The sequence below is a fragment of the Martes martes genome (assembly GCF_963455335.1).
Source record: "Martes martes genome assembly, chromosome: 1".
Lineage (NCBI taxonomy): Eukaryota > Metazoa > Chordata > Mammalia > Carnivora > Mustelidae > Martes > Martes martes.
Genome location: NC_137888.1, coordinates 41,722,307 through 42,010,664, shown reverse-complemented (window position 1 = coordinate 42,010,664; position 288,358 = coordinate 41,722,307). Strand labels below are relative to the sequence as shown.

General features: G+C 36.8%; 5 protein-coding genes across 7 annotated transcripts; 2 read left to right on the top strand and 3 right to left on the bottom strand.

The window, feature by feature from the left end:
* Positions 1-79,863: 79,863 nt before the first annotated feature.
* Positions 79,864-136,619, bottom strand: NSUN3 (NOP2/Sun RNA methyltransferase 3). 2 transcript variants are annotated; one of them, XM_080821809.1, is made up of 6 exons: positions 136,438-136,619; positions 135,473-135,582; positions 123,091-123,434; positions 112,670-112,824; positions 111,823-111,944; positions 79,864-80,400 (listed from the first exon to the last, which is right to left on the bottom strand). In XM_080821809.1, exons 1-6 carry the CDS (start codon positions 136,447-136,449, stop codon positions 80,130-80,132), a joined length of 1,014 nt encoding a protein of 337 aa, XP_080677935.1. In that variant the 5' UTR covers positions 136,450-136,619; the 3' UTR covers positions 79,864-80,129. The 2 variants fall into 2 exon arrangements, with proteins under 2 accessions (XP_080677935.1, XP_080677936.1); XM_080821810.1 differs by lacking the exon at positions 79,864-80,400 and adding an exon at positions 108,436-109,355 and having other exon boundaries at positions 136,438-136,584.
* A 3,600-nt stretch (positions 136,620-140,219) lies between these two features.
* On the bottom strand, positions 140,220-215,683 carry ARL13B (ARF like GTPase 13B). Of its 2 annotated transcripts, XM_080828274.1 has the most exons (10): positions 215,333-215,683; positions 199,461-199,531; positions 192,778-193,027; positions 168,237-168,342; positions 166,946-167,148; positions 163,335-163,449; positions 153,916-154,141; positions 151,460-151,576; positions 150,408-150,476; positions 140,220-142,364 (listed from the first exon to the last, which is right to left on the bottom strand). In XM_080828274.1, the coding sequence occupies exons 1-10, from the start codon at positions 215,389-215,391 to the stop codon at positions 142,288-142,290; spliced, it is 1,293 nt and encodes a 430-aa protein (XP_080684400.1). In that variant the 5' UTR covers positions 215,392-215,683; the 3' UTR covers positions 140,220-142,287. The 2 variants fall into 2 exon arrangements, with proteins under 2 accessions (XP_080684400.1, XP_080684401.1); XM_080828275.1 differs by lacking the exon at positions 150,408-150,476 and having other exon boundaries at positions 142,113-142,364.
* On the bottom strand, positions 174,636-175,634 carry LOC308358194 (transcription factor BTF3). The gene has a single exon (XM_080828312.1). It carries the CDS (start codon positions 175,512-175,514, stop codon positions 175,026-175,028), a length of 489 nt encoding a protein of 162 aa, XP_080684438.1. The 5' UTR covers positions 175,515-175,634; the 3' UTR covers positions 174,636-175,025.
* Positions 183,768-184,739, top strand: STX19 (syntaxin 19). The gene has a single exon (XM_080828295.1). It carries the CDS (start codon positions 183,826-183,828, stop codon positions 184,708-184,710), a length of 885 nt encoding a protein of 294 aa, XP_080684421.1. The 5' UTR covers positions 183,768-183,825; the 3' UTR covers positions 184,711-184,739.
* Positions 215,684-222,121: 6,438 nt separating the features above from the next.
* On the top strand, positions 222,122-286,524 carry PROS1 (protein S). Its single transcript, XM_080824186.1, has 15 exons — positions 222,122-222,472; positions 247,520-247,677; positions 250,806-250,830; positions 256,200-256,286; positions 258,689-258,811; positions 258,911-259,042; positions 261,951-262,076; positions 264,697-264,818; positions 267,485-267,600; positions 271,010-271,199; positions 274,937-275,104; positions 276,377-276,545; positions 280,073-280,221; positions 282,285-282,510; positions 286,041-286,524. Exons 1-15 carry the CDS (start codon positions 222,196-222,198, stop codon positions 286,199-286,201), a joined length of 2,229 nt encoding a protein of 742 aa, XP_080680312.1. The 5' UTR covers positions 222,122-222,195; the 3' UTR covers positions 286,202-286,524.
* Positions 286,525-288,358: the final 1,834 nt, after the last annotated feature.

Sequence of the window (288,358 nt, the reverse complement as noted above, 5' to 3'; positions counted from 1 at the left end):
TTAAAAAATGGGGCAGGAGAGAAGGTTTGCATTCTAATGGGAATGGTCTAGTAGAAAGGAAAGAAATACTGGTGATGTGGGAGATGGAGGTAAAAACCATGGGGATAATGCCCTTGACTGTGCAATAGGGATGAAATCTAGTGCCCAAAGGGAGTGGCTGACATTAGAATCAGATGTGTGTAGTTCTTCTGTGTAACAGGTAAGAAAACAAAGGCTGTTGGGCAAATGAGTCTGCAGAAGTTCCTCTGAGTGCTTGTAGATACACAGTAAGGTAGGAAACATCATATGCAGAAACAGGTCATATACAGAATAAGGGAGAAGAAGCTGGAAGTTAGAGGAGCGAGAAAGTGGGAGAATGAACAAACTAGGCAAAGACAGCATGATTGTCAGATGAAAGCTAAAGATGTATTTGGTGTGCCTAGTCCAGAGCCATGGCAGTGTTCACAGTCCAGAGTAGGTACCCTGGCTGCTGCACCCCAGGTTCCCTGTGTGTTGAGCAAGTGATAGCTATTATTATTGTGTTATTCAAAAGCACCCTCTCCCTTAGAGGTATTAGAAAGCACTGAATTAACTACCTGAAAATTGCTCTAGAAAATTTTTTAGGCAGAAATTGGAGAATTTCCTTTTTAAAGTCCAATTACTTGGCATTTCTATAATCTTTTATATTTGCAAATTGTTCTATAGTCATGCTTATTATGTATGCTTCACCATATCCCTGACTTACACATAGAATAAAATCAAGTTAAGTAAATCAGAGGAGGCACAAGGCTTTGTTCGGTCAGTACTTGGCAGCAGTGTACAGAGAGGAATTACTCACCGTGGATTCAACAGTTTAGAGCAGCATTTCATCACAGTGTACTCTGTGGACAAATAATCCCTGCAGATGTTCCATAAGTCAAGAGTTCTAAGGTCAAACAAGTGTGAGAACTCTACATGCTATATCTCAACTTAGAACGTTTCCATGTTTGTTAGCAACTCTGCCTACCCCTGGTGTTACAGGTATCTGTTTAACTTATTTAGCTTTGTACTTCCAAGACACAAAATTCTTTTTTTTTTTTTTTTAAAGCTGAGCCCACTTTCATTGGTATATGGAGCAGTCACTGATACAGCCGGTTCTCATATGCATCCATACCTTCTTCCTCTTTAGCCCAGTCCAGTTTTAGTTGGGCAGACTGCTACTTAGCCAAGAGGTTATATTTCTAGCTCCCCTTGCTGTTGGTGTTGGCCACACAACTAAGTTCTAACCAAGGAGACATAAGTGGAAATGATACTTGTAAAAACAGAAATAGCCTTAAAGGTAAGGAGCAGTTCTTTCTTTGTGCCACTCCCTTCCTCCTTTTGGCTGACCAGAATGCAGAGTGATGGTGTCAGCCTGTAGAATGTTCACTAAAGACCAGAAGCTGCAAGACAGTGAGAACCTGGCTCCTTGATCCCTGTGGAACACCGCATGAGCCACAGACTACCTACCTCCAACTCCTTTAAGTGAGAGAGAAATAATCCTCAATTTTCTATACACACTGCTATTTTGTTTTTGCTGTTACTCCAGACTGAATCAAGCCTTAACTAATACCGTATAACACCTATCATCATCTCATAGAACAGTGCTCTTCAGAGGACACTTAGAGAAGTGCTGGTCAGCCACTGAAAATTCAGGCCTCCTTCCCCCAACAAGTACCTCTTTTTATCTGGTTTTTGCATTTGATACCCAATATTTGCAAACAAAAGGCAGCAGGTAAATGGAAAGAGCAATGGCCATGTCTCACAATAAACATTCAAGTCCTAACTTTGCTTGCTGACCTTAAGCAAGTACTCTAAAATCTCTGTTCCTCAGTTTCCCTGAAGATATCAAAGAAATAATATATTCTCTGCTTCACAGTGTTGTTATAATAAGAAAACACACACACACACACACACACACACACACACACACATCTGAATGTAGCATAGTATGCAAAAGCTCTTCCTGCCACTTGTTATTCCAACGTACTTGAGGGAGCTCAGGTCCAAACCTACTAATGCATAAATATGCACACCTGAGCTCTCTCACATCATTTCTCTAGATGTCACTTCTCTGGGCACAGGTAGAACCAGAAACCCTCCTTGGTCCCATTCCAATGCAAAATCTACATGCAAATGGCATTCTTGGAATCTTAAGACTAGAACATAACCTTTGGGAGATTCTTAAGGCTGTGTCTCTATATTAAGGTGAGATCACACCTAAACTACCTTGGAAATATATATTTATTAGCTTATAAGGACCTTGAGAGAAAAAATTCTAAATCCCCGCCTTCAAGAGAATATCTGAGGGTTTAACAGTTCTCACTATAAGAAAATCATTCCTCAGAATTAAATTTAAATTCCTTACTCTAAGTCTCAGGTTCTCTTGTGCATACTTTGATAGTCAGCAAAAAGCTGGTACAATTTGCTCAACATTTACCCTGTATGCGTTTGACGACAGTTTCTAAGACAATCTTCATGTGAATATTGAGTCTAAAATTCACAGTTGCCATGGCAACTGTTGTTTCTATATTTAAAAAACAAATCATGCAAGATATCCAATTCACTGATGAGGACTTTCATGAACATAATATAAGTACTTTATTTCTAAAGTTACAGATATTTAGAAATCTATTTATAAGAAAAGAGCTTGGATAACAAATTTGCAAATCAAAACATGCTTTAAAGCTAAAATTATCTAAACTAAGTAGCTGAAAAAAATAAGACTATTAGTTAAAATAGGTACATACATTATTCAAATGATAGAGCTAACATTTTAAGCTTAAAATAACTGAAAAACAAATGTCTAATTGATATTCATTTATTCTTGTCACTATATAACCAGAACAGTGCAAACTAGTTTTGTATGGCATCATTCACAGAAAGAGTATTCCAACATCCTTTACAAAATTAAAATAACTCATAATATTAATTTTGTTTGTTTTCAGTTTCTGGGACATGTCTGACATATATTACCAGATACATTCAGTCTCAGTTTTCTATTTTTATTGTAAATCCTGATGAAGGGTGTTAGCACTGCATTCAACAAATTCCATTAAATGATTGATTTTCTTAAACCAATATGAAATTAGCCTACTAAAATGGATTTACTTAAAAACATTAATTAAATGGCTGTGTTTGCTTAACAACCCTGATCCCCTGTGCACTATTTAATGGCATAACACTATGGAACTGGTAGTCTCCATTTATCTCTATTGACAAACTTACCTTAACAAGATCTGAAATGCCAAGAAAGTAGTGAAAGTTAGAAGTAGGAAGAGGGAGGCTATTAGAGTCAATTTTGGGAGCACCTGGGTGGCTCAGTCAGTTGGGTGTCTGACTCAGATTTTGGCTCAGGTCATGATCCCCTGCTGTGTGTGGAGCCTGCTTAAGATTCTCCCTCTCTCTATATATCCCCACCCCCATTCACACATACTTTCTCTCTCTCTCTCTCTCTCTAAAAATAAATAAATAAATAAAATAAAAATTTTTTTAAAAGTCAATTTTTGTATGTAAAAGTATTATGAAAATGAGAATGAGTTCTCTATTAGAAGGAGTTTTAAATAAAGAAATAGAGTGAAAGAGTGAAATCTATGGTAGTAGATTAGAACAAAAGGTATTCTGTCAGTTTTTATACAGATATGAATATATATAGAAATAAATAGAGATATGTCTATATGCATAGGTTAGTTTACATACATATATTGTCCAGGTATGTCCACTGAGAAAACCTAAGAAGCAATTATAGTTCAGTAGTAATGAGAATATGTAGCTCTCACATCTTTCCAAATACTTTCCTCCAATGAAAAAAAAAAAAAGAAAAAAATGGAACTCTTAGAGGAAGAGTGGATTCCAAGGTCAATGTAGGAAAATATGAGACAATTCTGGAATATCTTGTGGTACCAAAATGAAAGGAAATGCTAGAAAATGATGAGAACATTAAAGAACAACTTGAAGAATTTTGGTGGCCAAATCTGGGTCAGTGTCAACAATGACATAACTGATATATTGGGTTATAATCTATAGTGCATAGTAATATAAACAAATAATTGAATAAATATATAAAGGAGAAGGGATGGCTTTTATTACACTCAAATTCTAATTGATAGATGTAGACAGAATGAAGGAAATAGAAAATCACTCTCAGGCAAACACCAGAGTAATAGTTATTGCAGGCAAGAGTTCAGATGGATGATAAAATTAGTAGGTAAAAATATGATAAGAAAGAGGATATTTGCATCATTTCAAAATATCTCCTCACAAGACACTTAACTACAAATGAAAAAATAACCTTACAGTGAAGAAACATGGCAGATCCTATCCTAAACAAGTGATGAAATTTGGAATTGCATAAGACTTTATGAATTAAGAGATGTCTTAATACCATACCTCCTGATAAGATATACTGAAGAGATTTCAATATTGCTTCTGTGATATTCTTGCCAAAAAATGCATAACTTGAATTTAATCATGAGGAAACATCAGATACACCCAAATCAAGTGACATTCTACAAAATAACTGGTTCCTGCTCTTCAAAATGTCAAGGCCATAAAAGATAAACAAAGACATAAGAATTATAATAGATTTGAGAAGGCTAAGAAAATATAACAACTTAAGGTAGAGTGGGACTATGGATTAAATCCTGAACTAGAAAATTGGCATTAGTGGTACAACTGGGAAAATTCAAAGTCTCTAGATTAGTTAATAATGTTATTGTATAAATGTTTATTTTTTGCCATCATTAATTTTATCAACGTTATACAAGATGCTAACATTAGGGGAAGCTGGATTAATAATATATAAAAGCTTTCTCTTTTTGTAACTTTTAGTAAGCATAAGATGATTTCAAATTAAGTTAATTTAAAATAAATCCATCTCCATCTCAATTCCCATGAGCTTCAGGTGACAATATTTTACTGTTGTGTTATGGCTTTCTATTGCTGTAAAATAAACCACTCCAATCTTAGTGATATAAAAAAACATTTACTATTGCATCTCATTTTTAGGGGTTTTAATCTGAAATCACCTTATGCTTGCTAAAGTTGCAAAAATAGCACAGAGACCTTTTATATACCATTCACCAAACTTCTCCCAATGTTAATTTCTTCTTTAACCATAATATAATCAATGAGCCTAAAAAATGAATATTGATACAGTAATACTATTATTATTATTATGTGTCATGATTGTAGGGGCTGATTGGTCTGGTCTGGGTGGTTCTCAGTTAGAGTCTTCCATGTGCCTAAGTTCAGACAATGACACTGGCTAGAGTCATCTGAAGGCTACAAGGACCATACTTGCGGTATATGCTCTGCATTTTGGGAAACACTGATCTACCTGAACTCTTCCCAAAATGAGCATTCTTGATTTTTTATATTCTCTTGCTGTAGTCATTGTTTTCTCTCTAATAGTGACATACTCTTGGGGAATTTTATAAAATATTTGCAAAAGACACATTTAATAAAAGATACTCAAAATATACAAAGAACACTTAAAACTCAACAACGAGACAACAACTCTATTAATAAATGGCCAGAAGACCTGAACAGACACCTCACCAAAGAAGATACACAGGTGGAAAGTAACCGTATGAAAAGATATTCTGTCATATGTCACTAGGCAATTACAAATTGAAACAACAATAACATATATTACAGACCTATTCGAATGGTCAAATACAAAACACTGACAATACCAAATGCTTGTGAGGGCATGGAGCAATATTCACTGCTGGTGGGAATGCAAGATGGTACACACACTTTGGAAGACATTTTGGAGGTTTTTGATAAAAGTAAACATCGCTTCTTGGCCTTTTGGCTAAGATCAAGTGTGATAAAAGTAAACACCCTCTTACTATATAATCCTGCAATCACACTCCATAGTATTTACCTAAGTGAATTGAAAACTGTATTCACATGAAAATAACTGTATCCATATTTAATCATCATTGCCAAATCTTGGAAGCAAGTAAGGTGTCCTTCAGTAAGTGAATGGATAAACTGTGGCACTGGAATCCAGGCAATGGAATATTAATCAGTGCTAAAAAGAAATGATCTACCCAGTCACAAAAAGACACAGAAAAAAAAAAAAAACAAAAAAACAAAACCTGAATGCATATAATAAAGTGAAAAAAAAAACAATCTGAAAAGAGATACATACTGAATGATTCTAACTATGCAACCTTCTGGAAAAGATAAAACTATGGAGATAGTAAAAAGATCACCATTTGCCAGGATTAGCGTGGAGGGAGGGATGAACAGGCAAGGATTTTTAAGGTAGTGAAACTTCTGTAGGATAGTACCTTGATGGATACATACTATTATATATTTGTCATCCATAAAATGTACAACACCAAGTGAAAACTAATGAAAAGAAGAGTGAACCCTAATATAAACTAAGGACTTTGGGTGATAACAACGTGTTAACATGGGTTAATTGATTGGAATAAATGCAGCTCTAGCACAGGGTGTCAATAGTTGGGGAGGCTGTACATGTGTGAGGACAAGGGGTATATATGAGGAATTCTAGTATTTCCCACTCAATTTTGCTGTGAACCTCAAAACTGCTCTAAAAAATAAGCTTTATTAATTTTAAATTTAAAAAAATAAAATGGGCAAATACAATATTGTATGGAAATACTTCTTAAGCAAAATACAGAAAGTCCCAAACACAAATAAAAAGACTGATATATCTGATTACATTAAAATAGAAACTTCTGTTAACAAGACACGATAAACAATTTTTTTTAAAAAAAGCTACAATCTGCAAGAAGATATTTGTAACTCTTGCACATCCAAAACACATGTAGAGAAAAATACAAATTATTCAGTAGAAAAGCAGCAAATGAATAAGAATTTACAAAGAAAGGAAACCAAATGACCGATGGATATAGAACAAATGCATATTCTCACTAGTAATTGAGAAAACACAAGCCAAAAACCTCAACAAGATATCATTTCACAATCACCAATTCAATAAATAATTTCAAAAGCCTAATATATGGTGGGGAAGTGGAGAAATACAAAATTTCTATCCAGTGACGGGAAGATAAACTGGCATATCCGCTTTATAGAACAACTTAGCAATATTGTATAAAGATAAGATGAAAATATTCAGCTATTCCTGGAGATACTTTTTGCCATGGGAATGAAAAAGTATATATATGAAATGTTTATTACAACTTTGTTTAACCTAAATGTTTACCAGAAGGAAATGATAAATTGTGATATATTTATTCAATGAAGCACTATACAGCTATTAAGATGAATGAACTAGAATCACATGTATCATCATGGACTGATTTCAAAACCAGAGTTGAATGACAAAAGTAAGTTACTGAATGATATGTATAATATAATGGTATTTATTTAAATCTAGCAAATATGCCGAATAGTTCTATATAATTGTTCATACTTTTTTAGTTATTGTATAAAAATTTGGGATGATCCATACTAACTTGGACTTATCTCAGCAGAGGGAGGGAAAGTTAGACTGGGGAAAGTTACCCAGGGTAGTGTCAACTTTATCCATAAAGTTTTATTTCAAAAAAATTTTTTTTATTTAAAGCAAGTAAAACAAAAGGGTTACATTTTCTATAACATTCTTTGAAATGTTCTATGTGTTTGAAATATGTCTTAACTATGGAGAAATGTGATAAATCAAATAATTAAAAAAATCTATTTTGTCTGCTCATTACCACCTCCATTGGCAGGATACCATTTCTGAATTTCCCAGTTGGAATAGGGGAAGTTTTGTAATAATCAGATTTAACCAAAGGAAATGAAAGTATGAATGAAAATCAGGACACAGGGGCACCTGGGTGGCCCAGATGGTTAAGCATCTGCTTTCTGCTCAGGTCAGGATCCCAGAGTCCTGGCATTAGCATTAGGTTCCCTGCTCAGCAGGGAGTCTGCTTCTCCCTCTCCCTTTGCCTCTCCCCACTGCTCATGCTCTCTTTCTTGCTCTCTCTGCCTGTGTCAAATGAATACATAAAATCTTTTTAAAAAGATAAAAAATAAATATAATCAGGACATAAATTGGTCAAAAAAGTAAACGGCCACAAAAGCCCCAAACCACCATGAAAATGAAGGCATGCCTCCAGCATCATCTTTCACTAGTTGGTAATAGATGATGCCTGACAAAAATTGAGTATGCCAACATGATAGATATTTTATTTGGTTCTCTTACTCCAACTAGTTAGTAGAGGAAATTTCACTCAGGAAGTGAAAGGCAAAATTATACAGAAATGCCATCTGAAAGTGTATGTCATTTTACTAAACAAAAGGGCTATCCTTTCATCCTGAAATAAGAATTTAAAAATCATACCTAAGGGAGAGTCTAAATTCATATGCAGTAATTTCGCACCTTGTTCTTGATGGTCGAAGTTTTCTGCAGAAGTGGCAATGACAGGAGGGAGTCACTGCATGATGATTCCAGAACTGAATCACCACTAAAGAAAAGGAAAAGCCAGTTATACTCCAAAGAGAAATGTATTTGAGAAAAACTCAAAAACCCTTTGATCAGCTTCCCTACTCCTTCCATTCTTATGCTTTTCTTCATTCCCCATAGACTGGTTTATAGACATTCCAAGTTTGAAAAAGTGTCCTGTATCCTTGTGCTGGAATGAAAAGGTGGAAAAGCAACAATGACATCAAATGCTATTGTTGGAAACTGCACAGACTCCCTTCCAAGAAGGAAGGATAACCAGTCTTCTACATCCAGGAGATTTTGAACAATTTCATTTAAATTATATTTTAGGTTTCTTTGTTACATTTCAAGTACTCAGAAGTCACTACTGTTTTTATCAGCTTTCAATTCCTTGGGCTAAAGGAAGAAATCCTAAACTATTAAACTATTTACTCCTTAAAAATTTGGCTCTCACTGGGGTCCCTGGGTGGCTCAGTGCCTGGGCGGCTCAGCTAGTCAAGTGTCTAGACTCTTGGTTTTGCCTCAGGTTATGATCTTGAGGTTGTAAGATCAAGCCCCACATGGGGCTCCACTCTCAGCATAAAGTCTACTTCAGATTCTCTTTCCCTCTGCCCCTTCCACTGTGCTCTCTTTCTTTCTCTAAAATAAATTAATTATTATTATTTTTTAAATGGCTCTCATGTCACTGGGCTCTTGCATTGGTAGTATAAATCACTCCTAGCAGGGGGAGGGGCAAGATGGTGGAGGAGTAGAAGACCAATATCATCGGATCCCAGGAGTTCATCTAGATAGTTATCAAACCATTCTGAACACCTACATATTCAACAGGAGGTTGAAGAGAAGAACAGCAATTCTAGGAACAGAAAAGCAACCACTTTCTGGAAGGGAGGACTTGCGGTGAAGTGAATCCGAGATGACATACAATAAGATAGACCTTGGGGGGAGGGGCCAGCTCCTGGAAAGCAGGAGAGCAGTGGAGCACAAAATCAGAATTTTAGGGGCACCTGGGTGGCTCAATCATTAAGCGTTTGCCTTCAGCTCAGGTCATGATCCCAGGGTCTTGGGATCAAGCCCTACATCAGGCTCCCTGTTCTGCAGGAAGCCTGTTTTTCCCTCTCCCACTCCCTGTGCTTCAGTTTCCTCTCTCGTGGTCTCTCTCACTCTCTCTCTCTGTCATGTAAATAAATAAAATCTTTTAAAAAAAAATCAGAACTTTGAGAAGTCTGTGCCACTGAGGGACGTCACCCCAGGGGCTATGCGGGGGGGTGGAGACCTCATGCGGACAGTGTGGTCTCAGGACCTGTGGGGTCACAGAAAGACCAGGGGTGCCTGAGTGTGGCAGAGCCCTCTGGTATCAGATAAGGGAAGCCCGCTGCAGAGACAAAGCAGAAAAGTGGGCTCTCAGTTCAGGGCTACCTTAAACTGTGATCCAAGACACAGTTGGGCCACTGCTCTTCGAGCAGGGACCCCACAAGTGGTAGATCCAGTACCCCCTCCTTCCTCCTCCTGGAGGAGCAGTGTGGGAGCATGCAGCAGGAATCTGCTAGGTTTGGAGACTCCAAACACAGACACAGGGCTGTGTGCCAGAGATAGAAACGTTCAGTCACAGGCTGAGTGAGCTCAGAGTGTGGCCGGAGACCAGGGAGACAGAAGGGATTGATTACTTTTCTCTGAGGGTGCACTGAGGAGTGGGGCCCAGAGCTCTCAGCTCCTACAGGCCACAGATTTGGAAGTGGCCATCTTCATTCCCATCCTCCAAAGATGTACTGAAAGTGTTCAGGGAACAAAAGCTCCTGAGAGCAAAACAGAGCAGATTGCTTAGACTAGACTCTGGCAAGGGTGGTGCAATTTTGCCTTGGGCAAAGACAGCTGAGAATCACTGCACCCGGCCCCTCCCACAGAATATCAACAAGAACAATGAGGCAAGACCAAATTTACAGATCAATGAGAATTGCAAAACCTCAGAAATACGGGAATACAGCATATGAAATTCAAGGCTTTTTCCCTCATGATTCTTTACTCTTTCAAATTTAACTTTTTTTTAATTTTTTCTTTTTCTATGTTTTTAAATTTTTCCACTTTCCTATTTTAACGTTTTTTAACTATTTTATCTTATCAATACCTTTTTAAAAATCTTTCTTAATTTTCATTGTTCTCAGCATATTATATCCCCTCATTGTATTTAGCCCTATTTTTTGTATACATATAGGTTTTTCTTTCATTAAAATTTTGGGATACATTCACTTCAAACAGATCAATATATACCCAAAATCTAGTGCATGGCTTTCTTCTAGTCTCCAGCCTGATCACATTCTTTCCTTTTCTTTTTCTCTTTCTTCAACCAACTTCTTATCAATTCCTTTTTTAGAATCTTTTTTTAATTTTCATCATTATAGTCATATTCTATTACTGCATCATGTTTACCCTTATTTGTGTGTGTCAAATATATATATATTTTTTTCTTTTTTTTCTTTCTCTAAAATTTTGGGAGGCAGTTTCTTCTAACAGACCAAAGCACAGCTAACATCAAGTGTGTGGCTCTGTTCTATTCACCAGTTTAAATATATAGATATAGATATATTGATATATAGGTTTTTTGTTTGTTTGTTTTTTCCTCTTTCTTCTCCTGGTTTCAGGTCTCTTCTGATTTGGTTAGTATATATTTTTCTGGAGTCCTTGCTACCCTTTTAGTATTTTGTTCTCTCATTCATCTATTCTTATCTGTATAAAATGACAAGGCACAAAAACTCACCTCAAAAAAAAAAAAAAAAAAAAAAGAACAAGAGGCAGTATGGATGGCTAGGGACCTAATCAATATGGACATTAGTAAGATGTCAGATTTAGAGTTCAAAATGATGATTATCAAGGTCCTAGCTTGGGCTCACAAAAACCATGGAAGATACTAGAGATTCCCTTTCTGGAGGAATAAAATCCCTTTCTGGAGAAAGAGAAGAACTAAAATCTAACCAAGTTGAAATCAAAAAAGCTATTAATGAGGTGCAATAAAAAATGGAGGCTTTTACTGCTAGGATAAATGACGCAGAAGAGAGGATTAGTGATATAGAAGACCAAATGATGGAGAATAAAGAAGCTCAGAAAAAGAGAGATAAAAAACTACTGGACCACGAGGGGAGAAAGGGGAGAATTTGAGAGATAAGTGATACCATAAGACAAAACAATATTAGAATAATTGAGATCCCAGAAGAAGAAGAAAGAGAGAGGGGGGCAGAAGGTGTATCAGAGCAAATTATAGCAGAGAATTTCCCTAATTTGGCAAAGGGAACAATCCAGAAGGCACAGAGAAACCCCCTCAAAATCAATAAAAATAGGTCAACACCCCATCATCTAATAGTAAAACTTAAAATTCTCAGTGATAAAGAGAAAATCCTGAAAGCAGCTCAGGACAAAAGGTCTATAACATACAATGGTAGAAATATTAGATTGGCAGCAGACCTATTCACAGAGACCTGGCAAAACAGAAAGGACTGGCATGATATACTCAGAGTACTAAACAAGAAAAATATGCAGCCAAGAATACTATCTCCAGCTAGGTTGTTGTTGAAAATAGAAGAAGAGATAAAAATCTTCCAGGACAAACAGAAACTAAAAAAATTTACAAACACCAAACCAGTCCTACCGGAAATATTGAAAGGGGTACTCTAAGCAAAGAGAGAGCCTAAAAGTAACAGACCAGAAAGGAACAGAGCTAATATACATTAAACCAGTCACCTTACGACAATAAAATGGCACTAAATTCATATCTTTTAATAGTTGCCCTGAATGTAAGTGGGCTAAACTGCCCAGTCAAAAGACACAGGGTATCAGAATGGATTTAAAAAAAATAAGACTCATCAATATGTTGTCTACAAGAAACTCATTTCAGACCCAAAGACACTTCCAGATTTAAAGTGAGGGGGTGGAAAACAATTTACCATGCTAATGGACATCAAAAGAAAGCTGGGGTGGCAATCCTTATATCAGGTAAATTAGATTTTAAGCCAAAGACTATAATGAGAGATGAGGAAGGACACTATATCATACTTAAAGGGTGTGTCCAACAAGAAGATGTAACAATTTTAAATATCTATGCTCCTAACATGGGACCAGCCAACTATATAAACCAACTAATAACAGAAGCAAAGAAACGCATTGACAATAATACAAAAATAGTAGGGGACTTTAACACCTCCCTCACTGAAATGGACAGATTATCTAAGCAAAAGATCAAAAAGGAAATAAAGGCCTTAAATGTCACGCTGGACCAGACGGACACCACAGATATATTCAGAACATTCCATCCCAAAGCAACAGAATTCACATTCTTCTCTAGTACATATGGAACATTCTCCAGAGTAGATCACATCCTAGGTCACAAATCAGGTCTCAACTGGTATCAAAAGATTGGGATCATTCCCTGCATATTTTCAGACCACAATGCTCTGAAGCTAGAACTCAATAACAAGAGGAAAGTTAGAAAGGATTCAAATACATGCAGGCTAAAGAGCATCCTACTAAAGAATGAATGGGCCAACCAGGAAATTAAAGAAGAATTTTAAAAATTCATGAAAACAAACGATAATGAAAACACAACTGTTCAAAATCTGGGATGCAGCAAAGGCGGTCCTGAAAGGAAAGTATATAGCCATACAAGCCTTTCTCAAGAAACAAGAAAGTTCTCAAATACACAACCTAACCCTACACCTAAAGGAGCTGGAGAAAGAACAGCATAGAAACCCTAAACCCAGCAGGAGAAGAGAAATAATAAAGATCAGAGCAGAAATCAATGAAATAGAAACCAAAAGAACAGTAGAACAAATCAACGAAACTAGGAGCTGGTTCTTTGAAAGAATTAATAAGATAGATAAACCCCTGGCCAGACTTATCAAAAAGAAAAGAGAAAGGACCCAAATAAATAAAACCATGAATGAAAGAGGAGAGATTAAAACCAACACCAAAGAAATACAAACAATTATGAGAACATATTATGAGCAACTATACGCCAGCAAATTTGACAACTTGGAAGAAATGGATGCATTCCTAGAGACATATAAACTACCAAAACTGAACCAGGAAGAAATAGAAAACATTAATGGACCCATAACCAGTAAGGAGATTGAAGCAGTCACCAAAAATCTCCCAACAAACAAGCCCAGGGCCAGATGGCTTCCCAGGGGAATTCTACCAAGCATTTAAAGAAGAATTAATACTTATTCTCTTGAAACTGATCCAAAAAATAGAAATGGAAGGAAAACTTCCAAACTCATTTTTGAGGCCAGCATTACCTTAATCCCCAAACCAGACAAAGACCCCATCAAAAAAGAGAATTACAGACCAATGTACTTGATGAACACAGATGCAAAAATTCTCACCAAAATACTACCCAATAGGATCCAAAAGCACATTAAAAGGATTATTCACCATGACCAAATGGAATTTATTCCTGGGCTGCAAGGTTGGTTCAATATCCATAAATCAATCAATGTGACATAATACATTAATAAAAGAAAGAACAAGAACCATATGATATTCTCCACAGATGCTGAAAAAGCATTTGACAAAGTACAACATCCTTTCTTGATCAAAACTCCTCACAGTGTAGGTATTGCATACCTCAATATCATCAAAGCCATCTATGAAAAACCCACAGCGAATATCATTCTCAATGGGGAAAAACTGAGAGCTTTCCCCCTAAGGTCAGGAACACAGCAGGGTTGTCCACTATCACCACTACTATTCAACATAGCACTAGAGGTCCTAGCCTCAGCAACCAGACAACAAAAAGAAATAAAAGGCATCCAAATTGACAAAGAAGAAGTCAAACTCACTCTTCGCAGATGATATGACGCTTTATGTGGAAATCCCAAAGACTCTACTCTAAAACTGCTAGAATTCATACAGGACTATAGTAAAGTATCAAGACATACAATCAATGCACAGAAATCAGGTGCATTTCTATACACCAGAAGAAGAAACATTTCTATACACCAGAAGACAGAAGAAAGAGAAATTAAGGAGTCAATCTCATTTACAATTGCACCCAAAACCATAAGATACCTAGGAATAAACCTAACTAAAGAGGTAAAGAATCTGTACTCAGAAAACTATAAAGTACTCATGAAAGAAATTGAGGAAGACACAAAGAAATGAAAAAATGTTCCATGCTCATGGATTGGAAGAACAAATATTGTGAAAATGTCTATGCTACCCAAAGCAATCTACATGTTTAATGCAATCCCTATCAAAATACCATCAACTTTTTTCAAAGAAATGGAACAAATAATCCTAAAATTTATATGGAACCAGAAAAGACCCCGAATAGCCAGAGGAATGTTGAAAAAGAAAACCGAAGTTGGCAGCATCACAATTCCAGACTTCAAGCTCCATTACAAAGCTGTAATCATCAAGACAGTATGGTACTGTCACAAAAACAGACACACAGATCAATGGAACAGAACAGAGTGCCAGAAATGGAACCTCAACTCCATGGTCAACTAATCTTTGACAATGCAAGAAAGAATGTCCAATGGAAAAAAGTCTCTTCAACAAATGGCATTGGGAAAATTGGACAGCCACATGCAGAAGAATGAAACTGGGCCATTTCCTTACACCACACAGAAAAAGAGACACAAAGTGGATGAAAGACCTCAGTGAGAGACAGGAATCCATTAAAATCCTTGAGGAGAATGTAGGCAGCAACCTCTTTGACCTCAGCTGCAGCAACTTTTTCCTAGAAACATCACCAAATGCAAGGGAAGCAAGGGCAAAAATGAATTACTGGGACTTCATCAAGATCAAAAGCTTTTGCACAGCAAAGGAAAGAGTCATCAAAACAAAAGACAGCCGACAGACTGGGAGAAGATATTTGCAAATGACATACCAGATAGAGGGCTATTATCCACAATCTATAAAGAACTCATCAAACTCAACACCCAAAGAACAAACAACCCAATCAAAAAATGGGCAGAATACATGAACAGACATTTCTCCAAAGAAGACATCCAGATAGCCAACACACACAAGAAAAACTGTTCAACATCACTTGCCATTAGGGAACTACTAATCAAAACCACAGTGAGATACCACCTCACTCCAGTCAGAATGGCTAAAGTTAACAAGTCAGGAAGTGACAGATGTTGGTGAGGATGCAGAGAAAGGGGAATCCTCCGACACTGTTGGTGGGAATGCAAGCTGGTTCAGCCACTCTGGAAAACAGTACGCAGTTTCCTCAAAAAGTTGAAAATAGAGCTACCCTACCACCAAGGTGGGACAAGGTGGGACCAGGGAGGGAGACAAACCATAAGAGACTCTTAATCCCAGGAAACAAACTGAGGGTTGCTGGAGGGGACAGGAGTGGGAGGGATGAGGTGGCTGTGTTATGGACGTGGGGGAGGGTATGTGCTATGGTGAGCGCTGTGAATTGTGTAAGAATGATGATTTACAGACATGTACCCCTGAAGCAAATAATACATTACATGTTAATAAAAAAATTAAACAATAACAAATCACTCCTAACTAGCAGCTAATGCCATTTCCAGACATCCAGCTTAAAAATGTAAGACAAAAATCTAGATATATGTTTAATCATAGAAAATATTATATACTTGGCAGGCCTTCTAGATAAGTACATGGATTTTTTTTTTTCATTCCTATGTTTGGTATTTTTTACCTTAACTCATACAACAGATACATTTTGCAATGAGGAAGTGGATAGTATGGCAGAGAGTGAGTTACTAACTCCTTATGAGATTATGGACAATTAATTTTCCCAAGAACTCATTTCTTGAGATGTCTGCTACAAGTGCAAGGCACACTAGGTGCATCACAAAATTCATGAGAAGCCTTGGGGCACCTTGGCAGCTCAGTGGGTTAAGCAAGCAACTCTTGATTTCAGCTCAGGTCATGATCTCAGGGTCCTGGGACTTAGCCCTGCATCAGGTTCTGCCCTCAGTGCAGAGTCTGCTTGTCCCTTCCCTCTGCTCTTCCCCCAGTGCATTCTCTCTCTCTCTCTATCTCTAAAATAAATAAATAAATAAATAAATAAATAAATAAATAAAATCTTCTAAAAATTTTCATAAGAAGCCTTTATACTTGAAACAATAGAATATTTAGAGCATGCTATCTTCGAGTGTCGGTTATCTTACAGCTTCCGTAGGAAGAGGATAAAAAAGTCTGTAGTACTGATGTTGGAAGTACTTGAGTTTTTCCCATTCACCACAACTCAGAATAATGAAAGACAGAATTATACTTATGATCCCAACACTCCCTGCCTCATACTGTCTTCTGATTCAGTCACATATCTTAGGAATATAGACCATATCATTGCATTAGTTTTCTTACATTAGTGGAGTTCCTGATTTCTACAAATAAATTCTCCACATTCCACAGATGTGGAAGCTAAGATTCAGAGAGGTGAAGGGCCTTATGCAAGGTGGAAGGGCAAATCCCAAGCCTGGTGACTATAGTGGGGCCCTGGCCCTCACCTGCACCCACGGTTAGGCATGGAAGGCCCCTAGTGCAGCACTCTCCCCGTAGGCAGCTTCCTATGAAGACTGCAGATATCTCCTATTCCTCAAATGCAAGATGGCTCAGAGAGAGGGAAACTTAATTAATAGGCTACAATGTGGCAAAATACTATTTACCAACAGAGATAACATTCTGCCCAGGTAAACTAACAATGATGAATCTGACTGCTGCCTTCCTTCCCAAAGCTGCTAAAAAGGGTAATTTTCTGTGCCAACATGATTAAAATCCCTTGGGATCCATTTATGCCTAATGTAATCTAAGAACAAAAATGCACATTGCTCCCTACCACATGTACTCTGCTCTGTTGCTTGTGCTCCCCTGGAGGATTATACGATAGACACCTTTCAGGAGATTCTGTGTCAAGTGAGAGAAAGGAATCTTAATTGTGGTTATGAATATTTAGACCAGGTGCAATTTCCTGGCTATGTTTAGCCAAATCTCCCACAGACCCCTTCCATCCAGCCCCTCTCAGCTCAGTCCAGGTAGACCGGCGTACATTACAGTTAACTGGGGTACAGCAAGCTTCCAGTAGAGTCTTGTCAGTGCAATTTCACACAATGGGTGGGCATGTGTGTTCTACATATTAGAAAGCTCTTAGCCAATGCAACAGGGTTTTTAAAAAAATTATTATTATTCTGAATTCATTTAAAGCCTCAAATGAAGTTCCAATGGTAAGTGCTAACAAAGAAAAAAAAGTTAACAATGATAATTGCAGTTCTCAGAATATCTTGGCTTCGTCAACCAAACCATTTAGGCAGTGAACTTATTTTACTATGGTCTGTTTCTACATTTGTCCCTCATGATGGCGATTTGGATTAGAAAGGGTCTGACTGTTTTTAATAATGGGAAAAATTTTATTGTTTTTTACTGTGTATAAATTAAACATGTAGGGGTGGTGGAATTAACTCCCATTTCTTACTTTATACATTTTGCACTGTTTGAATTTTCAAATAGCATGTGCTATCTTAACAATTTTATATATTAGTGAAATAATTTTTTAAATAATTTTAAAAATATTTTCCTAAATAAGCAAACCTAAGAAATACTTGCTCTTCAATATATAGACAATAATAAAATACATAAAACAGAAAGCAACCATCATCTGGAAATATCAACCGGTATGTACATATTTATTTAAATTAAACTGAAAATACTTTTAACTTGGTTAACACAGTTTTATTATGTATTTATTTCTCTTATAATGTGGAATGATCATCTTTCCATATAAATGTGTTTCTGCAACAGTATTTTTAACAGCTTCAATATATTCCATTATGGGTATGTCTTAAATAATCTTTACCCAATCCTCTAATAATATACATTTAGTTTGCTTCCAATTCCTCAACATTATAAATAAATAATAGTACATAAACATTCATGCACTTCTCTGATTAATTCCTTATAAGGAAGTTGAAAGGGTGTCGATTTTAAGGCTCTTACATATGTTGCTGGATCACCAGGTAAAAGTTTGAAGCTGTTTGTATTCCCACCCACCATATAATAAAGCTAGCATACATTTATAATGGTTTCCTATTTCATCATAAAAACAAAAGAAAAATAATTAGATTTTAATTAATGAAAACAAGCTAGAGAATCAAAAGTACTAACACCAGTTATTGTAGGACTCTCACCAACTCAATTTAAGCACCAGGACAGCCTTGTTCATCTTCCTTTCCTTGGGAGGAAGGAAAGAACTTAACGACAATTTGTTGAGTGCCCATAATGGACCAGTCACTCTGCAAAATGCTTGACATAAGGCATTTCATTCAGTCTTTCATAACAACCTTAGGAAACAGGTACATATGTATTATTATCTCCATGTTACAGATCAGGCAACTAAGAGTCATGAAGGCTAAGCATCTTGACCAAGACAATAAGTTTCAGCCCTGATACCCAGGCAGATTTGTCTGATGTCATGTTTTTATTATTCAGATTTGATGTTCTCCACCAGATTCCCAACTCTTTATCATGTTGGTGACACATGACCTTGCCGAGTTCCCTATAACGCAAGGCATTCCTGGTCTCAAGTCTGGAAGACTACCTGCTTCAAATTTATATCTTTTATAGGAAAACACATAAAGCAATTCGACAGGAAACGAGAATATTATTTTGTAACATTTTCACATAATTTTCAATTCGGGTCATTCATGCTCTGTAAAACTCAAAGTTTCAGGCAAAGAACTTTGCAAATAGGTTTTGGGAAAAGATATTTTCAGCTACAAGCTTTTGCCTTGAATTTCTTTAAAAAAAAAAAAAAAAAACCCAAAACTTTAACTTACTGATGAGTATGCACCTTGAGAAATAAATGGCAGAGAAAAACAAAAAGCCAAAATGAGAGCTGAGAAACCAATGCCGGATGCTAGGAAATATGTACTTAAGAACAATAGTGACAACTTCTAATGCATAACTCACATCCCACATGCCCATATGAAAGGCAAAATCTCAATAGATTTAACTGTCAATTATACTATCTGTTCTCACATTTAGTGTTAATGAAACTGAAACAGCAGGAGAATGCACATATTTTTTGTTAGAAACAAATGGGTGACTTCATTTGTTCCAACTTTCTAAATTCTTTCTGTTGACTACACTTTCAGGGTTTTTTGATGTTGAATTTAACCATAAGGTCATCCTTTCTTAAAAGAAAATTACCCCTTTAAAATATTCAATGCGGTATCATGCCAAAATGTATAACTTCAGTTAAGTCTCCTACAAAAATAATTACTCCTTAACCTGGCATTTTAATGAAGTTGGCAGAGCAGCAAAGACTCTGTTTTTCCTAACTCCCAAGGGTAAGGCAATTACAAATCCTAAATTTTAAATCAGCTGATTATGAAATCTCATATTTCTCTTTATTTTAATAATGTATTTCCTACCTCTCCAACATTGCAGACCATAATATATTGCATATATATGCAGTACCCTAATTGTTACAGGAAATTCTGGAAATTCATAAAATGCTAATTTTGCTTTTTATTCCACAACTTCAGTTTGCAAAGTGGCAAAATTAAAGTCAGAAAGGAAGGAAACTAGGAAAATCCTAGCTGATTTACACTTCGGAGAGAGAAATTTTTTTTTTCTTTTCCTGATTGCACATATAAGTAAAGAGACAAATTCAGGAGCAGAAGTCGATGCTGGCATTCTCCTCTAATCTGATATTTGAAAAGCAAATCTTCATTTTTTTTTATCTATGCTGCAGGAAATCAGTTTTCCCCATGCTTTGACAAAAGGCATCCTCCAGAATCCTGACATTGATGCACATAGGTGGCTATCTTCAATTTGAGACCGAGTTAAAAGCGCCCCCACCCTTGCCACCCATCCTCCGCACCCCCCCACCCCCCCACCCCCGTCTAGAGTACCGGCTTCCTGTACCAAAAACTTCCGGCTTGCTCCATGGCATTCACCCTGTGCTGTCACCGCACACGTCTCAACTGAAACGCTTCCTATATAAAATCAATAGTTTCAATCTCGGGAAAGAAAGCTCCCAAATAAACCAATGCTTGGATGGTATGACAAAATTTTACCGAGGAATCAGGAGTTTGAGATTCAGCCATGTTCGGTATGGTAACTAGAATCAATGAGTTCCCTGCAGATACAAGACACTGGCATTTGTTGTCCACACTACAAAAATACCAAAGTTATGATCACACAGTATCTGATGAATTTCAATGTAAAAAGCTGCAAATAAACTCGATTTGATGTCATCTGACATGGTCTGCAAGCATCCTTCAATTTTCTTCGATGCCTTGGGAACATAGCCTCATACGGCTCCCATGTCCCTGGCTCCACAGAAGAAGTGTTTCCAGAAGTGAGCATTCTGCCATTACAAGAACTGGAAGAGGAAGGACACCCGTGTTCTCACTGGCATACAGTGTTCATTAGAACTCTGAGAGCTGAGGTCTCTCACCAACTCAATTTAAGCAACTTTTATTTAGGCAACACTTAGAAAATCCATAAAAAAAGCATAGGTGGCCTCCAGGCTATTCCTAAATGACCCCAGGAGTGATACATCTCCTCATCTCTGCTGGGGAGAGAATCTACTTACTTTTCCACAGAGGGGCTCTATTTTCTCTTTTACTTTTATTGACAGCAGCATGGGTCTACTCCTACTGAGATTCAGTCCCGGGGGCATTTGCAATTACAGCAAAAAGAAGCTTCTTCACATTCTTTCCACATCATGGTCCAAATGCCCTAATACCCTGTGTGGGAGAACACACAGGTTGCAAGCTAGTATTTATATACAATTTCTATAAGCATGTTTGCAGCACTACAACTGTACACTGAAAATCATGGAGAGGGTATACTTAAAATTATTTGGTTGCTTTCCAGACCATGAAAACTACCTGTGAGCCAGACCTGACATTAACCTTCAAAATGCATGTTACGTCTTGGATGGCCGGGAGGAACAGAGGAGGAGGCTGGGGACTTGCAGATTAGGAAAGGGAAAGCAATGAAAAGTTTACTTTGTGACCAGTTGTCACCTCTTGTAAGTAAGAAGCATTTGAAATATTTTAAAGTTTACATTCAGTGTTTTATATACTATAGAAAAGACCATTTCAAAGTATCTGTGCTATCTGTATATGAATGAGCAAATATGAAGAGCGAGCATATAAGTGGGTACTATTGTTACCATACTATTTATAGATGAGGGAGCTGAAAGTTCAGATAATTTACCCAAAGTCACACAGCTTAGTGAACTAATGGTAGAGCTGGGTTCCTACCCAGGCATTCTGGCTCAGAGTTCACTCTGTTTACCACCACATTACACAACCTCTTTCAGTCTCCAGAAAATTTTATTTTTCAAGTTTTGAAAATCTTATTTCCCTTTTAAGTCATCATACAAAGATATTAACTTGATCTAGTCTCAGTTATCCAACCCCTCCCTCCAACACCAAGTCCCCTAACTAGGTTTACCCCAAAGGTATGCACATTGAAGCTTTTATTTTCTCAGAGATGATTTTGTAAATAGCATAAAGTTCTTTGAAATTCCCAAATAAATGCAAATAAAGTTTTGAACCAATATTTGAGGCACAAACAAGCTGTGCCAAAGCAATTTTCATCACTATAAAAAGCAAGTTTCGGTGGTCCGATGATTCTTTTGTTTATTTATTCAATTATTTATTTATAACATCCAGAGCATATGATCTTTCAGGTTAATCTTACAGTTGAGAAATCTCATAGAGAGTGGAGAAACGAACAGATGGCATCATTCCAGGAAAGGCCAGGAAATTTAGTAGTTTCTGCATAGCAATTTAAAATTCACATCAAAACTGAAGCACATGACTAGTTAAAGCAGGCAATCTGTTGTCTGGGTTAGAGTTTACAGGAGAAAGCCCAAGTACCACCAAAAAGCATATCATCTCTGATTCCAGGGATGTTTCCATGCCCTCTAATTGGTGCCATTCTATACTAATCAATACATTATAAGCACCTAATAGGCACTCCTGCGAATCCTGGCAAAACAACTCACACCACAGAAAGCATCGTAGCCCTGAATATTCATACCCAAGTGCAAATGTTAATTCATGCAGTGCTTGCGTTAAACTGGTCTAATTATCTACTGAAGGAATCTATTAAAGGCATCCTGTCAATCCTACAGATTGGGTTCAGCAAAGTGAAACTGAATTGGGTGCCTTTTCAACTAATTACAAAATTCTGCCTGACATGCTTTAAGAATGGTCAAAAAAAGTACACACTGCCAACACACACCACATCTCCTCTTGTCAATCAAGGAAATACAGAACACAAAGTTAGAAAGAGAAGCGCAGCCTAGGAGACCATGTGTCCTTTCATTACACCTCTTATATTGTCCCATAAGAAATGTGACCCGCGGGGCGCCTGGATGGCTCAGTGGGTTAAAGCCTCTGCCTTCGGCTCAGGTCATGGTCTCAGGATCCTGGGATCGAGCCCCACATCTGGCTCTCTGCTCAGCAGGGAGCCTGCTTCCTCCTCTCTCTCTGCCTGCCTCTGCCTACTTGTGATCGCTCTCTGTCAAATGAATAAATTTAAAAAAAAAAAAAAAGAAAGAAATGTGACCCGCCACAAGTAACCAGATTTTTTAAAAAAATCTCCAGCTGCCCATAAGTGGTTTTTCATTGCATAGTTTAAGCCCATAACCAGTAATTTTTAAACACTTAGAAATATTCCTCAATGGCTAGTCTATACATTTGGCTTTTAAAAAATCTGTTTATAGAATTCTTTTTTTTTCCTTTTATCTCTAATATTAACCTAAAAATGACAAAGAAAGTGTGATTCTTCCCTTTCTGCCTCCCTCATTTTCTCTAGGTCTTAAATTTCACTTGGTCTCAAGTTGCTACCAGCTCATATAACATATCATATAACACTGACTAGACCTCATAAGGATGGCAGTTTACAATATAGCATCTAAATTATGTTTCAAAATATTGGTGACATGGAGCCAACTTACTTCCAAAATCAGACATTCTTGTCTTCTACCTGGAAATGTTCCCTATTGCACAGTCCAATCAGATTTCCCATATCTTTTCTCCTGACATACCCACACCTTATGTTTTATACCATCCATGTCTGTATTTAAAACACCTATCTAGAAACTAAAGTTCAAATAATAATCCTGAGCCATCAAATGGGCTGATGTGGCAACAACACACTTTTATAGAAGACATGCAGCATTTAAGGAGATTTTACAAAGATTACCCTCAATGATGGATAAGGGATTGATGATTAAATTATTCAGACAACTCACTATATAATAATTCATATCACTTTCTTCTGTCACATAACATGACCAAAATATCAGCAAATCTCATTAGCATTACCTTAAAAATCTATCCAGAGTCTATCTACCTCCAGACTTTCCGCCATGTTCAAGGTACCATTATTTCTTCTATGGCTACAAAACTTGTACCTCTGCTTCTTCCTTTGCCCTTCTCCTAGTCTATATTTCCTCCACATAGAAGCTATAACATAAAGATAACATAAAAGCTAAGTCAAAAATATAAGTCATATCAAAGTGAAATCAATCAGTCACAAAATGACAAATACTGGATGGTTCCCCTTAGATCAAGTATCTAAAATAGTCAAACTCATAGAAACAGAAAGTAGAACAGTGGTTGTCAAGGACTGGGGGAAGGAGAAAATGGGGAGTTGTTGTTCAATGGGTATAAAGTTTCAATTTTGCAAGATGGAAAACAGCTAGAGACGTTACACAAGGATATGAATACAGTTAACACTATTGAACTATACATTTAGAAGTGGTATTTTTTTTTTAAACATGGTTGAGCTTATTTTTCCTCTTTTCAAATTCTTCCTAAAACTTCCTATGTTATTCAGCAAAATCCTGAACCTTTTCCTCAGCCCAGAGGGCTAAGCATGATTGGACCCCCACTACTCTCTTCAGTATCTGTGCCAACTCTCATACCCACTTACCCAACCTCATCCCCCACTTTCCCCTCACTCATTCTCTGCAGCCAAACTGGCCCTCTCCCCTTGTCTTCAACATACCAAGCTCACACCATTGTGAAGCAAACACTTTTCCCTTCAGAGATTCACATTATTAATTTGTTTATTTCATGTAGGGCTCTGATCAAAAATCACCTGCTAGTGATGATGCAACTGTCATCATCAACCTAAAATCACACCTGTCATTGGGTACCTTTCTCCTGGTTTACTGTTCGTCCTAGCATTTTGTCAACTTTCTATTGGTCAACTTTCTATCTCTTTTCTGTCTCTTCCAACTAAAAACATAAATTCCAAGAGTTCAAGCATTTCTTTTATTCACTGCTCTATCAGTACCTGCTCAATAAACACTTATTGAATAAGTGAATGAATAAATGGCATGAGTTAATGTGATTATGGGTAATTGCACAATAAAAAGAAATAAATTTCTCTTTTCTTTGGGTCCTTACCCAAATTCCTGACCCCATTTCCTAAGGATACTCAGCTTAACTCAGTATTCTTTTATTAAAGTGGAAGAATTATTTATAGAGATTAAGAAATATGCTAATCTATGAAGTACAAAAGTTGTTTTATCTAGTTTTGTATGTTGTATATTCTTCTTCATTCTTCTGAGATCACAGTATACCCACAAGATACCATGTGATAGGAGCAGCAGTGCTTATCAAAGCTGCCTCGTAGCACAAGTGTGCAGTGGTCCCATTTCTGTGAGGCGGTTATAAATTCCAGGCTGATTCTCTCTCTCACACACACACACACACATACACACACACACGCTATGTGTTGTCTAAAGCTAAACTTACTAACAGACCCACGATGCTGACTGTTGATATGAACTGGTGCCAAGAGGCCTGTAAGGATGAAGAAAGAAAAAGTAGGAAGGCAAATTAAGAGGAGAAACAGTGAAGAAAACTGGAGCAAAATGTAAAGACAACAGAACACTAAATCTGTAGCAGGGAGGCAAGGCAGAGCCTCTTTAAATTGTTATGAAAAAATTTAGAAATGCAATATCAGAAGTTAACTAAGGTCATTCATAAGAGAATATCTGTAGCATATTTCCAACCTACTGCAGAAATAAAATTCATGAATAATATTAAAGGTATTTACATGATCCACTGTTCTCCCGAATAGTGTTTGCCTAATGTAATAAGATATGGATTGCTTGAGCAAAATACAAACTTGAGATTGTAAGACTTAAAACTGACAGCTCATGTTAGTGAAAAAAGAAGATGAACTTTCTCTTAATAGAATAGTTTACACCAATATTATCATTTTATTCCATTTATGTTATAGGTCATTATGATTAAATTATTACTCTGTAGTAATTGTACTATATGACTCTTTTTTTTTTAAGATTTTTATTTATTTATTTGACAGACAGAGATCACAAGTAGGCAGAGAGGCAGGCAGAGAGAGAGGAGGAAGCAGGCTTCCTGCTGAGCAGAGAGCCCGATGTAGGACTCGATCCCAAGACCCTGGGATCATGACCTGAGCTAAAGGCAGAGGCTTTAACCCACTGAGCCACCCAGGTGCCCCTGTACTATATGACTCTTAACAGAGATTCTATTCTTCTTTTTGAGTATATTTTGCAGAGGCTTTAACCCACTGAGCCACCCAGGTGCCCCTGTACTATATGACTCTTAACAGAGATTCTATTCTTCTTTTTGAGTATATTTTGTTGTTAGTTTCATTTAAAACCAAGTCTTAAAATTCAAATTTAACTTAGGCAATTCCAATCTTCCTTTGTAAACAGCATATATGAAAAAGTCTATCCTAAAGACAATAGAATATTCTTTAATAAACAAAAATCTGACTAAAAATTACTCCTCTTTCCAATATTCCTAAAGTCAGTTTCTTTTTAAACATGTATCTATCTCATTTCCTTCCAACTCTTGAAAGTTGACAGAATTACATTTACAAATGCAAAAAGCAAATTCTTAAAGCTAAGGAACTTTCCTCTTTTTCTTTCCCCTGTCTTCTCTCACCATATATTTATATAAAACATCCTTGGGGGAAAATGAAAAAAAAAAAAAAACAACAACAACAACTGTGTCATTAATATCTGAGTTTTCTAGCAATAACATGTCTCTCAAACTCTATAAATGAGGATAGCTTGCCTTTATAATTTACCTGTATTTTATCTTTTTACCTGGATCTTATCTCCTGGGAATAATTTAGATGCTTTCCCTGGAAGGCCTGTTTCACTCTTTATTAACCTCAGTAGCCTGGCTCAACTAAGGCAAATGTTCGATTGATATTTTTTACCACAGCTTCCTACTTCCCCTGAACACACGCATTAGCTCTACCTATTTTAACTTCATTGTGACATACGCTGGACTGTGGTCCCTCTGCTTCCCTTCCTGGTTGTTTTGTTGTTATTCTATAGCCAGCATTTTAACTATCTGAAGAAATCAATCCTTATCTTTTCTTAGAAGCACCAGATGACTGTGAGTGAGTCAAATTTAATGGATTTCAGCTCTTTCCCTCATCAAACAAGAAAGCATATCAGCTAACCAAGTAACAGTGGGAAAGCACTTTTCATGTTCCTTTTAAGTCAAGTAGATGTGAAAGGACATTTCACTATGACACACCCCTGCTCTTTATTGGAGATTCATATAATTGATTTAGTGAATAATTGATCAGCCAGTATTTTGATAGTCTGTTCTATGCAATGTGTTGTGCTATGTTCCATGGAAGATGAGGAGATGAATTAGGTATGTTCCTTGTCCTCAAGAAGCTCACAAAAACTTAGGGGTTTACATTTTAGTTTTATGTATCGCAGGAAATTATGAAACATATACAGAAATAAGAAACTTGTGTACAATGGCTACCAAAAACCTCTGTATAAGCATTCCATCAGATACTCAGTCTGCAAAGAAGGAAACTGGTAGACTGATTGCCCAAATGTCCTCAATTACCCTGAAGCTCTTCATGCCCTTTGCAATGTGACCATCTGCTCCCATTGAAAGATGGAATCTATTTCCCTACCCCTTGAATCTGGACTAGCCTTAGAACTTGCTTTGGCTGACAGATGGTGCCAGAAGAGTCCCTGTGCCAGTTCTGAGCTAAGGTTCCAAGAGGCTTGATCTCTTCTGTTCTCTCTCCTGGAACCTTGTCACAAGTACGTAAACCCAAGCTGGACGACTAGACAGTGAGACATATCTGGTCTGGTTACCTCCATCACCCCAACTGGCAACCAGCACACAGCCAGACATGAGTAAGGTTATTTTAGATGAGGCAGACTCTAGCTCATCTGCCAGATTTCCACAGATGTGTGAGCTAATTCAGCTGAGATCAGCTGAGCCTGGTCCAGATCAGCAGAACTATCAAGCTGACTCATAGATTCATGAGAAATAATACAAGTGTATTCTTTTGAGTCACTTAGACAGAGATGGTTTATTGCACAGTAATAATATATTATTGTGGTGTTACATAACCAAAACAGAGTAGTGAACATAGCATTTGCAAATGCATAAGGAGCCATGGTTTTCTCCACTCGTAGTATGCAACTACATCTATATAATTTAGGCTGTATATACATTTCAGTGTTTTAAAGAAAATAAATGAAATGTCATCAACAAAAATGTAATAAAAGAAACACAAGTTCCCAAGATTATGTTTTGTTTCAATTTTGATCATTAATGTAGCCCAACCATCAAGAAGAGAGACTGGCAAAAAGTAGGTACTCAAAAAATTTTTTTTGGTTGAAAAACTAAATGCATTTAACCAAATATTTATTTGATTATCTCTCTGCAGAATTAAAGCACTTAAATGGATTCCAAGAGAGTGAGTACAGTTCAGGAAACTAGAAGTCTATAGTGATACTCCAGATATGCTATGGTGAAATCTTAAACTGGGTTGGTGACAGAAAGAACTGAAGAAGGGTAAATCAATTCGGCCTCATTAAATGAGCTGAGCTTGCCTCCAAAATGTGTGTTAACAACTCACTCTTTTTCATATATCCATTTCAAAATATCAATGAAATTGTGATAAAATTTCTAAATTCGAGTATTCAGTCTAATGATGGAAATATTCCAGCCATCTCTTTTCCATATCACAACCAAATTTGATCATAAAGGTAGACACAGAAGGGGCTTGAGATGCAGTACGGAAGTTTTCTGGGAAAAAAAGGTGATCCAATGCAAGGTCAAAAGAAGTATCCAAATAAATGATCAAGTGGAAGATGTGTCAGGGAGGAAATTCCACAAACACAAAGAATTGACGCACGAGAGATCATGTCAAATCCTAAGAATCACAAATAATTCAGTATGGTTTTGGAGAAAAGCTTCAGAGAGGAAATGAGGCAAGAGAAGAAGTGTTTGTTGAGTTATGAGTCCATAAAAAAAAAAAAGACCTTGATAAATGTTCAGATTTATTGGTAAGCAACGAGGAACCTCTGAGGGGTCTTAAGCAAAGCAATGTCATAACGAGGTTTAGAGTTTAGAAAGATCATCTTGAATGTACTGTGGCAGTTGAATGGCGAGGAACAAGAATGATGTCAAAGAGAACATTCAACAAACACCTATAGTGGTCCCAGTGGGAAATGTTGGGTACTTGAACAAATGTAGTAGCCCTGGAGATGTATGCAGGTAGGTGGATTTGATATTTTGGAAAGAAAATATGAAGGAGTGAGGAGTGCATAAATAAAATTCTGACTTTGACAACTTGTAGATGGAAGGGGCAAGCATGAAGTGAGAAGATAGAGCAGGGATAGGAGGCAAGGGGGAAGACTGTAGTAAGTTCACTCTTTGAAGTTCATGCACACTGTATTTGAGATCATTTTGTCTAGTTCTGCAAGGTACCTGACCAATAGTAAGTGCTCAATAATTCATTTGTGAATAAATGAACAAAAAATCTTGGAAAAGAGATCTAGACTTGAATCTAGAAAAGAGAATTAATCTGTACCTGGGGAGAATTTATGCTGTGGGGATGTATTAAATCAGTTCTGCTCAAAATATGGACTTCAGACAATGCTGGTCCTCAAGCTGTCATGTGTCTTTAAGATAAAAACAGATATTAAAAATAAGAATTTGGAAAATTTTATAGCAATTTAACAGAGTAATTTTATGTGTTTTATTAAGATAAAAAATTGACTCATATTTTATATGGTTTTGTTTTCTTTATTTTCTAAGTAATATAATTTTTTTTATGTTTAGAAAAAAATTTTGGTATGTAATATATTGGATATGTTACAAACAAACAAACACAAATAAAAATCCTGGTCCATCATCACAGGTAGTTTAAGCACCAAATTAGACCATTTGAGGAAAACATTTATGGCACTCCTCTTTGACCTGTTCTCAACTCCTACTCTTTCTTCTTATTTGTTTTCTAACCCCAATTTGATTCCGTCTCTAGAATCTCAGTAGTAAAAATGTCTTTTGTGCATTTTGTATGTTTATCCAATTTGGCTACAAAATTGTTCCAATAGCATGGATAAAAGGCACTTCTTTCCCTTGCCTGAGTCCTATAGAAAAATCAGTGTGGTAGGAAACATTCTGAGATAGCCTCCTGGTGTTCTACTGTGTATAATCCATATCCTTTGAGTGTAGGCAGGACCTATGACTAGCCTCCAGCCCCCAAAAACAAAAACAAACAAACAAAAAAACATGGCAAGAGTGACTGGATATCGCTTTCTTGTTTCACATAGATGAATAGGCGGTAGATCGCCTGTCAATTTCGGTCTCACAATGGCGCTGAAGAAGCAAGCCACCATTAGTTCTAAAGCTACACACATCCTCCCCACCAGAAAAAGGAAAATAATTCTACCAACAACTTGTGGGCACTTAGAAGTGGATCATTTCCCAGTTGAGACTTCAGAGGAGACCTCGTTCTCAACCAGTATCTTTACTTTAGCCTTGTAAGACTTTCAGCAGAGGACCCAGCTAAGCCATGCCTGGAAACCTGACCCAGAGAAAATGTGAGATAACAAATGTATATTACTGTAAGCTGCTAAATGTGTGGTAATCTATTCTGCAGTATAGAAAACTAATACAATTAGACAGGTGGTAACTGCTTGGAATCAGGTGAAAAGAATCTCAGGTAAAGGTGGCACTATCACCTTTATTTCTATCATTCCAGTCATGAAGGAAAGAAAAAAAAAAATACAGGCAGAATCTAAACTATTTTAGAGCACTAAAACTAGTACAATACCTAAATACCTTATGATTAAAAAACTTAGAAGAGCTACAAGTTTGTTGTCAAGTATTCTCAGTGACTTATCATGAAATAAAACATCATGTAACAGAAGAACATAGAGAGGCTGGAAAGAAGAGCAGTGGAGAAGCCACAAGAGTCATGAAAAGGTCTTGGAAAATGAGGGGGAAAAATCACAATGAAGACAATTAAAACCAAGTCAAATACTTAAGGGATGTCAAAAAGAAGAACCATAAAAAAAGTTATTATATTTCATAAGAAAATGGAAAATGGGCAGGGGAACCTTTTGAGAGAGTAACTTCACTAGATTATGGAGTTTTGAAGTAAATATTTTAAGGAGTTAGGGAGGGGAAGGATGGTGCACATTTGGGGATAGTGAATATAAATAAATAGAACAATTTTGGAAATTAAAGAAAGATGTTCAATGAAACTTGAGTGATGTCACGTGTAGGATTAAGGAATGTATGTTTCAATATGGTGAAAGTAAGAGAAAAAAAGATTAATGATGCTGGAGTGAGAGGTGATTAAGGCATGACACCTGGGACTCAAGTGGAAGCATTAGCTCTAAAGGAAAACACTTCTTACTCTCAGACTGTTAAAAAAAAAAAAAAAAGAAAAAAAAGAAAAGAAGAGGCGATTTAAAAAAAAAAAAAGCTCCCATAGGATAGTCTCGAACTTCTTGATAGAGAAGGGACGTTGTCCACTTCAAAGTGAGAGAGAAGGATGGGTCCCCGAGTCGGGAGGGAGCAAAGGTTTGGAATAGCTCTGTACAGACTGTGTTAGAGGATCAACAAGAGATTAATGAAAGGATTAAGAAGCAATTAAAGTCAGGCAGCATGAATTGGTTGTAGGCCAAGTCTGCAGAGTTTTGCTTGAAATCTGTCACTGAAGCCGGGTAACAGCTAGTAGAGAAGTTGGATTGATGGTGGATCGGTGGCTCATAGAAAGCACAGCATACATCACTAAGGATGAGACGTGCATACACTACTTGATTTGAAAAGGACAGCCAGAAGACTGGAGATTTTAACAACAGATGGCAAATGTACTTTCAGCCAGCTATGACATTGGTAAATTTTAAAATTCAACCACTAGAAAACAGAAAATGCCCTAAAGCATTTTAATCACAGCCTATTTTAGCATTGTCCTTAGCAGTCCAGCTAACTTTCTCAGACCAGTCCTTTTTCTACTCCAATTCCTCGTATATTAAAATATTTTAAACGGAAGCAGCATGGTCTTCTAGGAATTTGTATGTAGAGCTTATTAGCATCCTGTAACTTAACTAGTTGCATCAGGAAACTTATTTCATCTCTCCATCCCTTAGGTTCTTTATCGTTAAGTGGGGATAATTAACTCCAGTGTTGATGTAATCATTAAATGAAATAATTTATGTACTGCTATCATGGTATGTATGATGGATATCTAAATAATGTTACTTAATTTGTTTAAGAGCAATGTAATTCCATATATTATTTTCATTTTCTAGAACAAACCAATAATAAATACTGAGAAAAACAGAAACCATAGGGGTGCCTGGGTGGCTCTGTGGGTTGAGCCTCTACCTTTGGCTCAGGTCATGATCTTGGGGTCCTGGGATCGAGCCCCGCATTGGGTTCTCTGCTCTGTGGGAGCCTGCTTCCCCCCTTTCTCTCTGCCTGACTCTCTGCCTACTTGTGATCTCCCTCTCTGTCAAATAAATAAATAAAACCTTAAAAAAAAAAAAAAACCAGAAACCATAGAAAAGTAGAAAAGAAAGGTATATGTGATAAAAAAAAAAAATCCATCATCCAAGCATTAAAACGTTTAATATTTTAGTACCAAATATAAATTTTTATAACTAGAGAGATAATTTTGAGGCCCTAAAGTTCAACCTCTACATTTTACAGATGAGAAAATGAAGGCCCAGAGAATACAGCTGGCTTTTTTAAGGGCACTAAGCTCATTAGCTGTACAACCAGGACTAGAAATGAGGTCTTCCATTTCCAGTGCTTTTCCACTCACTATGATGAGAGAGGTAAAAAATTGTGCTGTCAACAACCAACATCTACTGTGTTCACTCACCACTCTGGGTGTATAATCGTTATTTGTTATGATTTCACACCTCCTATTATGAAACCGATCGAAAGTGTACATATAGATCAGCAAAAAGACAATCCTTCCAAATAAAATAGGGGGGAAAAAAAGCACCTTATACCTATGCCTGCAGCATAAACTGTATAAAATACATTTCCTCCAGTATCATAGTTTGCAAAAAGTCTATTTTTGCAAGAGGAAAAACACCAATTTTTCAACTCTCCTTGATATCAAGAAAAGCATGATGGCTATAAGTCATCCACTTTGTAAGCTCTTAAAACTCAGTCCCGAGGGCTCCTGTGCCTTATCAATAGGCCTAAATTCTGTAAATTAGTCCACAGAAAGTTCAGAAAAAATATTTCCTCAGATTGTTAAAGACCTCAAGTCTAGTCCATGGATGCCACACTTAACCTGCAGTATGGTAAGATTCAAACTAGCTTTTATAGGTGAGCAAGGAAAAAGACACAAGGAGATATACGTTGACTTCAAATTGATGTCTCCTGAAGGTTCATGGTTGAGTTCAACTTGCAGGTGATAACTTAGCAAAGAAATAACTGTAGCATATCCTCTTGTAATGATTCAGACATTAGACCCCAAATCTTGTTTGCACAACTTGCAAAAAGGTATTTGTAAAAAGAACACTTCTGTCTGCTTCTTTTAAAACAGTAAGAAGTTAAGAGTTACTAATTGGACAGTGTAACAAGTATTACCCAGGCCACCAGCCTAGGGGTATCCCTGCAGCTCAGAGGACGTTTAGGAGTGTGAGACCCGTGTCTCTGGTGAAGGCGAACAGCAAACGTTGGACAGTGTAAGAGAATTTCTTTGGTTTATTAAACGCTTATTACCTGCCTACTCTACCTGTTATTTTAGACACCTGAAGATACAAAACTAAGCAAGTCCTAGGTCCAGCTCTTGGGTCCCCAATATTGGATCCGTGATTAAAGGAGCGAGACTGATATAAAGCGAAAGTTAAGCAAAGCTTTATTTCGCGCCAAGCATCAAGAATCAAACCGACCGTCAAACAGACCGGTTGGGGCCACCCCTTACAGAGAGGACGACCCCTCTCTGTTTCACAGACTAACTTTTATACAGCAAAGGCCATGTGGTTGGGCCTGGCCACACACAGGTGGCCAATGAAACTGTAACACACAGAGAAAGCTGCACAGTCATGCTAGGTGACCAATTGAATTACAATTTACCCTAGTAGACATTTGAACCAGCCTATCACCTTAATCAGAATTGGCGCCCAAAAGGTGCCCAAAGCGCGGGGCCCATACTCCTTGGTAGCTAGGAGACAGTATGTGCCCCCACTGATTGAATACCTCCACCTGGCCTGACCCACCCTTTTTACTTGGACTTTGTTACCTGGGACTGGTTTCTGGGACTTGTTTTTAACTAAGTTCCCCTGGGGTGGGGGGGGGCAGAGTCAATTTAAGTTTTACAACAAAATGGCAGTTCAACCGGGGTGGGGATGCTCTGGCTGAATTGGCCCTTACATAGCCATCTAGAATTCTCAGTAATCTTCTAAGGCAGGCAGACACATAGACAGAAAATTTCTATATGTTAAATTAGAGACAGAATGAGGGCTCTATTAGGAGCACAGAAGTGAAGGGGGCATGGAGGGGGCAGTCATTAACCTCATCTTTTGTTCAAGATTCCTGAAGATGAAGACAGCTAATGCACTGGAGAAGGTGAGTCAAGAGTTAGCAAGGTGGTAAAAGATGAGAAAGGCATCCAGGCATGAACAAAGACCTTAGCATTCACCAGGATCTTATGTCCTGATAAGCATAGGCTATTAGATACTGCTAAATAATAAAGTTCAAACATCACAGGAGGGCACAGGGATTAAGAAGCACCGAAAGCCAGTTATCAGAGAGACTAATGTACCACTGTGAGTAGCCAAAAAGCTTGGGCTTCATGCTGTAACTCACCAGGAGGTAACCGTAGCAGCAGGGTGTGGTGGAAAGTTCACCCTGGGCAGTAGGGGGGTTGGGGGTGGGGAGTGGACTGAGAAGGGACTGGATGACAAAGGTGGGGACAGCTAGAAGGATCCAGATACGCTGTGAGGATCTGGTGCAGGGGGTTGAGAGTGTGTGTGAAAGGAGTTAACAGAGGAAAGAATGATCGAAGGGGGAAGCAAGCATGGAGCGACCTGGGATGTGTCAGAGGAGGAGAGGGAAGAGTTCAGGAATGACACCGCGGTTTCTGGCCTGTGTGTCTTAATGTTATTACCTCTGGTTACAAAGACAGAAAGAACAGAGCTAGGGAATAGAAAATGAGTTCAGTTTGGGACATGTTGAAAGCAAGATATCTGTGAAACATCCAGAATAAATGGTCTGGCAAATAGAAGTTATATGAGACTGATGCTCTGCGGTTTCTCTTAATGGCCATCTTCCTCCTGTCCTGGTAACCTGCAGCAGCTTTTCCTGGCTACCTGCCCCAGGAAGAACTAACACAGAGAATTCAGGCACATTCCTCTTGCACTTGGGATCTATTTCCTCTAGGAAGCCTCCTGTAACTTGGATAAAAAGCCAGACTATAGTTGGGGATAAAGAGACGCCAATAGGGTTATGTTGCAGATAAAACTGTGGTGCCTCACAGAACCACTGCCAAACTCAGCCAATTACTTCTCTGTCTCCCTGTGTTTCCCTTTCTACTGACCATGTGGGATAGTTCCAGGCACTGAGTAAATGGGGTTGGCTGGCCATTCCCCATACTCTCAATCCCCGTATATCTTGTGGCCTCTTCTGTTTTTCTTTCTCCTACCTCATAGAAGAATCCCTTCCAACGAAATTGAATTCCTCAAGACCACTTCATGTCTAATCTGCATCTCGCAGAAACCCACCTTTCCCTCTCCCCTCACTTCATGCCAGACACCTCTCTTTCCCACCGCCTTAGTCAGCTCATTCGGTCTTGCATTCACTCACAACTTAAAGGATTCTAGATACAGATAATCTCGTGACAGATTTAATTTTTCTCCTCCCATTTTACAGACGTTCCAGCTCACTTCTAAATCCAAAGACTTTTGGAGCACCCGGGTCGCTGTCTGTTAAGAATCTGCCTTTGGTTCAGGTCATGATCCCAGGGAGCCCTACCAGGGCCCCATGCTCAGGGGGAGTTTATTTCCCCCTCTCCCTCTGCCCTCTTTACCCTGGTTGTGCTCAGTCAATCTCTCTCTCTCTTCTCCCTCCCTTCTTCAAATAAATAAAATCTTTTAAAAAAATAAAAATAAATTCAAATAAATCCATTATTTGTGTCAGTGTGACACACTGGACCTGAATATGAATCCCAACCCTATCACCCAGAGAGGCAAGTCACATAAACTTACTTAGTTTCCTTATCTGTGAAATGGAGGTAAACATCATTTCTTTTCAAGATTGTTGTGGAAATTAAATGGGGAAGCATGATAACAAACCTGGCAGGTGGTAGATAGACAATGAATGCTGTTTCCCTTCCTGTCTTCTCTTTTAAATTCTCTCATGTCTTCTTCACAGTGCATTGTTTTTGTTTGTGTGCTTTTATATTTTCTAGAGTTTCCTTCAACCAGTGCCCTAGCTTCCCTTCCCTCCTCTTAGTATCTCCTCCCTGGCTTCACACTCCCAGTGCAGAGATGAGGTAGAGCTGTGGAGAGAAACCCCAGACCTTACAACATGGACAGTTATGATATCATGGTGTTCTTCTCATATCTCTAATTTCTCTCGAAAATAAAGTCTCTGTGAGGGATATGTCTTTTCTTGATTTATTTCTATAGTTAAGTGGCCATCAATTTTTCTGAATCATTGCTGATATCTATCTCAGTCGATTAAATGTAAGTGAGGCTCCTTTTTCTCCACCAATTTTCTCTGTTGCTCATCTTGCTCTCATGCTATAAAACAGAGGTACTCTGCTTATGGGTACCCGTGTTTCGCCAGGTGTCCTGAGATGCCTCCTCTAGAACGAAAGGTTGCAGAATCCTTTCTGTGTTCATTAGTAACCAACCTGTGGCTGTAGAGTTCACTCCACAAATTAAATTACATAGATTCATGAGATCTCAGGTCTCATAAGTTGTTTGTTGTTTCTTTAACCATGCTTGAAATGAAAGGAGATATTTTGTATGCTGTTTAATTGAAGCATTAAGGAGGTGCAATCTCCCTCCTTAAGCAAAACTCTCTTCCTGCAAATTCAGAGTATTCAGTTGCATCACATACACTTTCAGCTTTGATTAACAGAAACGACTAGAAGCAGCTTAAAACTCTATCCTCATATTTTAAAAGTCCAGAAGTAGCACTCATTTTTAGTTAATTCTGTGGCTCAGCCTTGTCATCAAAGATCTAGTACTTGACATCTCTATAATCTGCCATCTCCCGCATGTCAGTGATCCATCCCTTATAGATGTAAATGGTTGAAATAAGGCTAGGCATCATTTGCAAACAAGACCATGTTTAGCAAGGAACAGAGGATTAGGGAACATACTTTTCCCAGAAGCTCCTTAGCAGATTCCCTTGTGTCCCACTCACTGAGATTAGATCCACTCAAGGGAACCAATCACTGGCAAGGGGTACAGGTCACCATGCTTGCCTCAAGACATATCCTGATCATCTCCTAGGGTTGGTCAGGAGCCCATCCATGAGCACAGAGCTCCATGAAGGCCCCTGCACAAAACTCAGTCTGTATCAGCACAACAAAAAACAGAGAAGTAGCTGTAGCAGTTGTACCCAACAGTGTTTTGCCACAGTCAGAGCAAATATTGGTAAGTACAATGCCCTGAAGAATGCTGCAGACCAGGGTTGAAAGCAGGGCACCTGGGGCACAAAATTTAAGGAAACATTGACCCTATATACTTGCAGGGCCCTGAGATTAAACATCTTCTTAAATTTTTTGTCCTACAAACATTGATGGCTTTACCCTAGTCTTGGTCCTACCTATGGACAAGGTATAATAAGTTCAACAAATGCATTCATTTAATTATTTTTTTAAGATTTTATTTATTTATTTGACAGAAAGGGATTACAAGTAGGCAGAGAGGGAGGCAGAGAGAGAGGAGGAACAGGCTCCCTGCTGAACAGAGAGCCCGATGTGGGACTCGATCTCAGGACCCTGAGATCATGACCTGAGCCGAAGGCAGAGGCTTAAGCCACTGAGCCACCCAGGCGCCCCGCATTTATTTAACTTTAAGTTGTGATAGAAAACCTATTTTGCCAATAAATATCTCAACTGATTCTTGAAATTTTATCACTAGCAGTTAATTCCTTTGTGCAAAGCCTTACCTTCTCTCCATGATATATTCTTCTACATTCAAATACCCCTAAAGAGTTTAGTATACAATCATACTCTTGCCTTGTAACAGAAGAAGTACATTTTAGAGTCAAACTGGTGAGTTACTTCCACATGATATCTGTGTTACTTTGGGGTGCTTGAGGCAACTTCTCTGGGATCTCAGTGTGAGAGGGAATGTAATACTGAAGAATGGTGGCCAAAGGTTGGGACAAAATGTTGAACTTCAGCAGAGTGCCTTCAGAGCACAGTGCTGTCTCCATAAATTTGGGGGAGAGCATGCGGGAAAGGGATGCAGTAGGAGGGCAAAGGGAATGGTCTGGTGAGCAATTTGCTTTTGCTGCAGAACAAGGTATCATACAGCACAGAGGCTTAAAACGAGAAACATTTATTATTGCTCTGGAACCCATGCATCAGCTGGGAGATTCTGTAGATTTGGGAGATTAACTGGTATCTCTTCGGCTCACTTGTGTGGTTTGGAAAGAAGCTTCATGGTCTGGAATAGTGTCATTGTCAGGAGTCATGTGCCTTCTATCATTCGGCCAGCAAGCCCTGTCTTTCTCATGTAGAGTTTTCTAGGTTTCAAGAACAGAGGAGCAAACACGGAAGTGCAAGTGCTTTTCGAGACCCTGCTTGTGTCATTTGGCTCATGCCCCATTGGCCAAAGCAAACCACACTTTCAGGCTAAGAAGTGGTGTGGGAACTGTGGGGGATGGACGTTAATACTACAGAGAGAAGGGGTGTGAGTGTGTGTGTGTGTATGTTTGTGCGTGTTTGCATGTACATTTATGGCCACTTCTGGTATTTAATATAGGAAGGGCTCTTGTTTGGGAGCATATGCAAGGTATTTACTAAAGGATTCCAGAAATGGTTGGGAGGTTTGCCACGGTAGATGAACTAGAGGAAAATCTTTTATGTAAAGAGTGTGTCATTCAGAGTAGTTGTTTCAAATAGAAACAGAAAAAAGCTGCCATGATGGGAAATACTGGCAGTCTCCAGGCAAGTACTACCTAGGGGAGGAGGCTGCCAAGTGGACCTTCTTGTTTCCATGGCTGTCCACTGCGGGGATGAAAGAATCAGTTTGCTTAAATCAAAACCACCTTTGCTCTACACTTCTCCATTCATAAGGTAAACTCCCTTCACTTCAACTTCTCACACATTTGGCCTCTAGAGGAAATAATACAGTAAAGACAATATGATGATTCGGTCTGCTTCATATTTATATTTCTTATTGAAAATCAATGTTAGGATTCTTATTTCTATACCTCACTATTTTATGAGATTTTATTTTATTTTTTTTTAAGATTTTATTTATTTATTTGACAGAGAGAGAGAGATCACAAGTAGGCAGAGAGGCAGTCAGAGGAGGAGGGGGGGAAGCAGGCTCCCCGCTGAGCAGAGAGCCTGATGTGGGGCTTGATCCCAGGACCCTGAGATCATGACGTGAGCCGAAGGCAGAGGATTAACCCACTGAGCCACCCAGGTGTCCCATATTTTATGAGATTTTAACAGGACCTAAGCCTTCATTTCAAAATAAATCACAAATCTTTTTAGATCATATTGGGACACGAAATACTGTTTGCAAAATAGCATTTATGTTATCACTACTTTCACTAGATCTTGTTATTTGAATTAATAAACATGCAGAAATTACTACAGCACAATTTGTTTATAATTTTATAACTGTATTTTAACATAATTTGTTTCATTATGAACAATCACTGGCAAGTATCTTTTATTTAATGCCTTTAAAAAATTATTCTGAGATGAATCCTTGGGCTCCATAATATTACAAAAGAAAAAGGGGCTTTAAAAGGTTAATTACTCATAAGTACTCACCTACTCTAAGAAAATCTAGAGCACTGACAAGTGTTATTGGACTCGCAAAGCCAAGAAGCAGATCCTAAACCAAGCCAAATCACCAACGATCGGACACTCTCTGTACTGTACTATTACATATATGTTCTGCCATACCTAAGAGTGAACTAGAAATACTGAGGATGATCATTAAGGTGAGGATGTTGGACTGGGCAATCCTTAAAAGCCACTTCAACCTAAAATTCTAGAATTTTATAAATCTATGACCTACCTCAAGCCCTGGATACAGTCCCTTCATAATTAAATGGAGAAACCCATATTCAGTCTTCCACAGTGAGCCTGTCAACTGCCACCCACAGGGGCACTGTTTTCGTCCTGCATGTGTGTTAAGAATATCTTCTCCATTTTAACTGATTGAAAAAGTCAAAAGAAGCATCATATTTTGCGACACTTCATATTATATGAAGCTCAGATCGAATGCCAATAAATGATGCTTTGCTATAAGGCAGCCAAGTCCATTTATTTACATACTGTCTATGGCTCCTTTTGTGCTACACCAGTGGAGTGAGGAGATGCACCAGAGACCTTGTAGCTTGCAGAGCCTAAAATATTTACAATCTGGCCCTTCCCTAAAAAGACTGTAAACCCCTGTCCTGGAGGAAGAAAATCGAGTATCTGATCTTCCCCTTCTTCATTCCCTTTAACATTTTATCCTTTCACTAAATGTTCCTCCCCAGATTAACCAGACCTCCAATAACTTGCTCTCTTCCCTACCTCTACTACTGTGTGCAGAGGTTTTAGTGTGTGTTCCACTTCACAAGTAACATGCCAGGCAAATCATGCATATAATTCACATTTTAGATGAGTTAATTATTTAAGTGCTCAATCTTTTAGTCCGTCTATCGGCCAGCATTACAATGAGGAAATGAATAAACATGAGGGTCCTTCATATCCTCCCCCCCCATTCATTAAGAACATTTCAGAGACTCATTAGTCAGGAGTTTATGCAGCCTTTCTAGTAGGCTGATAAGATGCCGCACATTACTCTCCAAACTACATGAGTATCACCTAAATGGAGGGAGTGAGATTCCTATCAGCTCAGTAGAAATTAACTGTGACTCAGCCTCTCACTGCCTTTCTTTAGCTCTTCAGGAAAATCTAATTCCAACTCTGTGATTTATTTAAATTGCTGGAAAAAATGGTTAAGCGAATAAAGCACTTGGATGCATAAAATGATGTGTCACTTGCATCCCATGGAGTGCTTTCTGTTCTAGCGTCGCGAAATGAAAAAGAGTAAGAAAAAAATGGGCAGCCGTTAAAAGGATTTTAAATCAGAACCCTGCACGCCCCAACTCTCTCATGATTTCTAAAAGCCTGTTGTGTACTTTCTCCCTTTAATGGCGTTAAGATGGCAAAAGTACTCTCCTACTTGAAATTCACATTGCCACTCTCACACCACCACCCGGCAGGGCCTCTTGAGCACCTTGCATGGAAAGGCACAGAGTTTGCACGTCTTGGTCTCATCTGTTCGTTCTTACTCTGTCCTCACCGTGTGCGGACAGTGACCTTAAGAAAAGCCCCTCGGGTCCTGAACCTTTTGGTGGCATTTTATGATAATTAGCTTTTATGGCCTCACGCAGTTTTTCTGGTTGTTGTGCTTATTTGAGGGCTTATTAAAAAGAGCACTGTATTTCAACAGCCTGGGTGGCTCAGTAGTTAAGCGTCTGCCTTTGGCTCAGGTCATGATCGCAGGATTCTGGGATGGAGCCCCGCATCAGCTCCCTGCTCGGTGAGCCTGCTTCTCCCTCTCTCTCTGCTGCTCCCCCTGCTTGTGCTCTCTCTCTCTGTGTCAAATAAATAAATGATAAAATCTTAAAGTTTGGAAGGAAGGAAGGGAGGGAGGGAAAGAAAAGGAGAGCACTGTATTTCAATAAAGGAGACATCACTTGAGAGGGGTAATGAGAAAGGGGTTTGTACTTCCCTTTTTTAACAAAACGCCAAGGTCTGGTGAATTAAATAAAATAAGTGCCTTTTGAATGCTTGTAGTTTTCGCACTTACTCTTAATGCCACAAATCCCTGGTGTTCGGCCCATGTGCCGGGTGCCAGCGTGGCATCTGTTAGTGAAGGCAGAACAGATTAATTTGTAGACTCCTGATAGCGGCTTCAAGTTCCAAGGATTGAAAATGTATGCCGGGTGGGGAGAAATGTTTATTTGAGTAGAGAGGGGGCAAGGACAGCGTATCGGGGCCAATGTGAACAGAAAAGCATAATGGAGCCCTGTGCTGCCACTTAAAGTCTGCCCACCTCCCACAAAATGGCAGCACTTGGCAGGGAAGCAATTCCAATGGAAAACAATGAGCTCTCTCATCAAAAAGTAATAATTTGTAAAGTAAAATTTCAAAGCATAACTAATGAGCTTGTGAAAAGTGCCAAGCAAACAGTAGCTTAAATGTCAGCATTGAGAGTTACACAAGTTCAATATGGCAAAGGATATTTGCTGGCAAGGTTTGAAGGCTTACTTAAAACCTCAAATTATCTTTTTCTTTTGTAAAAGTATTTTGCTACATTCTTTAAAACCTATTGTTGATTATGTTCCCCTTGGATTTACACTCCAGTACATTATAATTAAAGCTTTTTAAAAAAATACATAGATCATCATGTAAAAGCTTATAAAAGTGGTCTGTTGTGAGAGCCAATCGCTGCGTGTCTTAGAGCAGAATGATGTAATTTTCCAATTCAGAACTTTGAACACATGGTCACTCAGTGGGATAGAATATCTGAAATCAGGATTGTTCCAGAAAATTCAGAATGTTTGGCTACCATAATTAAAAGTTAAATATATAATATTGCAAATGACTTTATTCTTAGATAACATAGTACCGCATGGTAGCTACTGTGTTTGTTTGCTTAATATGCAAGGATCTCCTCCTCCTTTTACTATTGACAAATACAATCCAGCCCCCCAGCCATGGCAAATAGAATAACCAAGGATTGGTCATGGGAACCTTACCCTTCTGGCCTCCATTCACAATGGATTCACAATACCATTCTGGTCTCCATGGTTCATTCACTGGTTGTTAAGTGACTAACCAAGGCCCAGAAGAGTCTTTTCTTCCTGGGATTGCAATACAGACACTGGAGGAAAAAGGTTGGCTCTCCCATCTTAGAAGACTCTTAATTGGTATCCTACAGGCCTGAAGGTGCCAGCAAAGGAAAGCTGGAAAGCCAATAGGAGGGACTGAGACTAACACATACAGAGAGAGAAACAGCTGAGTAGTAGAGAGAAAGAGAGCCTGTAAATATCACTTAAGTGCTGGATCTGGTCATACCTGGTGCCATTTTTTTCTTTTCTACCAGTTGGTGAATCAATAAAGTCCATTGTTTTGCTTAGGCTAGTCTGAGTCAGGTTTCTGTCCTTATAACTTAAAAGGATCTGACAATCTGTTAATAGGTAAAATAATATCTCATAAAAATTGCAAGGTCTAACTATGATAGGGAAGTTAGTGAAACTGTATTTAATCAATTCCATAGCAACTGTATACCGGGAATGATATAATTTGCCCTCTCCTAGTTAAAATAAAGAGGATCTTGAGCAGAAAGAAAGAAAAAATTAATGATAGCTATTTTTGAAATAGAAGTGCCATAGGATAATGTGAAGATGTATAGACCACCTGAGAGAGTCTACAGAATTCATATCAGATAAGGAGCTTGAAATGCTAAAACAGACAGTGACTGGCATAATAATTTTGTTGGATTTTCAGATCTCGGGGCCTTCTGTAACTTTTCACTGTTTACCATTTCAGTGCTCCATCGATAATTTCTCCCCATTGAGTAAAAGAAAAATTCTCTAAAAGTTCGCTGTCAGCATAGGATATGTGAAACCTGAGGATATATCCACAAAAGCAAAGCTGTATCTGGGGCTGGGCAATGAAAACTTAAAGAAAAAAAAAAAACTTTTAAAGCAATAATTTTAAGGTTGTACAATCTTCAAGTTTGTTATATATACATGTTGACAGCACACGTACTTCCTCAGCAGCATAGACCATAACTGAGCCTAGTTAGCAAGACAAATTAGTCAAAAAGAGGAAGCTGCCAGATGGTGCACATTGTTAATAACGCCCATCTGTGAATTATGAAGCTGATTTGCGGGTGCATTTGGTGCTTCTTTTCTTGGACAGCAAAGTTGCTAGTAACAGCTTTGTAGAGGTGCCTGGGTGCTCTCATGGCTTCACAGGTAACTTTAATTTATTCTCAGACTGGGATTTTGAGGAAAACTTGCTACTTCTAGCCCAAAAGGACCAAAGGAGCAACTTGTGTCATCAATAATTGCAGGTTAACAGTGAATTGCAACCCTCTTTCAAAAATCAGGAAATTAGTAAAATGAAAAGCATTTAGCGTGTTCATCTGTAACCTGGATGATACAGATATGCAAAGTAACTCAAAGAAACTAATCCCCTAGAAAGAGAAGTTTAAGTTCAGCCAGGAACCAGAGAAAGAAAAGGTACGGGTCTCTCAGTCTGGACACAGCCTGACTTTGACAATGTGCCAAAAGAGAGCCTTCCACACTTCAACAGATTTCCACGAGTATTAGTCTCATGAGAAAGGCTGTGGGGAGGTGGCATATGGAGGTTATAGGCAACAGATTTTGAATCTCCAGGTAGATGCATAGATGTTTCAGGCTATCTTATCCTGATGTCATTAGACAGCTATATTCTTCTGATACCTCTTACTCTGATTCTATCTTCACCATGCAAACTTCAGACTCCAAAGCTGGTCAGTCTCTACTGCAGAATTTTTTAACTATTTAAACCTCAAGTATCACTACGCATGTGATAGTAAATTCAAATTTTTTTTTTTTTTAAAGATTTTATTTATTTATTAGAGAGAGAGAGAGAGAGAGAGAGAGCATGAGAGGGGAGAAGCAGACTCCGCGGAGCAGGGAGCCTGATGTGGGACTCGATCCCAGAACTCCAGGATCATGACCTGAGCCGAAGACAGTGTCTTAACCAACTGAGCCACCCAGGCATCCCAGTAAATTCAAATTTAATCAACAAAGTGGTTGATTATTATTGTTTTCCCACATACTAAGTCAAATGTTATGAATTTGTTAATATTCGCCTATTTTTTTTGATCTATAAAACAATACTTCAATAGCTTGGCTACATGAAGAAAATGAATTAATAATACAGACTTCAAAGGTTTTTGTCCACACGCCACTAAATTTATTTTACTAGCTAATCAACTGGTATTCCAGTGTCTACTTCAGAATAATCAGCTTTTTGGTTAAGACAACAATGTGAAACTGCCACAGAATCCTGGAAAGTCAGAAATGAAAGGGACCAGATACCACATAGTCCAATTCTCCAATTTTACAAATGAGTAAACTGAAGCCCAAACTGGCGAAGCAACTTGTTTGAAGGTACAGAGCTTAGTAGAGTCAGAAGCAGGACTACTGTCTAGCTTCCAGTACAGTCATCTTTCTATCATACTGTGCTGAATATACAATGTATAAGAAACGCAGATACTGAGGTGCCTAGGTGGCTCAGTGGGTTAAGCTTCTGCCTTCGGCTCAGGTATTGGTCTCAGGGTCCTGGGCTCGAGCCCCACATCGGGCTCTCTGCTCAGCGGGTAGCTAGCTTCCCTCTCTCTCTCCGTCTACCTCTCTGCCTAATTGTGATCTCTCTCTGTTTGTCAAAAAAATAAATAAAATCTTTAAAAAAGAAAAAAAAAGAAACGCAGATACGAGGGGAAAAAAACGGAACTAAAATACGGGAGACCAACGTCTTGTTTCAGCTCTTCCTTCAAGCTTTAACTCTTTATGCTTTTATGCCTATTAGCATTATAAGCACTGTTAAAGGCACCATACTATTAAAACATATGTGATATGTTAGTTATAACTTAAATGTCTTTATTATAGAAAATTTGAAAAATGCACAGATGTATGCAAAATAAAGAATATTATCTATAATTCCACCCACAATCGGAAAAATCAATATTAACATCTGGCATATATTTTCTTAGAACTTTTTCTAGGCATATATATGTTTTACGCCCTCCCTAGCATGCAAACAGTGCCCAGCAAAGAAGAGGCAGAATCAGGTGGATTAAGGAAACAGAGCAAAACTGGAGTCTGCTCTTGCCGACAATGTGGTGTTAGCTAATTAATTAGAAACTTTTTCTTTCCTGAGGTCAAAATAGTCCTACTTCCTAACAGAGTTATGAAGATTTAATGACATTATTATTTGGAAATGCTTTGAATAGCACCTGGAATAAAATAAGTGCTATATAGGTACTCAATAAATATTTATGGAATAAATGAGTATATACATGTGTGCATAATTAAAACTGTAATAACTGAATATACAGCTTATACCCTGCTTGTTTCACTGAATATTGTATTGTTAGCATTGCCTATGTTAATAAAAGAAATCCTGTTTCATCAGATTTTTACTTTCTACTGCATCATTCCCATTAGTTTACATGCTGCTATTTCCCTCCAGAAACCTGCATAGCTACCACCATTGCTAAGTTTTTGGTCATACTGCCTTCTCACTGAGACCTACTCTGGTCATTCTGCAGGCACCAAGCCCAACACCCACTACTTTCTCTACTTTGTGATGCCCTATAGCACTTGTTCTCCTCTATCAGTATATAAATAGTATTATACAAGTATTTATTTATTGTATTTATATTTACTTTTACCTGCTGGACCATAAACTCCTTGAGAGCAGGAATCTATTTTGCTCACTGATATATCCCAAGCACCTAAAAAATACGTGTAACAGACCAGGTGTTCAGTAAATATTTGCTAAATTGAAAGGGTCCTCCACTTTTTTTTTTCTTTTTTACTATTATAATGCTGTGAACATTTCTATATATAAAGTTTTCTCACAACATCCATTTATATCTTTCTTACACTAGAAGTGAAATTGTTAGACCAAATGACATGAGCATCTTTAAAGTTCCTACTATTTATTGCCATATAGTTTTCTAGTTCTCTCCTAGGGAAGATAAATTTACCAAGGTAGTGTGTGTGTGTGTGTGTGTGCGTGTGTGTGAGAGAGAGAGAGAGAGAGAAAGTGTGTGTGTGTGTGTGTGTGTGTGTGTGTGTGTGTGTAGGGGGGGGAATAATAGCAACCAGACCTCCTCCATACTTCTGTTGCTCCGCATACCACTAAGCAAACCCCCTCCCCAAGCAGTGAGGATTTGCTAATCTGACTGATCTAAATCCTGGACTTTGATTGGGCAAAACATAGTAATACACGAAACAACTCTATATTAAAAGATGATGCATTTCTGTACAGCTAAGGGAAAAAAGTACTTTTCTCTCAAGTACCTTTCTCTCTCAAGTACTTTTCTAATTTGAGCACCTTCAATAATCCCAAGTACATACCTCCAGAAGCAGCCACTTATCTCCTTAATTCTTTTGATTCAGCCTATTTTCTTCAATGCATAGGTTCTGGTCCATAATTTGAAAACTTAACTAAAAATCTGAACCTTGTGGACATACCTCAACATAATAAAGGCCATATATGAAAAACCCACAACTAATGTCATCTTAAATGTGGAAAAACTGAGTGCTTTCCTCTATAGTCAGGAATAAGACAGGGATGTCCATTCCTACCACTGTCATTTAACACAGTCCTAGAAGTCCCAGCCACAGCAATCAGCTGACAAAAAGAAATAAAAGGCAGCCAAACTGGCAAGAGTAAAGTAAAACTTTCATTATTTGCAGATGGCATGATATTATATATAGAAAACCCAAAAGATTCCACCAAAAAAACCGCTAGAACTGATAAATTCAGTAAAGTCACAGGATACAAAATCAATGTACAGAAATATGATGCATTTCTACACGCCAATAATGAAGCAGCAGAAAGTGAAACTAAGGAATCAATACCATTTATAATTGCACCAAAAACAGTAATATACCTGGAATAAATCTAACCAAAGAGGAAAAAGATCTGTACTCCAAAAGCTGTAAAACACTATTAAAAGAAACTGAAGATGACTTAGAAATGGAGAGATATTCCATGTTCATGGGTTGGAAGAACAAATGTTGTTAATAGGTCTGTCCTACCAAAAGCAGTCTACACAGTTAGAGTAATCCCTCTTAAAATACCAACAGCATTTTTCACACAGTTAGAACAAACAATCCTAAAATTTTATGGAACCACAAAAGACTGTGAAGAGCCAAAGCAACCTTGAAAAAGAAAACCAAACCTGGAGCCACCACGACTCCAGACTTCAAGTTACATTACAAAGCTGTAGTGATCAAAACAGTATGGTATTGGTACAAAAATAGACACATAGCTCAGTGGAACCCAGAAATGAACCTACAACAATATGCTCAATTAATCTTCAATGAAGCAGGAAAGAATGAATATCCAATGGGAAAAAGACAGTCTCTTCAACAAATGGTGTTCGGAAAACTAGACAACCACATACAAGGGAATGAAATTGGCCTACTTTCTTACACCACACACAAAAACAAATTCAAAGTGGATGAAAGACCTAAATGTGAGCTAGGAAACCATGAAAATCCTAGAAGAGAACATAGGCGGTAACTTCTTTGACATCAGCCTTACCAACTTCTTACTAGATACATCTCCTGAGGCAAGGGAAACAAAACAAAAAATGAACTATTGGGACTTCATCAAAATAAAGAGCTTTGGACAGTGAAATAATCAATAAGCAAAATTCAAAGAAAACCTTCAGAATGGAAGAAGATATCTGCAAATAACATAGGTGATAAAGGGTTAGTATCCAAAATATATAAAGAACTTATAAAACTCAACACCCCCCAAAACATATAATAGAATTAAAAAATAAGCAGAAGATACAAATAGACATTTTTCCAGAGAAGGCATACAGATGGCCAATGGACACATGAAAAGATGCTCAACATTATGGATCACCAGGGAACTATGAATCAAAACTACAATGAGATATCACCTCACTCCTGTCAGAATGGCTAAAATTAAGAACAAAGGAAACAACAGTTGCTGGTGAGGATGTGGAGGAAGGGGACCTGTCTTGCACTGTTGGTGGGAATGCAGACTGGTACAGCCACTCTGGAAAATGATATTGAAGTTCCTAAAAAAGTTAAAAATAGAACTACCCTCTGATCCAGCAATTGCACAACTAGCTATTTACCCAAAGAATACAAAAATACTAATTCAAAAAGATATAGGCATCCCGATATTTATAGCATCATTATGGAAAGATCCCAGGTGTCCACTCACTGATGAATGGGTAAAGAAGATGTGTTACACACACACATATGCATACACACAGGAACATTAGCCATAAAAAAGAATGATTCTTGCTATTTGCAACATTTGGATGGAGCTAGAGAGTATTATGCTAAGTGAAATAAGTCAGAGAAAGACAAATACCATATGATTTCACTCATATGTATAATTTAAGAAATGAAACAAATAAGCAAAAGGAAAAAGAGAAAGAGGGTGGCAAACCAAGAAACAGACTCTTAACTATAAGGAACAAACTGATGGTTACCAGAAGGGAGGTGAGGGGGATGGGTTAAATAGGAGATGGGGAGTAAGGAGTGCACTTGTGATGAGCATCGGTTATTGCGTGGAAGTGCTTGAATGACTCAATTCTAACCTGAAACTAATATTACACTGTATGTTAACTGGCATTTAAATAAAAAACTTAAAAAATATTTTAATAAATGAAACTATGAACCTTGAATCCACAGAGTTCATTAAATATTTGAATATGCCTCTCATATGACATAGATTTGAGAGCGCCAAATCCTAACCACTAGACCACCAGGGATAGATTTGAAATAGACTAACATTTAAAATTTTCCTCTCTGAATAGAGCTTCACTTGTTTCTATTCCTTTAACAATTTGATATTCAAAATAGAATACAATATCCCAACGTCTGAGCAGAATATGGTTGTCACCTTCCTCATTCTAATTGTGTTCTTCAATTAATGCCCATTAACTTTATTGGCTGCCACAACACCCCCTGGGTTCAGTAAGTTTCCTGCTGAATCCATCTCCCATTTGGCTATTTGTATGGATACCCAATCTCCTCTTTTCTATACTTATGTCCTTGTATTTCCGGAGTTAGATTCAGGGTCTTATATAGTGTTGGTGCCCATAGACAATAGTTTACCACATACCCATTTCAACCATTTGTTCATTTCTAGATAGTTTCTCCAACTCCATTGTAATTTCATGTTTATAAGAAGTACTGTTCAAAAAGAAAATGAGAGATGGTGTATTTGATGTGGGGTATATGCCATACACAATCAGCAAGGGATTTTTCAGCATTTTCTGCAGCAAAATTCCAAGCCAATTTTAAAGGATGCTGACTGTGGAAAACTGACACAGGAAATAAGTCAGCAAAAGAATTTAAAACACAGAGGACAATGGGAGAACTGAGCACAAAAATGGCAATATGAGGTGGTTTATATATTTGGGGAAATTAGACTGTCATCTTTAAGTACTCATCAGTTAGATTTTAAACTTGCACCTGTTTCACAGACATAAGCTTTGTGTCTTAATTTCATGTAAACATTTTAAACAATCAGAATATATAATTCACATTACTTTGCTGGGGTTCCACTGGGAGAATTGCTTTAACTACATTTAACTCTATTTCAGACTGGTAGAGAGGAAATGTAATACAATAAGAGGAGTGGATGTGAATAAAGTTCAGGCCAGGGATTTCTTATATTCCTGTGTATTTTTTATGTTCTTCCCTCCACTGTTGGGCATAGCCATTTTTAACATGAAATACTAGAGCAGTGAACCCAGGAAAACAAGGGAAACTACTAATCACTTACTTTTTATACCTTTCTTTTGAAGGCCAGACTTGGTGCATAATTTGTGAAATGACAGATTATTTACCACATTTCAAAACCATAATTTTTGTGTATCTCTCCCTTCTCTCAATGTCATTATCTCTAAATCCCTACTACCCTACTTCCTTCTCTTGTGTTTAATCCCATTGGGAACTGGCTAGATGACTAGCTAGTTAATTAAGAATTTAGATGAGATACAGATTGTGACTATACAGAACCCATGCATGTATCTTAGAAGACTCAGGGAAGCTTTGAATAATTCCTGAAATTCAAAGTACCTAGGGACTCTAACCTTGTGCCTTAAAAGGAACATTATTACTGAAAGTGGTCTGTGGTACCAAGTTCCCTAGGTATCATATTCAGACACTGCCAGCAATAGCCTTATAGTCAAAAGATACTACATAGAATAGAACACTGAACACTGGTTAAGAATAAAGTCTGTCTTCAAATTCTAACTCGTCTACTCACTAGATGTGTGATGTAACCTCTCTGGGCCTCCATTTGCCCATCTGTGTAATGAGGATATAACTACAGACTCAGAGGATCAGTATAAGAATGAAATCATATACTTGCTTGTATATGTAAGGCATTCAAGAAGTGCAGTTATGATTATATCAGCTATCTACAGCTGTGTAACAAACCACTTCAATGCTTAGTAGCTTAAAATAACAAAAAACTTTTCATCTCATAGTTCTTATGGGTCAGGAGTTTGGGAGCAGCTTAACTGGATGGTTGTGGCTCAGGGTATCTCATGAAAGTACAGACAAAATGTTGGCCAGAGCTGTAGTCCTGGCTAGGGATGGAGGATGCACTTCCAAGATGGTGTATTTACAGGGCTATTGGCAGGAGGAGTCACTCCCTTGACATGTGGTCTTCTCCAGAGAATTGCTTCAATATCTTCATACCATGACACCAGGCCTCCCTCAAAGCAAATGATCCAAGAGAGAAAGGCTGAAGCTGCAGTGTTTTTTTATGGCTTATGCTCCGAAATTACACATAATCATCTCCATAATATCTTATTGGTTGCACAGGTCATCCCTATTCAACATTGAAGAGTGTAAAAGAGTGTGAATTCCAGGAGGCAAGGATCAGTAAGAGCCATCTTAGAGAGTAGCTGTCATGATGATGATGATGATGACGATGGTGGTGGTGGTGGTGGTGGTGGTGGTGATGGCACAGCCTCCAGGAGTTCAAGAGCTCACAGAGGAAAATTTCATGTAATCATACTTATGATTATTACTTAGTGAAGACAGACTAGATGATTTATAATTTTTAGTTTTGATACACAAATAGCTTTATTGCTAAAATAGCATGCCACTCTGGGGAGAGAAATAGGGAGAACTGAATATATATTTCAAAAGAATTTCTAAAAGCTAGTGGTCTTATATCAATTTCCACTTGCCTGAGGTAAAGACCACTCTCTGTAGCATTAATAGACAAAGAGGGAGAGACAGAGCAGATAGCTACAGAAATCACACTTCTAGGAACAAAATGAGCAGCCTAGATAAACCACGAAATAGAGAGATGGCTCTCATTCCACGGAATTCTTTGGAGACTTCTGACAGTGGTCTAGTGGATGAGTGCCTGCCCAAGTTTTAAGCATGAACTTGTCCTTGCTGTATGATACTGGACAAGTGTACATGACATATAAAATGCATGCCAATGGCTTAAAAGTAAAAGAAGCCAATGTTAGTTTGCCAAATAAATACAATTTCAACCTCAGCTTGCTCTTTATTTAAACATTATGTATTCCTACAGATAAATCATAAGCCCACGAACCACAACCTCATAATTTGACACAAGTCTTTTCACTTGAGAGTCATTACTCACATTCTCATCTTTGCAAGAGAATGGTGACATTTTTGCTTAAAAAAGAACTCATTTTAATTTTAATTTCTACCCACCATGCATTTTAAATCAGGTGGCAGGAGCTGTGGAATGTTTGCCTCTGCTTCTGTCAGGCCCATAGAAGCCCGTTCAGGGAAAGGAAAAGGGAAGAAGGGAAACAGACCTGTCAAGCTCACAAGAGTCCGAGGGTGCACAGGGTAGGCAGAGAGGCCTCCCTGATCAATATGAGTTTTTGACAGATGTCACATCACTGCTGTCCTCTCCCCTTTGCCAACTTTTAGCTCTTATCATATTCAAGAATTAAATTCTCACTTTGAGGAGGGAAAAAAAGAATGGAGACAATGTTTATACCCCATACTCTTAGCTGTGGTTTGCCAAGCTGATTTCTGAATATGTAAATACTTTGCACATGGATATGCAAAGACTGTCTTCTTGGTCTTGTTAAAGATAGGAATTAAGCCACAATGATTTCAGGGTAGGCTGGCAAAGAAGCCAGGGAGGTATACTCCACTTACATATCTGCTTAAGCTAATTAATCTAGAAATTCTGACAAAATAACTAAGTACTTTATGATCACTGCTTTAAAATACAGGATGACCTAGCTGGGGGGAGAGGGGTGGGGACCAAATAAAACGTTTTAAGGATAAAATTCAATTTCTACTGTTGACAAGGCTTTTGTTCTACGGTAACTCACCAGTGAGGCAGCCTGCAAGCGTAATGCATAGGTGCTTGGGAGAAGCATGGGCATTTCTTTAATGATAACGGGCTCATCGGCTCATCGGCTCATCGTGAGACACTTGGGAGTCAGGTCTCCGAGGAATTTTAATGTCAGTGTCACAAATTTGTGACATTAAATGTTATAGGTTGAAAACACATCACAAAGAAGAAAAAAATATTCTTATAGTCCATATGAAATATATGATTAGTACTTGGCACGTTTTTCAGAAGAAGGCATATTTGTGCACCAAGTTTGGAAAAGTGGTAAGTACGGGTAAGCCAGTTTTGATAGAGATCTTCCAAATAAGGCTGGTCTTTCCAGTATATCCATTTGCTCTCCTCCAGGCTGCATTTCAAAAGAAGCAAGAAGCCCAAATGGAGACTGGGTAGCAAAGAAATGTATAACCAGAATGTTAGAGGACCAGGATCAATGCATTCCACCACCACCCTCATGACCTCCTCAATTCCCCAGTTTTTATTCAGGGTTACTGACACCCAGAGAAGTAAATCTATTAGCAATAATTCTGAGGGACAATTCAGATGTAATGCTTTGACTGGCACTACTGTTGTATTTACAGATGTGCTGAGGGCTATTTCTACTGGAATTGAGTCAGAAAAAACAGGCACAAGCTAAGTCAGGAGATTGAACCAAGTATGTTTTCTGACCAGTTTCTAGATGAGGTTTGCTCATTGAACATTTGCTCATTCCTTCCTTTGCTCATTTCTTTGCCCATTCATTCATTCAAGTTTATTGAGTATAAGCTGTGTTCCAGACATTGTTCTAGGATGCCACAGATAAAAGATAAGTATGATAAAGTCCCTGCCCTTAAGAAGCTCACCATTCTGTGGTGCTCCTCTCAAAGCTGTTGGGATTCTGCAAGTTATAAAGATTAAGTCGAAGAAAAATGAAACTATTGAAAGAGTTTATGGACAGAGTGACTGATCTTTTGTCATGGATACTGATACAAAGGAATGGCTCTTTGGGCTCACTGAAAGTTAAAATATATGAATGTGTAAGATTTTCAATTTCCTATAAAACACCAATTGTGTGAGAGCCAAATTAGTGTGAAGAAAAATGCTTCGTAATAAAAACCACCACACATATATACATATATATACGAACACACACAGGCAAGATATATGTAGCCTGTATATAGTCTTTCTATCCTTGAACTAGTTAGTGGAGGAGTATCTTGCTTCTGTACTAAAGGGGACTGTGGGACATCTACAGGCATCACTCAGACAGCACCCTTAGCCCAGTCTCCTGCTTGGACACCTAAAGCCTAGCAGAAATAGCACTAAATGGGGCTCTCAGTACTCAGGTTCTAGTCTTAGCTCTGCCGCTAACTCCTCATTATCAGAACCTTGACTACTTTGGGCGTATCAGCATCCCTAATTACAAAGCAAGAGGGAGAAGAATACATGATCCAATTTAGCTCTGAAGTTTTGCGATTCTTTCAATTTTCTGTTCCTGGACTATGCAAGAACAGGTATAATTAAGAATAAAAAAGAAGTAATCAGATCCAGCGAGGCTATTGCCATTCCCCACTTAAATCCTTGAGCCTTCTGTGCTCACCTCCCTGCTCACAGTTCAACATACACACTCACCACCTTTGAACTTTCAAAATCACCAGATCCAATCTGCTGTTATTGTTCTCCTTTCCTCTGACCTCTCTGGCGCACATGACTCTAGGGATCAACTGCTCCTTCCTAAAATTAGTTCTTTCCTCGTCAACTCTGGAGCTATCCTGCTTCTTTTCCATTTCAAACTCTTCCTACTGACTCAGCTTCCATCCTGACTAAGCATCTGCACTGTGACAGCATAGCCAGGGCTTTTCGTTACATGCCTGGCGTGCATTCCCCAGGTTTCCATAATCCCTCATTGCCTTCTGCCTCCCTCCTCAAAGTCTTTCTGGAAGCTCCCATCCTACTGATGGCTTAAAAATCACTTCTATATTGCTCTCACACATTTGCCTGAAATTCCAAGCTTTTACCTCCAATTGCCTGAAAAACAGTTTCACTTGGATGGGAAAAATCACCACAAACCCTCAAACACAATTATTTGTCCCCTCAAAGGAGCTCTCTTTTTCTTTTCCCATCAGCAGTAGTACAGGTTCACTATCCTGTATCTAACACCCTTGAGCTAGACAAAACTTGAAATTAGATATTTTCAGATATTTGAAGAGTAACATGTTACATATACATATTTTTAACACTCCCAGGAGTATCGTTAATATTTAAGGAGTAAAAGATACCATTATTTACACAGTAAATAAAGATACAAATAACTTCTCAGTCAGTTCAGCTGAGGTTGTGCTATCAAAGGACTTCAGGCCAGGTTACCAAACATATGATCAAAAAGTTTAAAAAAAAATCTCAGACCTTTTTGGAATTGGGGATTGTGAATGAAAGACTATTAATGATGACAATAATATTATGATAACAATTATTTACAGGAAACCAACAATCACTCTAGCAATATGTTAGATATTTTAGGTATATAACAATAATAATAGAGATGTCCAGTTTATTTTCCTCATTATACATGTAGGAAAACTATAACTATCATTTTTTTAAATTATCCAGATAAGAAATCCAGAGTCATCTTCAGTTCCTCTATCTCTTCCATTCCACCCATATTAAATTATTAATTCTTCCTTCCCATTTATCCCTCCCTTTGAAAGCTCATTGCTATGTTATGACCTAATTCAGATCCTATGACTGCAGAGGCCATGTCTCAACTCCTTACTATAATACAGACCAGACCAATATTCTATTTCCTTCAATTCAACTTTCCCCAAACTATTACTCTTCTTAAAATAATATATTTATTAGGTACTCATTCATTCTTTCTACAAATGCTTATTCGATATTTACTCTGTGCAACATTCCTCTTCTGAAAAAGGTTCAGCGGGCTGCCATTGCCTATTTAATTAAGTCAAAATTCTTTGGAGTCCCACTTGAAACTCCAAAGAACTACATTTTCAACTTTATCTCTTCCTATTCATTTAGTTGAGCTCTGGACTCCAGCCAGACTTCCAGTCCATGAATATCTTTCATTGTATGTGCATCTGCATTTCTGTTCATGCCACTTCACCTTCCCAAAATGTCTTCTTCCATTCTCCCCATCTGGTGACATCCTTCCCATCTCTATAGGTTTAGTGGTGGTCCCCTAGTTCCCTTAGCTATCTTCAACATCTCTAGCATATAATTATGATTGTCATTTAACAATTACTATTCATTGGCTTAAAATTATATACTGCCTTCTACTGCGACTTAGTTCTTCATATTTGTGTCTTCCTTTGCAGCAAGACTGAAAATTTGTTGACAATAAAGGTAACTTCTTATTTCTTTGTACTCCCTACAACACCGAATATAATGCATACAACTGAAAATTATAACAAATGTTCTGTTTAAACCACTTGATATAGGAGGGATATGAAAGAGAACCCATACCTTCCTAACTCTACACCCATTCAATCATTTTTGTCTCATCTGTTATCTCAAGGGGTCTGAGATGATAATAACAATAAGAAAAATACAGTAGAGTTTTTTTTTTTTCTTTAGAAACAGGGTATTAGGGGGGAGGAGTCAAGAGGGCGGAGAAGTAGCAGGCTGAGACGACATCGGGTAGCAGGAGATCAGCTAAATAGCTTATCTAACCATTGTGAACACCTACAAATCCAATGGGAAATCGAAGAGAAGAAGAGCAACAATTCCAGAAACAGAAAATCGATCCCTTTCTGAAAGGTAGGACCTGCGGAGAAGTGAATCCAAAGCGACGGGAAGATAAACCCCGGGGGGAGGGGCCGGCACCCGGCAAGCGGCGGAGCGATGGAGCACAAAATCGGGACTTTTAAAAGTCGGCTCCACTGGGAGACATCGCTCCAGAGGCTAAACTGGGGGGAAACCCAGGCGGGGTCAGCATAACCCCAGGCCCCACGGGGTCACAGAAGGACCGGGGGTGTCTGAGTGCCGCAGAGCTCGCAGGTATTAGAGCGGGGAAGCCGGATACAGCGACAAAGCCCAGGAGTGAGCTCTAAGCCCGGGGTTACCTTGTGCCGGTCGCAGGCTGGGTGGGCTCAGAGCGTGGCTGGAGGCCACAGAGACGAAAGCGACCTGGCGCTTTTCTCCAGCTCCAGCAATTGACTGCTTTCCTCGAGGTGCGATCGCAAGCCAGGGAGGCGGGGCTGTTGGGCGCTTTGCTCTGAGAGCGCACTGAGGAGCGGAACCCCAAGCTCTCGGCTCCTCTGGGCTGAGAGATTGGGAGGCCTCCATCATCATCTCTACGGAACTCTACGGAAAGCGCTCAGGGAACAAAAGCTCCCGAAAGCAAACCCGAGCTGATTACTTAGCCCGGCCCCTGGCAAGGGCGGTGCAATTCCGCCTGCGGCAAAGACACTTGAGAATCACTACAACAGGCCCCTCCCCCAGAAGATCAACAAGAAACCATCCAAAACCAACTTCAGTCACCAAGAACAGCGGAATTCCACAGCAGGAGAAAGCAAATCTTATCTGGACAAAATGACAAGGCGGAAAAACTCACCTCAAAAAAAAGAACAAGAGGCCGTACCGAAGGCTGGAGACCTAATCAATACGGACATAGGTAACATGACAGATCTAGAGTTCAGAATGACAATTCTCAAGGTTCTAGCCGGGCTCGAAAAAGGCATAGAAGATATTAGAGAAACCCTCTCCGGAGAGATAAAAGCCCTTTCTGGAGAAATAAAAGAACTAAAATCTAACCAAGTTGAAATCAAAAAAGCTATTCATGAGGTGCAATCAAAAATGGAAGCTCTCACTGCCAGGATAAATGAGGCAGAAGAAAGAATTAGTGACATAGAAGACCAAATGACAGAGAATAAAGAAGCTGAGCAAAAGAGAGACAAACAAATACTGGACCACGAGGAGAGAATTCGAGAGATAAGTGACACCGTAAGACGACACAACATTAGAATAATTGGGATTCCAGAAGAAGAAGAAAGAGAGAGGGGAGCAGAAGGTATATTGGAGACAATTATTGGAGAGAATTTCCCTAATATGGCAAAGGGAACAAACATCAAAATCCAGGAGATGCTAAGAACGCCCCTCAAAATCAACAAGAATAGGTCCACACCTCGTCACCTGATAGTAAAATTTACAAGTCTTAGCGACAAAGAGAAAATCCTGAAAGCAGCCCGGGAAAAGAAGTCTGTAACATACAAGGGTAAAAACATTAGATTGGCAGCGGACCTATCCACAGAGACCTGGCAGGCCAGAAAGAACTGGCATGATATATTCAGAGCACTAAACGAGAAAAACATGCAGCCGAGAATACTATATCCGGCTAGGCTATCATTGAAAATAGAAGGAGAGATAAAGAGCTTCCAGGACAAACAAAAGCTGAAAGAATTTGCAAACACCAAACCAGCTCTACAGGAAATATTGAAAGGGGTCCTCTAAGCAAAGAGAGACCCTAAAAGTAGTAGATCAGAAAGAAACAGAGACAATATACAGTAACAGTCACCTGACAGGCAATACAATGGCACTCAATTCATATCTCTCAATAGTTACCCTGAATGTTAATGGGCTAAATGCCCCAATCAAAAGACGCAGGGTATCAGAATGGATAAAAAAACAAAACCCAGGGGCGCCTGGGTGGCTCAGTGGGTTAAGCCTCTGCCTTCGGCTCAGGTCATGATCTCGGGGTCCTGGGATCGAGCCCCGCATCGGGCTCTCTGCTCAGCAGGGAGCCTGCTTCCTCCTCTCTCTCTCTGCCTTCTTGTGATCTCTGTCTGTCAAATAAATAAAATCTAAAAAAATAAAAAAATAAAAAAAAAAAAAAACAAAACCCATCCATATGCTGCCTACAAGAAACTCATTTTAGACCCAAAGACACCTCCAGATTTAAAGTGAGGGGGTGGAAAACAATGTACCATGCTAATGGACATCAGAAGAAAGCTGGGGTGGCAATCCTTATATCAGATCAATTAGATTTTAAGCCAAAGACTATAATAAGAGATGAGGAAGGACACTATATCATACTCAAAGGGTCTGTCCAACAAGAAGATCTAACAATCTTAAATATCTACGCCCCTAACATGGGAGCAGCCAACTATATAAACCAATTAATAACAAAATCAAAGAAATACATCGACAGTAATACAATAATAGCAGGGGACTTTAACACTCCCCTCACTGAAATGGACAGATCATCTAAGCAAAAGATCAACAAGGAAACAAAGGCCTTAAATGACACACTGGACCAGATGGACATCACAGATATCTTCAGAACATTCCATCCCAAAGCAAATGAATATACATTCTTCTCTAGTGCACATGGAACATTCTCCAGAATAGACCACATCCTGGGTCATAAATCAGGTCTCAATCAGTACCAAAAGATTGAGATCATTCCCTGCATATTTTCAGACCACAATGCTCTGAAGCTAGAACTCAATCACAAGAGGAAATTTGGAAAGAACGCAAATACATGGAGACTAAACAGCATCCTTCTAAAAAATGAATGGGTCAACCAGGAAATTAAAGAAGAATTGAAAAAATTCATGGAAACAAATGATAATGAAAACACAACGGTTCAAAATCTGTGGGACACAACAAAGGCAGTCCTGAGAGGAAAATATATAGCGGTGCAAGCCTTTCTCAAGAAACCAGAAAGGTCTCAAATACACAACCTAACCCTACACCTAAAGGAGATGGAGAAAAAACAACAAAGAAAGCCTAAACCCAGCAGGAGAAGAGAAATCATAAAGATCAGAGCAGAAATCAATGAAATAGAAACTAAAAAAACAATAGAACAAATCAGCAAAACTAGGAGCTGTTTCTTTGAAAGAATTGATAAGATTGATAAGCCCCTGGCCAGACTTATCAAAAAGAAAAGAGAAAGGACCCAAATAAATAAAATCATGAATGAAAGAGGAGAGATCACAACCAACACCAAAGAAATACAAACAATTATAAGAACATACTACGAGCAACTCTATGGCAACAAATTTGACAATCTGGAAGAAATGGATACATTTCTAGAGATGTATAAACTACCACAACTGAACCAGGAAGAAATAGATAACCTGAACAGACCCATAACCAGTAAGGAGATTGAAACAGTCATCAAAAATCTCCAAACAAACAAAAGTCCAGGACCAGACGGCTTCCCAGGGGAATTCTACCAAACATTTAAAGAAGAATTAATTCCTATTCTCCTGAAACTGTTCCAAAAAATAGAAATGGAAGGAAAACTTCCAAACTCATTCTATGAGGCCAGCATCACCTTGATCCCAAAACCAGACAAGGATCCCACCAAAAAAGAGAATTACAGACCCATATCCTTGATGAACACAGATGCGAAAATTCTCACCAAAATACTGGCCAATAGGATCCAACAATACATTAAAAAGATTATTCACCATGACCAAGTGGGATTTATTCCAGGGCTGCAAGGTTGGTTCAACATCCGCAAATCCATCAATGTGATACAATACATTAATAAAAGAAAGAGTAAGAACCATATGATACTCTCAATAGATGCTGAAAAAGCATTTGACAAAGTGCAGCATCCCTTCCTGATTAAAACTCTTCAAAGTGTAGGGATAGAAGGCACATACCTCAATATTATCAAAGCCATCTATGAAAAACCCACCGCAAATATCATTCTCAATGGAGAAAAACTGAAAGCTTTTCCGCTAAGGTCAGGAACACAGCAGGGATGTCCGTTATCACCACTGCTGTTCAATATAGTACTAGAAGTCCTAGCCTCAGCAATCAGACAACAAAAAGAAATTAAAGGCATCCAAATCGGCAAAGAAGAAGTCAAACTATCACTCTTTGCAGATGATATGATACTATATGTGGAAAACCCAAAAGGCTCCACTCCAAAACTGCTAGAACTTATACAGGAATTCAGTAAAGTGTCAGGATATAAAGTCAATGCACAGAAATCAGTCGCATTTCTTTACACTAACAACAAGACAGAAGAAAGAGAAATTGAGGAGTCAGTCCCATTTACAATCGTACCCAAAACCATAAGATACCTAGGAATAAATCTAACCAAAGAGGCAAAGAACCTATACTCAGAAAACTATAAAGTCCTCATGAAAGAAATTGAGTAAGACACAAAGAAATGGAAAAATATTCCATGCTCATGGATTGGAAGAACAAATATTGTGAAAATGTCTATTCTACCTAAAGCAATCTACACATTTAATGCAATCCCTATCAAAATCCCACCCATTTTTTTTTAAAGAAATAGAACAAATAATCCTAAAATTTATATGGAACCAGAAAAGACCTCGAATAGCCACAGGAATATTGAAAAAGAAAGCCAAAGTTGGTGGCATCACAATTCGAGACTTCAAGCTCTATTATAAAGCTGTCATCATCGAGACAGTATGGTACTGGCACAAAAACAGACATAGAGACCAATGGAACAGAATAGAGAGCCCAGAAATAGACCCTCAACTCTATGGTCAACTAATCTTCGACAAAGCAGGAAGGAATATCCAATGGAAAAAAGACAGCCTCTTCAACAAATGGTGCTGGGAAAATTGGACAGCCACATGCAGAAAAATGAAATTGGACTATTTCCTTACACCACACATGAAAATAGACTCAAAATGGATGAAGGACCTCAATGTGCGAAAGGAATCTATCAAAATCCTTGAGGACAATGCAGGCAGCAACCTCTTTGACCTCAACCGCAGCATATTCTTCCTAGGAACATCGCCAAAGGCAACAGAAGCAAGGGCAAAAACGAACTATTGGGATTTCATCAAGATCAAAAGCTTTTGCACAGCAAAGGAAACAGTGAACAAAACCAAAAGACAACTGACAGAATGGGAGAAGATATTTGCAAACAACATATCAGATAAAGGGCTAGTATCCAAAATCTATAAAGAACTTATCAAACTCAATACCCAAAGAACAAATAATCCAGTCAAGAAATGGGCAGAGGACATGAATAGACATTTCTGCAAAGAAGACATCCAGATGGCCAACAGACACATGAAAAAATGCTCCACATCGCTTGGCATCAGGGAAATACAAATCAAAACCACAATGAGATACCACCTCACACCAGTCAGAATGGCTAAAATTAACAAGTCAAGAAATGACAGATGCTGGCGAGGATGCGGAGAGAGGGGAACCCTCCTACACTGCTGGTGGGAATGCAAGCTGGTGCAACCATTCTGGAAAACAGTGTGGAGGTTCCTCAAAAAACTGAAAATAGAGCTACCCTACGACCCAGCAATTGCACTCCTGGGTATATATCCTAAAGATACAAACGTGGTGCTCCGAAGGGGCACGTGCACCCGAATGTTTATAGCAGCAATGTCCACAATAGCCAAACTCTGGAAAGAGCCTAGATGTCCATCAACAGATGAATGGATAAAGAAGAGTGGTATATATACACAATGGAATACTATGCAGCCATCAAAAGACATGAAATCTTGCCATTTGCGACGACGTGGATGGAACTAGAGGGTATCATGCTTAGCGAAATAAGTCAATCGGAGAAAGACAACTATCATATGATCTCTTTGATATGAGGAAGTGGAGATGCAAGGCGGGGGGGGTTGGGGGGAGATAGGAAAAGAAAAAATGAAAAGATGGGATTGGGAGGGAGACAAACCATAAAAGACTCAATCTCAAGAAACAGACTGAGGGTTGCGGTGGGGAGGGGGGACGGGAGAGGGTGGTGGGGAAATGGACATTGGGGAAGGTATGGGCTATGATGAGTGCTGTGAAATGTGTAAACCTGACGATTCACAGACCTGTACCCCTGGGGATAAAAATACATTATATGTTTATTAAAATAAAAAAAAATTAAAAAGTAAAAAAAAAAAAAAAAGAAACAGGGTATTAAATACAAATAGTATATAATCAAAGTTACCTTTAAAAATTTCTTAGGAAAGTGCTATATGGGAGATCTACTAGGTGTCAATAAATCTAACACAGCCAGTTTATCTTCCAATCTTAAAAAAAAAAAAAATGTTGTTTCTTCCATTTACCTCAATTAAATAGTTAAGGGCTATGCTGTATAATTAATTTATATACATAAGTAGTATAATCATACTCAGAATGACAAAATGCTTATAGGAATAGAGGCCAGAAGTGAGGGAACATCAACCACAAGTTTCTCATACTTAATACAGTCCACACACTTACTGAACGTGGAATGGTGAAATGAAATGTGATTCTCTCTTTCTCTCTCTCTCTCTCTCTGTAGTGACTTGTTTCCTAAAATTTAAATGCCCCTTCAGAGGGACTCTGAAATTACATCTCATGTTATGCAGAATGCTAAGATGGTCTCTAAGATTCCCACCATCCTATGACCCTCAGCCTTGTATAATCCCCTCCTCCAGCATGTGAGTCATACCTATGAATATCATGAAATACCACTCCCAAGTCTGAGTTACTGATCAGTTGACTATGAGTTCATCAAAAGGAAGATTATGTTAGGTGGGACTAATCTAATCACCTGAGTAGAGTACTCAAAGGGACTGAAAGCCTTTTCTGAAGGAAGAAATTAAGAGGATTAAGAAATTCATAGAGTGAGAAGGCCTAGGGAGAGGGCCTTGTGACTGGGACCTGCCAGTGGCTTCTAGTTGCTGAGAGTGGTTCTAGCCAACAGAATCAAAATTGGACCAACAAATTGAGAGAGCTTGGAAACAGATCTCTCCCTAGTCTCATTTCTTGATCAGGGTACACTTGCCTTACGTTTTGGTTTTATCCCTTTGAAACCATAAACAGAGGGCCAAATTATAATGTCCTGGACTGCTGACCCATGAAAACAGTAAAATAATAAATTTTAAACTGGTAAGTTTGTGGTAATTTGTGACACAGCAAAAGAAAACCTAATACATCAGCTTCCTATATATCAGACACCATGCTTAAATGTGATCTTTTAATTATCTTTACCACAGACTGAAGGGATCTGAAGTTTAAAGAGACTATACAATCTGCCCACATTTGAATAAGTAGGAAGCAACAGAGACAAGATTTTATATCCAGATTTACCAAACGCCCATGTTCTTAACCACCACTGATAGGAAAACTGGGCATTCAAAGTTGGCTTTACTGCCTCAACTAACACTGTGAATATCAAATTCTCTCTGTGCTTTCATCAAACACTGTGTGGCTTTTTACTCCTTACTGAGAACTTCCTTATTTTACTGACATTGAAAAGAACCAGTTAGATTAATTTATTTCATTAAACATTTATGAAATATCTACTGTAGCAAAGCACTGAATAAAGTTCAAAGACTGGTAAGACAGACCCTGACCCTCAAGTTTCTTGCATACTAGTGGGAAGACAAACTCATGCATACATATCATAAAGGGTAAGTAAGGAGGGAGGGAGAACTACCTAGCCTTGAGATTCCAAGAGAAAACATTCATCTACAAATTCACCTGATAAAGGGGTAGTTACAGAATAAGATGCAGAGACACATTTATATGCTCACCTCAGATAAGATTTTATATTTATGGGAGGTTACTGGTTCCCTAAGATGGGAAATAAATAATAAACAACTAATTGTATGTTTGCTTTGAAACTTTAGATGATATCACTAATAACTTCGTTTATTATCTGTCCACTTTCTACAAGCTAAGCAATGTCCGAAGTACTAACAAGTATTATCTCATACAGCTCTCACAAAAAAACTATAAAATAGAAATTATTATTGTTATTCTAATTTTTCTGATGAGGAAACTAAGATACAAAGAGGTTAACACATTCCACAACATGACGATTTTATCTGAAAAGAAGAAGAAAAGCCATGTAGAAAAGGAGGTGGGTGAAGGGAGACAGATATTTGCTGCAACTGATCACAGAATTAAGCGATGTTTCCCTGTATGCAAGGCAAAATGGGAAATAACCAGATTTATACGGTCTTCCTAATCTGAAAACATTCACTGAAATCTAAGAAAAATTCGTAATTAGGGTCCTTACATGGGGAAGATTTTGAATACCATAGTATATACTATGTCTTATATAGAAAGTTTTAGAAGTGTTCTGAAATTAACTTTTAAACCAAGAGCAAAATGGTATATTGAAGTTCTGTAAAGGCATGTAGAAATGAATTAATATAGTACTTTTACATACACTTTTCTAAGATTTTATTTATTTATTTGACAGAGAGACAGAGATCAGAAGTAGGCAGAGAGGCAGGCAGAGAGAGAGGGGGAAGCAGGCTCCCTGCTGAGCAGGGAGCCCGATGTGGGGCTTGATCCCAGGACCCTGGGATGGTGACCAGAGCCGAAGGCAGAGGCTTTAACCCATTGAGCCACCCAGGTGCCCCTTTTACATACCTTTTTATTTGACATAGCAGGAATGGCTGGCTAGCAGTCTTTTCAAACCACAGATCACAAATGAAATCAATCAAGTGGGTCACAGGCAGTTTTTTAAAAAAAATTATACAGACATATGGGGTGCCTGGGTGGCTCAGTCAGTTGAGCATCCAACTCTTGATTTTGGCTCAGATCTCAGGGTCCTGAGATCAAGCCACATGCTGGGCTCCTCAATCCGTGGGGAATTTGCTGGAGATTCTCTCTCTCCCTCTGTCCAGCCCTTTGCTCCCTTTCTCTTTCTCAAATAAATAAATATGAATAAAATAAAAATTATACAGAAATATCTATATCTATATATGTATAGGTGATATAGATATATCTAGCTATAAATATAGATATAGATGATAGATATGGGAGAGGGATACATCTCAAGTTCAAAAATACATACAAGCATATCTGGGAGATATGTGTTTGGTTCCAGATCACTGAAATAAAAAAGAATAGCACAATAATGAGTCAGATGAATTTTTTGGTTTCTCAGTGCATATAAAAGTTATGTTTATACTCTACCATAGTCAATTAAGTGTGCAACAGTATTATATTTTTTAAAAATGTAATATGTGATATATATATTATATATGTATAATATACACATACACACAGTGTATGTGTGTACACTTTTTTAATAAAAAGAATGAACTCTTGCCCTCTATGAAGATATGGATAGAACAAAGCAAAATAAGTCAGAGAAAGACAAATACCATTCACTCATATGAGGAATTTAAGAAACAAACGAACAAAGGGAAAAAAGAGAGAGAGAGAGGCCAACCAAGAAACATACTCTTAACTATAGAGAACAAACTGATGGTTGCCAGAAGGAGGTGGGTGGAGGGATGAGGTAAAAAGAGTACACTTATCATGATGAACACTGAGTAATGTATAAAATTGCTGAATCACTACATTGTACACCTGAAACTAATATAGTGCTGCATGTTCACTATAATAGAATTAAAATAAAAAACAGTAAACAAATGTGCATACCTTACAAAGTACTTTATTGCTAAATAATGCCAACTATCACCTGAGCTTTCAGCGAGTTGCTATCCTTGATCACAGATGACTGTAACAAATATAATAATGAAAATCAAACATTTAGAGAATTATGAAAATGTGACACAGAAACATGAAGTGAGCAAATGCTGTTGGAAAAATGATGCCAATAGACGGTCAATGCAGGCTTGCAACAAATCTTCAATTTGTTAAAAAAAAAAACAAACAAACCCCACAGTATTTGTGAAATATAATAAAGTGAAGTGCAATAAAATTGTGGTATGTTTATGGGTTTATATGTATGTGTTATAAATATGACTCATGTTTTGTTTTTTTTTTTTACAAAAGCTTGAATGACACTTGTTAGTTTATACTATTCATCTTGACTATCAGTTATCTCAGCCAGGATCTTGTCAAAGCTTCATAAAAAACTGTATCAGATTGAAGTCATTAGAAAGTGTTTGGAGTATAGCATTTTGAGTTATTGTCTAAAAGGAGATCCTCATCGAATATCCTTCTCAATGCAGAAGAACTGAGAGCTTTTCTGCTAAGGTCAGGAACACGGCAGGGATGTCCATTATCACCACTGCTATTCAACATAGTACCAGAAGTCCTAGCCTCAGCAATCAGACAACAAAAAGAAATAAAAGGCATCTGAATTGGCAAAGAAGAAGTCAAACTCACTCTGTGTAGATAATACAATACTTTATGTGGAAAACCCAAAAGGCTCCACTCCAAAACTGCTGGAACTCATACAGGAATTCAGTAAAGTGTCAGGATATAAAATCAATGCACAGAAATCAGTTGCATTTCTATACATCAACAACAAGAAAGAAGAAAGAGAAATTAAGGAGTCGATCCCATTTACAATTGCACCCAAAACCAAAAGATACCTAGGAATAAACCTAACTAAAGAGGCAAAGAATCTGTACTCAGAAAACTATAAAGTACTCATGAAAGAAATTGAGGAAGACACAAAGAAATGGAAAAACATTCCGTGCTCATGGATTGGAAGCACAAATATTATGAAAATGTCTATGCTATCTAAAACAATCTACACATTTAATGCAATCCCTATCAAAATACCATCAACTTTTTTCAAAGAAATGGAACAAATAATCCTTAAATTTATATGGAACCAGAAAAGATCCTGAATAGCCAGAGGAATGTTGAGAAAGAAAACCAAAGTTGGCGGCATCACAATTCCAGACTTCAAGCTCTGTTACAAAGCTGTAATCATCAAGACAGTATGGTACAGGCACAAAAACAGACACACAGATCAATGGGACAGAATAGAGAGCCCAGAAATGGACCCTCAACTCTATAGTCAACTAATCTTCAACAATGCAGGAAAGAATGGAAAAAAGACAGGAAAAAAGTCTCTTCAAAAAATGGTGTTGGGAAAATTGGACAGCCATATGCAGAAAAATGAAACTGGACCATTTCCTTACACCACACACAAAAAGAGACTCAAAGTGCATGAAAGACCTCAATGTGAGACAGGAATCCATCAAAATCCTTGAGGAGAACACAGGTAGCAACCCCTTAGACCTCAGGCACAGCTACTTCTTCTTAGAAATATCACCAAATGCAAGGGAAGCAAGGACAAAAATGAACTATTGGGATTTCATCAAGATCAAAAGCTTTTGCACAGCAAAGGAAACAGTCAACAAAATCAAAAGACAACCGACAGAATGGGAGAAGATATTTGCAAATGACATATCAGATAAAGGGCTAGTATCCAAAAATCTATAAAGAACTTATCAAACTCAACACCCAAAGAACAAACAACCCAATCAAGAAATGGTCAGAAGATATGAACAGACATTTCTGAAAAGAAGAAATCCAAATGGCCAACAGACACTTGAAAAAGTACTTGACATCACTTGGCATCAGGGAACTACAAATGAAAACCCCAGTGAGATACCACCTCACACCAGTCAGAATAGCTAAAATTAACAAGTTGGGAAATAACAGGTGTTGGCAAGGATGTGGAGAAAGGGGAAGCCTCCTACACTGTTGGTGGGAATGCAAGCTGGTCCAGCCACTCTGGAAAACAGTATGCAGGTTCCTCAAAAAGTTGAAAATAGCGCTACCCTACAACCCAGCAATCACACTACTGGGTATTTACCCTAAAATACCCAGTATACAATACAATACAAATGTAGTGATCCAAAGGGGCACGTGCACCCGAATGTTTATAGCAGCAATGTCCATAATAGCCAAACTATGGAAAGAGCCCAGATGTCCATCAACAGATGAATGGATAAAGAAAATGTGGTATATGTGTACAGTGGAATATTATGGCCATCAAAAAATGAAATCTTGCCATTTGCAATGATGTGGATGGAACTAGAAGGTATTATGCTAAGCAAAATAAGTCAATGAGAGAAAGAAAATTATATGACCTCACTGATATGAGGAATTTGAAAAAGACAGAAGATCATAGGGGAAGGGAGGGGAAAATGAAACAAGACAAAACCAGAGAGGGAGACAAACCATAAGAGATTCTTAATCTCAGGAAACAAATTGAGGGTTGCTGGGGGTGGGTGGGGAAGGATGACATGGCTGTGTAATGGACTTTGGGGAGGGTATGTGCTATGGTGAGTTCTGTGAATTGTGTAAGACTGATAATTCACAGACCTGTTCCCTGAAACAAATAATATATTATATGTTTATTTAAAAATAAATAAATAAGTATAATGGACTTTGGGGAGGGTATGTGCTATGGAGAGTGCTGTGAATTGTGTAAGACTGATAATTCACAGACCTGTTCCCTGAAACAAATAATATATTATATGTTTATTTAAAAATAAATAAATAAGTAAATAAAAGGAGATCCTCAAACTTTAGATTTCAGGCAAAGAAGTGGAAGTCATTGTTTAATTAAAGAGGTTTTTATTTGTGCTGAGTTGGAAGAAATCTCATTTCTGCAGAGATGGAGGACTGCAGAAAAAGTGTACTGGAGGGTCAAAAATTCTTCTCATGAAGCCTGAGATATATTTGATCTATTTGATCTATTCAAATGCATGAGCGCTCCCCTCATCCTGCCCCATGCACATCTAAGTTGACCAAATGCGTCCATGATAGTTCTGGTTTCATCAGGTGTCCTGCTGAAATTATTAATAGCTTATTCTTCCACTCTCAAAAATGTCCTCGATGGATGACAAATTATGTGACCACCCTTTCCATAAGTAAGGACGAATGTCCCTGGCTTGAAAATGTTTGTAGAGATGAACTGTGTACCAGAGATATTCTATCCTTTTACTCAAATTATGATTTCTACATGCTTCTCCTAGTAAACCCTCTGAGATATACTTGTCAGAGGAAACTCCATGTTTTCCTATTCAGAAGTGTAACAAAAACGAGAGAAGTATTTCTCAGACCAAGTTCACTGAAGCTATTCTAAATTTAAAAAAAAAAAAAAAAAAATACAGGGGCACCTGGGTGGCTCAGTCAGTTAAGGGTCTGATTCTTGACTTCAGCTCAGGTTATGATCTCAGGGTTATGAGAAAGAGCCCTGTGTAGGGCTCTGTACTCAGTGGAGAGTCTGCTGGAGATTGTCTCTCTCCCTCTGCCCCGCCCCCCTGCTCGCTCATGCATGTTCTCTCTCTAAAATAAATCTTTAAAAAAATAGAACTACTCTCCCACAAAGAGGACACATAAACATTTGGTGAGAAAGTAGCAAGTAGCCACCTGGGGCTCCTGGGTGGCTCTGGTCTGCCGTCTAAGCATCTGTCTTTGACTCAGGTCACAATCTCAGGGTCCTGGGATTGACCCCCATGCGTTGGGCTCCCTGCTCAGTGGGGAGGCTGTTTCTTCCTCTCCTTCTCTCTCACTATCTTTGTCTCTCTCCCTCTCTCTCAAATAAATAAATAAATAATCTTAAAAAAAAAAAAAAAGTAGCCACCTTCAAGTCTGAAAAAGAGTCCTCAGAGAGAAACTTACTTTGGAGGCGCCTGGGTGGCTCAGTCGGTTAAGGGTCTGCCTTCAGCTCAGGTCATGATCCCAGGGTCCTGGGACTGAGTTCCGCATCGGGCTCCCTGCTTCTCCCTTTGCCTCTCTTTCTCTCTCTCTCTCTCTCTCTCTCTGTCTCTCATGAATAAACAAATAAAATCTTAAAAAAATAGTAAAGAAAAAGAAAAAGAAAGAAAGAAACCTACTTTGGGGCACCTGGCTGGCTCAGGCAGTACTGTGTGCGGCTCTTGATCTTGGGGTTGTGAGTCTGAGTTCCACTTTGGGTTTAGAGATTACTTTAACATAAAAGCTTAAAAAAAAAAAAATAGAACATAGGCGTACTCTGCATTATCTGAATGGTCACAATAAGATTGTAGTGCTTAAGGTACTATTTCAACATCTGTGATATAACTTAAGAACCCTAAAGGTGTTCTTAATATATAAATTCTGTATTCATGAACAGTTGGAGACAAAACGGCATCATAGAACACACAAAAATGAGAGTTTTATTTAGTACAACTAGAGAAAATTGGTGGAAGAATTGAGAAATTAATTGATGCATGATAGCCAAGATAGGCTGACCTCCAAAGCCCTACACCTTAACAGTTAATACCACACTCAGATCTCAAGTGGCAATACAGTTTCAACAGAACAGTGTCATCTGTGATGTTAATGCCATTTGTTTCAACTCTATTTTTCAATTTTTTAAATCTTTATAGGGTTTGTGGATTTTAGAGTTGTATAAAACTATATGTATAAAGAACTTTATAAACTGTTCCTTTTTTTAAGGTTTTATTTATTTATGAGAGAGAGCACAAGTGGGGGTAGGGGCAGAGGGATATGGAGAAGCAGACACCACCACCACCCCTCTCCCTGCCTGGGGCTGAGCAGGGAGCCCAGTGTGGGGCTCGATCCCAGGACGCTGGGATCTTGACCTGAGCTGAAGGCAGACACTTAACCCATTGAGCCACCCAGGAGTCCCTATATATTGTTCTATTTTAAGATAAATAAGAAAACACTGGAGCCTCAGAAAATATTTTTGCTCTTAAAAAAGAGGGCTCTCATATTTCGAAAGTTTGAGATATATTAGAGTGGAAAACATGCTTTGGTTTTCAATGAAAAAGAAATAGAAACAACCAGGCTTTCTGGCATCTTAGCTTTACAGAAATGCCAGTTTAGCAAAATGAATATAACTGCCAAAAATATGAATTAACATGGGTAGTTGTCCTCTTCAACCAGGCTCTCCCGCCAGCGGCTCCCTTGTCGATGCTTTGCCTACTCAGGTCTCACTCTTCTATTTATCAACTCCTCTTAGACTATACTGGTTCACTACCATCTACTTTCTTTCCTGACTTCAGTACACAATATTAGCCTTTTACTCAATCTCAGTTTCAGGTCGGAGAACTTTATAAACTAGACCAAATAAAATAAAAAGTATGTAAATACTTAGAACAATGCCTGCAATATTGTAATGCCTCAAAACACATTCACTTCCCTTAGAGATAATCTATTTTACTCTAAAAATTAGACAACCAAGATTGAGAAAGTTAGGGACCTATTTAATGTTCCAGATAAAGTTAAAGGCAGAAGGAGCTCCAAATCATATTTTAAAAAACCAAAAAACAAAAAACTCTGGAGTAACTGGTAAGTTTATAGAGAATAAGATTTTTCTATAGTTTCTGCAAGTGCCACTTTAATAATCTATTTTTTGACTGTCCTTGATGTGCTGAAGTACAATTTCTTTTTCTATTTTAAGACACTCTCATCTGCTGTTCTGCCCTTGGATATTCCTTGTAGGTTTGAAGTATCCTCTAGAAGACAATTATGGATTTATCCATTGGCATTCCAACCTTATTATTGAGCCTATTTCATTTTAAAATTTTCCCACACTGTATGCATGCCTAAGCATGCTCATAATATAGTGGATTCTCTATTTAATTTACATATCTCAGTCCAATGCACAAGCTTTTGAAAATGATCTATTATTTCAATTCACTATGGAAAAACCAAGTATTGCAACCTAAAATATGCCTTTATTGTTTTCAGATAAGAGCATAAGAACAAGAAACTAGGGGGTGCCTGGGTGGCTCAGTGGGTTAAAGCCTCTGCCTTCGGCTCAGGTCATGATCCCAGGGTCCTGGGATCGAGCCCCGCATCGGGCTCTCTGCTCAACAGGGAGCCTGCTTCCTCCTCTCTCTCTGCCTGCCTCTCTGCCTACTTGTGATCTCTGTCTGTCAAATAAATAAATAAAATCTTTAAAAAAAAAAAAAAGAACAAGAAACTATATTCTTAAAAATCTAGATCACTTTTGGGGCGCCTGGGTGGCTCAGTGGATTAAGCCGCTCGGGTCATGATCTCAGGGTCCTGGGATCAAGCCCAGCATCGGGCTCTCTGCTCGGCGGGGAGTCTGCTTCCCTTCCTCTCTCTCTGCCTGCCTCTCTGCCAACGTGTGATCTCTGTCTGTCAAGTGATTAAATAAAAATCTTGAAAAAAAAAATTCTAGATCACTTTGAAAAAAAAAAAATCACGTTCTCTAGTAGAATTCTAGCTAATTATAGAGTGGGGACACTGGCAAGTTATTTAAAGGTTATCCCGAACAATAAGCTGGGACACTTCATACATTGTGGTATTGTGTTTCCTCAACATGAATATTCAAATTTCAGTGAAGTTAACCAGGATGTAATTGTGTGTGTGTATGTCTGTGTGTGTGTATGTGAAAGAGAGTGAGAATGAGAGAGAGAGATACAGATCTCAAAACAAAAGGACCTAGCATGAAATACTAAGGGCTCAGATTTTATCCTGTAGGCAATAGGGAGCCACTGAAGAATTTTTTTTTTTTTTGAGATTTTTATTTGAGATAAAGAGAAAAAGAGAGAGAGAGCATGAGCAGGAGGGGCAGAGGGAGAGAGGGAATCTTAAGCAGACTCCATGCTGAGCACAGAGCCCAACTTGGGGTTTAATCTCACAACTCTGAGATCAGGACCTGAGCTGAAACCAGAGCTGGAAGCTTAACTGACTGTACCACCCAGGCACACCCTCCTTTTTTAAAGACCATTGAAGAATTTTAAGCAGGGTAATGGAATAGGATTTTATTGTGGGAACAGTACTTCCGCAGCAATAGAGTGTGTGAACTGTGAAGTGTGAGGCAGGAGGTAGTAAGATGAACTGGGGAGAAAATTCAATAGCACAGGTGGCCTTAACTAAGGCAACACCAATGGTATTACAAGAAAACAATAAAAAAGGTTAAGACTTGGTTATTATCTAGAGGTGAGAGTGAAAAACAGAAGAGAGAAATATTGAATGTGGCTCCCAGCTGTCCAGCTTATTACGGCCAGATGGACGGTGCTGCTTCTAAATAAAATGAAGAGGAGTATGCATGAGGAAAGATGAAGGGCATTCACTCTGATGGCCATAATTTTCTCAAGAAACTAAGAGACAGGAGCATCTTCTGACAGAAAAGAGGAGAGTGTTTATATAGGACAGTTGCAGAAAATTGTGGAAGTTTGGAAAAGTTACGAATGGGAATGGAGAAGGAAGCTGGCCAAAGAATGGCCAAAGTGATTGAGCAGTGTAAAAGTCTTACAGGAGGCAGGGGAACATGAATCTGCAGTGAAATCAACCTGCACAGGTGTATGAATATGTAGTGACATTCGGTCTGCACTCCTATTTGGTTTTCTTTCTTTCCAAACAATGCTCAGCCATCCAGGTATGACAGAGGTAGATGCAGGAACTACGAGGCCGATCCAGAGTTGCCATTTTAAATGTTAGATGCCATAGAATCCAAAAGTATGAGGAGATAATATCAGTGTCAGAAAAAAGTTTTAAGGCATTCACCACAGGATTGAGGACAGATAAGGAAAAGAGACCGCAAGAGGAATGGACAGCCTCAGAGGAAAAAAGGTTTAAAAACTACAGGTGTCAAGAAGATTGGACTGCAGTTTTAATGAGAATGAGTAAGAGAGCTGAAAGGATAGAAGATACTGAGATTAACTTTTCCTAAGTAGAGAAATTCTAGATCTGTGCTATCTGATATGGTAGCCAATAGCCACTGGTGGCTATTTATAGTTAAATTAATTAAAATATAAATTATGTTCCTCTGTCACACTAGCCACATTTAAAGTGCTAAGTTGCCAAACATGGCTACCATATTCTCCATATTGCCCATGGCAGATAAAACACTGCCATCATGTAGAAAGCTCCATCGGAGAGTGTGCTTCTAGCTAACACCAAGTTCTAGGAAATGTCCAAGAATGTGAGTTACTGTATACAGTGAAGACAAAAGCCATTGAGAGAGTCAGTAAAAGAATCAGAAGGGTAGGATATTGGATAGGCTTTCCAGAAAGGTGTTGAATCCAGCCTTTGTCAGGAGTTCCAATGGAGAAGATATGAGCTAGACACTAAAATCCTCAGTGAATGCAGAGGGTGTGACCAGATAGATGAACACATAAAATGATGTGCTTCCTGGCAGTGTATCCTACAACCCTTTAGGCCTACTATAGTGTCCTTTACTTGCAAACATGCTTGACTGACTCAATCTGGAACATACCCCAGAGTGATATTCCAGATCCTTAAACTTAAACTTAAACCTCTTTTTTTTTTTTTAAAGATTTTATTTATTTATTTGAGAGTGAGAGAGTTGAGAGAGAACATGAGAGGGAAGAAGGTCAGAGGGAGAAGGTAACTTCCCATGGAGCTGGGAGCAGATGTGGGACTCGATCCCGGGACTCCGGGATCATGACCTGAGCCGAAGGCAGTCGCTTAACCAACTGAGCCACCCAGGCGCCCCAAACTTAAACCTCTTCTGAACCATTCTCCTGGTTCACAATCACCTCTTGTGAAACTCCATCAACTTGCTTCACCCAACTCGATACTGTGGGGTGAGAAGGGAACCTGTTAACTCTGTATGGCAGTTGAAAATAACGTGTCTGGGGCGCCTGGGTGGCTCAGTGGGTTAAAGCCTCTGCCTTCGGCTCAGGTCATGATCCTAGGGGTCCTGGGATCAAGCCCCACATCAGGCTCTCTGCTCGGCGGGGAGCCTACTTCCCCCTCTCTGTCTGCCTCTCTGCCTACTTGTGATCTCTGTCCGTCAAATAAATAAATTAACAAAAAAAAAGAAAAGAAAATAACGTGTCTGTGGGCACAGCTATAGCTTCATACAGAATATTTAACAGAGATTATCTGTGCTAGAATATATGACAAAAGCAAACTTTTTTTTAAATAAAACATGGGTAGTTTATGTATGTCTGCTCTGTTTATTAAACACATTTGTTATAATTATGGACTTAAGCTGAAGTCTTTTTTATAATCAAGTCAAGAAGGATATCTACCTGTGGAAATGTGGTATGGCTAACTGGCTATTCATGGCTATATCATACAGAACAATTTCCAGTAGCATTAGAGCTAATTGCCACCATCATGTCCCCTTTTCCTTTTTCTTAAGAGTTGTAGTTAAGGGGCACTTGGGTGGCTCAGTCAGCTGAGTGTCGGCCTTCAACTCGGGTCATGATCCCAGGGTCCTGGGATCGAGTCCCTCATCGGGCTCCCTGCTTTGCGATGCTTTTCCCTTCCCTTCTGCCTGCCCCTCCCCCGCCCCGCCCCTGCCCTGGCTTGTGTGATCTCTCGCACTGTCAAGTAGATGAATATTTAAAAAAAAAAAAAAAGACTAATGTTTAAAAAAAAAAGAGTTGCAGTTATGAACTACAAGCCCACACTATAACTTTGTAATTAAAAGCTGGAATATTCAGTCCCCTTTTCTATCACCAGTGCTAAGCCCTCTTAACTTTGTCCATTCTTATTAATACCTGCAATTGTACTCCTATTTGTTTTTAAGAACTAGGAAGAAACTGGGTCCTGCTTATTTTCCAATAAGCTGTTTTTAGTCTCTGCTGATTCTGCTAGGTTGTACAGTTTTTTGTGTGTAATAGGCTCTTCCATAGCAACATGCAGCAGAAAATCCCTTTGACAAGCCACAGCAAGCTTAATTGAGTCATGACGTATGCCATCAAATAGCTTCCAGTGAGGAAAAAAAGCCCTTTTTCTAAGGTAGCATATGCTTTCACCCAGTTTCAACATGACTATATGATCTCACATGATTAAGGAATAAATTACTTTCTTCATTTGTGAAAAGTTACAGAAAGGTATGGAGTTAATATTTGATTGAGCTAATTAAATTTTAAAGAGGTATACGCTTTGCCAGGCTTTCTTCCTCCTTGATTTAGTGAAACCTATTTTTTAAAAATCTGAGCATTGAATTATAGGTCAGTTTTTTAAATTTGTTTTTGTTTTCATTCTATTACTTAATCATTCCCTAATGAGAATCCCAAATCAATTCTTGTTAAATTTTCATCTTATTTTAAATGTCACACAATAAGTAATATTAATAGAAACTATTCTGTTAAGGCAGTATTTCTGATTCTCTCCCATGACTTTGCAGCATGAAGCCGTTCCAAATACTGACATGACTTTTAATGTTTTCAGGACAGATGCTGTTAGGGCTTCCAGCACAAGTAGTAGGTTATCAGCAGACATTAGTTAATTTGTGAACCTTCATCTGAATATCCTTTAGATACCCACGGGATCTGGATGATATTGTAACTCCAATGTCAGCCTGAAAAGTAACATCAGTAATGGGTACCATCCTTACTCCCCAGTGCAGCAATAAGGCGAGGAAAGGGAGATTGTAAACCATTGATTTGAACCATATAAATGGGTTGTGCTATCTGTTATATTTGTCCCCAAAGTCAAATTTACCTAACACATAATACAAGTAGTCCCATTCAACTGCATCAAAGGACTTCTTTGCATCTATAAAACTGTTACTATTGGTTCCAATTTTCTCTTTGTATTCCAGACAAGTTGCATCAGCCTATGCAGATCATCTGATGCTTATCTTCCAGGTATAAGGCCTTCTTGGATGAGGGCTTATTACACTTGTGATTACTTTACTTAGTCATGTAGCAAGTGTTCTGGTACCTATTATTTTATACCTACTCACATTGTATAAAAGGATATTTTTCACAACACTGCTAAGGGAGTAACATGCAATCTTGGATATGAGGCTATATGGATACATATAATAGGATAAAGGACTATAGGCCACCTTGATTTCAAACCACAGATATTATCAAATGCTTTAAAAATTCAGTATAAACCATTTAAATGCATTACATTTATTCAGAGTCTATTTCTGAAACCAGTGGCTATTCAGCGTGCTGAAGGCAGAGAGAAGTTAATGTGTTGGTAAGCAACCTAAATTTTTATAAAGCTATTTTGAAAGTAACTCAATGCCACAGAAAGTAATATCAATTACTCTTGCTTTTCAATTGACATTGCAAGGCTGCTCCAAATTTCTATTCTTCAGTTCAGCATCTGCAAAGAACAGGAAGGCACAGAGCACCTCCATGGGAGATTTCTGGGTATTGCAATCACAAGAAATAGTTTAGAACACTCTGAAATACTGCAGTTTTCCCCCCAAGTGTTGATCAGCCCTTTGATGCTCTGTGACTAAAGAACTGCATACAAGTGAAAAGCTGAGGGATGGAGAATAAGGGAGGGCCAGCTGTAATCTTGGGGGTTCCTATAATCTCTATCTTGTGAGACAGCACAGTATACGGAGAAGGACCTGGACTCCAAAGCTAGTTTTAATCTCAGCTCCACTCTTTACTTACCAGTGTAGCCTTGGCAAGCTATAAACAGCACTGAGCTAGGGTTCTCTCATTCACAAAAGGCAGTTATAATATTCACTCAAGTTGTTTTAAAGACCAAGAAAGACAACATATATATAAAGAAATTAATCAAATATTTAAGCCTCCATAAATGCCAGCTCTTCCATTATAATTAATGTCAATAATAAAGTAAGCTATATATGTATCTATATTTGCACTTTTCAGTAATCATAGGAAGGTCAAATCCAATGGCACATTGAGTATTCAGATTAGGCTTCATGGCAGCATGTTGGAAAAATAATGACATTCAACAAAGTGCACTGTGAAAATTTACTTTGTGATTAACCTACACAGAATAAATGCACTTTTTAACCTACAGTATCTGAAGACAAGGTTTTATTTATTTTTATTTTTTTAGAGATCTTATTTATTTATTTGAGAGAGAGCGATAGTGAGAAGACAGCATGAGCGGGGAGAAGAGGGAGAAGAAAGCACCCACTAAGCAGAGAGCCTGACATGGGGCTTGATCCCAGGACCCTGGGATCATGACCTGAGCCGAAAGCAGATAACTTAACCCGCTGAGCCACCCAGGCATCCCATGAAGGCAAGGTTTTTAAACTGAATAAATAAGCCAACAAATACAAACTTAAAGTAAATAAAAAATACATTTTCCAGTATCTTCAATTTTCTGTCTTAATCCAAAATATTTCATTGAGTCCAAGAGATCCAGCTTTTTCTTTCCCAGCTATAGGAAACTGGTTATATATGCTTGGGGATTAAAAAAAAAAAAAAAAAGTCCAGGAGATAGGAGTCTCTAGTTTAAATATGCAGAATATAGTAAACAAATTCAAAAGGATTTGGCTTCAGCAGAATTTTCTATTTCTTTAGTTTTTTTAAAGTTAATTTCCAAATAGATATTATCTTTTGAAGTGAGCTGCATAATTTTTCTTAATAGTTGGTAAAGTACCTTTGGACTCTAAGAGAAGCACTTTCTTGAGAAAATACATGATCCAAACCTGAAGCTAAAACCCTAAGTACCTAAAAAAAAATGTACACAATATTCCAGGATATATGTAAACAGGGAGAGCCCACAGTAAATGGTATTGGATTTTGGTAATAGTATAATCCACTCTCATTAGGCATCTCCCTCTTGTGCATTAATACGTGACATCATACTCTCATATAACATTTCATAACGGAGTGAAATAAAAAGCCCCTCCAGATTGCAACTGTAAGATAATCAGATTCTGTAGTGCTCATTATGACTGCAATTATGTAACAAAACTCTCCAAATATAGTTCAGTTATTGCAGTTATTAATCATTCTGGTTTTGTTTCAAGTACTTGCTTTATAGCCTGCTGGATAGTCTCCATTATTCTACAAGCTGAATGTCGAAAGTCAAACTTGTGCATGTGAATCTGCTGTTCTAACAGCCTTTCAACATAATTTACCCTTTCAATTTGTATTTGTGAATACAAAAAAAAGTGGAGAAATAAAGCTGGTGTCAATAGAGTCACTGACCTTTGCAGTAAACAGAAGATAGTCCTTAGTGGAAAACAATGTGGCAAATAAGAAACCTATTTTCTAGAACTAGAAATAGTGCCGCTTAAGAAGTTAGTCTCAGAATACTAATCAGTTTTTACAGAAAAATGTGGGGGGTGGATTCTGAAAGAATCTGTATATTTGATAAGGAGAAAAATTATAAAAGGGACAGCCAAATGTGCATTTTTAAAGGTTCAAAACACCAACATCATGGATACAATGTATACCTAAACATAGTATGCATAAAACCAAATATTCTGATTAATTCAACTACAAAATGCCAACTAAAAGACAGCAGATTTATTATTCAGAACAAACACCATCTGCAACACCTGAAACCAGTGCTATAGATATACTTCTAGGAAAAAATACACCTGGAAAATCCTCAAGCCTAGATTCTGAGATGCCAAGTATTAAGTAAACAGGATTTCAAACAGACCCAGGGAAAATGACTCCACATTTATTTAAAAGTTAACAGCTAGAGAACCCAGTAATATAAATATAATAATACACTGTCATGGCTTACAAAATGCGTATCACCAATTTCATGTAGTCCATGATTTCTTCAATTTGGCTACATACATTGGGCCCCAGGCTTTGCCCTTGTCTGGAATCACTAAGAGTCCACATTCCTGGCCAGTGGGAGCAAATGTGAAGTCCTGGGAGCAAGTCCTTGCCATTTCCTTAATGTCCACAGGCATGATGTTTGTGTAGGAGTTTAAAATTTCACTGATGACATCTTGATTTTCTGCCTTGGAAAGTGTGCATGTAGAGTACACAAGCAACCCTCCAGGACGTAAGGCCTTAATTGCAGACCTGTGTGTAATCAGAAAAATGGAGAAGTTCGGTTAGATGCAGGAAAAGGAAACTATGAGGTCAGAGGGCAAGGAAGCTTATACTTGAAAATAACTTTACTGTGACTTAGGCTGCAATAACTGTGGGTGTTTTCTAGCCTTAAAACTATTTCTTTCTAATGTGACTTGGAACAATGATAATCAGATCAATCAACATGGGAAAAACAGAGAATGTGTTTGGCTGGTTCTTTTTTTTGTTTTTTAAGGCTAGGAGGATGAGGGTGGAACATGATTAATGGGTTTGTCTTTGAATATACTGAGTGGTACTAATGAGTAGGTGGGAAGAACTCCTGAACTTCAGAAAAGCAGTTAGGGTTCAGTGAGAGCTGAAGTCATGGACGTAAATAGGATTTCCTCGGAAAAGAGCAAGGAAATAGTGGACTAAAGGAAGACACTAAGAGAATACCTACATTTAAAGGGAGACAAAACTCAGGAAGTAATGAGGGCTTCACCTGATGAAAGTGTAGCTTTAGGGAAAGATGGAAAGAAAGGTGTTTTTGTTTGTCTGTTTTGGCTTGTTTTTGTTTTTGTTTTTGAGGAAGACTTGAACATATTTGTAAATGCAGATCCAGGAGAAGAACAGACCTAGGGCTTCAGACAGCAAATGGAGGAGTTAGCTTCATAAAAGATGGGGTTCCAGCACTTCATCTGAAACAACATGGAAGCATGAAGAGGGAACTAGGACGTTTTAAGGTAAATAAAGTTCATGATAGAAGGAAAGCCTTGATAATAAGAGTGGAGTGGGAGACAAGGTAATCTACTGAGAGAGAGAACAATAAAAGTTTTAGTCCTGCTGCTGTGGTGATAACCCCTAAACAATTACTACTCAAGGTTTTTGTTTAAAGAGTCCATATTCTAAAACCTCTAATGGACTTAAGTATACAGCCAGTCCCATGTCTTACGTTTGTATTTTAACAATCTAGAGCACATGCGAATAACGGAGATTTATAATGAAGATCATTATACACACCATCACACATCACACATCATACATCATCAAATAAGTTCATCAAAATAAGTTCAAATTCTATTCCCTATGTCCAATTTTTAAAGGATTGAGGAATCCTAATTCAAGACAAACTGATAAAAAAAAAAAAGACAAACCGATGACAAACTTTTCTTTCCTCAAATATCCTCAGACACCCTGAAACACAAGGTGAAAAATATATACATATATTTTTAAGTATCAACTCAAAACAATAAAGTAAATAGGATAGACTTATTAACTGATAACAGATTTCAACATATTTCTGAAAGATGATATGCAAATGGAGGAGTGGCAGCAGATCAAGAGAGAGGAGAGAGCCTCTCATGGCGAGGACAACAGCCACAGGGAGTATAACCTGATTTGGGGAAATCTGAACTGGAAATGCCGGCTATAATGGGATGGGAGTAAAAAGTGAAAACAAGGATATTAATTCAGAGCATATATAAGAAACCATGGATTCCATACTCCCATGTATGGCAAGTCAGGCAGCCAGGTAAAAAGTTTGGAAGGTTTTTATCTAAGAAAGTTGAATAAATTATCTGAGGAGACCTAAGTCAGCCACAGTCAGCATTTGCCCCCGAAACCAAAGTCCTCCGCATTCTCCCTTGAAAGGAGCCTCTAGGGTAACTGCCAGCTCATCATGAAGTGACATCACTGGGCAAAAAATCCCACCTTTAAACTTCTAAAATAAAACTCCTAGTATTTTACTGTCCCATTAAATAAAAATGTACAACCAAGGACTGCCAGATAATTCTGGGTGATAAATGCTTAAGAAATGTATAACAGTAAAAACGAACAAAAAATGGCTTAGGAAGAAACAGAAAATTTAGAAAACAAGAGTCATAGTAAGACCTATTAAATGCAAAAAGATCAGCAAAGATATTGCACCTATAAAACAATAATAGAATGTCATGTAACAGGACCAAGGAAAGGGCTCATAGGAGTTAAATACATGTTTAACAAAATAAATAATACTTTGTAGAAGTGTTTAGAAGTTAAGATTGAAGAAATCATCCAAAAAAGTAGAACAGATTGACTAAAAATGAGACAAGATCAATCAAGTAAGTCCAAATTTTAATTAATAGGAGTACTGGAAAGGTAATATAGAAAACTGGAAGTGGGGGGACACTAAATCAATGAAATAATAAGAGAATTTTCCAGAGATAAAAGGAGTGTTTAAGATGAAAGAACTCATCAAGAGGCTAGAACACTTACTATTATTTATTAAGCATCTATTATGTTGCTTGGCATTGTTCTAAATGTTAGGTATGTTTTAAAATAGAACAACAATTGGGATGCGTGGGTGGCTCAGTCAGCTAAGTGTCTGCCTTAGGCTCAGGTCATGATCCCAGGGTCCTGGGATGGAGCCCCACATCAGGCTCCTTGCTCAGTGGGGAGCTTGCTTTTCCCTCTGCTTGCCACTCTCCCTGCTTGTGCTCTCTGTCAAATAAATAAGTAAAATCTTTAAAAACAACAACGACAACAACAAAAACTTCCTGCCATCATGAAGCTACCATTTTGGCTGGGGGAGACAGAATATATATTAAAAAATAATAATAATAATAGTATTGACAGTAAGTTTGTCATGAGCTAAATTGTGTCCCCTCCCTCCAAATTCATTTGCTGAAGTCCTAACCCCCAACAGTTCAGAATCTAATAGTATTTGGAAAATAGGATCTTTAAAGAGGCAATTAAGTTAAAACGAGCTGGGTCCTACTCTAACATAACTGGTGTCCTTATAAGAAGAGGAAATTTGGTCAAAGAGTTATAGAGGGAAGACCATAAGAAGACGCAGGGAGATGACAGATATCTACCAGCCAACCAGAGAGGCCTGAAGAAACCAACCCTGGGGACCTTGCTTGCAGACTTCTAACCTCCAGAATTGTGAGAAAATAAACTTCTGCGATTTAAGCCACTCTGTCTATGGCAATTTATGGTAGTCCTAGAAAACTAATACAAAGTATATACACACCAAAGGACAACTTGTGTGTGTGTGTAAACACATACATAATATACACACGTATGTATATATGTTTGTGTATTTTTCCCTTATCAGACAGACAATCCTCCCCCCAATTCTCTGAAAACACTGACTCCAAGTCCAAAAATTTACCTCAATTCTGACACTATTTACCTAGAGTTAGTATCAGATCCCAAGGTTAAGGGCTAAGCCTACTACAAGGCTACCCTTCAGATGCCAAATGGAAGTCTAGGCCTCTGGTACTTTTGACTGACCTGCCATAAATTAAGGGTTCCCACAACCCCTGTCCTTGGGTTCAACAATTTTCTAGAATGGCTCAAAGAACTCAGGAAAAGAGTTTACTTATTAGATTACTGATTTATTATAGAAAGATACAATTCAGGATTAGCCAGATGGAATGAATAAAACAAAGTATGGGAAAAGGTGTGCAGACTTGCTGTGTCCTTTCCAGGCATGCCACCCTCCCAGTACCTCCACCTCACCAGCACCTCCTCACCAACCTGGAAGCCCTCCAAATCCCTTCAGTTAGGGTTTTTTATGGAGGCTTCATTAAGTAGGCATAATGATTAAAACATTGGCCATTGGTGTTTTCACTCAATCTCTCTGGAGGGGGTGCTGAAAGCTCCAATCCTCTAGTCACATGGTTAGTTCCCCTGACACCCTTAGAGGCTTTCCAAAAGCCACCTCACTGACATAAACTAAGGTGTGGTTGACAAAAGCTTTTATCAATAACAAACATTGCTCCTTTCATATTAACAAAAAGCAAGTATTATAATAAAAGATGTTTCCATCCCTCTTACCACTTAGGAAATTACTACGGTTCTAGGACCTCTGGCCTGCATCCAGTAACAAAGACCAAATATATCTTTATAATATCACAGTTTGCATTTTTTTTTTAACTTACTAATAGGTTTATGAAGAAAATTAAATCAAGACAACAGGATTAGAAGAGCTTGGATGGGGGCAGGAGGAAGATTACAATTTTACATGGTGTAGTTAGAATAGGATGACATTTCAGGAAGTGACATTTGAACAAAGACCTGGGGAAGTTAGGAAGTGGCCATGCAGATATTGGAGGCAAGAGCATTCCACACAAAAGGAATAACCCGTGCAAGGACCCTGAGGCACGTTCGAGGAAAGAGGAGCCACTGTGTCTGGAGCAAGGTGAGCAAGGGGGTGGCAGAATGAGATGAGATCAGAAAATTAAAAGGAGGGGGTACAGAAGGTCTTATATTAACACTGTAAACACTTCAATTTTGTAATGAATGAAAAACATCCATACTTAGATACATTATTATTAAACCTTAGAACTTCAAGAACCAAAGATGCTAAAAGCCTTCAGAAAGAAAAATGGGTCACCAATAAGGCTCCAGGAAACAGACTGGCATCAATGGCATAGCTCACTTGAAATCCTGGGAAAAAAGCAATTTAAAGTTGATGCTATTTACTGCCAAACTGTCAAATAAATATATAGGAGAAATACGGAAACGTTCAGATATCTGATGACTCAGAAATGTTACCTCTAGCAAAATGAGGAGGTAAATCAAGAAAGGGGAGAAATGTGATACTGAATGTCGTAAATGTAACATAGGAAAGCAGTGGAGGGAGTGAAATCCCAGAATGATAACTACTCAGGAGCCCCAGAGGGTTAACTACTCCAGGTTAGAATGAGAGGGAGATACTTAAAAGAAAGTGAGAAGGGACAGAAGAGATGAAATGACTGAAAAGTGAGAAAACCTTGAAGATTTGGTATATGCAACTGGGCTGGGGCTGGGGGAAGGGAGAAAAAGAGGAGAGAAAGGGATTTTCCCATCAAATGTGGCTGTACGAACATTTTCCTTCCAGCACTCGATCATAACACTGAACCAATAGAAAAGGAAATGCAATTCTAAGGTTATCGGTCCATTCTGCAGTGAACAGTATTTACAGATTTAAACAATATATACTGATTATTGGTCTTCAGTGTTCAGAATCATTCCACAGACTGACCTTAGTAATGCTTCAGAACAGATTTGTACATCTCAGAAAGAATACTGTGGACCCGACAGTAGAGGTGCAGTTGTAAATCACCGGGAAGTGGGGAGGGAGAAATGGAAGGCAGGGTGGGACTACAGATATTCTTACATCACAAAAAGAGAAACCAAGAGATAGTGGCCTCATTATTTCAAAAAGAATAAAGTTGGAAATGTGTTCAGAGACCCTTCCACTAACAGAATAAGAAGTGTAAATCTAAGCATGCAATGCTAAGTCTCTGAACTGAATGAGGGAGAGACTGAGAACAGGGTACTAAGAACTCAGGGTGCAGAGTTGGGTGAGAAGGTTAAGGGTGGCCTAGGTGACAGAAGCCCAGGAAGAAGTCAGTAGTCAATGTCTAAACTTGATAAATTAAAAAAAAATAAAAGATAAACATACTAGTTAGAAGTTTGGGAGCAACAGGCAGAATAGGTAAAGAACAAATTAGAAGTGGTTGCCTATGAGGAATAAGACTAGGGAAAGAGTGGGGAGTGGTAGGAGTAAATCTCTCTTAACTCAAAGTTCATTTATATTTTTACTTTTTTCCCATATGATGTATTTCTATGATAACACAAATTAAAGGGGAGCTATGACAGTAGGATAAATATCAAAAACATTCCCACAGACATTGTTAACTTTTGGGGTTTACTCTTAAGGGATTAACTCTTTAGAAAACTTATTGCCTGAGGTTCCAGATGACTAAAATTTAATGGTATTCAGAATTTCTCATGTATTCATTTATTGTAAAAAATATTTGGGGAAGTGCCTACCACCAAAAGCCGACTTAACCTTCAGTGTTTGTTGGCAATCTCTAAAAAAAGGTTTATATGTATCTTACTTTTCACCGTTCCCTAAATATTCCCCCACAAAAAGAAAAAAGGCTCCTATCTAAACAGCAGAGATGTGAACATTCATGGGTTCACATTTGTGACTAGCCTGTGGTAGGAAGAATGGCCCCCCAAATTTGGCCATATCCTGATCCCCAGTACCTTTAAACATGTCACATTACATGGCAAAAGGGTATTTGAAGAAGTGATTAAATTAAGGAACTTGAGATAGGAACACTAAATTGGATTATCTGAGTATGCCCAATATAACCCCAAAGATCCTTACTTACAAATCAAAAAGTGAGGTGGGAGAGTCAGAGAAAGAGGTGATGACTGAAGCTAAGGCAGGAGTGACAGGACTGCTGGCCAAAGACCAAAGGCAAGGAATGTGAACTGCTTCTGGAAACCAGGAAAGGTAAGGAAACAATTCTCCATCTTAATCTCTTTGGGCTGCTATAACAAAAACACCATGGACTGGGGGCATAAACAATAAACATTTATTTCTCACAGTTCTGAAGGCTGGAAAGTCCAAGATCAAGGTACCAGCAGGTTTGGTGCCTGGTGAGGACCTGCTGCCTGGTTCACTGATGGCCTTTGTGTCCCCACATGGCAGAAGGGGTGAGGGAACTCTCTGGCACTAATTCCATTCATGAGGGCTCTAATCACCCTAATCACCTAATCACCCCCAAAGGCCTACCACCTAAAACCATCATCTTTGCAATTAGGATTTTAACATAAATTTTGGGAGGATACAAATATTCAGTCTATAGCCCCCATCTAGAGCATCCAGAAGGAACTGCGATCTGCCAGGACCTTAATTTTGAACTTAGAACCTCCAGAAGTGTAAGATAAATACACTTGTGCTACTTTAAGCCACTAACTTTGTTGTAACTTATTATAGCAGCAATAGGAAATTAATACACAACTGGGATTTTTTTTTATTTACAGTTAACATACTAAGGCATCAGAAGATTTTGCTAAAATTGTATAAATTACAACTACACTCATTTTGGATTATAGCAATGGGTACAAAATATTTTTTTTTAAGATTTTATTTACTTATTTGACAGAGATCACAAGTAGGCAGAGAGGCAGGCGGGGGGGGGGGCGGGAAGCAGGCTCCCCGCTGAGCAGAGAGCCCAATGTGGGGCTTGATCCCAGGACCCTGAGATCATGACCTGAAAGCAGAGGCTTTAACCCACTGAGCCACCCAGGCATCCGGGTATAGAATATTCTTTAAAAAACTGTGATTACTGTGTAGGGGATGTATGCAGTTTGAATATAGCTTTTTTTTTTTATATTTTATTTACTTATTTGACAGAGAGAGATCACAAGTCAGCAGAGAGGCAAGCACAGAGAGAGGAGGAAGCAGGCTCCCTGCCGAGCAGAGAGCCCAATGCGGGACTCGATCCCAGGACCCTGAGATCGTGACCTGAGCTGAAGGCAGAGGCTTAACCCACGGAGCCACCCAGGCGCCCCTAAATACAGCTTTTTTAAATCTGCTAAAAGGACTTATTTTGCTCTTACTTCCACAGTTAGCAAAGCCAATACCTAATCAAATAAGTGATTCTTTCCTATTACAGTTACACAAAAGTACACAGAAGGCTCATCATTTACAAACAATATGTTCCTGGCTTGATGGAAATTTAAATTAATTTTTACAGTGTTGGCTAATTCTCCTGGTTTGTTTTCATTCCAACATTCATAATTTATGTTTCTAAAATTAGGTTTATATAACTTAACTGGTCACATTAATTTCTAAACAAGAAAATTGTATGTGGCAACACAAAGGCTTTGTTACTAACTGGGTTAATCTCAACACCCTAACACAAAAATGTTAGGGATTCCTAACAAATGGTGGTTGTTTGCTGCTGATGACTTTGTTTAAACACCATTTTTTGTCCTTTTGCTTGTAGCAGTTATAGATTTTAAAAATACCATAATTTGGGGCACCTGGGTGGCTCAGATGGTTGGGCATCTGCCTTTGGCTCAGGTCATAAGCTCCAGGTCCTGGGATCGAGCCCCACATTGGGCTCTCAGTTCAGCAGGGAGTTTGCTTCTCCCCCTCCCTCTGCCTGTGCTCTCTCTCTCAAATGAATGAATAAATTCTTTAAAAAATAAATACCATAATTTTGTATTCATAGATCAAGGAAAACAGGCATGTGAAGAAAACTCACTCCTAGGGTTCTGAGAATTATTAGAAAGTATAAAGATATCTTTCTAATTAGCACTTATCAATGCATATAATAGTTTCTTCAGTTTTGACACATAAATGGCAACAGGTAACTTAATTTTAGTTAAGGCTAGAGTATTTAACAACTTTATAGATGAGTTAAATGATTTAAAAACCAGTACTTCTGGCATTGGCATTCCAATAAAGTAAAAGATAATTTAGTATGTGTTTTATAATATTAAGTGAAAATTAATACATTTCTAAAATATAAGTACGTAAATACACACTACTTTACCTACTAGTAGTAGGTAAACTACTAGACACTACTAGTAGTGTCTAGGATAAATCATCTGCTTGTATAATTCATGCATACTTTGAAACAGCCCATAAGAACGAAGTAATTATTATTTCATCTGAATCACAAAAAGACTGTATATATATATATGTAATATATAATATGAATACATATATATTATATATGTGTGTATATATATATATATATTTTTTTAAGAACAGTTAGGTAGGAGGATATGAGAAGGGTGTGATGCTTCAGGACAGAAATGATTATAATCAGAAAAAAGATACTGCTTAATAGGTCTTAACAAGCCCAGTAAGAAATTTAAAATTCTGGAAAGGGAAAAAAACATTTAGAAGTCAGAGAGACTTGAATAATACAAGGAAGGTGGAAAAGTTGTGGTCTTGACCATATAAACATGTAAGTCAGGATTAGAAAAGAAAAATAAGAGGCATTGGATCTGAGGTCTGGTAGAAGGCAAAAAGGGTTCTCTCTATATTTATGTAAATTTCTCTATTATGCAAATTTATTTTTTTTTTAAATAATAGAAAAGAAAACTAAATAACTAAGCAACATCCATTTGGCATAATGGTATCCTCTGCTAACTTTCTCCAAATGACCTGTGGCCCCTTGGCTTCTCACTAACTATAAATTTCATAGTTTAACAAGAACCTGAGTAATAGGATTATTTTGATCTATGCTATAACCTAACTATACATGAAATTACTACAAACCAAGTTGTATTAAGACTGGCATTATTTGTCACTGAATTATAACAGATGCTAGAGAGATGGTCAGCAAAGCATTCTAATCATACTTGCCAGCAGAAAGCAGAAAAAGATGTCCTTACTAACTACAATAGGTGGAGCAAAAGTATTCATTTGATCAGATTAGGTGGTAATACTTTAAACTGAAGTAGAAACTAGCAGACATTATCTTGTATTTTATATATTTTGTATATATTATATATATTTATATATATTATTTTATATATTATTGAATACACTATAATGCAGAACCAGGGGAAGTACTCCTATAAAGGAGGGAGATTTGTCACATAACACAATCCTTCTATCATTAACTATATATCTATTAACTATGTATCTAACATAACATCTAACATATATTCCCCTCAGAAACCCCCTACCCAAGTCGTGATCAGGCTTAACCCTACTTTAAATTTGAAATAAGATTCTACCTCACAACATGCTGTAGGAAATAAAGCTGGTATTGATTAACAGTACAGGATAAAATAAAGTGGGAAATGTTTTTACCTCAAGTATTCCTAATGGAAAAAGAATGATGACTTTCTTTGCCACAGAACTTATGCTAGATAGCCTGTTGCTTTATGGTAGAAACTGGCCATACAATTTTCTCCAAATCTTTCATTGTCTTTCAGTGTTATTATGGAATAGGCTGAAATGCATTTGTGCTTGAACCACCTAGTTAAACACAATATAAACATATTCTATTTTTTTTAAAGATTTTATTTACTTATGAGAGATGGTGAGAGAGGGAATACAAGCTCAGAGGAGCTGGAGAGGGAGAAGTAGGCTCCCAGCTGAGCAGGGAGCCTGATGAGGGGCTGGATCCCAAGATGCTGGGATCATGACCTGAGCTGAAGTCAGTCGCTTAATGACTGAATCACCCAGGTACCCCAATAAAACATATTCTTAAAAAAGAAACCATTAAATAGAATAAGTTAAATTTTCCCATTTACAGACAGAAAACCTTAGTGGATTTCAGACAGTTCACAGAGTAGACTGCAGTAAGACTTCAGTTCTATTACCTCTTACATGTCTTTGTAAAATCCAAAAGCTCTGAAACCTACAGGTTTTTTTCTTAAGTCTGTGGCAGACTCACCGGCCTCAAAATCTGACCTAAATTGATGTGAGGTTATTTATGGTCAAGACTTAGCCCATGTGATATAACTATTCACAGGTTGAAAACATATTAATATTTGATGACAGGTTGCTGCCTCAGACCCTACTGGGGGAAGTATACCAAATATCTACTACATCACCTTTTTAAAATAAAATAAAGAAAAATAACTCTGAAACATATCTGGCCTCAAACATTCTGAATAAGATTATGGACTGGTATTTTAGCTTCAAATGAGTTACAGTGCAAACGACATAAACTAGATCCTGTCTTGTATCTACATGATAAACTAGCCACATAATTAACTGATGAAAGCTTAATTACTTTTAAAAGTAAACCATTTAAATCTTAACTTTAAAAAGCACCAGATAGGGACGCCTGGGTGGCCCAGTTGGTTAAGCGGCTGCCTTCGGCTCAGGTCATGATCCCAGCGTCCTGGGATCGAGTCCCACATCGGGCTCCTTGCTCAGTGGGGAGCCTGCTTCTCCCTCTGCCTGCCACTCTGTCTGCCTGTGCTCGCTCGCTCTCTCTCTAACAAATAAATAAATTAAAAAAAAAATCATAAAAAGCACCAGATAGGTAAATCTGCAGTCTATTTCCAGGAGTCCGTCAGAGTACTCCTATTCTAGTAGAGTGAGCAAAAAAAACTGGATTGTTTTGTGTTCTCTCAATGTACCGAGGATTCCACCTTCCCCCCAAAAAGTGTTTTGAGACTTGTATGTTTGTATTTTTAATTTTATTTATTTTGTATTTGTTAAAGAACACTTTGTATAATCAATAATAAAGCCCCTTTTTAAAGGAGTTTGTCATTTTGTTCAGTGCTTTTCCCTGAATTTCTCCACCCGTAAAAGATCTGCTCAAAGAAAAACAGAGAATTGAGCCCCAAGAGCCATTTAAGATACAGGCTTAGAAATAAGATAAGAAGTTGCTGGCACTCCCAGCACGAGAAGGGAGACCACCTTTACATTCCCAGCCTGGTCCACATAGTTTACCAGCTATCAATAAGTAAAGTATAATGGTTGAGGGGGGGGGGAATGATTACCTAGCCTTAATACCTTGAAGGATAAAAGTATTACCACCTTAATGAAAACAAGTTCAAGGACTTTAAAAAACTAGAAAAAGGAAAAAAACAAACTAAAACTAAAACTAAAACATCTTGAAACCCTGGTAGCTATCCAGGTTCCAAACTAAAGGTCTTTCAAACTTAACCAAAATTGATAACATGATGCAGGGTGTCCTGTTGTTCCTAAGGTAAATCTCTGAATCTCAGAAAATGTTATTTAAATAGCTACTAAAACAACCTAACACATTCTAAAAATATAAATTCCATTTTTCTGGTCTATTCTTCTGGTCCGTGATTAGTAATGTGGCATTCTGTTGGGAGGGTCAGTGTTAATTAGATCACTAATTTTAACTGTTTTCTATATTTAAAAACAATCTGCAGAAGAAAACAATCAGCACAGCAATAGTGCCATCTTTTGACTGAAACAGAAAGTGATTCTTTCCCCCTTTAATTCCTCATGATTTACTTATATATCAGGAGATAAACAACATCTTTTTTTTTTTTTTTAAGATTTTATTTATTTCACAGACAGAGATCACAAGTCAGACAGAGATCACAAGTAGCCAGAAAGGCAGGCAGAGAGAGAGGGGGAAGCAGGCTCTCTGCTCGGCAGGGGCTCGATCCCAGGATCCTTGGATCATGACCTGAGCCAAAGGCAGAGGCTTTAACCGGCTGAGCCACCCAGGCACCCCTAAACAACATCTTTTTATGTCTTCCTTGTAACATGTTTGAAGTTACAGTCACTGGCCCTCCTACAACAATTTCTGGTGCAGAAGTAATCATAGATGTCTACACTTTTGAAAAATTAAGATTACAGCTAAATATCACTGTGATTAATATATTTATTCTTCATCTTTCCTAAAGTCCCTTCTAGCAACATTAAAGCATTAAGGCAATAGCTTCCTTTTCTTCAGATGTAAATATAGAGAAGCAATCAAGTGAAACAGACTTAAAGATTCCTTTATCGCCACAGTATTCTCAATCTTGTTCCCTTCATCTTAGAAACTCTAGTATTAAACATTTTTTTAAAAGCCAAGTGAGACTATAGTAACTTTAAAAAATTTAAAGTGGGCAGAAAAGCATCAATCCTGCAATTGGTCCCTTATAACCATTTAATATTCAATTAGTATTTCAAAGGTTTTATATATAAGGCTACTTCATAAGGTTACTTTCAAGTTACATAGAAAAGAAAAACATTTCTATAATTAATGTGAAAGACGTATGAAAAGTACTGGCAGTCTTTGTATCTTAACTACTCAAATGACAAACTAAATCCCAAACTGAAAAGGTTAAATGCCTCCAGAGAACACTGCACACACAGCACATGTTCTCCGAGGAAGAAATTTTTACTTTTTCTTTCAAATAAAATAGAAGACTCCTGTTTCAACAGGAATATGGATTTGGTCCAGGAATCAAATGAGATGCAATTCCTATATTAGCCAGGTGAAGGACAAGCTATCAGTCTAATTAGTCATATTATCTTATGTTTATTTGGTACTTAATTTAAAGAGCACCTCACACATGGAGTCTTAATAAAACCTTATGAGGTGCAGAGGGTAAATAGTCTGACCCAATTTATCAAATGGAGGGTGGTCACAAAGACTCAGTGACTTACTCAAAGTTACAAAGCTAATTAATGCAGCACAAAGACTGCCACCCTAATTGAATACCAGGAAAAGGACTGCAAGCTTTACCACTGCTACATACCCTGAGGCAAATGTTACCACTGTGTAAAATAGGTATGGAATTTAGGCCAAGAAAAAAGAGGATGCCATGTGTGTACATTTTATCATCCCAACTGTCCCAAACACTGAAGGTATGGAGTAACTATATACTTACAGGTACTTTTAACATAAAGAAACTAAAGAATTACTAGGTCTGACACTATGACCTGAGCATTTACGATGAGGTAAATGAAAGCAAATACCTCATGCTGAGACAATTTGAACCTCCTCATCACAGACGGACATCTAAATCATAGTTTAAAGAATTTAAACAAACTACACTTGACTGTTAGAACCTCTGAGAACCTCCATTAAAATTCCAAATGATTTGGAGTAATTTGGGAATTATTCCAAACTCCAAATCATCTGGCAATTCATTTAATCAAATTCTGAGTATTATTTGAGTAAAATGAGTACAAAACCAGCCCAAAAGTTTCATCTTCAGCCCTCATCTAACTATACTATTTGATATTTTCATCCTCAACCTCAAGAAACATCCTCCCACTGTGGCTTCTGGACACTACTCTTTGTTCACATCTCCTTCTCTGAAATTCCCCTTTAGCCTCCTTAACCACCTTTCCTCTTCTTCCTATCCATTAAATATCAGTCTTCCCAAGAATTTTATCCTCAGGTTTGTTTTTTTTTTTTCTTTAAGATTTTATTTTTAGGGGCACCTGGGTGGCTCAGTGGGTTAAAGCCTCTGCCTTCGGCTCAGGTCATGATTCCAGGGTCCTAGGATCGAGCCCTGCATCAGGCTCACTGCTCAGCAGGGAGCCTGCTTCCTCCTCTCTCTCTGCCTGCCTCTCTGCCTACTTGTGATTTGTCTGTCAAATAAATAAATAAATAAATCTTTAAAAAAAAAAAAAAGATTTTATTTTTAAGTAATCTCTCCACCCAACGTGGAGCTCAAACCTACAACTGAGATCAAGAGTCGTATGTTCTACCGAATGAGCCTGCTAGGTCCCCTCCTTGGTTTATTTTTTCTTCCTAAAGTTGGGTGTTTTACATGTTATTTCATTCAAGCTTTCAATTAAGTTTTCAAACATTAGTTATTATTCCCAATTTGCAGATGAGAAAACCAAGGCAAGAGAGTTAAGCCACTGCTACAAGGCCACTCAGGAAATATACAAACCAAGAATCAAATCCAGACAATAGAGCTCTACAGCTCATGCTGTTATTCAAGGTGTTATCCTTGACACTTTCTTTTCCTTCCCACTCCAGAGCCAATAAATCACCAAGTTCTGTTAATTCTCCATTGAAATTATCTTGCAAATCTAACCACATGTCCCTATTTCCCCATCATTTACTTCCTTAATGCCTTTGTTACCTAATCTTGACTATTGTAAAATTTTTCAAATTGGTTTTCTTGCTAAAGGATTTTCTTGTAAATCTCCTTTGCATCTTCCAATGTTATCTGATCAAGGGATTTCCAATTTTCGAAAAACACTTCTAATTTTTCCTCAATACCAGTTCTCAACTCCTTCTGTAGTAATGTGATTTTTCATGGTATATAGCTAAGGCTAATTTCCTAAACCGCCTTTCACCAAAGGTGGTCATATGACTAAGTCTAACCCATGAAATGCGAGTAGAAGTAACGTGAGGTATGTTCTTTTGCCCCTTCCTACTAGTTGCCATGCAGATTAAACACAAGAGCTGGAATAGCCACCCCGGACCATGATGTGGAAGAAAGTTGGGGCCTGGATCCCTGATGATTGTGGATTCTGGCAATCAAATGATTGCCAGAACCCTGAGAAGCCTAGTCAGGCTTTTACTTATTTAAGTCACTATTTTGAGTCTATTTCTTTCTGTTCTATTAGAACAAAAATTATCTTCACTTAAACTGAATTTGGCACCAAATGTGGACTTGCTTTAGCAGAATCTAAAATGTGGAACTGGCTTAGTAAGCAGGCAATGGAGAGAATATTCAAACAAATCGCTACTGGCTACAAAGCCAGAGTGTTAATTTTAGGTGTCAACTTGACTGGGCTATAATGCCTAGATATTTGGTTAAACAGTATTCTGGATGTTTCTTTGGTGGTATTTTTGGATAAAATTAAATTTAAATCAGTGAGCTTTGAGTAAAGCAGAACGCATTCCATAATGTGTTCGGGTCTCATCCAGTCAGTCACAGCTGAAGGCCTGAATAGAAGAGAAGACTGACCTCCCTGGAACAGAATTCTATCAGCTGGTATTATTCAGACTTGAACCATGACATCAAATCTTCTCTGGACCTCCAGTGTGTGTGCTGACTCATCCTATAGAGTTTGAATTTGCCAGCCTCTATAATCATGTGAGCCAATTTCTTTAAAAATAAAAAAAATTAAAATTAAAAAAAAATCTCTCTGTATATATGCACACATCTTTTGTTTCTCTGGAGAACCCAGATTAATATAGCCAGTAACCTTTATTATGGCATGAGATAATATTTAATAAAATCATTGTTTTATGGTATCTTGGAAGACAGACCACATGCTAACCAAAGCTTATATAACTCTAAGGTGACCAGCAGAAAATCTCACAATGTTAGTGTGTGTTAATGTGAGAAGGCTCAGAAAAGATCTTTGGATTTGGAAGACAAGATGGAAGGAATACAGCTCTGCTAAAGAAGGCCCTCAACCTGTGGATTATAATCTAAATCAACAAAGAATTCAGTAATTTGGGCCTTGTTGGGGTTGAAAAAGTCAAGATTCTGTGCCCCAAAGTAAAGCAGTGATAAAAAGGTTTCCCTGAGGAGGCTGCTCTTACAGAGATAAGACAGTGGCCTCAAGGCTTCCTCAAGCACTTCTGAGTAAATGTTCTTATCCAGAGAGTAAGATTTAGTCCCAAAATAACGGTTTCTTTCACACCTCATGAATAAATTTCAAAAACGTTATGCTGAGAGAAAAAATTCCAGATAAAGAAAGAATACATGTTGTTTGATTACATTTTCATAGTTTGAGAACAGGCAAAGCTAATCTATAGTGAGAGAAGTCAGAACAGTGGTTGCCTTTGGTGAGAGGAGCAAATGGATTCTAAGGAAGCATCAGAAATCTTCCTAGCATGACAGAAATATTCTATATTTTGATAGGGTTATGGGTTACACATGTCTCTGTAACTGTCAAAATTCCCTGAAATGCACATATAACCTCGTGTACACCCATGTCGTTGTAGATCCAGTGGCTCAACTTGTAGGTGGGGTAGGATAGCTCCTCCAGCAATCATGGGATCTTCCTTCAGCTTCTCTGAATTCTAGACCACGTTCCTATGCAGCTCCATCTCGAAACGCGCCAGCTATTCTGCAGACCGCCCACATCATTAAGATCAGATGCTTAGTGGTGATAGGAGACCTACACAGTTTCTGGTGATAGAAAGATGTGGTTCTTCTGTCCTTCTGGGTTGTATGTAGTGTGTCTTTGTTCTCCTCCACCTTGTGTGCTGGTTACTAGTCCTGGCTAACTTCAGGTCCCACACCAGAAGTAGGGGCACAATTATATACAACTTTTATAGATTGTTTAATTACTCCCAAGATTCAGTGAGATCTAATTCCTATAAGATCCCTTACGTCACTTACAGAGATTCTTCTCTGATCAAACACTGTCAGTCAGTAATACCTCTGCTCCTTACAGAATGAGACAATGTGTGTAATTAACTCTCAAGTCAAGGAGTTAAAATTCATCCTTAGCAAGTTCCAATGCTTACATAATTATTTTCTCATTTTCTTTTGATCAGACAAACTTTCATTCCTCCTTCTAGACCTACTTCAAAGTTTATATAATCTCTAAAACTTTCACTGACTTCCCATGGAATTCCTTCCTGTTTTTCCCAAGCAATAAATTTTCAGCTGCTTGAAAACATGGTTTATATTACATTCATTTTGTTTATATATAGCACAAATAGAAAGTATGTTCTCAAAATATATTAAATAGTGAATGAATGAATGCTACCTTAATTAAAAGGTAGGTCAAGCAAAGAACTTTTCAGTGTAAAAAAGTTCATTGCAACTAACACTCAAAAATTCTGAATAGTGGGATGGCTCAGTCAGTTGTGCCTGACTCTTGGTTTCAACTCAGGTCATGATCTCAGGGTCACGGGATGGAGCCTTACACTGGGCTCCCTGTCCAGTGGGGAGTCCACATAAGATTCTCTCTCTCCCTTTCCTCCTCCCCCCATTCATCCTTTCTCTCTCTAAAATAAATAAATAAAATTTTTTAAAAATTCTGGATAACGAACAGCTCAAGCAACCTACAACTCTCATGTGATAGAACAGATGGAAATGTTAGAGGCCAGAGGCTTCTAAAAAAATAATAAACTTTTTTTTTTAAAAAATAATAAACTTTTTGCCAACAATTTATAAATATGAGAAAGAAGGTTTTTTTCCCTTGTTAGAAGGGTTGTAGATAAACTCCTAAAGAAGGAAAAATAATCTGTTAATGAAGGTTACTACATAGCAATTGTGGTCTCAATTCTGATTGAATGGAATAGTTTGATAACTTTCAGTAGGTGACCTTGATTTTCCATAGGGAAAACTATGATCACTATTTTAAAATTGAGGTATGTGGTACTGTGATCTTGTGAGTTATAATAAATAAATAAATATACATATATTTGGTCTTCGTTCCTTTTAGTGGCACAGGGCTCTGAAAACTTTGAGATTTCCTAAGAGATGAGAGTAACAAAGGCATCTTTTGTTACATGAATGAGATGGACTTTTGAACACCAACTAAGGGTGGGCACTGGTTTCCAGAGGAACCAACATGTGACCAGAAGGTTAGAACTTTCAGTCTCACCCTCCAAACCTCTAGGGAGGCATGAGGGGTTGAAGATTTAGCAATTGCCAATAGCCAACAATTTAATCAAGCATGTCTATATAATAAAGCCTCCATAAAAATCCAGCAGGATAGGTCAGAGAGTTTCTGGATCGGTGAACACGTAGAGAAGATGGGAGAGAGTGACATGCCCACAGAGTGCATGGAGGTTCCATGCCCTTTCCCATATACCTTACATCTTTTCCATCTGGATATTCATCTGTGTCCTTTAACATATTCTTTAATAGAATTGGTAAATGCAAGTAAATGTTTCTCTGAAGTTCTGTGAGCTGCTCTAGCAAATCAAAACCAACAAGTGCATCATGGGAACTTCTTACATTTCATTGGTTAGAAGCAAGGTGACAAACATGGACTTGTAATTGGCTTCTGACGTGTGGTGAGGGCAGTCTTGTGGGACTGAACTCTTAACCTGTAAGAAGTGACACCACAGGTAGAGAGTGTGAAGAAAGGAGTTAAACTGTAGCTAGATACCCAGTGGTATCACAGAGTACCACTTGGTAGTTCATTGGAATTGGTACCACAACTCTTTTAGGAACCAAAAAGGCCATTAAGACATATTTAAAAATGAAGGTTATCCCTGACACTGTCTTTCTGGAATCATAAGGGAAATCTAAAAGAGAAATTTAGTGTGGAACGCAGGCAATCTGATTTAAAAGGAAGGAAATAAATTCACTCTTTTAAAAAAAAATTAGCCTAATTTGATATGCCAATAGAAATATTTTAATTACTAAAAATATTTAATTACTACAAGATAACTTAACAAATGATAAAACCACAAAGCCAATTGTTACGAGCTCACAAAGCTTATATGTCTAAGTTGTTCCTTCTTGTCTCCCCCATAATGCTAAATGTTTAATTCCTCTGCATTTTGTCTTTTTTTCCTAAATGTTTCAGGTGTTTCTGTTTCATTTATTTTTCCTTACCATTCCACATTTTTTCCATGTTACATTATTGAGTTCTAGTATTCATTTCAAATTTTTCTATTTTTGTTCCTTTCCAACAGTTCCTATTTCTTTCATTTTTCCATGACCTGTTTGTTTGTTTGTTTTTTAATCACTTCACTCTGTTTGTATCCATTTACTATTTCTGCTGGTAAACAGCAGTCTGGGCAAGGAAGCAAATACCACTATTATGTACTATGACCAAAGAAAACATTAAGGTGAAAGTTGAAGCTCATGTACAATCTATCAAATAAATGCAGATTCAAAATTAAATTTCAGGTACTGTAAGAATCTAAAACACAGATATTTCCAGGCTGATAGTTATAGAGTGCTATCATCAGTTTATGAAGTATTATTTTCCAAGCCTTGAGGGTCCCCTTCACTATGCTCACAGTAAGTAATCAAATATCTAGATATCAAACTGTTTATTATCAAAGAAGTTCCATAAATTCAAGATAAAGAAACATGACCGAGTTTGCTATTTTCAGAGATGCCATACCCAGCAGCTATTCCTTTGTCAGACTAAGAAACAAAAACAATGCTGATAATTATCTTCTCTCCACTGGCAGTTAAGTTTTTACCTTGAAGAAGGAATATTTTTTATATAGTACTTTTTTATATATGGTAGCAGAGTGATAAATTATGCTAGCTATTCCTGAAATAGATTATAAATGGCAAGTTTTAACATATTTATTATCCATTTCTACTTGGAAATCTTATGTTTAGTATACTTTCCCCTTAGCTCTCTGCAAGACTAAATATAAGGAATGCAGATTTGTGTTGCTTAAGTTAGTAAGAGTGACAACAAATTACATTAGGCCTGCTTTTTACATAGGGTCTTTAATCTACTACCAAATATTGTCTCTTCACTCATATAAAGGAAAAGAACTTTCAAGAAAAAAAAAAGCTTTGAAGAAAACCACTAGAATTGACTTAATTTTGGCCCATGGCAAATGTGCTTATAAATGAAGAGAGATTGCTCATTGCTGATTTAAATGATTTTTTTAAGATTTTCAAACTTTTTATTCTTTTTTTAATGACAAATTTTCTTCAAATGACATCCTACAACTTTAACCACATGAAGTATCATACCTCTAGCTGGATTTGCTGGGATGAACTGTAAGGCTCTCCTGGTCATCCCTCTCCCTTCCCTCAAGATGGCTCCTACAACAATGCTACAAAATCCTTATGTCTTTACAGAGCAAAGTTTAAAAACCACAATTATAAATAATTATTTAGAGGTAAACAACAGGCTGATATAGCATATAATAATAAAATATATATATATATACACACACATATATATATGTGTGTATATATATATATTTTATTATCTTACTACTTTTTAATTTGTATTCTGATCAGAGAACATATGCTATATATACACACACACATATATATATATGTGTATATATATATATATATATATGTATATATATACACATATATATATGTGTGTGTGTGTATATATATATATATTTTTTTTCCTATGTTTGGAAACAGGAAACAAACTTAAAATAAAAAAGATGAACAAAGTTAAATACTGGATCCTGAAAAGACTTAAAAATTTGACAAACCTCAGGCAAGACTGATTAACAGAAACAACACAGAAGACATTATTATAAATCCTACAGACACTAAAAAGATAAGATGATGATACTATATACAACTTCATGTCAATAAGTTTGTAGACTTGGGTGAATTGGCTTAATAACTTAAAAAAAAAAACCCACTTAAACTGATTCAAAAAAAAAAAGAGAGAGAGAGAGAGAGAGAGAACTGTTAAGAGTCCTGTGACTATGGGGTGCCTAGGTGCTCAGTTGGTTAAGTATCTGCCTTCAGCTTCAGTTGTGATCCCAGGGTCCTGGGATTGAACCCCACATCAGGCTCCCTTATCAGTGGGGAACCTGCTTCTCCCTCTCCCTCTGCCTGTTGCTCCCCTGCTTGTGCTCTCTCTCTGTCAAACAAATAAATAAAATCTTAAAAAAAAAAAAAATAACCCTCCTGTAACCATTAAAGAAACAACTAAATCAGCAGTCAAAAATTTTCCCACAGAGCTCCAGGCCCATTATGGCTTCAACTGCAGTTTCTGCCAAATATTCAAGGGAAAAAGATAACTGCAATTTTCCATACACTGTTCCAGAGAATATAAATGAGAACCCACTCCTCAATTCATTTTATGAAGTCAGTATAACCTTACTTCCAAACTCTAATAAGGCTACTTCAAAAATGAAAAATTACAGGCCAGTTTCATTTATGAACACACATGAAAAAGTGCTAAGCAAAATACCATACAGAATCCAGAAAAAATTACCTACATATTTCTACAGATTACAGAATTATGAAGGGTTTTGTTAAAAATCCTAAGGAATTTATAAATTTCTAGACTTAAAAAAATTTATCAATATTGTGAAATAGCAGGAAAATGTCAAAGCTCTCTAAATTGATAAATTTAATGTAATTCCAATCAAAATGCCTACAATTTTTTATGAAACTTGAGAAGCCAAATCTAAAATGTAAAGATGCAAAGGAATCAAAAATAGCCAAGATACTCTTAACAAAACCAAATGAAATAAACAAAAGGAATATTCGCACCTACACATTATGATATTAATGCTATGGTAATTAAGCTCGTGTAGTACTAGTTGGAGGATCTGTGAACAAAACAACTGAATCAACAGAAATCAGACTGATGTTAATGTGGACATCTGATTTAGGATAGAAGTAGCACTACAGGGTACTGGTAAATTGACAGACTTTACAATAAATGCTGTTGGGGGCACTAGGTGGTTCAGTTGGTTAGACGTATGACTTGATTTTGGCTAGGTCATGATCTCAGGATTGTGAGACTGAACGCTTTGCAGAGCTTTATGCTCAGTGCAGAGTCAACTGGAGATTCTCTCTCTCTCTCTCTTTCTGCCCCCATGTGCTTTCTCTCTCTCTCTAAAAATACGTAAGTACATCTTTAAAAAAATAAACTAAAAGCTGCTGGGACAATGAGGTATCCATGCGCAAGGTTAAAGAAAGTAAGGAAAAGGAAAAGGAAGAAAAGAAAATAGATTACTACCTCACACTACTAAACAAAAATTAGCTGAGGTGTATTATAGACCTAAACGTTAAAGTTAAAAAATAAAGCTTCCAGGGGCGCCTGGGTGGCTCAGTTGGTTGAGCGACTGCCTTCGGCTCAGGTCATGATCCCCGACTTCCAGGATCGAGTCCCGCATCGGGCTCCCAGCTCCTTGGGGAGTCCGCTTCTCCCTCTGACCTTCTCCTCTCTCATGCTCTCTCTCTCACTCATTCTCTCTCAAATAAATAAATAAAATCTTTAAATAAATAAATAAATAAATAAATAAATAAATAAATAAATAAATAAATAAATCAAGCTTCCAGAAAATAACAGGAGAGATTATCTAAGGTATGGAAAGATTTCTTAAACAGGACACACAAAAGAGCATTCATCCTAAAGGAAGATATAGATAAAAAGCAACAGCCTCTCTTTGTAAAAACAAAACAAACCCAAAACACTGAGAAGAGTAAAGGGTAAGCCACCAAACCACAATATGGAGAAGGTATTTGTACCACAAAGTCAAAAGCTGTGAAGGGACTTATATTTAACCTGCTTGCAAGCTAAAAAGGTAGCATGCCAGTTTCAGGGATGTTGACCGAAATCATGAAACTCCTAAATCAGTAATGATGGATGGTTAATTACTTACAAAATAATGGCAGGCAACTCAAACAAGATTTGAATCTGTCCTGTTTTCCCACTGTTCCCCAGAAGATAAAAGGCACTCAATAAATACTTAGACTACAATAAACAGAATACACAGGTGGGGAGAACTGTCACCATCCTTGCATCCTGTTTCTATGAAGAAGGAGATTCATCTTCGTCCACCCACAAGGCAGGGATAGGCGTGTTGCTGGAGTAAACAATTCAAGATTCTTTCCATCTCTTTACTGTAAGCAAGGGCAGAAGTAGCTAACACAGTCAATAAACAGCATACATTGTTGTTATTTTTACTAATGAGTGGAGCCAAAATGGAAAAATCACTATTCATGGAACATCACAAACTCTTATTCTCCTGGAACTGCCTAAACTCTGGCACAACAGGTCATACTCTTTCACCTTTTTAATAATGTTTCCATGCATAGGATATAAAGGGAGAAGGCTCTTACTTTCTGTCTAAGAGCTATGTGGATTAGCAGATTGAATTTCAAGATTTAGATGTGGGACTGGAATAAGAGGTTTCCTCAGAGGTCCCTGGATGGGGTGCAGGAACAAGTTAACACAAAGAACTGGATTGTCAAATCAGAGTCTCACAAGCCAGATATCGTAGCCACTATCAAGCTTTACTAATAATTTCAAATATACAAGCAATCAAATGTCATACAAGAGGCAGGGACATCCGATGTGGCTACCTCAGTCTTGCTTATAGTTCAGAATGTTTTCTAGCTCAGATAACAGATGAGTTCTCTAAGCAAAGTTCGCAGGTCACCTCACACAATGGGGAGCATTTAGGTTATGTCACATCTCCAATATATCTTAGGGAGAAGAGCTTGTATGACATTCTCTACGAAGCTGTGCCTCATAAATCTAGATTCCAGGTTGTGTTTACCATGGCAATCCTAACTAGGGATATTCTGCTCAAAGCATACCACAAGTAAGAGTTCTCCTCTCAGCAAAATTCATTAGTCTATTTACCAAGGAGGTCAGTTATCAACATGTTTAACTGGGTCACCTGCCTTTTTTTCCGTGGGAATGCCTCCCTAGAAATTAATGGAGAAATGGATCACAGGCCAGCTGCTAACTCTTTCCCCAAAGAGTTATCAAGCTCTTGCCTGGATCATTGAAAAGGCTGATGTTTTAATCTCCACTAGGATGCTTTTGTACCTATTTCTTGCATTAACGAGATCCTATCATTATAAAGTCTTTAATACTCCTAGGTACCTGAATACATGAAGGAATGAATGGAGTGATTTATTATGATGTAGCCATTTCAAAAGTATATCTTCAAATACTATTTGGTTAACGTATTCAAAATAAGTTAAATAGAAAAAGATATCAAATTATATATCACTATGATTTCTATTGTTATGATTACTATATGCAAAGGAAGTCAATATAAATTTCTTTCAATGGATGCCTTATTTTCTTCTTTATATTTCTTTTTATATTTCAAATGCTATATGAGCCTATATTACTTCCAGGTTATGAAAAATTATTAGAATATCTTTAGTTTAAATATTTACCTGTTGCTTATTTTGTAAATTAGAACTTGTTAAACCCACACCCCATCTTTAACCTGACCAAAGCTGGGTATCCCTCCTCTTGCTACCTCTGTACTCTACTCTGTTACCACGTTCTTGCTCCATGTTATGACAATTGCCCTGTGGACTTTGAGAACAAGGAGCATTTCACGTATATTTTTGTATCTGCAGTGCCTAGCAAAGTTCTGATACAAAATACTAATAAATGTTGGATAAACTAATAAGTGGGTTTTTTTTAAGATTTTATTTATTTATTTGACAGAGATCACAAGTAGGCGGAGAGGCAGGCAGAGAGAGAGGGGAAAGCAGTCTCCCCGCTGAACAGAGAGCCTGATGTAGGGCTTGATCCCAGGATCCCAAGATCAGGACCCGAGCCAAAGGCAGAGGCTCAACCCACTGAGGCACCCAGGTGCCCCATTAGTAAGTATTGATAAAATCTCTTTTTTAAGATTTTATTTCATATTGTCAATCTATACTTGAGATACTTTTAATTTTGAAAATACAGTAGCTACAAACTATAGATGTCTCCTCAACCTTTTACAATTTCATTTAATGTGGAATGTTTTGATCTGCACACTCTTATTAAAAGAAGTGTGTACTTTGCCTAAATTATGTATTTTTAATCGGAGAACCTCTGACTCCTGCCATTTAACTTAAAGAAAAAAAGAAGAAAGAAAAAAAAGAAAAGCAGTAGTAGTAGCAAGAGTATTAATATTAATAGTGGTTTGCTTTTGTTTTCTGGATTTCAAACATATGACTAAGCATATAATGACAGCATACAAAGCTAAGTGAATTAGTTGATCTTTAATTAAGAAGAAACTATATATATAGCCAAAAGAGTGGTGGAAATCTTCCATTCTAATAGAACTGTATATCCAAATATTATTTTTCCAACATGAACACATCAATATTTTGGTCACTATGTTGATGAATGATGAAGACTCATGCTCCATAATCACTAGGTATTCCTTATCTCAGCTCAAAAGCATGACAGAGGAGTTGTTGGGGATTTTTTTTTTTTTAATGTTTCTTTTAAAACACAATTCTTGCTGTCAGAGTACTACTTTTTAAGGATAGTTATCTGGATGATTTATACAAATTTTCAAAATGTTACTGAATAATCTAAGCTTCCTTTTCAGTGAGTTCACAAATTGGATTTTACTTGTCAACTAGTGAGGAAAAAAAAAAAAAAAAACCAAAAGGGGTCAGTATTTTAAATGTGATTGATTTTCTCTGAGGAAATGGATGACATGATACAGTACTGCAATAACATACCAATATTTTTGTTATAAATCATACTCTTCAGTTCATGCTTTCCCACCTAAAAATCATGTAAACGCCTTTTGCACAAACACCATGCCACTTTCTAAAGAGACTATGTGTATATTATTTTCAGTATATTTTCCCACTGTTTTCCTAATACATTTAAATAAAAATGAGGCAAGAGAATCTGATTATATAGTATGTACATACATAGTATGTAACAGAAATGAGTGGTCTCAGAAATTATTCTAAGAAATAATAAAGTTATACTTTCAAATGGTACTCCATTAATAAAACTGGCTTATATTCAATTACTCTTTATAATGTTGTCCCACATTCTTATCTTCTTAAATGGTTCTGGGGAAGATGTATGAGTTGTATACAACTTGATCTTCATGTTTTATAAATTAAATAGAAGATTCTAATTTTTCCATTTCTGTATGGATAAATGAAAGAGTCCTCAATAAGTATACAATGAACTCATATGCTTTGGGATCTAGCTCCTGTCACCATTGTGTCTTCCAATATGCTTTCCATGCTAAAAAGAAAAATCAGGTTAGGTTACTATTTTCATGATTATAAACATACATTAATTTTTAAAAGAATTTTAAAAGACTTAGATATCTACTAACATTACTCTTTAAAAAAAAAAAAAAAAAAGTCCAGAAACTTCTATTAAATAAAGTGTTGGGATGCCTGGGTGGCTCAAATGGTTAAGCATCTGCCTTTGGCTCAGGTCATGATCTCAGGTTCCAGGGATCTAGCTCCACATAGGGACCCCTGCTCAGGAGGGAGTCTGCTTCTCCTTCTCCCTTTGCCCCTCCCCCTGCTCCCTCCCCCTCCCCCTGCACTGCATGCAATCTCTGTCTCTCAAATAAATAAATAAAATATTTAATAGTAATAAAAATTTCTATTTTAAGTATCACATTCATAAAAATATGTTGAGTAGTATTTGCTTATACAGTATTGTGTTCTCAAAAGTTAAAACTGTGAACACCATGCAGACTGCCTAATTAATATAAATATGAATAATTTCTGGTGACGCAAATGAATATACAGCCACAGAGGGAATAAGTATCTCTGAGTACCATATCAGTCAGCTGACAAATGCAAATACTAGTCTTCAACAAAACAGTACAAAAAGTTTTCTTTATTTGCCTCTCAGTTATCCGTTCCACTCATTTTCTCCCTTCTGAGTGTCATCTTCTGTCCATAATATCAGGCTAGGCAATATTTGCTTTCTTGCTTTCTAATTGCTCTTTGCAAATGCAAATAAGGATCTACTGTCAATCCTTTATACTTGTGACTAAAACTCATACATCAATATATTTACTTTCTTGTCTATGTTTGCATTTGAAACCTTTTATTTCTTATTGTGGAATAAAAGGATTACCTTTTGTTAAAGGAAGGTAAGGCAATAACTAGGTTAGAAAGATTTCAAAGAAATTCAGAAATTTCTTTGTATGTGGTATAGTGATAGAGCTATCCCTGGTGAGAAAATTACCATTAATATATATTTCATTTCCGGTCAAGGACAGGAGGCAAAAGAGAAATTGTGACTGGAATTATCATTTTTCCCTTCATCTTTTCAACCCCCAAACTTGTAGATGTCATGGAATAAGAACCATTCTCTTTGCCTATAGTTTGGGTGTCCCACTCTTTCCCCATTATCATCGTAACTACACAGCCAAGGGACCCAAAGTTTCAACTACTTTATTTAGGTGGCTCCCAAATCTCTCACACAGACCATGTATCCGAGATAGGCAATGGGGTGTAGCTGCTCAAGGAAAAGAATAAGAGATGGGAGGGGTGATGTTCTTCCCCATCTAACTACATAAAAATCTACACCTGTAGTGATTGAGATGACAGTTTTGTACCTTGTTTATATGCTACTAAAATGACATAATGCTAAAGCCATTCTTTTTTGGAAATAAGATGATGGGAGAGAGGAGTGGCCACTAAGGAAGAGCTGTAGTTGTTAGGGCGTAAGTAGGTGCCTATGTGAGGTTTATATAAATGCGTGACCTTCACAACGATGACTGAAATGCTAAATGAAGTTAAGAGAAATGTTCCCAATTGGAAGGAAAAAAACTAAACTGACACTAAAACCATGCTTTGGTTACATAAAAGCAATACTAATCAAAATAAATTACAGAAATGCTTTATATTTACACCTAATTACTATGCCGCACAATAGTGATTATATCATTTTTGGCAGATTAACTTTGCTATAAATTTAATTACACATTTAAATTCTAAATACTCAGTCCTTGTAATTTAGTATTTTTAAGTAATTATTTGCTGACCTCCTACATAGCAGACACCAAATTATGTATTAGCAGTAAAAACAGTAAGACTATCCCTGTTCCCATGGGGCTTCTAATAGTCTTGTTGAAGAGATAAGTACTAGGCAAATGTTAAGCAAAGGAACTGACAATATATTTTTAAATGAAAGTAAGGACAAGAAGGGAATATCAATCCTAGTCCTAGACAGTCAGATAAGGCTTCAATAAGAAGAGGTCAGAGCTAATTTCTAAAGAATCCAGAGTTAGCCAAGAGAAAGGGGAGGATGAGTAAGAAGAACTCTCAATCAGAAGGAAAAGGAAACGCCCTGGCCTCAGAAAGAACACTGTAAGGTGAGTTTGAAGAACTGCTCTGGTGGAATACAAAGTAAGAGAAGTCTTGAGACAATGAGGCAAATGAAGTAAGAAGACATATCCAAAGACAATTTGAATATTATACTAGGGAATTTAAATTCTTTTTTTTTTTTTTCCCCCAGAACTTGGTATCTTAATGGTAATGGGAACCACTGCAGGATTTTAAGAAGGAGAATGACACAATCAGATTCACATTTCAGATCAGATTTGCTTTACTGTAGAGTGGAGTGAAGCTCACACCTGGAGACCTGCAGGGCCGTTAGGAGCCAGCTGCAGTGATTCAGATGACAGATGCTGGTGGCTCAGGTTAGGCTATTCAGGATGGATAGAATTGGATGGACTTGAAAAATATGTAAACAGGTACAACCGAAACATCTTAGCGATTGATTTGAGTACAACAGAAAGGGGGCTGGAGATGGATTTCTGACTTAGGCAAATGTATGATGGTATAGAAATTACTGAGATACAGAAGAGAGGAAAAAAGAGGTAGATTAGTGGGGTTCCTATTTGATTATTTTGTTGATGGGGGGCAGAAAAGCATTAGAAATTATGAGTTCCCCTCTTGACAAATTCAGTTTTATGTTTCCAAGGGGCTTCGAAATAGAGATTATGTTGTAGATAACTGAATACATAGGTCTGAGGCTAGGGAGATGAGCTGAGACACACACTTGAGAGATAGCATCTTATATCAGTTAAAGTCATCAGATAAATAGAGAGCCAACCTTAGCAGCCTAAGGAAATCGAGAAACTATGCAATGAGTAATAAATGCGATGGTTAAGGGTAAGTTAAAAAAAATAAGTAGGAAGAAAACCAGGAAAGCATATCATCACAAAAATCAAGGGAAGAGAATACTATAAGAGGGAACAAGCAGGGGTGCCTGAGTGACACACTTGGTTAGGTCTCCGATTCTTGATTTCAGCTCAGGTTATGATCTCAAGTTCGTGAGATCAAGCTGTGCAGGGCTCCATGCTTAGCGCAGAGTCTGCTTTAAGGCGCTCTTCCTCTCTCTCTCCCTCTGACACTGCCCAAAATAAATAAATCTTAAAAAAAAAAAAAAAAAAAAGAAGGAACATGAAGTCAATAAAGTCAAATGCAATAGAAATAGAAATGAAATAGAAAGTATAAACTGATATAGCTATTTTATTTACTTTTAAAGGTTTTATTTATTTGTCAGAGAGGGAGAACATAAGCAGGGAGAGCAGCAGGCGGGAGGAGAAGCAGGGTCCCCACTGAGCAAGGAGCCCGATGCGGTACTTGATCCCAGAACCCTGGGATCATGACCTGAGCCAAAGGCAGACGTGTCCCCGACAGTCACTCAGGCGTCCCTGTTATACCTATTTTAGAGAACAATTCAATACATCTAAAATGTTTGATCCTCATTTCTACTTTTTGATATTTAATCAAGAAAAATGTTAATATCATGTCCAATGAGACAAATTAAAGGATGGTTTGTTTAAGTAAAAAAAGGGGGGGGAATAAATGTATCAAAAAAATAGAGGATTAAATAGAATATAATAGACTGATCCTATTTAACATTTCACAAAAGTTGAAGAGAACAAAGCAGATCTATAAGGAAAAAAACTAAGAAAAATCAAATATAAGTTTCAGAACAATATATACACAATGATAGCAGTTATTTTTAAATGTATTTCTCCATGCATGCATAACTGTAAAAACAGCTACAGGAAAAATCTGGAAGAGTGTACACCAAACAAGTGCAACAGTTAGCTCAGTAAAGGAAGCTGGTATTTGGTTGGGTCCATGGCCAAGAGGTCTTTTGCTTCATTTTTATTATTTGAGTTCTTTACAATGAAAATGTTTCCATGTAATAGCTATATAATAAAATATATTTTTAAAATGCTATTAAGAGATCAAGTAAAATTAAAACTGAAAAATATCTGTCAATTTAATGTATCTTTAGTAGCCTTAACAAGCATAAATTTGGAAGAATAAGGGAAACAGAAAATAGATTACAATGAACTGAGCCTAGATGGGAGGAAAAGCAATAGAATATAAAACACAAAAAGCTTGGTAATGAACAGGAAGAAAAAGAAGTGAAGGGATGATTCTTCATGAGAGAGAAAGAAAAATTATATTTTCAGAAAGCCTGGTTGCTTAATCACGGTTTAAAAAAAAATCAGAGGTCACAACGCTAATAAGCAGTCATGAAACTTACTGTCTTTGTTATAAGGTATAAGGTATAACACTGGCAAGGCCCAGAGTTGATGGAATAATTAAGAAGCCAAATCAAGGGCGCCTGGGTGGCTCAGTGGGTTAAAGCCTCTGCTTTCGGCTCAGGTCATGATCCCAGGGTCCTGGGATCGAGCCCCGCATCGGGCTCCCTGCTGGGAGCCTGCTTCCTCATCTCTCTCTGCCTGCCTCTCTGCCTACTTGTGCTGTCTGTCAAATAAATAAATAAAATCTTTAAAAAAAAAAAAAAAAAAAAAAAAAAAAAAGAAGCCAAATCAAGAAAGTTCAGGTGAGAAAGAAGTCATAGCAGGATCTATGCAGCATGCAAAAGTTAATAATCCAAGAGGTAGAAGGGGTAAAGTGCTATAAAATTCTCAAAATATATTTGGGTTTCCTAGATGAAAGGTGACACTGGAAGCATATAGAGAGTTTAACTGCCAGATAAGTAGTGTTTAGAAGAACTCTCTGGTAGGTACTACCTAGAACAGCCATACGAGCTGATTTCATAATCTGGTGCAAGAACAAGACTACCTATTAGTCAGCTGTAATACTTAGGTAATGGCATATATTCATTGTTATGTATCAATCAGAAGTTGGAAGTAAACCACATTGTCAGAAGTGCATAAAAAATGTTAATCATTCTCATTCCACATGTAGAGGTAACAAGTGGTATTACATCATTAAATTATATTTTAAGTATTCCAGGGAATTTTTGTTCTGCATTGAATAGGAATTACTTGGAAGTAGGGTATAACTAGAAATCTCTTTTGAAATCAGTACAGAATGTCCCCAAAAGCCTTTATTTGGAAGAAAGCCAAGTATCTCTTGGTGGTCAGATGCTTCTAGAAAATTCTTCAAGGGAAGGTAAGTGTCAACAATAAACCACAACTTCTGAGGAGGCTGACTCATCCAGAACAATGTATCCATTACCAAAAAAAATATATCCTGGTCCAAAGCTACTATTATAGGGGTGCTGTTCAGGTTCTGGTAAAAGAATAGTGTGCTGACCCCTAGGTTGGAGATGGTCCTGATATGCAAACAACCTTAAACCACAATAAAATCATATGTGGCCTTTAAAAAACAATGCACAGCAATACTACATTTCATTGAGGGGGTGAGGGAGGGGGCAGTGGCACCTTACGGCATGAGAGCTGGAAGGAAAAAGGTTAAGAATTTTCTGAATACAGCCTTTGGAGGAATAATTACCAACACCTACACAGGAAATGCTCCATTTGGGGAATCCTCTGTGTCATGATTTCTCATGCCAACTTAAATTACATTAGAAACCAGAATAACTTTTGTATTAATAGTCCTCACCTTAAGAGTTCTAGCTGCAGAATGGGCAAATTCCTCCGTTGGCTTATCCTCCAGGTTGCCTTCTGAGAATCAGAAGAGAACAACCAACTTCGATCATTTGAACAGGGAGCATCAACTAACACCTAGGGAAAAAAAGGATACATAATGCACATGGGCATTGAGAATATAGTCAAAATACATGGAGAAGCTATGTAAAATACGACAAAAAACAGCTAATAAAGACATTTCTTTTAAAACCAAAAATATACTATGGTAAATTCTTCATGACATTTCTTCACTAGTACTTTACAAGAAAATTTCTCGTGTCCTTTCAGTGTTTGGGTTTTTTTTGGTGGGGAGGGGGAATAGGAGGACTAAATGTCTACTAATATCTACTCGTATTTCATATTCTTGATGGCTATAGCAAAAACTTTCACAAGTTAGTTGTTTTAAACAGACATTACTATATTTCTGAATTCTCAGCATTTATTTTTGAGAACTAATATTTCAATTTTGGTTTGCTGAAATGTTTTTCTTTAACTGTCATACTCTGATATGAAATGTTACCAAATTAAAGCAATATAGCATACATGTTTGTGCACTGACCCAAATAATATCTGATCTTTTCCTGAGTATCTTTGAGGCACCTGGAAATAAAAACATTCAATAATCCCCAATCCCAATGTTACTGCTTCCTTTGAACCATGCTGACCATCAAATGAAAACTGCTTCCTTGTTCACTTTATCAAAATTTCCCAGAGTACTGAGAAATTGTATCAGGCTATGTCTGGAAGCAGATGGAAAACAACAACAACAAAGCAAAATAACAGTGGTATCACATCGGTTTGTCACAATGTAATAATTTTACCTTGTCAAACATTTCAGGCTGGGCATCTCCCATTTCTCTGCCATCCAATTCAGACACTTTAATTACATTTACCAAAGGCTGTGGGATGAAAGATTCTAATGTCTGCCTCAGCCACCTCAATCTCAGACTATCATGTTCGTTACAGTGAAGATAACCTAAATACAAAAGGTTAAAAAGTTTTAAAATGAACGTGATGGAACTGTTGAATTTCTACTTTTGATCAAATAAATTTCAGAAAGATATCAATTCATCATAATTATGCAGCTATAGGGCACAGAGGTAAATACTATGATCATCTAAGGTTTTAAAAACAGCAATATACACACATACAAAACATTCACAATAGTCCTGTCTACACAGCCTGTTAGGAGCTCTGACCATTTACTCATTCAAATTTAATTATGGATTCCTGAAGATATGCTATACAATCAATACCTCAAATACAGTTCTCCCTAAAGCTCTTAAGAGTAAATGATATATGCTGTTATATATCTATATCTATCTATCTATCTATCTATCTATATATATCTCCAAATATATGTCTTTCCAGGATAGAAGACTTTCATTTTAAATAAAAATTATGCAATACATGGAAGAAAGCATGTAAAGAGCTACTAGCTCTATGGTAAGACACGGGCTCAAATTATGAACTATCGGATTCTGGGAAGTTACTCAGCTCCCCTTGAGAGTCTCAGTTTCCAAAACTGAGGGTTGCTGAAGGGGATAGAAGTGGGGATGGGGTAAAAAGGTGGTGGGCATTAAAGAGGGTACATGATATAATGAGTACTGGGTGTTGATGAATCACTGAACTCCACCTCTGTAACTAATAATACACTATATGTTAATTTAAATTAAAAAAAATGTTCATGACCTCATTAAAAAAAGTCTCAGTTCCCTTATATGTAAAATGGGGACTGTACTAGTGAAAGGATGCAGAACATGCCTCTCCAAAATATGCCATTTGGCATGTTGATTATTTTGAATTAAAGGCACTTGAATAACAGCATAGCAGGAAGGGCATTTTTACCTCCCTTTTTCTTCCTAAAAGATGAAATCCCTTATGAAAAATACTCTCTCTATATCAGAAGGGAAGAACTATTCTTATCACCAGAGTTGGGGCGTCTGGGCCAAAAGAAATCTGTACAGATCTTTCTAAAAATCCTTCCTGTCTTCTCCCCCCAACGTTTTCTAAAACTGGCACTCTGTGTTCAACCTACTACATAAGCACTTATGATTAGCCACTTTTGTGGATCTTCCATTTTCCTATGGCAACACCCATGTACATGTAAAATTTTATTAAATAAAATTTGTATGCCTTACTTCTACTAACCTTTTTTATCAATCCCAATGAAAAGCCCTAGAGGATGGAGGAGAAATTTTATCTCCCCTACACTGGCTACCTTAAAAAGTGGTTGTTAAGTTTAAATGTGATATTTTAATGCCACACTGCTTCTCAGTACAAAGACACCTAGGAAAATGGTCCATTCCTAATGAAAGTTATTTCGTCTTTCTTTTATTTAAATATATGTGTATACTTTTATAAATATTTATATGTACTTATTATATAATATAAATTATATAATATATAAATACAAGCACATTTTTGGGGGACGCCTGTGTGGCTCAGTTGGTTAAGCCGCTACCTTCGGCTCAGGTCATGATCCCAGGGTCCTGGGATGGAGTCCCACATCGGGTTCTTGCTCAGCAGGGAGTCTACTTTCTCTGCCTCTGCCTGCCACTCTGCCTGCTTGTGCTCTCTCTCTCTGACAAATAAATAAATAAAATCTTTAATAAATAAATAAATACAAGCATATTTTTGAATGCACAGAAGTATAAAGATCAAAAACTACCTCAAACCCAGTGTTCAGATAGCCATTTAATAATCATACCATCGTATCACATCTCTTTTTGTATACCCATATAAAACTGATATAAGTGGAATTATATAATATTTTCATATTGTCATTTTTTTAATCTCATTCTTCATCTACCCTCTCCACCAACTGCCCAACTACCCCCATCAAAAGGAACTTATATTAACAACCCACACATTTATATATAACTTCTTCTCTACATATGCCAATACTTTAAAAAAAACACTACAAAGTCAACTAGTAGAAATATAAATAATTTTAAAGGCTGCTAAATAGTATATGAAATAGATATATCATCCTTTATTTATCCATTACCAATCATTGGGCATTCACATTGTTATCACTAGTAAAATTCAATAAACAAAAAAATTAAAAATAAAATTTAATAAACATCCTTCTACAGTTGTCCTTTCAAAATTTTTATTTTTATGAGACAGTTCCAGAGGTATGGATAGGTTAGGGTAGGGGAATTTTTACTTTTAGTAAATATCACCCTGTCCCTCCACCAAATTCCCCCAAGAAGTGTTAATGGGATATGATGTTGTAGTATTATTTTTTTCATTTTCCATTTGCCATTTGGTTTTGCTTTTCTGTAAATGTCTATCCTTTTTTTTTTTTTAAGATTTTATTTATTTATTTGACAGAGAGAGAGATCACAAGTAGGCAGAGAGACAGGCAGAGAGAGGGGGGAAGCAGGATCCCTGCTGAGCAGAGAGCCCAATGCGGGGCTCGATCCCAGGACTCTGGGATCATGACCCGAGCTGAAGGCAGAGGCTTAACCCACTGAGCCACCCAGGCGCCCCTGTAAATGCCTATTCTTATCCTTTGCTTTTTTTTTTTCCCTGTTCCACTATTCATATTTTCCTTACTAATAGGTAAGACATATTTTCATTATACAGATATTATCCCTTTATCTGCCATCTGATCTGCAAATGTTTCTTACATTGTCTTCTGAATTTATCTTTTTTAATTCTTCAGTTTCACCATTTTTTAATAGTCAATCATATCACTTTTATAATTTCTAGGTTTTTCTGGTCTTATTTAAGGTAGTCTTTCATCCATTAGATTTTCAGGTCTGATTCAGCTCAACATTTATGCAGGCCATGTTCAGCATCATCCTACAAAGAACAGAAACCACAGCTTGCCAAGAGGGCAGGGTGAGACATTCCTCTTTCACGAAGACCTTGTACTTTGGTAAGCTGGCAATTTAGGTGCAAGAAGAAAAGATTCACATTGGTGTCAGAGCTGTCCTGGCTTAAAAGCTTCATGTGCCACAGGAGACAACATCTCTTCTAACAACTCCAGAGGCACAGCTTCCAGGATCCCCATGAGGGATGCCCAGTTACAAGAGGACTGCCCAGTAACAAGAATCAATATACTCAGAGAGACCCAATCAGGGAATCCCTATTGGGTCCCTGGGACTTATTTATTCTTTCTCCCAGGGCACATGCATTTTACCCATGAGGGTCTTTTCTTTTATCATGAATAATACTGCCTAGAAACGTAGTGACAATCTGTTAGGTTACCAGGGAAACAAAGCTAGAAAACTACATGAAGGTGAAATTCTAATGTACAGGGGGAAATATTTTTGTAAACCCTTTGCTCAAATATATATATGTATAAATATTTATACATCTACATCTCTCTATATGTATATCTATACATAGGTTGTTCTGATTGTCAGACCATGATTAAAAATATTTAATGATTTCCCATCATCCATTAAAGTTCAAACTACTGATCTATTTCAAGGTCTGTGATAATGAGACCTTAAAACAACCTTTTAATTTTAACCTCCCACGGTTTTACCAACATACTCTGTGCTCCACCAAATTTGACTGACTTGTCCACTTCCCATACATACTTCGAACCTCTTCCACAGTACTTAACCATATTTTGCCTCATGAGTGGTGTTTGCTTGCACTGCTTACCCTTTCTATACTACCACCACAATGCAATTTCTATATGGAAAACTGGCATCAATTTTGTTAGTGGGGAGAAAGGAGTAAGAAATCATCTTAAAGCTGCATTTATAATGCATTTATACTGCATTTATACTCTTTTTAAATTTAGTTTACACGTTTATTTCAGGGGCTTCTGGAGGATTTGCTAATGTAGGTTATGGACAGTTGTCTAAAAGCCTGAAATCACTAGAAAATGACTGAAGGCAAAAGTGGATGTTTTGGAGGGGCTACAACCACAGGGAAACTAGAGTGAAAGAAAAAAGAAGTAAATCAGACAAACACAGAGCATAAATATAAAAGGGTTTGTAATCAAGGGGGCTACGGCACTGGTCAATCTCTCAAGATATGTCTATAGTCTGAAATTGATGAGCCTTAGAAGAAACTATGGGGTTTAGTGGAGTAAGGAGGGAGAGCAATTAATCTGCTGTCATCTTCCTGTCTTCTGCCTCTCATTGGTTAAAGTCCATTCCAAGAGTTGGTAACTCCCACACACTTCAGGTCTATGCTATCTGGCCCCTACAGACAAGCCAGAGAGTCCCAAGGCCCGTTACAGCAACCACTCAGGTGTGGTGATTTTTGCTTGTCAGCTGGCAGCCATCTGGAGGCTGCTCAATTCGTGACAGCAGTAACACTATCAGCATAAAACTGCAGGAACAGCATGGATCTTTTCTAGGGTTTCTCTAGTGTGGAAACAATTCAAGGGTCTCAAGCCTTTAAGTAAGGAATGGGAGTAAAGGTGAAGCCAAAGACATCTGCGGTGGAGCATAAACTGGGGCCCAGAGACCTCCCCAAAGTCACACCTTGTCCCCATCAGATAGTAGGAAAGACCCATGTCTTAATTATTTTTCACTCTACTTCTCCCTTTTTCTGGTTTAAATATTATATTCCATTTCTATTATTTTACTGGTAAACGTAAAAATTTTAACATGCATGCTTATGTAAAAAAAATATAAAGATAGTCAACCTGTTTTTCCTAAAAGATGTAACAATCTTTTAATTCTCCCTCCCAAACTAGATGCTGTTACTATGTATTTGGGTTTTATTTGGACTTACATTCTTTAACTACACAAAATATTATCATCGTTGTCTTCTCTAGTCAATGACTTTTATATTTTACCTATATATTGCCCATCTTTTTTATTCTTCATTTCTTCTTATTATCTTATCATCCATCTACAATCGCTTTCCTTTTTCCTGAAGCACATCTTTCAGAATCACTGGTGACAAACTTATACTCTATCTCTCTTTCTCAAAAAAAATGTCATTTCACTTTTGTTCTTCAGGGATATTTTGGTGAATATATTTCTGGATTTATAGTCATCTTTTCTCAGGACATTGAAAACATCGTTCCTCTGAATGCTAGTTTCCATTGTTACTCTCAAAGGTCAATCCTCAGTCTGTTGTCTTTGGAAGGTGAACTATCTGTCCTCACTGGCTGCTATTAAGATCTCTTTTTCAGTGTTCTGCAACTTCACTATAATGGTCCTCACTGGCTTAGCTGTGCTTACACAATTTCAGAGGTTATTTCCATTCCTCCTCCATTATCAAAGTTGAAAACAGACAGTTTCCTTTTTCAGTCCCTTGGGATAGGACAATTTCTTCTTAGTTTACCTTACACGGAGGGTATACAATTTTGGAATCTCAGCTTTCTATAAGTTAACCTCCTAGCAGATGCTCTCTTAGGCAAGCTCTGGCTTTGTCTTTTATTCCCATATTTTCATGAAGCAATGAATATCAACATTCAAGTTTTTCAAGTTAAGCAAATGCTCATAATTGAAAAGCTAGCTTTGATGCTCACTTGATCTTCTGGGCTCCCATTATCTCTTAGATTTTGGTCACTGAATATTTGGAGATCACCAATGCATTTAAAAAGATTCTGTTTTGGGGTGCCTGGGTGGCTCAGTGGGTTAAAGCCTCTGCCTTCAGCTCGGGTCATGATCTCAGGGTCCTGGGATCGAACGCCGCATCGGGCTCTCTGCTTGGTGGGGAGCCTGCTTTCCCCTCTCTCTCTGCCTGCCTCTCTGCCTACTTGTGATCTCTCTCTCTCTGTGTCAAAGAAATAAATAAAATATTTTAAAAAAAAAAGATTCTGTTTTTAATATTACATGTTACATTTGTTAGTTGTTTTCAGCAGGAGTTGTTTTCAGCAGGAGTTGGTTAGAAGACCTAGTCTGTCATTCTATAAGAATCCAAAGTCTTAGTTACTTCTGCATCTTTCACAGCTCCATACCTACCATCCAAAACCTTGCACACATAGTATGTGCTCACTAATGTGGCTGAGTTGATCTGAAACATGGCATCATAAGAATATTTAAACTATTAAAAGTGAAAATCAAGTTAGCTTTTCATTAAATTACAACTTTAGTCAAGATTCTTAATTCAGCATTTTAAAAGAAGTCTCTTACTTAAAATATAGTTTTATGTTATATTGTTTGTCCTAGATGTAGATTTTACTTGAAATTATCTTAGATTGGTTAAACTTTTTAAAATATGTAATATAAGACATCACAACTCAAGTTTCATATATATACTAAAACTTACTACATTGAAAAAGAATTAACTTCATGTTTAAATTGTCAAAAATAAGCCAAATCTTGGTATTTTATTCATCTAAGCAGGAAAGGGGGTGAATTTTAAAAAAATATTTGAGTAAGTCATTGAGGCTTTACATCTGTTTAAGGCAGCCTTTGGTCCATGAAAAGAAACTGGGCTGGTAGTCTCATTCATTAATTTACTCTGATGCAACTAACTTGGAAAAAAAACAATTATGCCTATTTTCAGTTCTGTTAATTATTCCTTGGAGCCATAAGCCATCATCATGATTATCTGAGGAATTATATGTCGCTCTCAATGTAAAAACTGGAATAATGGTATTGTCCATATATTAGAAGTGATATGAAAGCTAATGGTAAGATTCTTCGGGAATATCTGGAAGCAATGTTACAACTTCACAACAAATTTAACAACAAATTTGTTAGAACATGTTTGACAACAGATTAAAATACACTTGAGAATACAACCACTTCAAGATTCTGGTTTACTAAGTATCTGTTATAGACTGGGCATGGTGCTAATAGCTGCAGACACAAAGGTAAGTGAGAACCTCCCCTATTCTCAAGAAGCTGTCTAACGGAGGTTGCTGGAAAAGTCAGCAGTTGAGTTAACATTAGGAGACCTCAAAACAGAGTCAAGTGCACATTCCTGAAAACCTGAGTTGAGATCCCACCTCTGCTAGTTACCTACGGCAATTTAGATTAACTTCTCTTTGTTTTGATTTCATCTTTAAAGTGGGCATAATAATGCCGAACTAATGGTGCTGCAGGGTTAAAGAAGATCTATACATGATACTCACACTGTGTTCCTCAGAGCCCTAGGACTTCAGAAACATGTATATATAGAAATACAGCATAAGACGCTGGAAGCAAAGACTACTAAAAAATGTTTGAAAACACAGATTTACACAATGTGATTACTACAGTCCCTGGCACATATTAGGTTATTCTGAAATGTTTTTATTACTACCAAAATAAAAAGTACATCTAATACAGGGAGTTCTGAAAGGTTTTCTAGGTAAGTTGATTCCTGAGTGAAAACTTGAAGAATGGGGGGGGGGGAGTCAGCAGGGGAGGAGAGGGGGAGGAAAGTGCTACCCATAGGGTATGCAAAAGGTCTGGAGGCCTAAGGGAGCGGGAAGCAGGATAAAAGCAATTCAGTAAAACAAGGAGTCTTTCTAATCCTTTCTACCACCAAAGGCTAACTAGATGTCAAGAATGTATCAGGGACAGCAAAGAAAATTTCATGAATAGAGCCCTCAACAAGGAAGGTGAACAAACCACTCCACCAAGCTGGGTCATTCTTGCTTTGTTAATGCCTTCCTATTTAGAATCAGAATTGTTTTCTCTTCTTCTGTCAAGACAAGGACATAACAAAGGCTGTATTGACAAAAACAAAAATAAAAACAAAACAAAAAAAATGGATAATCTGTCACTGCGTCAACAGGTGGGAGCAGCTGAACCAAAAGAGAAATAAACTAATTTAATCATCCTAAAATATGAGCTTTTTAATCATTCAAAGCTGTGAGCCTCTTGGCCCAGAATAAAGGCCAGTAGTGATCTAAAGAAATTTGTTGTATAAATGCACATTTAGTTGCAGCCATCATTTCAGGTTTTGTTTTTAAAAGCTTATTTTAGTATTGCTTCCGCATTCCAAATTCAAGCAGTGTAGCTAACCTAATTTGGGCTTTGAGCATCAGCATGAAGACATCTGTACTTCTTACCAAACCATTATCATTAGTCCTACTTAGATGAAAAGCTTCTTACTTGGAACAGTGCCTATAGTTCATTGCCCTTGATGTAAGAACAGTAAGATTCTGCTCCAATTCAAACTCCAAGGATTTATCAGTTTGCATTTGTATTTCTAATCAAATCAGCTTCCCTATCATAAGCATGTGAAACACAGCCTACTAATAAGGATAATTTAGGATTAAAATGCTCTCTTTACCATGGTACCCAAATTTGATATTTCTCTTCCATTTTTTTATAATATTAAAAATTCTCTATTCAAAATTGATAAAGACAAAATAAGAATACTGCCAAAGAACACAAAAAGAATGAAAGTAAAAATACTCCTTATCACATGATTCCATAAATCTTCAGCTCAAATTATAAAAATAATAAAAATAACCTTACAAAATTACCTCTTTTGTTCTGATTTCTTACATTAAAAAATACAGCAAGCTTCAATAACAGAGTTTTAATAACAACTCTAAAACACACAGTATGTTTCCTCCTAAATAGTTAACTGAGATATCTGTACCAACGCCTAATACTACTGGATTCACAGTTGTCATAAAAGTTTATGAAATCTATTTCAACAGGGAGTGCTCTCAAAGGAAGATATAAATTAGCAGTCTTCAAACTGGGCTTTGCATGCCCTAGGGATACTAACAACTTTCTAAGGGATAATAAGCAAAGTTGGATAGTTTTAAAAGAATCAATGTTCAGATCAACTTCCTAAAGCACACCTCCGGTCAGGGCATCTCCTTTCACAATGACACTTCGCCAACCTTATAACTGAGAAGCATGCTTCCCACTCATCCAGAATCTTATTACACCAAACTGTGCCAGGGTATAGAAATTTCCAAAGGACCAAACAAAGGCAATTAAACACGTGGGTACCTTGGCTAAGAAAGTGAATGAATTAAACAACTAGGCAAAGTAGCCTTTAGTAACTGAGATGGTTTGTAACCCTTTCCCTTCAACAAAATCAAAAGCTGGTGCTTACTTGGCAGATCATTAAAATAATGCTTGAAGAAAAATATTTATGGACATTTGGGGTCATAACTCAAGATTTAAAGAGCTTGGTGAAACCACTATAACATAATTCCCACCATTTCCATCACCATCTATAATAAAAAACAGCATCTGCATTTATAAAAACCATCAGACAAAAATCAGACATAACTGATGCTGAACCCTATCTTACCAAGCAGTAAGTAATATTTATCCAGGGAAATCTGAAGTAATTTTTTAAAAAGTCCTATTATCTAATTAGGAAAATAATTTATGCTATTGCTTGACTCATTACTTTTAACAAATATAAAAATGTACATTTACATACATTTCATCATTTTTATACTAATAACGGTAAAGGTAAGTTACTTCCAAAAAACTTTTCAAAGTCTTTTAGAATTGCATTGTGCAGGGAATCCTGGGTGGCTCAGTCAGTTAAGTGTCTCCTCCGGCTCCGGTCATGATCCCAGGGTCCTGGGGTCAAGCCCCACCCTGGGCTCCCTCCTCAGCATGGAGCCTGTTTCTCCCTTTGCCTGCTGCTCCCCCTCCTTATGCTCTTTCTCTCTCTGTCAAATAAATAAATAAAATCTAAAAAAAAAAAAAAAGGTATTGCATTGTCTAATGTCATACCCATTTGCTACATATGGCTATGAGCACTTAAAAGGCAGCTAGTCCAATCTGAAATGTGCCGTACAATACATACCCATTTTGAAGACTGTAAGAAAATAAGAACGCAAAATGTCTCTTTAATAACATTTTGATTACATGTTGAAATATTTTGGATGTACTGGGTCACAATGTTATTACTAAAATTAAACTCAACCATTTCTACTTTTTTTAACGAGTACTTAAAAATTTTAAATTTTATATGCACTTCACATTATATTTCTATTAGACAAAACTGCCTTATAACCTTAAGGTCTAATGACTTTAAATGTGTATATTTTGTTGCCTAGAAGTATGATGAGATATCATACAAGACTCTCAAGTATAAAAGTCAACAATAAAATAAGAAATCTTTGTTATTGGCTTATCAGGATTCATCTTACCTAACAGATTTATGTTTACAAAATGTGACTGTTTTGTTCAAAATTACCTGCAAGTACATAGCTGAAAATAAAAAAAAATTACACTGATTCCTCAGCTAAAACTTCTATTCTACATACTGTCCTGGTTTTCAGATTTTCAAAGTCTGCAAACTCAATCTTACACTTCTTCCCATACAGTTTGAAAGTATTTTGAAATACATGGGTATTTAAAAGTTGTCAATTACTGAAAGAAAAACACACTACCTGGATAAGCACACTGCAGCAGAGCTATCGATTTGCCTCCAGGAGCAGCACAGAGATCCAGAACCTTCTCGCCATCCCTTAATTCCAGAGCCAATACTGGGAGAAGAGAGGCAGCATTCAGGAGATAATATTTTTTTAGATTTCCAATTTGATGTCTTTCTGAAGGCATTCTATCTGGAGTTCTGCTAACGTAACACCTCATTGACTTAGGATAGTAGGGTAAAGATCCTTGAAAGAGTGTGTGATAGCCCTTTAAATGTAAATCTTTTTCCAGTTCAAAGGAATAATTGAATCGGTTAAGAAGGATAGCATACTGCCAGCATGATGGTGATATTAGTATATCCCTAGAAACAGAAAAAGAAAAACAAAATAGTATTAATATTATACAAACACAATTTTATATTACTAATCAAGTGAACGGGGTCCTAGTTTCACACTTACCTGTGATTTTTTTCAGAGTCAAGGTAAGTATCACTGACTTTGCCCTTTTGCCATAGGATCCAATATGGTTCAACCTACCACAGTCATAATCCTGACTTTATTTCAAACTTTGGTATTTTATTCATCGTGGGTTTTCTTTCTTTTTTATCAACTGTACCTGTTAAAGTATTACTTGATTATTGAGTTTTAGGGGTCCCTTAAATTCTGCACCAGAGAGGAATGCCTCACCTGCCTCAGCCTAGTACCTTCCTGCAGAACATCTTGCCAAAAACACATGGTCTGTCTTTTCATACCTCTGAATACATCAAAATAGATTGTCAATCATTCTTTGCACAAGTGTTTTTCATAAAGACAAAATTTAAAACCTGAGACTGTTACTATTGGAGGGAAAAGTACTATCATTAAAGGGCATTTAAAGGAGGGAGTGTTAAAGTCTTCCTCTCAGGAAATAAAAGTATGGAAAACTAACTATAGTGAACTCTAGAGTAAGAGAGTTAGTGAGGCAATCAGTGGTTCAGATGATACAAAACCAAGGATGGTTTAAAAATCACTTATGGATTGACAGTACCACCCACCCACCACCCTCCCACCTTCACCAGAAGATTCTCTTTCCTAATTTTTCATTTAGTCCAACAGTTAGAGCTCTTAACAGTCACAAGCTCACATCAGCTGACAGATGATACAGAAGGAAATATTTAATTTATTTACAAGCTGACCTTTCTAGCTGAGTTATTTGGGAGCCTCATTAACCATGGTCAATTAAATAAATTCCAGCTGCTACTCACCCTGGAGTTGACTATGTGAGAAATGGCTGGATTGAAATGTAACACCTGTGACTGGAACTGTGCCAGGTGAATTTCAGCTGGGGGTTAATACGTGAAACTGCCTTCTCCTTTACTGCCTCTTACTATGATGGTCCACCACCATAGGAGCCCAGTTTGTCTGTTTCAGGAATTCTGGAAGATGACAACCTCTTTTTTAAGAATGTACTTTGCAAACTTTAGCATGCATCAAGTGTCTATAAGAGACTGCTAAGCCCTACTCCAGGATTTTCTGATATAGTAGGTTGGAAGCAAGAACTGAGAATTAGCATTTCTAGCAAGTTCTCCAGTGATAATGGTTCTGCTAATCCTCAGAACCACACTTTGGGAACCACTGCATTAAAATGGACCCAAAGGGAAGATCTGCAAATGTCACGGTTGTACCTTTTATTTCAGTCCATCCTAATCTTACCCTCAAAACAGAATGAAAATTTACCTAGGGTTCTGACTCATGTTGTAAGAACTCATTTAGCCAGAGTGACTCCATCTTGGGTAAATAGCCATTTTGTTGTTTGTGCAGTAAACTTAAATTGACTCTCCCCGCCAGAGAAACTTACTTAGAAACAAGTCCAGGAAACCAGTAAAATGTAGTGGGCTAGTTCCTAATAACAGAGCCCAGAATACAAGGACGAGTCAGGCCAGATGGAGACATCTAATCAGTACGAAGTACTGTTTGTAACAGTGAGAAGGTCTTGCCCAAACCTAAATGACTCCATCTTGGGAAGGACGACAATCTTATTATTCACACTGAATATGTTCAGTGTTAGTTCACACTAAGCTTAGTTCACACACTAAGTTCACACTAAAGCTTGGCTCACACTAAGCCTTCCCCAAAAGTTCTGTTTATAACAGTTCCTGGTATGGGGTAATCTTGAATAACAAGTCACCAGACTGGATGAAACTAGCCAATCAACAAGAGACACACAAACCCGGTGGGTTGAGATACCAAGATACAGGTTGCAGTTTCACCCAATAAAAGGTAGCCTGTAAGATGGGAGGGGTTGCTCTCTTCGGAGGCGGCCCTGACCCGTCAGTCAGTCAATGTTGAGCCTGTAAGCTGGGGGTGGTCGCTCTCTTCAGAGACGGCCCTGGCCGGTCAGTCTGACTTCTAATGCTTGGCATAGAATAGAGCTTTGCATAACTAACTTTGTTTCACTCTCGTTCCCCTGGCCGATCAATCTGATTTCTAATACTTATCATAAAATAAAGCTTTAAATAACTTTCACTTTGTCTCAGTCTCGTTTCGTTTAATAACGGACCTAACAATGTAACAGAGAAGTAATAGTCAGAAACATAATTTAATTCATACAGATTGGAGTGGCTTGTCCCATTAGCTAACAAAGGTAGGATACTTTCAATTGGTTAATATCTGACAGAGCAAATCTGTTTTTTTTTTAATCAGAATTTCCAAAGCTATTTTAGAATGTTTATTCTTTCAGATGAACTTCAGAATCAGTTGGGTCAGTTAAAATAATTTATAAAATATTTGTGTAGATAGACATCTTGGCTAGGATTATATTAAATGCAGTAAATCTGGGGAGAATTAACATCCTTATTGTACTTAGTCTTTCCAACCCTGACTAAAATGTTACTCCATTTAGTCACATTTTCTTTCTGATCCCTTAGTACAGGTTATTATTCTTGCATATTTCCTTTTAACCTTATTGTATATAAAAGGATTGTTAGTTTAGGAACACCATTTTTGTGTATTACACAATATGTTAAATCTTGAATGATAAGGAGGAATACCATAGGACAAAATGAGAAGGGAAGTTGAAGGACAAAGGCATTACCACAGGCAGATGTATGAAGGAGGACAGTGCATTTGGGTAATTAAAAGTAATCTGGGGCACCTGGGTGGCTTAGTCGGTTAAGCATCTGCCTTCCACTCAGGTTATGATCCCAGGTCCTGGAATCGAGCCCCGCACTGAGCTCCCAACTTGGCAGGAAGCCTGCTTCTCCCTCTCCCACTCCCCCTGCTTGTGTTCCCTTTCTTGCTATCTGTCTCTCTCTGTCAAATAAATAAATAAAATCTTAAAAAAAAAAAAAAGTAATCTGGTGTGGCTCATGGCAAATTATATGGGTCAAGTATAATGTGATAAAGTTCACCGAAGGACTCTAGGGGAGAAAGCCTCATTGGATTTAAACACATATACTTACTGGGGCCCCTGGGTGGCTCAGTCAGTTAAGCATCTGACTCTTGGTTTCAGCTCACGTCATGATCTCAGGGCCCTAAGATCGAGCCTCACGTGGGAAGCTGCTAAAGCTTCTCTCTCCCTCTTCCTCTGCCCTTGCTCTCTCTCAAATAAATAATCTTTAAAATATATATACATATATATATACACACACAACACATACATACACATACTTCTGGCAGAGTGAGTCAGCAATCTTCAGAAATTATTCTCATTCTTTGATAACTGGATGAAATAAGACCTTGCTTTAAAAAAATTTTCTGACTCCTCCTAACCAGGACACAACCTTACTGAAGTCCTTGCACTTCCTGGAGTAAGTTTTCTTTAGCCTTTACCAGTCTCAGGATAAACTGCTCCCTCTGCCTATAATGACCTTTCCCCTGACCTACAATGGCCCATCTAAAACCTGCTGACTCTCCTACTCTCTGCTGAGGGGCCAGTTTAGGCTTTATCTCCTCAGAGAAACCTTTCTACCTACAACCCAATCCACCCACCCCACCTCACCCTAATAATAAAAATTACTAATCATAAGTTTACAATATGCGGGGCACTTGGGTGGCTCAGTGGGTTAAAGCCTCTGCCTTCAGCTCCGGTCATGATCCCAGGGTCCAGGGATCAAGTCCCACATTGGGCTCTCTGTTTGGCGGGGAGCCTGCTTCTCCCTCTCTCTCTCTGCCTGCCTCTCTGCCTACTTGTGATCTCTGTCAGATAAATAAATAAAATATTTTTAAAAATAAGTAAATGAATAAAATATGTTTACAATATGCATTTTTCATACTTAGCTTATTTAACCATCACTACGTGAAGGACAGCTATTACCTCCATATTAGAAGTTAGGTAACTGAAGCTTCCCGAAGTCTGGCAACTCACCCAAGGTTCTATCACTATTAAGCAGAAGTACCTGATTCAAAATCTGGCTGACTTTAAAGTCTAACAAAGTGTGAGACCTTTGTACTGTAGCACTAGCAGCATACCACAGGGGGAGACAGAACTTTCACCCCAACCCTGGACCAGCGTCAGTGCCCTGGCCTCCCACTGCTCCTAACAATCGGACTAGCCTGATACATGCTGCCTGGAGCACCTGCAATGGGACCACTTGATGAAGGGACTGCTCAGGATGATGCTTCCTACCCCTGAGAAAGCAAAACTGCATATTAATGTGGGTCTCAGCACCATACCCCCCCCCCAACTACCAGTGACCTCCCCTCTTCCTAGCACATGCGCACAAAGACACACACACTCACACTCCAGTGCACTGGTAGGATGATGCCCCTGGGCCTCCCAGGCCAATGGTTACTCAAGTCCAAAGCTCTAACTGGATAGACAAGTAGCCCAGCAGATAATACAGGGAGTGTACATTAGAGGACTTAAGAAGACACTCACCAGGCACCACACTCCAGCACTCCTCTCAAGATTCATGAGGAGTCTGAAGCTGTTCTACTTACTGGTCTTCAATGACAGAAGTTCAAGTACCTCAGCAGCCAGAAGAACTGGGACCCATAAGACCAGTAACCTACAGATGTTTGCTCGTACCTCCACGGGTATCATTTTGAAAAAAACTATGTATCCTCTGGCACGTTTTAAGTTGACATCAAAATCTTCACCATAGACTTAAGAACATAATTTCCAGCATACTATAAAAATTGACATTTTCAAATATAAATTATACCACTTTTTAAAATGCAACCAGTGGAACCTAAATACCAGAGTGATTTTGAAACACATCACTGTCCATTTAAAAATTCATGGACTGAATCTTCTTGAACAGGTGAAAATTTTTGTTCCTTTTTCTATTTACATACTATTTCCCCCACATAACTTTATTTTAATACATTTTTGTGCTTGAAATCTTTTATTACCCTATCATACTTCTCTGCCATAAACAACACACACATATATATACATACTAAATCTGTTTTCACTGTGGCCTAAATCTCTAAGTGTTAAAATGGTAACTTCCGGATTCAGTTATCAGTAAAATTTTTACTATAAAATTGATCAAAATACTTATCATAGATTTGATAATTAATAAACATAAAAAGGAAGTGTTAGGAAATGGATCTCAATGAAATAACTTCCCTTCCCACCACCCTCCAACCCTGGTCTCCATATATCCAGAGATGATTACTGAGGGCTATACTGAGTCAGGGTTAAAATCAACTATATTCCTGTTTTGTATTTTTACAAGGGCTGAGAAAACCTTCACTTAAGTAAGTGGGTAATAATTAAATATACTTCACTATAGCGATGTCTCTCTTTTTGACTTCTATTTCCTTCTGAGTTATAGTCCCAAATCACTTAATCATCTATCTTCAAAAATATTTTAAATGATCTGTTAGTTGACAACTCAACTGGAGCTCCTTTACTTCTGCTAAAAGCAAAACTTGGAAACCACCAAGTATTTGTTGTCATTAGTCATTTATGTTTTCAACCCTTACAATGACATTCCAGCAGTCTCTGACAGGCAGAGGTGTTATCACCCTGGAGAACTGCAATGTGGAAGAGTCAGGATAGTGAAAGTGTGTCCTCTTTTTGTAAAGTGGGAGAAAGACAAAAGAAAGGTAGTTGACAAAGAGAATAAATACTCCCTTAGGCACATAAGGATCAGAGTAATTTTGTGAAAGAGAATACATGAAAACTGAAAATCTGGAAGTTGATTGCTATAACTTGCCTGTGCACACATATCCTTTGAAAAAATTGTGTAATGTATAATTTGGACAATGTTATTTGATGTTATTATTTTCATTCAACTTTTCCGTGACTTTATTCTTTTCTATTAGTACTTATTCTACTCTCTAGTCTACCTTCCTATCAAATGATGAGGATAAAAAATCATTTTATCTAGGAACTGCTAGGCACAATTGGTATAACCTTGCCGATTACAAAACCAATTAAATTTTTATGGTTATAAAAATAAAAATCCGTTTTACTGCTATTGGTATCCACTAGAGGGTGCTCATTCAATCATTTTAAAAGTCTGGCTTAGCATGAATCCATCAGTTCATGGAAGTACACCTAAGTATGTTTACAAGACTTTCATTTTTACTCCTCAGAGATTCTAATGATGAACTGACTGCCTCGTACTCTTTCTTGGCATTGTTTCTTTAGTGCTTCTCATAGAAAGCAATCTACATCCATATTTGTTATTCACAGTAGCTCAACTAGAAGTCCTAAGTGATGGTTTGCGTTTCTGGTAGAGACCAACCTAAGGTGAAAATACTGCATACAAGGAATCCCTTGTATCAGGAGACATGTGCATACACTCCCAGGGCTGGGACTCCACACCCTGCATAGCAGCACACTTGGTAGAGGACAAAGATGGATTTTAGTATCACAGGCCTAGACTGGACATTAAAATTGGTACTTTCTAACTTACAACTTTTAAAGGGGCTAAAAGTTACTACTTCATAGGGATTTGCACAAAGTAAGGTTGAATATTTGTGTAAAGCTAACATAAGGGACAAAACAGAAATAGAGAGCTCATTTCTGTTTTCCCCAACCATCCTACTCCATCTCATTCACAGATTCTGCTAATGCAACCTGCTGTATTTTTTCCCCTCTATATATGAACTATGTGAACTCTGGAGAAAAGTGTCTAATAAAGATTTCCAATTAATCCTCCCCTCATATACAACTGAAGGCAGAATATATATAATCCATCTTTGTATACCCAGTGCTTAAAACAGTACTCGGTTTATAAACACTAAATTGTGAATAAGTGGATGACTTGCTCAAGTCTTAAGGTATGGGTTCTTCAAGACCCTTGTCAGAAAAGACAACTTAATAAAATTATGACAACACAATCTCAAAAGAATTACAATAGCTGTTATCAACAAAATGCAATGGAAACACAAGGCAGAACTAATTTTGTCTAGTATATATGGATCAGGTTGATGGAGAATTGGTTAAAAACAGTAACAGTAATAAAAATAATGCTAACACATATCGAGGGCTTACTATATGTCAAACAATATTCTAAAATTTGCATATATATAAAATCATTTTATCTTCCCAAATAATTATATGAATTAGATCCTATTTTACACATAAAGATAGTGAGGGGCAGAGATGTTAAGTAACCTATCTAGGTCATATGTTACAAGATGCAAAGGCAGGATTTGAATGCATATTTTAACCACTGTACAGAGGGAAAAAGGAGAGGGTCATTCCTGGCAGAGGGAATAGCATACACAATCCCAAAGGGATGAAGAATCCAGTCTAGTCATGCTAAGATATTTAGTTCAAACATAATACTGCAGACACTGGGGAGCAGAGGAGGCTTCTACTCCAGGAGTGGCACAATGGAATACGATGGTACTGAGAAGCAGCAGGACAGAGGGTAAGACAAACTCCCAAAGCTCCTCCAAATGTGAGCTCTGTTCCATTAGGCAAGTTAATTAGCCCCCATATGCTCAGCTTTCCTATCTGTAAAGTGTAAATAGTAACAACTATCTTAGAAGACTGTACAGAGGATTATGTTAGTATTCATAAAGTGACTAGAACACTGCCTAGCAGACAATGTCATAAAAGTGGTTACATATAAGCCAACAAATAAATACTAAAGGTAGGAGACTATGGAAAGGGACTACTGCAATATGCCAAATAAGAAATGATGCAAGCTTAACTAAACAGTAATAAAGCGGTTACAAATGAAATCCGAATGAAGAAATTTCTCAGGAAGAAGCAAAAGCATTTGGTGGGCATTTAGATTATGAGGGGGCAGAGTAGTAGTGTATGGCAGTCCATAGTTTGGGAGCTGCCAAACTATCAAGGTCAGTCAAGGTAAGAGATACATGGTGCAGAGTACAGGAAAGTTCAAAGCATGAAGCTTCTACATGTGCTTTCCAGTGGAATCATGGGCAAGGACAACTTTCCCCAGCAACAATGTATGACCACATGCGTAAGAATACCGCCAAGTAGGAAGGCTCACCAAAAGCGTGGTGTCTAGATTTTATTGGGGCCCAGTCACGCAAACATGATCAACGGGCTAATCTTTAGTTTCCAACTCCTCTGGAGGTCAGAGGTGGAAAGCCAAGTTGATACCATGGCCCACAGCCCCCACCATAAGTCACAGTTTAGACTTTCCAGTGTGGCCCAATCCCCCAAGTAAACAAGGACACTCTTGGGCAGGACATTTCAAGGGCTTAGAGATAACCTCCCAGGAGCTGAGGGCAAATGTCAGACTTATTTTTGATTAAGGCTCATTCCTTACCTTGAAGGTCTGGAGAAGAAAAGAGAAAACATATTGATGGTGGTAACTTCAACAAGTGAGAAAAAATATGCAAGTGGCAAATGACAACATAGGTTTAGAAGGGAAAATAACATGCTTCTGAGATTGCCTAGTATCAAACTAACTGAAGTTACCAGAAAACACTGGGAAGTATGGAACAAAGCTTAAAGAGAGGACTGCACAGCTTGAGATGGCAGCATAATGAGGGATGTTCAAAGCCATGCCATGAAAGGGCTTCCCTGAAACATAAATAGGCAATGAGAGGAGCAAAACTTAAACTCACTGTAAACAACTTTAAAGGGCTAGTCAGAGGGTGACTTGTAAAAAAGGTTATTACAAAAAAATAAAATTTAAGTAAATACTAAATCTTCCCCATTATCCACATCTCTTAGATAAGAAAGGAAACTAAAAATAAGTAAATCACTTTCCAGGTAGAAGACAAAAATGCACTCACCTTTCTCTGGAAGTAAATACACTCTTCAAGGGTGACATTCCAAATAAAAGTTTAAAAAATATATATATTTGTTCTTACTTCCCCATGCCATCTTCCATGTTCAGACTACTTTCTGAGCTCAGCCTTTATTCTGCCCATGGCAAATTTAGCACATTTATGCAAAACTTAAACCACCATGAAAACCCAACAAAAAGGTAGATGAAGCAGAAGGCACAGCTAATTAAATGGATTTGAGGTTCACTGCTCATTTAATGTACGGTCAAACAATAACTTATAAATCCATCTGAGCACATTAAACAGAAAAATAACTCACTACAGGGTATGGGCAGCCAGACTACTGTAAAATCTGAAGACACTATCCCTTTAAAAAACATTTTTTTTTAAATCATCCATGAATGTCTAATTATACCCAGGTGTGAAATTAGGAGTTAGGCAGTGGAAGTTCTTGAACCAGAAAGCCTAGATACAGATCCCTGCTCGGGCACTTATGTAAACTTGGGAAGTTACTTAAACGCATGTGGTTTCATTATGTGAAGAATAGGAAACAAACCTCAGAGCTTTGTTCTGAGGATCACATAAAGCCAATACTATCTGGTACATAATAAGCATGCAGTAGATGTGTGGTTGTCTGGCTACTCTATGGGAGTAACTTTACATACTAAAAACATAATGAATTTATTACACTCCACTATCATTCTTCTTTTTTCTCTGTGACAGAAGCTACCCATTTTAAAATCCAGTTTTGGGGGTGCCTGGGTCACTCAGTCGTTAAGGGTCTGTCTTTGGCTCAGGTCATTATCCCAGAGTCCTGGGATAGAGCCCTGCATTGGGCTCCCTGCTCACTGGGAAGCCTGCTTCTCCCTCTCCTGCTCCCCCTGCTTGTGTTCCCTCTCTTGCTGTGTCTCTGTCAAATAAATCTTTTAAAAAATAAATAAAAATAAAAATCTAGTTTCGAAATAAAAACCACAACCACAAACTATTTTTTCATATTACAGTATTTACAAGTTTCTAAAACAGTATAATTTGTCCTAAAATTATCTCAGAACCACCTCAGACTTTATTATCAGTCAATACTTCATTTGTTTAAAAAAAAAGTGCTTAAAGTTGTCCTTTTAAGTGAGAAGGCGTTATTGAGTTTATCCAAAAAGAGATTAATAAGACAACAATGTGACTGAATCCATTGTCTATAGCTACATAACCTTTTTTTTCCTGTGCAGTATGTACTGGACTCTCGTCCCTCGCTTCAGAAGCAGTGCTCCCTCTTCTTTCAGCCTAAATTATCTAGTTCTTTTTGCTAAGATAACTCCTGTTAGGTCACCAAAGGCTGGCTTCTCCTCAGGTCTTTGCTGGCACCCTCAGTCTTTGTTAAATAAGACAAGGTTCTCCTGCCTATTTCTATCAGGATATTTATGGAATTAATAGTTCATATAGTTTGAACCAGCCTCCTTATCCCCCATGAACACCAGACTGCAGGCAAACTGGATATGGGGACTGTCTTGCTCTTTATATTCCACAGGGCATGGAATATACTATATAAGAACTCAATGGAGGCAAGGGAAACAAAAGAAAAAAAATGAACTATTAGGATTTCATCAAGATAAAAAGCTTCTGCACAGCCAAGGAAATAATCAATGAAACTAAAAGGCAACCTTCAGAATGGGAGAAAATATTTGCCAATGACGTATCTCATAAAAAGTCCAAAATACATACAGAACTTATCAAACTTAACACCCAAAAAACATTTAACCCAGTTATGAAATGGCAGAAGACATGAATAGACATTTTTCCAAAGACACAGAGATGGCCAACAGGCACATGAAAAGATGCTCAACATCATTCGGCATCAGAGAAACACAAATCAAAACCACAATGAGATACCACCTCACACCTGTCAGAAAGGCTAAAATCAACAACTCAGGAAACAAGAGATATTGGTGAGGATGCAGAGAAAGGGGAACCGTCTTGCAGTCTTGCAGTGTTGGTGAGAACAAAACTGGGACAGCCACTCTGGGAAACAGCACGGAGGTTCCTCAAAAAGTTAAAAATAGAACTACCCTATGATCCAGCAAGTGCACTACTTCAGGAATTTAACCAAAGGATACAAACATACTGATCTGAAGGGGCACATGCACCCTGATGTTTATAACAGCATTATCAACAATAGCCAAACTATGGAAAGAGTCCAACTGTCCACCAACTGATGAATAAAGAAGATGTGGGGTGTGTGTGTGTGTGCACACTTATATATATACATAATATTACTCAGTCATCAAAAAGAATGAAATCTTGCCATTTGCAATGATGGAACTAGAATGTATTATGCTAAGCAAAGTAAGTCAGCCAGAGAAAGATAAATACCATATAATTTCACTTGTATGTGGAATTTAAGAAACAAGATGACACAGGGAAGGGAAAAAAAAAGAGAGAAAAGCAAACCATAAGACTCTTAACTATAGAGAACAGACAGGGTTGCTGGAAAAGAGGTGAATGGGGGAGAAGCTAAATGGGTGATGGGCATTAGAAAGGGCACTTGTGCTGAGTACTGGTTGCTATATGCAGGTGATGAACCACTAAATTCTACTCCCAAAACCAATATGACACTATATATTAACTAATTAGAATTTAAATAAAAATTGAAAAAGAAAAAAAAAACCTCAATGTGAAGAACCCATGGAATAACATTCTGACCAAAGGCAAAAGTCACTAAGCATAGAAATCAAACTTACCTCACTTACTTCTATGCATGAAAGCTGTTTTCAATACATTTAAAGAATTTGTGTGTGTGTGTGTACATGTGTTCAAAACATAGCCTGCCAAAAACACAGGAAAGAAATATAACCAAATAAAATGACTCTAGCTAAGACACAGCTGTGCCAGCTTTAAAGACTAATTATCTTCTGAATTTTCAGAAACTAGTCAAATACCCTCAAAAGTTTTAAGGTTTTTCTGTTACAGTACAATTAATTTTGTCAAATTGGTGGGCATTCCTGTTTCAAAGATTAAGACAATTGCTCAAGGCAAGGCTCTAACAATTTTTTCCTTACTATTACTACAAAGTTTTCTTTCTCCTCGTTTCATTTTCCTATGATTCCATCTATTTCTTCAGTTCTTCTCTTTAGTCTCTGTAGGAAAAGGGCACCCAGATTTAGATTCCTTTATCTTTTATCCTCAAGCACCCCTCCCCCCAAAAGGGTTTATTTCCTGTTCTATCATAAAGCGTCAAGAGATGAATTATACTAACCTTACTGTATTCCAGGCATCTCCAAGTTCTTTGGAATACTGTTTCTCAAAATGATCCAATACAACTTTGCAAATCTGTTTTGCAAGCTTCCCCTCTGATTTTGCTTTCAGCTATGATGATAAGAAAATGTTGCTGACACAATCTGATATTACAAATTTATTAAGCTTCAAATTAGCAGTTTTTTTCCTTAAGAAAATGTTTTATGATTATTATTAGTTCTTTCAAGGAAGCATTACCTCAAATATAACAACACTGTAGTTATGAAAAAAGGTTTCTTTTTTCATAAAGCGTTTCTTTTCATAAAGGGTTTCATAAAGGGTTTCTTCAAATAATTATTGCTCATATGTAAAGCAAAGGTTAAAGGCTTTGTGGCGTTTAAAAAAAAAAAAAGTTAGTGGCCTTAACAGAAGCTGCGTCAAAGAAACAAAACTAAGCGACTCTAGGTACTAACATTTGGGGAAACTGAGTGAAAAGCCTATGGAAATTAGTATTATCTTTGCAACTTTCTGGTAAATGTAAAATTATTCTAAAATTAAAAGGTTACTTCGGAAAAAAAAAAAAAGTCGCTCGCTTCCTGTGTAAACTTCCTTGCAATTCTGTTTCATTTACTCATCCAAAGTTTAGCGAGGTATTACCACGTAATACTGTTCTAGGGTCCCAGGATAAAGCAGTGAGTCTCATATCCTGAGGAGCTTGCATTCTGCTCAAAGCTGAAAGGAGCAGGTATTCAGCTCTGCAGGCTGGACTGCAACCAAGTTACGTGGGGCACAGGTGAGTCTTGGGAGAAAACAGCAGAGAACGCTCAAGAGAAAGCGTTCGAGCATTCAGCATTACACCAGGGCCTTGAACTGTGAAGCCAGAGAAGCCAACAGCTCGCGAAGTTCCCCCATCCCGAACCCCTCCCTCGCCACCTCGGCCCGCAAAGTGATTTAGTCAGAGGCTCCCAGTCGAGTGCCAGCCCTCACCCGGGTCAACATTATCCCGCCGCAAGATGCCAGGCAAGAGATCTACACGACCCAGCACCTAAAACCTCCAGGAAATCAAAAGCACAGCCTCACATCGAGCTTCACCCACTGGCCCTTCTATCCCTCGCTTTTCCGGTTCAACTTCCCGCGAGATACTGGTTTGCCCTCCTAGTCGAAATCTCGCCAAAAGTGGTGTAGGTCCCGCGAGAGGCACGAGCGCGCAAAGTTACTTCCGCCGGCTGCTGGTGGAGGCGGTGCTTACTACCGAGGGCGTCGCTTGACCCTTGGGCGGAGCCTTGAGTGGCTGGAAGCTTCCAGTGAAGCGTTTCACTGAACAGAAGCTAGTGTGTGCTTGTGGCTTAGTAAAAAAAAAAAATGTTAATTTGTATTGGGTTTTGTATAATGACCATTGTTGTAAAATGTTCTCAGAGGCTACTAATCCATCAAATTTGATTACCCCCCCCCGCCTTTAGCTCAGATATTCAGAACTAAGGGTAATGGGGATGATATGATGAAGAAATAAGGCATGTATTTCCTAGAGATGGACAATGGGGATAATCCCTCTTTTAACGGAGATGGTTAAATGTTTAATTGAAATACAGTAAAGCACTTACCACAAAGGCTAGGAAACAGTAAACGCCTAAATGTTAGCTGCTGCTGTGCATTATTTTTACTATCATGGTCTTCAAGATTATGATCATCACGTTCTGATACAACTGCCTGAAGACCAAAATGACCCTACACAGTAGCCTCCCACCCACCTTTACTAAGGGCAGTGTTACATGTGCTGAGGAAAGTATTACACCCATTCTAATAGGAACAGCACTTTATTTGCTCTTTTAGTGTTACTTTTTAATTCTTCCCTTGTAACAGCAATCAGCAATTCATCAAGAAATCAATGCTTCATATGGTCCGTGATATTTAGTGAAAATCATTTTGAGTAAAACAATCCACCATCAAGAGACCATTCGCTCCTTAAAATGAATGGCAGAAAAACACAACAGAGAAATCCACCATCAAAGCAGGAGAACAAAGCTTAGTTACAGGCAATCTCGAACTATCATGTCAGGAGAATAGCTTATTAGCTGAGGCTCTCATTTTATTATTTTAGGCCTCCAAAGTGGTGTGTACAAACTCTATCATAGAATCCAATGGGATTGGGAAGTAAATTGGGAAGTAACTTGTATTTTAATTTAATTTTATCAAATCTTTAAAAAAAAAACAAAACCTTAAGGGGAGGTATATGTACAAAGTGCAGAATATGTGTGTTAATTATGAGCTGAAACTTATCCCCTCAAAATTCACATACTGAAGCCCTAAGTCCTAATACCTGAGAATATGACTGTATTTAGAAAGTCTATCCAGAGGTGATTAAATTAAAAAGGACCTTTAGGGTGGGTCCTAATCTAATCTGACTAGTATCCTTATAAAAAGAGGAAACTTAAACCCTGAGACACTAGGGATAAACACATACAGTGGAAAGACCACAGGAGAAAACAGGGAGAAGCAGGCCATCTATAAGCCAAGGAGAGGAGTTTCAGAAGAAACCAGTCCTGCCAATAAGGTTCCAGGTTGATCCTGGACTTCCAGACTTCAGGAATGTGAGAAAATTAATTCCTGTTGTTTGATCCACCCAGTCTTTGGGAGTATGGCAGATCTACCAAACTAATACAATAACTTAATATTATAATATTAATACAATAACTTAAATATTACTGGAAAAGATATATTATACAAATCTAGAGGCCACTGATTCATTTACCTAGGTCATAAATTCTGCTTTACTAATTAGCACACAGAATTTACAACTCGGGCTCTAAACAAGCAAATAATTTTCTTCCTATCTTTCCTTCAATTATAAGCAGATTCCCTTCATTAAAGAAAATTCACTTCTGATTTCCTATTTCTTTCCCCCCAAAAAACAGGTTTCCATTATTGTTTCCACAAAGCTAATGGATTATTTTGATAGTTTATAATCATATGTATATATATGTATTTTTTTAGATTTTACTTATTTATTTGAGAGAGAGAAAGCAAGAGAGATCACAGAGGGAGAGGGAGAAGCAAATTCACCACTGACTGACTGGAGGTCCTATGTGGGGCTCAATCCCAGGACCCTGAGATCATGACCTGAGCCAAAGGCATACTGACCTGAAGGCAGATGCTTAACTTAGCCACCAAGGTGCCAAGGTGCCCCTCTAATCATACTTTAATGTAAATCTCCAAATATCTAAATTGTTCTTTGGATCAGCTGGAATATATTTGTTGATAAATGGTATTAGCAGAATCTCACTTGCAAAGTCTACTCCACTTAGAGAAAAACTTAAGTATTAAAGCCTAAGATAATAAAGTTTATAAGCTACAGCTTTATTTGTATAAGAAGTTTCACTTTTGATAAGGTTTTGACACCAAAAAGTATTAAGTTTCTTCAGTGCAGAATGGGAAAAATTTAGTAACATGAATAGCATACCATATAGAACCAAGTAGCAAATAAAATAAATTATCATAATAAATGAATACTTAGAGATCAGCTGCAAAAAAAAGGGCATATTCTACAGATTATCTATTTATGGGCTATTCAAAATACATTTTACAGGAGCTCCTGGGTGGCTCAGTTAGTTGAGAATCTGACTCTTGGTTTTGGCTCAGGTCGTGCATGATCTCATGGCTCCTGCGACTTAGCCCAATGAAGGGCTCAGTACTCAACACAAGGAGTCTTATTTCCTCCTTCTCCCACTCCCTCTCCCTCTGCCCTCCAGATCTGCTCATGTGTATGTTCTCTCTCAAAAAAATAAAATCTTAAGAAAGTTTTACATATTAAGTCCTTTGTTTCACACTGAAAAGACCATTTAATTTAAAGCTTGCAGAAAGCATAGCACTTAATTTTTACAAAATTATGTTTGATTCTCCCATCATAAAAGCAGCAAAATTTGGGGGCACCTGGGTGGCTCAGTTGGTTAAGCATCTGCCTTTGGCTCAAGTCATAATCCCAGGACCCTGGGCCCTGGACCCTGGGATCAAGCCCCACGTCAGGCTCCCTGCTCAGCAGAGTCTGCTTCTCCCTCTCCCTCTGCCTGCCGTTCCCCCTGCTTGTACTCTCTCTGTGTTTCAAATAAATAAAATCTTTAAAAAAATAAAATAAAGTAAGCAAAATTTTAAAAACTCATTTGAAAAATTGAGGAAAACATACAACCAATAACTCTAAAAAATTCATTATTTAATATCAATTACATGCAATATTGTATGCATGTTATATATGCCTTTGGGGCATATAGAATTATCTTTTAAATAAGTAAAAATATGTATCTTTGGGTAAGTAATTTTAAAAAAAGACAGACATTGTATCATCTAGGATCATGAGGTGATATATTTTTAGTTGCATTTAAAATGACATTATTCCTGGGGAGCCTGGGTGGCTCAGTGGGTTAAAGCCTCTGCCTTCGGGTCAGGTCGTGATCCCAGGGTCCTGGGATAGAGCCCCACATCGGGCTCTCTGCTCAGCAGGGAGCCTGCTTCCCTTCCTCTCTCTCTGCCTGCCTCTCAGCCTCTCAGATCTCCGTCTGTCAAATAAATAAATAAAATCTTTAAAAAAAAAAATGACAGTATTCCTTCCCATATATATGAAAACTTGTACAGAGAAAAAAGTTTTCATGTAAAATAAAGTCATTATTTTAATCTATCGACTTAAGATTTCTTCCAACAGTCATATCTGAAAATTCCTTTTCTATTTTCTTACCAAAAAGAAATCACTTAAATTTATCAAATGAAAAGCAAAACTGCATACTGATATAAATTATTTTTATTGTGTGAAAATGTCATAATCCATGATGATTAAGAATAAAAATGCAGCATATAACAAAATAGGCATTTACTTGTTAAAAGCAACCTGGATTTACAAAACTTCTTTTAAAATATCTTTAGAATGCTTTAGGAATACAAATTAATTTTTGAGAGATATATAAAACATTTATTTCACTGTATCATATATTTCATTTCAAAAATCATTTTTATTTATTTTTAATAAATGAATTCAGTATTATTGCACACTACAGTAATCACTTACAGGAAACAAAAAGTGTTTAAACTTTTATTTACTCTCAAACTAGATGAAAATTAAAAGGATGACAAAAGTATAAGTTTAGTATTTAGAAAAATGAATAAATGTAAATGTTACAAACAAGAACCAAAAAGATATACAAATAAGTTTTACTCTAAAATCCAGTTCAAAATTTACATTTGTCTTCCTGTGTTGCTTTTGCTTACATTTCAGCTACCTATCAAATTTAGGCTGTTATGAATTTTCTATCTGAAGCAGAATGCTTTTTACTCAGTGTGCCTGGTGTCCTATGCACAAAACTTCAAAAGACTGCATTATGATGCTGACTAGAGTAATAAGTGACCCAACTAATGAAAGTTCAAGGACTTAAAAAATGTGACTAAATGTGATGCTCCAAAGTAAAATAATCACATTAAACTGCTTTAGATGTACTTAATCTTATTACTGTTAGATACTAGTGTATGTTTGTTGTCAGTACAAGTTAACCAAACTTACTATTTTAACAAGGTGATAGGATTCATGTTGTTTATAACATTTTCACCTTGATATAAATGTATATACTTTTAATTAAGTGCAAATTATGATCTAATACTCAAAATATATTTCTAAAAGTTTGCTTAAATAGAGAATCCTATAGATGCCATTCTTCAGTGCAAGGGAAGTGCTATTATTTTAAATGGAGAAATAATTTTTGAATTCTTTCTTTATAAAAATAATTTTAAACCAACTTTTTTATTCTTACTGACTTAGTACTCAAGCATTTCCTAGTTATAAAACCAAGTGTTTGTACCCACAGTGTCTTTTTCAGTCTTCTTGCCTTTATTTTCAAGGCACAAAAGAATTAGAATAAAAGAGTCACTGCAGCTTCTGACAGAATGAGGGAGTGACAACGAGCACCATGATCTGAAAAAGTCTATACCATAAAAGAGGTGTTCATTGAAAATTTTAATAATATCTCACATAACATTTTTATTAATTTAAAAAGCATTTAGATCAAGAAAGTATTTCAAGTGTCTTTCATTTATTGCAATCATCACAAAAAAAAAAAAAAGCAAACAACAACAAAATGAACCCTGCTTGGGTAGTATTTTCAGATAACGTAATTTGGAAGAATAAAGATCTAAGAAACTAGTTTTAAAAGGTATTATTTTAAATTAGGTAAAATTAGGATGTACATTTCAAGAACAATACTATTATAAAACATACCTAAAACCATATAAATATGTCCTGTTTGTATAGTTCATGTATGTCAAGTAAATCAACTCCATTTCCGTTAAACAAAGCATTTATAGAAAAGTGCAGTCAATATCATAGTAATTAAAATTCTTATAAGTTTTAGAAAAATATAAAAAGTTAAAAACATAGGTTATAAATTCCCAAGATTCCCCTTCCATGCACATATATTTTACAAAAAATGTGTAAGACACAGTAACAAAGACTATTAAACAAATAGTAAAGAAAGTGTGCAGAGTCCATTGGCTCTTTTTCCGAAAAGGTTTTCCTTCAGGAATATGCCCATGAGTGGGACTGTAAAATCCAGAGTCAACAATAACTCCTGCTAACTTGATTCAAATGCTCATCCCATCTACTGATCATTTTGCTTCCTTTTTTTTTTTTTAAACCGTGAATAACATGGGTAATTGTCAGATCAGTCAGGTCTTTGGCTGTTTGACTCGTTACTGAAATTGCTATGGTTATCTTGCCCTAATCATGAATGTTTAGGGCTTTTCTTCTTTGAGAAAGAATGTCCTCTAGTTGATCTTGCCTGTATTTAGTGCATCCATGTGACTTGGCTATGAAATCACATCATGAGCATCACTGTTAGGTCTCTGTCGCACAGCCAGCGGAGGCAGTGGCTTTCCATAGAAATCTACATAAAGAAGGGATACCAAAAAATAGTATGGTAAATCAGAATTTTTGATACAATTCATTATTTCCCAACCAACACCTTTAAAAAAGTAAGGTGCTCTCACTTGATGGGTAGAATAATGGATGAGGAGAATAGATCAAAAAAAAAAAAAAAAATCCAAGAAAACTTGAATAAATTCAAAACATAACCACTAGTATAAATTCCTAACTCTAGATTATAAATTAATTTCTACTTGATTTAATAAAAAGCTTTATCTAATATATATACATATATATTATTTTTAGGTCTGATTACATGTGCATATTAGTGTAAAACAAATAAATACTCAAAAATCTATGGAAGCTCTTGCCAAGGCCATGATAAGTCAGTATTTGTACCATCCATATTCTTATCCAATGGTTATTACTTGTAGGTATTTTGCAAAAAGAATTAATTATCTTAGTTTTCTGGTGAGTAGTAATATTTTACAATGATGCTTCACTGTAATTCAGTGATTTAAGGTGTATATGATACAAAGAAAGTCTTATTTTACATTTCTTAATAAGCTCCTGTCCCTTAATTATTATCAATTGGCTTAGAGTTAATAGCATATGTAAATCTTTAGTAAGTAATTATTTTCTAGCTTATTACCTTAAAATTATTCTAGAAGCATAGATTTTTAGGATCACTTGAAATAAACATATTGAAAATGTATTAGAGTCCTGTTTCCAGTTTCAGATATATTGAGAGTTTGGCCAACTAGCCCTAAATGAGCACATGCCCTAGAAAACAGCCTGCAACGTCACAAGTAAATATAAGTTCCTGATATAACTTACCCAATGCCCTTTGTGATCAACAGTGTCCCTCACCTGCCAGAGCCTTCTGTTAGATAAAACCCTGATGGAGCTTACAAAACCACATTTTTTGTTTGTTTGTTTTGAATTCACCAATCTGGTTTTAGCTAACGGCCCAGCTCCTGCAGCTCTTTCTGACTGCAACCTGCCTTGATCTCCTCCATGGAAACCTCAAGGTATGCCACATACTTCCTCCAGGACCTGTGAGTAATAAATTTCTCCTGTCTCAATTTCTCCTGTGGCCTTTTTGAACCAAGACTTACCATCTAACACCCAGGGGCCCTACTTAACAAATGTTAATTTAACAAAGTCATAACAGCATTTAAGGAGATTGGAAGTCACCACTCCATCCTAACAAGAAGTAAAAAGCTGAACAGACTACAAAATTGACAAGTCATCTCATTTCCATAAGAGGGGAGGTCACAAGACAAACCATCGCCCCAATAATGGAGACAGACAGGCAAATATAGGGAGTTTCAGTTTACCAGAGCATATATTCATGAATGGAAACTGCCAAAGGAAGGAAAACTGCCCAGCTAGGAAAACCTGAACTTTGATGAGTTGCTGGAGGCTTAGCAGGAACAAATCTCAGAGTTAAAAACTCCAAGGAGACTGAGTCATATGAGGATTCCTGCGATATTGTGAAATTTGTCTCCAGGAACATGAACAAATTTCTACAACAAATATTGAAGAAAAATCCCCTCCCACTTCTGGCAGGCGAGGAAAAAAAGAAACCATTTTGAAATACCCCAGAACACTCTGTTTTGGGGCACAAGGCCTACCCTAAGGGAAAACTAGTTAACTAGAGCCTAACCTACCGCGGTATCATCAAACCCTAACTGACCTGGGGAAGAAGACCACCAATTCCAGCTGGCACTACCCATTTTGTCTACCTAATGGGGAAGAAAAAAACTGAAAAATTCTTGTGACATTCAGAGTCCAGAGGGACTGGCTCACTAAAAGACTGAGATCTAATCATAGAAATATAGAACACTTCTCTTTCCATCACACATCATCACCATATTACTGAAAGCCAATTTCAGTAATTCAGTAACTTCAGGAAGTTTCTTTCACCTGATACACCATGTCAGACAAAAACAAAACAAAACAAAACAAAAACAAGGCATTCCAGAAAGGGCAAAAACCCCAAAATGTGAAGAGACAGATCAATCATCAGAACAAGACATGGCAGGAATATTGGTATTATCAGGCCAGGAATTTAAAATAACTATGATTAATAAGCTAAGGGCTTTAGTGGATAAAGTAGACAGCATGCAAGAACACACGGCAATGTAAGCAGAGAGATGGAAATCCAAAGAAAGAACAACAACAAAAAAATGCTAGAGATAAAAAAAAAAAAATCACTGTTACAGAAATGAAGAATGCCATTGATGGGCTTATTAGTAGACAGAACATGATCAATAAAATCCTCACGAACTGAATCCAATAAATCAATAAAACTGAATAACTGAATAAAACTGAATCCAATAAAATCAATAAAATCCTCACGAACTGAAAAGCAAAGAGAACAAAGACTGGGGGAAAAAACAGAAAAGAATATCCAAGGGCTGTGGGACAAGTACAAAAGTCATACCTTATTTTTAATGCAAATACCAGAAGAAGAAAGAGAAAGAATAGAAGCAATATTTGAATCAATAATGACTAAGAATTTCCCCTAAATTAATGTCAGACATCAAGGCACAGATCAAGGTATCTAGAGACCACTGAGCAGGATAAATGCATATCTGGGCATGTCATTTTCAATCTACAGAAAACCAAAGAAAAGGAAAAATCCTGAAAGAAACTGGAGAGGGAAAAACACCTTTTCAACAGAGGCTCAAAGCTAAAAATTACATGCAGCTTTTCCTCAGACACCATGCAAGCAAGAAGAAAGTAAAGTGAAATATTTAAAGTGTTTAGAGAAAAAACAAAACAAAACACCAATCTAGAATTCTATACCCTGCAAAATTGTCCTTCAAAAGTAAAGGAAAAAGGGAATTTATTGTGAATAGACTTGCCTTGCAAGGAATGTTAAAAGAAGTTCTTTAGAGAGAAGGAAAATAATATAGGTCAGAAATTCAGATGTACATAAAGAAAGAAAAAGTATCAAAGAAATAAGTAAAATGAAAACATATTTTTCTTCTTAATTGATCAAAAAGATAAAAGTTGGTTAAAAAATACTAACAGCAACAATGTATTTTGATTATGTATATGTAAGTATATATCTTATGAACGTATGTATATATACATATATTCACTTATACGTGCTTATATATTAAAAGTTAAATGAATGACAGCAATGACACAAAGAACACAGAGAAAGGAACTGGGATTATTTGATTATTTTAGGTCCTTGCACTACCCATTAAATCTAAAGTGTGGTTTGAAAGTGAACTTGGATTAATGTAAATGTATACGGCAAACTCTAGAGTAGCCACTAAAAAAAGTAAAAAAAAAAAAAAAAAAATTTTAGTTTAACTGATACACTAAGAAAGGAGAGAAAATGGAATCATATAAAGTGCTCAATTAAACCCACAAAAGGCAAGGGCACCTTGGTGGCACAGTTGGTTAAGTGTCCTACTCTTAGTTTCAGCTCAGGTCATGATCTCAGGGTTGTGGGATGGAGCCCCATGACAGGCTCTGCCATAACGAGGAGTCTGCCTGAGATTCTCTCTCTTCTTCTGCCACTCTCCCCACTCCACTCCCTCTCTTTCGCTCTCTAAAATAAATAAATCTTTTTTAAAAAGGCCACAAAGGGAGAAAAAGAATGGAAGACAAAAATAGGAACAAAAAATGAGGGCAACAAATAGAAAACAGTAATGGATATGCTAGATATTAATCCAACTATACCAATAATCATTTTGAAAGTCAATGGTACAACTGCAACAATTAAAAGATTTAATTGTTGACTGTCAGAGCAGATCAAAAAATATGATCCAACAATAGGCTGTCTACAAGAAAATTACTTTAAATATGGAGAAGTATTAGGAGAAAATGGCTTTTCAAGCAACTATAAATTCCAAGCAACTAGTAAGCTGCAAGGATGCCCTCATAAGTCTCGATGTAACAGCGCAACAAAATGAATTAAAGGTATGGATTTCAAAGCTGGACAGACCTACATTCAAATCTTGATACTGCTACTTAGTAGCTGTGTGACCTTGGAGTATAAATTCCTCCTGCACAAAATGGGGATATCCCTGCCCATCTTACAAGGCTTTTAGGAGAATTGAAATGAATCAATGTACCTGAAGTGCTTAGCAATATGCCAGGAACACAGAGTATACAGTTAATATTATTGCTATATTGTTGTTATAACTTAAATTAAAACAATTTTGACAAATTTTAAGTATGACTTTTCTAATTTCTTAAAATCAAACTTAATGAGAATTTTAATACATAACAGAACTCAAAATTAACCCAAGGTGAGTATACTTCCTAATATGTTATACTTTTAGAATTTAAAAGTATACTCCTAAAAAGAAATCACATACACACGGCAAGAATTATCTTTCTCCCTCCCAAGAAGTTATTTTATTTTTGAGGTAAGGATTCTGTATTATTTCTTTGCCAGAAAATAAAATCATTCTATACAAAATATGTTTCTTATTGTCTTAACTGTAGGGGATATAAGTCAACTGATGATAACTGGGCACTAACTGATAAATCAACTTAATTGCTAACACACATTTTTGCAAAGAGCTTCAGACTTTTTAAATACCAAATCGAAGGTTAGTAAAACTGCATACAAAATTTTATCTTCATTCACATTTTAAGATTAGAAATATTCTTTTGTTTAGTGCATTTGGTATTTCTAGCTAACAGAATCCTTGATCTATTTCTCATAATGAATAACACACAACATGTTAAGTATGGGTTGAGAGTGTTTATATAGTAAACATATTCTCTTTTTAAGTCTCCTTTCTCCATGCATGTCTTACCTGTTACACTGAACAAGCATTACAGACAATAATTAGAAAAGTAAAATCAAGCTGCTATCAAAACAAATGTCTATTAGCAAAGAAAAGGTATGAATCTGCTTTAAAAATTCTCAGTGTAACTATAAAAAATTATTTTTCATCCCAGTAAATTTTAAGTGCTAAGCCATTTGCAGTTAACTTTTAATTAGTACTCTAGTTCATTATGTATCTGTTGTTTACTTGCCTTTTAACAAATGCAAAGAAATGTGTATAAAATTAGAGAAAAGAGGAGGATGCAATTATAAAATTGGCAGCTATCAGCATCTCCAATGAAGATCCCATGAAAAACTCTAAAAATAAATTTAAGGTTTTTTATTAGAATTTTCAATTATACCTGCTTTCTTCCCCATTAATGAAAGCAGAGTTGATTGTACTTTTTTTTTTGTTTTTTTAATCCAGGTTAGGTATACTTTGACTTAAAATTTATGGGAAGAAAACAAAAAATATTTTAAAACTTGTGAAGTAATACTGTTTTCTTCTCTGCTCTGGGAAACTACATTTACTGATATATACTGAAAACTGACTAAAATATTAGGATATGGTGGTCTTAAACTTAACTAACTTATTATAACCCTTTCTCAGAAATTCTAATTTAAAAACAAACACAGGAAAGTGAGCACAAACAAAAGCCAACCTTCTCAACCTATTTTTGACATTTTTCCACTTGCCCTTAAATATGTTCCCCCTGAATACTACCATTACTTTTTTTCTCCTCATTCTACAAAATTTCCTTCAGAAACAAGAAACTAACATCCCCTCCTGAATTCATTCAGTAAAGACTACAGAGAATTTATTATGGACAAAGAATTCCTATTGTGAGATGGCAACAACAACAATAAAAAAATCTGTAAACCCTCGACTCACCTGAGTCCCTTCTTTTCTCCTGATCTCTTGAATCTTACTTGTATCGGCCAAGAGACGTTTCCAAATAGATAAGCCTACAGACATCTCCAAAGCAGGTTTCCTTCCTCAAGTATTTTCAATCTTAGAGACAGAACCAACCTTCAAGCTGCTTGAGTAAACAATCCTCTATTCCTCTTTCCCTCGGCCCATACATTCATTCATCAAATATTACTTACTATAATTAAGATATTTCCTGCATACATTTTTTACTCTCCATTCCAATTTCCATTCCTCACTTCTCATTGTGACTACTAGAATAGCCTACTTAGATGGGATCCTTACCTCAAGTGTAGCCACCAGCAAGTCTGTACTTTTCCTGTGACAAAAATTATTTTCCTCAACAACACCTCCAGTAACATTACTTCCCTGCCCAAAAATGTATAGTGTCTCTTGGAAAATTATAACAAGTCCAGACATCTTAATGTATATATATGAGGTTCACAGTCTGACTCTAAGCCATAATTCCAGTTTCAAAACTCTCTAACTTCAAATGTCCTCTTTCTTACTCACCCTACCTACGTGAATCTAAACTCCAATCATTAGAAACATTATTTTTCAATAAGCAACCCTTTCCCAACCCTCTACCTTTGAACAGTCTGCTTACTGACTTCTTCTTCAAAGACCCAGTTGTATACCATTTTGACTAACTGTCCATGAAGTACTCCAATTCCACACCACAGAACTTATTACTATATACTATGAATTGTCACATACACTACAGTAAGCTCAAGTATTCTCTTTTCTATTAGACCAGGATCTAAAGAAATACAGAATTTATGTCTTACTCATCTTGGTATCACCAATATCTTAGGTGGTATCAAATACAAAAACGTTGCTTTTTGGGTACCTAAAATTCAGTAAGAGAAAAAATGTCTGTCCTCTGAGAAATTAGTATTTTCTATATATGTGTACATATACATACATATGTATATTAACTTTACCTAATTTTTAATAACCCAGGGAATATTTAAACTGATAATGTCTGCTAACATACACAACGTGAATATCATTAAACATGAACTAACATATTACAGTCAATAAAAACACGATGTAAATTCAACCACAGATGTGACTTCATTATAATTTTGATACAGTCTAAGAACAAACTTTTCTGTATTTGAAATGAAAAAAATCCTTTCATTTTCACTAATGATTATGAAAGATGTATTGCAATACAGACCTATAGTATTCTGAAAAAGAGTATTTATGTACTTTTTGAATAAAAATATTTTATAAAGTTTGACATAATTTCAAGTTACATGATAATGCGTAAACTTCTGACTTTCTTTCCTGGTAAAAGGATCTCCTTAGGTATCCAAGCTCTAGAGGCAGGTAAACAGAACCATCAAAAAGGGAACCGGGTATTCTTGATGGAGAACTTTACTGAGCTACAATACACATAATTACCTTTTTGCATTCTAGAAACATTTTATTGAAAGAGCCTGAGCTGGGGCACCTGGGTGGCTCAGTGGGTTAAAGCCTCTGCCTTCAGCTCAGGTCATGATCCCAGGGTCCTGGGATGGAGCCCCACATTGGGCTCTCTGTTCAGCAGGGAGCCTGCTTCCTCCTCTCTCTGCCTGCCTCTCTGACTACTTGTGATCTCTGTCTGCCAAATAAATAAATAAAAACTTTAAAAAAAAAAAAAAAAGCCTGAGCTGATGGTTTGAAATCAGAACTTCAGTCTGCTGTTATCAGGCAGTTCTCTATATCCAACTGTCCCTTCTCTAGTTTTCCAGTTATGGAATTCTAATGCCATACATTCACGAGATTACACTTTATGTTAATTGAATCCAAAGAAAACTGTTTTCTTGAGTCTATAAGCCTTTAGTAACTTTCAATTTAGCTGAACTTTATTTGGTTTGTTAGTTTAGTCTCTGATTTTACAAATTGTGTTGATCTTTACTTGACTTTAATATTCAGCAGCTGGGTCTTATTAGAAACAGAGAAAGAACCATTAATGTGGCATTATCACAGAGTATACTGAGCACATATAGGACAATGCTGTTTTTAACACTATGTATAATTGTATGTCTCATATTTAATTTAAATTTCTTTGTAACTGTTCATTTTTCATACCACTTTACATAAATATATAGTGGATAAACATGAACTATGATTATTTTCACATCTGTATTCCAAGGTAAACAAATTATATGGAGGCAAAAGGCACTAAAGAATAAAAAAATTAAATAAAATGAAAAAAGTGAAGTATAATGAAAAAGGATGGTTGTGAACTTGAAAGCCTTCCAAAAATAAAAATTCGTTGAAGTAATGAGGTAAAGAAAAGTGGATGTAATACGTATACTTGAAAACTGATCCTTTTGCATTACCATTATGACGTGTTTCACCAAGAAGCTCAAGTTTTGGAAGTCTAGTGACTTTGGGGGTTCCCCAGCCAACTAAGGAAAAAGAAAAAGATTTTAAAACACTGTTAAACAATGTCTCTTTAGGTCTGTTGAGAGGATCCCTCCCTTGACAGGAATGTATATAATATGCGATGTCAAGTCATATATGTATATTGAATGACACAGTATGGAATAACCACAAAGTTATTTGAAATAGCTTTTATTTAGAAGTGTAATTATAGGCTGGTAACATCTGCTTTAAGTTTTTACTTATCTTTAGTCAAAAATATAAGCATCTTCACCACCATCAAAAATTACCGTAGGCTACTATTCCAACCCCTAGCAAAGGCTAAAACAAATGTTTACTAATAAATGAAATACTAGAAATGAGTCTTAAAATAATTCCCAAAGGAAAATGTTACCACCTAAAGCCTTCTAACAGGGTTAAAAGGACACTATAAACATATATATTTAGATATTTATTGAGCACCTATGGTATGGGAGGTACTGTGCCTAGTACTGAGAAATTTCTCACAATCACCACGCAGTTAGCACATAATTTCTCACAATCATCACATGCAATATTCCTTTTAATCCTCACAACAATTTAGAAGGTCAGTATGTATGTTGGAAATATATTGGAAAAATTCACACATCTTGCTTTCAAATGATAACTTTCAGTATGAAAGATCTAACTTCTTAAAAACTTCCATTAGCCATCCATTCATTAAATTTAAATTCCTTTTAGCAATCTGGGTACTGATATTTCAAGTAGGACTTGAATCCATTCTAGGAAGTGGTTGGGTAAAATGTTCTTATTAATTTTACATACTATTTTTTACTTTTAGAAAACACTTTTTTCTGATTAAAAAAAGGAAATATATACTTAAAATAAATTTTGAACAAAGTGACATAGAAAACTTCCTTTTCCATTCACAAAATAGTAAACATACTGAATAAAATAACAAAATTTCTTTATTTTTCCTTACTGTTTAAAGCAATATTCCTAAATTTAGTATCAATATCAATTTACTCACCAGGAGGAGGAGGTGGGGGTGGTGTTGGACTCTTAGGAGCAGAGTCATCTGTATTAACAGGTTCTACACGGTGACTCCTTTTTATTCTTAGTTTCTTAGTTTTCTTTTTACTGTTATCTAAAAGAATAAAAACATGGAACTATATGCCTCTGAGAAAACAAACTTCTATAAGAAAAAGAATGGACCTAGAATTTCTATTCATATTATCATTACTAGAAAACTACATGTTCAACTTTGGAACTTATTACCAGTAATGAAATGTAAATCTGCCTTTACTAAGAGTAAATTTTTTAAATGATTACTTATTGAATAATTAATGAATATGATACAAACAGCAAAAAGCCTGTATTTTAAGTTTTATAAGAAGTTATTAGAATACAAAAAAAAGTTCACCGTTCCAAAAGTAACTTACATTTTTTCCAAATGTCATATCAAGTAAATATAATTGTCTAACTGCAGGGATGTTCATGAAACTCAGAACAGCCCAGAGAAAGGAGAGAGATGTTGATTTCTCTCAGTAGAATATATGGAATGGATTCCAGGTATAACAGTCCAAAAATAATTCTTTGAAATGTGAAAAAAGACCCCAATCAAATTTAAATGTTACCCATTGAAATAACCCCAGATAAGTTATGCAAAATCACATTATTAGAAACTGCAGAATTGAATCTGTGTTCTTTCTAAAAAATAACTACAGATTCTCACTTAAGTACTTACAAACAATTTAAGGACATTTATGTCATTAAATGTAAACTTTCAATGAAAACTGGTAACATAATAGTTAAATAACCAAACACTAAAATTATTGAAATATTTTAATTGACAATCCCAGCTGCTAAATTTACATATATGTAATACATTTAGTAAAATATGAATTATCTGTTATATGAGAAATAGCCAACATCTATGAAATCTACAAAGCAGTGAGAAATATAAACATGTTTAGAAACACATTATTTTTCTAAATAAATTACTTGTGTCATTTGAGACATTTTACTCCAGAGAAAAACAAAGACATCATTTTACAATTAAACCCTAAGCTTAACAGCTGAGAAAAAGGAAAAGAGTCCAGAACCATGCAGTATTTTATGATGGGAAAAGTTCAGGGTCATGAAGAGCACAGGATAATGGGCAGATGGTATGAAGCAGGCTCTCAGCCTAGCCACAGATGAGATGTATGATCTTAACCAAGTAACTCAATCTCTCAAAGTCCCTGATTTCCTATTCAAAATAATGGGAATAATATACCGTAGGATTGTTATGTTAAATAACATAATCCTGCATTAAATAATAAATCTGAAGCTATATTCTATAGCATAAAATATATTATTACTATAGTTCTATGATTGACTATCTTAAATCGTCTTATGCTATACTTTGAAATAATCTGCCAAATCTTCTGTCTTTAACAAAGAGTATTAGTGTTCAAAAGTTCTTTCAATATATTGAGAGGCCATTTTAAATCTACTTTCTGTTTAACTCTGTTAACAGAACTATATGGGTAAGAATATGGCTGTCCTACCTTCCCAATTTATAAAAGGTATAACTTTCAAATCTAATTTTTTTATACAGCAAAATATCCGTTAGCTTATCTGAACCTCAGGGATTATGATCTTATTTCCATAACCCTACTGATATTGTACAAAAATTCTTATATATAATGAAACTATACTGCTAACTAGAAGTCATAAGGAAGTAATGATCATTGGGTCATGTGTCAGGTTCTGCTCTAGGAACACTGTAGGGTTATTTTTAAGTAACCTTAAAACCCTGTGGAAAAAAATGATGCTAAATCTCCCTTTTAGAGATGAGGAAACTAAGATTAAAAACAATACAGTGGTAATATAACAAATACCCTGATTCTATCTCAAGTGGTCTGATTCTCTCTATGATACCAAAGACAGGAATTCCTGTTAAATCACATAGCCACTTAAAGAAAAGCAATTATGAATTGAAGATTTTGTATATTAAAATAAGAAGAAAATGGCTACTGACTTTAAAAATGTTTAACTGAGTATGTTTGCATTCTGCAGAAAGAATAAAAGAAATGATGCTGACTGTAGTATTATGAAGTTTGAAATAAAACTCAAAAAAACCCCATCAAAGTATCTTCAAGGTTAAATACATTCCAAGGACTCCTGGGACTATCCTATATTCCAAGTTCATGAAATAAAACGGGAAAAAGAATTTTCTGTTGAAATTCATTTAAATTACAAAGGACTACATTTTAAGGCATTATGAATAAAAACAAAGTTAGCAAATTCACTAACAAGAAACTCAAAACCATGAAAAAACCATGACAAATACTGCAACTAGAGACAAAAAATATAATAGTACATTTTCTGTGAAAATAATCATGACAAATGATTATTATTATCATGACAAATGTACTGGTAAGTCTTATGTGTGTGTGTATATGTATAAATACATACATTTTTAACAACTAGATTTATCACCTGATTCTGATGATCGCTGGTCTGTCTCATCTTCATTCTCCAACTGCTGTGTTAATGCCTCCTTATAATTTTCTACTATTCCAAGCTCATTGTTTTTTTGGCTACTGTCACTGATCTGGCTCTGTGTCTCTATTTGCTCATGCTCCAATTTATGATTCAGGGGGCCGCCATCACTGTCTTTCTCCATATTTTGTCTCTTTTTTTCTTTTTCAAGTTTTCTTTCATTCTAACAAAAATGAAATATATCATTTTTAATATTATAGTTATCTAAGATAGTTTTAAGGAAGAAATCTTATAATCCAAAAGCATTCTGTAACTTCGGGGTACTGTGATACTTCTATTAAAAAATTATTTGTTGAATATATCACTAAAGCATACTAATTGGTAATTGGTAAAATTTCAGAAAACACAGATAGTATAAAGAAAGAAAACAAAAAAAAAATATTACCAGTAATTCCACAATTAAATGATCTCTGTTTGGCGCACAATCACTAAGAGGTGTTTTTCTTTTCCTACCCACACACGTACAGACATATACCACCCACAAACATACATAAATGTGACTGAATGTCTCTCTTTATATACATATTTATGCATTTGTTTTTTAAACAAAAAAGACTTGAAATTTTTACTTAAGAATATATATTTCTTTCCTTGCCAATGAATACATGAAGTGCTTAGAATAGTACCTGACTCACAGTAAAGAGTTAGCTGTGTGTGTTATATAATGCTATATGCATTAGCCATTACTATTTTCATCAATTATATTATCATTTTGAATGGTTATAGCATAACTTAATTTACCAATTCCTAATGAAGAGACAAATTATTTTCAATTTTTCATTCTAAGAAATGCAATTATTGAATTGGTTTTTTAGAATAAATTCCTAACACTGGAACTATTGGATCAGTAAGCATTGGATAACACACTGCCCTTCAGAAAAGTTAAAGTCAATTTACACTCCAGGCAGTGTTAGGAGAGACATTTTCCCATATCTTCTCCAATGCCTATATATTATCATCAGTCTTTTACATGTCCGCCAAACTAATATATATATATATTTTTTTTTACCTCAGTGTTAGTTTAATTCAATTTAATTATTTTTTACTGCTAGTGAAGATGAACTATTCAGTAACTTTACTGTCATTTTTATTTTTTTCTGTAGGGAACTATCCATGGTAACTCAAAACCTTTTTTTCTATTAGATTCTCATTATTTTCATAGGAATTTTTAAAGGTTCTTTTTTTGTCTTACATATCTCAAAAATTTCTCATTAAGGTTTGTTCTTTGACTTTAACTTCGTAGAACAGATGTTTAAAAATTGATATAAGACTGATCTGTTTTTCATTTCATGACTTGTGGCTTGACTGTCAACCATGAGAGACTGTAGACTCCGAGAAACAAACTGAGGGTTTTAGAGGGGAGGGGAATGAGCAGGATGGGTGAGCCTGGTGGTGGGTATTAAGGAGAGCATGTATTGCATGGAGCACTGGTGTTATACATAAACAATGAATCTTGGAACACTACATCAAAAATTAATGATGTACTGTTTGGTGACTTACATAACACACACACACACACACACACACACACACAGTTCTCCTCCAACTACATACAAATGTTCAACTATATTATATGCTAGTACTTTAATTCTTTTTTTTTTTACACACTTAAGTCTTCTAGAGTTGAATTTGGTACACAGTGTTCATTAATTTTACTTTTTTCCAAATAATTGTTCACTATTCTAACTCCCTTTTTTTCTCAGATTTGAAATGTCACCTTTATCTTATACTAAGTGCTCATGCATAACTGGGTTTGATTGGTCTGTCTGTTTTGGAAACAATACCTCACAATTTTTATTATCTGTGGTAAAAATCAAAGGAATGTAAAGTGTCTCTAAATGCAAACATTTTAAAGGAGAAGTTTTATGGAAAGAAAAGAAAATTTGCAAAGAGGAGGAGTCAAGAGGGCGGAGAAGTAGCAGGCTGAGACAACACAGGGTAGCAGGAGATCAGCTAGATAGCTTATCTAACCATTGTGAACACCTACAAATCCAACGGGAAATCGAAGAGAAGAAGAGCAACAATCCCAGAAACAGAAAATCGATCCCTTTCTGAAAGGTAGGACCTGCGGAGAAGTGAATCCAAAGCGACGGGAAGATAGACCCCGGGGGGAGGGGCCGGCACCCGGCAAGCGGCGGAGCGATGGAGCACAAAATCGGGACTTTTAAAAGTCGGCTCCACTGGGAGACATCGCTCCAGAGGCTAAACTGGGGGGAAACCCAGGCGGGGTCAGCATAACCCCAGGTCCTGCGGGGTCACAGAAGGACTGGGGGTGTCTGAGTGCCGCAGAGCTCGCAGGTATTAGAGCGGGGAAGCCGGCTACAGCGACAAAGCCCAGGAGTGAGCTCTAAGCCCAGGGTTACCTTGTGCCGGTCGCAGAGCGCGGGTGGATGGGCTCGGAGCGCGGCCGGAGGCCACGGAGACGAAAGCGACCCGGCGCTTTTCTCCAGCTCCAGCAATTGACTGCTTTCCTCGAGGCGCGACCGCAAGCCAGGGAGGCAGGGCTGTTGGGCACTTTGCTCTGAGAGCGCACTGAGGAGCGGAACCCCAAGCTCTCGGCTCCTCCGGGCCGAGAGATTGGGAGGCCGCCATCTTCATTCCCATCCTCAGCAAACCCGAGCGGATTACTTAGCCCGGCCCCTGGCAAGGGCGGTGCAATTCCGCCTGCGGCAAAGACACTTGAGAATCACTACAACAGGCCCCTCCCCCAGAAGATCAACAAGAAACCCATCCAAAACCAACTTCAGTCACCAAGAACAGTAGAATTCCAGAGCAGGAGAAAGCAAATCTTATCTGGACAAAATGACAAGGCGGAAAAACTCACCTCAAAAAAAAGAACAAGAGGCCGTACCGAAGGCTGGAGACCTAATCAATACGGACATAGGTAACATGACAGATCTAGAGTTCAGAATGACAATTCTCAAGGTTCTAGCCGGGCTCGAAAAAGGCATAGAAGATATTAGAGAAACCCTCTCCGGAGAGATAAAAGCCCTTTCTGGAGAAATAAAAGAACTAAAATCTAACCAAGTTGAAATCAAAAAAGCTATTCATGAGGTGCAATCAAAAATGGAAGCTCTCACTGCCAGGATAAATGAGGCAGAAGAAAGAATTAGTGACATAGAAGACCAAATGACAGAGAATAAAGAAGCTGAGCAAAAGAGAGACAAACAAATACTGGACCACGAGGAGAGAATTCGAGAGATAAGTGACACCATAAGACGACACAACATTAGAATAATTGGGATTCCAGAAGAAGAAGAGAGAGGGGAGCAGAAGGTATATTGGAGACAATTATTGGAGAGAATTTCCCTAATATGGCAAAGGGAACAAACATCAAAATCCAGGAGATGCTAAGAACGCCCCTCAAAATCAACAAGAATAGGTCCACACCTCGTCACCTGATAGTAAAATTTACAAGTCTTAGCGACAAAGAGAAAATCCTGAAAGCAGCCCGGGAAAAGAAGTCTGTAACATACAAGGGTAAAAACATTAGATTGGCAGCGGACCTATCCACAGAGACCTGGCAGGCCAGAAAGAACTGGCATGATATATTCAGAGCACTAAACGAGAAAAACATGCAGCCGAGAATACTATATCCGGCTAGGCTATCATTGAAAATAGAAGGAGAGATAAAGAGCTTCCAGGACAAACAAAAGCTGAAAGAATTTGCAAACACCAAACCAGCTCTACAGGAAATATTGAAAGGGGTCCTCTAAGCAAAGAGAGACCCTAAAAGTAGTAGATCAGAAAGAAACAGAGACAATATACAGTAACAGTCACCTGACAGGCAATACAATGGCACTCAATTCATATCTCTCAATAGTTACCCTGAATGTTAATGGGCTAAATGCCCCAATCAAAAGACGCAGGGTATCAGAATGGATAAAAAAACAAAACCCATCCATATGCTGCCTACAAGAAACTCATTTTAGACCCAAAGACACCTCCAGATTTAAAGTGAGGGGGTGGAAAACAATGTACCATGCTAATGGACATCAGAAGAAAGCTGGGGTGGCAATCCTTATATCAGATCAATTAGATTTTAAGCCAAAGACTATAATAAGAGATGAGGAAGGACACTATATCATACTCAAAGGGTCTGTCCAACAAGAAGATCTAACAATCTTAAATATCTACGCCCCTAACATGGGAGCAGCCAACTATATAAACCAATTAATCACAAAATCAAAGAAATACATCGACAGTAATACAATAATAGCAGGGGACTTTAACACTCCCCTCACTGAAATGGACAGATCATCTAAGCAAAAGATCAACAAGGAAATAAAGGCCTTAAATGACACACTGGACCAGATGGACATCACAGATATCTTCAGAACATTCCATCCCAAAGCAAATGAATATACATTCTTCTCTAGTGCACATGGAACATTCTCCAGAATAGACCACATCCTGGGTCATAAATCAGGTCTCAATCGGTACCAAAAGATTGAGATCATTCCCTGCATATTTTCAGACCACAATGCTCTGAAGCTAGAACTCAATCACAAGAGGAAATTTGGAAAGAACGCAAATACATGGAGACTAAACAGCATCCTTCTAAAAAATGAATGGGTCAACCAGGAAATTAAAGAAGAATTGAAAAAATTCATGGAAACAAATGATAATGAAAACACAACGGTTCAAAATCTGTGGGACACAACAAAGGCAGTCCTGAGAGGAAAATATATAGCGGTGCAAGCCTTTCTCAAGAAACAAGAAAGGTCTCAAATACACAACCTAACCCTACACCTAAAGGAGATGGAGAAAAAACAACAAAGAAAGCCTAAACCCAGCAGGAAAAGAGAAATCATAAAGATCAGAGCAGAAATCAATGAAATAGAAACTAAAAAAACAATAGAACAAATCAGCAAAACTAGGAGCTGGTTCTTTGAAAGAATTAATAAGATTGATAAGCCCCTGGCCAGACTTATCAAAAAGAAAAGAGAAAGGATGCAAATAAATAAAATCATGAATGAAAGAGGAGAGATCACCACCAACACCAAAGAAATACAAACAATTATAAGAACATACTACGAGCAACTCTACGGCAACAAATTTGACAATCTGGAAGAAATGGATACATTTCTAGAGATGTATAAACTACCACAACTGAACCAGGAAGAAATAGATAACCTGAACAGACCCATAACCAGTAAGGAGATTGAAACAGTCATCAAAAATCTCCAAACAAACAAAAGTCCAGGACCAGACGGCTTCCCAGGGGAATTCTACCAAACATTTAAAGAAGAATTAATTCCTATTCTCCTGAAACTGTTCCAAAAAATAGAAATGGAAGGAAAACTTCCAAACTCATTCTATGAGGCCAGCATCACCTTGATCCCAAAACCAGACAAGGATCCCACCAAAAAAGAGAATTACAGACCCATATCCTTGATGAACACAGATGCGAAAATTCTCACCAAAATACTGGCCAATAGGATCCAACAGTACATTAAAAGGATTATTCACCATGACCAAGTGGGATTTATTCCAGGGCTGCAAGGTTGGTTCAACATCTGCAAATCCATCAATGTGATACAATACATTAATAAAAGAAAGAGTAAGAACGATATGATACTCTCAATAGATGCTGAAAAAGCATTTGACAAAGTGCAGCATCCCTTCCTGATTAAAACTCTTCAAAGTGTAGGGATAGAAGGCACGTACCTCAATATTATCAAAGCCATCTATGAAAAACCCACCGCAAATATCATTCTCAATGGAGAAAAACTGAAAGCTTTTCCGCTAAGGTCAGGAACACGGCAGGGATGTCCGTTATCACCACTGCTGTTCCATATAGTACTAGAAGTCCTAGCCTCAGCAATCAGACAACAAAAAGAACTTAAAGGCATCCAAATCGGCAAAGAAGAAGTCAAACTATCACTCTTTGCAGATGATATGATACTATATGTGGAAAACCCAAAAGGCTCCACTCCAAAACTGCTAGAACTTATACAGGAATTCAGTAAAGTGTCAGGATATAAAGTCAATGCACAGAAATCAGTCGCATTTCTTTACACTAACAAGACAGAAGAAAGAGAAATTGAGGAGTCAGTCCCATTTACAATTGTATCCAAAACCATAAGATACCTAGGAATAATTCTAACCAAAGAGGCAAAGAAATCTATACTCAGAAAACTATAAAGTACTCATGAAAGAAATTGAGGAAGACACAAAGAAATGGAAAAATATTCCATGCTCATGGATTGGAAGAACAAATATTGTGAAAATGTCTATTCTACCTAAAGCAATCTACACATTTAATGCAATCCCTATCAAAATCCCATCCATTTTTTTTAAAGAAATAGAAAAAATAATCCTAAAATTTATATGGAACCAGAAAAGACCTCGAATAGCCACAGGAATATTGAAAAAGAAAGCCAAAGTCAGTGGCATCACAATTCCAGACTTCAAGCTCTATTATAAAGCTGTCATCATCGAGACAGTATGGTACTGGCACAAAAACAGACATATAGACCAATGGAACAGAATAGAGAGGCCAGAAACAGACCCTCAACTCTATGGTCAACTAATCTTCAACAAAGCAGGAAAGAATATCCAATGGAAAAAGGACAGCCTCTTCAACAAATGGTGCTGGGAAAATTGGACAGCCACATGCAGAAAAATGAAATTGGACCATTTCCTTACACCACACACGAAAATAGACTCAAAATGGATGAAGGACCTCAATGTGCGAAAGGAATCTATCAAAATCCTTGAGGACAATGCAGGCAGCAACCTCTTTGACCTCAACCGCAGCAACTTCTTCCTAGGAACATCGCCAAAGGCAACAGAAGCAAGGGCAAAAATGAACTATTGGGATTTCATCAAGATCAAAAGCTTTTGCACAGCAAAGGAAACAGTTAACAAAACCAAAAGACAACTGACAGAATGGGAGAAGATATTTGCAAACGACATATCAGATAAAGGGCTAGTATCCAAAATCTATAAAGAACTTATCAAACTCAATACCCAAAGAACAAATAATCCAGTCAACAAATGGGCAGAGGACATGAACAGACATTTCTGCAAAGAAGACATCCAGATGGCCAATAGACACATGAAAAAATGCTCCACATCACTCGGCATCAGGGAAATACAGATCAAAACCACAATGAGATACCACCTCACACCAGTCAGAATGGCTAAAATTAACAAGTCAAGAAATGACAGATGCTGGCGAGGATGCGGAGAGAGGGGAAACCTCCTACACTGCTGATGGGAATGCAAGCTGGTGCAACCACTCTGGAAAACAGTGTGGAGGTTCCTCAAAAAACTGAAAATAGAGCTACCCTACGACCCAGCAATTGCACTCCTGGGTATATATCCTAAAGATATAAACGTGGTGCTCCGAAGGGGCACGTGCACCCGAATGTTTATAGCAGCAATGTCCACAATAGCCAAACTGTGGAAAGAGCCTAGATGTCCATCAACAGATGAATGGATAAAGAAGATGTGGTATATATACACAATGGAATACTATGCAGCCATCAAAAGACATGAAATCTTGCCATTTGCGACGACGTGGATGGAACTAGAGGGTATCATGCTTAGCGAAATAAGTCAATCGGAGAAAGACAACTATCATATGATCTCTTTGATATGAGGAAGTGGAGATGCAAGGCGGGGGGGGTTGGGGGGAGGTAGGAAAAGAAAAAATGAAAAGATGGGATTGGGAGGGAGACAAACCATAAAAGACTCAATCTCAAGAAACAGACTGAGGGTTGTGGGGGGGAGGGGGGACGGGAGAGGGTGGTGGGGAAATGGACATTGGGGAGGGTATGGGCTATGATGAGTGCTGTGAAATGTGTAAACTTGACGATTCACAGACCTGTACCCCTGGGGATAAAAATACATTATATGTTTATTAAAATAAAAAAATTAAAAAAAAAACAGATTAAAAAAAAAAGAAAAGAAAATTTGCTAAGTAAAAAGAAGACTTTAGATAATTTGTTTTCATTTATTTCATTTGTTTACTGCTCATATTCTTAAAATTAACACAGTTTAAAAGCTTAATAACTGTCTGTACTTTCTGCATGCCACAAATTAGGTTCAGGGACTTTGAATTTAAGGTATACTATGCTATACACCATTACTGTTCACATCTTCATATCATCAAATATACAATGTTGGTAGAAGCACTAAGGCCATCTAAGTAATTTATAACCATGATACTATAAAATAATCAGTCATCATGTACAAGGTGAGCTTTATTACAAATATAGAGAAAATGCATGTTTCAAAGTGAAAGTCAATCTTGATTTCCTTCCTCTATCAGTATTTTTTAAAGAACATACAACAAAACTCGGCAACCATAGTATTTAACAGGATAGAGACAAATCAATAGCTCAAGTTATTAAGACACCTTTAATATACTTAGAAAAGCGTATACTTAAGGTAAATGTAGTGGGGTTAATAAAAAGATTAAATACAATTAACCTTCTGTTATCTAAGCAACTTAAGACAAACTATCCCATATTACCAATTATTCTGCAAAATAAAGCAATACCAAAACTATCCAATCATCTTCTTACCTGTGGAGCTGCCTCCCTCCTCAGCAGCAGCCCCAAGGAAGAAACAATCATCCACCTTTCCAGATGAGCACCTGTGTGGAAGGAGGCAGTGACAGGGGAAGAGGAATGGAGAATATACAGGTGGGACCACCAAGCCAGCTGCCACACTAAGCTCTAAGTGAATGGAGATTTAGGAAGCTCTGCCTCTAAGGAGGCACGGCTGCTGAGGGTAATTAAAGCAAGGGCCAATGTGAACTCTGGACACCAGCAGAAAATGAAAACGAAGATAGAGATATACAGACACACACACACACACATAGTCCCTTAACTTCTTCCTGATTAAAGTCTAAAAATTAATTTTGGTAAAACTTCTGACAATTAAAATTAAAATAAATGATATTTGTATATAGAAGAACAACTACAGTTTCAAACATTCTGAAGTATCCTGGGAAAATAATTAGGAAATCATTTACATACTCTAAAATGCATCATAAGCATTTAAACAGTACTTTAAAGGGATAGGAACAGCAACACAGGGAGAAAGACAATGTAAATAAGAGTAAATACATTACTAACATAAGACATAAGTGACAAAAAAAGATTTATCAGGACAGTAACGACGACAGTTTCTACACTCAATCTTCATTTTCATTCTCAGTTAATTCAGAAGTTAGCTTTCCTTCTTATATTAGATCAAAAAGCAAACTTTAAGAAGAAGAAAAATTAATCCATTTAATTTCTTTTAGAAATTTTCTCTGGTAAAGCACTTCTCCCACCTCCTTTCTCAACTTCCAACTTCATAACTTAAGTTAAAAAAATTACATTTGCCACCATCCATACCTCAAGGATGACAGATGCTATTGGCTGGAAAGGATTAACAATAATTGGTTCAGGGTCCAACTCAGCTAGGCTGCTGGTTCCATTCAGTTCCGCCTGCTCTCGCTCTCTTTGTTCTCTATTGTTTGAGAGAAAAATTGGGAATTCCTTATGAAAAAATGCTGAACCATGCTTAAGAACACTTGCAATAGGTTTAAGGCTATTAAATTGAGTAAGTTAAACATCTGGAGATGGTTTTGAATTACTGAGAGACTTTCTGAAATCCTAATGCAGATAATAGACCTCTTAGCCCCATGTAAAGATTATCATTTGAACTTTTTATTTGAAGTATAGTTGACACACAATATTACATTAGTTTCAGAAGTACAACATAGTGATTTGACAAGTCTATACATTAATGCTATGCTCACAAGTGTAGCTACTGTCACCATACACTATTACAATATTCTCTGCTATACTTTTCATCCTATGACTTACTCATTCCATAAATGGAAGCCTATACCTCCCACTTCCCTTCACCCATTCTGCCTGTCCACCTCTCCTTCTCCCTACAACCATCAGTTTGTTCTCTGTGCTTATGGGTGTGTTTCTGTTTTGTTTTTTGTTTGTTTTTAAACTACACATGTAAGTGAAATCATGGTATTTGTCTTTTTCTGTCTGACTTATTTCACTTAGCATAATACCCTCTAGGTCTACTCATACTGTTGCAAATGCAAGATCTCATTTTGTTTTATGGCTGAGTAATAATCCATAGTTGATCCTTTGAATTAAAACAAAAAAGAAATACTGACAAAAAAAACATTCCCTTTGACAGACTTCTTAATATCAGTCTACATATTCTATATAATTGATTCCTCAACTACCCTCCCAAACACACACCAGCCTCTTCATTGATGTTAACGAATAAATAAGTTCTCTAGTTAACACCCTTCTTCAGGGCTCTATCAAGCTACATGTCACAAATGAGCTGGATAACAATCATTGCTGTGTAAACATAGAGAGACTATAAAACTAAATTACCCAATATCACTCAGATTAAAAAAGTATTTCCAGATTAGTTACTACTGAAACACTTACTATCACTGTTATTTATAGTTAACATTGCCCCAGGCATGAAGAATAACTTACTTTTTAAAACAAGTAGCTAAAGAGAGAAAAGTAAGTACTGTAGATCTGCAACTACACTGTAAGTACGGTAATATGAATGCTCAATACTATGACATTTATTAATTATGTTCTATTATGGAAATATTCATTCTGAACAAAGGAAGCCAAGAGTTAGATTTATTACCTCTGTGACCCTGGACTTCTATCTGGATCTTTAAGCCTCAGCTTCCCTATAAATTTGGATAAAAACATCTACCTCATAGTGTTTTGTAGACAAAGCACTCTGTATGTAAAAGCACTCCGTAAACGAACATACCTACAAGACTGTAATTCTCTTAATGTTGTTCATTTATTCCTACGTAATTTCAGGTAATCGAGTACGGACATACTATTTTCAGGTATCAACAACAGCATGTTTTACTGTTTTTCAAAAATATCCAAACCTATTCCATTGGATTTAATTAAATAAAAAGGGGGTTTTTTGTGTTTTTTTTTTAATAACTCTTTTCTTAATGCCAATTTACTTTTAATTACAGAGTCTCTTTGCTCAATAGGACAGGGCTCAGACCACAAGTTACATGGCTAGGAGAAAGGAGGAATGGGTAACAGAAAAGCCTGACATAATATGATCTAGAATATCTTTATTGAAAAGGTAAAAACTAAAAAAAAAAAAAATGACTAACATTAGACTTCATTTATCTAACTCTTTCTTTTTTTTTTTTTTTTTGGTTCTTTTTGTTTGCATTCTTAATGGAGGAAAAGCAAGAAAGTCTTCAGAAAATAAAAGGTATACCTCCTTGAATGACTTGTACTGAGCTTTGTATCATGAAAATATGATACACTAGGATAGAGAAAACCAGAGTCTCACATTTACTAAAACCTCCCACTAGTATCAAGAAAAACCTAGATGAATTATCTGCTCATATTACTGAGCACATGGGGATGGAGAGTTATCTCTAGAAATATGTAAGTCCTTTCTCTGAATTAAATGAAAGATACCACTAAATCAGAGGATTTCCTCAGCAGTGTAAAGAAGCATCTCACAAAGGCATCACCAAGGGTAATTAGTGGGTTCTTGCCTACCAAACTACAACTATGTTAAAAGCACATGGGAGGCCAAAATTAGATAGATGGAAGACAACTTTGTATCTTACAGGAACTCACTCAAAAATCTTTTCATTTTAGGGGCTCCAGTTAAGTCGGTTAAGTGTCTGATGCTTGACTTCAGCTCATATCATGATCTTATGGTTGAGAAACAGCTCCACATCTCATTGGACTCCATGCTGAGCACAGAACCTGCTTAAGATTCTCTCTCTTCCTCATTCTCTGGCCCTCCCCCGCCCTCATGCGTATGCATGCATGCGTGCACACGCTTATACTGTGCTCTCCCTCCCTCTTAAAAAAAAAAAAAATAAGACATCTTTTCGTTTTGGGGCACCTGCGCAGCTCAACTGGTTAAGTTTCCAACTCTTGATTTCATCTCAGGTCATGATCTCAAGATTGTGAGATCCAGCCCCACATCCGGCTCCCTGCTGGGTGTGGAGCCTGCTTAGAATTCTCTCTACCCCTCGCCCTCTGCTTCTCCCTATACCCTCCCTCTTAAAAAAAAAAAAAAAAATATATATATATATATATATATATAGAGAGAGAGAGAGAGAGAGATATCTTTTCATTTCTCTCTTCCCCTACCTCATAACAATCCAGTGGAGAAAGAAAGATGAATCATGGCATTAATTACTAAACTCAACTTCTAATCAAATCTGTGTACTTTCTTACACATTCAGATTATTATAATTTTATGGTAGAATTTATATAATCCCTTTTTTAAAATTCAGAGTTTGCTAAATTCCATTTAAAAGATTGCTTTCAAGCACTATATTTTTTAAAATAATTTTAAGGAACATATTTTAAAATACTGAGATATTGCAATTTAATCTGCTTTCTGACAAAACTAGGTAGAAGATCAGATTTTGCTTCAGTTGACAGATCCACTAACAGCCTACCTTCTATCTTTGCTTAGACTAAAGAAGGAGTTCTCAGTCTATTGAAGTACTGAGCCCAATAATTCTTTGTGTGGGATATGGTCCTGTGTATCACAAGATATTTAGCAGCATCCCTGGCCTCTACCCACAAGATGCCAGTAGCACTCCAGCTACCCCATGTGACAAGAAAAAATATCTCGAAACATTGCCAAATGTCCTCTGAGAAGCAAAATCACCCCATGGATTGAGAACCACTACACCAACAGTACTCAAATGAAGAGATAAAAATCTTCAAGTTCTGGTATAATACCACCTAAGGAATAAATTTAACTATTATAACACCACTAGGAAAATTAGAATCCTACCACCCAAACTTGTATAGAGAAAAATCCACAGAAATAAAAACTTTACCTAGTATCTTCATATAGCAAGAGGAAACTGAATAGATAAAACTATAAAGTTATTCATAAAGCTGTGACGTTCTTTACTTTGCATGTGTACTGTGTCACAAATAAATCTACTTGCCTCTCTTCCCGTAATTTTCGCACTCGTTCAGCCCTTTCTCGTTTCTCTTGTTCTTCAAGAGCACGCTGTTCCATTGTGTCCCTTTGGATGCGTTCATTTAAGGCATCAAAGTCTCTTGCAATGATATGTAGCAGCCAATAAAGGCCTTTTTTAATGGACTTGTCAATTTTCTTTCCATATCCTAGGACTGCAGAACAAGGTTCCTGAAAAAGACCAATTTATTTGGCTCAAAGATTAAAACTAAAAGCTCTCCACAAATATCTGTTCATAAACCATTAAGTATAATTACCGGCAAATCAAAACTAAACATTAAGTTAATTATATGAAGCATCTGCTTATTTAATTTACAAAAGACATCTTTGCAATGATCACTAATATAACATTAGTACCTATAAGGTGAAATATTTCATGGATTACATCTGTAAACTATAAGACATATTATGACACAAGAAGTCAACAGTGCCAGTTATAATTTTAAACAAACTCAATGGAAAGGCACCTGAGTGGCTCAGTCCACTGACTGACTGCCTTCGGCTGGGGTCAGGATCCTAGGGTCCTGGGATCAAGTCCTTCATGGAGCTCCCTGCTCTGTGGGGAGCCTGCTTCTCCCTGTGCCTCTGCCTGTCTCTCTCTCTCTGTCTCTCATAACTAAATAAATAAATAATCTTAAAAAAAAAAAAACAACAAAAAACAATGGAAGACAAAAACGTTCTGCCAAAGGAAAAATACCCTGACTTATTAAAAAAAAAAAAAAAACAAAACCAGCAGAAAGTTTTAACTTCTTATATGCCAGGGAATTTACAGCAATAAATATCTTTTAAGATTGATGGCCTAATGGTCATCTTCTGAAATCAGAATAGACACTAAATCCTCTGTCTACCTTTCTTAAGATTGTAGGATAACTCTCCTAATACAATTTTTCAAAACTTATTATAACCTCTCCCATCATTAAATTTTGTATTTATACTTTACCAATCTACAAAATTTATAGCATGACATGTTTGTATAACTTAACAGGTCCTATCAGCAATATCTTAAACAAAAAAGCAAATCTAGTCTTTGAAATCATGAAAGTTTATGGAAGTAACAACTAAACAGAAACTATATGTTACAGTAAAGCAAATAATATCAATAGAAGAGTGAGAATGTGATTTCCTGGGTAAAAAAAAAATTATTTTAAGACACTGATAAATTATTTTGTTAGCTGTCTACCACCTAATTGCCTATCACTGCCATAAAAACCAGGCTATGCTGAACATATCTCATACAGCAAAAAAACCCAAAAACTTACTATTTGACATAGGCACTTGTGTTCATTGACCAATTTTTCCAGAGATAGGCATTCAATCACATCAGCTTCTCCTAAAGCCCCTTCTTTGTCTTGTTTATTTGCCAACCTAGAGAGACACAAATGAAGTAGTTTTATAGCAAATACATAATCTTGAAGCCACTTAAAACTATTTTGATTATGTTCTTCTTATTCCAAAGATTTAAGCCTACTGATTACAGAACACACTAGTTCAAAAGTGTATTGTAGTATCTGGTCACCTGTGTGGCTCAGTCAGTTAAGCATCTGCCTTCAGCAGAGGTCATGTTCCCAGGTTCCTGGGATTGAGCCCCGGCTCAAGCTCCCTGCTCAGGGGAGAGTCAGCTTCTCCTTCTTCTTCTGTTCCTCCCCCTGCTCATGCTAGGGAGAATCTCTTTCTCTCAAATAAATAAAGTCTTTAAAAAAAAAAAAAAAAAGTATTGTAGGGGCACCTGGGTGGCTCAGTGCATTGATCCTCTGCCTTCGGCTCAGGTCATGATCTTGGGGTCCTCAGATTGAGCCCTTGCATCGGGCTCTCTGCTCGGTGGGGAGCCTGCTTCCCCCTCTCTCTCCCTGCCTCTCTGCCTACTTGTGCGCACTCTCTCTCTCTCTCAAATAAATAAAATCTTTTAAAAAATTTATTAAAAAAAGCATTGTAGGGGCACCTGGGTGGCTCAGTGGGTTAAGCCGCTGCCTTCGGCTCGGGTCATGATCTCAGGGTCCTGGGATCAAGTCCCGCATCTGGCTCTCTGCTCAGCAGGGAGTCTGCTTCCCTCCCTCTCCCTCTCTCTCTCTCTCTCTGCTTACTTGTGATCTCTCTCTGTCAAATAAATAAAATCTTTAAAAAAAAAAAAAAGCTTAAAAAAAAAAAGCATTGTAGTGTCTATTTCATTATTTCTTCTTGATTTATTACTGCTAAAGTAAGTTTGTAAGAACTGGCCTAAAAAAAGGCAAAAATCAACTAACCGGAAGTGATAAGAAATCAAACAATAGTTCAATAGGCCAAAAACAAAAAAACGCTACAAAAAGAAGTGGACTTACACTGCCCTGAACCATCAATTCTAACTTTCACATTAATTATGTCCTTATCTTCTTAAAACAGAAACTGTATCATGTTTTAAACAACCAGATAGTCATACTAAGCTTGTAATATTTGAGCTCATCTGTATTTTCAGTGTGTGAATGGGTCCACATAAATGTGCAACTTACTGGAGAGGTAGGGTCATTTTGAATTTATTGGGCATAAAAACCATGATGTTCAGTTAGGAACAAATTGGGGAAAAACAAAATGAAAAACCAAAATAAGTTACTTTAAAAAAATAGGAATTACTACAAAATAACACTGTTTGCCTATCAGATGACAGAGATTAAAATAAAACACTGTCTTGCCAGGGTTTGATAGATATTTCAGAGGCAAAAATATATTATTTAATAAATATTTAGAATAATAAATCCAATGAAACCTTATCACCTACCTTTAAACATTATCAACATTAGGCCATTCTTGTTCATTTACAGATCTTCTACTTTCCCTGCCCAGTTATGTTACTTCACCCCAAAATTTAAAAATTAAAAAAAATTACCATAATACCACTATCACATTTTAAAAAACTAACATTCCTCAATCTTTTTTATAATGTTATGTCCAAATTCAGATCCAAACAAGATACACATTATAATGTATTCATTAAAATCTTTTTAATACTGTCCCCAGTCCCAACACTTACACCCCTGCAACACCACCACCACATTTCCTTCCATGACATTTATTTGAAAACAAGTACCATTTCTATAGAATTTCCTATGTTTAAGATTCAACTATCTTACTTATAAGGTCATTTTAACATCCATACCCAATATTTCCTATATCTGTAGTCAGATGCACATCTGTAGATGTGACATCTGCAGTTAGATGTATAAGCTGGATGAGTTTCAAGCTGAAATCCTGACAAACATATTTCACAGATGGTGCTAATACTGAGAAGGCACAGAATATCTAGTTATAGAACATTTAGTGATTTTAAATTGGATCAGTGGATTTGGCTGGAGTCAGCTTGATTCATCCAAAATAAAGTTCCCCACTAAACTTTCTTTCATCGAATGATTTTAACAGCCATTTAATGACCTTTGCTTAATTTCATTATTTTATAAAAGCTTATAAAATCATGATTTTTCTAGTTCTATATTCCCTCTGAATTTACTAGCTGGATTTTGTTCAAAAAAAAAAAAAAAAGTAAGCTTTTATCAACTACTTGTTAGCTCTTACTTAAATACAATTCACACCAAAGTCAACATAAATGTTTTGATCCTTTGCCTTCATTTCTTAATTTTCATAAGAATAAACTGATGCCCTATCAACCTCCAAATTGCTTCCTTTGGTTTGTGAGGGGATATCATTATGAACTCATGGTTTTAAAAATGTATTTAATGTGTTTCAATTTATTACAGTCATTGTTATGTTTGAGGCTCAAAGTTACCCATTTTTGGTCAGTGGGAAACTCCTTTGAACTAGCTCCTGTGTTCTTTTGGTACAACTCCAATAGGCTTTGATAGCTTCTTAGATTTCTTATAAAAAAAAAAAAAAAAGTTCCAGACCTGGAATCATCAATTTCTCTAAAGAGTCCTGATTCTTTTCAGTAAGGAAGGAAATGGTACTTTAAAGACCACAATCTGGGGACTCTGGACATTTATTGCTATTAATGCCATTGCTTCTAGACCATGAGTGAATAAAGCTAGGAAAAATGTTGTTTTGTAAGAAAGAAAAAAAATTAAATCATGAGCTCATATTGATTTTTCCATTTTAAATCAAATATTACTTACATTTTACTTAGCTTAATTGTGTCTCTTCTTTTCTTACGCTTGAAAACTACAGTTCCTAATAACACGAACATTAACTATTTCCTTATCTTACAACATATATGAGTTCTAACATAACAATATCAGTATTATTACTAAAAATCCTACTAAATTCAGGTCAATCTCATTGTGATTATTTTTGTCTCTAAGATAGATCCCACAAAAGATGCATGGGTCAAAATACTCTAGTTTTAAAATAACTTGGAATAATCCTTCTCTGTCTGGCTATTCCACCACCTAGATATGTACCCGGGTTCATTTGTTTCAGGCTTCTTTTGCCTTTTAGAGATAGAATGTTTATACAGTTCCAAATTCAAAACTATAAAAACAAGGTACAATCAGAACTATTTTCCATCTCTGTCCCTTTTCCTCTCTCTGTTTCTTCCATTCTCCTTTAGGTAATAATTTTCATTAGTTTTTAGTTCATCCTCCCACTGTTCCTTTTTGAAAATACAAACAAGTATATGGGGGAAATGGTATTTTAAAGTACATAATTTGGGACTATGGACTTTTGGGTTGTTTCCAATGATTTGTTTTCATAAAGAGTGCTGTGAAAAATAAATGTGTGAAGGAGTTACTTCTTACTTCGGGAACAGATTCCAGGAAGTAGGACTACTAAATCAAAGAATAAATGCAAATGTTATTTTGATAGATATTATAGCAAAGTACCTCCTCTTACTCTTAAATCATAACTCAGACAGTAAAAAAGGGAAGGTAAGGATATTTAGTACTGTGAGATAAATTTCATTTCTAATACTTTTTATAAATATTTCACTCTGGTAAAAATTAATTTTGAATTGTTATACTGATATCATAAACAGTATCACAGATTGCTGCACAACTTTAGGTTTTTGGCACTGAAACTATGCAAGTAACTTATTTTAAAGTTAAAATAACAGATATAATCTCTGCCTGCCTCTCTGCCTACTTGTGATCTCTGTCTGCCAAATAAATAAATAAAATCTTTAAAAAGGCGGGGGGTGGCGCGCCTGAGTGGTTCAGTGGGTTAAGCCTCTGCCTTTGGCTCAAGTCATGATCTCAGGGTTCTGGGATCAAGCTCTACATCGGGCTCTCTGCTCGGCGGGGAGCCTGCTTCCCCCCCACTCTCTCTCTCTCTCTGACTGCCTCTCTGCCTACTTGTGATCTCTGTCTGTCAAATAAATAAATAAAATCTTTAAAATAAAATAGCAGATATAAGTAAAAAGAAAAGGGTGGAAGGTTTAAAGACAAGCTCTTTTCTGGCTGTTGTAGTTCTGAAATTCGATGATTTCATGAGGTAAGCCTTTAGGATTTCCTAAAATAAAACAGAATTCAATCATTTTAAAGAAAATGGAACAAAAAGCCTTTATACCAAGCTTGTTTCCATTCTTATTTATTCTAAATTCTGTATATTTTAGCAAGTTTTGATACCTAAAGAAAACAAAGTAATCTGTTTAAATACAAATCACCTTTTTTTGTGAGTAATGTATTTTATATATAATACAGAATTGGAATTACAGAGACTGTGCCAAATATTCTATGTAGGCAGTTTAACAAGGACTTCCTGTTACCAGCTAGCTCCAATGAAAATAATCTTCCTTTAATCTCAAGAACGGGTGGCTAACTGGCAAAACCGGATTCTCCAGGTGTGAAGTAAGCAATTTGTTCTTCTCATTTGATACTAACAGCAAAAGGACACCTTTATGTCTAACTTACTTGACTTCATTATTCGGCTTTCAATTACATTAATGATATGAAAACTATACAGAAATTAGCCTGTGAACCATAAGACACAGGCTTAAATAATTGATTGAAACGTTATAGATGATACTCAGTTTTTCTTTTATGGGCTGGACTCCAACACCACAAGTGGAAAGCAACAAAAAGAACAAGACAAAGGTAAATAAACTCCTCTTTTTTTTTTCTACTTTTCAATGCAAAACATCCATAGACTGAAATGTGTCACATTTAAAAATAACTCAATAGATAATTAAAGTTACTGGTATGCTCAGAGTTGGACCAGGCCGCAGGTAGCTTAACTGTTAATTTATACTGCTAATATACTGAATAAGATTTGGGTTTAGCACTCTTATAAATAAACCACTGTAATAAAAATCAACTTTTTTCTTTTAATTCCTTTAAAAAATAAGTTATTGTTTTGGAAACATGAGAAAGTCAGATCCGCTAAAAACAAACTTAAAATTATTTCTTTTGTAGACACATTATAAATTAGTCATACTGTGCTTGCTTTAGAGAACACTTTTACATTTAAATGTGGAAAGAAGCTTATGCCTGAATTTGACACACATGTACTTTTTTTTTAAAGTTAATTTTCTATAAGGTCTTAATTTCTTCGTTGTTGTTTCCAAAAATCTTTTAAACTGGAAGAAATTAGAAAATAATTTTGTTGTAAAAGGACTACAGTAAAAATATAAAAATGCTCATATTTTTAATGTTTTAGTATATTAAAAGTCCTTAAATTATAAAATTCTATGTAAATATATTTGATTTGACACTTTAAAAATTTTAAGTCAGCATTATTTAAATGCAACATATATATAGGTAGATCTGATACTTTCAAACTTAAGCAATATATAGAAGCTTAACCAAAACTTATTTTATTTTTTGGTATTTCTTTAAAGTTACTTTTTAATTCCTATAATGTTAGAACTTGATAACTCATTTTCACTCAAAATAATATTTTAAGGGTGGACTTGAAAGTTGGCTGTGATACACCAATAACATATTACCTCCATGGCTATGTAGTTTTAAATTTAATATAAGAATCATTTCATGGGGCGCCTGGGTGGCTCAGTGGGTTAAAGCCTCTGCCTTGGGCTCAGGTCATGATTCCAGGGTCCTGGAATCGAGCCCCACATCGGGCTCTCTGCTCGGCGGGGAGCCTGCTTCTCCCTCTCTCTCTGCTTGACTCTCTGCCTACTTGTGATCTCAGTCTGCCAAATAAATAAATAAAAAATCTTAAAAAAAAAAAAAAAAGAATCATTTCATGTACACACAACTTAATCAGATGAGTGAAAGTTCAAAATTATAGAATTCTTAAGTATTTAAATAAAAATGGTCTTGTTGCATTAAGCAAGTTAATTTAACAACTTATTTACAACAAATAAGTAGAATGAAAAAAGCACTAAAAGACTGCATTACGGGGCACCTGGGTGGCTCAGTGGGTTAAAGCCTCTGCCTTCGGCTCAGGTCATGATCCCAGGGTCCTGGGATCAAGCCCCGCATTGGGCTCTCCGCTCAGCAGGGAGCCTGCTTCCTTTCCTCTCTCTCTGCCTGCCTCTCTGCCTACTTGTGATCTCTGTCAAATAAATAAATTATTTAAAAAAAAAAAAAAGACTGCATTACAAAAAAAGATAATTTAAGCTTTGAGAGAATATATGCAATTTGCCAAATTCTGTTTTTTAGTTTTCCATATTTAAGTAGCAAAAGAGGTGAATTTTCCAGTAATAGCTGCTTTCACCTTGAATTAGGAAAATACTACAAGTTGTTTCCATTCATAAAAACAAAAGAACACTCCATTTTATGTTGTAAAAAACTGGTTACATTTATTAAAATATTGTATTTAATAGTTAACTGTAGAAAAAAATGTCTCACTGAAAAAAAAATCCATAAATCTGTCAGTATCTATCCCAAGGCATATTTCTTTCTTTTTTTTTTTTTTTTCCTAGGCAAAGAACTTTATTAATCTTGTTTCAAACTTTATTCCCAGGCTTCTTCAGCTTAATTAGCTGCAAAAAATGAATTGTGTATAAGCAAAAACTGAAAAGAGCTGCAGTGTCCAAGGGGCTTGGGCTTAAAAATATTAGAGATCTAGATTTTATCAGATCCATGAACAAAATTTTAAAAAGCAGTCATAATATAAAATAGCAGCTCCCAGTAACTTCTTCAAGTTTTATCTTCTTCAGAAGTTGACTCAATTCAGTTTGCTTCATTCTTGGAAGCTTCATCAAAATTCTCCACAAGATCTGGAACTTCATCATCATCATCCTCTCCGGTAGCAAGTGGTGCTTTTCCATCCACAGATTGTTTGGGCAGAGCTTCAGCCAGTCTTCTTAAACTAGTCAAACTGTCTGCACCAAGTTGGTTTAAGATACTGGGTAGCATTTCTGTCAGCTGCTTTGTCTCAGCATGGCCTGTAATGGTGAAAGTGTTCGCTGCCAGCGATGCCTGAACTTTGGGGTTGTTAAAGTGGATCACTGTTCCTTGGTTTGTGAACATATTCACTTCTTCAATACCAGAGATATTGTTTACCCCTAACTTCTTTAAAGAGAACTGAAGTTTTTTATCATCTGCTGTAGCTGTTCTATGAACCACCTTCTTCTTTCGGCGAGCAGTTCCTTTCCCACCAATGCGCACTTGTGCTTGCAGTTTGGCGAGTTTCTCCTGGTTCATGATAGTTTCTTTCATCTTGTTGGAGCGGAAATGGGACGGCGCGGGGGACTAGGGTTGGCGCTCAGGGGGTCTCGGGCGGACCAGCTGAGATTAGGTGCACACACGCGGGGACGCAAGATGGCAGCTAGAGGGAGGCCGGACCCAAGGCATATTTCTTAAAGCATTAGGTAATTTTCATTCAATGTCTGTTTCTGGGAATGTCCCCTGTTTGTAATAGGGTGGAGAAACTTTTGAGTCATACAAGGTTTACGTTTCTGTTTCCTAGAACAAATTTCCAAAGTTGATTACCATATTGATAAATTAGTCTTCAACTTTCTTTTTTCAAATACCTCATTTAAGCTCAAAGACAAGTCAGTTATCAGTAGTACTATTCAAAACTGTATAGCAATAGAGTAAGCTAAAAAGGCTGAAAGATTCATATTTGGATAGAAGTCTTCCAAAACTAAGAAAAATAAATTTAAGGTACAGAAAAGATTACTTACAATGGTGGTCTCATCAATTTCATGCAGCCTAAGCTATTATACTTTACGGCTTCATGAACTCCATCCAACTTTCAAATTCTAACATGCTTTGATATCTCACCTTGCCTAATCTATTTTATGAAGCTATAAGATTGAGCAGTTAAATTGGAAATAGTTATGCATGTAGTTATGAGCATGCAACTACTAGAAAATACAATTTATATATAACATGTAAGTGCACGTGAGTACCTACATTAAGTCAATTTTTGAACAGACTAACAAGGATTTAAGGAACATTCTGAATTAGTTATCTCTATAAAGATAATCACCTACGACTTTCAGTCAAGATATACAGATATACCTCCCTCTTATACAAACATATAAAAGTGTTTAATATTAAGGAAAAAAAAATATAAAATTTAAAACTGCATCATTATATCTGAAGTAAGAAAATTAAACTTCCAGATGCCAGAACTGAAAAAGGAACACGTTCATAGTCAAAATGGAAAGTAGGAATTAAAGCAAACTCCATGCAAATACTTTCCCTAAGGGGCCGGGGTTTAGTGTTTGTGCATAAGAGGGGACTAAAACTGGGGTTCACAGATGAAGTAGCAAACTAGAAAAAATAGAATAGAGTCCATATACAGTTAAAAAGCTGTTGGTTTGTCCAAGATTACAGCAGGAGAGGAGGTATTCACTGGAGCTCCAAAAATCACTGGGGGGGCGGGGTGGGAACAGACCCATATATACATTACCTGAGCTATAGAAATCACTAGAGAAAAATCAAGCCCATATTTATTCTACCTGGGCTAAACTGGGCAAGCTCCAAAGGGGCCTAGTAGTGCCAAACACAAAAAATAGGTTAAGAATGTATCTATAATGCAGAGCACTCAGGGCATCCTTGTATAATGTAATTACCCACTAAAGACAAACTACTGACAAAGTTCACAAAATACACTTGCCCACCACCCAAAGAAACAGTTGGTGGCCACAACAAACAAAGGAATTTATTACTAAGAAATGAGAAATAATCTAATAATGTAAAGTATCTTTAACATAAATACATTTTAAATGTTCAAAAGAAGTAAACAAAGACACTGGATCCCTAAACCGAGATGAACACAGTATAAACTGTACGGCTAATTACATATAAACATTATTTATTATAATAGGCATGCTGTGATACATAGCACTGAAAAGAAATCTGACTTCTTCCTTTAATACTAGTAACATATTGAGATCTACAGAAAAACAGATTTGGAAGTTTTACTTGCCTTTTTTTTTCCTGGTAAAATTATCAACATTAATGAATAAAAAATACTATCAATATATTTTGAAGCATTCCTTAAAGTACCTTTTATTCAAATATGAAAGTGTGGTACTCTGGGAAACAATTCTTTCAAGAACAGAAACCCAGGAAAACACAACTTTTACAAGGCTCAGAGTCAAATACATTGGTCTCCAAAATCAGTGACAGTAAAATTTACCTTTCCAAAAGAACTTTGTAAGGGCACACAGTGTTACAATAACAATTTGAAATATTCTGTTCCTTAAAAATTTTTTCAAACTATGATGCTTGGGAAAAAGGCTTTTGATGGCATTGATCATTTGTTCCTAATTTTAAAAAAAAAGATCTATCCAGCCATAAAAATGTTAGAGGGGTTTGTTTCAGGATTTCTTCTAAACCATGCAACCAAGGACAAAGTTGGGGACATTGTAGTTCTTGATAACTGTTCAATTTAGACATTACCAAAAGCTACTTAGCCATATAGAAACATTAAACAGGACTTAATTATCATGAATAAAAAAAAATCAGAATTGGTTTTGTTTTGGTCCCTCCTTACATTTCTCATCTGATCCCCTAATACTTTAATTCCTTTTTTTCCCCACATATCAAGAACACAAGTCAATTTTTTTTAAGTACCAAAAACAACATAGCTATGTCTCATATAGTATATATATTGTAGCTGTAAGAATTCAAACTAACAGGTTAGTAGAAAACAGAAATCTGTGTACGTACACAGAAACGAAGTATAGTTCACTTCCTATCTATCTTATCTCAGCCTATTACTATAAGCCAAAACAAAATACAAAAATCCTCATCTCTGCATGGTACCAAGGATAGGATTCAAAATATCTTCACCTTTCTGTAATACAGATCTATGCGATCAGAACCAAATCTTTTTCCTCTTCTAAACTGTAAAGTGCTTAATTTGGTCTAATTATATTAACGGTCATAATAAAGCTACAAACAGGATAATTATTTTAGCTCTGATATATTACCTCCTGCAAGAACATTTTTATTTTGGTATTATAGTAATTTATACTAATTGATTATAGTATTTATACAATAATACAATATTTGATATAGATCAGCTTCATTTGTAGTATATTTCACTAGGGTAATCTATCTCTGTTCACTATAGAATGGGGAAAAAAAAGAACAGATTTGCAATCAGGTAAGCTTGTATCTGACTGTAGGGCTCTGCCATTTTTTAGTTGCATTGCCTCTGGCAAGTCACTAAGAAAGAGGAATAGCTACGAAAGTCAACATCCAAATAAGGGGAATTTCAAAGAAAAGAATACAAAGAAAATGGAAGAGATAATGTTTTTTTAAAAATTAGGACCACCCCCCCAATCCTTAACACATGAAATTTCCAACTTGAAAAGAACCACTACATTTCCAGCAATTTTAATGCAAGAAGATGTACCTCAGGTCATACTATTATGAAATTTCAGAACACCAAGAATAAAAAGAAAAGGCCAAGGCTTTCATGAAAGGAAGAAAGAAAATAAAAGATCCTGTATAAAATACCAGGAATCTGATAGTAGATTTCTTAAGGTCAACAAAGGATGTTATATAAAAATACAAAAAAGTTTTCAAAATTCTATAGGAATATAATCTCCAAGTAAGAATTATATCTGCAGAAAATATATTATTCGGGTGTTAAGGGTAGAATAAAAACACTTTCAGAAATACAAGTTTTCACTACATTTTTGTTTGAAACAAAACTATGGGAATGCCTCAAAATCAAGAGGATAAACCAAGAAAAGAGATGAGGAAGTGGGAATTGGGAGATAATACACAATAGAGAAAAATATCTAAACACAAGAGCTGTGTGATAAATCAGGTCATACTAGAGGATTCCAGGAAAGAAGTCTCAAAAGATACAGTAATATAAAGGAAATAAAAGAAAAAGAATACCTACTATAAAAAGAATACCTACTATATTTAAATATTGAGAGGATACTTTCAGTTCAGCTGAAGAGTTTTAGAATGAATTAGTAATACACACACACAAAATGAGGCGATTGAAAAACTTAGGTAAATTAGTATCTTCAAGAGAAATTTTAAAAGTTACATCGTTCTTGATCTGTGTGGTAGTTACATGTACGTGTGAAAAATCATCAAACTATACATTTTTATTTAGGGCATTTTCTCATTACGTGCAAATATTTCAATGAAAAACTTTCTTAAAGTACACATTTCCTAGCTCTATCCACTGAAAGGCCAAGAAACAATGAAAAAAATTATTTGAGAAAGGAAACATGACCACAGTACCTTATGTGACTCTGGTGTATGTAATATTTGTACTAGGAAAATGTGTAATTATGATAATGTAAACACAGAATACTGACTAACCAAAAATTATGATATAACTATTTTGAAAGGAAAAACTGAGGGAAGGCTTGGGGTTTGAAAGAAAGTTAAATCCACATCTTTCATAGCAGAGATTCAATATAATATTTAGAACTGAAAAAGCAGAAACACCTACATAGGCAAATTACTTAGAAACAGAGAGTTTAAAAGCAACATACAGCTAAGGAGTTGAAAATTACTGCCTTGGGAAATGGGGAACTGGAAATGAGATACGGTGGGGCAGGCAGGTATCAGCAGTTTATCTTGACAACCCTTGCAGTGATTTGACTTCTTAAACTGCCTGTCTGTGTTAATTTGAGGAAAATAAAAATCATATTTAAAAAGCCAATTTAAAAAAGAAAAAGTTTATAGCTGTAACAAAAGCAGCATGACATCTTAAAGACTTTGGGGAGGAAATTATTTTCAGCATCAATAAAGTAATGCCAGAGAGAGCATACAGATAAGGAAGTAATATATAACACTAAATCAAACAACTATAGTAGGGAACTATTCAAGATAAATCATTAAACTAACTGAAATTAGTATCAACCTCCCTCTACACTGGAAAGACAATTAGTCTTTATCAGAGGTATATAGGAAACTATGGTTGCTAATTCTGCTTTCAGAAAGTTGCCACCTAAGAAAAAGTTTCTATAATCACTTCCCAATGTTTTTGAGTGTTTTTAAATATCAATATCAACATAAGATATACAAACATAATACAAATAATACAAACATAAGATATTTAATAAAATACTCAATACAAAAGAGCATGTAGATGATCCAAGCTTTATGTAATATATATATTCTGGGAAATTTGTTATGTATCTTACACAGGAAAAGCACTGGTCTAGCAGCCAGGAAATCTGGCATTATTTAACCAGTACTACTGCTAAGAAACTCTGGGTAAGACATTTAACTTTTCTGATTCTCAATTTCCCCATAAGAAAAATGCATAAATTGATTAGTTAACTTATTGGGATTCTTTCTAGAATCCCATTCATTGACTTGGCACCCCATCTCCTACACCCCAGGCAGTATTCCTTGGCTCTTCATCTTCCCAACTTTAGGTCTCACAGCAAATACTCCCTTAGAGAAGACTTGCTTAATTACCCATCGAGATCTAAAATTGTCTCATTTATCTATTTAATTATATACTGTCCAATTCCCCTCACAGAGTAAATTATTCAAGGACAGGTACTACTGAATAAATACTACAGCATTTAAAATTTTGCATATAGTAAGCATCAATAATTCTTTGACAAAATACTAGCCTTTAAAACCAAAGGAATAATTATTAGGACACTGGTATAACTTTTTGTGCAATGCAGGCCTCATTTCTACATCCTCAACTGGGTCATTATCCTTCAAGAATCTTGAACACCTCCAGTGATGACAAGCTTATTAATTCATGAAGCAGTTTATTCCATCTCGGGACAACTCTACCCATTCAAAAACTCTTTTTTATACTAAGTCAAACCTCTCTCCATGTAATTTCCACCCATTGTCTTTTGGATTAATGCCAAATAAATCTAATCCCTCTTATATATACAGACCTACACATTTCAGAAAATAGTTGTAAATATTCCCTACATCTCTTTTGCAGGACAAGTATTTCCATTCCTCTCAATGGTCGTCCAATCTCATCCTTCCCTGACCGTTTGGAAATTTCCAATTTATGAATTTTCATCTCAAAACATCAGAACTTAACACAGTCCTTCTTCCACTTGCTTTGAATAGCCTAGAGTCATCTGGCCTAGAGACATCTTTCTTAGTCAGTCTAGACATGATACTGTTATTCATGAAAGCATGATTATTCTGATAGAAATCATGATTATTCTGATAGAAATCTCCAGTAATTTTCATAAGCACTGCTATGAACACAGGATCTTCCATTTTATAGATGTAAAGGTGTTTTCTAAACAACTAGTTGCAATATTTTACATCTGTCCTAGTTAAACATAATTTTGTTACTTTTAGTATAGTGTTCTGTGCTATTTTAATTTTTGAATCCCAATTCTGTACTTCAAATTCTGAAAATCGCTCCAAATTCTTTGCCATCAACATATTTGATAAGTATGCCTTCTGTGACAACATCCAAATTACCGACAAAAATATTTACCTAAGCATATTAAACACTAAGTCCCATAGCATAACAACATAAAATTAGCAATACTGGTTGATTTTTCTCTGGTTTATACTGATATTATGTGTGTTTCAATGCACAATTCAATGCACAATTACAAATATGTAATTCCCCAGCAGCTTCTTATCTGTAAAAATATCATGAAAGGTATTATGTGCATTTCTAAAATCAAGATGTACTGCGAAAATATTTTATTAACATAGATTGCCTTTTTAAATATATTTTTTAAGTTTTTATTTAAATTCCAGTTAGTTAACATACAGTGTAATGTTAGGTTCAAGTGTACAAAATAGTGATTCAACATTTTCATACAACCAGTGCTCATCACAGCAAGTGCAATCCTTCTCCCCATTACCTATTTAATCCATCGCCCTACCCACCTTCCCTCTGGTTACCATCAGTTTCTTCTCTATATAGTTAAGACTGTTTGTTGCTTGGTTTGCCTCTCCCTCTCTCCCTTTTTCCCCCCTTTACTCATTTGTTTTAAATTTGTTAAATTTGTTTTAAATTCCACATATGAGTGAAATCATATGGTACTTGTCTTTCTCTGTCTGACTTATTTTGCTTAGTATAATATATTCTAGCTCCATCCATGTCAATGCAAATGGCAGGATTTCAATCTCTCTCTTTTTTTTTTTTTTAAGATTTTATGTATTTATTTGACAGAGATCACAAGTAGGCAGAGAGGCAGGAAGAGAGAGAGGGAGGGAAGCAGGCTCCCCGCTGAGCAGAGAGCCCGATGTGGGGCTCAATCCCAGGACCCTGGGATCATGACCTGAGCTGAAGGCAGAGGCTTTAACCCACTGAGCCACCCAGGTGCCGCCAGGATTTCTCTTTTTTATGGCTGAGTAACTTTCCATTGTGTGTGTGTGTGCGTATACACACACACACATATATATACAGACATATACATACACACCACTTCTTCCTTATCAATTCATCAGCCCATGGACACTTGGGCTGTTTACATAATTTGGAAGCAGATATTGCTGCTATAAATACTAGGGTCCATGTATACCTTTGAATTAGTATGTCTGTATTATTTGGGTAAATACCTAGTAGTGCAATTGCTGGGTCATAGGGTAGCTCTATTTTTAATTTTTTGAGGAACCTCCATACTATTTTCCACAGTGGCTGCACCAGTTTGCTTTCCCACTTACTCACTTCACTTGATATATATATACAAAAAACATATATGTATATAAATCACTATTTATAAATTATGTACACCAAATTTAATCCTGTGGCTAACTAACAACATAGGATATGATGTCAGTATTACCAGCACCCAAAACAAGACTTCATATATTTTCATGTTTGGAAAAAACAGCACTTAATATGAATGGATATAAATTTTGTTCTAAGTCTGGATATCTTTGAAAGGAAAGCTAAGAATGAGAAACCAGCATAATCAAACCAAGAATATGTTTTCATATGTATGCAATGGATAAAAAAACAAAGCTATGTTAAATGTTAATCCATCTAGAAGCCTCAGATATTTTAAAATAAATTCAACATTATCTATATTATTTCAAGCCCTCAAATGGAATCTGCCCTGTCACTATACTGATTTTAACTAAATTATGCATATTTAGCAAAAGGAGTTTAACATTACATAGGCCAAATTAACTGGGAACAGTATCTTTAGTAGTAAGGGCATTTTCAGAGTGTGCTTTTACTTCTAAAACTTGAAGATATGGCCAAATCTTCCACTCTAAGATATATCCTCTGTATGCACAAAAATCTATTATGTGACAGTATCATGACACTGAAGTACTTATTTTGGGGGCTACTGTATCTTTATCATTGCTTTCTTAGCTACGTCACTCGACCAAACAGGACTCACAATAGGCTCACGAGATGCACAGTAACTTATAAATTATTTTACATTACTTTTCCTATTCAGTTATCTTTATGAGGAAAATCTTAGTGATTTCTCTAATTTTTCAACCTCTTTTCAGAAAACTAAGAGGATTTTTCGGGAAGACACACATAGCTATGTGAAGCCAATTGCTATTGAAAGAAAATGCCGAACTTATTTGTTTGACACAATTATTTTTGCTTCTTAAGAGGAAAGGTATGATGAAAGACCGACTTCAAGAACTAAAGCAACGAACAAAAGAAATCGAACTCTCTAGAGAGAGGCATGTGTCGACTACAGAAGCAGAACAAGGGGTGTTTTTGCAGCAAGCAGTTATTTATGAAAGAGAGCCTGTAGCTGAGAGACACCTACATGAGATTCAAAAACTACAGGAGAGTATTAACAATTTGACAGATGATGTTCAAAAATTTGGGCAACAACAGAGAAGTCTGGTGGCTTCAATGAGAAGGTTTAGTCTACTTAAGAGAGAGTCTAGCATTACAAACGGGATAAAAATCCAAGCAGAACATATTAACAGAGGTCTGGATGATTTAACAAAAGAAGTTAAAAAGTCAGAGGCTGAAAATGGTCCATCGTCAGTGGTGACAAGGATACTTAAATCTCAGCATGCTGCGATGTTCCGCCAATTTCAGCGAACTATGTTTACATACAATGACACAATAGCAGCAAAGCAAGAGAAGTGCAAGACATTTATTCTCCGTCAGCTTGAAGTTGCTGGAAAAGAAATGCCTGAAGAAGAAGTAAATGATATGCTTTATCAAGGAAAATGGGAAGTTTTTAATGAAAGCTTACTTACAGAAATCACTATCACTAAAGCACAACTCTCGGAGATAGAACAGAGACACAAGGAACTTGTTAATTTGGAGAACCAAATAAAGGATTTAAGGGACCTTTTCATTCAGATATCTCTTTTAGTAGAGGAACAAGGAGAAAGTATCAACAATATTGAAATGATAGTGAACGGTACAAAAGAATATGTTAACACTACTAAGGAGAAATTTGGACTAGCTATAAAATACAAAAAAAGAAATCCTTGTAAGGTATTGTGTTGTTGGTGTTGTCCATGCTGTGGCTCAAAATAAAGAAGCTATTTTAGACATTTTTTCCAGTTTGAATGAAGATGTCCCATGTTTCAGTGTCTTTTTTCATTTTACAGATCTTCACATACTTTTCATCACTACTGAGTCATGATTTTCCTCTATAGCCCCTACCTGCTATAACATCAGAAACTTCTAAAGTCAGTGACAAAGCAAGCCTTCACTTATTAAACTAAAAGTAGTATAGTTAGTTAATTTAAAACTCACAGGTTAACTACTGAAAATGAGATCGTGATCTCAACATTTCTGTTCAGGCATCAAGTTCTAGTATATATTTTTGTTAACTTTCAATGCCTTAACAAAATGAGTGTCAGTAAGAGACAACTGCTTAAACAATTCTAATCAGGTGGCGATAAATTTCTTCTGTCCCTTCTAAACTTGCACTATAACCTTTTATCTAGCACCTTACTGACACTTGTTTATAATTGTTTCTAAACTGTTTATCACAGAAATTGAGAATATTAAGTATTATTTACTATTCACTGGCATAATTATTTCCAGATGATTTATAAAATAGTAATTTTCTATTAGTATTTATATCTGCACATAGTGCTTTTAAAGCAAGACTTAAGCACAGAAAGATTCATAGCAGAGTAACACATCACATGTATCACATATCATTTTCATTGTTATATTTTAAAACTAATCAGAATCACTCTAGGGCACCTGGTTGGCTGGCTCAGTTGGCATAGCATGTGACTCTTGATCTTGGGGTTGTGAATTCAAGCCCTATGTTGGGTGTAGAGAGTACTTAAAAATCAGATAGAAAGAAAGGAAGGAAGGGAGGAAAAAAAAAGGGAGGAAAAGGAAGGAAGGAAGGAAGGTAAGGAGGAAAGAAGGAAGGCAGGCAGGCAGGCAGGCAGACCCCTGAGTAGCTCAGTCAGTTCAAGTGTATGTCATCAGCTCAGGGCATGATCTCAGGGTCCTGGGATGGAGCCGAATATTGGGTTCTCTGGCGAACAGTGAGTCTGTTTCTCCCTCTCCTTCTGCCACTGCCCCATGCTCATGCTCTCTTTCCCTATCTCAAATAAATAAAACCTTTTTTTTTTAAGATTTTATTTATTTATTAGACAGAGAGAGAGGTCACAAGTAGGCAGGGAGGCAGGCAGAGAGACGGGGGAAGCAGGCTCCCTAGCAGAGAAGCCCAATGCAGGCCTCGATCCCAGGACCCTGAGATCATGACCTGAGCTGAAAGCATAAGCTTAACCCACTGAGCCACCCAGGTGCCCTCAAGTAAATAAAATCTTAAAAAAAAAAGAAAAAGAAAAACCCTAACCTAAGCAACAAAACAACAGGATACTTAATTAGTTGAACATTTCATATATATTTTATTCACACACTCAGTAGTTACTAAAAGTAATTTTTTTTTCATTTAAATTACTACCTTAAAGAGAAAAAAAACTAAGTGTTAGTGGTACAATATTAGGAAATCTACGGGTAAAATTACTATGAGCACTTGGGCTCATATTCTCACCTACTAAATTATATCATTTTCTGTAATCAAAAGCTTCATGTTGCCTGAATTCATATGATGAGACACTTTAAAACTTGCTCTCCTAAACCATCTCCATCCAGGCACAGCGGATCATCAACAATAACTATTCATATCCATCATCACATTTACAGAACATTAATAAAGCACTGCATTAGCTGCTTTAAATGCATCATTTGAAACTCACATGACAACACAGATACTAAAATTCTTATTTACAAGTGTAGACATGGATGCTCAGAAAGAACAAGTAAGCTGCCCACGGCCTAACTCCAAAGCCCACTTTCCTCTACACCAGTAGCCCTCAACTTTTGCTGTGCATCAGAATGATCTGGAGAACCTGTGAAAAAACCCCAGAAGCATTCCCTGGCCACACCCTCAAAAATTTAAAAAGTCTGGGCTGATGCTGATGCCGATGGTCCCCAAAAAACACCTTGCTAACAACACTACCAACAGGTTTTTCTTTGTTGTATTGTTTTTATATAAAGTGCATTCAAGTGGGGAAGAGAAGGATGGCAACTTCTGAAGCTTTCTTATGCATAAATTATCTAGGAAGTTAACCAGCTGAGAAGCTTCACTATGAACAACAGCTGCAAAGAGTGAGGTTGATGCCAGTAGAGACAAAAGGAAGAATTTAGTAAGGAAGTTTGGAGGTAAATCAACAATATAACTAAATAAGTTTGATGAAGATAACAGCCTGGTAAGGTTCCACTGCAAGAAGAGAAATCTTAAGCCAGTGGGCCCTATACATAGGGTGAGCAGGGTTTTCAGATGGTAAAAATAGTTAAGTTAAAGGACTCACCACTACATCTAAGGACCACAGGATTTAATGACAGGCAGTCCATATTTGCATACTTAGAGAGTTTCTAGCAATCTCAAAAGGGCCCAGGTTCTCCTATTTATTATTTAAAGGTCTAACTTGGTAAAATGCATTTTCCTCAAAATCTAATGACAGGATAATATGTAACTTTAGTTAACTTCTCAGCACTTACAATAAACAGGACTCAAAGAAATTTGCAAATGTTCTCCTATAATACTGTCTAGAAAAAAGGTGACTCAAGTAGGCATATAAGTTAGAGAAAAAAACTCTTCTATTGGAAAAGTAATAATAAAACCCTGGTTATTGCTTTTCCTAATATGGAAACTCACTGCCATAGTTTTTAACATTTTTTGGTCATGAAATCCTTTAGGAATTTGATGAGAGCTAGGATCTGCTCCCAAGGAAAAATGCGCATGCACTCAGGATCAGGTATGTGATTTCAGAGCGTTCTGGGAGGCCATAATAGGTGCAAAGACCTCTGGGTCAAAAAATGCTTTTTATTCAAATGTTCATAACACCTAGTAGATCATATCCGAGATATTATGTTTTCATCCCTGAGTGAAACTCCTCTATATTACTTTTGTTGCAAAGCATCTAATTTGCAATGTTTGGCCCAAAGTTAGGTCATATAATTCCACAAAAAAAAAAAAAACCAAAAAACAAAAAAAACAAAAAAACAGTATGTAATGAGAAAGTGGCATCATTCCAAGAGTTCAAATGTGCTAACAATTATCCTGAGAGGAAATTTTAGCCTTGGATCTCCAGAGTTATCCCAGTTTTCAGTATTAGGAGATTCAGCCATAAAAAAGGAAAGCTTCAGCTCAGTTCCTTCCAGAAGTAATCAACAAATAGGGCCTTATATTATTTATGAAGAATTTCTTGGTAGGTGTTGAGCTTGAAATTTGGGCTAACTGCTGGGAGAGGGTTGGGGGGGTTGTGAAATAGGTAAAATTTCCAGCTATAAAATAAGTCATGGGAAGGAAAAGTACAGCATAGGAATAGAGTCAATAATATTGTAATAACTGTATGGTGACAGGTGGTAAATACTTATCATGGTGAGCATTTTGTAATGTATATATAATTGTTAAATCACTATATTGTACACCTGAAACTATTATTATATATCAACTATATTTCAACTAAAAAAGAAATTAGGGATTATGTTGATTCTAGTGCTATTGATACAACTCTAAAAGTTATTTATTTTTTTCTATTGGAGAGGCCTTTATCTGTCCAGAGTATCTAATCTTAGTTTTTAAAAAATTAAGTTATAAACTGTTAAAGGAAGAGTATGGAGGAAGTACATAAGGGCAGATAATATAATTCATACCTTATCAGAGCATAAGGTAAATCTCTATTATAGCTAAAAGAGTAAAAGGAAAACTCTAGGTAAATAAACAGGTTAACATGATTCCAGAGCAGAACATTTGAATAGCATCTATTTTGACTCTCTTTAAACACTTTTACTTTTTTACTCAAATGGATTCTTATAATACCCTACAGTATGGTTCATATGATTATAGCAGCTGAATACAAAAGCAGAATTACAATATTTTACAGGTACTTTTAATATAGAAGAGGCATTTAGCCACTAAGTCCAAAGAAGTAGAGTGATTTGCCAGGGTCATAAACAAATTCACATCAGCTTTTAGAATCCAGGTTCCAGACTCTCCATCTTCTCTCTAAATCCATGGTTTTTCAACTTTTCACCACTATTTCAGAGATTTTAATCAAAATATTATACTCATTAAGTAGTAAATGCTATGGAACAGTAAAATAGAATTTCTGAGCTAATAAAACACAGAAGACTGGTGATGTTCTATGATTCTGACCTTTCAAGAGAGCCCTCAAGTCTGACATGAAGTGAAATTTGGCTGAGGCTTCATTTTCAATGACGCCTGCTGTCAGGCTGGTGTGCACAGGCAAGTCAGGCCAGGACAGAGACTGCCCAGCACCATCTACTGTGATCATCTAACTTTGCTTCCCATAACATGAATGAATCCTGGCTCCCTCAATTTGTAATTTTGTGATTATAAATAATATTCTAATTTTTCAGATTTATTTCTGTTGAATGGCTGAATCTTCTCAGAGATTTTATATTGTTTGCTGTTTGTTCATCATTATAGGGTAGAAAGGGAAAGTTATCTAGGTACTAAAGTGACTTCTGAGAGGCCCTGTGGGTCCTAAATCAGCTAGTTTAGGCTCAGACAGGGATGAAGAGAAGAAATTAGATGTTGTCACTGAATTTTGCCCATGATAGGTCCCGATGTTTGTGGGCTGGAAGGAAGCAGCTAAGTGCAAGAAGGGACACTGTAGCCTGCCTCCTGATGCAGGTACCCTCCCGCTCTGTCTCCACAACCCACCAGGTCCCAGCACTAAGCTTAGCAGGGTTCTGCCAGAGGTCATTCCCACTTATTATCCAAGAGTGTATTTTAAAGAGCTCTCATAGTCTTTATATATTCCACATTGTTTCACTTGTTAAAGCATGTACCAGTTTTGTAAAACATCAAATTTTCTTGTAAAATATCAAATTCTATAAATTTAAAAAACATCAAATAAAGAAAAAGGCTCCTGCTAGCAATTTAGATGGGCAAGAATGCAGGGAGACTGCTTAGGAGACTGTTTCTCTCAGAAACACAGGGGAGAAGTGCAGATGGATTACAGAGAGGATTACAGAGAAGTAGAGACTCAAAGGATATTAAGACAGTAACATCAATAAGAGAAACTACTTGTCGGTCAGAGAGAAAAAGGTAAACAGGAGAATTCCCAAATATAGGTTTTGTATAGGTATTTAAGAAGGATTTAGAAACTTATTAAAAAAAAAAGTGGGGGTACAGGGGCCCCTGACTGGCTCAGTTAGAAGAGCATGTGACTTCTGATCTCAGGGTCATGACAGTTTACTTAAAAACAAACAAATAAATTAAAATATATATACATATTTTTTAAAGTAAGAAAAGATGGGATACAAAATTTTATATATTATACGCAACTGTAAGCATTACAGATTTTGCAAAGATGTGTGTAGGAAATGCATCAAAATGTTAGTAGTGATTGGCTCGCGTGGTTGATCCAGTATTTTTGAACTCACTCTTATCTACATGTTTATTTATTAAGAATGTGTACTTCTTAGGGGCACCTGGGTGGCTCAGATGGTTAGACATCTGCCTTCGGCTCAGGTCATGATCCCATGGTCCTGGGATCGAGCCCCGCATCTGGCTCCCTGCTCGGGCGGGGAGTCTGCTTCTCCCTCTCTCTCCCCATTGTCCCCCCTGCTAGTGCTCTCTCGATCTCTCTGTCAGATAAATAAATAAAATCTTTAAAAAAAAAAAAAAAAAAGAATGTGTACTTCTTATACATTTTGTATATTCTTGAAGCACACTCATTTCAAAAAGCAGTTTACCTTTATTAACAAAAAATCTTTGGTTGTAAAATACCCCTGGAAAAAAACTGGTCAAATGGGGAACCATATTATACTTCAGAAGCAAATTATAGTATCCATTGTTAATTCTCATGTCTTTGTGAGATTGCCCTGACTACGAAATTGTAATGGTGAGGCAACCCCCAGTCAGTGATCTTCCAGTTTTTCACCCACTATTCTGAAAATCTACTAGGTGAGAGAAGTGAGAGAACAGACAGCAGGTCTCTTGCTGACCATTATTTGATTAGTCAGTGCTAACTGTAGTCACTTAGGAACTGCACACTCTTGCCTCGCAGCTTTTCCACATACATCTAGATGATTGCCTCTCTTGCCTCAAGTGTCATCTCCTCAAAACCAACTGTGATGGGCACCTGGGTGGCTCATTTGGTTGGGCGACTGCCTTTGGCTCAGGTCACGATCCTGGAGTCCCAGGATCGAGTCCCGCATTGGTCTCCCTGCTCAGTGGGAAGTCTGCTTCTCCCTCTGACCCTTCCCCCTCTCATGCTCTCTCTCTCTCTCTCTCATTCTTGCTCTCTCAAATAAATAAAATCTTTAAAAAAAAAAAAAAAACCCTACTGTGATTATCCTAATTATAAGAGTAACATACCACTGCCATTCCACCACGATAGGATCCCGGATATTTTACCTGCATTTTTCAATATTCTTATCACCTAATGTATGATATAACTTACTTATTACATTTATTGTGTATGCCACCCCCTAGAATGTAAGCTTCTGAGATCATACATGGATTTATACTGTTTTTGTTCCCAAATGTATCCCTATCACCAGAACAATGCCTAGCACATAGTGAATGCACAATAAATATTGCTGAATTAACACATGAATGAACGAATGAAAGAATAAATTAAATAAATGACTATTAGGTTAAAAATGAACACACAATTATTTTACACATCAGCAGCAGTCATCTCAGTCATTAACACTTTTACTTTAGAAGTCACTGGTTCTTTGCTTAAATGTGTAGAGAATCTTAGCCTATAGGGTTCAACACAGTTCATTCTTCATACATATGTCTATTAAACTTTCCTTCAGATTCAATAAAGGTGAGAATTGATTACACAAATCAAATAACTTCACTAACTGGTTAAATAAATAAAAATTAAGCCATAGAATCTGTACTAATAAATGATGCCATAAAGTCTTACTTTGCGTAATCAAAGCTTCTAAACTGCCTCATTTAAAAATGTTCATTTACTGCTGAGGACCACTGAGAAACTCTGCTTACAATTTCTCATTTAGCCACATGATAAGCTGATTGGTTGTTTTTAATCCTCAGTAATGAAACAGGCATGAGGAAAAAGGGACAAGAAGGCAATGGCATACATTCAGTTCACTCTGATTTTAAGAGCAATTTAAAGGACTTTCATTTTTCTATGTCCTATAGTTATAGCACCATCTGGTGTTTACTGTGCAGAAAGGCTGTGAGGGTAGGTGGTGTAAAAGTCCTTTGTCACTTTTTAAAATATGTTTAGGCAGCTGAACAAAATGATATAAGCACATGACTAAGCTGATAACAACACAGATCACACATTCAATTTGGAAATATAGGAATAAAAATTTAGAAATCAGGGGGGCCTGGGTGGCTCAGTGGGTTAAAGCCTTGTGATTTCTGTCAAATAAATAAATAAATAAAATCTTAAAAAAAAAAAAAAACATTTAGAAATTTAGAAGAATAAGCCTTTTAAATAACTTCCCAATAAGAATACTCTTCAAGAGGGGCGCCTGGATGGCTCAGTGGGTTAAAGCCTCTGCCTTCAGCTCAGGTCATGATCCCAGGGTCCTGGGATGGAGCCCCATATTGGGCTCTCTGCTCAGCGGGAAGCCTGCTTCCTCCTCTCTCTCTGCCTGCCTCTCTGCCTACTTGTGATCTCTGTCTGGAAAATAAATAAATAAAATCTTAAAAAAAAAAGAATACTCTTCAAGAAAAAGAAGACAAACACAAAACATAAATTATTAAAAGACGGAAAAAATTGAAAAACATCCTAGAACCTTGTTAATAGGTCATTTCAAAATGCAGAATTTTATAAAAAGTAAGTTATCAAATAAAACAAAGAGTTTATATTTGAATACCCAGAAGATCTAAGTATAACTCTTCTTAATAACACAGCCTCAATCCTTAATTACTAAGGAGACCAAAACAAGGCCTCACTATACGAATAATCCCCAGCTAACCACATTTTATTATATTAGGATGTGATAGTTTTAGCTTATTTGCTTATTTATTTTGTAACTTAGGTAAATTTCTTTATTGCCTAATGTCACTTCTTCTGCGTTTACAATGACAGCAACGTTACTTACACCAGTATAGGCTTTCCCGATATCCTAGGATGTCTTAGCACTTCTGACATTGTCTCTTTTGTCTCTTCCATTCTCTCTTCATCACTGGAATCCACAACAAATATTACCCCATAGGACTCAGCATAGTAATTCTTCCAGATTCCCCGAATTCTTTTTCCACCTCCCAAGTCAAAAATGGTGACTTCAAACTTTCCTTGTCTAAGGTCAATTTTGGAAAAGCCAACAGTAGGAGCTACATCTTCAGGATACTCTGTTTCAAATGATAAAAAAGAAACAATCTTTAGACTTTAAATTAATAACATCAATGTAACTTCACAACTTAAATGACATAAAAAGTAGTTTTCATCATAATTTAGTACTAAATGGAATGTTTATTATTTGCTTACACATTAAGTTTTATATCTAAGTATACTGGTTTGGCGGAAGGGTAGATATTATAAAATATCCAACTAGAATTTATGCTCCATGCAGATAAAAAATTTCTTCCTTGTTTATTTGTTTTATATTGACATAACCCTGTCTCCTAGAATAATGCCTACCATGTAACAGGTAACCAATAAATACCTGTAGAATGAGTAAATGAATGAACTCTTGCCTTTGAGGCTATTGTCTCTCTTAAATTACAAGTAATAAAAATTTCAACCCTTCAACACCACAGTCATCCCCAGAGACCATTACAAGCTCTGTGAAGTTATAAAGAAAAACTGAGTATTTAGAGAATAGTTGAGAAGAACCAAAAAATGGGAGAAGCTATGATGAGTAGACTGCATTTCTTTAATTACTGAATTAAAATTAGAATTGGAATAAAGAAACTTTTCAGGGCAGCTTGCAGATATAGAGTAGATTTCATTATTTCCACAGGAACATGCTTAGGATGTTTACATAAATTAAAAATTAAAATTTTCTGTACTTCTATATATGACAACAAAAACGAGGTACAGGGTGTACATAACTGCCAAGGAATGGTAATAAGATTAAAAAGACAACTACTGTTCAAGAAGACTTGAACTGAGAGCTGAGACTTAGACCTTAAAGCTACGTTAAGAGTGATCTAAGTAACAGAAGAAATAGCAAAGGCAAGAAAGTACAAACAAATTGAGTGTTGCAGTTGGAGCAAACCCTTAAGATTGTGAATGCAGACTGAAGAGGGTTCTGGAGAGAACTGGGAGCCAGGGAAGTATGTCAGTAGACCAGTAATATAATTAAGGTGACTAAAGTAGTGCTTTATTAAGAAACTTCTTTGCAAAGTCTCTAGAACTGGCTAGAAATGAGAGTGATGGCCACGTTTCAGACAGATATGAAAATAAAGAATGGAAAGACAGAACTCAAGAAAGACTAACAGAACCTGATGACTCAATGGCTATGAAGAAAACTCCACGTTTATCTCTTTCACTCTCTCTTCATCACCAGAATCCACAACAAACAGTACTCTATTGGACTTTGTTTATACCTGGGGCAATACAATGGCCCCAAACTACACGAGGCTTTTTAAATTAAAATCAATTAAAATTAAATTAAATTTCAATTCTTCCGGTGTACTATCTACATTTAAAGTGCTCAAAGCCAAATTGGCTAGTGGCCCACCCTACTACTAGACAGAGGCCATATAGAACATTCCTATCACTGGAGAAAGTTCTACTGAATAACGCTGCTGTAGATGGTCTTATCATTCCTATATTCAGCAAAACATTTGCTATTACAAAGATAAATTTGAAAGGCATTTGCTGCTAGATTTAGGTGTGACTGGAAAACAGATCTGCAGGGTACTACTCCCAGGCAGCAAGTACCTTAGCACAGTTTAAACAGCTCCCTAGAGAGTTAAAAGAGACATTACAAGTCACATTTTTCTAAGACCTTCATTATCTAGGAGAAAAAAGTTTAGAAGAAATATAAGCAGAATGATACTCCCAAAACAGGATTACACTAGACATTTAAAAACATGGATCTAGTCCAGGCCAGAACTGGTTTTCTTAGTTAAAACAGGCAGCTGTCTTTGAGCATGATTTCAGAAGTATTCCCAGAAAATTATCAATGAAAATAAATTAACAATGCTGGAACAGGGATAAGAAAACTAACACGTACAGACACCTACTCAGTACAGGACTTTGTTATGCATTAGGATATAAAGATGAATAAGATAAGGTTGCTGTCCTCAAAGAACATATAGTAGAATAAAGACAGATACATATTAATTGAAATAACATAGGAACCAATATTTCTATGAAAAAACTCAAGAGGATAATGTGAGGATGTTACAGATTACATGCCTGTGTCCTGTGTCCTGTGTCCTTGTTCTCCCCTCCCCCTGCAAAAGCCTGTGTTGAAACCCTAATCCCCAGTGAGATGGTATTTGGAGGTGGAGCCTTTGGGAGGTTATTAGCTTTCGGTGAGGTCATGAGGGTGCAGCTCCTATAATGGGATTAGTACACTTACAGGAAGACACAGGAGAGCTTGTTTTCTGTCTCTCTGCACCACATGAGGTTGTAGCAAGAAGATGGTTGTCTAAATCAGGAAGCGGACCTGCATCAAGAACCCAACCATACTGGCACCCCAACTTCACAACTTTCAACCTCCAGAACTGTAAGAAACAACTTGTTTAAGCCACCCAGTCTAAGATATGGGTACAACAGCCCAAACTAAGACCACAGGCATTCAGGAGGAAAACATTAAAGAGGAGGGTGGCAGAAGCTATGGTATACAAAGGCTTCAGAAAGGCCATGAAAAAAAAAAAAAAAAGAAGTATTAAAAACTACATAATTATAATAAAGGGGGCAGAGAACATTCCAAGCAAAGGAGAGCAATGCAGATAAAACGATGGCAACATTCCCAGAAAACCAATTCAGATTAGGTAATTTTTTCAAGGTAACATGGTAGGCAGAGCCAGGATTCAAATCCAGGTTAAGACATTAAATGACTTTCCTCCCTGACTTCTCTATCCTCTCCTCTGGGTCCTATTTATGATTCTGTGTTTCAAGACTGAAGACTAAATGTTCTAGATACAACTTCCCTATAAATCCTTTCTAATGATTTCATTCTACTTGCAGTATCACCTACACACTCTATCATAATATTCTGTCTTCTTGCTGGTCCTCACAATAGCCTGTACCTTCCCAGTATCTAGGATCTACTTTGTATCCTTAGTACTTAGTACAAAGTATATAGCAGCTCAATATTATAACACCAGACTGCCATGACAGCTGAAGCTACTGTCCTCAACATCCTTCCTTTCATCCTTCCATACACTTATCCATCCATTCATGCTAATAGCCATTTATTGAGGGTCTGTTATAGATCAGGTATCATACAAGAACCAGAGGTACAGAGACAAATGGTCCCCAGTCCTGAGGATTTCAGTAAAGTATATCTCTAGATATACAGTAAAGTAATCTCTAGAAATCCCAAGAGAAAGTGAAAATATATAATCAATAACTTATTTATTGATCATCTATTGTATGCTAAGCACTATGCAGTGTCCTACATACACAATAACAAGATCCATCTTCTGATCTTACAGAGCTCTTACATAGAGGAGAAAAGTAGAAACATAAATACCTATAACATAATGAAGTTACGTTAATATCCAACAAAACTAGGGATCAATTTACACAAAGAAAAATTTGCCACCCAAATAACAATCATTTCTTGGAAACTATTAGGAAACAGCACTGGATAGTCAAGAGAATCCTGGATTTTTTAGCTAAGTACATACCTATTTAGGATAAAGACTACAATCCCCCATCTCTGTGGTAGCGAGGGATGGCTATTAAAGCATACTCTAGATAGTGAGCTAGTGGTGTAGAGTTAAATGTTTAACCACTTCTGGGGAAATTTGATATGTACTGTTTGTCATTTTCCGTGGTATGAATATTCCCACTATGGCCAATTTCAAACTAGTGTGAGGTACCTGAACACATAATTGGGAAGAGATGTACCTACCTGGCTCTAGATAGCTGATATAAGCCAATAGAGCAAGTAGGAGCCAGCTCCAGAATACCACCAGTTCTAGTCAATGGCATTGAACTGAAATGATACAGCAGCTTCTAGTTCATGTCCTTAAAAGAAAAGAAAATGGCCTCCCTTCCCCGTTACTTCTTCCTTCCTGCTAAAATGCACATTAGTTAGGCACCTTGGACTAGAAAGGCAAAGGAGAACACTATAAATGGCAAAAAAAAAAAAAAAAAGGAGAAGGAACTTGAGTCTCTACCACCATAGGGCTATTATGGTAGGCCTACACTACTTTTGTGTGCCCTATTATGAGAAATAAAATTCTATTTTGTTAAGCCATTGTTATTTTAGGTCTCTGTTAGGACAACTGAACCTACATCCAACTAATACAATCACTTTGATAGCTATAAAGAAGGGAAGTTGATCGAAAAAGCAAAGGTCAACATAAGAAAAGTACTCTCTGATTAGGAAGCTATCGCGTTCTAGATGAAAGACACTGAGGGTATGGATTTAGACATTGCACTTAGAAAAGAAGCAGATATGTCTCAAAAGAACTGAGGGGGGAAAAAAAGAAGAAAGAAAATAAACTGAGACAAACCAGAAAAAAGCTGAAGAGTAGAAGCCATGGCAAAAATGTTGGAAGAAGGTTACCTATATTAAACATAAGGCATGGCTGAACTGGGACACCAGAATGAGTAAGAGATGCATGAATGAAGGAGTAACTTAAGTAGTGATACAATTAGGTATAAGTAAGTATAGGCCAAAGCACAGGAAGTAGTCATATCTACTGATGGTGGTGGTAATGGCTAACGGTAGCAGGAGGTGGAAAAGACTTCATGAAGAACGAGACTATGTAACAAAAATCTACCTTTAGAAATATATAGATACTCTGCTTTAAAGATAAGCAGATATTCTTTCTAATAAGACAAGTGGGAGGGGCGCCTGGGTGGCTCAGATAGGCATCTGCCTTCGGCTTAGGTCATGATCCCATGGTTCTGGGATCGAGCCCCACATCTGGCTCCCTGCTCGGGCGGGGAGTCTGCTTCTCCCTCTCTCTCCCCATTGTCCCCCCTGCTAGTGCTCTCTCGCTCTCTCTGTCAGATAAATAAAATCTTAAAAAAAAAAAAAAAGACAAGTGGGAATAGCATAAACAAACACAAAGGCATGAAACAGTGCCATTGGAAAACTTCATCTAGTTCTATATAATTAGAAGCTTAAAAAAAGAAAAAAAGGTAAGAAATCAGTCACAAGAGTAGGCTAAAGAATAAATAAACAAGATGAAGAACAAGCTCAAAGTTGAAGACAGCTTTGACTTTCTGTTCATGATATAACAACCTGAGTATTTTCTAAACTCAGAAAAAGAAACTGATAGAAACACAGAGATGAAAATCAGAAGAGAATGATCCTAATGGAAAGAGGATGTTTAAGTACACACAACAAAGTAGACAGTCTGATTCTTAGATTCTTCTCCCTTGAATGTAAGACTGAAGAAATGGAAGAAGTAAAGATGCTTAGATGAGAAGTCACGGTCTGAAGGCCAAATCTGGCTCACTATCTACTTTCATATGGCTCTCAAGCAAAGATTGTGTTTTCTATTTTTAAGTAATTATGAAAAAATAAAAAAGACAGTATTTCATAATACATCAAATTTTAGTGTCCATAACAAAGTTTCATTGGAACATGGCCATGCTTATTTGTTTATATATTGGGTATGACTGCTTTCATACTATGCCATGGTTGTATAGCTGGGAAAAAGAATGCATGGCCCCCAAAGTGTAAAATATTTACTATCTGGCTCTTTACAAAAGAAGTTTGCCACCCCTAGTTTAGATGATGACAATGAGTGCTCTGTGAGGATATAACCTAGGAGACAGCATGAAGGGTACACACAAAAGGACTTCAAGAATCCAAAGACAAAAATATATAATTTACATCTCATGTTACATAGTAGAATATATGGTGACAAAACATTTTCCTCCAACAGCAAGTTTTGCAAAGTGTTAATTTTATTTCATAAACTCCCATAAATAAAAGCCCCCCTAACTATTTGGTATCCATATCTTGTTGAAACATCCTTTTTCAGCACAAATATATGTTAAGTTTTTTCCCAATTCATACCCATAAGATGTTTGGCCACATCTCCTGGGTGTACAACAAACTCACCAGCACAGTTGCTTCTATATTGTAGTATACAGTATTAAATTAAGAGTAACTAAATAAATACAATGAATGAAATGTAATATAAATGACATAAAACCATTTGATAAGGAAAAAGCCACAATTTTATCATAACTATAAAAGTCACAAATCATATTAAAAAAAATCAAGACATACAAAGAGAGTTGTGCTAGCTAATTATATTTCTACCTCCCTTTCTTTCATCCTTAGCCTTGTGACTAAATTCTGGCCAAGAGAATGTTAAGTGGAAGATGGGTATCCTTCAAGGCAGGACATGTCCTTTTTTTGCTTTTTCCCTCTGGTGCTAAGAAGACAGATGTGATCCCATTTATCTGATCAAAGACCTCAAGGATCCTCTGCATCTCTGCACTTACTCAAATCTGAAACATGTTAACAGGCTGGTACTCTTAAACTAGAGTCTATTCACCATACTAGCCACAAGCATACTAAGAATTTAAAGTAAGGGAGTGTATACAATCTATACCAAATAAATATGTAATAAAGCAATTTACATAAATAAATAATTCAGAATAGTTTAATAATATGTATTTTCTGCTTACCTCCTTGGATTCCCTTTGCTGTTGCCGTTTTCCCAGCATTATCAAGTCCCACCATCACAAGAGTCACCTTTCTTAAAATGATAAAAATTTAAAAATCACTTTCTGAATTAATTCAATATTGGAGAAAAATAAAAGTAAATTCATTCATTCAAGCAACATTTAAGGAGCATCCACCATGTATAAGATAATCTGCTGGACCCCAAGCAGTTCAATAATGAACAGAATAGATTCCAAAAGCAAAATTCTTGAGAAATACCTTTAAAGTGTCATCCTTTAGTTCTATCAGCAAAAAAGAAAAAAGAGAAAAGAAAACTGTACAAGAGATTGGGCAAAAGGTAGAGAAAGAATAGGAGAAGAGAAAGAAGGAAGAGAGAAGGATTCTAACACGAGTTATTTATCATGGCTAAAGATTCAATTTTCTAGTTAACTGAATTCTAAGAATTATCACGAATCTGTTTTTTTCTTGTGAAATACATAAGAAAACAATTATTGTTAAGTTCTAGGCACTACTGGTGTGCTCACCTTTGTTTTTAGATATCTAGCACCTCATCAAGTATAAATTTTTTTTTTTTTAAGATTTTATTTATTTATTTGAGAGGCAGAGAGAGCGAGCACAAGTTGGGGGAGAGTCAAAGGGAGAAACAGACTCCCTACTAAACAGGAAGCCCGATGAGGGACTTGGTCTGGAACTCCAGGATCATGACCTGAGCTGAAGGCAGTCGCTTAACCAACTGAGCAACCCAGGCACCCTCAAGTATATATCTTAAATACACTTTAATAACGTCATTATTAACTTAAGTGCTAACATATTTTGAAAAAGGGTTCCTACAATTATAAAACTTGAAATCTTTTTGATGATATAGCTAAACTTCACATAATCAGGGAAAAAAAAAAAGTCTAGTTCAATTTTACAGTTGAAGAAACATAAGCCCAGAGTTGTAAGACAATGAGTCGCTTACAGAGTCAGAACCAGAACCTAAATCACTTAACACCTAGAAATTTCTTAAACAGGGGATAGGTATAAAGGAACAAACCTATTATAACAGTCCTATTATCTTGGCAATACAGTCCCCCACTAGAGCGCATTTCTGTTTCAGGCTGAGCCATCATACATATAAGAGGTAAGACCATTCATTAAAACCATAGATTTGGGAATAGAGAGAGAAAGCCACAGCATAACATGGGTGTCATGTTAAAGCCATGGGGCCACATTCTTCAGGGTTTCTGCCAAGTCATTCTACACTAACAATCATCCCAAAAAGGGTTAAAAAAAAAAAAAAAACCACAAAACTTAGATGTTAAGAATGGGTCTTCTTTTTTCTCTCTAGCTCTGACTCTCTTGGATCTTGGATCTGTTTGTTTTTGTTTTATTCCAGATGTAGTCAAAGGATCCATATAACAAAAACAAAGGACAGAGCTGAAGGTGTAAGGCAGTCCAGTTATGGGTCATACATTGAGGAAAAACAAACTTGGTCTTGCAAAAACCAAACTGGTCATTTACTAAACAAACAGTTACTGATCATCTTCTGTACACTAGACACCAGTGTTCTAGGTACTTAAGATATGCCTGTTTATTAAAGTAACTACTACAACAAGAAAACAAACAAAAACAGATACAGAAATTCTTCCCTTACTAAACATACATGTTAGCTGGCAGGAATTAATCAATATTTATTTATTAATATTATAATATTATAAATAATACATTAATAAATATAAGAACTAAGTACATTATAACTATATTGGAAGGTGGTTACATACTATGAAAAAAGAATATACAGTAAAGCTGGCTAGAGGGAGGCAGCAGTAGGGATGGGAGCTGGGTTGCAGTTTTATGTCTGGTGAGATGGGCAGGCCTCACTGAGAAGGTAAAATCGGAGCAACGTCTTGAAGGAAGGAGTTAGTCGTGCAGATATCTGGGTAAAGAGAGAATATCTAGGGCAAAGGCACTAATGTGAGGGCACGCAGGAATGTTCTACTATCGGCATGCACGCCAATGTGGTAAAACCTAGGGAGAATGGAGCAGGGAAGAACAACAGGACTCAGAAATACATCAGAGGCCAGATCATGGACGGCCTCGTAGGTGAGGACTTTGGCTTTTGTGTATAAAGTTGATTTACTCTCCATATTAACTTCTTTTTTCATCCAGGAGCCATAGTCTTCTAAAAGTTTTAACTGTCTCTACCCACCATGAGGAATAAATGGAAGTATATCTAAGCTTGAATCAGTGCAAAAATAAAGTAAGCCACAATTAGCAGCATCGCCATACCCCAACCCTAGTTGGTCAGTGGAGGGTCAGTGGGAATGCCAAAGAGAACCATGACAGATTATGAATTTAAGGAGCTGAGATAGTATGTGAGTTCTGGATACTTCTACACATGTAGAAATTACACCTGCATTATCAACTGTGAAAAATATGTGTTTACTTCTTTTTTTTTTTTTTTAAAGATTTTATTCATTTGACAGAGAGAGATCACAAGTAGGCAGAGTGGCAGGCAGAGAGAGGAGGAAGCAGGCTCCCCGCTGAGCAGACAGTTCGATGCGGGGATGGATCCCAGGACCCCGAGATCATGACCTGAGCTGAAGGCAGAGGCCTTAACCCACTGAGCCACCCAGGCGCCCCAATATGCGTTTACTACTTAAGGAAGCAGTGCAATATTCTGGAGTATAACATTATTATTTTGTTTGAAGAATTCACAACTACTAAATATCAAATAAGATTTAAGTACAAATTATGTGGTGCCTGGGTGGCTCAGTTGGTTAAGCATCTGCCTTTGGCTCAGGTCATCATCCTGGGGTCCTGGGATTGAGCCCTGAATCAGGGTCCCTGCTCAGCAGGAAGCCTGCATCTCCCTATCCCTCCGCTACTCTCCTGCTTGTGCTCTCTCTCTCTCAAATAAATAAAATCTTAAAAAAAAAAAAAAAAGATTTAAATGCAAAATAATTTCCTAAGCAAAATATAGTAAATGTCTATCCAAAAGAAATGGGTAATGTAGCATTTATATAATATTTTAGGTAACTCAAATTACTAGATATACAATGAACTAGATTAAAATAATATTAAAACTAATTCAATTGCCGTCTGAAAATTTATAATGTATTTAAAAATCTACCATGCTTCAAACATGACCATGAACCAAAACAATTACTACTGGAGAACAGAATGCCCACATTATGCTTATTTGATTCCTTTATCCTATAAATATTTATTAAACACCTTGTATACAGCAGCAAACAAAACATCCACAATTCCTAGCCCACCTGAGAACAAGAAAACAGGTGTTAGATAGGTATGTGTGATTACTGTTTTCATGGGAAAGCACAGGCAGCCACAGGAAGAGATGGCAGGCAACCATACCTACTCTAGAGGTCAACGAAGACCAACTGCAGCGAGGTTAGCAGTTCCTAGGAATATCACGGAACTGATGTTTTCTTATGCCTTATGAGGCAAAGTGAAAAACCTCAAATAGACTTTTTTAAGGAAATGGCCTTTCATTCTCTATTACACAGGTTGCATCTTCTGTTTTCTCTCCATTCTTGTCAAGATTCCAGCTAGAAAAATATTCTAAATAATTGCTATTACACATTTTGAAATAATGCTCTTAAAGCTTGCTACCAAGGGTATTAGCTTTTTACCTTAAAAACTTTCCTTTTTTAATAGAATAATAGGTTCAAACAAAAAAGTCCTTCAAACATGAAAATAACACATTGGAAAATTGTAATTATGCTGAGAATGGCACAAAATAAGTCTCTCTGGATTTCTTTTTTACTTTGACAATCTTGAAAGTAGTTAATTTTTTAGATCAACACCATATACTTGAAAACATGACTTTAATTAAATATTGGAGGTAATTAAAGTCTTAATGAATAAACATAACATTAACAGTACAAATGAAAATCACAGCATGAATTACTGCAATGTCTGATTAACAAAACATTAAATTTATACTTTCAGAACAGAATGGATTTAAAAGGTTAACATTCACCTAACACTCAAAATCCTATGCCCTTTAAAAAATGAAGATGTACACTCTAACACATGTTAAAATATGTCATTATAGCTATTTAAAATATGGTAAATTACCACTGATTGGGAACAGTTCACTGTGCCTATGACAAAAGGATGGAAGACACTGTATCTTTTTTTAACCTTATGATTTACTGATCAAATAAATACATTAACCCTTCAATTGAAAATAAAATATATATATACAGTGTGCTTAGGTTTATAGTGTCTGGAAAAGTTGATACTAACAATAAAAACAAGTCATTTGGTCAGACAACAGGCATTATGGACACAAAAATACCTGGGACATGGTTTTCTATCTCAGAATACTCATCTTCTAATGAGAATGACTAAAACATAAACAAATATTAGTACAAAATAAACAACAGATACAGAAATTCTTCCCTACTAAACTTACATGATAGTGGCAGGAGACAATAATAATAAATAGAAGAACTAATATTAGTACATTGTGACACTATGACAGTTAAATATGCTCATCTATATATACAAGATACTGAAGTAATACAGAGCAAGAGGACTTTATCCAGCCTAGAGATACAGAAGGTCAGGGAAGCTTCTTACACAAGGCAATGCCTCAGCGAAGCTGTTAAAACAGAATAAGTTTGCCAGGCAAGGGGAAGGTGAAGATACATGGTAGGATGAAGAGATTCCAGACTGAGAACACTGCCCGAGAAGATACTACACCAAGGAGGGGAGGAGAACTGGCAGGGTGTAGAGTCGTTAAAGCTAGGGGTTAAGAGTACACCTCAGCAGAGCAACCTTAAACAAAAGGAGGACACGTTTGTTAGACGCACACATAATCACCACACAACAGAACTACACTTTGAGTCTAAAGTAAACTTGATATACTGCTACCTTAGGAACTAGTATCAACAAATAGTTATTCATGTGACTTTCCCAGCAGTTGAAAGTGATCACTTCACTCTTATCACAGTTATCCCTCAGTCATTAATTATATATCAAACTAGAAAGGCTGAGATGGAAAGCACTTGGCAGTATTTTAAGATGGATAGTAAGTTTGTTCTAGTAACAAGTAACAGGGATTGTGTGCGATCTGATAGATTGCCACAAGCTTGGTATTAGATCTGTATTCAAGTCCAATATTTGCCACTTCCAAGCATGTATGACCTGGGCTATGTTATTTAACATCACAGAATTTTATCAGTAAAATGAGTTAATAATAACATCCACCCCATAGGGATGTGGTTAAATGAAATATGACAACCAAAGTAAAGTGCTCAATGCCTGTGCCACAAAAATAAGTGCTCAACCAATAGCTATTCTTATTACAGCATAAAATTCCAAACAGGAAGTCCATGAGATGAGAACACAGAACAGGCAGGGACCAGATTACAGAAGAAAATGAATGGGTTCAGTTTTACACATTTTGACAGTGCTCACTCATCTCACACTGAAGTCTGAAGCTGAAGGAGAGATCTGTCCTGGGTTTATGAGACATATTAATTAATTAATTAATTAATTAAAACTATGAGAACAGATGAAAGATCCGAGGGAGAATATATGAAGAAGAGCCAGGAGTGAGGGGGGCATGGAACCCTGAGAACCTTTGAAGAAACCCTTAAAACTGTAGTAAAAAAGAAATGAGAAGACCAAAGAAATGGCAGCATTGGGACTAGGATCCAGAAGGCTTAGGAGATAAACAGTATCAAATACTGCAAAGTTTTGTAAAATTAAAGTATTTTTTTGGTAATTGCCCCAAATTAAGTAACTCAGTATTAAATGCTCTCATCTTTTCCCAAACCCTGCAATATCCAATGCTTTGAATTCATACAGTATGTCTTAATAGTTCAAAGCTACTTTACCCTATCATTTATATTCATATCATCCCTGTAAGTAGAGCAGGTACAAGTTACCCATCCCTACATGCTCATAAAAAGTTAGTCAAGAGCAGTTTCCATGGGAAGTTTAAATACAATGGTTTGTAAGAACAGTAATATTATTATTATTTTAAAGGATAACTTGAAACATTTTGTTTAGCCTATAATTTACTGACATTTATATATATGCACACAGGTATACATCAGATAGCCAAGTAGTGTGGCTCATTTTCATCAGAGTATCATGACGTTTCCCTTACAGATTTAGGTCTATCATAATCATAACTTAGTTCATGGACCTAATAGAAAGTAGATTATGTAATACAGGTACTCTAACATGAATAGCATGCTGTTAATAAAACGTAACCATGATATTGATGAAAATCTAACTATGGCATTTTTCTGCTTAAAATCCTTAAACAAAATTAAATCTAAACTCTGTAGCCTCCTCTTCTGCCCTCCTCAGCAGGCCTACTAATCAAGGTACTCCCCTCATCTTTTCTGTCCTTCCTGACGATTCTTTGCTACCACAGCAAACAGATATTAACTTTCTTATGCAACTTCTTACAGTGTCCTCTACTAGAACTTGTCAATCAACTCTGTAGCCCCAGCATCAAATGTCCTGGGCACACATTAAGCATCTTTACTGAATGAAATAGCATAATATATTTTCTAACTCCCCCATTTGCTGAGTAAATATTAAGTAAAATTAAAATATATAACTTTCAGTTGATAAAGTACTACAATGGATTTAATTTATATAAATCTTCACATAAAAGTGACAGCTCAATCTTAGAGAATATAATTAAAATTATCTATCTTCCGGGATGCCTGGGTGGCTCAGTTGGTTAAGTGGCTGCCTTCAGCTCAGGTCATGATCCCAGGATCCTGGATCAAGTCTTGCATCTAGCTCCTCACTCAGCAGGGAGTCTGCTTCTCCCTCTGCCTGCTGCTATCCCTGCTTGTGTTCTCTCTCTCTGACAAATAAATAAAATCCTTTTAAAAAATTATCTTCTTACATCAAATTGGCTTAAGTTTTCAGAAAGCATTTACGTGTTCAAGGTTTCAAGGTAATAATTAACAGTGAGAAAGATTTTTAAAAGTGAAAGAATTCTGAGTAAAAAAAAAAAAAAATTAGGGGCGCCTGGGTGGCTCAGTGGGTTAAGCCTCTGCCTTCAGCTCAGGTCATGGTCTCAGGGTCCTGGGATTGAGCCCCACATTGGGCTCTCTGCTCGGCAGGGAGCCTGCTTCCCCATTTCTCTCTGCCTGCCTCTCTGCCTGCTTGTGATCTCTTCTCTTGTCAAATAAATAAATAAAAATCTTTAAAAAAAATTAAAAGTAGGGATTAAGAGGGTCAAAAGCTTGTTTTATACATTTGATCTCAGAGTCTCTTTTTATATAATAGATATACGATTTGATATACCAGAAATATAAGCAACATAATACCGGAGTTTTGAACTTAGAAAGAATTTGAATTTTTAATTTTTATTGAGTGACATTATTGCAATCATTTGAACATCTACAATTCTAAACTTCCTGACTTGTCAACTAAGGAGACAATGCTTCAAATGAGATAACTACATAAAAACTATTTCTAACTTCAAAAATACATTGCAAGTAAAAAATAAACTATTTTCAAGCGCCTGGTTGGCTTAGTCATTAAGCGTCTGCCTTCAGCTCAGGTCATGATCCCAGGGGCCTGGGATAGAGTCCCACAACAGTCTTCTCACTCAGCAGGAAGCCTGCTTCTTCCTCTCCCACTCCCCCTGCTTATGTTCCCTCTCTCGCTGTGTTTCCGTCTCCGTCAAAAAAATAAATAAAATCTTAAAAGAAAAAAAAAAACCTATTTTGGGGGCACCTAGGCGGTTCAGTCAGTTAGATGCTGCCTTTGTCTCAGGTCACGATCCCAGGCTCCTGGGATCAAGCCCCACATCGGGCTCCCTACTCAGAGAAGAGTCGCTTTTTCACTCTTCCATTCTCTCTGCCCCTCTCCTTGGGCCCATGTTCTCTCTCTGTCTCAAATAAATAAAATAAAATCTTAAAAAAAGAAAAACAACTATTTCACCAAAACACTAAAAAAAAAACCACATCAAATGAGTATTACAGAAAATATTTAGAACTATATAAAACAAGTTCTAAATTTAAAAAGTAGCATAAACACATGTAGGAAAAAAGACTTGGGAACACTATTTAATGATAAATGTGTGTGAGAGAGAAAAAAAACCTACCACAAAAAAAAAAAAAAATCAGTATAAAAAAGTTTACCCCCAAAAAATTATGGTGTGATTTTATTGTACAAACGCACTATTTTCTGACATTTTAGTTCAGATTGTGGAGTCCAGGATAATATTACATCAAAATCACTATCTAAATTTATGGACCATTAATAAATAGGGGACCAAACTTGGGGTCATATGCTAGTTCTGAAATCATAAGTCAAAATCTTTGTGTCAATTTGTTCATTTCTAAAATTATAAAGGCGTAGAATCAGAATGTCTCTAGGTCCCTTTTTATCCTAAAATTCTAAACTTCTTACTAAGAATAGACAAGAAGCCCTAGGGGTTTAAAAAGAAATGTAAAACATTCCAGTTCTGCATACAGCAATCAGATAATCCTTTCTAATCTGTGTGTACAGCCTAATTAACAAATTAAAAACTCAGCAAATTCTATAAACGGTCTAGGATTTACAGTTATATTTATTTAAACCAAAATGATGGCTATTAAGGTGCTAAATGTTTCCCCATTGAAAAAATTCATAGCAAAGATAACATGCCCAATCTATCACAGTATGCTTTTACCAGACACCACAGTGATGTACAAAAAGCATTAATCCACAGTGCTTAAGTAACATCTCAGTCTCTTTTACAGCTGACAACAGTGAACAGCAATATACCAATAAATCTGAAGTAAAGTATTGATAAGCTGAATTATGACATCAGAAAACATAAATGGACAAGAAAGTACTCCCAGCTAGTGGTTACCTCTAGGGAGGGATGGTAGGAGATGAATAGGGTTCAAGGAGCCTCAAAGATTTGTTATCTATTTCTTTAGAAAATGAAATGTGATAACCAAAGGTTAATACTTGTAAAATCTGGGTAGTAGGCACATGAGTACTTACTATATTTTTCTTTTTAAATAATAGAAAATATTTTTATTTTTAATTGTAATATTACATTATTTTTGTTGCCGATTTTTTTTCTCATTTAACTTGATATTAATTTTCTGCTTCTCTTAGGTGGGTCATTTCTGAATTCATGCCCTTGGAAAGCTTAGGAAGCACAAAATTTCTGAATTCATGCCCTTGGAAAGCTTGGGAGGCACAAAATTTCTTCAAGATCCCAGTAAAATTATACCCCTTACAAAATCCTGCCTTTTATTCTGGCTAAAAATCTTAGAAATCATCTTTCAACTTTTGCATGTTCTATATTTTATATGTACTATACCATCAACTAGATGCTACCTGGCATACATAATAGGAGTTCAGAGTATATAGATAATAATATGCAAGGGCGAGACCTACTTACAAGGTACTGAATATACTAAGCACCATGGCTTGGGTTCTACGTCCAGGACAAATGCTGTTCTCTATACACAGAATAAATTTCAATAGCTTTAAATGTTAAAATTAAAATATTAAAATACTAGGTAAAATTATAGGTGAATATAATCTTGAAGACATATAATGGAATATAATCAAATTATTACACTAAAAGAATGGTGTCTTTGAATAAAAAATTGTTAAATGTTTATGCTTCAAACACCATAAAAAATTTACAAATATAACAAATGGAAGAAAAATATCTGTAATATATACTACAGAGAAATGGTTACTACTATATACATTTAAAATCTCAGAAAATTCAGTAAGAAAATGCACCTGCCCCAATAGGAAAACAGCAAAGGAAATCATCGGGAAATTCCCCAAAGAAGAAATAAGAAAATCCAAGGAAAAAATAATTTTACTAGGAATCAAAAAAATAGAAACTAAATGTGGACAGTATTTCCCCCTATAACCTGGAAAAAACAAGTGGTAACTCTCACTTTTTTGAGGGGAAAAGGCATTCTTTTTTTTTTTTTTTTAAGATTTTTTATTTATTTATGTGACAGAGATCACAAGTAGGCAGAGAGGAAGGAAAGCCGGCTCCCCGCTGAGCAGAGAGCCCAATGCGGGCCTCGATCCCAGGACCCTGGGATCATAACCTAAGCCGAAGGCAGAGGCTTTAACCCACTGAGCCACCCAGGCGCCCGGGAAAAGGCATCCTTATACACTTCTGGTAGGAGTAATAATTGTTGGTTTGTTTTTTGAAAGCCTTTCTGAAGAGCAATTTGGCAATATATAACAAATACCTTAAACTTTTTGATTTGATCTCATCATCATTTGATCTTAAATTCTACTTCCAAAATATTTATAGGAGGGTGCCCAGCCAAGCATTGTTCATAAGAGTGAAAAATTTTTAATTTTCTAAATATTTAATAACAGGAATGATTAAACATACTTTGGTGAATCTATACAACACACTACTCTATTTAAAAAGATGGTTCATGAAAAACATGTAATGAAGCAAAAAGATGTTAAAGCAAAAATAAAAAGAAGCTTCAAATTAGCTCTGTATTATCTTTATTGTTTAAAAATTTACACAGATAGAAACCATCAACAAAATAAAAAGGCAACCTACTGAGAGAAGATATTTGCAAAACATACATCCAATAAAGGACTAATGTCCCAAATGTATAACGCTTAGGATATATATATATTGACACAACTCAAAAAATAACCTGATTAAAAAATGGGCAGAGGACCCAAATAAAAGTTTTTCCAAACAAAACAGAGATGGTCAACAGGCACATGAAAGGATGCTCAGTGTCACTAATCATGAGGGAAATGCAAGTCAAAACTCTAAGATACCACCTCACACTGGTCAGATTGGCTATTATCAAAAAGACAAAAAATAACAAGTGTTGGTGCAGATGAAGAGAAAAGGGAAATCCTATACACTGTGAGTGGGAACTTAAATTTTCCACTATGGAAAACAGATGGGAGTGTGGAGGTTCTTCAAAAAATTAAAACTAAAACTAACATACGACCCAGCAATTCACTTCTGGGTATCCAAAGGGAGAAAACAAAGTAGCAATTTGAAGAGATACATGCACCCCTATGTTTACTGTAGCATTATTTACAATAGCCAAGACACGGAAGCAACCTAAATGTCCATCTATAGATGAATAAAGATGTGGTGTGTATAGATACACAATGGAATATTATTTGGCCACATAAAAAAGAATGAAATCCTGCCATTTACAACAACATGGATGGGCCTAGAGGTATTATGCTAAGTGAAATAAGTCAGGGAAATGATGAGGGAGCAGGAGGCTGACTGAGGACAAAGCAAAAGCTGGCACCTTGCACCCCCTCTCCATCCGCTCCCCTCGGTGATGTATGTGACATTCCTCAGGTACCCCTGACTGCCAAAAAGAGAAACAAATAGTTAACTTGCTGAGATCACAATCCCGCAAGACAGGAGTCTCCCTTGGTTTACAAATGTCCTAGAGATCTACGAACAAAGAAGTTACATTATCAATAGCACAATTTCCAGAGGCAAATAACTCAGTTCCTCAAGCCTTAATGTCACCCTCCCCTCCATGAACAAAACTGAAGGAGGCTGGGGTAGAAGGAAATGTAAGTGAAGTTAAGTTTCTTCTATACCTAAATCTCACTAACAAAGACGCTTGATAGCAGGATTGTGACATCCCACCAGGAATCTCCCAACCATCTTGATGTTAATGGCTTGCCAAAAGACAACATTGATCAAGCCTCCTGTATCCCTGCACCTTGGAGGCCTCCTTTAACATATGAAAACTCCGTTCAAACCTCTGTTTCCCTGCCTTCCCCAACCTTGTAGACTTCTTTAGCATATGAAAGCTCCATTGAAACCTCCCTTTCCCTCACCTTCCCCCAACCGCAGGGTACAGAACCTGCCATCCCTCACAACCCGGGGCAGCAGCTCTTCCTGCCCACGGGTCCTGTCCCCGTGCTTTAATAAAACATTTTGCACCAAAGATGTCTCAAGAATTCTTTCTTGGTCATCGGCTCCGGACCTCAGCCCACCGAACCTCACCTAGGTTCTAGAACTTCATCAGAAAGACAAATACCATATGCTTTCATTTATTCGTGGAATTGAAAACACACACACACACCAAACAGAAAGAAACTTAGAGATATGAAACAAACTGTTGGTTACCATAGAGGGGAGAGATGAAATAAGTGAAGAGGATTAAGAGGTACAAACTTCCAGTTACAAAATAAATAAGTTATGGGGATGCTATATACAGCATAGGGAATACAGTCAATAATATTTCAATAATTTAGTGTAGTGTCAGATGGTTAACTTGACTTACACTGGAGATCTTTTGGTAATGCATAAAAATAGTGAATAAAAAGAGAATTTACAGTTGTATAAGAGATTCTACACCAAAATATAAATCTTTGGGGGTGAGACAGTGGGTTATTAATATATGCCACTTTTTTGCTTAACTGTGTTTTCAATGTTCTACGTAAACATTCATCACGTTTAAATAACAATAAACATGCATTACTTTTAAATATTTTTAAATAACAAGAACTCCTGTCCACAAGCTATTCTGCAGGACTGTATGAATAAACATTTCATTACAATACATGCGTAAGTAGAGACAAATACAAGATGCTAAGCAATTACAATGAAAAGGTAAAGAATCTAGACAGAATTCAAAGAAAGTTACCTGAAAGAGAATCTCCCAATTGACATGTGAGGAATGATTAGGAACAGCCAACCAAAAAAAGAGCATTTGGTGAGGAATGGAGGGACTAGAGAACTTAAATATGGCAAATCTGGCATGAGGAATTTGGACAGGAGGAAAAAGGAAAAAAGATCACTGACAACAGTGTAGAGAATTAATTAGAGGGGAACAGTAGGAAGTCTGTCAAAGAAATGTGGGATGGAAATAACAGAAATTTTATCTAAAACAGAGCAGTGCATATGGAAAGGTTAAAAGAATGTAAGACCTATAAGTGGTATTAAGCCCATACAAACCAAAAGACTTAATGATTTGAGAGATCAAAGCACAAATAGGTGTCTAGGATTATTTCTTTTCTTTTTTTTTTTTTAAGATTTTATTTATTTATTTGACAGACGGAGATCACAAGTAGGCAGAGAAGCAGGCAGAGAGAGGAGGAAGCAGGCTCCCTGCTGAGCAGAGAGCCCACTGTGGGGCTTGATCCCAGGACTCTGGGATCATGAGGCGAAGGCAGAGGCTTTAACCCACTGAGCCACCCAGGTGCCCCCAGGATTACTTCTTTTCTTGACTTGGGTAAAAGGAAGGCTGAAGCAATTTGGCATGGAAATGAGAGAGGATATAAATTCAATTTTGGATGTGCTGGGATTGAGAATTCTTGTGAAATGCGATATGTAAATCTTCAAGTGGTAGATGAGTCTTTGTGCTAGAAACACGGACTTGAGAGTCAATGTTTAAGTACCCACTGAAGTCACTGTATGTGGTGAAACTGCCCACAAAGGGAAAATACACAGAAGAAAAGAGAATTGAAGACAGAACCCTGGGGAAGCCTTGAGAGTGAGACGATGAAAGGCTAACTGACAAAAAGAGATAGGAAAGGTTAACAAGCAGAAAGGTAAAAAATTTTAAATTCAGGAAAAATAAATCAGACAATTTTAAGAAGAGAGAGATCTTAAGTGTCAAATGAGGCCAAGAGATTAAAAAGAATCCACTGGATTTAATAACCAGGCAATATCTGCTGTAAAAGAAAACTGAATTAAAGGGTCTGGGCAGAAGTCTTCAAATGCAGAAGTTAAGGAATGCATTAGAGGAGAGGAAGTTGAAGTATCAGTAATCTATTGCCAACTGTTTAGTCTAGGGTGAAGGCTGAGAGGGAAAGGTAGTGCTGCAGGGACAGAAGGTTGCTTATTATGGAAGACACAGAATAATGGCTTCCCAAATATGTCTACAACCTAATCACTGAAACCTGTGAATATGTTACCTTACATGGCAAAATGAATCTTCCAGACAAGATTAAGTTAAGGATCTTGGATAGGGAGCTTATCTTGGGAGTACCCTGGTAGACCAGAGGTAAATACAAGAGTCCTTATAAAAGGGACTCTTAAAAGTCCTGATAAAAGATCAGAGGAGAGATGTTACATTAATGGCTTTGAAAATGGAAGAAGGGGGCCACAAGCCAATGACTATAGGCAACACCCCCCCACCTTTTTTTTTTTTGCTGGCAAAGGAAAACCGATTCTCTCTCAGAGACTCCAGAAGGTAGGCAACTCTCCTGACCCATTTTAGACTTCTGAGCTCAGAACCACGGGATAATACATTTGTGTGGTTTTAGGTCACTATGTTAATAGTAATTTGTTATAGCAGCAATAGGAAACATTAATTTTGGGTTGTTTTTAGGTAAGAGAGGCTTAAGCCTGTTTACATTCTAAAGAAAGAATAGAAGTGAAGCTGTGAAGACAAAAGAGAAAGAGAACTTGTACTTTTGATAAAACTGAACAATAAATTTGGGGATAAAAGGTTAGGTTTATTCTTGTAACCCAGAAGTTTTCTCTGTGATCTCTAGCAAAATGCTAAACAACTAAAGCTCACCAAGAAATGGGAAAAAATGGACTAAAGAACACAGCCACCAGAATTAGCCTTGAAAATGAACGGTTCTTCCACAAACACAGGAAGGGAGGAAGGGAAAGGAATCTATACTGGTAAGTATAAAATGAATTGGGGTGGGTTACTGACCAATACGCACTTGTCTTCTAAGATCAGAAGTATGACTTACTGAGTGCTACCTGCAAAGCATCAAGTACTTGCATAAATCTTCTTTCTCAAAATGCTGTAAGACAAAGATCATCCACACTTCATAGGGGGAAAGTGCTAAAATTCCTAGGATTCAGACATGAATCTGTTTGACTCAAAAACACTATATTGAGAAATATGGCAGACACAACAATAACCAAGTGATCAAAGTTAACACTACGAGTAATAAAACTATCAACATAATGCAATGCTGGACACTGAGAAAGACATGTCATCTCTGTAGTATTCCTCTGCACAACAACACCTTTATCAAATCACGAGAAAAACAAAACTTTGTTATAATTTACCCTTGGCTTAATTCCAAAGTAAAGCTATTAAAAAGTCAACATTATTTATCAGGAGTAACAAAATAGGTTAAGCCTAAAAAGCATAATTTTTACTGCCTCTTGCCTAGCATAGTGCCTGGCACATGATATTTTGTCAACAAATGAGTGAATATCAAGTAGCAGGTGCTAAATCTTAATACATCAAGCATTTCAAAATGAAAGGTTAAGAAGCGGACTCTTAATTAAAGGCTTAACTAGATTCCACATGAAAACTGAAGCTACACTACAGTTAAGAAAACACTCCATTAGCTAGTCTCATTTAATACAACACTCCTGAGGCATAGATACTATCACCCCACATTTAATATATGATGAAGGTGGGGCCAAAAGTGGTTAAATCATATAATTTATTAAGCAGTGGAGCCAGATTTCAAACCCAAGTCCTCAAAAACAGTGAGTGAATGAGTGTGTCCACGTGCCTGTGTGTGTTTTTGAAAGGAATGTGTGGATGTTATGAAAGCTATATCCCATGCTTCTCTATTAAAAAAAAAAAAATCCCATTAAATTAGCGTCACAGGAAATATACACAACGGAGGGTTTCCAATTCCACGCATAAAATCCACAACTTCTTAAGAAATTCGAACCCATTTAAATAATAACAGTAAGCATCACTAATGAGAACTTAATCGCAACTACACAAAAAAGCTACATCCTCCTATCTCTTCCTCAGGGGACAAGTCACATTGGGAGCAAAAACATCCCCCGCGGCCTGAGACTCTTCCCAGAGGAGAGGTGTAGCGTCCCAACCAGTCCCTCGGGGTGCAGCTGTCCCTCCCCCGTAGGACCGCACGGAGCCAGTCGACGACTCCAGCTTACCTGACGGGCTCCCGCCACCGCTTGAACCAGTTGCAGCAACTGGCCATCAGACTGAACATGCCAGGCCGTACCTCCCGCCGCCTCCCATCCGAGCCTCGAGCGAGAATGGGCCCCTGGTTGCCCCGGGCAGAGTCCCCGGGGGGCCGCAGTCGCTCCCAGGCACCTGTGAAGCGGAGAAGTCGGGAGGGAGGTCAAAGAGGCTAGTCCCCAAACCAAGCCCTGATAACCGTGCCAGGGACCCGCGAGCGAACAACGGCCTCCTCGCCCAGGTACAGCCGGGCCAAAGGCGCAGATACACACACCCGACCAGGGTTAGCGGAGCCCGGCCAGAGAAAACCCCCGCGTCGACGTGCTGACGTTCCTCCCAGGCGCGGAAGGCCCGCCCCAAGCACCGCCCACATACTTCTCCAATCATCGTGCGAGCGCCCCTGGTAGGGGCAGCTGAGTGGCTGAAGGAGCCGGGCTCCCTTCCCCTGTGGAGGCGGGGCGGGGAGGGGGTTCTCGTAACTAGGCAACCGGAGCGTCCAGAGAGGAATTGAAAAATCCCAGACAGATCTTGGGCAAGGCCTCCCTGCATACCCGCAGAAAATGTGTTGCCAGTCGTCGAGGGTGCTGCTCCTCGTCTGTCCCTAACCACATCTGAGATCCACAGATCTCAGGTCTTGTGCGTGTTTTGTTTTGTTTTATGAAGCAGGGTTGGGGACCCTCTGGGACTCTGGTGGACTCTGGCTGCACAACTACAGAAACAATACACTGGGGCAGTTACTACAAATTAAGAACAAGGAGAAAACTCATTTGCTAACTATCTAATAATGCAGATGACAGTGACTTTTAATCTTTATGTTTACTGCTGTTTGTTATATAAAATGTAAAATGGAATTGCATGGTATTTATTGTGGGGAGATATGCAAAATGAATGCAAAATGAGTGAATATCAAGTACCAGGTGCTAAAAGAACTAATAGGTTCATTGTAGAAAATGTGAAAAACACTGAAAAATGAATAAGATGAACAAAATAAAATTTCACATTCACCACCCAAAAATAACAAGTATTAACATTTTAATATATGTTCTTCCTAGGATTTTTAGATAATGTTAGGTTGTTAGCTATTTGGTTTCTACAAGATGGAGATGGTGATCTGCTGACTGTTTTTTAATATGTTTTAGTTTATTTACAAGGATATGTAATATCTGCATATATATATATTTGGGGGGGTGGGGAGAAATGGCAAGTACATTCCTGTAGGGGAAAAAATGCACACATGATACATAGGGTGTCCATTCCATTTCTACTTAAATATATTTTTTCAAATTTTGGTAAAAGGAGAGAGGGCCCTGGGATGCTCAGTGTATCCAGGGGAAAATAATGGTTTGCTACAACACATTTGGTTTAGTTTGTTGTTGTTGTTTTTTAATATTTATTTATTTATTTCTAGAAATGAGAGAGAGCATGCATGTGCATGAGTGGGAGGCAGAGGAGAGGGAGAGAGAATCTCAAGGAGACTCCATGCTGAGCATAGAGCCCTATGTAGGGCTCTTCCCGGGATTTTGAGATAATGACCTGAGCTGAAATCAAGAGTCAGACGCTTAACTGATTGAGTAACCCACTGTCCCACAACAGATTTAGTTTTAAAATTATTCTCTGTTCTTTTTTTTTTTTTAAGATTTTATTTATTTATTTGACAGACAGAGATCACAAGTAGGCAGAGAGGCAGGCAGAGAGAGAGGAGGAAGCAGGCTCCCTGCGGAGCAGAGAGCCCGATGCGGGGCTCGATCCCAGGACTCTGGGATCATGACCTGAGCCGAAGGCAGAGGCTTTAACCCACTGAGCCACCCAGGTGCCCTATTCTCTGTTCTTTATTCATTCATGTAACCCTGATTCGACTCATATACATCTCTTATAGCTCACCATCTCTAAATCCAAGTATCCCATCTGCAAAATGGGAATAAAAATACCTACTTTGCAGAGTTACTAACATGATGAAGTGAAAGAAATAAAGCTTAAGTACAGTTTCTAACAAATAATAGATAGCAGATTTTAAATTTGGTGTCACCGGTCTAATAAACATTCATGGCACCTTTCCTCATACCTCTTTTTCCAAATTGCTAGTTCACTGTTTTCATTGTCCTGACAATGTTTTCTTGTTCATTGTTTTCATTGTCCTGACTTGATAACTTCAAATTTCTTTCCAGTTGCTCAAGGCTGCATGACCTATACTGGTTTTCCTAACCGAATCCTCCCTTCATCAGTGCCAGATGCTAAGGAAGAAAGTTAGATCATACCTTTACAAATTTTCTTTTCTCACTGTTACCTGTTTCTTCTCATTTTCTAATATCTGAAGACATCTATCTTTTCTTTTCCAAGGTTAACCACTTTCCTGCAACTTTAACAAACATCATGTTTCAACTTTTCTGAAATCCTGTTCATCTGATTATTTCTTTTCAATCCAACATCTGAACTATATTGCTCCCCATTTTTTTTCCCTAGATCTTTGACTGCAGTTTCCAGGGTGGAGAGGGGGTAAGAAGGCAAGGCAGAAAAGATCCACAATTCCTCCTTAGATATGAGCCAGATTAGTACTGTTCTGCTGACTCTTAACTTTCATAACCTGACTTTTTAAACTGGTGGCTTACCACTAAAATTGTAAAGTACTATTTTTTTTTCTGTTCACTCTTTTTATCAATTTACCGTGAGCGAGTTTCTGCCCCATCAAACTACTCAAAACACATTTTTTTTTTTTTTTAAAGATTTTATTTATTTATTTGACAGAGAGAGAGATCACAAGTAGGCAGAGAGGCAGGCAGAGAGAGTGAGAGAGGGAAGCAGGCTCCCTGCCAAGCAGAGAGCCCGACGTGGGACTCGATCCCAGGACCCTGAGATCATGACCTGAGCCGAAGGCAGCGGCTTAAACCACTGAGCCACCCAGGCGCCCCCAAAAACACATTTTTAAATTAACTTATATCTCCTAATTGTTAAATCAGTTCTCATTTTGTTTTTCATCAATTAATACATCGAATACAGTTAACTCTTCTAAAACTCTTTCCTCCCTCAGCTTTTCACAATTATGGACTATTCTGGATCTCACTAGTCATTCCACCTTCAGCTTCCCATATGTACTTTCCAAGATCTGACTTTATCCCACTGTATTCCTTTTTAAAAACATGTTCTCTTGGAGAATCCAATTACTACTCCTATGCCTAACGATACTTACTATGTAGATGTTCCTTCAGCATTGCTGGAACTATACTCAACATCCCTTTTGTTCCCCCAAAATATATCCAACCCCGTCTCTACTTCGTATCTGAGAATGATACCTTACCAACCATTTCTGGTGCCAAACTATAGTCGGGTCAGTTAGTAAACTAAGTTGACTACTAGTTTTTCAGTACCATAAGTAGTTTGATAGACATAAACACTGCACACTATTTTCAGTTTTCTTTTCCTTTTCCATACATACGAGATAGTTATTCCCACCCTCTAGAAGTCATGGGACTTTCCTTTGTCCAGTGAAATGCGAGTAAAATGGAAATTGTGGAAGACTATGTTAACTTTGAAATACTATAAAATCAAAACACTATGGAATGCTGAGCCAACACGATGAAGATGTCTGCCCAGAAAGTCCTGCAGTGAACTTCCCAGGAGTAAGCAATAAACACTTATCTTAAACCATTGTAATTCCATGACTATTTCACCATAGTGTAATCTAAATTATTCTGAATGATAAAAACAACCTTGCTGTCATTCTAGCTAAGAGTCTTATTTAATCCCCCAGGGATTATTTAGCATCCTAAATGTTACTTGATTTCTTTTTCCAGCTTCGTTGAGAGATAATTGACAAAATTATATTTTAAATGGACAATATGATGACTCAATATATGTATACATGGTAAACATGATTCACACCATCAAGTCAGTTAATCCATCCAACACCTCACACTGTTACCTTTCTTTTTTCTTTTGAGAACACACTTAAGATCTCCTCTCAGCAAATTCCAGTATATGATGTAGTATATTTAACCATAGTCACCATGCTGTGAAAAGGTATATAAAGTAGTTTATATACCTTTATCAACTTCTCACCATTTCCTTAGTACCCAGCTCCTGGCAATGACCATTCTATTCTTTGTTTCTATGAATCTGCCTTAACAAAACAAAACAAAACAAAAAAAGAGAGAGAGCGAGAGAGCGAGAGAGAGAGAGAGAGAGAGAGAGAGAGATTTTATTTATTTGAGAGAAAGAGAGCACAAGCACAAGCTGGGGGAAGGGACAAAGGAAGAGGGAGAAGCAGGCTCCCTGTTGAGCAGAAAGCTTAACCTGGGGATCAATCCCAGGACCTTGAGATCATGACCTGAACTGATGGCAGACACTTAACAGACTGAGCCACCCACGACCTCTCCCCCTACCTTTTTTTAAGATTCTACATATGAGCGATCCCATGAGTATTTAGCTTTCTTTGTCTGGCTTATTTCACTTAGCATAATGCCCAAATGCCATACATAAATGTGACATACCCATATCTATCTATCTCTATATCACACATTTTCTTTATTCATTCATCCATTGATTAGACTTAGCTTGTGGTTTCCTTATCTTGGCTATTGTGAATAATGCTGTAATGAACATGAGAGTACAAATATCTCTTCAAGATAGCGATTCCTTTGGATATATACCCAGAACTGGGATTCTTGGATCATATGGTAGCTCCATTTTTCATTTCTTGAGGAACTTCCATAGTATTTTCCATAATGGTTATACCAATATACATTCCCAATGTTCTCTGCATCTTCATCAACACTTGCTGTCTCTTCTACAAATGTTACTTGGTTTCTAATCTTTCCTTGCTCTGATCCATTTTGCAAACATTTAACAAGGTAACATTCTCAAAGTAAAAATGAAGGAAATTACTCCTTCTAAAACAAACTTAAAAACATATTTAGAAATGTACTGAAAATAAATTTTGGGCAAGTGAAATTGACTAAGTATTAATTTATTGACCTAAAGCCAGATACCACCTTCACAGAGTAAACTTCTGAGAGAAATTAAAAACCTGAAAATTTTTATCCAAAGTTGTATTATTAAATTTTATTATTAAACACCTCAGAATATGATTTTTCAAAGTTTGACGTTACAATAGTGGTAGGATACATAATTTTTCATCACTGACAAATTGCTGACATTGTAATGCACATTTATGGTATTAAAAAGATAATCATTTTAATCTCCCGAAGTTTTTAGGAGAGAAAGTTTTTTCTTTTCTTTTTTTTTTTTTAAAGATTTATTTATTTATTTATTCGAAAGATAGAGATCACAAGTAGATGGAGAGGCAGGCAGAGAGAGAGGAGGAAGCAGGCTCCCTGCTGAGCAGAGAGGCCGCTGTGGGGCTTGATCCCAGGATGCTGGGAACATGACCTGAGCCAAAGGCAGAGGCTTTAATCCACTGAGCCACCCAGGCGCCCCGAGAAAGTTTTTTCTTTTGGGTAACTTATGTTTCCTTCTTCAAACTTTTTATATTCTTTTTTATATTGGGGATATTGGAGATGGCTATGAACGTTGTTGATTCATGATTTTGGAACTATTCTCTCCTTGTGAAATTTTGAGATTTCAAAATTGATATTCTGCTCTTAAGTCCTCCTCACAGGATGAGGAGATTCCCAAACTGAACCTTTACTTGAAAGATTCCCAGCTTAAATGCATTTAAATTTAATAGTTGAATAAAGTACTTAAAGTTCATTTTGTTTAATGCTATGATTGTTAGCATACCAAACAATTCTACAGAGATGAGAATTATATTCAGATTTAAATCACTTGGGCTGGGAATAAACTGGTGAATAGATTGATATGGTAGAGTCAGACACAGCAAGAAGGAAAAGAATTTCAAAAAGGGAAGAATAATATAGTCAATAATTCCCTCACAAGTGTTCTTATCAGAAAAAGTGACTCTAATATCAACTTTCATCTAGCTGGGTCGCAGAACCACAGAAAGCTAGAGCTAGAAGAGACCCTTGAAAGATGATCAGCCTTTGGAATTTCATACACACACCTAGGAAATCAATCGACAGGTTCATTTGGGCAGAAATTCTAGAAGTGATAATAGTAAATATGCTTTCAGTAATACTGTTTAATACATAGTATCTGCTTTACATGTTATCTCTTAAATCCTTATCTCTTAAATCCTTACATTAATATTATGAAAACCCACTATTATCCCCATTTTACAGATGATACAACTGAAGCTTAGAGAGGTTAAGCAATTTGCTTAAAGTTACAGAACTAGTAAGTGATAAAATTAATGAGATTTGAATCAGGCGTTTTAGCTCCAGATGAAACCTTAAACATTACATAAGATTTCAAATGTGTATGTCTAAGCACAAAATGCGTGGGTTATATCCCAAAAATTTTAAAACAAGCTGCTTGAAGGTGATGGAATTTGATACATTCTTTTTTTTTTTTCTCTCAAAACATTTTTTTGAACACCATAAACGCAAGAACAAAAGAAAACTGGATGATCAAAACTATCCCATTTGCTTCCATTATCTCTGGTCTCTGGTGCCAACTTCTGGAGTTGTTCACTTTTCAGTTTGATTAATGTCTTCATCCCAAGGTCCTTCTGTCTCTGCAGGACTTTTTCTTCTAAGCCTGGACACTCCTTCCTCTGAGTCCGCAAAGTGCCCCGGGCCACTCAGCCTCTCACCCTAGCTCCCTGGCGGTTTCTACTACGTCTCCTTCCCCTTCTCCTTGGGAAAGTTCACAGTGCAGAGACAGGGAACGAAACACGGGACGAGGAAGGATGTCTCGACAGTGTTTACTAGGCCTCCACCACTCTCTCTGAGCCCTGCCCCCAGCTCCGTAAAGCTTCCTGGAAATGTCCTCGTTATCACTTCCCCTCTCGGGCTGGGGGCTGGGAGCGGGCGGTCCCCCCGCCCCCGGCTCCCGCTGTTCCGCGGAAGCGCTCGCTCGCAGGCGCCGCCGCGCCGCAGTCCTCCGTGAGTGGCGCCCGGGCTCGCAGGTCCCCGCCGCGACGCGCCACCGTCCGGGTCCCCGCCCGCGCTCCGCCCGCTTCGCAATGAGGGTCCTGCGTGGGTGCTGCGGGGCGCTGCTGGCGTGCCTCGTCCTGGTGCTCCCCGTCTCCGAGGCAGACTGTGAGTAATCAATAGCGTGCTGTCTTCTTTCCCCAGCGGCGGCGCCAACTGAACCCGGAGCCCTCCCGGTAGGATCTTCTTTGCTGGGGCTGCAGCCTGCTAGAAAGTTTCCAGTAAGTCCTACCAATCTCCGGGCTGACGGAAGCCGCCAGTGGATCTAGCGGGCAGTAACGGTGGGGCAGGGGCAATATTTGCCCTGCTCTAGGCTGTTGGCTACTGGACAGATTCAAGAACCTGGGGGATACGGAATACCAATGAAGGAATTACAACACCTTACCCATTTTCCCTCAGCAGCTGAAGTTCCCAGAGGGCAAGGATGAGCACTTTTCCAGTATAACAACAGGGAGGAAAAGGCAGCCCACTATGTTTTCTTTTGGTACAAGCCGCTGTTCCCAGCCAGCACCCCTTGCTGAAATTTACCTCCCTTTTGCAATTTCTGGACTTTGAGCTTGGTTTGCTTATCTCAACAGTGACAAACCAATTGTTTTAGGATCACTGCTGGTTTGCAAAGCAGGAGGCAGATGTCATTTTCTAACCTTGAAATCAAAAGGACTGCTAAATGTTGTGTTTCGCAGATCACTTTGTACTAAGTATTTTTGACACTGTCGCTGATCTGAGGTCGTGGCATGAATTCTCTGTACTTTATCTTTGTATTTCCAGTTCTTTATGTTCCCATGGGTGGATTCAAGGCAGGATATTGAGTTTTCTCTGAAAAGTATATAAGGAATAGCAAGGCATTTAGTACATTTTTTAAAAGATGTATTTATTAGAGAGTGAGTGAGTGAGAGGAAAAGAGCACGAGCTGCAGGGAGGGGCAGTGGGAAAGGGAGAAGCAGACTCCCTGCTGAGCAAGGAGCCTGATATTGGGCTCTGTCCTGGGACTTTGGGGTCATGACCTGAGCCTAAGGCAGACACTTAACAGACTGAGCCACCCAGGCGCCCCTTAGCATTTAGTACATTTTGATTGCCAGTTAATTTGTGTTCAAAGTTTAAGCATGGTCATTGATTAAAAATGCTTAGTTATGCTACATTTTATTCTCAGGAAATGGTATGGGAGAGATAAACTCTGAATTGCAGAAACTTTTAGGCTGCCTAAAGCTCCTATGGAAACGTTTCAAAGATAGTAATTTTAGGGGACTTAAGTAAGAATTTACTAACATTCCACTAGTTTGTATTAGTTACTGATCAGGGTGACCAGTAAAATTTAAAGGTAAAATTAAATTAATTAAAGTTCTAATTTAAAGGTAAAAAATTATTTGTTCATCTTATATCAAAGAGCTGCAATAGCAGCATTACTATTCAAACCATTATCATTAAGCCTGTATGTGGACCATATGCACAAATTCATTATTTATATAGTTCATTACAGTGTTCAAATATTTGCCTGACAACCAAAGAGACAAAAGTAGCTTTCCAAACTCACTGCTTGTCATCACAGGAATGTGCTAAATCTTTCTTTTTGTAGAGATTGTTACATTTTCACTGAATCTAGACACAGTTAAAAATGATGTAAATGTCTGTGCATATTATACACAAGTAACCAAACCATGTATGTAATGAAATACACTTGTTATGATAGAGTGGAGAAATTAATAGTACAAATACATGACATAAAGAATCGTTGGCCCTATATTGACTTTATTTTAAAAAGTATGAGTAGTTTAACTGGATTAAAACTCATCTCTGGTTAACTGATGAGGAAACCAAGATACAGAGGGAATGTTTTTACTCCCTAAGACTTTGAGATAGAATTAGAACTCTAAATATTTGATTTATAATTCATTGATTAGTCCATGGAAACCTAGTTGCTATTTAAAGAGAAAGGTTACAAATCACAGTTTTAGTTTTGAGAGTTGGTAGAAACTCTCCAGTTCGACTTCTTCATTTTAATAATAAGAGTTGGTCAAAGATGTTAACTGACTTTACAGACATTTATATATATGAAAGATATTTTTACTATCTCTTATATTTTTAGTAAATATAAGAGAGAGGCAGATGGGGGAGAGAGATTTAAAAAATATACCGTCTACATATTCCATCAGTTGCCACTAAGGGCTGTGTGGTGAGGAGAAATAGGAGAAAGGGCATGTTCTCTGGCTGTGCTAGTTTGGTCCTATCCAGACTTCTGCTGGTAGGTGGGTGCAGTCTATCCTTGACATTATTGACTCATATTTGCTTTCTCTTTTTTACTCTCTTCTTTCCTTCTCTAATTATTCTTTGTTTATCTATCTGTCTTTTTTTTTTTTTTTTAATTCCCTGTATTTCAGACTTAAAATGTTGCATTGATGGAGAGAATTTATTAAGGTTAGGAAGTGTTAGAGATGATTTCTGGCATAGCAACAATACCCTGTGCCATATTCTCTTACTATCAGTTCTACAACAGGATACACAGTAATGCTTCATAATAGACCTTTTCTGTCCACCAAGTTCAATATCCTCTTTATAGCTAAATGAGCTGTATTTAAACTTTCAACATATTATGAGAAAAAAGCCCGATAGTCCATTTATCAGTATTCTTTGGCTACAGGGGATAATAATGAACTCTTGTTAACTAAGGAAGGAAGGGCGGGAGTGGGTGGGAGAAGAAGGAAGAAATCTGAGTGGATTTATTGGAAGACTGCTGAATGGCATGCTGAATAACTCAGCCGACAGAAACCAGGGACTTAGGCATTTCAGTGATCTGTATAATGGGAACTTAATGTGCTCACTGTGTTAGGAGCTGCTATCCAATGACTGGGTTCTAACTTCTCTTCTAGTCCTGGGTATCCCTGCCCATGATTGAAATTCCCAGAAGAGAGAACTTGATCCTTTTGATTTAACATGTATCTGGAGTCCTGTGACTGACCGCTCCCTAGAATCAGGTGAAGTGTCTGTACAGCTCCCACAAAGGAATGGAAGCTGCAGAGGAAGCAGAAATGAAGACGTCTACACATGCTAATTATTGGTTGTACAACATACATACATTCCCTTCTTTCCGTATACACCATTTGGAGATATTTCAAGTATAATGCACGTATTTTAATATAATGCAAATAATTAAGAACTAAGGTATAGCAGAAAGGACCTTCTCCTTAATAGATTTCAGTCACCACACCCAAAGAGGAAGGCTCAAGGCTACCATGTCTTAGTTTACTTGTCATCGAGGAATGTCCATGCCTCCTGTAGTTCTGTCATAGTCCCATGTCAATGTGCTGTGCTTTATGGATGAAACAGTACATTGTAATGTACCAATTCATCTCAAATGCCAAGAAAATAATCATACTAAACAGATAAGCAAAAGAATACAAGTACTTTAGGGTGGCCTGTCTTCCTTTGGAGCGGGAGTTGGTGTTTATGACCTCCTCTTCCCTCTCCAGTTCACACGTCTCTTGCTTTCACACAGTTCCCTTATATTTGATTTTTTTTTTTTTTTTTTTTTTTGCTTCTCTCTGAGATGAACCACATGCTGATTCAGGAAGAGTCTGAGCCTTGTTCCTACCTATGGGTGGTTGTATCCACCTCTTCTTTTACAATGTCTATTGTGTATAATAGTCATCTTGAAGGAGCAGCCCTCCTAGACTTGATTTAGATGTAGCAACAACACTATTTTGCCTTGATCATTGTCATACCAGTATAATCTTCTTTTTAATTTTTTTTTTTCAACAGGAATAAAGAACTTGAAATGGCTACATAACAGTCTCATCCTCTAAATTAGTGGAAAATACATTAGGTCCCATAGTGAATGCATTTCTTCTCCGTTTACCAATTTCTAGATGAGCAAAAGACAGTTGCAAGGAAAAAGGCAAAAAAAAAAAAAAACCAACTTGAAAATAGGTCATTGAATTAGTTTCTTATGCTGCTGTAAGAAAATACCACAACCTGGGTAGCTTAAACAATAGAATATATTGTGTCACAGTTCTGGAAACTAGAAGTCTGAGATTAAGGTGTTAGCAGGGTTGAGTCCTTCTGGGAGTTTTGAAGGAGAATCTGTTTCACACCTCTCTCCTTGCTTCTGGTAGCATCAAATATTTCTTGGCTTGTAGATGACATTTTCCCTATGTCTTTACATCAACTTCCCTCTGTACATGAGTGTCTCTATTCCGAATTTCCCCTTTTGATGAAGACATCAGTCATATTGGATTAGAGCTCACCCTTATGACCTTGTCTTAACTTGATCATCTGCAAAGCTCCTTTTTCCAAATAAGATCATATTCACTAGTACTGGGGGATTTAAGGACATTACCATCTTCATAAGGGACACTATTCAATCCATAACACTCGCTAAGCATCATATCATGACAAGTACTTCTTCCCTTTCTACCTTTATTTCTGACCCGTGTATTTTAGCTTTAGAGAAAGAAAGCACTATATATTAATGATGTCTGGTACAGAAAAATACTCCTTTCTCTAAAGTAAGCTTTATGTCCAACGTGGGGCTCGAACTCATGACCCTGAGATCAAGAGTTGCATGCTGTACTGACTGAGCCAGTAAGAGGCCTCCAAAACATACCACAATTTTTAAACCACATTTTGGAAGATAGTGTTGTGTCTGAAAAGGCAGTAACAGAGCCTTCAATAAGTAGTCAGTCTATCATTCTTAAGGCTAGCTCCTTTTAGGTATTAGAGTGCATAGTGAGAGCCATGAAAACCATAATAATCATCCCATTGACTTATTTCCTTAACTGTGGAGTTAATTCCTTAGTTAGAGATAAAGTTGTGTGGCTTAGCATAAGGCATTAAATAAGTCTACCAGTAGTGGTACCAAAAGAAAAATTAAATTCAAATCCAGAATGAATATCTCTGAGTACAATGTGCTGCTCTCACATGATAAAAGAGCTCTAACTAATCAATCATCCACCAGGATCTGACGGATTTTGCAACATGTCCAATGTCTAACAGCGGAAGGAATGGCAGTTCTGCTGGCAAATGTGGTGTTTTTTAGTAGTGAGAGCCCCATGGATCTTAGTGAGGAAGAGTTGAGTCAATATGTAGTCTCTATCCTTGCCACTCAGGCTCGGTTTTTTTTTAGGAGTATCGAGTACAGTAGACCAAGTGACACAGAGAGGGACAGCCTTGGCACCAAATGTGCCCAGAGACTTGAGTGTTTGGCCCTCATGGCATTTTAAAAATCAGGAAATTTCATCTAAAAAGTTTGATTTATGGCCTCTCTTGGAAAACAAATGAAGGAAGATCTGGCAACACTGCGTGCACCCTCCAACACGGTGAAATTCAAAGCTGCCTTCTTAAGATAGAATAGAATCTCTCTAGTTTGCCACGATTCCAAATGTCCACTGTCGTCTTTCACCAAATTCTCTTCCTTTGTTTATGGAACCTATCTGACACTTGTAGATTTCAGAATTTGTGACCCTTGCACTAGATTGCCTTGAGAAGAAACACAATGGACAATCCTTACGTGGACAGTTCTATCCTCTCTTATTATTAAGAACGCCTCTGATATGGGGCTATCTTGCGAGTAAGCCCCTGGAGCACAGTCTCAGTTCTGGGCAATTCTTGCCAAACATCCTTGTCTCTAGACCTGATATCTAGCTCTTTATGGGTCTCTGAACAGCTAGACAGACCATTTCCAACCATTCAGAAAGCAGAATAGATCCTGATCTCGTTCTAAGCAAAGTGGGCAGTGAGAAATGCTGCTTGTATGTCCACCCATTGTGAGGTTTTCATTTCTCCGAACATTCTGTGTCACCTCAGGGTCACCCTTGAGAGAGGCTGTCATTTTTTATTTGTTCATTGCAGGCTGTGGCTTCATAGCTGGTTTCCCTCCGGCTTCTGTTGGTCTGTCACAAAGAAGTATCTGTCAGCTAGAGATTTTGTCTTCAGTAGGTTGACTTTCATCCTCAGTAGGTTGGTCATAGGCTTTCCCCCATAAGACTGTAAACGCGGGTGGAGGGAGGCGTCTTCACAGTGACTTCTTCATGTCAGGAGAGTGAGTAACCTGCACAGACCACGGAGTTGTGCCTGGAGTCCCATCCTATTCACACCACTGGAACATGTCGCAGCCAAACTGCTGTCCCAGCTAAGTTTCTGGCTAGATGGAAAAGGTAGCATCCAGTTCACAATGAACTTTTTAAATCACTGGGTCACCAGGTGTCCTGTGGTCAGATTTGCAGATTTCACTAAAGTCCGAAAGGATGCCAGGAGCAGTTTCTTCCCTGGCAGAAAGAAATGTGACTTACTCTCAAATCATAAGGACCTCTACTAAAATTCTTCTCTGGGGACTTGCTATGGTACCCTGGATAGTAGCAGAGTACCCTGCTGTTCTAGGGACAGTTTGACACGATTGGATCTGATGGTTCACTCCTAGTCTGACTGACAGACTGCTTGAATTGAACCTTGAAACTAGCCAGAGAGCATTTTATTATTCTGGTTTCCATCTGCTACATCTGACAGGTTTTAGACTCATATGATAAATAGACCAGAGTAGAATACCTAAAAATGGAATATGCCTCAACAATAAGGGGTCCGCCAATATGTACCCTTCCATCTCAGTGTTGAATGCCCGGGTATATAAAAACTTATCTCTCACTTGGACAGGAATATTCCAGCATGACCAAATTGTTGCTGAAAATAGTTCACGCCTGGGGAAGGAATCACAGTTTGGAGTTTGAGTTTTATTAGACCTATAGTTAGGTACTTTCAGGACACAATCCCCTTAATCAACTGACACCCATAGGCCTCAGTCCTAAGCAGCAAACCTTAGATTTTAGATGTTTTTCTTCTCTAGAGGCCAGTATCGAATAATCACTAAAGGTTTTTGGAATCTCTTACCTTAGTGCAGTTTTCCAGTGCAGTTAATTTTCGTGGGAGGAAGAAGAAGAAAAGTTCACTGTATACAGGATGCTTCTTCAAGGGTTTCTCTCCTCTCCTTCATTCGAGAAATTCTAGATCCATCAACTGATTCAAGATTGGTAATTAAGGAGAGGTGGTGATTTCTTTGTATTATACAACCTCTATTTATTAACTCAGGGAGTTTTTGGATTAAAAAATTCAATGAAGAATTTTATGGGTTGTCTTCCCATCTCATCCTAGAGAGATCTTCGCCTGTTAATTCTTTTTCCAAGATTTGATCACCAGGAACCCAGTTTCGTTGCAGCCCCTGACATTAGTATTTCCAGTCTAGGGAGAACAGCCAATAAAATGCTTTTTAGAAATCCCAGTGATTTCCTTACTAATTGATTTTTATGATAATCATGAACATATATTCTTGTATATCATAAGGGGGAGTAGGATGGATAAGTGAGAAAGTGAATAGGTAGGAACCATGTGAAAGATTCAAGCCAGAATCTGTCTCCTAGTCCTTGTGAATTCTTTCTCTAATATTATGCCAAGGAATGTCTGGCTTTTCCGAGTTATTCAGTGAGTGCCAAAGTTTTGTCTAGGATGGTGTTAGCCAATGAAGCCAACCGTTTGAACTGGAACTGGTGACCGTAGCTAGCAGATGGAATGAAATCAGCAATATTAATACTTTCAGCCTGATTCAAAATTATATATTGACTTTTTGTATTAGTTTTCTATTGTTGTGTAACCAATTGCCACAAACTTAGCATCTTAATACAATTTATTAACTCATAGTTCAGGTACAAGTCCAGGGACCTGCTTAGGGTCTCACAAAGCTAAGATCAAGGGGTCCAGCAGAGCCAGGGTCTCATCTGTGGTGTCCTCTTCAGGTGCATTGACCTCTCCAATGAGAGTAAGGAGAGAGGAGATCAATGGAGGAGGTGTGCTTATGCACAAAAGTGACAAAACTCACTTCTGCTTATGATTGTAACAGCCCCAACCCAAGGAAGCACATGGAATATTTGGTCAGCATTGTCTCTGCTACCAATTTTCTTCATCTAGGGTTAAGATTATTGTTTCTTCCTCTAAGAGAAGCACAAACACATATTGCTCATTTAACCTTTGGTAATATATTTTACAAAGTGTGAGGCTATATTAACTATTTGTTAAATAGAGAGGGCATAATTAACTATGCCCAATGGACCTAAGCTGGGGACATAGTATGATGACATTGAACCGGCTGTTAATGTAGCAGGGTGAAAAAAATGTGGTAACAGTTAATACTGAAATTATTCCTTTTGTGAGAATTGTTATTATTTTAACTTGAAAAGTGGCTTTAGGCTTAGAAAGTGAAGTCCTGAAAACATGGTCTATAGCTTTGCTATTCAGGAGTAGTTCATGAGGCACCTGGGTGGCTCAGTGGGTTAAGCCTCTGCCTTCAGCTCAGGTCATGATCCCAGGGTCCTGGGATCAAGCCCCATATCGGCTCTGCTCAGCAGAGGGCCTGCTTCTCCCTCTCCGTCTGCCTGCCTCTCTGCTATGCTCTCTCTCTCTCCCTTTCTCTCAAAGACATAAATAAAATCTTAAAAAAAAAAAAAAAAAAAGAGTAGTTCATGAACCAGTAGTTCATGAACCAGTAATAGCAGCATTGCCTGGGACCTGATTAGAAATGAAGCATCTCTGGCCCCATGCCAGACCTACTGATTTAGAATAATCATTTTAAGAAGACCCCAGGTAATTCCTATGCACACTTAAAATTTGAATCATGCTGGTGCCTTAGGAGATAGGAGAAAAGGTCGATAAATGGTTCTTCATAAGAAGTAAATAGAAATTGCAGGGATGGGGCACCTGGGTGGCTCAGTGGGTTAAAGCCTCTGCCTTCGGCTCAGGTCATGATCCTAGTGTCCTGGGATGGAGCCCTGCATTAGGCTCTCTGCTCAGCAGGGAGCCTGCTTCCTCCTCTTTCTCTGCCTGCCTCTCTGCCTACTTGTGATCTCTGTCAAATATATAAATTAAAAAAAAAAAAAGAAAAAAAGAAAAAAGAAATTGCAGGGATGGAAATAGGAGGCAACCAAGGAGAGAGAAGGGGAGAGGATGTCAGAGAAGGGAGAAAAGAAACTGAGCCATATGGCAAGACAATACACCTTTTAGGAATGTCTCTGGTAAAATTTTTATTTTTATTTATTTATTTATTTTAGAGAGAGGGAGAGAGGAGAGAGAGCACATGCAGAGGAGGAAAGAGGGAGAGGGGCAGAGGAAGAGAGAGAGAGAATCTTAAGCAAGCTCTACACCCAGCATGGAGCCTGATGCAGGGCTCGATCTCCGTATCCTGACATCATGACCTGAGCTGAAGTGGAGTCGGATGCTTAACTGACTGAGTCACCCAGGTGCCCCAATCATTAAGAAATTATTATATGTGAGGTGGAGAGTGGACCTTTAGGAACTGGTTTTTCTTAAGAGTCAACTTTAAATTGCAAAAGTTGCTTTAATGTAAACTATAGCCCTTTGTACCTGCCCCCTGCCACCTGCCTCCAGGGTTTCTTCAGAAGACGTTGATTTCCACATCGAGCTGATTAACAATGAAGAGAAGAGTTCCATAAGATACAACTGAGGTGAAGAGTTTAGTGAAAGCTAACAAACAAAGCCAATAGTGACCATAAGAACCTCAGCTCCAAAAGGAGGTAGAAGTCTTGAGAGACATTGGAATTTTTATCAGGAGTAGGATTGGGGTTTTAGGACCCCAGTCAATTATTCAGAAAGGACAAGATGATATGCGGCATTAGCAAAACTCAAATTATCCTTAAATTGTTAAGCTTTGATTGAAGGTAATGTTTTGTTAATGCTAGAAGAAAAAAACTCACTGTGGTGATGCAAAAACAAATAGTAGGTCTTGACTCCTTTTCTTTTGGGTGATGCAAATCCTTTTTACCTAAATATTCCTATTTTATTTTATAGGTATCTGGGAAATGCATTTGGGTAAATAATTATAATAATTTGAGGGGTTGGGCAAGAATTCAGCAATTTTAGACAAGAAAATACTGTACACAGAAGATTGGAAGAAAATGAATAACATTTTAATAGTGTCTTTAGAAAGTAGAGTTATGATGCTTTTTATTCCTTGCCTACCTTTTGCCCTTAATAAATATAAGAACTTGTGTTCTTATATAAGTTCTTAAATATAAGAACTTGTGTTATTAACTTCAGTATGAGAACACCATTTCATTTAAGAGTTTTATTTATATTACATTGTTCTAAATATGGAAATTGAGTCCTCCAGTCTTGAGGGGAACTGAAATAAGGATAATTTATCTAGATTGTGAGTGTTACTATAGTAAGTAAAGTCATAGGAACTGGCTCTCACTGGTTCTAGGCCTTTAGTATAATTCTTCTTAGTCCTCTTGTTCATTTCTTGGGATGGACTTTAAAAAGACACATTCAAAAACAATGGCTTTTATATCTTTGTCAAAATGGTAAAAATATATAACTGCCTGCATTTGTGTGATAGTTTCCATCTTTTAAATGGCATATTTGGCATTTTCTCACTGAGTTTCACAGCTGTTCTGTAATGTACCTTCCTGACTTCGGGAAAATGTTACCTTTACTTTCCCTCTACTGAAGAGTTGTTACCCCACATTCTCTTCCTACTTTCATTTGAACTTCTTGAGCAAGTGGTTTATTCTAGCACTCTCTATTTCCTCTCTTCCTTCTCACCCTCCCACTGGTGTTGGTGATTGGGAATGTTAAGAGTTGTCCTATTGTTAAATCAACTACATGTTAGCTGTCATCCTAAATAATGTACTTATTATTATTTTTTAATGGTAATTACTATTAATAACTTTTTTGTGAGAGACAGAGAGAGCATGTGGACACATGAGCAGGAATCAGGGTGTCAAGGCAGAGGAAGAGGGAGAGAAAGAATCCAAAGCAGGCTCCATGCTCAATTCAGAGCCCCAGGCAGGGCTTGATCTCAGGATCCTGAGATCATGACCTGAGCAGAAATCAAGAGTCAGACACTTAACCAACTGAGCCACCTAGGGGCTTCTATTATTAATAACTTCTTTGCAGCATTTGACACTGTTGAAACATCTTTTTGAAATTGACTTCCTTTTATGTCTATAAACATTATCTTAAAATTTTCTTTCTCTGTATTTGTGTGTTACTCATTCTACTTCTGTTGTTTTGATGATCTCTGTTTTCCCTTAGATATTAAAGTTTCCTTGGGTTCCATTTTGACCTTCTGGCCTCGTTGAACATATCTTCCAGCTTAAACTACTAGCTATATCCTACTGATCCCCTAACATTTTTAAACCATTCAGGTAGTCCATGATTAATATAATCTAATTTGGCAATACAGATATGCACTTAAAAAAATATGCATCTGTAGTCCCACTAGCCAAAGTAATGTTTTGCTCTGTTTTCTTCTAAGCAACGTTGTCTGCATTTATATATTCTTAGAAATTAAAATACATACATACAAGAATGGAATTGAGCTGTAATACTATTTTTTCTAATATTTTTAGCTTGATGTTTCACCTAAAAATATGATGATGGTTTTCATGTCAGTAAAATCTGTCACACTTTAGTAACTCTCAATGTGAACAGCCTAAATGCTCCCATGAAACGGAACAGGGATGCAGATTGGATGTAAAGATAGGACCCATCCATATGCTGTCTACAAGAGACTCATTTCGAACCTAAAGACACCTCCAGACTGAAAGTGAGGGAATGGAGAACCATTTATCATGCCAACAGACCTAAAAAAATAGCTGGGGTAGCAATTCTTACATCAGACAAATCAGAATTTGAACCAAAGTCTGTAATAAGAGATCCAGGGGGATACTATATCAATCTCACAGGGTCTATCCAATAAGAAATGTAACAGTTGTAAATATCTATGCCCCCAACATGGAAGCAGTCAATTGTATAAGCCAGCTGTTAACCAAAATAAAGAATCAAATTGGCAATAATACATTAATAGCAGAAGATTTTAACACTCCACTCTCAGCATTGGACAGATCATCTAAAAGAAGATCAACAAAGACAGAAGAGCTTTGAATGACACATTGGACCAGATGGACTTTGTAGATAAATACAGAATATCCCACCCTAAAACATCAGAATACTCATTCTTCTCGAATTCTCATAGAACTTTCTCCAAAATAGACCACATACTAGGTCACAGATCAGGTCTCAGGCAATAACAAAAGATTGAGATTATTCCCTGCATGTTATCAGACCACAGTGCCTTGAAACTGGAACTCAATCACAGGAAAAAATTTGGAAGGAATTCAAACACTTGGAAGTTAAAGAGCATCCTTCTAAAGAATGATTAGGTCAACCAGGAAATTAGAGAAGAACTTAAACAATTCATGGAAACTAATGAGAATGAAAACACTTCAGTCCAAAACTGATGGGATACTGCAAAGGTGATCATAAGAGGGAAATACATAGCCATCCAAGCCTCTCTCAGAAAATTGGAAAAGTTCTAAATGCACAAACTAACCTCATACCTAAAGGAGCTGAACAGCAAATAAAATCTAAACCAAGTAGGAGAAGCAAATTAATAAAGTTTAGACCAGAAGTAAATGAAATAGAAACCAGAAAAACAGTAGAATTGATCAACAAAACTAGGAGCTGGTTCTTTGAAAGAATTAATAAAATCAATAAACAACTGGCTACACTTACCCAAAAGAAAAGAGAAAGGACCCAAATTAATAAAATCATGGATGAAAGGGGAGAGACCATGAACACCACCAAGAAAATAGAAACAGTTATTAGAAATTATTACCAGCAACTATATGCCAAGAAATTAAGCAACCTGGAAGAAATGGATGCCTTCCTGGAAACTTACAAACTACCAAGACTGAAACAGGAAGAAATAGACAACCTGAATAGACCAATAACCAGTAATGAAACTGAAGTAGTAATCAGAAACCTCCCCAAAAAACAAAAGTCCAGGACCAGATGGCTTCCCAGGAGAATTCTACCAAACATTTAAAGAAGAAATAATACCTATTCTACTGAAGCTGTTTCAAAAAATAGAAACAGAAGGAAAACTTCCAACTCCTTCTATGAGGCCAGCATTACCCTGATCCCCAAATCAGACAAAGACCCCATCAAAAAGGAGAGTTACAGACCAATATCCCTGATAAACATGGATGCCAAAATACTCAACAAGATCCTAGCAAATAGGATCCAACAGTACATTGAAAGGATTATTCACCATGACCAAGTGGGATTTATTTCTGGGATGCCAGGGTGGTTTGACATTCACAAATCAATCAGTGTGATAGAGCATATTAACAAAAGAAAATACATGAAACATATGATCCTCTGAATTGATGCAGAGAAAGCATTTGACAAAGTACAACATCCATTCCTGATTAAAACTTTTCAGAGTATAGGGATAGAGGAAACAGTCAAAGACCATCCATGAAAAGCCCACAGCGAATATCATTATCAATGGGGAAAAGCTGAGAGTTTTCCCTTAAGGTCAGGAACATGACAGTGTTGCCCACTCTCACCACTGTTGTTCAGTGTAGTGCTAGAAGTACTAGCCTCAGCAACCAGACAACAAAAAGAAATAAGGCATCCAAATTGGCAAAGAAGAAGTCAGACTCTCTCTCCTTGCAGATGACATAATACTTTATGTGGAAAACCTCAAAGACTCCACCCCCCAAGTTACTAGAACTCATACAGCAATTCAGCAATATGGCAGGATACAGAATCAACGCACAGAAATCAGTTCCTTTTCTATACACTAACAATGTAATTGTAGAAAGAAAAATTAAGGAATCAGTTCCACTCACAATAGCAACAAAACCCACAAGATACCTAGGAATAAACCTAACCAAAAAGGTAAAGGATCTATACCCTAGAAACTACAGAACACTTATGAAAGAAATTGAGGAGGACACAAAAATTTGGAAAAACATTCCATGCTCATAGACTGGAAGAGTAAACATTGTTAAAATGTCTATCCTGCCAGGGGACAATTTATACTTTCAAGCCATCCCTCTTAAAATACTATTGGCATTTTTCAAAGAGCTGGAACAAACAATCCTAAAATTTGTATGGAACCAGAAAACACCCCAAATCTCCAAGGGAATAATAATAATAATAATAATAATAATAATAAGTAAATACCAAAGTCGGGGGCATCATGTTGCCTGACTTCAAGCTATATTACAAAGTTGTGATCACCAAGACAGCATGGTACTGGCACAAAAACAGACACATAGACCAATGGAACAGAATAAGACTCCAGATATGGACCCTCAGCTGTATGGCCAACTAATCTTTAACAAATCAGGAAAATATCCAATGGAAAAAAGACAATCTCTTCAATAAGTGGTACTGGGAAAATTGGACAGCTACATATAGAAGAATGAAACTGGACCATTCCCTTACACCATACACAAAGATAAACTCAAAATGGATGAAAGATCTCAATGTGAGACAGGAATCCATCAAAATCCTAGAGGAGAACATAGGCAGTAACCTCTTCGACATTGGCCACAATAACTTTTTTCAAGACATGTCTCCAAAGGCAAGGGAAACAAAAGCAAAAATGAACTTCTGGGACTTCATCAAGATAAAAAGCTTCTGCACAGCAAAGGAAACAGTCAACAAAACTAAGAGGCAACTCATGGAATGGGAGAAGATATTTGCAAATGACATTACAGATGAAGGGCTGATTTCCAAGATTTATGAAGAACTTCTGAAACTCAACACTCAAAAAACAAATAACCCAGTCAAAAATGGGCAGAAGACATGAACAGACACTCTTCCAGAGATGACATAAAAATGGCTAACAGACGTATGAAAAAATGCTCACTATTATTAGCCATCAGGGAAATACAGATCAAAACCACAATGAGCTACCACCTTACACCAGCTAGAATGGCAAAAATTAACAAAACAGGAAACAACAAACGTTGGTGAGGATGTAGAGAAAGGGGAACCCTCCTACACATGTGGGAATGCAATGCAGCCACTCTGGAAAACAGTATGGAGGTTTCTCAAGATGTTAAAAGTAGAGGTACCCTACGACCCAGCAATTGTACTACTAGGTATTTACCCCAAAGATACAGATGTAGTGAAAAGAAGGGGCACATGAACCCAATATTTATAGCAGCAATGTCCACAATAGCCCTTCAACAGATGAATGGATAAAGAAGATGAGGCACATATATACAATGGAATATTATTCAGCCATCAGAAAGGATCCACATGGATAGAACTGAAGAGGATTATGTGAAATGAAGTAACTCAAGCAGAGAAAGACTATTACCATATGGTTTCACTCATATGTGGAACATAAGCAATAGCACGGAGGACCACAGGGAAAGGGAAGGAAATCTGAAGGGGGAGAAATCAGAGAGAGAGAGAAATGAACCATGAGAGACTGTGGACCCTGGGAAACGATCTGAGGGTCTCAGAAGGGGGGGCGAGAGGGGGTAAACAGGGTGATGGGTATTAAGGAGGGCACGTGTTGTGATGTGCACTAGGTGTTAATATGTAACTAATGAATCATTGAACACTACTCAAAAACTAATGATGTACTATACAGTGAGTAACTGAACAAAATTGTAAAAAAATCTGTCACACTATAAAATAGATTATAATTTTTCTTCATGTATGTTTGTCATAATATATTTAATCAAAAACATATGTTGGAAATTTAGATTATTTCCAATGTTTTGTTTATATCAATAATATTGTGATACACATATTCATACGTATTTCTTTACATATGTCCTGTTCATTTCTTCAGATTAATTTCCTAGAAATAGAATGTTTAGCTAAATATCTAAAGGTTTTGAATACATATTGTTAGATTTCTCCCTGAAAATTTGCTTTTTAAAAGTAGGTTTAAGAGTGCCTACTTGTTTGGTGGCATCACAGTTCCAGACTTCAAGCTCTATTACAAAGCTGTAATCATCCAGACAGTATGGTATGGGCATAAAAACAGACACATAGATCAATGGAAAGAATAGAGAATCCAGAAATGGACCTTCAACTCTATGGTCAACTAATCTTCAACAAAGAAGGAAAGAATGGGGGCACCTGGGTGGCTCAGTGGGTTAAAGCCTCTGCCTCTCGCTCGGGTCATGATCCCAGAGTTCTGGGATCGAGCCCCGCATCAGGCTCTCTGCTCAGCAGGGAGCCTGCTTCCTCCTCTCTCTCTGCCTGCCTCTCTGCCTACTTGCGATCTCTATCTGTCAAATAAATAAATAAAGTCTTAAAAAAAAAAAAAAAGAAGGAAAGAATGTCCAGTAGGAAGAAGACAGTCTCTTCAACAAATGGTGTTGGGAAGATTGGACAGCCACATGTAGAAAAATGAAACTGGACCATTTCCTTACACCACACACAAAAATAGACTCAAAATGGATGAAAGACCTCACTGTGAGACAGGAATCCATCAAAATCCTTGAGGAGAACACAGGCAGCAACCTTCAACCTCAGCCACAGCAAATTCTTCTAGAAACATCACCAATGGTAAGGGAAGCAAGGGCAAAAATGAACTATTGGGACTTCATCAAGATCAAAAGCTTTTGCACAGCAAAGGAAACTGTCAACAAAACCAAAAGACAACCGATAGAATGGGAGAAGATATTTGCAAAGGACATATCAGATAAAGGGCTAGTATCCAAAAATCTATAAAGAACTTATCAAACTCAACACCCAAACAGTAAATAACCCAATCAAGAAATGGACAGAAGACATAGACATTTTTGCAAAGAAGACATCCAAATGGCCAACAGACACATGAAAAAGTGCTCAACATTACTTGCCATTAGGGAACTACAAATCAAAACCACAGTGAGATACCACCTTACACCAGTGAGAATGGCTAAAATTAACAAGTTGGGAAGTGACAGATGTTGGCAAGGATGTGGAGAAAGGGGAGCCCTTCTACACTGTTGGTGGGAATGCAAGCTGCTGCAGCCACTCTGGAAAACAGCATGGAGGTTCCTTAAAAAGTTGAAAACAGAGCTACCCTTTGACACAGCAATTGCATTACTAGGTCTTTACCCTGAAGATACAAATGTAGTGATCCAAAGGGGACACATGCACCTGAATGTTTATAGCAGCAATGTCCACAGTAGCCAAACTATGGAAAGAACCGAGATGTCCATCAACAGATGAATGGATAAAGAAGAGGTGGTGTGTATATATATATACACACCCACACAATGGAATACTATATATATACACATATATGTGTATATATATACATACACCCACAATGGAATACTGTGCAGCCATCAAAAGAAATGAAATCCTGCCATTTTCAATGACGTGGATGGAACTAGAGGGTATTACGCTAAGTGGAGTAAGTCAATCAGAGAAAGACAATTATATGATATATCTGATATGAGGAGTTTGAGAGGCAGGGCGGGGGGTCGTGGGAGGAAGGGAGGGGGAAAAATGAAACAAGGTGGGACTGGGGAGGGAGAAAAACCATAAGAGACTTAATCTCAGGAAACAAACTGAGGGTTGCTGGGGGATGGGAGGATAGGGATAAGGTGGCTGGGTTATGGACATTGGGGAGGATGTCCTATGGTGAGTGCTGTGAATTGTGTTAAGACTGATGATTCACAGACCTGTACCCCTGAAGCAAATAATACATTATATGTTAAAAAAAAAAAAAAAGGAGTGGCAAGATGGGGAAAAAAAAAAAGAGTGCCTATTTGTTCTTATCTTTGCCAACATTGAATATTAACTTCTTTTTAAATCTGTCTCAGTGTAATAGGAATAAAAATGGGGGTGGCCTTTTTGGGGTGGGAGAGAAGTAGTCCATTCTGTTTTTCTGTTCATTAACTTTAAAGAGCAGCTAAAAATAGTCACTAACCTCCTTGCCTTATACATTAGTCTGCTTGGACTGCTCTGACAAAATACCACAGACTACATGACTTAAACAAGAGGAATTTATCTTCTCACAGTTCTAGAGGCTGGAGAATCCAAGATGAAAGTTCTGACCAGTTCAGTTTCTAGGGAGGGCTCCCTTCCTGGCTTGTAGACCTTGCTTTCTTACTATGTTCTCACATGGCCTTTCCTCAGGGCCTGTATGCTTGCAGGGAGAGAGCTCACTAATGTCTCCTCTCATAAGGACATTGATCCTGTAGGAATAGGGTCCCACCCTCATGACCTTATTTAACCTTAGTTATTCCTTAGAAGCCTTTTTTCCAAATACAGCCACACTGGGGATTTCCACTTGAACATATACATTTGGGGAGGTGGACACAAACATTCAGTTCATAATGCCAAACATTCAGTCCATATGCCTTGTCAAGTAGAACACAAGTTCTTTTTGTTGTTATTGTTGTAACTGTGGAAGGGAAGAAGTGGGTTTTTGGTTTTGTTTTGTTTTTTATTTTTTTTTTAAATTTGTAGCCATTTTTTTAAAGGTGGGCCTGAGTTTCTGTATGTTAAGTGTACTTTTCCTTATTGCTTGTTTTATTATCCTTCTTCCCCAAATCCTTATCCCAATCATTTTCTCCCCTCTCTTTAATAAATTATTTTATTCTGTTGTTATGTAGACTGTGTCTTATGGCCAGGAAGTCAACAAGGAATTCTGAGGTTCTGGCAGAAATTTAGAAATTGAATTATAAACGCCTATTCAATACTATACCAATATTCCAAATAATCTCATTTCCGCATCAGCACTTAAAAAAATATATCAGAAGAGTCAACCGGGCTGCATCTAGAGTGTTTCTAAGCCTTGCTTCATATCTGAAGAGATATTGGAGGAATAAGATAGTGCAGAATTAGGCCAGCTCTTTCACTGTCGCCTTTAAAAATGTCCAGGAACAGTTTGCCTGTTGCTTTTCCAAACATAAACACAGACACAGGCCAGTGAACTAATAATATTAATTGATGCTATGCTAACAAATAGGTCAAATAGAACAAAAACACAACTTTTCCTGGGCTGTAACCTCTTGGTACATGACGTCAAAAGCAGATGCTGTTCTGGTGTCCTAGTGTGTCGGAGATGAAAAAGACAAGGAAAGCTGACTGTGTGAAAGATGTGCTCGTCGGAAAGGAGGCCTCCTGCCAGGGCCTCAGGAAGGTAGTCAGTACGCAGTGTAGTTACCTCGAGAAGGAAAGACGCTCTAACATCCCTCTCCATACCTTGCCAACATCGGCTCTGAGTCCCTTCAAACGAAGTACTGTTACTTATCACTCACTGAGAGCAGACAGAGCAAATAAAAGAAATGATTAATGTTGTGTTTTGGGTTTTTTGGTTTTGTTTTTGTTTATGTTGGTTTTTTTTGGGGGGGAGGGAGTAATAAGCTGCCCGTTCTGTCTTGTGGGTAGAAGTATTTGTTGTTTTGGAAAGGATAACGGATGTGCGCCATTTTCTCTGTCTGTGGATAGAGTCGAGATTTTAACCTTGGGGAAACAATGGCAGAGTGTTTGATTTGTTCTTTTTTTCTAGACTAGGGACTGTAAATTAAAGTTATAATTAAATCTCCGAGTAAGGAGAGGTCCGTGTCACTCCTGTTGTGGCTAAACAGTTCAGGCATTGTTTCCCTACTCAGCCAGAATGGCGGTGGATAGTCACATTTTTTTTAATAGCACCAATGGCTTTTCTACTACTAAATAAGTAACAGCCTTCATCTCTTTTAATCCAAATGTTTTAGGACTCACTACCTTTATATATACAACATATAACTCAGATTATTTCCTCTTTTTTCCCCCCCCAGATATAAATTCTTATCCAGATCTATCCTTATGACTTTTGACTCTTTTAAAGAATTTCTCATCAGTCTGTTTACTGCTTAGTCCTCTTGAAGAATGGATGCATACTTTCATACATAGTTCACACCTAGAGAATACTTTTTCTAATACTTTTCTAACCTTTAATATAATATAAGAATCAATTGCTCAGCAGCCTTGTCCTCGATATAAACAAAAATAAGAACTTTAGAGAAAAGCAAGTATAATAGTTCTCTTTAAAAAATTAACTTAAAAAAGATTTAAGTGTAACATGCATCCAGACATGGCATTTCTTTCTGAAGGCTGACATAAACTTCTCCAAAAATTGGTAATAATTATATAGGCCAATAAACGCTTAATTAAAAATCTGTCTTTTGGTATTCATAGTCCTTGCAATCCTCACATTTTTAAATATTCCTCCTCAATTAGAAGTCTTCTGTGGTAGAAATCTTTATGAATAAAATGAAAGATTTTACATTTGATTACTATGTGATTATTTTAAATATAGCTGGTAATTTCTGAACATATGTTTTCCCATCATTACTAGTTAATGGTGTTTCTGTATTACATGCACTTCTATTTTTCCTCAGACTTGAACTAAAGGAAACATGCCAGTTCAACAGTTGACACACGTGAAGCACAATTACATCTCAAAGTATTATCTAATTCTGTTTGTACATTGAAAACAATTCCCCCTGCTTCGTCCCATACTGAAGCAGAAACAAAAGATTCAAACACCCTGCCAACCCAAATGCTAGTGGGAGATTTTCTTCTCAGACACATTTTTTTAGGAGTAGTTTTTCATTCTTGGGATGCCAGACAAGTAGGGCCTGGGAAAAAGAGAGACAGAAAACAAACTATAAAAGAGATGAGCTTTGGAAGGAGGAATGTGAGAACCATCTTGGCAAAGAACAACAGAGCAGAATGGCAAAGATTCAGAGGATGGGCTATCCTAAAACTTAGATCTTCGTCGGTGACCTCACTCTCCTCTGATCAGTAATGGGCAACCTGCAGATCATTGGTCCTAACCACCCCCTGGACAGAGTAGCAAGTTTGAACACTTCAGTGGGAGAGGAGGATCTCGGTAAAGGACCTTCCCTTGACCAGATGGAACTGAATTGAACACACTGGGAAATTTTCCTCTGACCAGAGGCAGTGTTAACCCCACTATCTTTATTATGTCTGCTTTTATGAAGTACCAGTAACAATAAGTGACTTTTTTGAAGATAAGACAATCAAATCCTATGCTCAAAAACCAAAGATTTGTCCCCACAGAAAATATTGAAGGGAACATATGAAAGCTGTTAAGACAATTTCAAAAAGGAGTTTTAGTTCATGTTTGAACAATGGTTATGTTACTGACATAATCGTTCAACCTGCTATGGTCACTATTTTGAAGAGGGAGAACTTAGATAAGTTAACAGTGTGGAATAGTTAAGTCATTCTTCTAACTTGAAAGACTCATAACTAAACGTTATACCTAAACTATGAACCTGAAGGTAACACTTTTCAAGCAACATACTCAGGCTTTAACAGACTTTCTTGAAAAACTTCTTAATCCAAAGAAGTGAAACAAGTGATTAGAGACAGTGTAGGAAAGAAGTGACAGTGTAGTAAACGGAAAACGGGTTTTGAAGGTAGGCTTCTGTTCCCAGCTGTGTGAACTTGGTGAGGTTGGCTCAACTTCCTGGAGTTGTCATTTGTTCATGCATAACATGGGAAAATTACTGTCTACTTAAAACAGTTGTGATTAGTATTAATGGAGATAATGTAAAAACGACATATACCTGCTTATATACCATGATTGTTATGATAAATAATGGAACTTTGGGGACATTCCTGCAGTCCAGCAGGGTGGATGCTTTTGGGTAGATAGACTGAGGCAGCCGGTAAAAGCACTTCTAACCCGCATAGTTTTGTCATTCTACAGTTCTGTAATTCTTAATTTGGATCTGTGATGTCATATTTGTATTTTTTTTTTTTTTACAAGGAATAGTAGACTCCTTTGAAAGCACACTTATTAAATGGATGGGTTTATTTCCTATAGGACAGTAAATGTCTTAGTTAAGATATCAAACTTGTCCATGCCACAACCACATAGTTTCTTTTCTTTTTTTTAAAGATTTTATTTTTATTTATTTGACAGACAGAGATCACAAGTACACAGAGAGGCAGGCAGTGAGAGAGAGGAGAGAAACAGGCTCCACGCTGAGCAGAGAGCCCGATGCGGGGCTCGATCCCAGGACCCTGGGATCATGACCTGAGCCAAAGGCAGAGGCTTTAACCCACTGAGCCACCCAGGTGCCCCCATAGTTTCTTTTTTAAAATCAAATACGTTGGCATTTGAGTGGCAGGTATAGAGAAGAAAGAACACTGGATTAGGAGGATGGGCATGTTTAGATTCTTGTCCCATTAGCAGCACATCCTAGCTCTATGGGCTTGGGCCAAATCATATAACCTCTTTCAGCTTCATTTTCTTCAAGTAACTCAAGGAAAGTGGGGATGATAATTCTGTCCTCTGACTTATGGCATTATTTATGTGATGATCAAATGAAATAATATACACATTGAAAATTATTAAGTACCTTGCCAATCTAAAACATTATTGGCTTGAACCTAGATGAAATAAAACATAAGCATTCAAATTTAGACAAAATTAGGTTTTTTAACTTCATTATCTTTTAGGGTAGAGGTGTGAGAGTTTTCCTTTTTAAGATTCCTCTAATCAGTGGAGAAAATGAAACCTCTGTTTTTTGAGAAACAGCAAATAGTAATCTGTACATTGGGATCTGTACATTGGGATCTAAGTCCTAATTTTGCTATTCCTTATAATTTAGGGCAACTATCCTGCAGGCTCTTTATGTGCGTTTTATCTTCTATAAAATGATGGAGGCGATTTTGTTTTCTTCTATAAAGTTATGTGAGCATTCCTCTAAATGTCTGCCTTAGTTCTCTCTGGATACTTGAGAATTTCCTCTTTTGCAGTGTGAATATTGTTTGTGTTATCAAACATGGTCTGTGTCCTGCAGTGGTCACTTGTAGGGGGAGAGATATACTTAAATGTCAATATTAAGATCTAAATTCCAAAACTTAATATTCCATAAGAAAGAAATGCAAAAGAGTGATGTTAATGGTTAGTTTTCTAAGTGCATTTGACATTGATTTTTTTTGTTATTGCATCACTGTATTTATCTTTCAGAGAAAGATGTTATTGTTTTCCCCAGAAAGATACATATTTGCTTTGAGGTTCAGAAGGGTTCAGTTTTTGCTATATTTATTATAAAGTAGCATCCTTAAAACTACTTCAAATAAATGAGATAACTGACCATGTCAGATTCTTCCACTGTGGATAGGGCTATCATTTATCAGTCAGTAACACGTTTGACAGGTAATGTGCTCACAGAACAACATCTGTTGGACACACAGAGCCTTGATTTAATCTTGATCTTAGTAATGAACAGAGATAAAGATGGTAAGACATAGGGTTAAAAATATAACCTGAACACTATTTAGTTAGTCATCACATTTAAACTTCTGTTTTGGCAAGTAGGAGAAATAAAATAACATTACTTACTACACTTTTGAAAGATGTTCAGTTATTCAGCTAATAATTATGGTGACTTGATTAATTAGTCCTTTTGCTTTTTTTTTTCTTCCTTCTATTGTCATCTTTTTTCCAGGTAATAAGATAAAAAAGAGAAAAACAGATTTATCTGTTTATATTACTTGATTATCTTAGTGAAAGCACTATTGTGGTTTAAACCAGGATTTAAAATTTTTTTTAGGTTTTATTTTTGCTTTTAAAAAGTTTCATTAAAAATTATGTTGTTAAAAAAAATAATGTTGTTTACATGCTAAAACGATAAAGCCAAAGCTTCATACTGTCCATTCTTTTCTTCAAACATAATTGCAATCAGTAGTTTGAGTGTCTTTCCAAACTATTTTCTGTGTATCTGTCCACATGATATTTACATATCTACAAGTATGCCTGATATACATAGGGTTATGTGATAGTATGACATTCTACAATTTTAATTTTTAATTTAATAATATATTTTGAAGATCTTTGATAGAGGAATATATTCCCTCTCTTTGATAGGTGCATATTATCCCACACTACAAATGTATTATAGTTTATTTTTCCATTCGCTTCTTGAGAGTTATTTAGATTGTTTTTAATTTTTTGATATTGCAGTTTTTCAACAAACATTCTATATACACCTTTTCCAGCACAGGTACATATCTGCACGACATCCTCAGAAGCAGAATTGTTGAATTGAAGAGTATATGTGCCTTAAATTTTCAGCTACTACCAGATAACCTTAAAATAATGCTTAGCAAAATATATTCCCACCACTGATATGCAAGAGTACTTGTTTCCCCTTACTATCTCCATTACTTGATGTTATCAGTCCTCGAGTTTGTGCACATTTAATGGGCAAAAATCTAGTTAAAAAATTTGTAGTGAACATCTTTTCACATGTTTATTGGCCATTTTTATTTTCCTCTTTAGTGATGTTTGTACGATTTTGATTATAGTGTTTTCTTTATATTATTTTGTATTTAATCTTGCACACATTATTATTATTCATTGGCTTATTATTGTTGTTGTTATTGTTTTAATTTGCAAAAGTTGTTTATACATTTTTTAAAAGATTTTATTTATTTATTTGACAGAATGAGATCAGAAGTAGGCAGAGAGTCAGAGAAAGAGAGAGGAGGAAGCAGGCTCCCTGCCAAACATAGAGCCCAATGCGGGACTTGATCCCAGAACCCTGAGATCATGACCTGAGCCGAAGACAGAGGCTTAACCCACTGAGCCACCTAGGCCCTGTTTATACATTTTGAATGTAATCTTTTTCCAGTCTGTATCATGAAATGTTTTCTTCCAGCCTGTCACTTGATGTTGAACTTTGTAATTTTTGTTGTTGCTGCTTAGCTGTTTGAAATTCGTTATGCAGTCGATATTACCAATTTTTTTCTCTTTGCCTTCTGTATTTTGTGCTTTGCACATGATCTTCCTTTTCCCAAAGATCTTTATTTTCCCTTTGTGTGAATAAATCAAATGTTTTAGCTCATCAAGTATCTTTTAAATAGCTGATTAGGCTGTACTCCCACATTGCTCTATCTTTACAGAGGTCATGTGGTTTTCCAGTAAAATTGAGAAAGCTTATTACTCTAACTTTAAAGATGTGTGGTTATAACTTTTGATACAGTCGTTTCAGCATGCTGCTTTTTCCCAGTGTAGACATTATAAGGTAAACATTAAATATTGTCTGGTTTGCTTGGCCTCATGCGTGAACTTGAATGATTTGTGAAGATCATTATACAAGTGCTATAACTTGCCCACCAAGCCTGCTCTTTGAGTTGTTAATCAAAGTGCTTATGTATCTGCATATTTCTCTTCTCAATTTTCCTATACTAATTCTAAATATTATGCATTTCAGAATTAGACAATGATTTTAATTCTCACTTATTTAATAAAATACCATATTTTAGATGGACAAATGAAAAGCTTACTTATAAAAACTTATTTTTTTCCTTCAGTTTTGTCAAAGCAGGACGCTTCACAAGTCCTGGTTAGGAAACGCCGTGCAAATTCTATGTTTGAAGAAACCAAAAAGGGTAATCTTGAAAGAGAATGCATTGAAGAATTATGCAATAAAGAAGAAGCCAGGGAAATCTTTGAAAATGACCCTGAAACGGTGAGAATGAATGAAATCTAGTAAGTTAGCATACCTAGACATACAATGAAAGACTGAACATTTCCAGCTTGAGTCTGTGTTCCCTTGTGTTCCTTTTTAAAATTAATGATTGTGTATATTTCCTTCTACATGTAACCACTGAAGCATTTCAGAAGAAAGTAACTTCAGAGAAAAGTGGGCTTGTTAGGAAGGTACTACTGCCAAAGCATTATGCACTAGCCGAACTATAATTTGGGTATACTTCATTATCAGCAAGTTGTCTTGACCTCATGGTTTGCAAATACTTTTTTTCCCAATTGGAATTTGGTAGTATTAGGTAGATGGAGAAGAAGGTATCTCAAGTATAATGTGTGTCTGTGTGTGTGTGTGTGTGTGTGTGTGTGTGTGACTGTATTATCACTGTACCTCATTAAATTTCTCTGTTGGCATTTTTAACCAAGCTTTAGAAGACATTGCTATCTAATCCAGAGCTTGGTACATCATAGGTACTCAGTGATTGCTTACTAAAGAATTCATTATAGTGCTGTATTCCCGAAGTAGATTTTTTTTCCATAAAGCCTTGGGAAGTTTCCTGAACCCACTTAATATGATCACTAATTCCTGGGGTTAGAATTTATATATTTAATGTATAAATTTTTCCAAGTTAGTCTAGAAGAATTTAATCATAAAAACCACTAAATATCATACAGAAACATGGGACCCCAGACCTTATCTTTAGTCTCCTAATTTTCCTAGGGAAGGATGTTTTCTAATACGCCCTGTGGAAAACAGGATTATAAACAGTGCCTCTAAAAATTAGGATGAAGATGACCTTGAGAATTCAAATCTGATAACCTTCAGGGTTACTTCAGATATTTTTCCTGACATGAACTATGTAACCCAAAGGAAATGAGGAAGAAAGCAAATACAAAGTAGCTCCTTTAGCTCGCCATGGCTTCTGGGACCATGAGACTAGATGAAAGATAATGAGCAGGAACATTTGTCTATAGTTAGAGAACTTGCTCAAGACAGTAACAACTTGTGTTCTCCAGAGTTCCTCTTTAATCCTTTTCTCTCTACTGAGGTTCAAAGAATATTTTTTCCAAGGCACCAAAGAATTAATACTCTGCAGGATTGAGTGAGTTTTGTGGCTTTTTGTGGATAAGCAATTGACAAGACAAAATATTTTATTATTTCACAATATATAGCAGATTAGTACTCTTATTGTGTAGGATACATATATATGTTATATATGTTATATATATCATATATACTATATATATAATATATATACACACATTATAATACAGTATAATATAATATATATATTATATTATATATAGAAATTTAAATATGTACCATAGGAGTCAGAACAGTATGATAAACCCCCATATACCTCCCCAGACTTAAGCAATTATCAGCAATTACCATTCTTGTTTTGCCTATTCTCAACCCCACCCAGTTTTAGTTTTGTTTCACTGGATCATTTAAGGCAAGCCTACATCCCTAAGATATCATATTCTTACGTAGCCCGTAAATACCTGAGTATATATTTCTAACATTGTAGGTATGTTCTTGTAGCTTAGCCACTGAATGGCAAATGAAGAGTGAGGTAGAAGACCATAGTGGAGAGGAGGGAAAGTAGTGGAGAAGGGAAACTCATTTATTTGCTTCCTCCCCTTCACTTTTTGACATTTGTCTCATATACAAAAGAGAAAGATGACAGAGGGAGTAAAGAAAACATGGGAGAAATGAAAGGCAAGGGAAAAATAAACATTTGTGACTGCTTCTCATTTTTTTTTTTAAGATTTTATTTATTTATTTGAGAGAGAGAGTGAGAGAGAGCATGAATGGAGGAGGGGGTCGGAGGGAGAGGCGGATGGAGAGGGAGAAGCAGACTCCCTGCTGAGTGGGGTGCCTGACATGGGACTGGATCCCAGGACCCAGAGACCATGACACAAGCTGAAGGCAGACGCCCAACCAACTGAGCCATGCAGGTGCCCCTGCTTCTCATTTTCTATCCTGCCCCATCCTCTCCCTGTCCACATCCCTAATATCCTAGTCCACACTCCCTGCTGTCCCTAATATCTAACTTTCACATTCATATCGTCTCCTTTTGAACCCATTCATTGTTGCTTGTCTTCCTGGCTTTTGTTCTGTAGAAGAAAACACCACTGTTCGAATTACCGGGTGGGAGATCCCACCTTTATAAATGAGTAGACAACTGTTGTTTAGGCTGATATGTGAGAGGAGGCAAGAGTGACTTTGGCTCTGTACTGGATGAAGTATATTCCTTACTTGAGTATGTTTTTATGTAGAAACACTGGTTTCTTGTGAGGTATTCTTGTGTTATTAATGTTACACATTAGATATATTATGGCCTAAGAAGGCTTTGGGGAACCAGCCTGAGAACCTTACCTTCAGAAATCACATTTTAACATTTTTCTCCCTTTGGAAAAGTACATTCCTTAGTCCAAATTACTGATTTTCAGACAAACTTTTGGTACAAAACCAATTTATAATAAGGTATTACATGTACATAAGATGCTAAAAGATGAATGTTCAGTTTAATTCACTTCAAATTATGTCACTTCTATTCAACATTAAATGTGACATATGTAATCAGAATGACATGAAATGTGTCAAATGGGTATCTGATCTTTTTTTTCCATTTTATTTTATATTATTTCTTTTCAGTGTTCCAAAATTCATTGTTTATGCACCACACCCAGTGCTCCATGCAATATGTGCCCTCCATAATACCCACCACCAGGCTCACCCATCCCCCCACTCCCCCTCCCCTCCAAAACCGTCAGGTATCTGATCATTATGGAAAAATTAAAGAATTTACAAATAGAGAGTATATATTGCATGTAACATCTTTAGTAGAACCTGTTTTCAGATTAGAAGCTTTTGTTACATGATTTTATTGCTCAATATTGATTTAAGCTCAGTGTCATGTTGGCTTAATGTTATTAGTTATCTACTCCTGGCATATTTTAGTATAGCAAGAATATTGTAATGTGGAAATGATAATTATATGTAATATATTTGTATATTTAATATAAAACACATTATAAAATTAAGTTTTAACTATTTAGTGAAATTTAGGCTTGCTAAAATACATTTTGTCTTTTCTTTCTTTCTAGGATTATTTTTATCCAAAATATTTAGGTAAGTTCAAAGAATCTCAAGCATATAATCATAGAAATAGAAGGGAATTTAGATTTGATCAAGTCCAATCTTTCACTCATCTGTTCCATCCAATTTAATTAGCCTTGGGCATAAGAGTTCATTTTATATGCAGTCTTGCTGTCCTTTTATTTAAGGACATGTAAACAAATTTGAAATGGTTCTTTAATTACTGTCTGGCATTTTAATTTTTAGTCTTTTTCATTCTCTTGACTTTGCCATAAAGGTCCATGGGCTGATGATAAATTATATGTAAGTATCAGGACACTCTTTAGAAGCATATGGTTGTCATGGGTTATCTTCTTAATATTGGTATATAATTAACATATGACATTGTATTAGTTTCATGTATACAACATAATATTTAATATATGTATGTATATATTGCAAAATGACCATCGAGTAAGTCTAGTTAACATGTCACCACACATAGTTACAATTTCTTTTTCCTGTGATGAAAACTTGTAAGATCTACTTTCTTAGCAACTTTCAAATATACAATACAGTATTATTAACTATAGTCACCATCCTATACATTATACCACAAGACTTGTTTACTTTATAACTGGAATTTATGGATTATGTTTTAATGAAAGAAAATAATCTCTACACTCTTCAGAGCTTATGACATAAATCATCATAATTAAAGTGGAGAAAAGATAGAATGTCAAGACTGTTTTAGCTTCTCAGTTTTAGGTAGGGATTTAAATATTTTATAGAAAAGATATTTGGCTATTAAAAATTAAAAGCTTGCATTAAAAAATATAGTATTAATCCTTGTTTCTTAGGTCCATGTATTGAAGCTGTGTTTTTGTGGACATCAGCACTCAAGAAGTATATACCTTTGATCACATAGTACATTTGGATAAAGATAAATAGCTTTTTAATACAACATTATGTATTTTGGGAAAGTTCCTTAGATAAAATACTTTCTTCTTCTTTTCTCCTTCTCAATTTCCTCTTTTCTGGCTCTACTCAACTTTCTTTTCTCTTCGCTTGTCTTCTTTGGCAGCATGGTTGAATAACCAAGTACAAAAAAACAAAAAAAGAAAACCAAAAGCCAAAAACCAAAAACAAAACCTGTAAGATGTGGGCTCTACTCCCAGATCTAAAAATTTCTACTGTGTCAGGTTAAACAAGTTATTTTGCTTTTCAGGTTCTTATTTAAATGTGCGCTATAATTATATTTTCTAACTTCGGACCTGTTGGGAACACCAGATAAGTATATTTATGTAGATAGGTTTTTTTTTTTCACTTTACATTTCTCTTCAAATGTAAAGTATTATTATTTAACCAACCCTTAATTTAAAACAAAACTTTACTTTATATCATTTTTACTTTTTGACTCACAATTTATATTTTGGTCTTTACTTATGTATAGGCATTTGCAATGAATTCCACTGTTGAAAACAAAAAAACAAAACTCTACCTAACTTAAACTTTTATGTCGTTTGATGTGTATATTCTATAGGCCAATGGCCCTAATTGGGGGGAAAAACTTTATGATCCTGTCCTTGGCAAACCTAACATAATTTTACTAGTTACCATAACTTATTCAGGAATCTCCTTACAGTGAGATAAGACCACCCAAGAACTTAGATCACTAACACCACACAGTGGGCAGTGTTAGATTTGGAGTTTCAGGGGTTAGAAAGTGCTTCAGTTTATCCACATACCGTATGTACTGCATTGGAAACATGGAATTTGGTAAAAAATACTGTGGATTTCATCACACAAATGTTAAGTTTTTAAGTTCTGTTCTTTCTTTAGAAAATAGAATGAATAACCCTACTATTTATGAGAGCCTTTTAAATATCATCTGATAGAGTGGATTTTTATATTAATGGAAGAGAAACTTCTTTGGAAAATGTTCAGTTCTGAGCCTAAATATAAACATTAGAAATAAATTTTAGTTTCTGGTTCTTCCTAAGTCAATTAATTAGCCCAGACTGCTGACTCCTTCCTTCTCTTAAAATCATCTCAGGAGAAACATTGGCATTCTAGGCACTAATGATAACAAAATAAAATGAAAAACCGCAAGAAATGTGAGAAATCCATGAATAAACTGAAGGCTGGCTTGACCTAATATGTGTGTGTGGAAAGTTGGGTGCTGACTGCTGAGGTAACAGTAAGAGGACAGTTTGGAGTATTTAAGAAATTACCTAAACATACAAATCAAGAAAAGGTTTAAAAAAGTACAATATTGCAAACTCTTAGCAGCAAAAAATAAGGAAATAACAAAAATAGGGATAGAAATAAGTTAAAAAGAAAACAAAAGATTCATAAAAGCAAAATGTCATTCTTTGAAAAGGTTAGTAAGTTAGACTCACCTCTAGTAAGAATAATTAAGAAAAAAGAAAAAGAGAGAAAAACGAAATGCCAAAACATGAAGTGTAGGATAAAAAGAAGAAATACTATAAGCCCAACATAGATTGAATTTATAATGGTAAAATAAAGATAATCATAAAATAAAGTATAATCACAAAATAATAAAAATAGCTGTACCAAAATATATTTGGAAACTTGATAAAAGGGATACATTCCCAGAAAAATATATAACACTATAATTTTATAGGAAGAAGTTGATAACTTGGTTACAAGTAATTACTAAATCAGCAAAACCTCAGTCAAAGCCCTCTTCCATGGTGCCCCTCAAATTCAAACCCAGATGTTATACAAATAACTTCTTCTAAATTAAAAACAAATGTTGTTTTCTCTTATAAAATTGTCCAAGAAGAGAGAATAAGGTTCTATGCTGTGAGCTTATTCAGAAAGTTTGAAGTAATCTTGATTCCAAAATCAGGTAAGAACGATACAAGAAAATAAAAATAAAATTCCTTTTTAATTATAAATTAATTCTAAATAAAATGATATCCAATCTAATCTAAAGTGTATTAAAATAATATCATAAAGAAGTAGGGTTTATTACAGAAATACAGGGATGGTTTAATATCAGAAAATCTATCAATTTAATTATCCACATAAAGAGTATATTATTACCTCAGTTCATACAGAAAAAGCAGTTGATAAAATTCGGCATTTAATTATAAAAACTTTTTGCAAACTGTGATTATAGGAGAATTTTCTGAGCTTGATAAAGGTTATACAGAACAACCATACAATTTACAAATTTTGATACTTTTGTCCAGGACCAATACTACCATAGATAAATGCCCTGGAAACAAAAATTTTTTAAATGACATAAGGAGGGGCACCTGGGTGGCTCAGTGGGTTAAAGCCTCTGCCTTCAGCTCAGGTCATGATCTCAGGGTCCTGGGATTGAGCCCCACATCGGGCTCTCTGCTCAGCCGGGAGCCTGCTTCCTCCTCTCTCTCTGCCTGCCTCTCTGCCTACTTGTGATCTCTGTCTGTCAAATAAATAAATAAAAATCTTTAATAATAAATGACATAAGGTATGCTCCATCTCACTAGAACTCAGAAAAACAATATGAAATATCACTTACTTGCCTATTGTGGCATAAATTAGAAAGCCAAGGTACAGAAATTCTTAAGCTGTGTGGTGGAAATGCACCTCTGGAGGTGCATTGGAGAGCCACTAAGTATGTGCCTATCTAATGATCCCACAATTCTTGAAACCCCTGGGTATCTATTTCTTATGCATGTACTAATGAGTCACACATGAAGATATCCATTGCAGTGCAACTTGTAGAGGTGGGATGTTGGGGGCAATCTAAGTATCTTTCATGGGTAGAGGAGATTATAAAAATGGTGGTTGCTTGCAATGGAGTGAAGTTTAGCAAGCAAAAAATTAGAAGCAATAACTTATATGCAGCAGCATGGAGTGATCATAAACATAGTGCCTCCTTGCTCCCTGAATTTGGATGTACCCTGGGATAGCCTTGATCAGTAGACTCTGGAGGTGACAAAATGCCTCTTCATTGGTCTGGCAGTCTCTGCTTTCTTCCTCCTGGAAGCCAGCTGCCATGAAAGAAGTGCCGCGTTAGGACCAGCATGCTAAAAGAAACTCAACCACATTGAGAAGTCCTGAATTATGACCACATGGGAAGAGAGAGATGTCAGCCATGTGAGTGAAAAGCCATCTAAGGGCACCTGGGTGGCTCAGTTGGTTAGGCAACTGCTTTTGGCTCAGGTCATGATCCCAGAGTCACGGGATCGAGCCCTGCATCAGGCTCCCAGCTCCATGGGGAGTATGCTTCTCCCTCTGACCTACTCCCCTCTCATGCTCTCTCTCACGCTCTCTCTCTCTCTCTCTCAAATAAATAAATAAAATCTTAAAAAAAAAAAGAAAAGAAAAGCCATCTGAGAGGTGGATCTTCCAATCTCAGCGGCCCTGGCTGACTCTATGTGTAACAGAGACAAACAGCCCAACTAAACCCTTTCTAATATTTGACCCACAGATTGTGAACAAGGAGGGATTACTTGAGGTTCTAATTTTGGGGGTTGTTACTCAGCAAAAGTTAATCAAAATACCATTTCTTTAGTAAGTTGTGATTAGCTGTACAATGAAATGAGAAATAGATATAGATACAAATAAAAATAATGTTGTCTTCAGAGACTATTAAGAAATGTTGTTGACACTAAATGTCTCCTACTTAAAGTATGTAAGTATTTATCTGTTACTTCAGCTGTTTTTGCTGCCAAATTGCTAGATCTAATTTCAGAGTTATAGTGAGAAATAAAATGAAGTAGACCTACTTTGTAATATTGAGGCATTATACAAATATTATTATATTAGTCTCTATACAACACTGAGAGAATTAGAAGTTGCCTGCAGCAGCCAGAAACACTAACTTAATCTATTGACTTAATTATAGACACTTTTAAATATTTTTTTAATTTATTTATTCGACAGAGCGAGAGATCACAAGCAGGCAGAGAGGGAGGGGAAACAGGTCTGCTGCTGAGCAGAGAGCCCGATGTGGGGCTCCATCCCAGGACCCTGAGATCATGACCTGAGCCAAAGGCAGAGGCTTAACCCACTGAGCCACCCAGGCTCCCCTAGACGCTTTTAAATTAGACTCTGGCCTACAGATACGGGGGTAACTCTAGGTCTCTGCTGCAGAGTGAAGAGCATAGATTTATTTGCCAATAAATTTTTCTGTTAATCTAAGATCTTTTTCATCCCTTGCTTTAAGATTCTTCTCCAAAAAGAAGCTCCCATAAACCTTTTTTTCATGACTCTGTATTTACTGGAATCTTGCTTGTAGAATATTTAAATTTTTAAAAATGTGGACAGAAACATTTAGGGATGACGTTTTGAATGCCAAATCCTGTCAATCCCCAGGATTTGGATAATTTCTACCTCCACCATGATTTCAGAGGAAGTAAGTGTATCTACTCTAAAAAGACTACATTTACTTGTACTTACAGGTTGTCTTGGCTCTTTCCGAGCTGGGTTGTTCACTGCTGCACGTCAGTCCACTGAAGCTCACCCTGATCTGCGGAGCTGTGTCACTGGTAAACACCTCTACCATCTATTTAAAAAATAAATAAATAAATAAAGCAGAGTAAAACCCTGCAAGTAAATAATATATACCATGTAAATATAACTAATGTTTAAAATCAACAAATGAGCCCTAGAAGAGTTGTGTGCGCAGCAAGGAGATAGTCTCAAAATAGTTTGAAAGAATGCGTTTTTTTTTTTTTCTCCAAATGTAAATGCTGCTCTTTTACTCCAAATAAATATTCCATCTGATGTTTAAGTTGAACAGTGTTCCTTGTTTACTAAGCTTTAGGTAATCAACTTCAGCATTTTATTTCTGACAGCTTTATTTTGGATGTTGTTGTGTAATCATGTATAAGTGGAGCCAGGCTTATTCTTCTAAGTTTTGGCACCAATCATATATATGTGAAACATTAAAATATCACATTAGCCTTCTCCCTCTGAAGTTCATATAGCGCCTTGTGATAACTCTGGTAGATTATTTATCTCTAATTTCCCGGGTGAGAGTCAAAGACAAAAAGGTGAAATTGCAACATGTAAATTGGGATATCTGTCTAGTGAATATTTTACATGTGACATTGGCATTATCTAAATATTCATGTATCTGAATTTTCTCTAACTTTAAGTCGGTTGTAATTATACAAGTAAAATAGTTTGCCTGAACACATATATTTAATCCATACTTTATTTTTTAATTTACCAGAGGATATGAAAGTAATGTTTTTAAAGATTTTATTTATTTATTTGGTAGAGAGATAGAGAGAGGGAATACAAGAAGGGGGAGCAGCAGGCAGAGGGAGAAACAGGCTCCCCGCCGAGCAGGGAACCCTATGAGGGACTCAGTCCCTCAAACCCTGGGATTATGACCTGAGCCAAAGGCAGACGCTTAGTCGCCTGAGCCACCCAGGTATCCTGGATATAAAAATAATTTGATAATTTGCTGATTAGCCTGTCTTCTAGAATTTTAACTAATACCTGATTTATTGCCACTTTTCAAAAACTTGATTTTTTGAGAATATTTGTTGAAAAATTTGGCAATTAGTTTTAGTTTAGTTTTAAAAACTTTTTTTTTTTTTTTTAACATGTAACAGAAAATTCCTCAGGCTAATTTAAGCAAACCAGAATGTGTTGGAAGGAATTTGCAGAGTAAAGTAGGAAGGCTTGAGAAACAGTTGTGGAAATGTGCAGGAACCAAGGGACCATTGCAGTGTCTAGTGAGGGTAGAGAGACCACAAATATACAACTGGGCATATCATTTAAGATGGTGGTAAAGTACTGTAACATTTTATGAAGGAAATGGCTTTCCCCTAGGAATCACCAGTTCTCTGCTACCTATTGTCCATTGTCTAGAAACTATTGTTTTATGTCTTTTGAGCAGAGTTGTATTTATTTAAGGCAGGAAGATGAATCTAGTTCATGTTACTTCATCTTAACCCAAATTGGAAGTCCCAAATTCTTTTTTCTGTTGACACCGAGTGGTTTTATTTGTTCTGCCTACCACATTGAATTGTTTTAAGGATCAAATATGATAATTTATATGAAAAAATAACAAATTACATTTGTAAATTTATACTGTATATGTTGTATATTTGTATATATTTGCAAATATAAAAGTAGTTCCCTTTTACAAAATAATTATAAAGATTTATCTAATGGACTTACTTTTTAAAAAAAATTTTATTTAAATTCCAATTAACCAACATACAAAACAATATGAGTTTCAGGTGCACAGTCTAGTGATTCAACACCTACATACAACACCCAGTGCTAGTCACAGCAAGTGCACCCCCTAATCCCCATGACCCATTCACTCATCCACCCCCACCTCCCCTCGGCCAACCTTCAGCCCATCCTGCATAGTTAAGAGTTGGCCTGGTGGGATGCCTGAATGACTAAGTTGGTTCAGTGTCTGCTCCAGTCACGATCCTAGGGTCCTGGGATCAAGTCCTGCAATCGGGCCTCTTGCTCAGCGGGGAGCGTGCCCACTGCTCTCCCTGCTTATGCATGCACTCTCTTTCTCTCTCTGAGAAATAAAGTCTTCAAGCAAAAAAAAAAAAAAAAAAAAAAAAAGCTGGCCTCTTGGTCTGCTTCTCTTTTTAGAAAAGAATGAAATCTTGCCATTTGTGACAATGTAGATGGAGCTAGAGAGTATTATGCTGAGCAAGGTAGGTCAGTCAGAGAAAGACAGGTACTATCTGATTTCACTCATATGTGGAGTTTGGGAAACAAGGCTGATGATCATAGAGGAAAACAATATTGGACTCACTTTTCTATGAAAAAGTATTATTTGAAGGAAGAAGTTATGATTTTTTTCATTGATTACAGTCTTCATGCACAGGATTTCTATTAAAGGGTACATAGTTCTTTTTTTACCATGGCATGTGGCAAAAATTAAATAGCTGTCTATCTCCTTCAGCCATTCCAGACCAATGTAGTCCTCTGCCATGCAATGAAGATGGGTACAAAAGCTGCAGAGATGGTCAAGCTACATTCACTTGCATCTGTAAACCAGGTTGGCAAGGAGACAAGTGTGAATATGGTATGTCTACTAAACCCACCTAACTCATCTGGATTGGCCTCCTAGAACTTTCTCCAGAGGCCTTATTGCTTTAAAAATAATTTATTTTTCCCTTCTTAGATATAAATGAATGCAAAGATCCCTCAAATGTAAATGGAGGTTGCAGCCAGATATGTGATAATACACCTGGAAGTTACCGCTGTTCCTGTAAAAGTGGTTTTTTTATGCTTTTAAATAAGAAGGACTGCAAAGGTAAGAGCAAGAAGGCATTTACTGTGTGAGAGCAAAGTTCAGTTAGTGGAATTTCCCCAGGAAATTCTTGGAACTCTCCAGTTGTAAGTGCTTGTAACAGATACAAATTATTACCCACCTTGAAGCCTTGTGATACTAGGGGATACTTGTGATACTAGCCTTTTAGTTTAATGTTCATGGATTATTTTGTTATAGAATTTTTCATATTGTATTTTATTATTTATTGAGTATTTTACTGTTTTGTTACTGTGTGTGTGTGTGTGTGTGTGTCTGTGTACGTTTGAATAAAGAATTTCATTAAAAGGGGATAAAGTGAAGTTTCAGTGCAGGTCCTTGCTCACTAGAGTCTTTGCAAAACCATTGTTTTTATTTTTTCCAGACATTCTAATATTATTTCCTTTATGCCATAAGATAAACAGCTATACAGAGTAATCCATCATAATCCTTAATAACCTCTTCCACTGTATTTCATATTTCCTTGTTAGATATATCTGTCAAATATCTAATATAAACCTTTCTTCTTACACCTTATCTCCTGTTGCAGTTTTGGGAAAGATGAACTATTTTCTTTCTTTTTATACATGTAAGATCCCATCATTGGTCATAACTAATTTTTTTTCTTCAGATTTGAATAATCCCTGTCAGTTTAGCTTTTCAATAAGTCATTTTACTAGTGTATTTCCTTTGTTTTTCGTTGTCCTTATGTTTCCCTCCAATTTTGACTTTTTTCCCTCTGCCTATTGTCCCTTCTATTTGATTATTTTAACTGCCACAATTAAAACTTCAAATATTTGTGCTATGTGTGGATGGCTAAAAATGAATTTTCCAGCCTGGAGTTAGGTTTTGCCTTTAGAAATTGTAAATAATTTTCTCCTCCCTCATTCCCTCCCTGTCTTCTTCCCTCTCTCCCTCCCTCCCTCCTTCCCTCCCTCCTTGTCCCTCTCCTTTTTGCTATGAGGTAGAAAAATATAATAAGTTAAATTGTAAAGTGTTCCTGTTCAACTCTAGTCATATCTACTTTGGGATTCAGTATGGGAATATGGGAAATCCCCATATTGAATTCATATTGAAGAGATGTTCTATCCCTCACTGTACTGTAGTGTTTAGTATAGTATAATTTACTATAATATTGTTTAAAGTGCAGTTAAATGACTTTAAAGTGGACTGCATTAACTAACAATTTCTCCTAAACCATTACCAATTTGTGACCATACATCTTTCCTATCTGCCTATTTGAAGGTCTGAGGTTTGAGGTTAGAAATTGAGAATACCACTACTGTTAGGACATATTATAGAAAACCGTCATAATGCAGGATACCATATGCATTCTATAAGCAAATAATACCCATTCATACTTCTGCATTTAGACACTTGAATGGTCTGTTCTTCTAAAGAAGTTGTGACTTATATTTTTAATTAAAAGCTATTTAATTCTTATCCATTGAGTTAATACACATGTATATAAATTATTACAAAAAAGTCCTTTTATACATAAGAATGTCCCCAATGACCATGACATATGTTCTTGTATACTTCATTTACACAGACTTTATCCATGAACTAGGTGATAGAAAAATATGTATACAACTATTACAATAGGGTCTTTGCCAAGATGTGGGTATTGCTTGAGATCAAGTTGCCAGTAATTGTCTACAAATGCAAGAATAAAACTTTTTGTCAGACATTAGATGTCAGTGTAGGGTAATAAAATCAATGTGCTACAACCTGAACTCATATGATTTAGATAGTTCTCTGCAGTATGCCTCAAACCAAATAATTTTAGTCATATGTTTTCACTTTCTTTTAAAATATGGCTTTTATAGCTCTTTTTTTAAATGAATATTTTATTTGATGTAACTGGAGATTCACATGCCATTGTAAGAAATTATAGAAAGAGATCCCATGTGCTCTTCTCAGTTTCCCCCAGTAGTAACATTTTATAACACTGCCCTTCAATATCACACCCAGGATATTGACATTGATACAGTCATGATATAGGATTCCCTTATACAGGAATTGATTCAGTTATTTCTGTTCATGCTTTTTAAAATAGAGTAATGCCTGAAATTTTGGTTATTAGTCTATGGAAAAATTAAACTCTCAATTTTATAGAGTAGAAAATATATTTTCCATTCTGAACTTGTCTGTCTCCAGCGAGTACAGATGAGAAAAGTTCACTAATAATTACATCTCCAGTGAACTATTTCTGCAACTTGTTTTTTCTCACAGATGCTTTCATCTAGTGACTAGTTGCAATTAGTATTTTGTTTCCTACTCTACCATGTAATATAATGTACATGTTAATATAATAAATACAATACATGCATCTGAAATTTCTGAATATTAATTTAACACTAAAATTTGTATTGGAATTCTGTAAATACTTAGAGACCTTCCTCTATTCTTTTTAAAATTTGAATCACTCTTGAATACTTCAGTCAATAATAATAGTATGCAGATTTAGCTACTGTCCATTTCCAAAGGAAAACATGGCTGATGAGTCACCTCATTTTTATTTTTTATATTTGTGATAATACAGAGTGAATCCACTTTCAAGAACATATTTCAAAAACATGTATTTAGGGATATATATTAAGAATATGGTGAATCTTTTCTCCCATTTCTTTGTGTAATGTAACTTGATAGATAAGAAAATAACTAAAGCCCTTTCCTTTTACATAACTCTGAAGAACAGAGCAACCATCAAATTCCCTATATGTTTGCATGAAGAAATCATGTTTAGTAAACTAAAACATGATGATAGACTTAAAATTTTGTTATTCCCAGGCCACTCTATTTTCTCATTATATATATTAAACTAGATGCAGGAAACATAAATCAAGCATCCTTTGCTATTATCCTCTGGTATGGGAGAAATATTTTTTTAATCTATTGGTTTCATTTATAGATGTGGATGAATGTTCTGTAATGCCAGACATTTGTGGCACAGCTGTGTGCAAGAACATCCCAGGAGACTTTGAATGCGAATGTGCTGAAGGCTACAGATACAATCCGGTACTAAAGGCTTGCGAAGGTAGAGTTGTGGTGGTGTCTGTCATTGTTGATGGTGGAGAGGGTGGGTTTGAGCCTTGGTTTGAGATTAGAAGCATTGGTTCTGTTTGATGTCCACAATCAGATTTCCTAAGAAGGCAAGTTCCATATACAGCGTGGCCAATTGGGGAATCATTGGCTTCCTTCCAGAGTAAAAGTATGTAAGACGCATGGTCTTTAGGTTTAGTCTTATGCACTCTGTTTGTCCTCTAAGCTACGTATGAATTGGAGACCTCCCATGTATGATAAAAGCAAAATAAACATATCTTCACATCGTTTAAATAATATTTAAAGATAAAAAGAATTTCAATCTGGAAGGAAAAACATACACATATAAAAGAAAGACAAGTTTAAAAATCACATGGATGTTACATGGATGGTTAGAAACCTTCAGTTTTATACCAAGCATTTTGATAATCTTCTGTGCATGTTTCTGTATGTCATTTATTCTTAAATAGGAAATGACATAGTTCTGTTATAATTAAATACATATAAAAAGGGGCACCTGGGTGGCTCAGTGGGTTAAAGCCGCTGCCTTCGGCTCAGGTCATGATCCCGGCGTCCTGGGATCGAGCCCCACATCGGGCTCTCTGCTCGGCAGGGAGCCTGCTTCCTCCCTTCTCTCTCTGCCTGCCTTTCTGCCTACTTGTGATCTGTCTGTCAAATAAAAAAAAAAAAAAACTTTAAATACATATAAAAAAATCTCATCATAATGAAATGATAACTGAGCTCTAGAAATTTAAAAAGTATTGATGAGTACTGTCAGCACCTGTGGATTTGGGAGAGCCCTTTGGATTCATTTGGCCAAAAGAGTGCTGCCAGGTGTGCATGTAACATGGAGGTATTGGGGGGCTTTAAAAAAAAAATCATAGATATATGCAAATTATTTCATATCCTTTAAATCTTAAAAACGTCAAGATAAATTTAATATCATGACTAAAACCAATCAAATCAATAGTGATTTTTCTAATATATCTATTATATACATATATTTATATATATAAAATGTACCTTTTTAACTATTCTTAAGGGTATAGTTCAGTGGCTCTAATTACTTTCACATGGTTATGGAGCCACTGCTCTCTGTTTCCAGAAGTTTTTCATCATCCCAAACAGAACTCTGTAACCATTAAGCAATAAATTTCCCCTCCTCCCTCTCCCAAACTCTAAACTATTTTCTGTCTCTATCTACTTTTTGGGAGATAACCTTTCATCTACTTTCTATCTGTATGAATTTGCCTAAATCAATAGTAATTTTAGAATAGTTTTTTAAAAAATATATCTGCTCCTGTTGATATTTTGATGTTTTACATTCTATGCACTCACCAAAAATATCCCCTCCATACAGCATTTCTGTTCTCACACAACTCCAGATAGAAATTACTATGGTAATATTCAGATTTAGTATTAGCCAACTTTATAATGTATATTATAGTTTTATTCAATGAAAGACAGGTTTTTTGAAAAAGATGTATATATGACACATATTCATATTACCTTAATTATCTGCAACTTAATATTGATGCTAAGGAAGCACCAATTTTCAGCTGTATTTTGAGGCATTTTATGGGGGAATTTATATGCTAGTAATATATGCCTTTATGTACTTGCAAATTTGCCAAGATTGGAGGATACATGCTTTGGAAATATCAAGGATCTCATGTAGCTCTGAAGTAAATTTAGCTGAAGCATGTTGTTACAATTTTTCAAAGATGATTTCCTCAAAATATGGGCAAGGACAGGGCTGTATAGATTTCACAGTATGGGAGGTAATAGTGCAGTGAGGTTTGTTTTTCTTTTTTAAGTGATAAGAAATAAAGATTCCACCTCAAATTTGTTGTCACTGTTAATCGCTGCATTATGGAATGTCAAATGTTCTTGATATTATGTCATACCTGATTATATTAACCTTCAGTTAAAAGGGATTTTTTTCCCCCTTCCCCTCTCTTCCCCATCCCCTCCTCCTCTCCCCTCCTCTCCTCTCCCTTCCTTACCCCTCCCTTTCTTTTCTTCAAAGCAAGTAATTGGGAGGCAGTCTCAATGGAATTCATTTAGTTAGAAATGACAGTTACCTTGAGACTCTCAGTCTTTTTTCCTTCAAATTCAAAAACTGGAACATTAGCATAGTTGTTATATTTTTATTAATTATTTATTACTGAAAGTTATACATTAAATTTGTTATTTCACTTGTGTAAATGATAGAAATTACACTTGTCACTCATTTAAATTTCCATGCCAAGTGTTGAAATGTGATTTCATGGCAGAGAGATTTCTTTTACTAAGAATCTAGTATCCTGATTATCTTTTATCTATCTATTAATTTAATTTCATATATTTGGGAGAGGGAGTGAGTGTGTGCAAGAAGGGGGAGGGGCACAGGGAGAGGGAGAAAAGTCTCAGCAGACTCGGCGCTGAGTGTGGTGCCTGGTGTGGGGCTTGATCTCAAGACCCCAAGATCATTATCTGAGCTGAAATAGAATCAGATGGTCAACTGACTGAACTACCGGCACCTCTATTATTGATTATCTTATGCTAAAATTGGAATACTCCTATTGGATTGAATGTTTGGAAGATATTAAGATCTATGTTCTCTTTTACCCCAGATGTGGACGAATGCTCTGAGAACATATGTGCTCAACTTTGTGTCAACTACCCTGGAGGTTACTCTTGTTATTGTGATGGGAAAAAAGGATTCAAACTTGCCCAAGATCACAAGAGCTGTGAGGTAACATTTTGCAATGCTAAACTTACCATCTCTTCTAAAATGAGAAACTGGGGTACATATTTCCATATAGCTGAGGTAAGTCAGGAAAATAAAGATGTTCTTTTTAAAGAAAAGTTGTATTTTTAAAAAAAGATTTATTTATTTATTTTGAGAGAGAGAGAGACAGAGAGAGAGCATGGGAGGGACAGACAGAGAGGGAAAGAGAATTTCAAGCAGACTCCCCAGTGAGCATGGAGTCCCACAAGGGGCTCCATCTCATGACCCTGAGATCATGACCTGAGTCAAAATCAAGAGTCAGATGCTTATCTGACTGAACCACCCGGGCACCCCAGGAAAAATACAGATGTTCTATAATAATTGCTATAGTCTAGCAGGCTATGAGTCACAGTCCAATTACTAATTTTGGTCATGTAATCTACAAATATTGGGGATAATTAGTGACTAGGTTTAAAAAAATAATTGCAGGGTCATAGTTCAGAAAGTGCTCATCTGTATAGGCTGTACGTTTACATAATACAATGCGTATGTTTATTTAAAAAATTAAGAAAAGCTGAGGTTTATACTTCTCTTTGTGAGAAAAAAAAACTTACACAGAAACCTTAGCAGAAACATTTTCCTCAATGTACTTTTCTTTATCCCACTCTGACAAGTTTGATCGCTCTTCGGCATGTCAGTACTTGCAAGAGCGCTCATGAAATCTCGGGTGGAAATAACTGTCAGATTAGAATTTAGTAGGGTTTAAGTACACCAAAATTCAGAGAGGTCAGTTTTGTTCATCTGTATCTCTCAAACTTGCTTTTAATTACTTGGATTTAATTGACCCACGAATCTTGGGGGTAGTTTTTCCTTCACTGAAATAAATAGGTCAACATCTGAAGCTCTTTTTCCTGTGTATAAGGGTCATATGTTAGTGATTCTTAGTCCCACTCTTGCAGTCCTTTTCACAGGTGAAGGTAAAATGTTACAGGATTATGAGGCAGAGTAAAACAAAACAAAACAAAACAAAAAACCCATCTTAAATGGTGATTTAATCATGTGTGTTCGCATTCCTCTGTATCCGTTACTAGCACTATACTGTGTATGTCCAAACATGTAACATTCAATAAATGCCACCTACTTGGTAAGGGAAGGGAAGGTGAGATATTTGGCATATGCAGTAACTTCGACTGTACTTAATTGCATGCCATGCTCTGTGGATGTCTATTTTGTAATTTAATCTTTTATTATTTTAGTATTTGTAGTAGTTACACATCACCATCTACCCTGGAATAGATTTATTGAAATTCTAAGAGGAAATGAGATGCTGTTTCTGGACCTTGATTTAATACAGTGTCAGGTACACAGATCCCCCCTTGAGTATCCCTATATGTGCCCAAGATCTTATCCCTAAAAAGCTTTCTGTTTTAATGTTTGCTTTTATTCTTAGAAAAAAAAAATACTTGATATTAAATTTAATGACCCTGAATCACTTTTTTTGTTAATTCCTTGGATACTAACATGGTATCTTAATTTACATTTATCCCATTTAGGTTTTCCAGCATTTCCTCTGACGCAGGCAGGCTGCGTCCGAGAACCTGGGAAGGTGGGGTGGGGGTGTTCTCACAGGAACAGCCAAGAGGTTCCTTGGCTTCCCACAGGATAGAAATGAAATTCGGGCCAGGGAACGTGAAAGTGGAGTTTACTGAATAGTGTGAATAACAGAGTATAGCAGACAGAGTGTCTGGGAGACTTGGAAAGGAAAAGAGAATGGGTCTCTTCATTATTTAGGGCTGGGGATTTATATTGGAAAGTGGTCCAGGGTGTGTGTTGCTTCAGGAAGCCAGCGTAGGGTCTGATCAAAGGCAAGTGATGGGTGAGTAATAGGTGTTATTTTATAAATCATCGAAGGTAGGGGGTGTTGATGCCAGTGTCAGCTGAGGTTTGTTCAAAGCTAATGTCCTATAACGTGTTTGGGATCTAGGTCTTCTTAGATGTTATCAGATGTTTGGGGCCTAGGACAGAACTCAGAGAATTATTAACTTTCTTGCTCCCCTCTACTCCCTGGAGTGGGAACATAGCTTCTTTGGCTTTTACGCAGATGTGAGGTGAAATATAGAACATGAGTAAATAGGGCTGAGCAAGAAAACAGCAGAAGTGGAGTCTTTCTAAAATAGAGTCCCTTGAGCTTCCCTACCTCACCTTCGTTATCAAGATGATACATTTTTGCTCAGAAAATTTTTCTTAATCAACGAATGAGTGAATGTATGAGGTGCTACTTATTGGTATACTAATTTTTCCATGATTTCTGACTCCAAATTTTTTTTCCAATGTAGTTCTTAGAAAGTATCAGAGCTGCAGTTTATTAGGAGATATGTGTTGTTACTACAAGAAAAAGGTTGTGTTTCGGGCTGAGATTTGCAAAGGAAATAGTAAGGACAAAAATACAAGCCACATACATTGAGCAAGACTCTTTAAAACACATGTTCTGAGAAGTTATACTGATGGACTATATAAGGAAGTAAAAGATGTTGCTTTATTACCAAGGGTGTTCTTAATTTAATTAACATATCAGAGAGGATACATTTGACAAGACCATTAGGAATCAGAGAAAGGAATGCCTAACCTGACACAAACAGCAAGCAATAACCTATGCATTTTGTTTCTTTGTTTTGTTTCCTTTTCTCCAGGCTGTTCCAGTGTGCCTTCCTTTGAACCTTGACAAAAATTATGAATTACTTTACTTGGCAGAGCAGTTTGTAGGCGTGGCTTTATATTTAAAATTTCGTTTGCCAGAAATCACCAGGTGAGGTACCAATGTCAGTGATAATCTCTAGAGGTAAGCAGGTAAGGACAGAAGTTTAGTGACCAAAAAAGGTTTGAAACGTATGAAATTGAGTTTCCAATTAGATAATTTAGGGATATTATCAATCAGATGATTTGAGGAACCCTAAAGTTGATTTACCCCTTCACACATGTTTATTGTCATGCTAGAAATCATTTGGGTCATTCTAGGCTGACCTTCCCCAGTGATCATTTTACCTTAATACATCCTTCTTCCTTTTCTAGTGAATACGTATGTACTAAGAAGTTGGGAAAGTAGATTTAATATATTTGTGAAATTTCCATTCTTCTTCATATGTGTTATAAAAACTAAGTAATGAGAAAGTACTCAAAGTATTGCTTTTAGAATATAGTTATATTCATAATTATTGAAGAAAATTCATAAGATTACTTAGGTAGTATTTTAAAGAAACATATTACATGATTTTAATTGACTGAGCACCTTTTCTGTTATTCCTACAGTTAGGTTGCTTGTAGGAAAAGAATAGTTGCTTGTACTTTAGGGTCATGATTCTACTTTAATTACCAAATTTTCTCAGAGTCATACATGGTTGGAGCTAGAAAAAAGAAATTGGAATTTTGTTGGAAAAATGGAAAGGAAGTGTATTTGTGACTGATTTATAGAATCCATATTTTAAAATATTTTAATTAGATAAGCATGCCTACATACAGTTTAATTCATTAGATATATGAATGATTATTCATAAAATAATTCAACTAAATTCATAGACATCACTTCATTAAGGAACTTCGAACTATATTCTAAAAGTCACTGATACAATTGTGCTCCTTCAGTACTCTTATCCACCAAGACCCGATTTTCCCTTTTAACATCTCAGAGCAAATAATATTGTCTAGTGACAGAGACTGGAAACAACATTTCCTTTGCAAAGAGAATAATGAGGGTGAGAGAGAAAAAGGTTGATTTTTGCAGTTAGGCATGTTCAGGGAGATTCAGTTCTGACAACTCACAGTAGTTTGAGCTCTAACATTGGATCAAATAGGCCAAATAATGATTTTTTTCAATATTTATTTGTTCTTTATTTACTTAGTTTAAACTTTTTATTGAAGTATATATACATATACAGGAATATACATGTACCTTAAATGTACAGCTTAATGATTTTTTTATAAACTGCCACATGGTAAGTAAGCAACACAAAGAATTGTCAGTGCTTTGTTGCTTTTCTCCCCCGCTTTTTTGCAAATTCCTTCAGCTCTGTTTTCAATGATCAAATATTTATCCTATCCTAAAGTTAACAAATTCACTCATCCTTTTCATTCTACAAAATTTCAGAAAAAGAATGAACTGTTCCCCAATGTATGCTGATATATTCCAGACAGAAAGATACAGAACACAACTCTTTGTATTACTGGGTTAGCATGATTTTGCAGAGAAGGAGATTACCTCCATAATAGGATCAACTTCTGGAAGATACTGAGCATACACAGGTTTGGGTTTTGACAAAATAATACATGTTTAGCATCAGCAAAATGTGGTGGTTATGAAAGAGAATAGAGGTCCTTTTCCTAAGCAAAGAATATAAAATAAAAAAATAATCTTAGTTCAGTTAATTACTACTACCTTGTTATCTGTCCAACATACTTTACTCCACATGACCTCTTTTAAATATTTCTTTGGAATTCTAGAGATTAAAAAATTCATTTTATGAGCCTTTCTTTGTTCCATTTGAAGTTAGAAGTTGTATATGGTGCCCCTACTACTATTAGTGGGAGGTAAGGATTCTTTCTTACCTTACTTGGCTATTATCTGAAGTCCTAACTTTTTAATGTAATTTACCTTTATTTTAGGTTAACTGAAGTGACTAATAGTTACACAAATATTTTTTCTATTCCCTATTTATCTTTTTTCAGTCATTTTGTTTTTTTTTATTTTTTTAAGATTTTTAAAAATTCATTTGACACAGCGAGAGAGAGAGGTCACAAGTAGGCAGAGAGGGAGGCAGAGAGAGAGGGGAAGCAGGCTCCCTGCTGAGCAGGGAGCCAGATGTGGGGCTCGATCCCAGGACCCTGGGATCATGACCTGAGCCGAAGGCAGAGGATTAACCCACTGAGCCACCCAGGTGCCCCCCCCCTTAAAAAAAATTTTTTTTTTTAAATTTTTAAAATTTATTTGACAGAGAGAGGTCACATTTTCAGTCATTTTGTCATTTTGATTTGCTGGTTTCTTGGAAACGTTAATGCTGATTCTCATTATGGTGTCATTAAGGCACTAATCAGTACATGTTATTTTTTAATCCAGCATTTCTAACATCTTTCTTCCCCTGTAATAGCTGCATATATATCTAGGGTCTTAACTGCAACAGTCATTGCCAGAGCTCAGATACCCCCAAGAACATGGCTAGACTATATCTTTTAAGCTGTCCCCCCATGTGCTCTAGTACAGTGACTTATACAGTTAAGAGTTTTGGAGAGCTTTTGAAATCAGGCTCACAGATATATCTTAAAGTTTTTACTGTACCTTTCTTTTTTTTTTTTTTAAAGATTTTATTTATTTATTTGACAGAGAGACATCACAAGCAGGCAGAGAGGCAGGCAGAGAGAGTGAGAGGGAAGCAGGCTCCCCGCCGAGCAGAGAGCCCGATGCGGGGGCTCGATCCCAGGACCCCGAGATCATGACCCGAGCCAAAGGCAGCGGCTTAAACCACTGAGCCACCCAGGCACCCCTTTACTGTACCTTTCTTACCACACATTAAGGCTTAATTATGTTTGCAGTCATCCAGGTGCTGTCTTGTATATCTCCATGAGTGATTCCTTCCTGACATATATGAAGTCACAGGGAAAATGGGCCTTTTGATGTATAAACCCATCGTGAAATTGTAATATCTTTTACTAATCACTTACGGACACAGCAAAAAAAAAAAAAAGAGGAATCTTAATGTCATAATGTCAGATTATATAGTGTATAAGAAGCTCCAGGAGAGATATATCTAGTATTTGTACGTGTATGAATTCCAGCATTTAAAAGAGGGCCTTCACAACAAAAAAAATATGAAACGCAATCCAAATGCAATGCAAAAAAATATGAAAAATTACCAAAGCATCTGTTCATGGGGGAAAAAGACTCTAAGAATAAGCAAGAAAATATAATAACTTGATATTAAACACACATGGAACCAGAGATAACACATGAACAGTCTAATTCTGCCCTACTCTTTTTTTAATTCCAGGAAAGAAAGAGTTGGCTTTATACTAGTAAACAGTAAAAGACTAGTAAAACTAGTAAAAGAAAGAGCTGGCTTTTATACTAGTAAACTGCAACATACTGCTGTTTACTAGTGTAAAAGAAGGAATAGTATATTGAGCTTTCCATATTTCTCTATTAAGGCTTTCTCTTTTCCATTATTTAGATTTTCAGCCGATTTTGATTTCCGGACCTATGATTCAGAAGGTGTTATCCTGTACGCAGAATCTCTTGACCACTCAGCTTGGTTCCTGATTGCACTTCGTGATGGAAAGATTGAAATTCAGTTTAAGAATGAATTTACAACCAAAATCACATCTGGAGGCAAAGTTATTAATAATGGTCAATGGAATATGGTAGGTTTTGCAGATTTCACAAAAAACATCTCTACTTTGACACAGTTTGTTTAACATCGTTAATAACATTTTTATACTGATACCAAATCTAAATGGAGCTGGATTTATTTGATGTTGTATGAAGCATATCCCATGCACTGTATGTCCTTGAAACAGCCTCTGAGAAATGATAACCTCACATAATATTTGAAACAGTATTGAAAACAGTATGAAATTATTTTCAGTTATTTGCTTGGACTACTTTATCTTTGACTTTTTACCTTTTTTAGTGGCTGTTGTTGGTGTCTCTCCTATAGGTTAGGGGTTTTTAGCAGGCATAACAGCTTATGCAAAGACTCCTCTGATCAAGGACAGCCATATTGAATAGCCACCCATATTTTTAAATGAAAGAGAAATACACATAGTAACATAGAAATACACGTAGAAAGAGTAATGCATATAGTGATTAACTCAATTTTAAATATTAGAATATAGATATATAATCAATTCGTACAAACAGTATACACTAGCTAGTATAGTAGTACCAAGTAGAGTGCTTAAAATGAGCATTTTTACATAATCCCTAAAAGTGAGACTAAAAAGAAATTTTTCATGAGGGGATTACTGCTAGTCTCTAATGGGGAGAACTCTTTTCTGCAAAGGAGTCATTGCTACTTTCAGCAGCTGATAACTGAGAGATCAGCTTCCCCTTAGAATGTGGTACCCCGGGGCACCTGGGTGGCTCAGTGGGTTAAAGCCTCTGCCTTCCATTCAGGTCATGATCTCAGGGTCCTGGGATTGAGCCTCTGGGATTGAGCCTCTCTGCTCAGCGGGGAGCCTGCTTCCTCCTTTCTCTCTGCCTACCTCTCTGCCTACTTGTGATCTTTGTCAAATAAATCTTTAAAAAAAAAAAAAAAAGGATGTGGTACCCAAAAGAGACACTTTCTATGCCTGTGGGATCTGCCAGGAGGTCCATGTTGAGAAGACATGTGAGGTCATCACTAAATTATTTCATTTCTTTATTTACTCACTCATGCACTCATTTATTCCGCGAGCTTTTAGTGAGCCCCTTTCAAACGTTAAGTTCCTGTGTTCAAGGTGCTAGAACTCTGGCAGGAGATTTTCCTTGCTCTCGGACTTCTTTAGTACCTCACAGTTTACTAGCTTGTGCTGCCTTATGCGCTAATGCAATGGGATGTGAAATTGTTACAGTACAGGTAGTAATAAAGGACAGCTGGGCACAGATGTGTATTACCAAAATTGGGGCTATTCGTCCTGCGACAGCCAGAGATTTTGGACTTTCACCAGAATACAGTCTGCACAAGATCAGATGCAACTGTCAGAGTAATCACTAACATTCTCTGGCTTCTCCCGAGGTTCCCTCTACTGCATGTAGCTTTGCCACTACAGCTTTCGTTTACTCCATCTGTGTGCATACAGCTTGATGCGTACAGCTGTGCCTCCAGTGTGCTGAAGAATTCATTTTATTGCCTGATGTCCCCAAATCACCTATCTAAAAATCACTGAGATCACTTTTCAGCAAAATAGAGCCAACACAATTTTTTCTGATTAATTGATACAGATTGAATATATTATCTGTTTGATGGAGAATTTGGATACATTCTAGGTAATACAGAATATATATAAAGTAGGTAAATGTTTACCTGTGAGGCTAACATCTTGAGTTGCAGGTAGTATTTACTAATGAATTGTCTATGAATGACATTTTAAAGGCAGGATTCTGGGCTGGATAGAAGGCAGCTACTCAGTTCTCCACGGTTTGTCTCCTATGGTTATGATCCTTATTAAAAAGAAACTGTTATTTAATGATGTGCCCAAATTTTGATTAACATTTCCCTTTATAAACTGAGTACAACTTGACAGGAAACATTTAAGAACAATAAACAAGTCAGAGAAAAACCTTAATCTGGTAATAAATTTGGTGCTGGCTCTTTAAAAAAATTCTCAATTTGATATTTTAGCAATTTATGAATGTTCACCCCCATCGTATAAATGGGATTTTTTTCTTCCTGTCTTTCATTTTAAAAATTACTGCGTGGTGTTTTTACCATTTTATAATCTTGATGGCTTATTAATAAACTATACTGTTTCAGACAAATTTATGCAGCTACAGAAATTATCTCAAATAGCTACGTATTTTAAGTAAACATTTTAAATGACAAAGTTAAATTAATCTATAAACTGGACTATTCACTTCGTAGCAGTTTTTCACTAATTTTAAAATTTCAAATAAAATACTTTAAAAATAAGCAATTAAAATGTACAATTGTTCTGCAATTCAGAAAAATAGAATGTGTGTAATTATTAAGTAATTAAAATGGTAATTATAAACCATAGAAATAAATATTGCTCTATTTTTTAAAAGGATTTTATTTATTTATTCATTTGACAGAGAGATATCATAAATAGGCAGAGAGGCAGACAGAGAGAGAGGGGGAAGCAGGCTCCCCGCTGAGCAGAAAGCCTGATGCGGGGCTTGATCCCAGGACCCTGGGACCACAACCTGAGCCGAAGGCAGAGGCTTTAACCCACTGAGCCACCCAGGTGCCCCTAAATATTGCTCTATTATAAGTCATTATCATATCTCATATTTGGGTATGATTCTAATATGGGTGGGAAATCTGTAACTTGGATCACAGTTTTATTCATTCAGTAGAATATTTATTGAGCATATTGAGAATATTTATTGAGCACTTTATGTGCTATTCCTTTGGGTGGTGAGGAGGGAATAGTCATTCAAGTAAAATGATGCCAGTTGGCTGTATTAAGAACAGTGTACTGACTAACTTTAAATCTGTAAACATGACCAAAGTCATTTTACTTTAGAGCACAGTTTTCCCCTTCCCGTAGTGGTGCTTTCATAGGCCTGCTCTTTTGCTTCCATCATTGATTAGTAAAAGAAGAGTTTGTGTTTTGAGTGCCACAGTTTTGCATGAGGAAATTTCAGCAGTGGTTCTTCGAATGGCCTTTTGGGGGGATTTTTAAATTATTATTATTGTTGTTGATTACCATCACTTTTAACCTTTTTTAAAAAGCCAGACTCCTTTCAGGGCACCCGGGTGGCTCAGACTCTTGATCTCAGGTCAGGGTTTGACCTCAGGGTCATGAGTTCAAGCCCCATGCTGGGCTCCATCCTGGGCATGAAGCCTACTCAAAAACAAAAAACAAAACGAAACTACTTTCAAAATTGGAAAAACCCAATTTAATTTTATGTATTATGCTTCTTTATGATCTCAATTACTTTTGAATTTTGAAATAGAGTATAATTTGTGTGTAATGAACAGAATACTGGAGGCACTGATTTCTCATACTTTATATTAAGAATTTATTTCCATTATTGATTTCATATGTATACTTTCAGACAATTGTAAAATAAGAAAACTTAAAAGTTTTCTGAGATTTTGTAAAGTGACTCAATTAAAAGAACCTTAATTTTATGACACTGGATTTGAATTTTTTATATTATAATTGGATGTTTAAAGTTAAAAGAACAATATTGTGTGGTTTTTTTTACTTTAAAATATGGTGTTTATTTCATTTTCAATCAAGAATTACCACTTTAAAACACATATTTACCACCTTATATCAAATGGATTACAACAAATTAATAATTAAACTAAAATGATTACTTTGAAAAATTATTTACCAGAATAATAACAGGATTTTTCAATCTTAGCAATTCAAATGACATGCCGTGATGTTTGGTGGTTTGATAATTTTTGTCTTTTTAATTGTAGGTCTCTGTGGAAGAACTAGAACACAGTATTAGTGTAAAAATAGCTAAAGAAGCTGTAATGAATATAAATAAACCCGAAAGCCTTTTTAAGCTTACAAGTGGATTTCTAGAAACTAAAGTATATTTTGCAGGATTACCTCGGAAAGCGGAGAATACCCTCATTAGACCGGTAATGATCCAAGTTTCTATCATTCGTCATGGATGAATTACTCTTGTCCGTAATAGATTTGAAGATGTGTTTTTCTGAGAGTCAAAAGAAGTGATTTTGTTGAACATATCAACTGTGACAACTTAAATTGAACAAGGAAAAATAACATAGTGATCCTTGAAATTATATTAAGGAAATAAGAAAATAAATGTAGTGTTTTTGAGTCCATTTAAATCCCATGTTACTCATGGGGAAGTAGATTTTTTTCAGTTCTCAATCATCAATTCAGTGTTAACATGATAACTGTGCATATTCAGCTACTACAAATGTAAATACATGTATTTGAGTCCAAAAATACAACATTTTGTAGAAGCCAGTCAAAGAATTTTCTTACGTCTATTTTAGGACTTAAATTTGGGAGATAAAATAGCATATGATGCTGGAACTTTTTAAAAAAAATCTTTGCTGGGAGTTTAACTTCATCCTCTCATAAATTGAAGTTATATATAATAGATGATTTTCTGAATATGATGTTTGTCTAATAACTGTGGAATAGGTTTCACGAAGGAGACTAATCACTGTCCTTGAAGAGTCTTAAAAATTTCATTTGAAGTCATGGGCCTGTCAATTATACTCACTGATTTAACTTAAATATTTACCATTTAATATCCATCTTTTACTCATGGCAATTCACACTTACCTTAACTTTTGAAAGATTCCTGCAGTATGATATACAACCTGAATTAGTTAACTCATGTCAGAGTGAATGCATCTGTTCCTTTGAAATTGATAAATCAAGACATTTTAAAAGTAAAATAGGTTATTCAAAAACTATTTATAAAATGGCTACTATGGGTCTTGAGTCTGGCTGGTTGCTTTGAGGAGACTTTTGTTCCTGAAGAGGTTCAGTGTCTGATGGCAAAACAAACCTATATATAAATGCAATTAAAGTAAGCAGCTTACAGCCCACACCCACAGCTAGAAGCATATATGGAACTTGAGAGCAGAAAAGTTATTTCTGGATGATAGAGGAGAGGCAGGTAGGGCTTGAGGGGCTAGAAATCATTAGGATCGCAGTGGAGGTCTGTGATGGCATAAACTCACTGTAACTGAAAAAGACTGCCCATCTGAAGGACACCTTAAAAAATTAGATAATATTCAAAATATGTAAAGTATTTTAATGTCATCAAAGAAAGGTTTTCCCTCTAAATGAAAACTGCATCTGTAATCAATTAAGCCATGTATGAGTCTGACTTTTTTAAGATACACTCGACCTATATTTTAATTTGTTAGATTAACCCTCGTCTAGATGGATGTATACGAGGCTGGAATTTGATGGGTCAGGGAGCTTCAGGAATAAAGGAAATCATTCAAGAAAAACAAAATAAGCATTGTCTTGTCACTGTGGAGAAGGGTTCCTACTATCCTGGTTCTGGAGTTGCTCAGTTTAGCATAGAATACAGTAAGTAATTTCTCATTTTATCTCTCTTTTCTCATTAATGACTAAATTTATTAATTGACAAACAGTTGTATTTCCTTTGGTAAACATTATTGAATACTTAACTATGTGCCAGGCATAGCGTTAGGTTTATTCATGTTGTTGTATGTTTTTTATTCAATTTTTGCAGTATGTTGGGAGGGAAGGAAGTAGAATCTGCTTATGTTATTACTTAAAGATTACTTTAAAAAAAAAGGTTATTGGTACCTAACTTGATTAATTGCAAGTAAATTCAATTAACCTGTTTTAAAGTTCACCAGTTTCTCAGTTGTGTTGAGTTTACAGCTTAATGCTTCAAAAGGATTCATTTTCATTACCAGAATGTCAGTTGATTGTTTCTTAAAATGTCCAGCCCTTCCTTGAAGTTTCCTATCTGTGTATAGATGTTGTCCACATTTTCTACTTGAGCCTTCAACTTATTAATCATAATTATTTTAAATTCTCTATCTGATAGGTCCAATATCAATGTCATGTTGATTGCTTTGTCTCTTGACCATGTGTTATTTTTCCTTGTTTCCTTCGGTATTGAATGATTTTTGGTTTAAAAGGTAAGCATCTTGTGTAGAACAGTAAAGACAGATAAATAATACATAAGTCTGGAGATAAGCATATTTCTGCTTTTCATAGGCCTTTTATAAACTGGTTGAATCAGTCTAGTTAAGAGTTGAGCTGCTTAAGCTTTCTAGTTTTCATGAGTACCCTTCAAATTCCTTTATTATTACCTTGTGCTTAGGGCAGTGACTGGTTTGCCAGAGGGTTTTTCTTAATAGTTCAGCTATCATTAGCTTTAGGTGTTCTGTTTATGATACGCCTCAAGAAAGTGTTTCTGCATGGTCTTGCTTTACCTCAAAGGAGTGCTCTTGTTACTTGACATTTGCTAGCATGGTGGCAAGGTCTGGGGAACATTCTCTCATGTTCTGATACAGATTCAGTTTTGGGCAAGTGTTATATCCCTGGGTTCCAGGGGTGTGAACTTTTCATTGTCCCTCTCCCAACCACCTGTGGGGGAGATATCTAATGATCAGGACTCCAGATCCTTCTCCATGGTAAATGGCTTTTGGTTGGTTTGTTGTTGTCGTTTTTTTTTTTTTTTTTTTTTTTCCCCCAGTTTCCTTTCCCTATCCTGTAGATGCAATGGGTCTTTGCATGTGTTCTAATGGTGGCAGTGTTTGTTGCCTTTTCCCCATTGCACTAAGGCTTTCGTTGCATAGAGAAGACAAAGAAGGAATGGACATACATCTTTATACCTTTATATGATTAATTCTGTAGGAGAGAATCTTAGATTATGTCCATCAAAGGTTATGCAAATGTATAGTTCCTACTGCTCAGTTAGATTCTCTTCCAAAGATGTTTTATCAATTTATACTCCTACCAACAGAGTAAGAAAGTGTATGCTTGAGATTTGTTTCCAATCTGAGGGTTGAAAAATTAAATCTTCTAATTTTAAATATTATTGTCCCAATTTCTACTGAACTTAAATTATCTCTCCATATGTTTATTAGCTATTTTTATATCTTAATTCTCTTACTAGGTTCTTTGTCTTTTTCTGTTTAGGAGTTCATGATTTGAGCTACTAATACTTTGTATTATAAATTTAGTGTACTGATACCTCTGCTTTAAGGAAAAATTATATTTTAAATGTGTTTAATTGCAGTCTAAAAAAAAATTACTACAGTTTTAAAGAAGACTCTTCCACTAGTACTTTTTGTGTCCCTAACATAAAGTAATGGAATGTTTTTAACTTTAGTTCTGTTCTGTATGTGAAGGATTTAAAAAAAAAAAATTCAATTGAGAATGACTGAATATAAGAAAAAACTAGACCCACAATAATTTGTTCAAAGGAAAAACTCTGAAACGAAAATGAAAATAAGAGTTCTATTGTATCTGAAAAAAAATCATAAGTAATTAGTTATTTCATAGATAACTTGAAAGTGACCTACTTTTGAATTAATATTTAATGTTACATTATAATTTCTGTACACTTGCATATTTTAGTTTGAGTTTGTTAATATAGTAAATTTACTTATTTCAAAATGATTATTTTATTTATATATGTATATGTATATATATACACATGTATATTTATATGTATATATAATAAAATTATATTTTATTATATATATTTATATGTATATAAAATAAAATTTTATATATGTATATATGTCATTTTTTTTCCCTCTCCTGGGTGGGAATTAAAGCCACTGGGTAGCTCAGCCAGTTAAGTGTCTGTCTTTGGCTTAGGTCATGATCCCAGGGTCCTGGGATCTGAGTCCCACATCATGGTCCTTGCTCAGCAGGGAGCCTACTTCTCTATCTACCTGCCACTCTCTCTCATTCTGAGAAATAAATAAATAAAATCTTTTAAAAAAGAGTATAAATGAACACGTAATAGCATTAGATGTGGCTAAATGGAAGATCATCTTGTCAAGGGGAAATTATTTTCTCCATTCACATTCACTTTTTCAAAGCCTACAAGTGGTATTTGAGCTATTGTTTTATATTACTTCATATTAAATAAGGAAGGCTTCACTCCAAAGTGTGAATTAGTATTTCTTTAAAAATTTTATTTATTTATTTGAGAGGTACAGAAAAGCATGAATGGAGGAGGGGCAGAGAAAGACGGAGAGAGTGACAAGCAGACTCCCTGCCAAATGGGGAGCCTGATGCAGGGCTGGATTCCAGGACCTTGAGATCATGAGCTGAGCCAAAGTCTGATGCTTAATCGACTGAGCTACCCACGTGCCCTAATATTTTTAGGAATTAAACTATTTTGGAAACATATCAATTCAACTATTTGTTGAGTGACTACTGTGGAAAACAAAGTGGTCGTAGAGCCAAGTAGGGCTTGCACTCTAGTGGGATACACAATTAACCTTGTAACGATGAAAAAAAAATATTAACTACTATGACGACAGAATTGCAGAAGAGTTCCTGTTAGAATTTTAGAGTTAACTGTTGATTTCAGAGTACATCTCTGCTATCAAACTATCTAACTCTCCTATTTATATAAATCATATTTTTCTTTCCCACTGCTTTGAACTGACCCCTTTATGGATGAGGGATGGTAGGGTGGTGATGGCAGCCATACCCAAATGTTCCCTCAGAAACATATAAATTTGTTGAATTTCCTTCTAAGTGTGTATTCTAAAATCTGACCATCTGAGATTGGACCAGTGGTGGATATGGAGGCAGAAAGAATACCTGTAAAAGAACACAGGAGAAATTCATCATATTCTGAAACACCACATGTAGAATTTTATTCCAGGAAGACCAGAAGGCTAGGGCTCCATTTATGTGTTTCTTGCCTGCATTTAAAAAAAATGGTTCTTGTTTTTAGATTTTTGCCCAGGTTTTATAGGACACTGAGGAAGGAGAACGAAAATCTTCAGTTTTCCACAAAAATGGCTTTGAGTATCAGTAAGGTTGTAATAATTCCTCCTGGCATACTTTAGGAGTACACTGATCCTGCTTCTGTTTGATGGTTTTAACAGGTAATCTATCCAATGTTGAGGACTGGCAAGTAAACGCGTCCTTGAGCATTCGCCCATCCACGGGCACTGGTGTTATGTTCGCCTTGGTTTCTGGCAGCACCGTGCCCTTTGCCTTGTCCTTGGTAGACTCTGCCTCTGAAAAACTTCAGGTAACTTCCCTAAACTTTTGTGATTCTCTTTTTTTTGGTTTGTTTGTTTTTTTATCTGTAAATGATGATTAAATGAGATAGCATGTAAAGTCGTTAGCACCGTGTCCAGCCCATCGATAAGGACTCAAAAAATGTCCATTATTATTACTTTTTGCTGGCTTGTTTCCAAGGTCTGATCCGGGAAGCAGAGAGGGGAGAGAAATTGAAAAGACTGTTACTGTGCATCCAACAGCCAAGATCAGGCAGACTCACACACAGGCTGCCTGGAGCCTTCCCAGGGTGCATAGAGATCCACCTTTATTTAAATCCTTGAAATATTATGGGAGTCATGGTCTGTACTAACAAAATAAAAGTGAGTCTGATTAAAATTCAGTCTCAGCTATTCTGTGTCTAATTATGATGTTTTGTGTTCTCTGGCAGTCTTAATCTTTTCTCCCATGAGTAAATTAGGAAGGACTGGAGAAAACTAAAACCAGTCCACCTGGCTTCTTGCTGGCAAGTGTAATTTGAAAATAGGAGGAAGAACAGGAAAAGACTCTAGGATAAAAGGAAACATGAGCATTATCAGAAGATCTGTATTATTCAGCCTTCTACTTGAGACTAATAGTTCTGACCATGTGTCATCTACACTGGATTCCAACAAGTTATGGCAAGAAGCTTGTGTTTGTGCCAAGGTTGGCTTGGATGTTCTCTGTAGCTTTTAGACAGAAGGATGTAATTGAATGATGTCTGTAGCAATAAAAAGGTGTGTTGTTTTCAGCTTAATGATGATTGCAGGGAGTGTCTAGTGGTTAAGCATAAGCCACCTAAGGAGATCTTGCCCAGTTTTCAGCTCCAGTCTACCACAGGAACTCACTACATTTAGATTCCAGCTTTTTGTTTGCTTATTTTTTTTTTTTAACAAAATGGAAATCCTGTCTTCAGCACTATATGCCTCCAGTAGAGGAGATTAATGCATGCCATGTCTTTGTTATTTATTTTATCTTTTCTTTGTTTGAGACCGTGGCTCCTTTTTTTTTTTTTTCATGTCAGATTGCCTTCTCAAGATCTGTGTACAGTATTTCATAACATAATTCCACATACTGTTGATCATTCTGGAACCATTTTAGGATTATTAGTGAGTTCAAGGATATGGATAGGTAACAGTGACAGATTTCCTCAAATAACTGGTATTTGCAACGTATAGGCTTGGATTCCTAAGTAAATACTTCAGACTATCTTTCTACCATCTCATAACACCCATGTTCCTAGTTTTTTTTTTTTTTTTTTAAGATTTTATTTATTTATTTGAGAGAGAGAAAAAGAACAAGCAGGGGTGGGGAGGGGCAGTGAGGGGGGGAAGTAGCTCCCCCCCAGCCCACCTCCGCAACCCTGAGCAGGGAGCCAGATGTGGGGCTCTATCCTAGGACCCTTAGAACATGACCTGATCCGAAGGCAGACGCTTAACTGACTGAGCTACCCAGGTGCCCCTTGATTTTATTCTTTTTACATTTCCTCTATCCACGTGTAAGTTATATGCATAGATCACTGTCAACAAGTTGAGTGATTTTGTGTCTCAGTGGTTTGAAAAGTTCAGCAAAACAATACATTTTCTCTTTTAAATATCTTCTGGTAAATACTCTGTAACTTACTGCTGGTGATCCCTAGCTTTTCTCTCTCAGGACTTTTCCCCTTATTTTGTCCCAAGTCTTACAGGATTGCTTGTGTGGCACACAGAAACCTTTCAGTCTTGCTGGCATGTGCTTACTCAAGCATTTGAAATTTTCCAAGCCCTTTCCCCAACAAAGAGTGATTCAACTCCTTCATTTTTCACATGTAAGTTTTGAAGTTAGGAAGGCTCACAAACAGAAAAATAGTGCTTAAGACTGTACTTTAGGTTCCCATCTTTGGTAAAACAACTTGGTATACTGTAATTTCAGAAACCACTGTCCATTTGTATCTTAGCTGGACCTGAAATTTGTAAACTAATGTATTTTTAAAAATTATGATGTGACTCAAAAGTCCCTCTTAAGTGGCAATACCATAAATACTTGCTTATATTGAATCTTTGCTCTGTTTTTCAGGATATCCTGGTATCCGTTGAAAATACGGTAATGTATCGGATGGAGGCCGTAAGTCTGTGTTCCAATCAACCGTTCCATCTGGAATTGAGAGTCAACAGAAACAATCTGGAGCTGTTCACTCCACTTAAAAAAGACACTATCTCCTCTGAAAACCTTCAAAGACAATTGGCCATTTTGGACGAAGCAATGAAAGGGACAGTAACCACTTACCTGGGTGGTCTTCCAGGTAGCTTCATACTTTTTTCTTTTTCTTTTTCTTTTTTTTTCAAAATTTTCTTTAAAAAGCTTTAAAAAGTATCTTTTTAATCAAACTGATACTATTTTAAATATGTAATCTTAGTAAAAGGAAGACAAAATTCCAGTATCCATTTATCTTTTCCTGAGGATTTATATTGATGTTTTATTGGTATATTTTGCTTATTTGTTTATTTAAGATTTTGTTTCTTTCTTTGATAGATAGAGAAATCACAAGTAGGCAGAGAGGCAGGCAGAGAGAGAGGGGGAAGCAGATTTTCTGCTGAGCAGAGAGCCCAATGCGGGGCGCGATCCTAGGACTCCGAGATCATGACCTGAGCCGAAGGCAGAGGCTTTAACCCACTGAGCCACCCAGGTGTCCCTCTTTATTTATTTCTTAATGGTGAATTAAAACTTAACCAACTTTTGTTGCATCTGGCTATCCTAGTCAGAAAGTGTTTATTATTTCAGTTCATCTTCACAGTAATCTTGTGAGTTCAATCTTTATTCTTTAATTCATTCATCATTTACCTTTTACTTATTAAGAACCTACATCCCAGGTAGTAGGGGTATAGTAATAAGCAAATAGATATGATCTCTGCTGCTAAGCCTTTTATAATCTAGTTCAGAGGCAGATGAAAAATAACCAATTAGGAAAATATCAGAATAATTAAATTGTGATGATAATTTGTATGAAAGAAAAGTATGAATTGCTTTCAGAGCCTAAAAATGGGGACTTGGCCTGGTCATGCAGGCTAGGAATGAGCTCTCTGAAGAAAAGGCTAAGATATAAATATGATAAATTGAAGGATTAAATTTAACCAAGTAGTTGGGTGGGAATTGGAATTAATATGCAAGTAAAAAAACGGTCTATGTGTGGGCAAAATGGGGGGTGAATACACTGGAGGAATATATAGCAGATGCTCAAACACTTTGAGCAAGGAAGATGGTAGTGAGGCTGAGAACTGGGTGCATGAGGGGTGGCGGGTTGTAGACCTGGTTTGGGGCTCTGACTCTTATTACAAGAGCCATGGAAGTCTTTAAAAAAGTTGGGGTGGCTGGTGGCTCATTCGGTTAAGTATCTGCTTTTGGCTCAGACCATGATCCCAGGGTCTGGGATCGAGCCCCGCATTGGGCTCTCTGCTCAGCAGAAAGTCTGCTTCTCCCTCTGCATTCTCTCTCTCTCTCTCTCTTTCTCTCTCTCTCTTTCAAATAAATCTTTAATAAAAAAATTTAGACAGAGAAATGGTGTATCAATATTGTCATTTTAAAAACCCACCCTATGTGATGGATGAAGATGGACAGGCGGGAGACAAAAGTGGATGAGATGAGCTGTGGGCTGCTGAAGTAGCCCAGATGGAGAAGCAGTGACAGTAACAGAAGCAACAAGTCTGCTACCATCAGTGTGTAATAAACAGTCCGGCATTGTTCAGAGTGCTTCAGAGGGATTGACTTATTTAATATCCAAAACAGACCTGTGAGGCAGGTGTTATTATTATCCCCATGTCACACATGAGGAAGCTGCTGGACTAGGATGATGGGAGTGAAGGTGAGGCACGGTGGTTAGATGGGAGATATATGTGAGAAACAACATTAATAGGATTTAAGGACTGAAAGGCAGGTATAAGGATGTCTTTCGTAGATATCCAGCGTGAGCAATTGCATGGGTGGAGATTCCATTTACCATAAGATAGGGAGAACCGGAGGAAAAGCACATGCATCTCCAATTAATAGTGGAAAATATGAAATTGGTGTCAACATTTTACTTTAAATGGCAAAAAGTAATTGAGGCAGAAAATTTTTGAGAAGTATTTTCAAATACCATTTGCAGGTTATTCTTGTAAGGAAAATTCTGAGTTTGATGTCTAGACTTCTAGGAACCTTTATTTATTTATTTTTAAAGATGTAATTTATTTATTTGACAGACAGAGATCACAGAGAGGCAGGCAGAGAGAGAGGGGGCTCCCTGCTGAGCGGAGAGCCCAATGCAGGGCTCCATCCCAAGACCCTGGGATCATGACCTGAGCCGAAGGCCGAGGCTTTAACCCACTGAGCCACCCAGGTGCCCCAGGAACCTTTATTTTCTTACTTTTAATTGCTCAGGGCCTTCATTTTTCATATATGGAAATTTTATCTGGGTTTTTGTGGAACAGAAGGAAGGATACTCTAAAAGTTATGGATAGATAGATAAATAGATAAGTTAGCATAGTTAATTATTAGAAAGTTACTTAAGTTACTGTGGTTACTTATTAGAAGCATAATTATAGTGCAAATGAATGAATTCTATATTGAAATCCACCTACTACCTTATTTGCAAATTAGTTGAATGCCATTTTAGTAAATCAGACAAACAATATAAGAGTTGAAAAGAAGTAAAGCTATCAAATATTAATGGTTCCAGGACTTTGGCACCAGCACTGAAGATGACTTCAGGCAAGATGTATTTAGAGAAATAGTGAGGAAAACTGAGGACAACTGACAATTGAGATATTAGGAGTGTAAACAGTGGGATAGGTAAATTACCAGTTGATATGCAAAATAAGCATATTCAGTCTCATGTTATGAATTAAAAATCAGGGGAAATTGATGATTCTGAGGATTTTTATAATAGTGGCATAATCTTGATGCTCAGCCAGACTTGGAAGGGTTTCATAAAGATTGCTGTGAGCCCCTAGAAAAGTATAGACTTTATTCACTGCATTGGCAAATTAAAGGTGGAAAATTTGAACTGTATGTTTTTTGCATAAGGTACTAAGAAAGAAGAATAAAGGCTGAAAAATGTCCATTGGGAACTAAATTCATGGGGGAGGAGTGCCAAAAAAAGAAGCAAGTGGAGAGATGGATGTTATTAAGATGAACCATAGTTCTTAGGAATTCAAGGGTGTTACCCAAGTATTAAGTCTGATGGGGAGAATGAAAGTGTCAAAAGGCCCAAAGGCTCTAAACTAGTCACTGAAACACTGTTAAAATTATTTTTTTTGAACACCAAACAGTATATAAAATGAATTCCCTATCATGACCTGCCATTGTAGGCTCAGCAAGAAGCTGTTTTTGGGAAAATAGAGAAATCTCTTTTATTCCAGCAGTAATAGAAGAGATGCATTTATCATGGCATTTAAAAAAGATTTCCATGTAGTTATAGTTTGGAGTTGAAAAAAAATGATTTAACAATGCTTAAATTGTTGCTCAAATTTAAAAAGAAAATAATAAAATAGAACATCACAGGTAAGAATATGCTCTTTTTTATTCTTTTTGAAGTGTGTTTATCTATCTTAGGTTTGAATGAGACTAATTGTGTTTATGAAATCAGAGGAACTCATGATATGCTGAATCCAGTGCCAAGCACAATACCTTATATACGTAGGAGTCACTTAATATAAATTTATTGAATAATCACATTACTGATTTTTCCTTTATGATTAGAATTTGGTTGGATATGAGAAGTCTGAATAGTTTCTCTAATTATAAGCAAACAAGATGCCAGAAGTCTTGGGCTAATATTTTAATATTCTGTTTTTACAGATATTCCATTCAGTGCCACACCAGTGAATGCCTTTTATAATGGCTGTATGGAAGTGAACATTAATGGTGTCCAGTTGGATCTGGATGAAGCCGTTTCTAAGCATAATGATATTAGAGCTCACTCATGTCCAACAGTTTCAAACAACACGAAGAATTCTTAAGGCTTCTTTCCTGTGCTGATAATATATTTTTCCTGTGTGTAATTATACTTATGTTTCAATAATAGCTGAAGGGCTTTACCTGTAATGTTCAGACCTTGATTGTTTTATGGTACTTTGACTTTCCTGGAATTTTAAAAAAGGTCCTTTTTCCAGAAGAACAAGATCCTCTGATGGTACAAATCACATTTAAGAATTCTTACCTCTGTTGCTGCCTAGAAATTAAATAATGAATTACATAAACATTTCTAATTTGAATTTTTTGCACAAATGACATTTCCTCATTTATATGTTCGTAAAAGTAAAATTTAATTTTATCACCATGACCTAGTGCTGAAATAAATATCTGTGTTTTTTGGAAGGCAAAGAAGTAAACTCAAACAAAAGTGCATGTGACTAAATACTATTGATCATAGTAGATACTCTTTTTATTTATTTTTGTTTTTCCCTAATGAGGGCAAAAGGAGAGACAGTGGCCTATTAAGAAAGAATTGAGTGGAAGGCTTTAAAGCTTTACTCCAAAAACAGTTCTTCAGGGGGATTTTCACTTAGCTTTGCATTTGAACCAGTAGCTTTCTTGAATTACAAAACAAGTGGGACATATTTTCATGGAAACAAATGAATCTTGCTGGTTAATAATTGGATTTTATGAGGATGAGATACTAGATTGTGCTGGAATGGGTGTAGAAACATGGGGTGGGGACAGTCCTTAAGTTTGGCTGTGGGTTACTCAAGTTCGAGATTAGAAAAGGCAGAACCTAAGATGGAAAGAACCAATGATAGAATGAATAACATGGAATTGCATAGTATTCCTTAAGTCCAACTTTAATTACTAGACCAAATTGCCAGATGTGATTGTTGAAGGACAAAAAGAACTCTGAAAGCTAGAGCAGGTATAATGAAAGGATAACTACAGAGGAACATAGTTAATATTGTTTCTTTGGAGTAAGGAGATTAAGAGTGCCATGTACTTGTTGGTAGTGCCTTCCAAGTGGCAGTTTTATTACTCCCAGACCTACCAGTCACGTTAGGTATGGATCAGGTGTTTCATTAGCAGTTTTAGAAAATAAACTTTTTTTCTACTATAGATATTTTATATCATGTAAAACAATAAATTGGAGTGTAATGCAAACATTTATGTGAATAATATCTATATTTTGTCAACTCTTTGAACGGAACATAAAATCATACAGCATCCATGGAAGTCTTCCTTCAGCACAGTGGCTCTTTAGTTGAAAGATATAAAGATCAAATACATGATCAGAAGCTATGGTTGAGTTATAGATTGGAGCTCAGAAAGGGAAGAAAAGCAAAGGTGATAATGTATTGAGTGTTTGACACCTGCCCAGAATTGTGCTAGTTCATCTTACTCGATGTAATCTTTCTCCCAATTTACCACCATGTACTGTGGGTGATGAATTTCAGCAAGCAACTATTGACAATTACACTGATGTAAAAAAGCAAAAAAGTAGAAAAACTGAAAGCCTATGAAAAGGAAAAAAAGGAAAGGAAATGAGGGAAAAATGAATTTTCTTCGGGGAGGAGTTCTGTGATTCTTGTTTAATTATGCCCAGATACAAAGACAACTATAGGGATCAATTCACACTTTCCATCAGAAATGGAAAACTTTCAACATGCAGTGATCTTCAAAGAGGGTCCAGAGACCCATTTACAAATTTCATCTCTGTTCGAGATGCATGTACGTATGACTTAGCAAGGTGAGAGGGGAGGTGTTTCTTACAACGAGAGTCATCTGGCAATGATCTTACACATGGGCTACTTGCTGTACCTGGCTTCAGGCTTTCCCAGAGAATTTACATTTGGAAATCTGATCTTCTGCTGTGGAACAAGAGAAACACTCTTTTCTGCTAAAGGTTTAAATGGGGGAGTCTAAAATCTCATTTTGTAACTAGTCTCCAGATGGAAAAACCATCTGATATATCTGGTCCTCTTCAAGTTGATCTTAAGAGAAGGGTGACTGGGCCAATATTTAAATGACAAAGAATCTAATGTTATTATCTGGAGTTCCCAAATAATAAATAAATATAAAATAGTAACATTTTATGTAAGTATAAGTAATAAGTATAATAAATATAAAAAATTTAATTAAACAGAATCATATTGAACTCTGGAGTTGAAGCTAGAGCTTTCAGAGATGAG

Coding starts and splice junctions, on each gene's coding strand:
- ARL13B (XM_080828274.1), bottom strand. CDS start 215,391: ATGTTCAGTCTGATGGCCAGTTGCTGCAACTGGTTCAAGCGGTGGCGG. Junction 150,477..151,459: donor ACCCCCACCTCCTCCTCCTG/GTGAGTAAATTG, acceptor CTTTTTCCTTAG/TTGGCTGGGGAACCCCCAAA. Junction 142,365..150,407: donor TGGTGAAACACGTCATAATG/GTAATGCAAAAG, acceptor TTCTTTATGTAG/ATTTCTATGGAAAGCCACTG.
- STX19 (XM_080828295.1), top strand. CDS start 183,826: ATGATGAAAGACCGACTTCAAGAACTAAAGCAACGAACAAAAGAAATC.
- PROS1 (XM_080824186.1), top strand. CDS start 222,196: ATGTCCTCGTTATCACTTCCCCTCTCGGGCTGGGGGCTGGGAGCGGGC. Junction 259,043..261,950: donor AAATAAGAAGGACTGCAAAG/GTAAGAGCAAGA, acceptor TTTCATTTATAG/ATGTGGATGAATGTTCTGTA. Junction 271,200..274,936: donor ATAATGGTCAATGGAATATG/GTAGGTTTTGCA, acceptor TTTTAATTGTAG/GTCTCTGTGGAAGAACTAGA.
- LOC308358194 (XM_080828312.1), bottom strand. CDS start 175,514: ATGAAAGAAACTATCATGAACCAGGAGAAACTCGCCAAACTGCAAGCA.
- NSUN3 (XM_080821809.1), bottom strand. Junction 123,435..135,472: donor GATGCCTGGAATACAGTAAG/GTTAGTATAATT, acceptor TTCTGTTTCTAG/GGATATACTAATATCACCAT. Junction 111,945..112,669: donor AGCCTGAAATGTTTGACAAG/GTAAAATTATTA, acceptor TTTTTTCCCTAG/GTGTTAGTTGATGCTCCCTG.